The sequence below is a fragment of the Brassica napus genome, chromosome A9, assembly GCF_020379485.1.
Source record: "Brassica napus cultivar Da-Ae chromosome A9, Da-Ae, whole genome shotgun sequence".
Classification (NCBI taxonomy): domain Eukaryota; kingdom Viridiplantae; phylum Streptophyta; class Magnoliopsida; order Brassicales; family Brassicaceae; genus Brassica; species Brassica napus.
Genome location: NC_063442.1, coordinates 3429753 through 3642986, shown reverse-complemented (window position 1 = coordinate 3642986; position 213234 = coordinate 3429753). Strand labels below are relative to the sequence as shown.

Here is a 213234-nt window from a genome sequence, read left to right as displayed (position 1 = left end):
TAATAATAATTGGAAAATATGAAGTTTGATGACTAGCGAGACTCGTTCACCATCATTCTTCGCCCATGTGAGGCTCCGATAATGACTCAATCAAACACCAAAACAATCTTCGAATGCTATATATTTTATTAATTTTTTATGATCATACCCATAATTCCTGACTATACAGTTTACTAGATGATAGTCTAAGAGGAAAAGGAATAATAATAATAATATGATTATATACGATATAATGACACTCTTTGTAGAGGGGAATGTCACATTCAGACTTCGTCTATGGATTCTCCTATATACGGATGTTTTTGGGTCAATTTTATATTTTGTTCTATAGATAAAACAAAATTAGATGGCTCATCAAATAAGAAAATACAATATATATATGTATATATATATATATATATATAATATGCTGAGTCGCTAGTGTTTTAAAACTTATATTCCAATTTAGACAACGTATCCATTTTAGAGTCAATAGTAATTGGAATAAAAAGTGATAGATATATATGTTGGGCAAAAGAGTATGCTGTTAGAATGGATCCATCGAAATGACAAGTGCCAACATTATTGATGGAAAATGTTTGTTTAGACCGCAATTATGACTTCAAGAAAAACCACTATAATTATAAGGTCAATTACTTTTATTAATAAATAATTAATCATTTTAACCCTAGTAATTAATAATTTTAACCGAAATAATTAATTAGTTGGTATATATGTTACCTTTGAAAGTAGTTAATCACCTTTGAAGCTATAACATTAGAACTGCTGTAACTAGTCACAAAACAATTTTATTAGATCTAATATAATTTTGTTTGCTAACTGATTCTTCATGTGAGATGTGGTTTGATTGTATAGGTAGATCAAACAATGAAGCATGTGGGAGTGGGAATGGGAAGATCTAACAAATACTGTTTTTGTATAAGTTGCATTCCTAATTTTCTCCTTGCTACTGTGTTTGGAACGTTTGAGTAGTGTGGCTATCTTTGTAAAAGCTCCATACTTCTGAAAAGAGCGTAAAATCAAACTTTATTTCTCGCATGGCATGAAAAACTCATGATTAAATAAGGTTCCTTCACATAGATTCTAGGTAACAAATTCAAAAGTTACCTGATGTAAATAGATCTTTATAAAATTTCATGTTTGATAATTTAAATATGCAAGTTTTCGTGGCATATGAACCTTTTATTAAGCAAAACATTATGAATTATGAACCAACAATTACATGATTTACATGTCATTATTAAATGTGTATGGTTTTTTGTTTTTATAGAATAGAGGGTCATAATTTGTTTGGTGAATCATATTACATATCTTAATTTGGTTTTGTCGATATTGGAGAAAAAAGAGAAAGTTCAACATACACAATAGGTTGCTTGGGACTACATACAGTTATGGGAAAATCAGACAAGTATTATGAATAAAATAAGTGGACCTAGAACGTAAACGCGTGACATGGGACCTACTACGACATGTATAAACATGGGTGATGAAATGGGTTGATTGCGATTCATGTCCTTTTCTGCATTCAGCTGTAATAAGCGAATCCAGAATTTTTTTGACTAGGTGCACATATTATAATACAGTATAAACTTACAAATTACAATAGGAAAATATTAAAATTTGGTAAAAATATATATACTTTTAAAAATGGTATGGATACATGTGCACTCTATATCTCTTTAGTGGCGAAGGCCATACATATGATACTTTCAAAGTATGTTATATTTACTAAATGATGAAAGAGAAGAGGTAATTTGAAATTTTGAACCCGTTTTTTGTGCGCATAACCCCTCTACATTTTATTTATTTGTTCACTAAAATCAGAGAACCGGTCGTGCATTTAGATATAGTGGTTTTCCATATTTAGAAATGGGACTTTGTTAGCATAAGAATCATCAGATAGTTTTTAGATGAGTAATAAATACATGCATGTATTGGATTGATTTAAGTGTTAGATAACATTTTCATGATTTATAATAGTATAATAATTGTAAGTTAGAACGTACTTAATACTAATTTTAATTGCAAGAAGAAAATTTGCAAACAGGTTATTTATATAAATAATTTAGTTTAGTAGATAAATGCGGCATAGTAAGGTGACATCCATATCAGTGACCGCCATTCTCTCGTCCCATTCCACACTCAGTCACATGCAAATATGGAGGGTCCATTGAATCCTCAACAAAAGGTCACAACAAAACCAATATTCTAAAGAACATATGTAATTTAAAGCATATAGAAACATAGTCATATATATATATATACATATATTATTTTATGATAATAGATGAAGTGATTCAACATGGACTTTGGAGGTTTCAGAGGCGTTGTTCCTCAGCTTGCATACACACATGCAGTATCTTTTGGAGTTATCTGTACATTTTTATGTTCTTATTAGTACAAGAGAATCTAATCTATGTTGACAAAATTTCCAAATTTTTATTTCGAAAACTGAAAAAAAAAAAATAATTACAAAAGGATATACTAGTATCAACTCTGTTTGCCATTTGTGTATTATGTCGGAATAAGAAAAAAAAATCTCACAAAAAAAAATCATCGTATATGTTTTTCTCAGCATTATGTTATCGTCCTCTCCTTTCCAATTCTAGCGGAGATGATAAACATAAAATCACAAGTTGTAAATAATAATGTCTCTTAATTAATCTTTCAGTAATATGGTTTGAATGTTGCTAATTGTTGGAAAACTTTGTTTGTTTTCTAGAACTCTGACACATGCACACATACACAACTGAATTTTAACATTTATTTATAATACAATGTTAACATTAGTACAAATGGCTAATCATATTATAAACTCTAATCAATGGATTTAAACTTAACACTAAGAGGACATATAGTTAAGTGATGCTGTTGTGTCTTTTCTTGGATTCAAATGTGTATATTTATGATGTCAGATAACTATAAACCCTAAAATTAGAAATTAAATAGTTACATAACATGTTGTATGTTGTGTCTCTACTCAGATCCAAATTTATGTATTACATTTTGTAAACTAAATAAAAAGAAGAGGGAAAAAGAATTAGAAGAGAAAAAAAAAAGAGAGTTAGAAGTCAAGTTGGAGAAAAATGGATTGGACGCGGTTTTGGAGCAACGTGAGAGCAAGTGAATGTTATATTTGAGTCCAAAAGGACACAGACTTTTTGTCACTCCAATTTACCGCACTCCATGGGATCTTTGTTCCCTCTTTATCTCCTCGTCCTTTGAGATTTTTTTTCCTACAGACATTAATACAAATTGCTTATAAATTCTAGTCACAGAAACTTTTTTTATAAATATTGTAATTTACAATAAGTGGACATGAATGTAATTTTATAAGAACTAGGGTCAGTGTCCGCGCTTCGCGCGGATTACATGTTTAATAAAAGTCTAGTTCAATTAAAATTGGGAGTTTTGAAGTTTCTGAAAAGTTAAGTTATGTTTTGTTTATTTTATAATGCGAAGACGTTGAAAACGGTGATCAATTTTTTTTTTTTAAAACAACAGTAAGTTTGAATAATAAATTGTTTTGAGGAATTCAATATTCGTAAGAGAAAATAGTATTTGAGTGTGCCTATTTAATGGACGTAGGAAGCGGTAACGTAAATTTCTTAAAAGTTGGCCGGTGTCGTTTGCTATGAGGCTTAGGATAGTAGTTTATTCCTCTTTTGGAAGTGTTGTATGATACCAATATCGTTGTCAAAGTAGAAGCGCGATCCAGGTGTGGTTGTGAGTGATAGTTTTCCTGAAAAAGTCAAATATTTGTAAGCATTTATTTTGACATAAACTTTATGTTTAGTTTACTACCTTCATGTAACCGTGGAATGATACTTGTGATGATTACGATTTGTTTTTCCTGGTACAAATTAGACGCCTCCTTGTCCCATAAAGTTAGACGTACCAATTTTGATCTACAAATAATTATTGTATTATATTTTGTTTGGTTGTAAACTAATTGTTATTTAATAAAAAGTTAGTACCTATCTAAACGCAATCCAATGATGATTTTTGAATCTGTGTAGTGGTTATATAAATCATTTTCTTGGATGAGGCATATGCGGCCAACAATATCTGTAGGAATAATTTGGTTTTATGGACAAAAATTTAGTATTTATTTGTATGTGAGAGAGTTATTGGTTTTTTTTACCTGGGAGGAAGTTGGTTGCATTTGCTAAGCTGATCAACTGGTGGTAACGTTGGGGCAGGAATATGTATGAAGGGATCGGTGGAATGTTTTCTTGAATCAGTGTAATAATTGTTGTCTCATTGATATTGATTATGTATGGTTGAACAGTAAGCATGTACCGTTGGTTATTGGGAAGAAGATTAAAATATCTAATGTGATAAATTTTCCCTTCTTCGAAGCGTTGGTAGATTGTGTAAGACATAGAAATAGACACCCTCCCTTTCATTATTTGTTCCTTTTTAGTGGTTAAAAGCCATCATTTGAAATGTAGTTGGAATAATTAAAAGTAAGTATTTTTAAGACAAATTTAGATGTCAAGACAAATGAAAGTTGTTCCTAGGAAAGCATTTTTATTTTTGTGATTTGTGATGGACCACATCCTAATGATCCTAACGATTATTGGATGCGGTCCGAAGGTGTCGCCCCAATTGTTTTGATCTTCTGCTGCATGTTCTGCACAGATAAGAATGAGAATTATTTTGTATTGCCAATCTTTTATTAATTTCATATTTTTTGAAGTGAACATAGTTATGGTTTGTTTTTAAAAAAAAAAAAAATTATTGACAGGTTATTTAAAAATTAAAGTAGGCCGGCCCATAATTATTTGACTGAGGTCGAAGCATGAGTAATTGGAACTGGTAGTTATAAATTTGTTGGGTGGGTTTGATAGTAGAATTTAGGTTTTTTTTAGAAATTTATAGTGACTGTGTGTGAAATGAGGGGGTTGTGTTATCTTGGGCGGACAATTTTAAGATGAAAGGAAACTTAGCCGGTTCACACATTGTTAAAAAAAACAGTAGAAATAATAAATTGTCTGAAAAAATAGAAAATTCAAAAGAAAATAGTTTGACAGTTGAAATAAGTAATTGTCCGAAGGAAATAGTTTTACGAAGACGGCGATTTGGGTTAATGGGCTGGGCTGCGAGATTTTTCTTTACCTGGCCCATCGGCAAATCGTAGACAAACCGAGATTTTTGTTAGCGACAACGAAGCCCAAATCTTTTATTGCAATTTTAATTCGAAGCCCAGTCCACTAGTGACATGGCAGTTTGATAGGTGGAGATTTTATTGACAGGTTATTTAAAAATTAAAGTAGGCCGGCCCATAATTATTTGACTGAGGTCGAAACATGAGTAATTGGAACTGGTAGTTATAAATTTGTTGGGTGGGTTTGATAGTAGAATTTAGGTTTTTTTTAGAAATTTATAGTGACTGTGTGTGAAATGAGGGGGTTGTGTTATCTTGGGTGGACAATTTTAAGATGAAAGGAAACTTAGCCGGTTCACACATTGTTAAAAAAAACAGTAGAAATAATAAATTGTCTGAAAAAATAGAAAATTCAAAAGAAAATAGTTTGACAGTTGAAATAAGTAATTGTCCGAAGGAAATAGTTTTACGAAGACGGCGATTTGGGTTAATGGGCTGGGCTGCGAGATTTTTCTTTACCTGGCCCATCGGCAAATCGTAGACAAACCGAGATTTTTGTTAGCGACAACGAAGCCCAAATCTTTTATTGCAATTTTAATTCGAAGTCCAGTCCACTAGTGACATGGCAGTTTGATAGGTGGAGATTATTTTGCCCATGTGACACCTCTAGAAAAGCTAGGATTTAGCTCCTTTTATATAGTAGGATATTTTTAAAGGCTAAATTTTCAAAAATAATCTGGTTCTTTGGCACTTAAACGTTTTTGAACATTGATTACACTTTACAACCATTAGTTAATAATGCTTGTGAGACGTGGTAAATCATTTAAATTTACTGTAAATGTTATCGATGTTCCAAAACCCATCTCTTGGCTTGTTCCCATGTGCTTTTTTTTTTTTGAAAAAAAAATTCCATGTGCTTTTTGTTCATTTATATAATCCTTTTTTTTTATATTTATATAATCCTTTCTTTGCTTCACACTTGAATTTACTCTGATTTGCATGTTCCATATAATTTATTGTTGTAATTTTTTTTCTCAAGGAATTACTACTGATTTTCTTATAGAAAATGGTCTTATAACCATATATATAGCTTTTGCTATGATAATCTCGGGTCCTTCCGAAAACCAAAATATTTTAACAAAAATAAATCGTATGCATTGGTCAGTTGTAAGACAGTATTCTGTTTCATTTTCTAAAGGGTTTTATATTTTATTAAAAAAATCATTAGAAATATTATTGTTATTTATGGAAGAGAAATTTGGATTTAGTAGGCCATGTGATGTGTGCTTTGGAACAATGTTTTTTTTTTCTTTTGAACCTTTCTTTGGAATCATGTTGAATATCTAATTGGTCGAATATGAAGAAGAAACTTTTGACTTTATCGTTAGATAGTGTTGTTCTTTCAGTTTTCATGTTACCATTTTATTTTCACCCGTCACTCTCACCCCATAGCAGCATCGCAGCACCAGCACATGTATATCAATATCTAACACATAAATATTATATATATAAATGTATATAAGAAATCATATATGCAAATTGATCATGAATGAGTATATTTTTCTTATTAGATAATATTATATCTATAGTAATTTGTTCATCGCAGAATGATCTTGGACAGGACCAACCAGTTAGCGAACTAAACTTATAGTGTTAAGGATGCCAGTTAGCTTGTGAGTTGTGACAGAGTGCCGGCCCTGAAAATACTAAGGCTGGATGCAAAATATAAATTAAGAATCATTTAGTAAGGCTCATTATTCTTAAATTTTTTTAAAAACTATCATTTAATAATAATGACGAAGGGATTACTTAGAACTTTTATGATTCAGTGGCTAATTAAATTCTTATACAAATTGAGGTCGGAAGACCAAGCTTCTATTACTTTTTTTTCTGGACCGACACTGGTGACATAGAGAACCAAAACAACCCAACCGACCTCCAAGCTCTAAGTTTCGTGAAGTTTCAAATAATTAGTAAATAAGTGATACAAGACTTGAATGACATATACATTTTAACTACTAATATTGAAGGTTGTATGCGAATTTTCAACTTGCTGTGCTTAAGAGTTAAGACCGGTAACTTGACACAGTGTATCTACTTAGACCTCTGTTTATAAGGATAAGAAGAAATCTAACATGTTTTTATACTCTTACAGACTGACCAAAACCTCAACTAGTGAGAAAAGGAGAAAAACATTAACTATTGGAAAGAAAAAAAAAAACAAGCCTCAACTAGAGTCTAGAGACACTAAGGGTTTGATTGGTGACCATTCGGGAAACAAGAGGAACAGATTAAAAAAGAATGTTCGGGAATAAAATAGCAGGAATGAAAAGGAATGGTCGTTCCTTATCACTTTTAACAAGGAATACTTTTGTTCTTTAATTCTCTACAAAAAAGAAATGAAAGGGAATGAGAGGAAATTATTATTCCTTGTGAATGGTAATTTTTTTCAGGAACGTTAGGGAATGCATTATTCCTCGCCGTTTCCTGATCACCATTCATACCCTAAACTTTCATGCGTTTGGCGAATTGGTGGAATGGGCCAAGGACGAAATCAATATAGATGGGTCTAGCCCACTAATTATTACACACAGCCCAACATCTTAAATCGATCTATCTCTTTTCTCCTTGCCCTACGCTTTTGATCATCTCGGTGAAAATATGGTTTTGGTATAGGACAAAACATGACAAATAGATTCACCTTTGCTATTGAGGGAGCAAATTTTGTAAAATACCATTGGAAAACATAAACTGATAAACAACAGTAACAGTGTTGTAGGTCAGTATGTAAACAACCACACAATTTATCCTTACTCTTTCCTTAATATGCTTGACGAGGGTTTATATATGGTTTTGGTCCTCTGGTTCCTACTGAGAGCGAGAGATCCTTGATGGAACGAGTTAGACAAGAACTCAAACATGTAATATGCATGTAATCTCTACACAGATCTAATTAAATATACATATTCTGACACGAGAAAATTAAGGATATTATGAATGATCTTCTAACAAATGTAGAAAAGCTTTGTTTGGTGTGAAAAGGGTTAACAAGTAGAAAACAGTAGACATAAGCCCTGTTCGGTAAAGAATCGCAGCGTCAGCGTCAAGCGTTCAAAATAATACCTAATTATAAATTTCTTGAGGCTTAAAGATATGGAGAATAAATGGCAGCAACATCCGCGTTTGACCACGAAGGCAATTCCGATGAACGTTGTTTTTTTCAGCGTCACTAATATCACCGGTAACATTCCGTAAAATAACCGCACCTTCACAAACTTAAAAAACGATGGCTTTAATTACAAAATTTTCTTCCTGTTTGTTAGCAGTTGACGCTGCGGCACGCGTCAAGAAAAAGAACATGCCTATTATCTAATTTGGAGTGGCGATTGAACAACAAGTAACGCCTAAATGATTTTATAACCTCTTTGTATATGTTTGGTATTAACATTTATAACATGATCAATTAAAAAAAGAATACAAAAAAGTTGAGAAAAATATCAAACTTTTACAACAGCCGGAGTAGCTATAAACCTCTCCGGTGAAGAATTTTCTCCGCCTCCGTCGTCAAAATTAAGACTGTAGTTTTTGAGATCGTACGTGAAGTCCACATCTCTCTTCATCTTCTTCCTCCCATTGCTAAAACTTCTTATAAAGTTTTTCCACTTTGGCCCCGCAATTTTCTCAGAAATCTCTTTTGGCCCCTTCAGTTTCCTGGTCCACCAACTTTCTCCTTTCTCTTCCTGCAAGTTACCGCTCCAGCCACCGTCTCCTCTTCTTCTCCACCAGAAGTTACAGAGATACCTACACCCGCAAAACGCCGCCGTTTCTTGGTAATCATCTGAGAGTAGGTTTTCTTGATCTGTAGCCATGAGAAACAGAGAGTGTTGTTGTTATCTTTGAGAGTTTTGGTTAGCAAGTAAACGATCAGCTCTATATATATTTACAAAACCGAGTGAGATTACTCCACGTGGCGAATTGACCGTTAGGGATGGGGTCTTTCACTGGACCGTTATTTAGAATACCGTGACAGTGATGTGAGAGGATCATTGGTCTAGCTGGCTAATCATTAAAGACAGCTGTGAAGGCGGGAGTGAAACGGTTGCTTTTTTTTATCTATGCTTCTTTTGATATTGATAATTTATGTCTATGATATTGATAATACTGGCGCATTATAAAATATAAATACACTAAGATTGCTGTTATATGAAAAGTGAAAGTAGCAATTCCATTTTTTCTCATCTTTCAATATATATATTTTGTAACTAATAAAGAGCGGGTGAGCGCAACTAATAGTTAATGGTAATTAAGTAATTAACTAATCACCACCATTATAGTGTAATTAGTGATAATAAGTAAAGACAAAACAAAAAGTGGTGAAGACAAAGATCAAAGGCTGGCAGCCTGGCATGGCAAGTGATGATTAGCCGTTGGGTTAAAGGACAAAAGTTGGGTTTAGATTTGTTGAATAAACCAACCAAGTCTCACCATTAAAGATAAGGCTGTCCATGTTATCCAGTCTTATTAGCTATAACAAAGACACTAATCACCTCCATTATTCATAACGTTTATGACGCATACTGACGTCATAACAGAGATTGCTTATGGCCATTTTCTGTTTAAATATATTCTCAAGCCAATATATGAGTAAGGGAATCAAGATCAGACTTGGATGCAGCCACCGGCTTGGATTGAGGTTTTGGATAGTGGCATGGTTTGGTCTCGCTTACTTGTGATCCACTACTATCTTTTAACTTAATAAGTTCAGTTATTTTCACTAGGTTGTTTTGTAGTATGCACATAATGGCTGGTGTTTGGCTAGTGTATGTCAGTATCATCTTGGATGCTCGATGACATTCAAACCTAGTAGTTAGAGAATTAGAATGTAAAATGCCATACAACGGTTTGTTTGAAAAGCTATATATTTTACAAACTACACCGAGAACGTATATAGATAAGATTAAGACAAAAAAAAAGTTAAAACTGTTTCTATCTCTCTCTATGATCCCCAGTCTGGAAGGTTTGCAGTGGCTTCGTTCACCATCTTCACTAATGTTACCTACCAACAATAATACATAAATGAAGAAAACTTGGAGACTGTGTCTTGTAATCATATGTACAGATGTTACAGGATAATCATATACTATATATTTTCAGAAAATGAAGACAGGATATGTAAACATACCACACTCTGTGGAACACCAGGTGGTGGCATTGTAAGGTTCTTTGGTGGCGGTGACTTAATATACGATCTTTTGTCAAATCTCCATTCCCCTTTCTTCCCATAGGTTAAGTGTCCCTGAAAATCACAACAACATCAATTACAATCCACCTTAAAGAAAATTGGAAATGACAAATCAGAATTTGAAATCTTTACCTTCATATCATAGTCACATCCATAAGTGTAGCCGGAGCTTTTACCAGATCTTCACTACCTTTTGAAAATGGCTTCCTAAGTTCACATGAACTGGAATGAAAATCACCAGAACTCCACTTGTACGGCGTCGTAGTAGCTTAACTAAACAACCAACACAAACATCCCTCTGTCTTTAAAAAGGACTCTTAGAAACTGGTACGTGAAAATACATCAAAAATATCTTCAAATATTATGGAAACGACTATACCATTATAAACATACACAAAAGGAGCCAGAATAGACTAAAGGCAAGGAATCTGGAGCCGCTGTGAAAAGAAATTGAATTTGTCAGGATATAGAGAGAAAGCAGTTGAAACAAAAAGATGAAACAGATAAATCCAAGGAAACATACGATGGGCTCTTCATATTCTTTTGAACTTATGTATTCGACATGGCTGGCTGAGGACGTTTAAATTCTCTTTCAAGCTTCGGTAAAAAATAAAAACTCTAACATGGTGTGAGATTGTTGAATTACAATGCAAGAGGAGACTTGCCGGAGGATTGAACTGATTTCATGGCCATCGATCCAAGTTGTTGAATATGATTCCATGAAAGCTTTGACGACGGGTTTATATAAGAGCAAGAGAGGAAGGTGGAAGGAGCATAAAGGAATAATTAAGAGTGGGTTGCGAGTAAAACGGTCAGGATTGGAGGAATTTGGAACGATGAAGACATATGAATTCATCGACTCAGCCTCGGCTGTTTTAGGGTTTCTTTCGAATTGGGTTTATGGGCCAACTACTTCAATTTACGGATCAAGCAAAAAGCAGCACAACACCAGTGTGACGTGGACAAATAAACTCACCCTATTGGCTAATTTAAAATGAGGACGTGGATAGCTTCTCTACTCCTCATATAACCCTTTTAGTATTAGTTAGATTCTCAAGCCAATATATGAGTAAGGGAATCAAGATCAGACTTGGATGCAGCCACCGGCTTGGATTTGAGGTTTTGGATTAGTGGCATGGTTTGGTCTCGCTTACTTGTGAGCCACTACTATCTTTTAACTTAATAAGTTCAGTTATTTTCAATAGGTTGTTTTGTAGTATGCACATAATGGCTGGTGTTTGGCTAGTGTATGTCAGTATCATCTTGGATGCTCGATGACATTCAAACCTAGTAGTTAGAGAATTAGAATGTAAAATGCCATACAACGGTTTGTTTGAAAAGCTATATATTTTACAAACTACACCGAGAACGTATATAGATAAGATTAAGACCAAAAAAAAGTTAAACTGTTTATATCTCTCTCTATGATCCCCAGTCTGGAAGGTTTGCCGTGGCTTCGTTCACCATCTTCACTAATGTTACCTACCAACAATAATACATAAATGAAGAAAACTTGGAGACTGTGTCTTGTAATCATATGTACAGATGTTACAGGATAATCATATACTATATATTTTCAGAAAATGAAGACAGGATATGTAAACATACCACACTCTGTGGAACACCAGGTGGTGGCATTGTAAGGTTCTTTGGTGGCGGTGACTTAATATACGATCTTTTGTCAAATCTCCATTCCCCTTTCTTCCCATAGGTTAAGTGTCCCTGAAAATCACAACAACATCAATTACAATCCACCTTAAAGAAAATTGGAAATGACAAATCAGAATTTGAAATCTTTACCTTCATATCATAGTCACATCCATAAGTGTAGTGTATGATGTACTTGTCACCAACCTCTTTATCCCATGGAGGCTGATTTTATTATTACCACAAACACAACCAAACCAAAGTTTCTTTGGTTAATGCATCAAAATAAACATCTTATCTATCTAACAAGCAACAATATGAGGTCCATTCAATAACTATTTCGCTATCCTGAAACTCAAAAATGTGTAATAGGATTACCTGAATCATGAAGTCTTTGTGTAGAACATTTCTAACACCATGCAACGCAGATGAAACCGCATAAGCATACCTATATAACAAAAGTTATAGTCAAAAACTAAAACAACACTCTAAACAAAACAAAAAAATCGTTTTTTTATTCAAAAGATTAGTACATTTCAAGAACCCATCCAAAAGCCTTATCAGCTTCAGGATCCTTCTTCATAGCCAAAGAAACATTCATCCAAGTAGGAGCAATCTTCTTCAAAGCCTCCTACAAAAACCATAAAGAGACACCCTTTTGAAAACCTGATCCCAAACTCTTCATGACAAGAAAAAAAAACAAACCTTTCCGACAATGACAGGAGAGTTTCCTATAGGATCAATGTTAGTCACAGGTCCTCTCTCTTCAGGATAATACTTCCTCAACACCTTCTCATACTTCTTCGGTTCGATGTAAAAGAAAGGAAACGCAGCTCCGAACCCTTCTTTAGCTAGGTTCGGTATAGGTTTCACAATGACATGATCAGGCTCAGACATCAGAACATAACTGCATTACATTAAAAAAAAAAAATCATTACTTTTATTACCAAAAAAAAACAAGTGTGGAAGCGAAAAGGGATCATCTTACTCTTCTTTAATGTCTGTTTGTTGAAGCCATTGTACAAACGCCCATGGTCTGTTTAAAACAACATAACCCTGTCCGAATAACAAAACCTTAACTCAATGTCCGAACCAAAAAAAAAAAAAAAATCAAATTTTGATTTACCTGATCCATCCCAGAAGGTAGAGGCTGAGCAACGAAAGTGGGAATCTCATCCATATACTTATCGGGTTTACCGTTATGCAAGATCCGGGTAAACCCGCCCATTTCGGATCCGGGTCCAGCGGAAGCTTTGGCCTTTTTGAACCAGTAGTACATGACTCTGCATTGCCACGTGTTGTAGACGGAGTCAGAGGCTGTAACGGCCGTGTGGAAGAGTCTTCGGTTATGTTCGTTGTTGCCGCGGATTCTGGATCCGCCGCGTGGCAATTGGATGACCGGGTCATCGTAGGAGGAGGAAGAGGGGAAGCCTTGTTTGAGAGGAGCGTTGGAGGAGATGAGGATGTTGTATGTGATCAGAGCGACGGAGAGGGTAATGAGAAGTGGGTAGAACAGAGTTCCACCGCAACCCATTTTGAGAGAGTTTGGGAGAAGGAGGCAGAGTGTCTTCAAAGTCTTCTTCTTCTTCTCTAGTTATAGTTCGTGTCTTGGTGATGAAGAGAATTAAACTCTTTCTTTTTTTTCTTTTTTCTTGATCAAAGAGAATTAAACTCTTTCCTAATGTACTTACTAGGAATGAATGTTTGTACCTAAACCGAGATCTGAACCAAACTTGAACCAATAAACCTTGATTTATATCCAAATCGAGTTATAAAAATAGTTGAACGAGAATTTTATAAGACTGTATTTCGAATATTATATATTATTTTTAAGCAATCTAAATCCAAACGGATACTTAGAAAATATAAAATCTGAAAATTTAGTAGATATAAAAAATAAGCATAAAAACTAAAATTAATGTTAGAAATAATTTTCAAAACTTTTAAAATAATTAAAGTTTTCTTTTACTTTTTTTTTTGATCTATTCGTAAAATAACTGAATTAAAAATTATTTTTATATCTGAAATTCTGAAAAAAATAATATGAATTTATCTAAATTTAAATTAGTATTAATAAAATCAAGCCAAATATATAGAAAATGTGAATGAAGATTAAAAACTCAAATTAAGTTTTAGTGTTCTAAAATCAGTTTAAACAATAAATCAAATTTAAATCAAGAAATTGTTCAGATAGATTTTTGAAAAAAAAACTAGTCTAATCATTTAAAACATTGGTCTAAACTTCCGATTAATTAATAATTTGTTAAAAAATTGTCTAATTAGTATCTAGCTATTGCTTGAACATTAATCAAAATGTGAAAATCCAAAAACATATCCTAATAGATATATCAGATAAGTTGCCAAAAGAAGAAAAGCAGACCATTTCAATTAGATTATTCAATTTCGGTCTTTGGTTTAATTACACACCGGTTCGAACTCGGTTCGATTCAGTTAAAAGCTTCATCTCTTAATCGTTTCTCTCTCTCTCTAAAAAAAAAGAAGAGATTTTTCTGAAAATGGCGTCAATGTGCTTATCTCTCCACCAAACCCTAAAACCCTTGGCGGCTCCTAGACCAACACCACGCTCCTTCCCTACCAGACGCCCCTCCACCTTAACCACGCGCGCTTCCTACACCCCAACACCAGCAACCGAGCGCGTGATCTCAATCGCATCCTACGCTTTACCGTTCTTCAACTCGCTCCAATACGGACGCTTCCTCTTCGCGCAGTACCCGAGGCTAGGCCTCCTCGTGGAGCCCATCTTCCCGCTGCTCAACCTCTACAGGTCCGTCCCCGGCGCGAGCTTCGTGGCCTTCTTTGGGCTCTACTTGGGTGTGGTGAGGAACACGAGTTTCAGCAGGTACGTTAGGTTCAACGCGATGCAGGCCGTGACGCTCGATGTGCTGTTGGCGGTTCCGGTTTTGCTGACGAGGATACTGGATCCGGGTCATGGAGGTGGTGGGTTTGGGATGAAGGCCATGATGTGGGGACACACGGGTGTGTTTGTGTTTAGCTTCATGTGTTTTGTCTATGGAGTTGTGAGCTGTTTGGTCGGAAAGACTCCTTATATCCCCCTTGTCGCTGATGCTGCTGGGAGACAACTCTAGAAAGCTTATCACTTTGTTTCGAAAACTGTTTCTTTTTTTTTTTGTGTATGCGATCATAAAGGTTTCAGCTTTGAGCAATTGTTACTGTGTGGTTATGGTATGTAGTTCGAAAGAATCAGGAAGCTGTTGTTTGCGTTTGAAGAGATGTTGTCATAAGGTTCTGTCCTAAAAAGAACATATTCCAACATCCAACAAGTTAATCATTCGGCTGAACATGCAACTTTAGACAGTATAATGAGGTTGTCTTCTGTGAAAGAATAACCATCACTGTAACGCAATTTGACTATCTTCCAGTCGATAACAGCCTCTAGTGCTTAGAGCATATTTTGTGTCAATGGAAACGAGTTCAGTTTCAGAAACTGAACCAGTCTTCCACTGTTCTTGTTCATTTAAGAAGAAGTTATTAGCCTAACCCCTATAAGCAGCTGCTATTGTGTCTAATCTATTGTTTGGCCAACAAACTCCACTTCTAAGCAGCTATTTAGCCTAACCATAGTTTGCTTATTGTCTGTCTATATGCAATTGCCTTTATAATTTATTGCAAAATAACAATAATTTATGTAAATAGGTAAAATGGACAATGTTTTAGCTTCTTGCACATATTCTTGACGCGACAAGGGCCTCTAATTCTAAAATTAATGGATTATGTTCTTTAACTGATTGTCTCTGCACATATTTTTTCTTTCGAGAATATTCAACAGCTATATCATCATCTTTGATATTCGTTAAATCACAAATAGTTAGACAATGTATATCAAATTATAACGATCAACGTATTCCATTTCTGATGTAAAATATTACTTATCTATCTCTTACCAAAACTGCAAACATCATGTTTACACCAAAGAGTGCTTTTGGAACTGCAAATGAGTCAATCCGGTCCAACCGTTGCAGAACAGATTATACTTGGGTTAGTAAAGTCTGGGCCTAGATTTTGTAAAAGCGAAATTTTGGTTTGGTTCGAATGAAGTTGTATTAGCCCACGAGAAGATAACTAAACTATTCTACACCCTTTAATTGTCTTCTTTCTTTAATTCATAAAACCCAAGTATAAAATAAACACTATTAGAGTTAATCACCAATGGATGCTTTAATATCCAGTTCTAGGAGTCTACACGAACTTGAGAGAATAAAATTTAAGACTGGCTTGTAGAAGTTTTCTAATTCTCTTGAGAACTTTTATACGAAGTATTATAGTGTTAATTATATTTGCAATTGAGGATATATAACTCATGGCTAAGATACTGTTCGTTGAAATTATATTGAACTACCATGTGACCATGGTCTCGTAGAGGTGAATCTACAACTGCATATAGCAGTGGGATAATATGGTATATTTCGTAAATAAAATATGTACAAGGTAGAAAATATCAATATTTTGCACTTTAGTTTATAATCTTCAAGTTTGTAATTTTTTTAATGGAATAAAAAGCTAGTCATGCCAGCTATTTAGCAATCACGCGAAAAGGTCTATAGAAAGAACTCAGAGGTGATGATGACAATGGCATTATTACGGGAAACGGCCATTCGAAATTTGGTATATGTTCAATTTATACCCAAAAATATACAAGAATGCGAACACATACCTACAATTTCAAAAAAAAACAAATTTCATCCTTAATTTTTTTCTGCGAAAAACTGTTACTTCCGTTAATTATGTAAAGCCCGCTAATAAACCGTAAAACATTCATACACGTAGAAATGACATGGTTTGGGTATGAATGTTTAACGGCTTATTAACGGGCTTTACATAATTAACGGAAGTAATAGTTTTTCGCAAGAAAAAATAAACTTCAGATATTTTGGGTATGAATTAAATATATGGCCAAACTTAGAGTAGGTTATGACCGTTTTCCTACATTATGACTAAACTCAAACTTGAGACTGCTTAAGAAAAATGTGTGGTTAGTTTATGAATTATAAATAGGGCTGGTGTTGATATTATTATTAGTGGTTAAATGATCAGACTTCCGAGAACGTTGGCTTTGGGTTTTCAAGTTCTTCACACTTCCACTGAACAATAATTAGGCGCGCCTAATTGGCGTTTACAATTTATCAAATATGCTTTAGTTAATTATTCATATTCTTTTCTTTAAACAGTATATTCGAATATTTCATATTTCATAAATCATAATATGGTTTTATGAATAGAATACACATTTTCATCTTAATTTTAAACAAACAATATGCTTGATCATGTGGTGTACAAATACTTCCTGATCAACATGAGGATTGTTAACTTGTAATAAACGATGATAATCACATGACCCATGTTAGAACTCGACTCCGTTGTTTGAATTAAATAATTAACCGATCACCTGCTAATCAAGAAGAAAAAGAAACTATTTTAGTTTCTTTCACTTGTCGTGAGGCTGATGAGAAGTGGGTGCCGACTGTATTTTGATGGATTCATACGTGTCATAAGTTTGGCCTGTGCTTAAAAGATTTGCTTGTCCCTCAAGCACTTGCCCAACATGACACAACACAAGCTTTGTGATTGTGACTACTATATTTATTAATTAGCCTGATATTTAATCTAATTAAATTTTGTAGATACCTCGGAACTAACCGTCACCATTACAATGGGTGCACTGAACCTCCTTTATTTTATACTACTAATGCTAGCAGCGGTTAGCCGCAATGGCTTATTCAACTACCAATCAGATACAATGAAGAGCTGAAACAATGGTAAGTTAAAAACGAAAACCATTGGCAAACCATATGTAAAGCAGCTTATAAACAAACATTTTTTGAGAAATTGTAATTAGTCAACTGTTCAAACACGTGTCACCAATTATGAATTAAAATAAATCCTTCATAAAGAAGATATTTATTGTTATCTTTTTCTCCTATTGGCTTATTACATTCGCCCTTTACTGTACTAAAAAGATATTTGTCATTTTTTCTGATCAAAGATATTTGTCATTTTTTCTCAAAAAGAAAGAAAGATATTTGTCATTAAGAAGAAAAAAAAGATATTTGTTGTGCTGCTTTTTCTTCCATTGCCAATCTGAGTCAATGCCAATAGTTATTACTCGACAAATCTTACATAGAATAATCATATAACGAAAAGTCTGAATTCTAAAAGCGCAGGACTTGACTCCGTGGCCTAGCGGACTGACTTAAGACCAGCAAGTTGCAAATTAAGAAGCTCAAACTGTTTGACCCAAAAAAGAGAAGCTCAACCTATTCGTAATAAATTCCTCTTTCTTAATCCATGTAATTCAAATTTTTATATTGGTGGGAAAATAATTATGCACCTCTAGTTATACATTGGATATATTAGTATGTTTTATCATATTCGAATGGTTTTATTCTTGATCCATGTTGGGGCACTATAAATCCCCCAAGTTTACAAATAAGTATTACATATTTACAGATATTAACAGCGACTTACAAGTATTACTCTGAGGTTATTATATAGGGCCCATCTTTGGAAAATTAGTTTTTTTTTCTTATAATTGTCTAACCTGCACAATTAAGTTTATTTATTATTACATTTATTATATAGCAATAGATTGCAGGCAATAGCCAACTAGCCATCTTATTTTAGATGTTTCCTACATAAATAAGTCTCACTATCAAATTATCAATTTAGTAGATCTGCTCACCTTCCAACTTAATGAACATAGCAGTGAATCAGTGATACTTTTTAGACGACCACTAACACTGAATCTTTCTAAACCAGAAAAAAAAACAAAATAAAAAGATTGGCGGTTAAAAGGCTAGAAAAAGAGTGTGAGTATATTTTGTATTTGTTCCCATAGATTTTGAAGAATATGACCCAAAATCTGACAGGCTGACACATAATGGTGTTAGAGTCACTCTCCCCGCAGCTGGGAACATATTCATCACATCATGTGCTCATTCTACTCTCACTCCCATGAACTTCTAGACTATTTTTTAATAATATTATGTAAAACTATTAAGAAAATTATGACTAATTACTAGGCATAAGTTTAGTTTTAAAAATATCAAAAACGAAGGAGGTACTTTACAACATATGAGATATTTCCATATACATGTTATATCATATTCTGGTATTCTTTTGAATCAATGGGTTTTATAAGCACGTAGATGGTTTGGCCTATCAACCAACGGTAATAAGTTTTTTTTTAAAAAAAACTGATCATAAGTTTGAATCACGTTTTAATTCTAGAAAGCTGGTTCTTACTTATTAACAATGAATGGCCTACGTTCGTACTTGGTTTGAATGTTTTATTAAGATGGGGTTTATCATGGTCACAAACCGTCAACTTATTCTTATACGACTTTTTTTGTTTGTGGGACTGGACAAAGAATGCATAGTTGCACCAAATGTTAGCAAAAAAAAAAGACAAAGAATGCATAGTTGTTATTATTTCTTAGGTTTTATATTTTTGAAGTAACCATTTTCAAAAACAAGCATCTACAATTTGACATAAACTATTTCTTTTTGTTGGCCTATAGTTTTATCAGCTATTTCATCAATCATGCGCCCATTGTAAGTGCCCACAAAAAGCACTCAGCTGAACCATCCTTCTCAGCCGTTGGATCAGAATCCGACAAGTTGATAAACAAACCATGGTTAAGTCACTTAACCAAATTTCCTAAATTACGCAAAAGGTCACAAACTTTCTCAATAATTACAAAAAACACCATTCATCGTCCTCACCTATAAATTCCCCTTCTGAGACTCACTAGGTTTGCCGAACCAACTATCCTCAGGGGACTTAAGAAACAAAAAAAAACTTTCTCGCCTTCTTCTAGAAACAACACCTTCTCTTCCAATTAGAGTCTCTCAAAAAAAAAATGGCGGTTACATCTTCTAGAACCAGATCAACCGCTTCTGCGCTACGCTCTCCGTCTTCACCAGGCTTCGCTTCCTCCACAAGCTCCACCTTCTCCTCCCGTACTTTCTTCAGCAACCATCATCAACCCCACAGATCCGCGTCCCCTACGCGCGTTAACCTCTTCGCATCCTCCCCCTTAAAACAATCATCGTTCCGTTACTCGATCGACAACACCAGATCCATCGCCGTTTCGAAGCCCAGCGCCAGCGGCAACAAGATCCCCGATTCGAGGAGGAGATGCATGTGCTCGCCGACGACTCACCCCGGATCGTTCCGGTGCAGTCTGCACAAGAACGTGGCGAATCCCCACGGGCAAGGCGCCGCGACGGCGGCGGCGTATCCGACGAACAGTTTGAATATGAGGAGATCGGCGATGACGAATTCTCTGGTGAGGATCGGTGGGGTTGAAGGCGAGTGGGTGAGAAGAGCGTTGACGACTTTGATAAGGCCTTCTTCGCATCAGCTGAAAAGGAGGTCTGCTTATCAGCCTAGGCCTAGTAGGCTATCGTCGATGTCGAAGGCTGATGATCTTTGATCGGGTTTGTTATTGAATCGGAGACGAAAACGACACCGTCCTGAAGTTTTTTGTTTTGTTGCGTGAAGATGAATTGTACATAGTACTTCATTTGCTATCGAAAAATATCTAGAATTGAAGAACTGTTAGTAGAAGTGGTTATTTAAAATTAAATGGAACAAAGGGACTTGGTTTATATTTTGAATTCCAATTTCTACATCCGGTTTGGATCGCTGACTGTGTTCGCCGTTGTTTGTTCCGTCAACGTTTACCGTTTCCGTTGACTCGTTCCGTTTGCCGTTAAACCGTCGTCGTGTCTCCCGTTTACGTGTTCCGTTGTAATTCCCAGGTGTGTATGCGTTGTTCGTCGTGTGAGGTATGTATCTTTATTTTGTTTCTTCTATATTTGATTAATTATGTTTTTAATGAATTTGATCTGTTGTTGTGTTTTTTGTTGTTGTTTTTACAGGTTCGCAGGATGTGGTAGGATACTTAGGGAAACCGTTACATTCAACATTGGTGTTTATCGACTTAAAAAAAATGAAATCGGACTGTTAGAAATAAAATCAACGTTTGACCCTATGTGAAAGGAGGAGAAGATTTGGAGCAAATTAATAATGACAAATTAAATATTGGATTTTGGGATACGAGTTTTTGAATCAGAGATCTAACATTTGGTAAGGAGATTCCTCAGTAATGGTGATTTTGGAGCTCGAAAATATAAAAATATTGGAAGAAATCAAGGATAAAATCAGTTTATTACCTAAACAGCTCAAAAAGGTAGATTAGGATGGTAATTAATGAAAATACCTGAAGCGATCGAGGGTGATTATGGGAAGGAAGTAAAGGTTTGCTTGAGAAAAGGACAGCTGGCTGATGAGTGGAGTACATCACAACAGGAGTTAAAAAGTTCAAGTAACATAGCGAACAAAATAATATTACGTCGGGGAATCAACTAGTAAAAGAGGTAAGATTGTCAGAATCAGGATATTGGCAGAGAGACGTCTTCCTTATCTGGGAGGTAGTCAAGTTGAGAGTATCTTTATGCATGATTCATAGATCTCCTCCTGACTAGGTTAATAAAAGTTGATTTGCTTTGATTTGTTGATTAGAGCGCACTATGTTCAGATAAAACTGGCAACTACTTTATTATCCTGGTAATGGGATTATCATGATGTGATAATATCATTGTCAACATTGAGAGTTGTTTTCTAAAGATAAGATCCAACCCACCTCCTAACAAAAGCAACAGTGAGAGGATTATCATGTAGGCTGGACCACTATATAATATGCCAATATAATTTAAGATGTGCCATTGTTTTCTTCCCACAGTATACGTCACTTGTGGGTCTTCCATTTGCTTGAGCTGTGAACCTGTGATTTTCTTATCCTACAAATTTTTATGTTTAGAGAGAAAACACAAAACTCTAAGACGTCTTTCAAAACTGGCAATGCTTTTGGCTGATTCTCTTTCAAAATGTTTTCTTCCTTGATTAAAAATAGAATTTTCTGATAAGAAAAATACGACATGATGTGGGATCGATGCTATCAGTTTCTCATCCACGAGAAAACAGCTCAGCACAAACTAAGCAACCACTATTTGTCTACTACTTTATCTGATCCTTAGCTTTAAGTTGCTAATATACGAATTAATAATGATTTTAATGTAATATGTGACATAAACTTACATTGGTATGGTACGATTGTTTATTTTGGTGATATATTCAATTATTTTTGCACCTTGTGGCCTAACTAAGACTATTTTATAATGCATATTTTAACTGATGGCTGGCTTGTACAACCAAGATGATTGGATGAGAAATTTGATTCAGATTTCTATAGTTATATTCATCATGTTACAAAAAAAAAATCATCATTTTTTGTGTGGTAAAATGGATAAACTAAAAATAACAAGAACACATGGTAAATCTGGAACTGCAACATATTAATAGAAGCTTACATGAAGGTACACAAAAAAATCTATATTACCCAAAATTCTATTATTTAAGTTGATGTTGCCACGGTGTTGCTATCGGATTTCCGTCATGCTATTATCCGAATTCAAATTTGGTTTTAGTAAAAAGAATTCTGGCTGAAACTACTGCTACTTGATTCGATTCACATTGGTCACTTAGCCAAATTTTAAATAAAATTAATCGTTTCACACGTATAAGGTTTCATAGTGATTAGTAATTGGACGTATAAAGGTTTTGGTATCACACTACCGTTACTAGAAAGAAAGAAAAATAAAGGATAAAAGCAACCGAAATATTAGACGATCGGATAATGTATATCCCACTCCACGGTTATCAGAAGAAAGAAGGATAAAAGCAACCGAAATATTAGATGATCGGATAATGTGTTGAATATAACGTCAGGCGTTGAGTACTTACATTTCATTTATCAAAAAAGAGTGAAGCAAGAAAACAAATATAGTAGGTTTTAGTGACAAGAAAATAGACGTTGGGATGTGAAAGGAGTCATTGACCCACAAGCCACATCAGTTTTATGACACCCACATGTGATGTCTGATGAGGCCACAGAGATAAGGTTTTTGCTTGTTTGGGTTTGGCCATTTTCACAACCAAATGTCAAATCCTTTTAAACGTAACGATTTTTTAATTTCTGGACGAGTTACGTTAAGGTTTTATCCTTACAAGTTAAACAAACTCTTCCGCATGTATATCAGTATATACGATGACCTAACGCAGCCCCTAGTGGCAAATGAACATACCCAAATTCTAAGTTCCAATCCCAACGATTTACACTAAACGTAGTTTGCGGTACTTGAGGAGACGTTTCGAGCTCAACGATCCACCTAAGAGGTTCGATGCGTTTCACATAATACATCACTCCATTTGGCTGCGTAGGCTTAACATGAGGCCCTGGTGGTAAACGATTATAGGGTATACAAAAATCACATATTGTTAGCTTTTTTTAAATCATACCACATAAGTGTAGTAGTACCTTAACTTCTGGATATAATGGATAATATTTATTTGGTGCCATTACTAAATGAATGGTGAATTATTGCAACTTTCTAATCTATAGAGCAACAATCTAAAATAATCTTAACATTTAAATTTATACCATACCATATTACTAACTATCAATCATTTGGTTAGGACGAAGTTGTATGAAAGTCGTTCCATCTGCGACCGTAGAATATCACCGAGCGAGAAACGTTGGGATTGTAGTTGTGCAGACAAGGCTAGTTGTTCATGCGAAGCGATTCTGTCTTTTGCACTGTCTTCATTCTTGACCTCGAGGTGGATCGGTCTCATCTCTTTCTTCACTGACTCCACATTAAGGATGTGTACCAACGATGTAAGGACTTTTTTCTAGTTTATATATGAGCTGAGTTTAACGAAGTACCTTGAAATTTAAAAAAAAAAAAAAGAGTTTAACGAAGTAGCTTCTTTATTTGTCAACTTAACTAAGTAGCTTATATTTGGTTATTTGGTAATCTTTTTTATCATTTTAAAAAGAGGTTTAGTAAGATGTATTATCATAATCTCCTTTTAGATTTATTTTTATCATCTAATTGTCAACTCAACGAAGGCATCACAATCTCCTTGTTAGAGCCACACATGATACTCCGTGGAAGACTGTAGTGGGTTCTCCCATTAGATCACTACTCCTTTCGTTAGCTTCTATTTTAAATTTTATTTACTATGTGAAGATGTTTACGTAAAAGAGCTCAGCAACTGTTGGAGATCTCAAGCTTGCCATAGAGATTACCTTCATCCACGTCTCCAATATCTCATGGTACTTTATTGAACTTTCATTACATACTTCTCTGAGTATCTCTCCCATTATGGTTAATGCAAATTTCAAAACATGCGTGCTTAATGGTGAAGGGCACACCTGTGGGGGCATTTCTGTTTGGGTTTTGGTGGTCAGAAGTTAATCACTAATACTGAGTGGCATTGGAAGTTATGGTCTGCAGGACGGTGATGCGGTTTCCATCTCATTTTCATGATACATGATAAGAGGTCAAAGCAGGAGTGAGACTCGGTACAAAACAAGATGCTGTTACTTAATTGTTTCAGGTAAGGAGGCTCCGTGAAAGGTTTTACACATTCAATTTTGTAATCACAACAAAATGGTCTGAGGAACATGTTCTATTACAAAGGATAGTAGTATGTTCAGTGGAAGCTTATACAATGATCAGTAGTACAGATAGTGCCTTAAACAAAAAAAAAACAAAGTGGAAAAACATAGCTTTTGGCAGAACACACAAAAAAACAACTCCTAAGAGATGTAATGGCGACTAAGAAGATACACCGCCACTGCCAAAAGCTCTACATAGGGAAAGATAAAGGCACTACCATCACAAACCTAAACCAAAGAACAAGTACTCTCACAAGAACATAGAGAGACAACAACAACAACAACAACAACTACAAGACTTAAACTCTAACAAGATCACCAGAACTCAGTAACAAGATTCCCAAGAACACAACAGTTGTGGAAACAGGCTCAAGAACCTGCCAAAAAATTTGCAAAAAAAAACAGCTGCTGCTTCCTGGGAAAAGAAACTAAAGTTCTAGGTGAAATCTAGTAAAGTATATCACACCTCCATAGCTGTTCCAGAAGACTATCCACAGTGCTGCTACTGATCCTACCACACCTCTGAATGTTCAATCCCAAAAGCGTGCGGCCGAGTTTCTGTATACACGCCTTGCTTTTATCTGTCACCCCTGAGCAGCCACCAAGAGAAAGAACCTGAAGATTCAAGTGGTTGGGAGAAGACGCCAAAGCCTTGATCCCATGATCCGATACCAAAGTGTTTGACACGTCGAGATCATTTACTGAGTAGCAGTTCTTGGATACTGTGACAACGCTTGCATCAGTGATGTTCTTGCACCCATCAAGGCTAAGAGACTCCAACGTGCTTCCGTGGGAGAAAGATACTGCAGAGACTGTGTCGTCTGATACATTGACACATCCGTTTAAGTTCAACTTCACTAGACCAACGTTGTTGCTCTGAAGTAAAGAGAGGACACCAGCGTCTGTAACTCCGTTCAATCCACAAAGCTCAACGTCCTGAAGCTGATGGCAGAACTTCCCTAAGAAGGTGAGGCTTGCATCTCCAAAACCAGGACAGCAACGGACTGATAAAGACCGTAAGGAGCTGGTTGATGTAAGATGTGATTCTGAGTTCAAGTCTTGGATCCCCAGACAGTTAACCAAAGAGAAAGCCTTCAACTTTTCGCCGCAGCTCATGAGAAACCCAAAGAAACCAAAGTGGCTGATCCTATGGCACTCCTCAAGCTTCAAACTCTCCAGCAACAACGCAGATTTCGCCAAACAGACAAGCCCTTTGCCGGAAACAAGCAGACACTTGTTCAAAGAGACATGCTTCAGATCAGGACAGCCACTTCCAACAGCTTCAACCCCAACATCAGTCATCCCTCTACACGAGGTTACTGACAAAGACTTCAACTTCTTCATCCCTTTAGCATTCCCCATGACCCAAAACCCTTTCTCATTCACTCCTTGAAGCCCACTAAGCACAAGCTCAGTAACCGCAACTCCATAGTGTCCAAGAACAGCAAGAGACAAGCCCGTCACGTTAACCATCTGAAGCTTCACTTTGGTCAAGTAAGAACCAGCTTGCGCCAAGAGGAACGCAACTCCTTGATCTCCAACGCGAGGACAGCTCCTCAAAGAGATAGATCTCAGACTACTACACCCTCTCGCAACCGCCCTTAACCCCTCGTTGCCAACACCAGAGCAAGAATCAATCGTCAGATCATTCAGATTCCGACAGCTCTCGGCGACTGCGACCAAACCCTTGTCTGTCACTCCAGGACACCGCGAAAGGTCGAGTCTTTCGAGCATCGGACAACACCGCGCGATCTCGGACAAACCTTTATCACTAACCGCAGGGAGATTCCAAAGAGACAGAGACTTAAGAGAAGGACAACCATATGCAATTGACTCAATACCAGCGTCTGTGACTCTACTCTCAAACCCACTCCCGCGGATCTGAAGCTTCCCTAACCCGCCGCGGGATGATGTCCCGACAGAGATAGCTGCAAGCCTCAAGTCCGTAGCTTTGTTACCTTCCAAGCTCCTTGACAAGAACCCTTCACTCTCCACTTCTTGAAGAGACTCGTTCGCTTTGATGCTAGTGAGAGTGTTGAGCCAATGCTTGGAGACGCAAGCGCACGCGCTTCTTTCTTTACCAGAGGGTAAGCGTCTAAGGATCTCGAATAGGCACTCGTCGGGTAAAACTTCGATTGAAGTTTGCTTTTGGTTAAAGCTACTGTAGAGTGAGGGCGCGGCGACGCGTAGTCTCTTGCGCGGTGGGAGATAGACGCCGGAACAGCTCCCTGTAGATAGATACATTGATCCACCATTGAAAAATTCTTCATCACCTGTGATTAAAACAAGTAAAAATCAATACTTTTAACGAGAAACAGAGCACATTCACGAAACAGAGCACATCCGCGAAACAGAGAGTAACGAGATCAAACTTTAGAAGTTAACCAGAAGTTTAATTAAGAGATTGAAGAGCGTACCACTAAAGCTGAAGATCCCAGACATGATTCGAAGAGGACGAAGACGACGATGAACAGAGCAGAGACGGTGTTGAATTGAGGTCGAAGAAGAGTTAAATTCATGAAACGGAGAGGAACCCTAGAGGAATAGGGCAAAAAGGAGAAGAGGGTTTTCAGAAAGATTCGAACTTTTTGAGATATGAGAGAGAGAGGAGGGGAAACTGTGGAAGGACTTATGGGGAAGATGATGGAGGCTTACGGTGGGGGTTAATGTAGAGGATTAAAAACTCTTTAAGTTCAATGTATACACCCGCGAAAGTCGGGTTTCTTCTCAACCTTCTTTGTTCCCAGACAGGCCCCACCGAAACCAATTGTAATTATATTATTATTTTTAATTTTTCCGACCAACTAAACATTATTATTGATATTAATTTAATAAAACAGGATAATTTATTTCATAAAGTTCGTAAAGGTTGACGAAAAACGCTGAATACATTGAAGGAATAACATAGAAATGTCGAATACATGCATTGTTGACAAAAATTGAAATTGAGAGGTCGACTTCGTTGAATTTTTTTCTTATATTATATTGTTTTGGTTGGAGGAATTTTTAAAACATGACTGTAGCAACATTATTTATTGTTTATTTGAAAAATAGTATCAAATGTTGGGTGTCTTGTAACATGTTTTTTTTTAAAGGAAAATAATGTTATATTTGAGGATAGCATAGTCTAGATCCATGCTAATCTTATATTTGACAAGTTCAACATTTGAAAATCTTCGATTTATGAATCATTTGAAAAATAAATAGAGCATATGTGTAGAATATTATATCTTTTAGAAAATATATATTATATTTTTAGTTAAGGAGTTTCTGGACAAAAAAATTCAAGGGATTTGTTTAGTCATAGATTTTACAATAACATAATTTCAAACAGCATAAATCACTGTTATTCAATAATTGATTATAAATTTGGATTAAATTTGATGTTATTAGATATGATATTAATTAAGGTAATCAGGGAACTGTGTGGTTGTAATTAATTAACTCTCCATTGTCCACCAGACAATTTCTAATCAACTCTCCATTGTCTACCAGACAATCAATCTCTGAGCTAAAGTTTTCATTACTAAAACCCATTCTATCTCTTACTAAAAAATATTAACTTTTTTCTGCATAATAAAATAGACTTAATCTTTTATATTTTCTATATACACACTTAACTCTAAACCTATAAATCGAAAGGTTAAATAAAAACTCGATCTTAGTCTCTTAACCAATATAAAATGGTTTGTTCGATAAGAAAAAAAACCCAACCTATCTCCATCATGTATACTAATAACAACTTAGTTAATTACAGTTAAACGCTTAGTTAGTTGAGTTGCTTATGATGTTCATGTACTGCATCCAGTCATGTGTTATTACTAGTTGCATCATCATTAATCAACAAGTTGTGAAAACAAAATAAAATAAAATGCTGGTGAGGTTATAAAAGAAGAACACATTGAAGGAGAATCGTTCGAGTACATGCATTGTTGACAAACCCATTATTTGGTTTGATTTAAAGTTGTTGACAAAGCATTGGAAGTTTGAGTCCTTTGAATTTCTATAGATTTTAAATTGAAGGTATTAATGTATAAGCACTGAATATTAGTATCTGTTTAATCATAAATCATGTAATCTATATGTTAAAAGGGAAGAAATCTTTAAAATCTACCTATAAAATATTACTGCACTTTTTTATTAACTGACAATATTTTTGGTCTAGCATAATATTTCCCTAATTATCTCCAACTATACTGTAGTATTAAAGCTCTAACTATATGGTAGTATTAAAGCTATTATCCATTCATATGCATTTAATATGCATTTAATAGTATAACACATTAAATAATTACATTTTCTGAGTATATTGATGATCGTAGCAATCACTTATGTTTCCATGAAATTCATATACATTTAATAGTATAGATATCACATCAAATAAAATCGATTATCTATATTATTAAAGTTGAAGTACACATTATGATTGTTTGGCAATATGGATAGTAATTAAAAAAATAGTACTGTTTGGAAACATGGATAGCAGTAAGTTAGAAAAAAATAATAATCTATATTATTAAAGTTGAAGTACACATTATGATTGTTTGGCAATATGGATAGTAATTAAAAAAATAGTACTGTTTGGAAACATGGATAGCAGTAAGTTAGAAAAAAATAATAATGGGCTTATGCTACTAAAAAAATAATGGGCTTATGCTACTAAAAAAATTGAAAGTCCATTACATCATATTAAAAAGTAATAGATCTATGTTACTTGATATATATATTCAAATCAAAATAATAATTTAAAATTAATTTATATCAAAAATTCATTCAAAAATTTACATATATTCAAAATTTAATTTTTACTAACATATTTTCCAATAACTATTATAAAAATGTTTTCAATATATATAATAAAAATACAATACAAAGCCCAATTTCAAACACCAACTTAAATTATAGTTTTTATATTTCACATTAAATTTTAAAATATAATATATTTGATTATTTATATGATTGTACGTATAAAATATTATTAATTATAAGAAAACTTATTTGATGGTACGTATAAAATACGATTAATTATATGATAACACATATTTTGTAATCTATGATAACACATATAGTATATAATAGTGATTAGGGATGGGCGTTCGAATTCGTTTTCGGATCTTTTTGGGATTTCGTGTTCAGATCTTTTTGGGATTTCGTGTTCAGTTCAGATCTTTGAAGATTTGGTTCTGATTTGGATAACCAATTTAAATAGGTTTGGTTTAAATATTTGGATAGAGAATTAATAATTATTTAAGTATTTTTGGAGTTTTGAGTATTTTTTAACTATTTAAGATATTTACGTTTAATTATTTGTATATATTTTCAAGCATTTATGCGAACTTAAAAGTATCATATATATTTTGGATGTTTTTATATATATTAAATCTAAAACTAATTAATATATATATAAGTATATAAATCTATTTTGGATACCCAAATTAATTCGGTTCAGATCGGATTAGGTTTCAATTCTTCAAATACCAACATTTTGAATAGTTCAGATATTTAATCCATTCCGTTTCGGATTTAGTACTACTTATTCGGATTGGGATTGGTTCGATTCTTCGAATTCGAGTTTTTTGCCCAACCCTAAATAATAACATAAAAAGCAAATAGCATCATATTATTTTAAAAAATACACCCGCACGGACGTGCGGGTCAAAATCTAGTATATATTTAATAGTATTACACATCAAATAAATACCATTTCTATATATGATAGCAATGATTTTTTATTACCAGCCAAGCTCTATAACTTCTGGTTTTTCCTCTTCAACCTACATCATTAGTAAAAAACAATAAACAACCTATAACATAGTCTTCGAATTACAAAAAAAAAAACATAGTCTTCAAATCTCAAAATTAAAAATTCAACCAACGAACACCATAGTGTCTTCTCAAAACTATTTGAATAATTTTATACAAACTAGGACTTTGGCTACAAATAAATAAATATTATTATAAAATTAACTTCGAATCTAAATTAAAGAAAAGAGATAAATTTTATAATACATTAACACTAATAAAAATAAAATAATATTTAAATATAACTACAAATTAGATTTTATAAAATATTTCATGTGATACACTTCTTCTCTAAAATATTTTATCACTTAACATTATGGTTGTTATGCAATAATGTAGGCCTATATTGGGTTTGGATCTGGTTTGGTTAGAGTCTATAATTCAAATATCTATAAAATATATGTAATTTTGGTACAAATAGGTTCGGATCAGTTCAGGTATTTAGGACCACAAAAGATTCAAAGTACTTGAAATCCTTAAAAAGCTAAAACACGAAAATCTAAACAAATACCTGAAAATATTCAAATACTCAAAAACCAAAATTATCTGAAGAACCATAAATATCCAAAGTTTTATTCGAATACCCGAAATATAATTTTGAAATTTCACCGAAACCCGAAACTATAACCGAAAATCCGAATCTAAAACTTAAAAATTTCTATAATACTCAAAACAATTTGAAATACCCAAATATACATAATATACATAAAATATTCAAGTATTTTGGGTACCCGACTCGAACAGAGATCTGCGGGTCCAAAAAAAAGCCAATTTGTAGTTTACTCGATTTCGGACCCGAACATGTATTTTCGTGTTGGTTTCGGTTCAGTTTTTTGGATCCAAAAAAAATGTTTATGCCTAAGAGACAATTCATAAGAATGTACATACAAAATCTTACATAAAGTACTTCATAAATTATATATTTTTAACAAATTTTTTTATTCGATATAATACGGCTTTAAAATATAAAAAATCATAGAAAATTAATTCATATCAAACTTTGTTTATAATCAAACGAAACCCGCGTTCGCGGATCAAAATCTAGTTGATATTAGTACAAGATGTAAACCTAGAATACAACTTATATATGTAACTAACAACAAAATATTATTATTATTATTGTCACTAATAAAGCAGAAAGAGAAATAAACATATATTATTTCGTAAGGAATGCCAAAGACATGTCAAATGCATGCATTGTTGACAAAACATAACACTATCATATAGTATTATTTTAGTTGGATAAGCTTTGAAACATGACTGTTACAACAGTGTATATTATTTGAAAATAGTATCAAATGTTGGATGTCTCGTAACATGTTTTTTTAACGATGTATATAACATAGTCCAAATCCATGTTAATCTTATGTTTGACTAGTCCAAGTTTCGATTTATGAATCAATTTAAAAGAAACACTTGTAGAATATGGAGTTTATTTTACTAATTTTTTTTTCAAAACAATTATTGAGTTTTTGAGCAGAAATGGAGTTTGGTCATAGATTATACAAGAACATTATTTCAAATAACATTAAATAATTGATTATAAATTTTGCATTAAAAGTGATCTTATTAGATATGAATATATGATATTAATATGGGTAATCATGGAGTTGTGTGAGTTTAATCAACTCTCCTTCGGTCCTTCCCCCCTGTTAATGGGGTGTAAGCTTCTACTTATGCAATGAAATTTCAGTTTTTCCGAAAAAAGAATATCAACTCTCCTTTTGTCCGCCCAATCTATCTCTGAGCGAAAATATTCGTTAGAACTAATAATAAGTGAAAGACGATAGACTTAGTCTTTAGTATTTGCTATATACTAATATACACACTTAACTCTAAACCTATAAATCCAAAGGTTAATAAAACCTATATCGGTTCTCTTAACCAAACTCAACCGGTTTGTTCACTAATAGAGAAACCCAACAAATTTCAATCATGTATGCTAATAACATCTTAGCTAACTGTTAAACAATTAGCTCGTTGAGTTGTTTGTTATGCTTTTCACGTAATTAGATATGTTATTATCAATAGTGTAATAAACAAGCTATGAGAACACAATAAATCTATAATGCTGGTAAGGTTTTAAGAGAAGAAAAGAAAATAATATTATTGTTTGAAAGCGACGAAAATGATGGTTAAAGTTTGACAAAAATATATTGAATACATTGAAGGGAGAGTTGTTCGAGTACATGAATTATAGACAACCCATTTTTTTGGTGTGTTGACAAAGCAGAGAATTGGAAGGTTGAGATCTTTGAATTTTTATATATTTTTAGTTTGAAAGAAAAATAACATGATTGTAACACCTTTGTGACCATATTTTAGTTTTGTTTAGGGAAAAAGGAATATCTTTGACTCTATTCATTCATCTGTTGCAGTTGTTATATGGCAAATGAATGTTCAGTTTTTCAGAACTTGCCTTGTGCTGCACAAGTTGTACTCTGCTATCTCTCGTTTTTTGTGTCTCATTCATCGTACCTGATTTCATTATGTGATCATTCCAAAGTGAGATCGTGTTATATATAGTATTCAGTATTCATAGATGGATACGTATTATTATATCCAAGCGAGGAAACCAAGGATGATGCTGAGAATGACGTACACGACAATGAACAAAGTCATTTTTGTAATAGTCACACATTTACAATTTGAAGAGAATTAACTTTCTCGCCAACCATACCAATAATTGATTTTGGTCAGATTCTTAAGAATCGGTAGGATACATGCTACGGCCCAAGAAGCCATAATCCACAAATTATTTTCTATCAAAACTTATTCATATACCCAGTGTCCTTAATAAAAATGTCAATTTCCCAAATTATCTCTAATTATATATCATCGACCTGCTTACTTAGAATAGACCGGAATGAGCCACATACATTGGTTTAAATATCATACAATCCTGAGTATTACAAATCAAGTATTAACACATACCAAATCAATCATACAAGCCCTCTTGCTCCTACAGACCTTTGGTTAATATTGACTGATCCTATTATTTTGTATTCATCATCAACTGCATAGAGATAAGAACTATATATATATATATATTCAGAGAACTTGAATATAGTTTTTATGGGCTCAGTATATTCAAATGAGTAGACACTGAAACCATGTCCGGCTGTCCGCTATGACGTGATGAAGCGTATTTATCCTTGTGCCTTGTTTTCTAAAGCCCAAATAAAATGTAACCTTCCAAGTGGTCCCTTCCATTAAGGTTACACGCAAAAACTTCTCGTTTTTTCTCGTACGTCGACATCAAAACTCGGATCTCAATACTGTCCGTACTCAAAGATATTTGTTGCATCAATTATTCTTCCAATAACATAAATCGTATTCAAAATTTACCAAACTACACAGTAGAGAGGGTTAATTGAAAAATTGATTTTATGTAGAAACATTGATTTTCCTCATAAAACCTTGTATATTCTCAAATTTAAGGGATTGTAAAATTACATCTAGTATGTCTAGAGGCTGTCTCAGTTTATATCATGTTTTTTTTCACTACAAGAAAATGAGTGTATTGTAACGAATATTTTCGTCACAATATAAAATATTTCGTCACAATATTGACATTGTGACGTATTTGTAACCATATGTATACGGTTGCAATATGATCGTCACAAATTCTTTTTGGTAACAAAAATGTAACAATTTTGCGACGTATCGAGACAGTAACAATTGCGACACAAGTTGTGACGATACATAAAAGTGACAAAACAGTCACAATTACAGACTAATAATCAAGTCACAAAACTGTCATATTATGTGACCATTACACCGTCTCAGTTTCGCCACTTGGTGTGACCAAACAGTGGTCACTAATCGTCACAACTGAAGACTAATTGGCCGTCACTAAATGGTATAATTTGCTACTGATTTCTGGTCACAAATCAGTCTTAATTTGATACTAATATATTATCTCGTATTTCTCACAGTTTTTACTAATTTAGTCACGATTTTACTGAATTAAATATATATCCACATATTTTTTTATTTACATTATGTCGTTGTATTACATTGTGATTTTAATATTTATTTACCAAAAAGAAATAACCTGAAAAGAACAATTATTAAAAATAAAATTTTCATAATATAGTGTAAACTTGAACAACAAATCAACAATTAAGAATGAAAAAAAAAACAAATAGCATAAAGGAATTAAAAGCATATAAAATAGCAACAAACTAAAATAGCACCAAAACCAAACTAGTCTGTGCCGAAGCAGAAAGCCTTTATAGTTTCAAATCGTTTCTTGAAGAGCGCATTATGTCGAGATGGGTGGATCATTCCAACATCACGTTGTACTGGAACATGTGCAACTTCTTCCCTATTATACTGGTTCAGAGTTTACACCATGTCTTTAGGAAACAGCAGAATGAGAACCATTAGGTTGGGTATTTGATCATCTCCCATATGAACGTCCACCTATTGTTATTGGTGGTCGAGTCCTCTACAAAGGAAACCAAAAATAAACTGATCAGTGTACATATCTTATTCCTCGCTAAGACAAGAACACAAAACAATCCAACTTTCTTTTTAATAATTAATAGTTCTCTAAAGTGCTCCAGAAGTGGCCAATAATAAAATATGTGTATAAATAATCCATCAAATTTTGTTTAAGAGAACGATTCCAAAGAACTATAAATAATTAAATTGTAGAGATTATCAAAGCTCTATAAGAATGTGGCCAAGCACAAGTTTCAAAGCAAACATTGATAAAACACTTCTAGTTTTCAACTTATATGGCTCCGATATTATATTCGCAAACAAGTCATCCATAAATAAAAGGGATTATGGGTGATGAGAAATAAACCTTTACAGCACCAGATCCAGCAAGAGGAAAAGCTTTCAGAGGTATGGTTCCTCTGAAAGGGTATTTTTAGGCTTATAATTTTGACGGCAAGTTATGAAGTTTTTATATATTGAGAAAACCTGTAGGGTTTATGATGGCTTAGTGGATATATATAGTCAATAAAAAGCTTTAAATGTTTTTCGAACCTTTTGACAAGTTTTATGGCGGTGTATCTTAAAATTTCAGAATACCACCTCTAGTGCCCAATTGTTTTTGAAATAATACTTTATTTGAACTTAAAGTTTTGTATGTATTTCTGTTATAAAATAAGTAACTAACTATACTAAAACAACAGACTAAAAATCGACAATAAATAGATACAAATAAATTAATCAAATTCTTCATAAATTAGTTCGATATCAGGATTTTCGCTTTTAACATCCGAACCAAGTTTTTCTTCCACTTCGATATAATCAAGATATTCTGCTTGACCATACATGTTGTTAGTGCCTCAACGTGCTATGGATCAATATAACGACTGTATCAGAGTCTTCATATTGCATTGCAGTAAAATCAAGTTTTTGTTGAGATCTTGCAAATTTCCTAAAAATCTCTAATTCTTGACAATAAGTTTCTGAAACTTTATTACTAGCAGTCTAGCACCATCGATATACATCCACTGCCTTGTAATTTTAATGTCATTATTCAATGACATTGGTCTAACTATCAACACTTAGGAACCCTTCTTCTTCTTTTTAGAGTAAATAGCTTGAGAACCCTTCTTCTTTTTCGTCTCGATAATTATCTCATTCAAACCAACACAGTTTTTAAAAAAAAAATCTTTATTGCAGTTGGTCTCTTTTTCTGATAAGTTTTAAAGATCACTTGTGTTCTATATATATATGAATAATTAATATTCTAATTAATAATATAAATACGAATTGATAAAGTATATTCTTTATCAGATTAGGAATATGAGAATTATATATGTACTACATACGAAAATGTAACATTGACTTGTATGTTTCGTAAAATATATTTTACTTCATAGATATTTTTTCTGTTATGTAACTATTTTAATAGTCTCAAATATGTTATAAATTATAAATGGTTAAGACACAAACGTGGAAAAAAAACATGCGAAAATTGGTTTTAGTTTGCTACCAATTTGCTACATGATTTATGTCAAAATTTGAAATAATATTTTGTGCTAATTAGTGACTAAAATTTAATCACTATATCAATATTACAAACAGAGACTTTTAATTCCGTCGCAATTTAGTATCTATATCATTACAAACAGAGACTTTTAATTTCGTCGCAATTTAGTATCTAATTGGTTACGCTAAAGTTCGTCACAAACCGTCATAAATGATACGTTTCCTACTGTGGTACCAATAACGTCTTAATTTGTTACAAATTCTAGCAACCATTTACTTCGTCACAGTATTGTAACGAAACAACTACGAAATTAAGACTGAATATAATAGTCACAACATCGTATTAAAAACGTCACCAAATTATGACGAATATAGATCGTCACAAAATTTAGTCACAATAACTCTCTTTTTTTGTAGTGTTTTGTCACATCCTTATTTATGTATTTATATACTTTTTGATAGTATCACATAACTGGGACATTTGGCATAAGTTGGTGAATTCATTTATGTAAGGCTATGGTTTTTTTTTTTTTATAACACATTTAAGCCTAAGGTTTAAAATAGTTCTCTGACGTCTTATTTAGGTTTGTAACATTGAATGCACAACTTACAACTAATTCTCCAAATATCAACGTTACCGCCCGACTCACCGACAATTCTTTAGTTTTTTTCATTACCTAATTATTTAGTTATATTATCAGAAGATGTTTCAAAAAAAAATCAGAAGATGTTCATTTACAAATATAACAAGATTGTTCTTTTCAGTAACAACTACAAAGATAATTTTTTTAATAAAAACTTGATTAATGTACTAGCGCTAGCTAGTCTACTACATATATAAGGACATCAGGGGATATGTAGGACGTACTCCTAGTTAATTCGAGGGAAATAGGTGTGATTTACACAATCTTAAAAAATTGTTTTAGAACACTAGCATTTGTTCTATAGTTTTCACATTTATACCAAAAAGTATATATTTTATACTTGGACTGAAAATCATGTCATATACTAATGAATATTTTTTGCTGTCGTTGTTGTTGTTGTATTTATATATCCATCTCTAAAACGAGAACCAAACTCCGTAATTTACCTATATTTTGGAGAGTACATATTTTTTGGGTTTTATAAAGTAATCTACAAGTTTTAACCACTCTACCTTGGTAGAATTATTCAAACTTGTTTTTCCAATACTTATTTTTATTCACATCAAGCATGAGAACTTAGAGAAGAGTAGACTGGAACTACAAAACTATATTGGAACATAGTATATTTATTACCCCATGTAAAATGTGAGGGGGGGGGGGGGGGGGGGGGGGGGGGGGCAATAAATAACAGAAAATTAAGTAGAGAGGACTTGCAAAAAGCAGAGAGTTAAGTGAGTAGTTGAAGATAGAGAGGCCAGAAAAGAGGAATCTCTCTCTCTCTCTCTCCCCTTTGCTGATTCAGGTTAGAAAAACACAGAGAAACTAAGAGCCCTAATTTATAACATCCAAATGGTACACTCCAAGAAGTTCAGAGGTGTCCGCCAGCGTCAGTGGGGTTCTTGGGTCTCTGAGATTCGTCATCCTCTCCTGTCAGTTCTCTCTTCCTCTTCCTCTCTCTCGAACAAAAACATTCACACACACACACACACATATATATATGTATATATATACTGGTTTGCAGCATCGATAGATATTCTTATATCAATTATCCCTGAATTCATTCATTAACATATTTAATTTTGTTCATACTTGTAAAGATTCATGCAACTAATACGAACATGTGTTTTCATTAAGATCGCTTCCTCAGCTTCGTCCAATTAAGAGACCACATTCATTAATGTTTAGAATGTGTACAATACACGAAACCGAAGGCTTTTTCCTATTGGTGTGATAGCGTGACTTTTCCTATGTTAGTTGATGGCTTGATGTTTAACTTTGGTGTAATGGGGTGTTTATAAGTGTAATTTTGTGTTTACATAAATTGATCATAAGTGCATTATAATCTATGCGTATCATATATCATAAATGTATAATCTTAATTCCTAATATTATATATACACTTCTTTTTCATTTAGTACCTCTTTGGCTATTTAAGTCTGTTTATATAGTAATAATTAATATATAAAGCATATTAGGTATACGGTACATCCTTTCATTAATAACTGAAACAACCTTACTAGTAAGAAATTTGGTAAGGAATGAACACTACTAAAGACCTTTCTCAAAAAGAAAAGAAGTCTACTAGAAAAATGTTTTACATGTTCTTATGGTCAGTAACGTACATTGTTATATAGTTCATATGGTGTGTGTTTTTCCTTTTTAATATTTACTTGTAATCAACACATCAACATCACAAGTATTGATACTTCTAAGTTAGTTATTTAATTATACGTGTTTGTGTGATCAGGAAGAGAAGAGTGTGGCTAGGAACATTCAACACGGCCGAAGAAGCGGCTAGAGTCTACGACCAAGCCGCTGTTCTAATGAACGGCCAGAACGCAAAGACCAACTTTCCCGTCATCAAATCCAACGGTTCGGTTTCTCCGGACGTTAACACTCCGTTATCGGAACTCCTAAACGCTAAGCTAAGAAAGAATTGTAAAGACCAGACACCTTATCTGACGTGCCTCCGCCTCGACAACAACAGCTCGCACATTGGCGTCTGGCAGAAACGCGCCGGATCGAGTTCAAGTCAAAACTGGGTCAAGCTTGTTGAGCTCGGCGACGGTGTCAGCGCAAGTGCCGGTGATACAGGGACTAATAAGCTGAAGAAAGGAAACGACGACGTTGAGGAAGAAGATCAGATGTCAATGCAGATGATCGAGGAGCTTCTTAACTGGACATGTCCTGCTTCTGCATCCGTTTCAGGTCTTAGTTAGATATTTATAACAAAACAAAAGGAAAATGATTAAATGCTTTCCAAGTAAATGATTATCTAATGATCAAAATAAGTATACATCTACGTAAACATTTGTTCGAATATATATAATATTGTATGTATAAGTTTGTCTGCATGTATTCTGTATACGTTATGACTAAAAAAATTTATTTTAAAGAATTGATCATATTAATCATGTGGAATTATCGTCGACATGATATAATTACTACACAGAGGAGAACGACTAGACATGATAAGAAGGTACAAATTAAAGGACAGATAATTAATTGGTTAGCTAAAGAAGAGTGAAAGCTAAATGTGAAAGAGACTAGTCACTCAATTTAACCTGCTAATTGTGATTCGTATGTCTAGTGATTAAGTATATTATTCAGGCTTAAGTGGAGACTAGGTGTCAATGAATTATTTATATTTATTATATATTATATATTTGTATTAAGAATTTAATTTTAGGTTAAATTTTGATGAATTTTAAAAATTAGATATCAAAAAGTATGAAATCAGGCAAATTTGTAAATTTATACTAACATCATTATTTGACTTAACCGATTTACACCAATTTGGTCCAAATTAGACCAATTTAAACAGATCTTAATTGATTTAGAACATGTTAAACCAATTTGAACTGTTTAAATATGATTTTTTTTTTAAATCGTTTAGATAGCAAATCAGTAATATTCTAAATTATTATTGATTTGCCGTCTAAACTTATTACTATGGTGATTTGCCCTCTAAACCTATTTCTAGAACATTTGAACATTTGACGGCAAATCGTTTGTTACTGATTTGTCCTCTAAATCTATTTTTAGAACATTTGGCCTACCATGACGAAGAAAGCTTTTACTATTTTCGTGCTTACTATGGTGCGGAAAAAATTCTCGTCCCGTGCTATTTAGTCTTTGTTATAACTATGCTAGTTTTAAGAGAGTAGCACACTAGCACATAAAATAAGTGTCTAGATCGCTAGCCCCAACCCATAAAGTGTTTATCATCATTAAATGTCTGTTCCTCAAAAAAAAAAGAAGAGTGTTAGAGCATCTGCATCAGCTCACAAAGTATTTTTTTATTATTTTTTTTACTGTTTGATTTTTGTTTTAAAAATAAAAATAAATAAATAATTAATCGGACCAATCGCGGGCTGTCACGTGCCGTGGAACCCGCGCTACAGTGATGAACCAGGTTCACTGGAAAGAACTGGAGAGAAACAGATTCATCACTATTCATTATTTTAATATTTTTTTTTTTTTGGAATCTGTGTGAACATAAGTTCACTAATGGGGGTGGTCTTATGTTTTAAAAATATAAATTACAAAGTTCAGAATTTATGGATATAGACATATATTGAGAATAATTCTTTAGTTGTAAACATTTTATGATATGATTTGCCGAAAAAAGAATTCAAAGATTTTATTCTTTATTTGTATTATCACTATCTATGAGATTATTCTCCTTCGCACTTTCATACAGGCTATATGCTCTATCTTGGCCCTGTGAGTTACCACAGGCACTTACATCTTCTGAGACATCATTTGGTAGTCAAACGTCAGAAAATAAATCTAATTTTTTTCTTACAAATGTAGAATTGTAGTATCAGAACAGACACAACAGTCAGATCCTGACATGACTTTGTACTGAATCTTGCAATAGATTGAACTACTTGCTTTGGTAAAGGAACTAGAACTATTAAAAAATTATTACAATCTCAATGTCAAATTTATATTTGGTTTTACAATTTTCACATGAGATGGCATGAAAAAGCAAAACTTACATAGAGAACTATTCCACCACTGAAGAGACCAAAAATGATGTCTGAAACAAGGACTGGTCACCTGATGCAAGTGTTGAAAGCCAGAGAGATGTTCTGACTTGGTTATGTCTCTTTTGGTCACATCAGGAGAACTCAACGCCAGGTTTCATCTTGAGAAGAGTGTTGTGACACTTTCAGGAGATGTTAGTGTTGCCACTCTTTTAAACTGTAAACAGAATGAAACCAAACTCATTGTCAGTTTATGCTACTCTCTCTTAAACACTCAGGAGATATGAGCAACAAAACATACCTTTTCTTGGTTGTACTTGTTCCTAATAGCAACAAGGATGCTTCCACTTGTGTTGAGCTGCAAATCCTCCATTGCAAGCACTGTGTTCTTAAGAGCAGGCGTCTCATATCTAGTATAGTGCTGTAGAGTTGAGTTCTGTAAGCAATAACATTCACATAAGCAAAACTCAGTAATGAAGAATAAGTTAAAAGCATTTCACAGTCAAGTAATGTGAGCTCACCCAAGGATGCTTAGATTGGTCTAGCGTCCATCTTGCTAAAAATACAGCTGAGGCAGCAATTAGAGACGGTAAGAACCTTAGAAAACTATATTCCACAAGAGTTAACTCTGCAAGATAGTTTGCTAAGGACTTCATTGACTCCATCTCAGTGTGGAGAACCTGATCAGACGCTTGAGCAGCTTGAATGAACCGCCTGAAACGCAGAAGAAGAAAATGACTTTAATATTACATACTGTTTTAGACTAAAGGTAAATGTAGCGTTTAGTGTTTTTTACCTGAGAAACGTTTTGGTGGTGGGAACTGATAACCGAAAGTGCAGAAAGTTTAAAACCTGAGTTTCCATGGCCACAACTTCGAGTCTTGTGTATGTATTGTCTGTAATGAAGCAAAACTCTTCCAACCTTGGTGCACATATCTCTTCATACTTCCTTCAGTGACTCAACAAGAAGAATGTTTTAGTTACTTCACTTGTGCTAAACTCATTGCAATGTGAATGTTAGAAGTGGGAAACTCACGAGGCTATTAGCATGCAAGTGACACCAAGCAGCTGGAGCCTACGCTTTTCAATGTAATTGTTGGACAGGAACCGATCAATAAGGTTCACTGCAAGGTAAAGCGTATCTGAAGCCAGCTTATACTCTTCAGAAACCTGCAAAGAAATAGCATTAATAGAGGTTCTTACTCTTAACAAATGCTTTGAAGTACTAAGTACCTCCACAAGCCAATCAATGAGAATCCCACGCATGCTTGGACTGATATCTCGCTGGACTTGGACCATATAGCTAGTTGAAGGTCTTTGATCAAGCTGTACAAAAAAAAAAAAAAAAAACAGAATCTCAGTATATATGTCATCATCTAATGGAAAGATAGAATAAGACATTATTTAGTTCAAACCTCTGCAACATGAAAACTGTCATACATATTTACAGCATATAAGCTACAAAACTTGGGATCTTGGTCACTGGAATCAATATCAACAGGCTTAAGATATCCTGTGACATCATAACCGTTTTCTTCTGCAAAATCCAGAGTAAATATTTGAAAAACATAGAGTTCAGTATATGCTTCATTTAGCATGATTATCTGATATGTTTATTATATTTTTCAGCATTTTTGAATTCTTTAGTTCAGTTTCTTACTTTGATCTCCGTCTTTGGAATTTGTAGCAGATTCAACCATCCTAATCTTTGACAAATCTTCTGCTAGTTTCGATTTTTCGGCATCCACATCTCGTTCTCTCTTGCTAGCCTGTCACACGTTATATGTTGAAGAGACAAGAACGCAATTCAAAACGCCAAAACCTCTCTAGATTCTTGGATGGTTATACGTATCACATCACTATATATCAATAAGAAGGTACTTCTAAGGAATGGGTTACCTTAACATTGTTCCCATCCAAACAGGCCAAAGTGTTAGTCACATCCTTGAGCACCGCACGTCTCTTATGCTGACAAACTCTTGTATCATCTGATGCCATTCTCTTTTTAAGCTTTGGTTGCTGTTTAAAAACTGGTTTCGATGGAGATATCGATGTTCCTAAGGCCTTAGCTCGTGATCTCGTGACTCTCACATTCCCTTGTCGTGTTTTCGCAGTAGAGATTGTTTCTTTGTTAGCTTTAGGTTGCCTTGAAGAACCTCTGTTCATGGTTTTATAATTAAAAAAACTCTCAACAGGTTTGCCAAGCCTGTAGAACGTAAACATAATTTAAAAAAAGTTAAACTGAGAAATTAGATTATTATAATGAAGTCTATGTTCTTCATCCTTGGACATAAGTACCATATGTAACCAAACCTATTGATCATTGTATTTCTTAACATTTCCACGAAAATAACAAGAAGAGAAGAGAAAGCAAGAGAGCGATCACTGTCTTAAAACATAGATCAATCATGAAACAGAACAGTCTAACAGATCTACAACTTCAGACAACGTGGAGAAGTGATGATACCTTCAGATCATGAAACTCGAAATTGCGAATCTCCAATGGCTAAGAGAGTTGTTGAAATAGGAGGAGGAGGAGGAGGAGCGGGATTCTGTGATCTTGTTCGAATTTTCTATATCAGAAATAAGAAAATAAATAAAAGAAAAGAAAACTAACGATTTGAACAGTTGTCAGATTATTTGAGAGTGTCAGAGTGATATCTGACACTTTGACGTCTGGTCCGTTTCAGTAAATTTCCTTTTTCTAATTTGAAGTTAAATAAAATAATCAGCCGTTACGCGCCTATTCTTCCGCGTCTGTTCTGCTAATGATAATACCGTTCTAAAACCCTAAAAGCCCATTGAGCCTATATAAAATGCACCAACAACTTTTCACCCTCCAACGAAACCTGTCGAATCTATGTTTTGTTTTGTTCAAAGCCCAATCTATGTTCTCCAATTTAAAAAAAAATGTGTGTGTTTTTATTACGCGCGAATTTTTTTTAAATAAAATTTTAAGCTAATAGAGTTTGAATCAGTGGAGTTTCAATGGATAAACAGAGAAGGAAATAGAGTTGCAGACAAACTGGCGAAAAGTGATATATTTAATCATAGTACATTTTGCTTTCATCATTTTGTTCCAAACACAATTACTATGCTTTTGCATAATGACTATGTAATTTCCAATTGAAATAATAAATCAGACGTTACAAAAAAAAAAAAAAAATTAAGCTAATAAAAAACAATGTTTGTTTATATTATATACTTGTTTTGTTTTTATTTTTTTTAGAAATAAACACGTTTATTTTATTTGAACTGAAATTGTTGAGTTTAATAGAATTTATAAATTGAGTTTAATAAAGTTAAGATGTTACAAAAAAAATTGAGTTTGACTTAACTATGTTTGAACATTGTTTAGTAAAACAAAATATTATAGCATATAAAAATTGAAGATAAATATGTAACCAGCTAAATAAAATTTAAGAAAAATTCAACAAACGCTATAAAATTCTAGGGAGGCATGAGAAGAAATAAAAATATTCTAAAAGGCAAATGACTACAAATAAATATAGTTTATGATGGTTTTCAATGAGAAGGGAAAAATTTGTTGAGGCAGCAAGGTAGACCATAAAACTCATCGTTTCGGACGTCAAGATTGTATAGTCGAAACTTCTCCCACCATTTTAGTCCACAATCTTTCTTGGCTTCATCGCTCTCACGAGACAATGTGCAATCAAGCACTATTGCTATCATTCCCGCAACCGTTGTATGTGACATGAATATCACTCTTATCACATCTTCAAACTGTTTCGTATTTACATAATCCAAGAAAAGCTCAATTTGATAAATATATTTTGATTGTTTTCACAAAGTATATAATTAAGAAAACGTACTTACCCAACTTGAGTGATGATCAGACCGCCAACCTCCGTTGTAGTATTCTCTAAAGTATTGAGGGATTGAAATAGCCATGAAAAATGAAAATCCCAAAATGAACTTCGTGTTGAAGCTGTTGAGGTTGCAAAATTGTAGAAAGCTGATGCCCGCAGAACCTACATTGCATTGAATTTGATTTTATTTTTAGTGAAAGAAAAATAAAGTATGTAAAGTGTATGAAAATGTAAATTTAATCTTGATAGCAAGTACAAGTGTGATGTGATGAAGAGACTTACACACAAAACACAAGACGATGCAGTACACGGACGCCATGATTGGTAACGGTATGGACGCGAAAAAAGCTCCAAATTTTCCTGCAGTTTGATAAATATAAATAAGAAAATATCCAGAAAATTCAATTCTACATCGACAACAATAAAAAAAATTACCGAAAATGGAGAAAAAAATCATGAAGGCAGCTGAAATTTGTATCACTCTTCGACTCCCAATCTTAGTCATTGCCAAAAGTCCAACATTTTCTCTGAACATTAAGTTGACCATTTAACAAGAATACATAAGAAATTAATAAATGCTCAAGAAATAAAATTTAATTTGGAGATGAGGTTTGTTACGTTGATGTTGTGATCCCTGAGACGCCTCCAAGCATGCCGTTGAGTAATACTCCAACTCCCTACAAAATATGCAATCATATATTCAAAAGATGATGATAAAACATAATTAACAAAAGGTTAAAAGCAATGCGACTAAGTAAGTTCTTCTTAGACTAACCAGCCAGCCAGTACCACGGCTGATAACTGATGGTGGGATCGGCGTCGCACTTCCATATCTTGCAGATGCGTAGAACAAACCGGTCGACTGCAAGAATATGTAACACTTGCACTCTTCATTGTAATAGTAAATTAAACTTCATGTGTCCTTGATTTCAGTATTTTAGTACTAAAGATTTCAAATGATCAATTTCATATAAAAAACGAAAGAGTAACCTCAAATAGAGTGACGAAAGAGGCAGCCATCATCGCGAAAGAATCAGTGAAATGGAAGGTTGGGCTTCCCCATTGGAAAGGATATGGTAAGTATATCCTATTGTAATTCACATAAAGAGAATATAGAAACAATAAAGTTGTAACTAAATAGTGAAATCCCCTAAAATATAACATTCAGGTGGAAGAACTGACCATGGAGTGTTGGTGATAAGACCATTACGGTCTGTACGGCAACTGATTTGAGTAGTTTGAGACTTATGGTTGTATACACCACTCGATGTGAGTAACAGAGCTAACAACCAAACCAATGGAATGCACATCATCATCCCATAACGGTCACATCTTGATCCATCCCAAATCACCCCTTTCTTCATCTTCAGAAAGCGCGGTAAGTACTACATTACACAAAGAAAAATATGGACGTTCATTAAGTTTTGTACGTGGACTTGTATTGTATATTCAAAATGATTTATAGTTTGTTTTACATAATCATGTGTGATAAAAAGAAGGACCAATTGTTTAGAGCTTTACCTGGGTGACTAAAACAAGAAAGATCAACCCGGGAAGTCCCACTTCAACGCATCTCGCCAACTAGAAAAAAGACTACATGATAAAAATCAACAGTATAAAGTTTTCAATAACCAACAAATGAGTGCATATAAAACATACCAAAGGGAAGCCAATTTGGTAGAGTCCTAGTCCAGCAAACGTTGTCAAAGGAGCAATTGAGAGTGGGCTTAGAAATCTAATGATCACACAACCAAAAATATAGTTCTCTTAAGTGTCCGAGTTCCAGTTCAGATAAAGCAAAATAATATTAAGTATTTACCTGGCGATGTTTCTCCATAGGCCTAAGAAACATACAAGAACTTGGAAACAGCCGGCGATAATCAGAGCCCCTTGTATGCTTCTCAATGTTTCCACAAATCTCTGATAAATTATGTGATAAAACCGTTATCATTAGTGAATTTTAGTTTGTAAGAATAAATGATGAAACTAATTTTAAGACTTACTTCAAAAGGATCAGTGTAGTAAGCGAAGCGAGTTGAGGAAATGATGGAAGTGATAGGTATGATATATGCATAAGAAGGAGCAGCTATCACAGGCAATCGAGTTCCAAAGAAAGACTGGAACAATGTTGTTAATCCAGACACAAATAGCATTGTTTGTATAACTCTAGCCTTCTCTGCCTGAGAAATGTACAATTCATTAATAAGAAATAATTAAGACAAAGATACGTTCAAAAAAAGTTAAGACATAAAGAAACTGAAAAAATTATATATATAATGAATTGAATAATATAAAACATGTTAATGTTGAATGCTCATTTTTATGATTCTATAATTCTGTAAGATACCATTAAAAACGAGCGTATATATGTAAACTACCACTCAAATGGCTCCAAAATGATTTTTTTTTTTTAGAAAAAAAAAACCCATGATTGTAAAATCAAAATCTAGAAGCCTGAATTTTATAGGCGTTGGGATCTGTTAATAATTATGAAAAATATATTTATAGAAGTCTTAAACTTTTCTAAACTTCATACCTTATGAAACAATGAAATTATATGAAAGCACACACATAATAATTAAGTTAGATCAACACGTACATCACCACCTCCCATGTGTGGAACCAAAAGGCTTGGAATAAGAACCGTGATGCCAAGACTCAACAAGTAATGCTGGAAACCCAACACTAACGCTTCAACTGCAACACCAGAACAATATTAGTTACACACAAAAGTTGTTTGAAAATAAGCAAACTAAATTAATAAAACGTTTTTTTTTTGTTAAAACATACACCAAGGAGGAGGACTGTTGACACAATACTGAATTCCAGGGAGTTGTTCTTTCACCGGGTGGGGCTGTAACTCCACCGTTCTATTGCCTCCTCCACTATTGTTACTGTTTCCTCCACCGCCGTTACCTCCTCCTCTGTTGTTATTGTTTCCGCCACCACCGTTACCCCCTCCACTGTTATTGTTTCCGCCACCGCCGTTTCCACCTCCACTGTTGTTATTGTTTCCACCACCGCCGTTGCCCCCTCCATTTGCCATGGACGTGGTTGAATTTTTGTCTTCTATATTCAAAATAAGTAGACCAAAATAAAGTGTATCGATTACTTTGTATCATGTAGTGTAAATATTGTATCTACATTAATATAACATGTTTATCAAATTATATGAACTTACTTTTAAAAGGGAATCCACGTGAGAGGAAGATCGACAAAGCTTTCTTTGTTTTGGAGGATCTAGTCGAAGGGTTGAGAGAATTTGAAAGAGATAAGCCGAGAAGGTATAGAGTGAATGAAAAGTCAAGAAGGTTTCCGTTTAAACTCTTTAACGTTTCACAACTTATAAACGAAAAAACAAATTTATGATTTAAATTGTTTGAGTGACTACATTTTTTTCAATTAATGTGGTAATAAAAGGCTTGATAATGTCCGTTTTGGTACATGGAATTTGAAATACAAATCCTTTGAGATTTAATTGACCGTATAACAGATCCAGAGATTTTGAAACAACATTTCATCTGATTTTTTTTGAAAAACAAAGTTTTTTTTTTTGTAAAAATAAAAAACAAGTTATTTACTGACATATACTACATTCGCACTTGTTTAATACAAATGAATATATGCGTACATCAACTATGTTATACCTGTCTTATAGTCAGTGACTCAGTGGATTTTTTTTTTGCGTTTACAACTCATAATTAACTTGTCCTCAAGTCCTAGCTATCGCATTCAAGTTATCCAGCACCTGTTGCATGGATGGTCGATTCTTCGGGTCTTCCTCAAGGCATTGTTTAATAATCTCGCACATACGTATCCCCTCTTGAATAGGATAGCTATTCTCTAAATCCGGATCGATCATCTTAGCAATGCTTTCATTGTCATTTCGTATTTCTAGAATTATGCGCCGCATTTTTAAACCAGTTAACATCTGGAGCAGTATAGCACCAAAGCTGTACACATCCCCCGACATGTCCAACTTCCCTGTATTTAGTAATAGCAAACTCGCAAGGTCAGTGTCTTTATAATTCAATGGTTATTTAAAAACTTTGGGGAGGAGCAAGGGGAACATTTGTTGCCTGATAATATGTATTCGGGAGGTGCATAATCTAAGGAGGGGACGTGTGTCCCTTCTTCACAGTAAGGTAGGTTTTCGAGTCCGAAATACGAAACTCTTGCGTTGAACTCCTGCATACCCCTCAAATGATGTCATTTATAAGGAAAGGGAACAAGTTTTCAAGAGAAAAAGGTGTATAAATTAGGCCCATATGTGTTTGTGTAAATGCTTTTAGTACAAGTTATGAGAGACGCTTTCCACCGGAAACAAACAATGATCATCTGTATAAAAAAAATGTAGCTACCAAATTTCTAGCAAAGGGAATGCAAATCCATACCAAATCGAGAAGGATTTTAGAAGCGGTGATATATCTGCGAGAGAGACTGGTTTTCTTCCAAGAGTGCAAGAAAGCAAGACACTGAGCCACTCCTATGGATATGTTAAGTCGCGTCTCCCAGGGCAATGACTTTGGACGATTCTCTGTGAGAGAATGTATCAATATCAACCATGCATCGAAGCCGAAAAGGAGATGAATGCATTATAAACTTTGGCTTAACGTCTTTACCTCTATAGATGTAGTTTTTTAAGCTTCCGTTTGGAAAGTATTCAGCAACAATGAACAACGTACGATGATCCGAACCATAGCCAATGAGCTTCACCAGGCTTGGATTGGATGAGAGTTACGTCGTAGAAACTCTAGGTCAATCTATAAATCTCGGTTTATATTCAGCTAGTATTTTTATGGGCAAATCTCATAAATAACATTTTTTAGTTTTTATCATTAAAATAGTCTTCAAAAAACAAAAATCTCCAAAATGGCATTTTATCAATCAGTAAAAGTACTAAATCCCAAGTTATAATCACTTTATCCAAACAAAAAAAAAAGTATTTTTACTTTTTTAACAAGATTACTTTGATGATTTTCCTCTTTATTTGCTATTTTTTAATTAAAAGCTTAATTTAATGCTATCTTATTGATATCAGATTGTTCATATCCAATATGCTAAGTAGTTTATTTAATTTATCAGAGTGTTTTTTCTATTTTTATTTCTTTCAAGTACTTGGTTATTTTGTTTATCAATTATAAATATATGTTTATCATCTGACACTAAAAAATCATAACTACTTACAAGCCAATCTTGCAAATCTTGATCAAGATCCTTGAACATGTAACATCTCTTAACCGCTACAGCCATGCCAACCCCTTCCTTGGCTGGAGATAACGTCTTGGGGTTGATGTATCCCCTGACATGGCTGCCAAAGCTATCTCCTATTACCATCTCCTTTCGAAAATCGTTAGTTGCTTTCTTCAGCTCTGCCACCGTGAAGACTTTCACACGCTCTTCCGCTGTACATAGATAGTATTTAAAAATGGAAATAATATCCTATATACATGTCAAATACACTGAGATTTTTTATATATATACTTACCTGAAATAGGATCAAGCTGCTCCTTGGAAGCTGAGAGACAGTTCCCCATTCTGATTCTCTCTGATGGAGAAGACGATTTACTTTTTTTTTATGTACATTCTTCTTAGATCTTCGATAGAGTAAAGACAACCAATAAGCTGGTATGTGTTATAACAAGTCAACGTAAACGCGTTGAAAGATACCGAGTGGGATCCGCGTTGCGTTTCTGACAAAGTCATCTATTTTATGGTGAGATATACGACGTCATTTTTGTCACCGAGTGTGATCCGCGTTTCATTGTGTCTCGACTCTCGATGGTCCAAGTCTAAGAGTGGATTTGTAGATCATTTCTTTTGTTAACAACCTTTAGCTAACAAAATCTTCTGGTTCCTAGTAGTCTTTTCTTTTGTCAACCTTAGTAGTCTTTATATTGTAAATTTGTTATTATAACTTGATAAGCTATTTACGCTATATATATATGGTGTATCACATTTTTTTTCCTTTGTGTAACCTACCACAGGCTGCAACATTTTAAATTCCTTGCCAAATCAAGTACAGCTTCTTCTGCCTTATCCATTAGAGAAATGTTTCTTATATGGTTGGTTCTTTTTTAACTATGATATATAATCTTATGTAAACCTTTTTCTTTCCTTGTCTATGTGCACAGGCAATGCATACACCACCCAAGAAATTCCGACTCTTGTATGTTACATGCAATTTCTCGTTAGAACCAAAACATGGCTAATTCAACATTTTTTCCGTGCAAACCTCCATATTCGTATACATGTCTGAATAATGATGAACAGTGAATATGTTTTCTCCATCCACTGCTTTTTATATATAATTCTATGAATTGTTTCGTGAACTATGGTTTTCTTTATCTTTTTACAGGCTTCCTAATGAACATGTCACTGTTACATGAATCATGTACATCAATGCTTTGCACGGGTCCTGGTTAATAAGGCTGAGGTGGATATGAGTAATAAGATAAGGTATCATATTTAACAGAGTTGTCAGTGGAAAACGATTTCAACTTGTATTCGATGACATTTCCATGTGAGTCATTAGCACAGGAGGGGCGGGCCTAAAATAAGTAAATGGATAATTTAACAATAAAAACAGAGACAAAGTTGAATTAAATGTAAGTTTCTCATCGTCTTTTCTCTCTCAGTTCCCAACTATTATTGTTGATTAGTTAGACAGTTCTTTGTTGTTTTCTCTAGATTAAAGAAGCTTATGTAAAAAAAAAAAAACTTTTTTCGTTTGGTGCTGAGCCACTTGATTGTTTTCTGATTAACATGGTATAACTGTAGCGGCATGATCAAAAAGCCCAAAGGGTTTCAGGTCCTTACTTTACCAGAAGCAAATCTTAAGTCGACAAGCGATTCTATCATCTGTCTTTGTGAACATATCAGTTGAGTTTTGAGGGGATCTTTGTGCTACTATGGTTTGATGAACTTAGACCACCGGCCAACTAAGTTAACTCATGATTCAGGAATTGAGAACTCTTGTCAAAGAAAAACTATTTCTAATAGCTATATACATTAATTGTTTTAACTTTGGCTTTGAACTACGCAATTTTACTATTTATCTAATATAACATTTAACTATATGAATATAAAGAACCTCAAATGTTTTTCTCTTTTACTATATGATTAAATCTAATAATAAGATTATCGATACTTTAAGTGTATGGAGAGATGGACTAATGAGGCCAGTGGGTCCGTAAAAGAGTACGTAAAAGAAGTGTACAAGGAGGAGGAGACACATGCATGATCCTTCCTCTCGCCTTCTTCCTTTCTTTCCGTTCGTTACCCACTGACCCCCACGTTTCCGACGGTATGTTCGAATTCGCCTTTAAGTTCCTAATCAACATTTTCTGCTAATCTTATAATAGTATGAGAACATCAAATGCTTATCCTTTTCCGGTTTAGTTTGGTTTGATGATTACTTATGAGGGATTAGGTTTTCATATTTAGTGTTTAATAACAATTTAAGTTTTATTTTTTCTTTTAGTAGAAAACGCCTGGTTTTAATTATGTAAACGGGACGGGACGTGCTGAAAACCATAAAAACCTAATGAATATCGAGAAATACATTTCCTCAGAAAATGGAAATAATAGAATTAGTTGCCTTTTCTTGGGCTGGTAAATATGACAAGAAGACGCAATTCTGAACTTATGTGGCCGATTTTGCAAACCGCATTCTTAGCCAGTGAACGGCTCCCTTCATAGCTTACACAATTCTCAGTTCTATAATCAAACATACAGCCAAGAAAAAGAAGAAAAAAAAAGCGCACGAAGAGACAAATCAATGAAGACAAAAGCTTAAAAATGTTTTAGAAAAGGAGATTAAAAAAAAAACTATTTGAACTTTGTTTTTGGTGTAACACATGCCACGCCACGATAAAAACAATTCTCCTCCTAGTCTCAAGCTTTCTACAGTTATCATAATTAATCAGATATGTCACGTAGATTCAGATCAGATGTAAGAGAATAGTAAACACACATCTCAAATTATTTTCATAATGTTAGCTAGACTCAAGTGTTTACATGTGTCAATGGCATGTGGATAATAGATTATCGTTGCATGATTACGTTTAGTGTTCTTTCTTCCTATGGTTGTGTTATTCGATCTTCCCCAGTCATCGCCTCACCGAGATATGACTATATAAACAGTATTAAAAATATCATTAAAGATTGCAAAAAGTGCCGGAAGTACCCTCAACAAGGTCACTATCCCACATGGGATACGCAAACTACGTACATGAGTGGCGCACACTCGTAATATATAGCAACCTCCAAGGGTAATTTAATAGCTCTATCCCCTTATAAGCAAATGCTCCAACTCTCTTCGTTAGATACAAACACTCATCTCTTTTCTCTCATCGGCTTCCTTCAAAATGGTAGGCGTAACTGTCGTGTCTCTCTTCCTACTTCTCATCACCACCGCCGCCAATTCCGCCGTCGTCTCTTTCCGTGACGGTAAGCTTTAATTACACGTATATACAATAATAGCAACACCTTAATTACTCCATACACAATCGTCCATTACATAATGCATTTTTCACTTTTTTACTCTACTACAATAGTACTAAAACGAAGTTACAGTTTTAGTTAGAGTACAATATCAACCCCAGTTTCCCAGACATCCCGCATAATGTTTTTGGACATATACAACCACTGAAGTTGAATGGGTCCACCACGAAAAGCTAATCCATGTTGTACACAGGCCCACTTAGGCTGTCATTCGGACACACGTCACGTGCATATTCATCCTTCTTTATTTTATTTCTTTAAAAAAGTTGCTAATATTGTAAAGGGTATTTTGGTAACTTGCAACAGGGATATTACCAAACGGTGACTTTGAGTTAGGACCAAAACCATCTGACATAAAAGGAACCGAAGTGTTGAACAAGATGGCAATCCCAAACTGGGAAGTCACAGGATTCGTTGAGTACATAAGCTCAGGACACAAACAAGGAGACATGCTTCTCGTTGTCCCCGCAGGAAAATTCGCAGTCAGGCTAGGAAACGAAGCATCGATAAAGCAAAGACTCAAAGTGGTTAAAGGAATGTATTACTCGCTCACGTTCAGTGCCGCGAGGACGTGCGCTCAAGACGAAAGACTCAACATCTCTGTGGCGCCTGACTCGGGCGTGATTCCTGTCCAGACTGTGTACAGTAGCAGTGGGTGGGATCTCTACGCTTGGGCGTTTCAAGCGGAGAGCGAGGTCGCTGAGGTAGTCATTCATAATCCAGGTCAAGAAGAGGATCCAGCTTGTGGACCACTCATTGATGGTGTTGCCATGAGATCTCTTTACCCTCCCCGTCCTACTAACAGTAAGTAATTACTATATTTATTTTAGCAAAAAAAAGTAATCATATTTAATCTGTTTTTATTTAAAAAAATTCAACATCTAATTACGAGCAAAACTGACCCGGACATAGCACCATGAGATATTGGTATTGACCCTCAAAAATTCTTAAAATGTTTGCCTCAAAAAATTTTATGAACTTGTTAATCAAACAACACTCGGTTTGGTCAGATTAGTTTCGGTTTAGTAATGGAAGAGATGATTTATCCATGTTTGATATAACAGAAAATATTTTGAAAAACGGAGGATTTGAAGAAGGTCCATTAGTATTACCCGGAGCCACCACAGGAGTTCTAATCCCACCGTTCATAGAAGACGACCACTCTCCATTACCTGGTTGGATGGTGGAGTCTCTCAAAGCCGTCAAGTACGTAGACACAGAGCACTTCTCAATCCCACAAGGTCGCCGAGCCATTGAGCTAGTAGCGGGAAAAGAGAGCGCCATAGCTCAAGTGGCTAGGACCGTCATTGGGAAGACTTATGTACTGTCGTTTGCGGTTGGAGACGCCAACAACGCTTGCAAAGGATCAATGGTGGTTGAGGCTTTTGCAGGAAGAGATACGCTTAAGGTACCTTACGAGTCGCGTGGAACTGGAGGGTTTAAGCGAGCCTCTATACGGTTTGTGGCTGTTTCGACCCGAACTAGAGTTATGTTTTACAGCACGTTCTATGCTATGAGGAGTGATGATTTCTCTTCTTTGTGTGGGCCTGTGATTGATGACGTCAAGCTTCTAAGCGTTCGTAAGCCGTAGATGAATGAATGTTATAACATGAAGTGAAGTGTGTGGGCTTTATTTTTTATAATATGGTCTTTTTGATTTTATTCAAAAAGAGATGTTTATTTACGAGGTAGGGTTCGTTTTTTTTTTTTTTGTCATTGATTCAACCTAACGGAAAAAGTGCCAGGAATACAAACTGCAAACAAAATGAAAAAGACAAACACCAGTAGGTGCTTTTTAAAAGTAAACAAAACAGAAACTTCTGCAGATGAAGCTAACCAAGGAAGCTTATATAGGGTTCGTTTATATAGGCAGATGGGCCCTGCTTATATTGTATTTACTTGTATGAGAAGGCAAGAGAAACGTTGCCGTTTACGTTTCATAGAGCGTTGCCACGAATTGCCCCAAGAAACACTAAGCACCACTCTGTGCTCAAAAGCACCAGATGTGCTTCTCAAAAACTCCTCAGGAATAATCCTCTTCTTAAACCAAGAAACCAAACCAGTAACAGCGACAAACAATACAGGCATTAGAAGAGAAAGCACCATTCCAAGAGATTTCATGTCCTTTAAGAAAGATGTGTAAGAACCATCAATGCTCTATGGCTTTGAAGCTAAAGATGTCTTGGCTGGCTCAACCTTCACCGGTGCAGCAGAATCCATAGCTCTTGATCTAAAACTCAAGCTGGTGACTACCCAAGTCCTTGGCTTTGGTTTAGTCACAGTTGCTGATTCTCGACTCGAACAGAAATAACAACAAATGAACTATCTGTTTTGTGGAATTCACATGAGACAAACCAAAACAACAGTAAGGAGCCTCACATGTAGTCCAGACCATAATTTTTAGAGAACAAACTCAAAGAAAAACATCTAAAAAAACATTATATATTAGCTCATGGATCATAGTCCAATCTGTCTTGATACACAAGTAAAATAAAAAAAATTACTAAATAAATAGTTCAATTGTATTTTGACCCAAAAAAAAAAATAGTTCAATTGTATTATCATAACTAAACACAATCAGATGTGAGCAAAAAAAAGGAAAAACACAATTAGATAATGATAGAACAGGGAAGACGAGACAGATACAGGAGTTAAGGTTCACCAACTAGGCTCTGAAGAAGATCTTTGTAGAATTGGAAATTTTCTAATTTTCTTACCGCTTCAGAAAACGAGTCGTCGGGGGTTAAGGATACAATAAAACGTAAATTTTAGCAATTTGGCATGGGTTGCTGGGCTCACTTTAACCTATATAATTTCTTGTATAAGAAGGCAAGAGAAACGGTGCCCTTTTATGTTTTATATAGAGCTCTATACAAACTTACAAGAATAAAAGTAGATGTATGCAAATCTGATATATACATGTGAATTCAGACAATGCAATGATGCAACTTTACTTCTAAAATCTCGTGATTGTTCTTCTCTGTGTTCTCCTTCAACAGAACATAGAACTCTTCACACTTGTTTCTCATTAGATGTTAGACATAGCCTCTCCAGGGTTTTTTTTTTTTTACTTACACTAGAACACAACAAGACGATGCTGAAACTAAGTGTTTTTCGGCTGGACATCCAACTGCAACTTTTTCTTCTCCTCAATTTGTCGCTGCAATTATGGTAAGAAGATTTCCGTTAAAGAACTCAAAGAAAGTGCATTGAGTTACCATGAAACAGATACCACAATGACATAAGAAAGAATGATACATCAGAAGACTGAAAAAACACCAAACAAAGACGGAACTACATTTAGAATCCTAATTTTCGTGATAGATCTTATCAGTAGCTCTAAACAAACTTAACTAGAAGATAACTTTTTATAAGATTTTGGTTTCTTTTACCGTAGAAGAGCAAGGAAGAGTTCATCTCATAGGAAACAGTGGTGATAGATGGTCACCTCATATATGCTTTTCCAAATCTGCTTGTATATGCGTAGGTGCAACCACCATTCCATGCCCATTTCAAATTCAATGTTGTTACCCTGAGAACAATGTGATGTAACCGCAGCGCTTCTCTGGCAAATATGTAAACAAAAACATAAGAACATTGCTTAAAGAGTGTTGGCCTGTTTACTTGAACGTGTTTTAAGGATAGGAGTATGAAAATATACCTTCCCTCGACGCTGGATATTGATATGGCCAGGAAACGGCAATGAAGGCATAGCTGGAGGATTCACCTTAGCACTAGTAGCAACAAGTACCCTGTCCAGTAGGGAAAGCCCAAAAAAAGTTATTTATAAGAATGTTCATACAAGTACCTAAGCTTTAATCACATGTGAAGCCTTACCTTCCATTTGGCAGCAACAAGCATCCCTCATGTAGTCTTCTAATTACCCTTCTTGCAGCATCCATTGTCTCGAATATCACCAAAGCTTCACCTGGATAACGGCAGACCATTGTGATCATCCTTATACCAGTGGTGAATATAAGTGAGGAAAATCAAGGGCAGAGAACTATGATTGTCAATTTATCTCGGTCACAAGTGAATAGCACCTTATGCCTTGTGATGCCAGTATAGTGATGGACTTACCGATATGAGGAATAGTAGCTGGCGTCCGCTCAATCATTCTGGCCGTACATTGCTCATTCAAAGCAGAGTAGACTATATTCTGAAGCATAATTCAGAATTTTTTTAGATATAGGTTTACATGAAAGGTATACCAGCTTGAGCGACGATGGCTACATCAGCTAAAAATATAAATGAAAAAAAAAACTCAATTGGATAATACCTCCACTTCACTAGATGTATAAGAAGGATCCAAGTTTCTGAGAACAACCAGAGTCCCTTTCCCTTCTGCATCCCTCAAATCTTCTTCCCAACTCTGGTTATCATTTAAACAGTTTAAAGTCAGTACTGCAGATGTAAAATCCAGATGGTGATTCCTTATATGATTTACAGAATCTGATAACCACCCAGACTAAAGAAGGCTCCAAAGGCGTGAATAAAAAAAGAAGAAGATTCAGAGAGTAAAAATGATGAGAAAGTGGAAACGCTTACAAACGATCTTAATAACATATCAGTATATCACTATAACAGATAAACAAGTCACGCTATTCACATTATAGACACAGCATGTCAAGTTCGATAATGAAGGTAAAGCAAACTGGAGTGGTAAAGAAGGAAGAACTACTTACAAGTTTTCGGAACCATTTGATTCCTTCCTGCAATCAAGAAAAAGGAATACAAAAAAACTATCAGGAACAGCCATGACCACACCGTTTTTATCTAAGGAAGTTTAACAACATACTCTAAGTGAGAATTCGCAAGCAGCCAACTGTATGGCATGGTTCACATACAAAATTGGTTTCATAAGTAATATAAGACTTACAACATTAGGCTTTTGAGTCACTTCGGAGACTCGATATTGTCTTCTGTAATCGGCATTGGTCAAACTCTTCTCCTCACTATGTTTTGATATTTTACAATCAGGGCTGGGTTTCTTGATAAGACCTTTCTCAGTTGCAGGCCTTGTCTCTTGTCCTTCAGCAAATCTCACATGTCTGGTCTCTTTTCCTTCAGAACATCTTGGTATCCGCAGATCTTGGTTCTTGTCAGTGAATCTAGGCTTCTTGGAATATACTTCCCCTCTGGTGACGTTGTCTCTAGGATCTTTTCTTCCATCTGATACTACAGCAGAGCCATTCAGCTCCAGTTTCTTCTGAGGCATGTAATAATCTTTGCTGCATCTTTCCCCTGCAAGCCTTGATTTTTCCACCATCACATCTCTTCTCATACCTTGCATGTCTTTTTTACCATCATGACTTATATTCTGCGTCTCTCTTCTCTTTCCATCTGATACTGCAACAGAACCATCTAGCCTCGGTTTCTTTAAAGGCATGACATCCAAACCGTAAAACTCATTACTGCGTCTTTCCTCTGCAAGCCTTGATCTCCCTACAATCTCATCTCTTCTAATAGGTTCTATATCTTTTCTACCATCTTTTCTTCTTATTTTCTGCGGAGAACCATCTAGTCTCCGTTTCTTTTGAAGCATGTCATCAACACAGTGAGAATCTTTACTGCATCTTTGTTTTTGTTTAGCCAATTGCTTTCGAACCTCATCGTCTTGGTCTTTCCTTCCATGGCAATCATTTCTCCTAGAACCCGAAGCGCTAAGTCTGTCAAGTTCACCATCAAGCCGACCAGAATCCTTGTTAAACCTTTCTTCAGCAAGTGCAGGTTGTTTCCTAGCCAATTGTTTATGACCAGGGAGATCACTGGCATTGCGTGCATTCTGCATAACTGATCCGCTAGTTGAAGGATGATTCGGTTTCAAACTATCTACAGTCCCTTGTATGTCGGTTGCCACTTTCTGCAGAGCACTAGCTTTTCTTCTGTTAAAGATGAATTTAACTGCAACAATAAGAGTGAAATGATATGAGGCAATAAAAGATTCAAAACCACATAGAGGAGATAAGTGAAAGAAGACAATATGTACCATCAACTCCAGCGATTTCATCATCTATCGTATCTAAAATTTCGGAAGTTCCCACATCATACGTTCGGTGAAAAAGGAAGTCGGCCGACTTGAGTTCTTCCTCAGAGGGTTGTGGATTTCTCACGTCCTTGGAGATGCATAGAACACGACATTTTCCAGAAATTGCTTCCTGGTGTAATAATGTTATATCAATACCCTTTTAAACCAACGCCAGTATGTCTATGAGTCATCAAGAAACTGGATGCCATCATATAAAAAAAAAAAAAAAAACTTACTCACCAATAGGTTTTCATTGGTGAGGCCAAGACCAGACCCAGAAGCCAAGAACAGCTCGTTAGCAAGCACATCCCCAACTCCTTCAAGGTACACGGAAAGCTCAGAGGGTTTGAAGAACCAAAGCAACTCAACTCTCCTCGGGTCTTGACGCTGATCAGTATACTCCCACATTTTAATGATCTTGCCAACAAAGAACACACGGGGGGAGTCTCCAACTGAGACACAGTCATAAAGACAGTACTCACAACCACCGTAAGTGAAAGATTCATAGTACTGAACATCCTCGTTTTCTACACAAGGTCCTCTCCTTTTACCCCACTTAAATGGTAGGGGGTCTGACTTCTTCTCCATTATTCAAATGAAGCAGGTGTTTCTTTCTCCTATTAACACACAAACAAAAAAAAAAAGGAGCCCACAGTGAACACAAAGATACAAGGACCACCACAGTCATAATAAGTTCACATTAAGCATAGAGCGTCACTAATAGATGGTTAAATTAAGATCCACCCGGTGAATAAATTGAAGATAGTCACCACTCAACTCCAATTTTCTTATTTTTTTTTTTAATTTTAAAAATACAAATAATCTCAGAAAATTCAAAAAACAGAAAATCAAAACCCTAACAAAACGACATTTCATAATCAATCCATAATCAAAAGTAATCGAACAATGAGAGGGCACGAACAGAGGAAACGATTCGGGATCCTGAACAGTGAGAAACGGCAATGTACTAGAAGAAACCCTAATTTTCGAGTTTGGTCGACCACACTCTGCTTCCTTCGTGCTCTCTCTCTCTATGTCGCTCTACAGTAGCCACCTTATACTGAATCTCAAAGGAGAATCTCCGAAAATCGAGTTTTGCTATTTATGGTAAGATCGCAGTTCCCGAAGGAGGCAGGAGGAGAGTGTGAGCGTCGTAGTAGTCGTAACTCTCGTAAGGCTTTTTTTGCTCCGCTACTCTGCTGCATGTTGCTGTTCAAGTAACTTACTACTAATCGTGTTTACTCTCATTAGTCATGTAAATTGACTAATCTGCCCCTATATGATTAGGACCTATTTTTCATCGAATTGTCTATTTTACCATTGACTCTGCGTTGAAATCGTTTGGTTCGGTCAAACTTATGTTTTGAATTTTAGTTTTGTTTTTTTTTAGCTTTTTAATACATTCAAGATTTTCTTTTTCCTAGTACACATTCTAGATTTTGTTTGTTGAGTAAGTAAATAAAAATTTAGCTAGCAAATATATTTTTTCTAATGAATAAAACGGTGGAAATTAAAGGATACACGGTTTGTTTAACTACATAAAAGTTAATTCAGTAAGATTTCAAAATTCAGCAAAAAAAATACTTATAATGTATCAGACAATTCTGTCAACGTAATTGAATTGAATTGAATTTGATTATTCTACCCCAGACCCTCAAGTTCCATATAGTCTTCTCAGCGTTGAAATCGTTTGGTGCGGTCAAACTATGTTTGAATTTTAGTTTTAGCTTTTTATGGTATACATTCAAGATTTTGTCTAGCCTCCTTATTTTCCTATTACACATTCTAGATTTTGTTTGTTGAGTAAATAACTGAAAATGTAGCTAGCAAATTTCTAATGAATAAAACGTGAAAGTTAAATGATACTGAGTTATTTACAAAAATATCTCAGATACTACATAAAAGTTAATTCAAACGTCTTATTTCATATTTGAACAAAAACATGTACCAGACAGTTCTGTCAACATATAGTTGACTAGTACAAGCATGGATTTGATCAGGTTGGTCGTTGTCAAAAAAAAAAAAATCAGGTTGGTCCAAAAATGGTTCTTTTAACATTCAACTCTAGTTGTAATATATATGTATATATATATGCAGACTAGTTTTATATATACACTAATATATTTTTCATAAACCAAATTCTAAACCTTTTACTCGTAGTCTCATCTAATGTTTTGAACTAATAGTCGATATTATTGTATTTAAGACGTAAATTACTATTTCTGAATGAAATTGAATTAGTAGTAGTACCACTATACGAACATCTACTTGATCAGTTTTATTGTGTGTTTTTGCAAAACGACAAGAAGCACGTAGGTCATAAAAGACTAGGTAAAGTAAACTAAAAACATATAGATACAATCGGTCTTTGATTACATGGAAAATCACACATTACTATGTATATATATATATATATATGTATATTAAACATCCTAAAAGATAGATTGTCTCAAACATTATTAGATAACACGCAATATAAAAAAAGCATATCTAGTAGCTGAACCAAACAACATGGGTTTCAGGGAGGAAATGGCAGACCGGAACGGTCCCTGGCTTCACCTTAAGGACTTTGAAGGCCAAGTGGTTTGGGTTCCAAGCTGAGGTATTCTTGTGGCATACCGCAACCGCCTTAGCCCGCAATCCGTTCTCTCCTTCGAGCGGAACCGCGTAAACGCTCGTCATCATCGCCTTGTGGCAGTAGAACACCGCGAATGGGTACTTTTGTTTGTGACACACCACTGACTTGTCGTCAGACAACTTCTTTACTCCAGCCGCTGCGATTCTGTACCTCTGCATCGGTGCATTCTTCTGAGCCACCTGTGAAAACCAAGGTTACGTATATGACGTTGATCAACCAGTATATTAGATAGACATAGCACAGTACGCGTGGACATATAAATCAAATGAATCTTAACCGAAGCAAATTACTTGAATATGTCTTAACATTTAATTATTACTAAACTGAACCTACCAAACAGAAATTTATAAGTTTATATATTTACATTAAGAAGAAATAATGTAACCATGCTGCAATAAATTAAGTATTAGCTGAAGTCAAACTGAATTCAAACCTAAAATATTGAAACGTCTTCAAATTTAACAAAATCGAGCATAACCAAACTAAAGTACAAATATTGAATTAAGTTTTGATCTAAGCCTAATCCTAAACCGTAGAAAGAGGAGATTGGTTTATTTACCTCAGTGGAAACTGCACGAACATGATCTTTGCCAAGTTTAGAAACGCTAAAGTCAACCATAGACTCCAAAGACGTAGCACAATACTTCTCCTCTCCACCAACTCTTTTAGCTTCACACTCTTCAATAGTTTTCTTCATCATCTCAGCTTCTCCTGAACCGGGTTTAACCGAGAAAGTCTTCAAGATCTCCAAAAACTTCTCCGACCCAAACGGCACCGTTTCGGCCTCCCAACGTGGCAAGAACGAGGTTTTTCCGTCGTAACCGTCCTCCGCATTAAACCTGAGGTTCATTTCTTTCCCGGGAACCATGTCCTTCTCCAAGAAGAAGAGAGCCGCTTTGGGATCGTCGTGGAGCTGAGTCTTGCTCGCTGCATAGTTATACACAAAAGGGTTTGGTCCTGGTTTCACACCGACGTAAACCGGCTTGCCCTTGTGGCGCGTGTGCACTATAACGCCGCCTTTACCCACTCCTACGTCGGTTCTCTTTCCCGGTTTCCCGGTATGGACGCCCACGCCTCCGCCCGGACCTTTTCCGCCGCTAACGCTCACGTGTGTTCCCTTACCCTTGCCAGTGTCCACGTAGACACCTCCTTTTCCAACATTCACGGCGGTTCCTCCGACGGGTTTACCTTTTCCGGCGTTGACGTTCACGCCTCCTTTCCCTACTTGGACGTTGATGATTTTCTCATCGGTGAAATCTGCAACAACAAAATAATTTGGTACGTAGACATTGAGAAAAAGACTAGAATAGCATTAAACCAAGTTTTTGTTCCCAAAGTAGCATTCAAAGCTCAAAGTCACAAAAATAGGTTTCATTAAAGAGGTAAATATACACTTATACCCCTTGGGTTAATTAATCCAAACCTTAGGGTTTAGAGTTAAGGGGTGGGGTTTTGGAATTAAGATTTAAAATTTTATAAAAAATAAATACTAAAATAAAAAATAAAAATTTTAAAAACAGTTTCAAAAGTATTTTTAAATTATAAAAAGAAAATTTGAAAAAACAAAATAAAAAATTCAAAAAAAAAATTTCAAAAAAAAATTATAAAAATTTCGAATCTGAAAACATATAATCTGAATCTATAAAAAAATTCATTTTTTTTTATTTTATTTATTTTTATTTATTTTTGTTTGTTTATTTAATTTTAAACCAAGGGTATTAGAGATATTTTACCCTTTAATGAATGTCATTTTTGTGACTTTCTCCTTCTAGTGCTATTTTTGAGACATAAACTTCAAAATGTGCTATTATTGACAATTGCCCCGTAGACATTTGTTTGCTATTAGGGTACAGGTTCACAAATTATCAAAGATTGTGTAGCCAAACAGCTTGGTACACATAACTTCAAATATATATAGAAATTGTAATAAGTACAAGTCAAACACATCTTTCTTGCATTTAGGTCTACGTTTTTTTTAAGAATGTTAAACTTATTCATATTTAAAAAAAAAAAATTACACATGATGTAGACTTTTATCTAGTTGTTTAAAATCATTTACAACTTAAGAACATAATTAAATTCCCTTTTTTGTATCTGCCTTATATATTTAAATGGAAAAACCGATACAAACTAGAGAAAATAGAAGAGGGTCCTTAAATATTTAGGAATAGTGGTGAAAGACTAGAAAAAAAAATTAAATTGGTGAAGTAAAATAAATTTTAACCTGGCGTAAAGAGATGGCGGAGAGAGTTTGGAATGGGAGTGTTTGGTAAGGCTGTGTTCCAGTAACGCTCCGGTGATAAGTCAGCCGCAATCGCCGTGACTGAAACAAGAAGACAGATCAATGGAAGACGAGTGGCCATTTTTGTAGGAGTTAGAATATAAATTGGAGCTTAGATGAACTTGAGGAGAAGAAGTGGGAGTGTACTTAGAATTTATAGTAAAAGGGGTTTAGTAGAAAGTTCTGAGGTTGAAATTATTAGTATGGATATAGACGGTTAACACTTACCAGTCTATTAGGGCCGATTAATTATACCACATCACTCCCTAACTACCACTAGCCTTCTACTCCTTAAATGCTCTTTGTGTCCATGTGTTTTTAATTTCACCAGTTCTTTTTCGGTGTGTTATGTTACACGTACAAGACGTTGTTTTCTTTCTTTCATTCAAGATGGTACTTCTTTGTGATGTTGTTGTTGTTGTCTTGCAGCAATTCTATAGTTGACATCAATCGATTAAGAAAAACCAAAGTTTGTTACTATTTTTTTCTCATGCTCTCTAGCATTTGTTTTTATAAGTTTGTTATATTAATGGACCGACATGTTCCATATAATTAAGACAATGATCCTCTATGCATCTGATATGTTCTTCATAACGTACAATCCTTCTTTGAACATAACAATGCATGTGGGCGGAAATAATAATAATTTCACAAAATAAAAAGTTAGATATTGAAGCATTCTCTATATATTCCTCGAGATATTTTCTCCCTTGGTGCATATGTCCATTTACTATATATCCAGCAGTTGATTTTGGCATCTCCAAAGAACAAATCCGCATAGAGCAAAAATTTGCACGTGAGAATGTGCTCTTTGATAAAATCCTTACTTATGATAATTTTCCTTTTTTAAAATTAATTAATTATATCCAAATCAAACTACCATTATTGAAGGACGGTCTCCGGTATGTTTGGATCGACGGTTCTAATTACTTATTCGGTGTCATGTGGCCATGTATTTCTTAACTCCGATCGCGAAAAGTTTCAAAAGCAAACCAGATACGAGGGATATGGTGGTAGACTGGTAGTCATAACTTTGGTGTGGACTTTTGAGACAATGAGAAAACTAAAACAAACAACTAACTCATTAATGGCTTACCATTAGAGCAACATTATCGGGGTATGATAGAGGAAGTCGTTAGGCTTTATATGATTTTATTTAAATAAAAATTGTATAATTTCGTTGGGACGGACGCGGTTTGTCGTTGGCTAACATATTTTTTTTTTGTCCTTAGGTGATAGGTGTCGGCAAGGGAATGGTGGAAGCGTTTTGGTTTGAGAAATGATTCACGTGTTGCCCTTTGGGCCTTGTCTCTTTGAGAAGAGAGAGAGAGAGAGTTGAAGATCGATGGCGGAAGGCGCGATGATCCCCAGCAACTGAAGAAGGGAAGCCATAGCTTCAGGCAGAGGCTACTTCTCTGGACCCTTTCTTCGACGCCTATCATCAGGCAGAGGCTGAATCCTAGCCTCCAACATCACGAGATGTCTCTCCTCCGCCTCTTCGAGACTGTCTCCGATGACTGCGTCACACTTGCCCTCATCCAGGTTAAAACTTTTGATCCTTGCTCCTCATTTTTCTTATAGTTTATCGATCTGGGCTTGCTACATTACTTACGATTTCTGGGTTTCACTAATGCAACTCAGATTAAATTGACTGATGTTACTGATCCCATGGTCAATGAGAAGGTTGCTGATCGGGTGAGCATTGAACTTGAACTCATTTGCATTTTTTTGGTTTTGTAAAGATGTGGTCAGACTTTGTAATTGGGGTTTCTCTGCGTTGTGGGATTTATCAGGTAGGAGAGGATTTAGAAGGAGTTACCCACAAAGTTTACTTTGATATTCAGATCAATGGTTCACCTGAATGAGTTACCCACAAAGTTTACTTTGTCCCCTCTTCTTCATTGGGTTTGTAAGCTCTGTGTTTTTCCCAATTTGGTTTTAGCTTAATCAGTTCATATTTATTTTGCTATGTTACTGGGTGAGATGGTAGGAGTCCCGAGAGAATTCGACAGACACTTGACAACTAGTTCATGTTCTTTTTCTCTTGCTTATAACGTTTCTCTTGCCAAACCACAATTTGTTTTATTTATTTTCTTCTTATATATGTGCAAGTTGTAATACTTTCTTCTGGGTTCTTGTTGCTTGATTCTTGCAGGCGTAGAGGGAAAGATTGTGGTTGAGCTGATTTTGCTGGGCAAATCTGGATGCAGGGGCAAACATTATCTGATTTTTTCTTAATTGTTCTGATCTTTTTTTTTTGGTTTCGGGTATGTGGATTTGATTTTGTGATCGTTGTTCTGATTGTGCAAGGAGGAGTCTCTTGCACGTAGAACATAGAAACTACCTTTTTATATAGTTTGTAATCAAAGATTTACTCTACTTATTTCTGCTTCACGTTTCATTGTTGAGATGATCTTGTTCCCTGTCATAACAAAAGAAGTAAACATATTTTGATCAAACGTTTGTCTCATATTTTATCCATCCCACCAAACAAAAGAAGCAAACACATTTTGATCAAACGTTTGTCTCAAATAAATATTATAAAATATGCTAAGGACTTTTTTTTGTCCTACCAATAATCAACAAAATTAAAAAAGTCCTTATGCATTTGTCTCTAACTAAAAAATAATACTAATTTATTCTAAGGACAAAATTTTGTAGAACCAATAATGTTGCCCTTACAACCATTACAGTCGTTTTTATTATTATCGACTTTTTATTTTTATCCATTGTTGGAGAATAAGTGTACAGCGATTGTATTCAATGTTTATTGATTTTACTTCATGCTAATAATTTAGTAGGAAACTCCCCAACCAAGGGGGCCACACACGTACACACACACAAAATATATTTAATATTTAGACATGAGAAATTTCTAAACCACAAAAAGATGAAGACAATCGCTGAAAATGTTTGACAATCTATAGCAAGCGAAAGGCAGTGCATCTAATTTAATGCATGCCTTCAGTACAAATGTACAATCCCCTGGCCAAATACAAAGACTAAATATAATTTGAATTTAGTTAGCCTCTTACGTGCATAGTACAAGAATGACTCCAAATTTTCTTGGTGTGGAACGCTCTACAATGATAACTCATTTCATCTAGAAGATGACACATTTATTCCTCAAATCTATCACGCTAACTCTCCGTCACTTATAATTCCGCAAATCCTGAAACGTCTCCCTCCAATTTAGCATTGCAAAGGCCTTAAAACTCCTAATAACTAGTCTATATAAACTCTCGTAGATGCTATTGCAGTATAGCTTTTATATATTAAAACTAGTGGTTTGTCCGCGCTTCGCGCGGGGTTATTTATTTTTAGAAAATATAATAACCCATATTTATTTTTACATCAGCAATGATAAATTTACTACTAAACATTTAGTCTAATATCATCTATTTTAGTTATTCCAACCATGTAGTGATGTGTTTATTTGGCTAATATAAACCAATCTAGTATGTTAGACCAATGACATATTAAAATAAAAAAAATCAGCAGAATCAGTAAATTTAAAAAAGTAAATTAGTAACGGATCATCTAAAAATGAAAGCACGAATATGAAAACATGACTAAAAATGAAACCACGAATACAAAAACTACGAAAACATGACTAAAATTTTGGAATGGAAAGCACAGATCAACTATATATATCTCATATTTTCACTATGATATTTACGGAAGGGAAAGCACGCTTCCCATATTTTTCACGGCTGAGTAAATATTTTGATGTTGCTAATTTACATTTTTAGGAGTAAGTAAATAATGTAAATTATTTTTATTTAATATTTTATCTAGTTTCGATGTATATTTATTTGATTACAAAAACTACAAAAACATGACTAAAATTTTGGAATGGAAAGCACGGATCAACTATATATATCTCATATTTTTACTATGATATTTACGGAAGGGAAAGCACGCTTCCCATGTTTTTCACGGCTGAGTAAATATTTTGATGTTGCTAATTTACATTTTTAGAAGTATGTAAATAATGTAAATTATTTTTATTTAATATTTTATCTAGTTTTGATGTATATTTATTTGATTAAGTTTGTTTTTACTCCATTAAAATGTTTTGGTCCGAAATATATTTTTGTTATATCATCTAACTACCACTTGATGAGTCTTTCTTCTTAAACCTTTCAGATCTTTTTTGACATTAAATTGTATAAAAGTTATATAACTGTTTGAAGGTATATATTGTATTTCACAATTTAATTTATTTATATTTGTAACCATTTATGTGACGGAAATGATTATCACAAATATACAATATAGTTTTTATAGGCATAAATAAATGTTTTTAGTCAACAAATTAGATTTTATTTCAGTCTTTTGCAATATTTTGAAAAATGGAACGCACATTGACTCGGTATTAATTGGATCACTGGTCGAATCGATCCAGCCGGTTCAACCGGTCTTTAAATTTTAATCTAATTTTATATTAAGAAATTATACGTATAACTATAAAATTATTTTTATAAAATTTGATATCATTGTTAGAATTTAAAAAAAATATGAAAATAAAATGAAAATTTTGAAAATAATATCAAATATAATAAAAACTAATTCATGTAGATAGATATTTAAAAATAATAATATCATTTTTATGAAATCTTTTTAAAATTTGCAGTTTTTTCTATTTTTAACTTGAATTAAAAAAATCAGACTCATCCACCGCAACTTTCATTCCTCAATTTACAGAAATTTTCGAAAGATTGCATCTCTTGAACATAACTTATTTAAAAAACTAATGTCGGACATCTTCCTAGCTACTATTTTTTGCAAACCAAAATCTCTTAAACACAACTTATTTTAAAACTAATTTCAGACTCTCCCCTTCTACTACTTTTTGCAAACCAAAATCATCTTAGACACAACTTATTATTAAAACTAATGTCAGGCTCGTCCCTGCTACTAAATTTTGCAATCCAAAATCATCTTACGCATAACTTATTTTTAAAAACTAATATCAGACTCTTCCCTGCTACTAATTTTTGCAAACCAAAATCATATTAAACACAGTCTTTCATTCCTCTTTTGTAAAAAAAAAACAAACCAAAAAAAACTGCAGCTCTAATAAACTCAGCATGTTCTAGTGACTATCGACCTCTCCCGTGACACTTTGCACTTCAGAAATAGCCCTTGCTGTCACACTCTCCGTTTCATGCTCCTTCTCGTTCTCATGCTCAATTTATCATCACACTCTAAGCCCAAACCCAAACAAATATCAACTAAACATTTGCTTAAGAATATAGTGCGCATGATACGTTCACTATCTACTTATAAAAACATCACATTTCAAGACCTGTAAAGTTTTTTTTATCTCTATTAAAATCCCAAAGCTTTCACATTCTTCCATGTTTATCACCACTTGCTCACTCTCTTCTCCTTCTTCATCTCACTTCTCTCTCTCTCTCTCTCTGTTTCACCTTAACAAACTCACAACACTACAATCTAACTTTTAATATCAGAAATGAGAGAGCTTGAGCACTTGAAGACGATCATGAACCATCCATGGCCTCTCATTGGAGCTCCGGTGAATCACCGGCGAGAAGAACCATGTAAATCTCGATTTGATGACTCGGTTAATGATGATTCCTTTGTGTTGTAGCTACAGCCATTCTTATCTCAATGTTCCTTGTCATTGCTGTCTTCGAGAAAACCATTCGAAGAATAAACAACAAATTTTACACATTCAGGGTTGTGAAAAACGCACTTTCCAATCATAAGAAAAGATAAACTGGTCGGGTTTACCTACTAATCGAGAAGAAGCATGTCCACACTCATGAGCTCTCCACCTTTTCTGACATTCCGAGCTTTCCAGAACCTGGGGAGATAGGATCTCTGTCGTGTTTGAGGAACGACCTGCTTTCAGGTTGGCGAGAAAAACGTACGAAGACGAAATATTTCAAGCTGATGCGTAAGAAGTATTGGCTTTCAGGTATCTGAGCAGAGTAGGTATTCATCGATTCCAGAAGACCTATTTATAGATCAAAACTGTATCTGTTACATACGCAGCTGGTGAGCTTGAATAAATGAGGCTGAGTGGGAGAGAAGGTGGAGTGAAGTTTAATGATTGAATTAAAGCATGAGTTTAAGAAGGGAGAGCGTTACAGCAAATCTGATCGGAGACGATGGCGAACGAAAGGATTACGGCGTCAAAGAGGAAGAGCTTGAGCGTATACTAAGCCCTAAAACGAAATCGGGCCGCAATGATAAAAGTTGTAAGGGTCCAAAAAATAATATAAGTCCATTGCTCAATGTTAACTGTTTGCACTCTACGAACAGATTCAGAATCAAAATAAAAAGTTTTCTCATTGCCTGCCACGTGTCACGAAAAGGAACAGGGTTTGCTAACGTGGACGCAGGAGGAGACTTTCTGCTCTACTTTATTAATATAGATTTTAAAACTAATAAAATCTAATTGAAGAAACGATGGGCCTTATCCAAAAGGCCCGAAATCAATCATGGACAAAAACCCATACCACTTTAAAACATAAACAGTATATAGGAATGACCAAAACCATGTGAAATTGTGGTGAATACTAATTGTAACGTTTCTTTTTTTTGTTATCATCAAATTTGGAACTACACTCAATAGAAAATAAGTTTACTCAAATAGTACACTCACGTTTTCTTACTAGTAAAATAAATAAAATGAAAACTGAAAAGCATATATAAAGAAATGAGAATCTAGGAGAGTGAGTGTTATCACACTGTCATGCTTTCACCAATCATTGGGCCCGCAACTCTATATGCTCCAATTTTAATTTTTAAGTATCAGACTTAATTAATTTATACAGTAACACTTTGACTGTTCCACGGTTGATTAGTTCATTACTAAAAATCTCAATAGACGAAGTAAAGAAAAGAGCAACAATGCACATTAGGCCTGATGCATAAAACCACTAGTAGTTTAACGGGTGATAGTATATAGTATAATATAATGTATCTAGCAAACACAAGTTACGTAACCATACTATTTTTAAGACATAAACTGACAACCACCTTAGTTTTACGTCGTAACTACGCATTGAAAAAGATGTTGGTCAACTATCAACAAAATGTGACAACGAATTACGGGAATACAGGTTAGAACAGAAGGTACATTCTATTTTCATAAAATAACAAAAAAACTCACAAGTCTTTGTCTAGTCTGTATACACGGCTTAGCGACAAAGACTAGCAACAGTAAAAGTATCATATAAATGATGAATAAAATGGAATATAAACAAAAGGAACAAATTCAGATAAAATGGGAACAAACTGTAGATTTTCTTTCAAAAATTCGATATCTATATTTGCAAACATTGACTTTTAATTGGGCTCTTCAATATTGAAGAGAATGAATGACTTGTAGAAAATGGTGTTTAATTTCAAGAAATGTTTTGTTGAGTAGGATGAACATAATGATCCCATACTAATAAATATACGTGTGTATACTATATTGGAATCTAAGCACTTGTTCTTTCTCTTGTATGTACGCTAGAAAGAAAATTAGAAGAGAGAAACAAATATCAAATAATGAGCATGCATGATCACGATCCGTCTTCTTCGATTGACCTATTAAAGGAAAAAGGGTAGAAGAAGAGTGGACCCTAAAGTGAAGAGATATCTCTTTCGTAATCTTAATGGCTTGCATTTCACTGGGAAGGCATTAGTATCTTCTGAGAACTTTTAGCTAGGACCACTCTATGCACCTCATTCCTACACTTACTTCCACTATAGAATCTTTGTCTCATCTCTTGGCATGTGTGTGTGTGAGAGAGAGAGAAAGGTTTGTGTCTACTCATCAGGTTTTTTCACATATGCATCCGTATGTAGCTACATTTTTTTTTTTACTAGAAGCCTTCAAATTAAAATATAAACGATTACAAGATAAGATCTGAAGTCTTATACTTAGAAAAAGTTTGTAACTGAATCCCATGTCAACAAAGAAAGAGGCTAGATAAACCATCAATGGTATGAAAGACAATAGCTAGTGATAGGAGTCATAGTTTCACGTGCTTTCATCTCCCTCAACAAAAGAGACTAGATAAACCATCAATGTAGCTACGCTTTTTCAATATGAAATGTTTAACAATCATCAATTATATGTAAGAATGATTACATGGAAAACTGTTGATAAAAAAAAAGATTACATGGAAAACTCTACGTAGAATTGTTGGATTAACACTGCCGTAGAATATGAAGTATGTAATCTTTCCAATATGCCAATATGTAACACTATTTTCTATTCTTTTTAAATTTTGTAACCCTAGTATTTTCTTCCCTTTTGCAGCACTAGTTTTATCACACATGCTTTCAATGTATACTATCTGACCCTGGCATGCAAAGTCGCTAACTCATTCTCAGATTCAATATATGAGAGGCTTTTTATGTTTTAAGCAAAATTCTTCCACCTAGCGAACTCTTTCAACCTATCTTTCGTAAAATAACAAGAATGGAGCATTATTATATATGACGACCTTTCGTATCATGGTTTTTGTAAGCTAAACATGTTATTTATTGTGGTTTCTTTTAAGAGTAAATGAACTGATGCTGATTATACATTCATTGAAGATGGATGAAAAGATGCAAGGCAAGAACAACTGATTGATTGATTTTTGTTTGTTATTATTGTATCTTGAAGAGTAACTTTCATCACATCAGTTGACGCGTTTCTCACATTTACCACTAGCATTTCTAGCAATACATAAACTATTTTAAAAAGTGTTGTTCACAATTTTGAGAAATTTCGAGTGATTTCACCATAGATAGTAAGCTTACCGTGATATAAGCATACCTGCATGAAATTTACAGCTAAATAGTAATATCAATTAATAAAAATGTTTAAGAATCTCAATTAAACAAAATTATGACAGTTTTGCAAGAATATTACTCCCACCATGATATTATATATGATTCTTAGGTAACATAATATTAATAACTATATCACCAAAACAAATAAAGTAATGATTTGTTATTGATGATATGTTCAAGTCATGATTAAGTGTGCAAAAAATGCACATTTTCGAATAAATACATAGTATTCCAGTTAACGATTAAATCGTCTATTTATTTTCATATTTTATGACTATGTTTTCATTATCTTGATATACAGTTTTTGACATTGAAAAAAATTAAGATCTAATGCATCTAAGATAGCTAATTAAAGCAGAGGTCTTTGAAAGCCCCAAGAAAGTTTATAAAAAACCTTTCAAAGACTAAAAAGTTTAATCAAAACAGTTAATTAGACTTAAATTAATAAGCATAGCTAAACTCCATTTCATAAACATCAATGCAATTCCAGTAGACCGAAACTTTTCATGTATTGTGTTGCAAAGAACACATGTTGTAGGATTAATATTCTCCAACACACACCAGTAGTAGTTTTGTTGGCCAACGATTGAGACTGAAAAACGAACTTAAGTTGTATAACCATATCTGTAAACACTAAAATTTGGTGCAAAAACTATTGAACTGAGTATGACTTTCATTAAAAGAAAATTAGGTTTTTATTTAGAAAAGAAGGAAAACAAAAATATTGGTAAAGTCGGGTGTGGCTTTTAAATTTTAATAGTTAAAATCCTCGTGAGTAATTATGGAGAGAGGTATCGTCACGTCAATTCTGGTGACGTATATTTATAATCCGAGAATACTCTTTTGAATCATTGATCAATCAAAGCTTCAACGATCCATGACCGTGGGATGATAGGACCAGTTAGGGTCTAATGCATCTTACCCTCGGATCTTCTTTTCCCATCCTAATTAAGTTTATCGGGGAAAAAATGATAGGACAAAAAATTAGAAGAATGGTCCATTTTAGACCGTTCGATATAATGAATGCGAAGGACCAGTGAGAGTTAAAGCTTTTGGAATCGGATGGTTCAGAGAGAATTAGGACCATGAATGCCAAATGTACGTCCAGCGAAATCACTTCCTTAATTTGTTGTGGAGGAGAAGAAGATGCACTAACCAGAGTACCAGACTCATATGGACGATGTTTCTCAATTTTCATTAATACATAAACGATCTTCTATTGTTTTTATTAAGTTTCAAAATTGTTTCCTTCTTCCCTTTGAAGTTTGAACTTATGGTTGCATCTTTTCTTAATTAACTTAACTTGAAAGCCCTTTTAGTCTAGTAGTTGTATCATCTGAACTTAAAAGCTCATTGAGTTGTTGTTCAAAAAAAAAAAAAAACTCATTTAGTATAGTGGTTGCATCATATAATGTTCAGAACGGCACATTTATGCATTATATATAGTATTGTACTCGATATTTAAGTATCCTTTTAACGGGTCGACTTTTCGAATGAAACTAACAGCGTGTGTGCAGTAAACTAGAAATGAAAGAAAAATGGCTATTGTGTGGCCACGAAAATGCAGGTATGGGGTGGGTCTTCCGTGCCAACGTCTGGTTAAAGAGAGAAAACTGTTCCAAGTACGTCAAATTTATGTTAGAAGATATGAAAAATTGGAAGTATTACTTAAAACCTACTCTATTCGAATAATGCAAATCAAAGTCCCAGGAAATTACTACCAAAGTAAAACAAAGCACATTTTATTTTAAAAATTGCATTTTTGACAAATTATATCTTAGCTATTAGTATTATAGAATTATTTTTTATGTGTCAAACTTTTGTTTCCGTGACCCTAACCACGGATAATAGTCAAATTAATCACCATACCGCGTTGTCAATTGTCATCGTTACCGCTTTCAACTTTTGGTCAAATCTTAAAAAATTTCAGTAGATTCGATGGAACTGGAGAATTGCCAAGACGAGAGCCACTTCGGACCACAAAGCAGCCATTTCTGGTTGGGACATTGTAGCTTCCCAAGTGTTTTAAATACAGTGACAGATCTCAATATCAAATACGTAATATCAAAATCTGAATTTTAAAATATACCATACAATCTTATACAGTATATATCATATATATTATACCCTTTTATATTTTGTTTTTTTTTCAAAAGTTTTATATGCATCTCTAAAATATGTAATATTCTTAGCCAAAACTCTCGATTTTTATTTTTTTTGAATGAATTGATGTGGAATAAATCATTCTATTAATTCTATTACTTTTTACCATTTAGATTAATGAAATAAAATACTCATTCAATCAATTCCACAACAATTCAAACAAATATTTCTTCTTAGAATATTTTGGAAATGCAGCTGAATTATTGATTTTTGAAATATAATGATGTAGAATGACTTAGTCCATTAATTCCGTAATTTTTTTTACCATTTGACATGAATGAAATGAAATAATTATTCTATCAATTCCACGAATAATCCAAATATATACAAAGAAAAACATTACAATTTTGATTATGAATGATTGGGGTGAAAGTATTATATTTTAAATTAATTACGTTCATCTAATTTATCTATTTTGATTTCATTAATTATATTTCATGGTTACCATTTACAGATTTGGAATAAATAAATGAAATATATATATTTTTGTTAACCAATTTGATTCATTTTATTTCATCCACTTTTATTCCATTAATTTCATTTCAGGGTTACCAGTTAAAGAACTACACATCAAACTTTGCCTGGTATTTTTTTGGTGAAAACTACCTCTGTTTCTTTGGTTACTTGATAAAACTCTAAAGATACGTCCAATATTCATCAGCAGTCATCATCATGTAATAATATGAATTTAAAAATAATAAATATTTCGCGAGAGAACATATATTTTCTTTTGTGTTGGTGGTCACAGCATATATATATTTTAAAACATAGTACTCCATTTGTATAATGCATGAAAATCTTGTTAAACATAATCTGATTTCTTAACTCCAAAAAAAAAAAAAAAAAAAAACATAATCTGATTTCTTAGTCATATTTGTATAAGATATGGAGCGCAATCATATATTATGTTTACTGTCGAAGAGCACCACTTTCCAACACAATTTGGTTGACAAGCCTAATTTAGAACCAAGAAAAAGCATAAACTAATAAAAAAAAACTAAATTAAAGAAAAATCAGCTTCAGAAAAAAAAGCAGAAACATGATTGAAAAAGTAAGTGCTTCTTATGTTAAGAATGTGGGACTAGGAACTGTAAGGATATATCAAATCTGTTTGCCTACTTGGAGCAGCCACTACTAATCGCTTCACTAAAATTTTAATTGAAATAAAAAGTAATGTTTCAGATTGAAGATTTGATGTTGACAAAAATAAAATTGAAAGATTTGGTTTGGCATCTGAATATCTGATATTGTTTCCTAAATTTTCCCCAACAGCTTGGCAAAAGTGTAGGGCTCCAGCTTGTTACTTATGTGCCTTTTACAAAAGTAAACTTCTGTAAGATCCTTGTTCCCTTTCGTTTATGTTTGCCAGAGTTTAATGTTTTATTTTACATCATATAACTTTTGCTGATTTTGAGGAATATATTTTTTTCATTCCGCAAAATCCCACAGCAGCCACCAAAGCATCATAGGGGCGTAATTTTTGTTAATAAAAAAGAGGAATTCTGTTTAGAACTTTAGACTCTAAATTTCTTTGTACCTGAAACCAGTCGTTGATAATACCGAATAATTTTAAGCAAAAAAAAAAGAAGAAGATAATACCTAATAATGCGGTGTATAACATGTTTTTAACAGAAATTGATTAAGAAGCACAACACAATCATTTTTTACACGAAACCACCAACCCAATGCAGATACAGAGGCGTAATTAGTAAGTTCTTTTTACGGAGATCTTCCAGTGATACACACACACAAAAAAATTAGTATTGGCTTCGATTACATATACCATTCTTATTAATGCGGCCAAGATAACAAATCCATGATAGAATCTAAACCGAAGCTATCTGACATGAGATCTACGATAGATTTATATAAGCTATAGCTAGTTTAATTTCAAAAATATGACAAGAAATCATATGGAGGCCGTACTTCTAGCAATAATTGGGAAAAGGGTCAGCAGAATTATAAATGTGCAGGACTTAATTTCTGACAAATGTACAAACAGTGGTCCATATTTATATGATACTTCTACTAGGGAATGAAATCATTTCGAAAACGAAAAATCATTGACAATTTTCTTAGTTTTATTATTATTCTTTGTTAACAATTCAATTGCTCACGTCCGTTTAAAAAAGTAAAGAGTTTTAGTTAAACAAATACTATGTATATTACAAAAAAAAATATTATGTATGTTACAAAAAAAAAATCTCACTACAAATTCTGGCAAAAAATGAACTGAAAAGGCAAGAAAAACAGAGAGCATATCTAACTAAGCAAAACTAAAAAAAAAAGAAACATAGAGAGAAGGTGTAGAAAGATTAACAAAGTGGGCTATAAGCATGCAAAGAGAGAGGGTCCCCTCCTCTCCTTTGAGCAAAAGATCATCAATGCCCACCACAATCACAATCATTCTCACTGAGTTTCCTTTTCTTTCTATTCCCCAATTTGCATTGCAGCTGGAGATAAGTCTTAATTTACATCACTCCTCAGTAGTTCTCCCCTTGAACCCCAAAACCATCAGTTTTATTATTTGATCGCTACCTGCGTCTTCAAGTAATGTTGCTTCTTAATAGAAATGTTTCATTCTAGTAATCTACTATAGGGTTGACCAGATTTTCTTGACATGCATAACACTTGTATATGTCTATGGGCTTGATATGATTTTCTTGACCACTCGAATATGTCTTGAGCTATTTTATTTGCATCCATTGATGCTCCAAAAATTCCACGTTTTGTGAATCCGACCGCATATAGCCCACTTTCACCTCTCCATCCCTCTGGAAACTCTTGTATTGGGAATCCATCTTTCTTACTAAACATTTTATTCTCCTGCAGAATATTTGTTTATTAAAATTTGAAACCCCATTTAATGCGAGTTTTCAACGGATATATATATATATATATTTATATTTATAAGAAACATTCAAATTTTAATAAGAGCTTTATGATTGTTTAAATAAAGTGGACAAGGATGAAAATAACTATATTATCATTATTGACTACCTTTAGCCAAGAGGGTACGTTGCTTTTATAGCCAGTTGCCAATATTATGGCATCAAATCTCTCCGTTATTCCGTTATCGAACTCAACTTCATGTTGTTTTAACCTTCTTATCCCGGAACACACCTTTTGTTAGTAACAAATCCAATATCACGGTCAGTAAACCGGTTCATTATTAGCATATATATATGAACGATAATACCCTTTGATTAAGATACAGTACCTTGATATCTCCGGTTTTGATCTTGGCAAGCGTCCCAACGTCGAGCACCGGAGTTTTTCCGGTGCGATTTTTGAGTTCTAATGGGCCTAACCGGGGACGGTTAAGACCTAACAGGGTGGTATCTCCGAGGATAAACCGGGAAATCGCCAAGAGGAAACGGTCAACGAGCCGGATGGGCAACCATTTGAGTAACAACATGGACAGCCCAAAAGTCGAAGTACCCAACATCTCTCGTGGTAGGACGTGCACCTTCACCAGTTAAAAAGAAACATAATTATTTACACGCAAAAAAGAAACATAATTAGCAAATATGCATTTATAAATTTCGAATGAGAAAATCAATGTCATATTATATGTATATTTTCATTTTTAAATATGAGAATATGTTTTTTTGGTGAGAATGTTTGCGCATGCTTGTGATAATCCCAATAAAGTTTGTTTTCTGATAGTTTTCATTTTCCCAATAATATTATAAATATAGCATTTCCGTATTAAAGAAACTAGGTAAGCTTTATTCATAAAAACAGTTAACAACATTGTTGGAACTTGAATTCACAAGGCCTAATAGACAAAATAAAATATTAAATTAGGATGAATACCAGCCATTTTATTTTCCGTAAAATTTAAAATTTCAAAACAGATTAATAAAAATAAAATATGAATATTATCAAACTAAAAAGCAAAAATATATTACTTGTTTCAAAAATTAATCTTCTGATCAGCTAGTAAGAGTATGATTGGATTGTCATTATTTATATAATTAATTAGTTTCTTTATGAAAATAGTATGACAAAATATATATAAATATATATTTGAAACACTTGTTATTAGTAACAATACAATCCTGTTAAAGCCATTCAACTAATAAGAAGAGTAAAGAAACATTTTGTAAAAAAAATCTCCAAACTAATGATGTTTAATATTTAATCACGAGTGTCATTTTCAAATATTTGAGTATAACTAGAATATCTTAAAACACGCAATCCAAAAAATTGTAAACTTAGAAGAAGAAAAAAAGTTTGCAAGAAAGTAGGTAATATCTGGAGTTAAAAAAACTTGGTAATATCAGAAGATCAACTTGATTTAAAAGAATTTTTTTAGTGATTTTGTTTTTTAGCATAGAAACACTATACAAAACATGAAAGAGCCAAACAAAAAATATCGAAAACGCAAAAGAAAAAGTTAATTTAATCTCCAAACTACTTTTTTCTTAAAACAAGAAAAAGAAAAAGAGACTCACAGCGTCTCTGACAACGAGAGAAGGCTGAGCATCGAAGTTACAGAGATCCAAACAAACCTCCATGCCGGAGTTTCCACATCCGACGACCAAAACCCTTTTCCCGGCGAAGTCTCTGCCGCTCTTGTAGTGACTAGTGTGCTTAACTACCCCGGTAGCCTCAAACTTCTCCATCCCCTCAAACCTAGGGACCACCGGCTCAGCATTCTCCCCCGTCGCAGCTACCAACCACCGGCAAACATACTCCGTCATGCCCTCTTCACCCACGCTCTTCACGCGCCACATACCAAGATTCTCATCAAACTCAGCCGACTCAACCGTCTGACCAAACTCCGGCCTTATATCGAACCTCTTGGCGTAGTCCTCAAGGTACTCGATGAACTGCTGTTTTGTCGGATAAGTTGGGAAGTGGTCGGGAAAGGGTATAAGCGGAAGTTCACAGAACTGCTTAGGAAGGTGGAGATGGAGTCGGTCGTATGTCTTGAGCTGCCAAAGTGAAGCTATGCAGTTTGATCTCTCGAGTAGTACTGAAGTGATTCCTTTCTCTTTTAGACAAGCCGCCGTCGCTAGTCCCGACGGTCCGGCGCCTACGATCACCGGTCCGGTGACGACGGAGATGCGGTGGTGCGGTGATGTCATCTTACCGTGGTGACTCAAGTAGTCATGTGCTAGTTTACCTTCCATCTCTCTCCTCCAACATGAATCCATCAAGAAAGCTAAGCCAAGAATCACTTCTCTCTCTCTTTTATCTTGCTTTTTATAAGGGCTTGGTGTGTATTTGTAATGTATGTAAGTACGTATTCTCAAGAGAATACGAGAAGGGATTGTAGTATAGAAGTGATGGTGGTGTTGACAGTAATTAAGGGCAAAGTACAAATCGAACAATTTGACATTTATGGCGTGGAGTAAGAATAAATAAAGAGGGATGGTGAAAAAAGTGTTTTGTCAAAATATTTATAATTGGTTTTTTGAAGGGAATAAATAATATTCTTCTGAACGGAATCAAAGAAGTTAGGGTTTGGATTGAGTCTGCTGAAAACGAGGGAGAGATAGAGATCTTATCCAAATAAAGAAGAATGAGTAAAGAGAGCGAGAGATTATCGTTGATTGTGTTTTGCTGTAACCGGAGGATGATCAGAGAACTACGGGTCTCTTAAATCGCCATTAAAACTTATATGATAGAGAGATATATAAATGGTTAGTTGTGATGTGACTAGCTCTCATATGTGTGTGTGTATATATATATATATATATATATATATATATGTGCTTAAAATGCTTAAGTAGGGGTTTATATATTAAATCGAGTTCTCTATTCTTTTGCCCACCTATGAGATTTTTGTGTTCCACTACACTTTTTGACTCTTTACCTCATGGAAATCTCAAAGATTGATGTAAGTAATCTTTTGATTGTCTTATGATCACTCACAAAGAATATGAGTTTAATATATGATAAAGAGTATTTATATTTGTGTGTCTATTACATCATTTTTCATTATATGGCATTAACAAAGTATAATAGTTCTACATTTAACAATCTAGCATCTTAGCATCTACGTACGATGAACATATTCAACTATCTACAGAAAGAAAATCTAGCCCACAACATATACAATAGCCGGCTAACCTACAGATTCTCAAGACTTTCAATAAAGCTTTAGTCCATCGCATATTCAATATGTGGTCAGTGGTCGGTTAACCCATAATTGCTTCTTTCTCCTTTTTATATCATGAATTTGTTAATGGTTTTGGCATGTACGCTCCTCTAAGAATACAAGGACAATGGCCACTCGAATATTTTATTTCTTTGATAACTATCTAATAATTTGTTGATCTATTATTTAAAATTATTCACTAAAACTACTTTTTTTTGTAAATAAACTAAAACTACTTTGAAATTTACATTTATATCAAATCCAATTAAAATGCAATTTGTTACTAGAAAAAATAGCACATTTTTATAGAATCCGTTTGATAATTAAGTGTATGTGGAAAACTAAGCAATCCGCAATATATAAATTATATAATCTAAAAAATTCTTCTAGCATCTTTGGTTTAGTAACTTTAGTATTTCATCGTCAGCCACATAGATCGTACATTTGGTAACTTTGTACTTCATGTGTATTTTTCCTAAATAGTACCATTTTATATACACTCTTTACGCTCTCCTCAATAGTCACTTTATTTTCCAAGCTTTTGTTGGGGTGTATATGACATTATTATAATAGTTTTTTTAGATTATATGTCAAGGGGTTTGCTTTGTTTTTAAAGCTTTTATTTAAATAATAATAAACTTAAGGTGGTTGATGAGTGATTAATCATGAGTAACAGTATCAGAAATTTTGGCTTTAGTTAGAAACATGGTATAGCGCACGATATATATGATTAATAATGTGAATATTAATGCTAAATTGCTAATATAAAGATTTTAATGGATGCATCATTTATCTTTTAGAAGAAAAATAGAAAAATTAGTACAGCTCTAATAAATTAACAGAAAGTTATGAATTTATTTTAGTACCGTGATTGATGGGATACTCACTCAATGATCTATACAATCAAAAGTATCTTCATCAATGGTAGTTTAATGAATCCGAAATAATAATAACATCATAATATACTAATATACAACTATCATAATATTTTTTTTAAAATCCATTAATATATGCTTTAAGTATCCAAAATGATAGAGAATTTTCATTGAGATGTTAATGTACAGATCTCATAACTTCAAATTTTGAACTTACAGAAAAGAAAAAAAGTAAGATTTTTTAATTAAAAACTGAAATCTTTGAGATATTCATGAGAAACTCATACATGTTTTTGGATCCATTCATTTTATATAGAAAATATTTTAATTTCATAATTATTTATATTACTATTTTGTAATTATTACTCTTTGAAATTTGATATTGATGAAAATACTGATTATTCCGATACGTAACAGGGTAAGTTTACCTATTCGGGTAAGATCGGCTACCTATATAAAATTGTGAATATTAACCAATTGTATATGAAGGAAACACCAAATTATGAACTCATGCGGCAATATGAAAAACGTTTACCATTATATTTCGATATTATAATGAGATTCTGCAGGGATGAATAACGCCACATCAACAGCACGAAGATGCAAATTTCGTTATAATGCATGCCGACTAATTGGTTGGTTAAGGCAATATAATTCAAAAGGATAGCACTTTCGTACAAACTTACACCACAGTTCTAACCTTCTTGACATGCCCTTTTGCTATCTCAATGGGTTTTCTCTTTGGCCTTCGATTATATATATAGTTTGCATAATTTTCGTCATTCCGGATGTCACAATGGGAAATTGAGAGACTTCATTGGATCGAGATACGAGTGGAGTATAGATCCCAAGCAAGACAAATACACACCTAATCGATTTTGTTTAATTGGCCAATCTGAGCGTAAACGTAATTAATCAAAGAACATCACCTAGATGAATTTAGTAAGTATAAACCTACTCTATCATACCAGTACGTAGTACCTTTGTACATGTGTTTATTATAAACTACGATACTAATATTTACGTAATGCGCGAGGTTTAATTAAAACTATAAATTTGCGCAGTCCTATGATTTTAAATAAACTTAGAGATATTATTTAATCAAAGATGAACTACTACATTCATTGAATACAAATTTTATATGATTTAATCAAGCTGAAAAGGCCATGGGAACTGAGTTTAAGTGTGAGGTCAATAAAAAGTAAAAAGGAGAGACGTTAGTAGGCTTTCTAGTGCCTATAGTTTAGGCTAGGCGTTAGAACTCTTTTTTATAGCTCTCTTTACGCTTAAGTCTAAACCGTCTTCTTTGAAAATTTACTTATGCGATCAGTGTCATAAAAAACTACACTAAAGCGATGCTATGTTTAACTTTAGTAACCCTAGCAAAAAACAGTAAGGAATTCTGAAGTCTCCCACCAACTGGTAATATTATTTGTTAAATGAACGATTTGGTAGAATGAAAGAAGATATTCAGCAGAATTAAAAGTGTTCCTTCAAAGTTAATCCCGTAAACTTGATTACTAATCTCTTGCTAATTCATTTAACATTTTTTGCAATAAGATTTATTTGTTATTGTGCTGATTAAATTTGGATAATGGCAACAATTCTACAAACCACTAGACTGCATTTTCTGATAAGCTTAATCAACAACTGCTTATAAAAATACAAATACAATTAAGATGGATCTATCGGTAATCACAAGCCCACTAGGCACTCAGCTCCACTTATCTAATAATATCCCTTTTATCCCCCACTCCTTTTTGTTCTTTTTCCGCTCACGAGACACTCGTGGGGAAGAATGACTTCTAGCTATTTAAAACAATATTTCAAGGGAATTTCACACTGGCCGGTTCATTTGCTTTACTTAAAATACGATAAAGAAAAGGAAAAACAAAGTAATGAATAATTAATCGTGCTAAGTATTCTAATAGCAATGGGGTAGCTAATTATTACCCAATCTGTCTAATGATTATAAGTTTAAGTGGGGGTTGTGAGAAAGAATAAAGCAAGGTTGGGATTCTATCATGATGAAATAACTTAATTACATGCTTAACTAAAAACTTAATTGTAAGATAAGTTCGTGGTAGTAGATGTGCATACAATAATATAATCATATATACAAGAAATATACATTCATCAGAATACATTTTCGTACTAATATTCTAATTAATTCGTAAGGAAATAATAAATAATTACGAGAACAAAGCTAAAAATATATCAATTTTTAACAGCCCCGTTTGTAATATATATATTATATATGTGGATGTAATAGAAGAGTTCTAAATTTTATGGAAAAAACCAATCCAAAGTATATGAGTACATATATTTTGGTTGGATTTTCTGTAAAATTTAGAAATTTCGCAATTACATACACATAAATAATATATACATATGTATTTTTAGGACTTCAACATTAGAACCTTCTATTGGAGATGCTTTAACAACTTGAAAAAAAACAACAAATACAAATCAAATTGAATTCACCTTCTTTTGATGATTGTCTTAAATGCTTTTAGAAACACTGCTTCTTACAAGTTTGCAGAAAGAGGATTTCAAAATTTACCTCAAATTTAACACTACTTTTCAAATTAATTTTTAAATAATAATTAATTTTTATAAATACTTTAAGTCTACTATAAAAAATGACTCTCATGAATTATTTATAAATATTTAAGAATTATTTATAGAAATTTATAAATTCAACTCCACTCCATAAATAATAAATCCTAAACATAATGAAGAAAATATAAATCCAAATATTAAATTATTTTTAGTTGAGTGTATTTTTAAAAACAATATCCAACTTAGTGTATTTTAAACATTTTCCTTTTTTTTTAACACTGCCTCATATATAAGACGGTGGAATTACCTTTATCATTATATGAAAGTAATGAACAATTATAATCAAAAGATGCTCAGAATCTTTGGAAGGAAAACTATATAATATAATTATTTTACAAGTTATATATATATATAGTCATTTTATGCATTTACAATAAAATCAAAGCTCACAAGGAAAAGACAAAGCAGGAAATGCACCAATAAAGATCTGAGAGAACAAACCAGTTTCTTACCCGATTAGCATTTATAGTTTTCAAACCTCCCAACTTTTCTTCCTAATAAAATCCATATACCGCTCTAGTGCGTCTCCCGTAAAATTGTTAATTTATATGAATACTTGCTTCGTAAAGTTTGTAAAAATCATTAGAAGTATCCATTTCATGTTACTTAGCAAAAAATAAAATAAAACTATTTTTTAGTAAGAACTGATATCTCATGCCACAGCTAGCTTATTATGATGTATTACTATATACATATTTAAAACTTACATAGTTTTGCGTAAAACACTTTTTTATCCCTAAATCATGATAATATTTCATACTAAAGTTATTAACAATTTTCTATGATCACTTTTTTGTTTTCATGTATTTTTGTTGCTATTTTGAAAATCATCTTAGATCATTTATCTTGATTGTTTCCTTTAGATGTAGTATGTATAGGAAAAAGAGATTTCTTGCAAGACTGTATTTTTTGCTCTCTTCTTAACTGAGCATTTGTTCACCAAATTTCTTTATAAGGTATACATAAATGCGTCAACTTATTATATCTAAAAGATATAGTATTTGATACATTTTAAAATGAGAGATAGTATTTGATACATTTTTAAAATGATACTACTCGTATTACCTATATATACTGCCTATAAAAAAATCATACGATATTTTAAATGTATAGTATTGCATTCGAGATATCATATTCTGAGAACTCTCGTTCTAAAAAAAGAGAATATATTATTAACGATTATACACTCGTCAATAATATATTTAAGTTTCAAAATAAATAAATAAATAAAATAAATTTAGACCAAAAAAAAAAAAAGTTTCAAAATAAATGAGTGTTGAATAGGCAAATAGCACGGTGGTTGTAGGTTGTTCCTTCATATCATCCAATCTTAAATCTTTGCTTCATACCACCAATTATGTTTTATAAGATTTTATAACACTTTTTGTAATACATTTAAGAGTTTGTATGAAGCTACCTTTCGACTAAAAAGATGATTTTAAGAGATGATTTTATCAATGAATAATTAAAAAGGAACTATTTCTGCATACTCAAAACTAATAGGGATTACTTTTGCAAAGTTTTCGAAATATAACGAGCAAAGACAATCTCCTTTACGCTTTATGTACCATCAGGTATCATGAAAGCACATAATGCTGAATCTATTCGATAAAGACATGCCCTTCTTAGAACAAAACAAACTTAAATTTAAACAAAGAAGGGAAAACAACATTCAATGATATTATATATGCCAATTCCTTTTGTTTTATAGCCCACCAACATTATAGATCTAGATAAAAGTGTTTACAACCATACTAATTATCTAGATAACCAAGTGTTTTTGGTCTAATGTTGTAAAAGACTTAGGAAAGATGCAATGATCTCTGCGTTTGATTGTTACTGTGAACATTGTTTCTATCAATAAAGATGGCCTCATGCTTTAAACCCATTAGAAAATTTGAGAAATTCATTTTTAGATTCACCTTAAAGAATAGTTAGATCTTTTTTTTGAAACGCCAAGAATAGTGAGATCTTAATTAAGAATCTTATAGCTAAAAAAGAAAACTATTTACTTACCACGCCCCCCCCCCCCCCCCCCCCCCCCCCCCAACTAACGATATCGATCTATATCAACAAATCATATCGATCTATATCAACAAATCATATTACTTAACATTTCTCTCTTTCCTATAGAAAAATGTTAAAAATGAGACGAAGATTCGGCGGTTCGAGCAATGGGAAACACCAGGCATCCGACAGCCTCGGAGATGTGGTTCTCTTCCAGGTAACTTTTTAAGTTTTTCTCCTAGCTCAAAATCTAAATTTTCATGAGGAGTCACTTCCCTTAGTAATCAAAAGATAGACACATTAATTGTAAATCAGTTCGTTTTTGAATTAGTTTAACATTTATTAAAAAAATGAAAAGATTTTTATTAAAAAAATGAAAACAACGTTAATTAAAAAATAGTAAGAATTCAAACCTTCCATATACATATATATATATAGTTCTACGAGTAAAGCTAATGTGCGAAGCGAAAAAATGGTCATTCACCAATATCAATTAAGAACCTTAGATGCAGGCGAAAAAAATGATCACTGACCTAATATCAATTAAGAGATGCATGAATATACATGGATGTACGTAAATTCTCGAACTAACATTGGATTATAATTTGAGTGGATGTCTTAGTATAAATAGTTCATAGTAGAAGATGATGTGTCAGAAGTCCTTCGTCTGCATGTCCGGCTATGTATATCCACGTCCTTAAACAATAGTCAGCGTCTTGTCAAATGGAAAATAATATATTAGTGTAGTGTGATGCTAATGGATATAATAAATTGAAAATAATTTTTACAAAGTAATAGAGATGATGGTTACACGTACATATTGGTTCTTCTACATTTTACAAAATATTTGAGCGTCGTATCGTTGGGAGCTTAATAGACCACCCAATCTGCTCTTGCCAAATGTTGTCCCGTTAGGTACGTATATAGGCAAGACTAGACGGATTACTATTATGTCTACAATTATTTTTGTTTTAATCGACCAATTATGCATTGTTAAGTGGGTGACTACGAGATCACACTCATCCTCCATTTGGAAACTTTTTGGAATTGTTTTTATACATTTTTCTAGTTGTCTAAATACATTTAAATCCTTAGATGTTTAGCTCGTTTGATGGAGTCAAGTGAATAGAATGCAACTTTTGCAAGTTCTTAACCCTGTTTCTGCACCTTTCTCTAAATGTTTAATTTAAATGTTAACAAACTGAGAAAAATTACATCTTGAAGATTGATGTTCATCGTTGTACTCATAATTATCTGGTAGTTCATATACTGATCTATATTCCATACATATCATTAGCTTGTAAAGGATATTAAATTTCTAAGAGCACTTCCACGGTAAAACTCCACCAAATATCTCAACAATTTACAAAAATAAGAGAGAGAATGTCAATAGTTTCTTGGGCTTATTTGCCAAATAACCAAAGAAAAAAAGAAAAATTAGATTTTGGGAGAGAGAGTAGAGAGATAGGAAGAAAAAGTAGGAGAGATGAGGAAATTTTGGTTAGTTAGTGTATTAAAGTTTTTTTCATGTATATAGGGTGCAATTTTCCTAGTTTCGTTTCTTTGCAAAGAAAATTTGAGACACCTTTTAGATATTTATCTCACATGTATTGATGTGCAATTGGTTCTGTTTTATAATAGATAAATTTTAAGTTAGATAATTATACTTTATTAAAATACTAATTTTTTGGTTTATATATCCACATAAGAATCTGAACCAATAGAGATGCTCTAAAATCATTTGATATGATGGTTCTTTCTATATCTTATTTCTAACCTAGTCTCATTATAAAATCAATAAGATATCATATTAATTAGAACCAAGTTTAAAAAAATCATATCCAGAACTATTTTGGATTAGGTACCACGTAATCAATCAAACGAATTTTTAATTAAAAGTTAAATGGATACATTTTTGTTTAGAGAGACTGAAGTGGTTTATTGCCATGTTTTACATGATATCCCCTATATATTATTTGAGAAGCATTGCAACATTTTTTTGTAACCACGTGTCATCACTAGAATGATTCTTAAAATCCATAGAAAAATAGGTTGGTCCATTAAAATATATAATAAGTTTTATATTAAACTACAATAAATACATTATTAATGTGATTCATTATTTCCTTAAATAAGATTACAGAATTGCCTAATGTGCGAAAATATATATGACAATTAATGATTTTGAATAATAAAGATTTGATAAAAATAAGTATGTATTATAATTATATTTGTTTAATTTTAAGCTATTAAAATAAATTAAAAAATCATAGTAACCATATAATAAAAATTAAAAAAAATTATTTATATATTATATTTTGAATTTTTAAAAATGAGCATAAATTACTAAAATTGTTAAAAGTTTCACATTTAAATTTTGTAATCTATGATTTAAAACTTTTGTTATGACATGATACAAATAATTGAAAAATAATATAAGTTGAAAGTCTCATTTAATAAGTATCAAAAATAAAAGATATATAAATATATATATCATTTTAAATTAAACTATATGCCATATAAAAATACATAAATATCGTAATTTTGAAATTTACTTTGAACATTTTTTTGATGAAAAATTTGAAAAAATATTGATAACTTAACTTTTTAAAATATTATAAATTACTTAAACCATTATTCCCACAGTGAAAATTTTGTTATCACTAATTTAGATTTTTTGCTATAACAGATACAAATGATAAAAAAAATATGAGCAAAAAACATCATCTAATAAATATTAATATTAGCATATACCATATATATGTTACTATCATTTAAATTTAATTATATATCATATCAAATAGGAAAAAAATATTTTTTCGATTTATTAAATTTATTTATATGTTCGCACCAATTTAATTATATAAGTAGTAGATAATGACTTTTTAATTATTCAATACATATTTATTATTTCATAATATGGTATAAACATATAAATATAAAATAATTTATATATATAATGTTTATTCCGCGCAAGGCGCGGATCTTAACCTAGTACAATGTTAATTTACATGTACATTTGATCTTTAAATTTTTTTAAAAAATATAGGAACATGCGGTGAGCGTGGATCGAACACGCGACCTTCAGATCTTCAGTCTGACGCTCTCCCAACTGAGCAATCCCCGCTTGTTGACATATACACTAATATATTGAATATACCAAAGTCTGATATATTCGAGTACACTCAACTCAAAAATGCAATCTAATGTGTTGCTGAAAATGTCAATACAAGTAACCAGGGGCGTAGCCAGTGCATGACTAATGGGGGCACGTGCACCCGTAATCTTTTGGATATTATGATTTTAGTATCTAAACTGCCAAGAAAATTAGCTAGGAAAAATGGTAAGAGTGTACTTGTGCACCCATTGATATCTCAAGCTCGATCCTTCTTTTGACATTTATTTTAATTATATAAGATGTGCACCCATTAAAATAAAATTCTGGCTTCGCCCCTGCAAGTAACATCAGTAATAAAAAGATGTACAGTCAGGAATAGATAGATCTTCATGGTCGTGTGGATAAAGTAATGGAAACCCTTGCCAATTTGACAAAAACATACATAAAATATATATATATGTGATGGTATTGAGAAAGTAAACTTATTCAGTGCTGGCTTGCAAGTTCTTGAATATATAAACATCATTACTTAGCAAAAAATATATACACATCATATGGAAACTGAGAAAGTGAACTTTATTTCTAGAGATCATGAAGTGTCAATGCTTTCCTAACAAGAAGATTTATCATTTATGGTTTTGAATGGAATATCTTAACTGCTTTGAAAGGATTATTTCAATTTCCGATTAACGTTTTCACTTTAAACCAATCTTTATAAAAACCGGACCGATAATGAACCAGATTCTTTTTAAATTATAAGTCAATATGGTTCAGTCGGGTTCATTTCAATTCAACCGTATTAAATTGAATTTAATCACAAATTAAAAATTGAATTAAATCTGAATTGCTTGTTAATTATATAGTAAATTTTACAAACATAACTGAATTTAGTTACTAAAGCTTTCAATAGAAATAAATATAAATTAAATTTAGATACAAACTAAAAAAAATCAAATACAAAACTAATATTTTGACCTAAAGCTAAAACTAATTTTAAATTTTAATTATTTATCATTGTGAGTTATGAAATTTTTTAAAATAATATAACAAAAATAATGTTGTTAAAAAATATAACAAAAAAAAAAATTTATGATTTGAAAGACAAAATAATTAACAAGTTGACTTTTGTAGCAAATTACAAATAAACCTAGTTTTATACATCTGATTTGGATATTTTTTAAAATTCACGGTTTAATTTGGTTGGACCGCCAGTTTGGGTTAGGTTTAAAAACACTGGTGTTAAGTTAAATTTAAAAAATTGAGTTTACAGTTTATACACTTTTCATTGACGAACGGCATGACGTTATTTATGATGGGCTTCATACTTTTCACTAGGTCTGGGCGTTCGGGTCTTTGGGTCGGGTTCGGGCCGGTTCCTTTCGAGTCCGGGTCTTTCGGGTCCTAAATATTTAGATCTAATAGGTACTTAGAAATTTTCGGTTCGGGTTCGGGTCGGTTCTTCTCGGGTCCGGGTCGGTTCTTCTCGGGTCCGGGTCGGTTCGGGTCTATAATTAAAATACCTATAATTTTTCGGATCCATATCGGATCCGGGTCGGGTTCGGGTATTTAGGATCTGAAAAAGACATGACATACCCAATTCCATCAAATTTAGTTGATATTTATCATATATATCTAAAATTTTACAAAATAACCTAAATGAAACTATTAATAATTAAAATAAAACATTTTTAAACTCTAAATTTTACATTTTAAAACTTCATATTACTTAAACAATATTACAAAATAATAACAAATATTGTTAACAAAAAATATTTCAACTAAATCATAAGATAATATATACAAAATGGAACACAAAAACATTATAGTTTTAGATATACATGTTTTTAAGTCGGGTATAAATCGGTTCTTATCGGGTCGGGTCTATTCGGATCGGTTCTTTTCGGGTCCGGGTCTATTCGGATCGGTTCCTTTCGGTTTCGGATCCATTCGGGTAAAAATATTTTAGACCCAAAAGGTACTTATAAATTTTCGGTCTGGGTTCGGGTCGGGTATTTTTGGGTCGGTTCCGGTTCGGGTCTTCGGTCCAGGTTAAAATGCCCAGGCCTACTTTTCACTGTTTAAACTTTAGTTGGCTGCACCTTTTGGGCTCATTAATTTATAAACCGGTAAAAGAAAGAGAAAAAGACTAGGATAGCACCAAACCAAGTTTTTGTTTCCAAACTAGCACTCAAGATTCAAAATTACAAAAATAAGTTTTATTAAAGAGGTAAATATACATTTATATCCCTTGGGTTAATTAATCAAAACCTTAGGTTTAGAGTTAAGGGGGATGGAGTTTTGGAATTAGAGTTTAAAATTTTATAAAATAAAAAATAAATACTAAAACTTTAAAAATAAAAATTTAAAAAACAGTTTCAAAAAGTATTTTTGAATTATAAAAAGAAAATTTGAAAAAAATAAAAAAAATTCGAAAAAAAATTATAAAAAATTTCGAATCTGAAAACATATAATCTGAAACTAAAAAAAAAATTCTTTTTTTTCATTTTTTTATGTTTATTTTTATTTATTTTTGTTTGTTTATTTAATTTTAAATCAAGGATATTAGGGATATTTTACCTTTTAATGAATTTCATTTTTGTAACTTTCTCCTTTTAATACTATTTTTGAGACAAAAACTCAAAAGATGCTATTATTGACAATTGTCTTAAAAGAAATTCTGAAAGTTATTATTTATGATTTATTATTTTTTTTATCAACATTTATTTATGATTTATTAAAAACGATAAAATACAACAACAAAAATATGTGGACAGAAAACAAAAATTCTCAAAAATCCATTGTCTTTTAGTTTCCTTATCTAGTTTCGTTGTCTTCCTCATCAGAATTAATTAATAAAAAAAATATAATTTTCCTTTTTTCTATGGAACCCATCTCTGTGTAGACATTGAGCCTCTCTATCTCTCTTGCTTTTCCGACAAAACATGGGAGATTTCGAGAACAAAGCTCCCGTTATGTCTGGAGCACAAAGATCCGCACTTGTTAAGGTAAGAATCTCAGGAAATCTATGGCTTAAGTTGAACCATTTCGAACAAGAATCACGGGATACAGTTACTTGATCCGAGTTCTTTTAGTTTGGTCTGATTCTGAACTCTCGGTTTTGCTTTTAAAATCTTTTTGCAGACTACAGTTAACAAAGGAGGAGAGCACCAGTATCATCGCTGCAAGTCATGTAATGAAGGAAGCAGCTGCAGGACAGTGAGGTCAAGAACGAAGCTGATGAACATTCTGATAGAACGCGGACGTCCACACGAGGCCCAGACACTTTTCAAATCTTTGTCAGAGACAGGACACAGACCGTCTTTGATCACTTACACAACTCTCTTAGCCGCGATGACGGTCCAAAAGCAGTACGGCTCCATAACCTCCATAGTCTCTGAGGTTGAACAGAGCGGGACAAAGCCTGACTCCATCTTCTTCAACGCGGTCATCAACGCTTACTCCGAGTCCGGTAACGTCGAAGAAGCTGTTCAGGCGCTGCTGAAGATGAAGGGGCTTGGTCTGAACCCGACCACAAGCACTTACAACACTTTGATCAAAGGGTACGGAATCGCGGGGCGGCCCGAGAGATCCTCCGAGCTGCTGAAGCTGATGCTGGAGGAGGACAGCGTCGATGTGAGGCCTAATGTGAGGACGTTCAATGTTCTGGTGCAAGCTTGGTGCAAGAAGAAGAAGGTGGAGGAGGCGTGGAGAGTGGTGGAGAAGATGGAGGAGTGTGGAGTTAAGGCGGATACGGTGACGTATAACACGATTGCGACTTGTTATGTGCAGAAAGGAGAGACGGAGAGAGCTGAGAGAGAGGTGGTTGAGAAGATGGGGAGACCGAATGGGAGGACGTGTGGGATTGTGGTGGGAGGGTACTGCAGAGAAGGGAGGGTGAGAGATGGTTTGAGGTTTGTGAGGAGGATGAAGGAGATGGGAGTTGAAGCTAATCTTGTGGTGTTTAATTCGTTGATCAAAGGCTTCGTTGAGGTCATGGACCGTGATGGCATCGATGAGGTAACTCAACAGTATTGATTTTAGTTTCATTGTTGTGAGTTTGGTCAGGTTGAGTAGGTAATAAGTAGGCATGGGGTTCCCGGGTATTTTGGTTTTTCGGTTTTAGAGATTTAGATGTCATTCGGTTATCTATAAAACTCAGTTCGGTTTCGGTTCAGTTCAGTTATTTTGGTTTTTGGTTCGGGTATCAAAGTTGAAAACCGGATTAATGAGATAACTGATATTTTCCTATTTCCTATCTTGAATGTGTTTAGTATTTATCTTCTCCAAGTCCTTATCTACTTTACACAGCTGATACTGAGAGATCAATAACTCAGTTTATTCATTCTATTCATACTATATCACGGATAATATCTGACAGATTTCAGGTCCATTTCGGTTCCGGTTTTCTGTTAATTTTAGATAATATGGATAAAAAGTTAGATTATTCGAGTTTTCAGGTTAAGTATAGGTAATTCGGATAAAAATATTGCATAATTTGAATAATTTTAAATATTTTAGGTAAAAAATTATTTGGGTAATTCGGTTTTCGGATAATTCGGTTTATGAATAGTATTTTAGAATATTTGGTTATTTTGTTTCACAAAAAAAATTGGGTATTTAGAAACTAAAAGAAATTGGTATTTTTAGGTATATAATCTGTATTTTAAATTTTGGGTCACATTTGATTCTCGATTCCGGTTCGGTTTCAGTTTGGCGGTTTGAGAGATATAGGATATGCCCGGATATTTATGAATTTTGGTTCAGTTTTGGTTTCGTTGTTCCAGTTCTATTCTGGAAAAAATGTGCACAAGCCTAGTAATAAGTATGAAAGTTGCAGGTTCTTACCTTGATGAAGGAGTGTAAGGTGAAGGCAGATGTAATCACATACAGCACCGTAATGAACGCTTGGAGCTCAGCAGGATACATGGAGAAAGCCGCACAAGTCTTCAAACAAATGGTCAAAGCAGGAGTCAAACCAGACGCACACGCTTACAGCATTCTAGCCAAAGGCTACATAAGAGCCAAAGAGCCCCAAAAAGCCGAGGAGATTCTCGAGACCATGGTCGAATCCCGCCCCAACGTGGTGATCTTCACCACGGTGATCAGCGGATGGTGCGGCGTCGGAAGCATGGAGGACGCGATGAGGGTATTCAACAGGATGTGCGAGTTCGGCGTCTCGCCGAATATAAAGACCTTCGAGACGCTGATGTGGGGTTACTTGGAAGCCAAGCAGCCGTGGAAAGCTGAAGAGGTTTTGCAGATGATGAAAGGGTTTGGCGTGAAGCCTGAGAACTCTACCTACGTGCTGTTGGCTGAAGCGTGGCGCGTCGCGGGGCTGGGGGATGAGTCGAACAAAGCGATCGAGGCGTTGAAGTGTAGAGATATTGAGAAGTTGGAGAAGCTTTACCAGAAACAGGCGTCGGCAGGGGGGTTTAGTCTGTTGCAGATTCCTGTCGGGAAACGGGAGGTTCCGACCGCGAAAGCTGTGAATCTTTCTGCTTGTAAACTCGGAGCTCGAGTGCCACCGATTGTATGCCAGAAGCAGTCGCAAGCGCAGTTTGGGATCAGTGGGCAGTTTGTGCAGTCTTGTACAGTGTTCTTGAACTGAAAAAGGACAAAACTGGCTTTGTCTGAATCTGGAGATTTGTAATTTCACTACCTAATCTTGTGTTTAAAAGAGTCGATACTGTGAGAACTCTTACCATATGTACATTCCAACATAATGATGTTATAAAATCTATTGTACATTACAAATCTGTGATAGTATTCTGCTGTAAACGAATTGGTAGTTAAACTTATCTGATTCAAATTGTAAAAAAAGAATCCAATTTTTTTTAATAAAATAGTTAACAATATCCAAAATGTTAATCGAATTTACCAAATAACCAAAAATTTTGAATAACATGAAAAAATTCAAAGATTTTGACTCAAATTTTAAACTAGTTTACGAAATAAATATATGAAATATAAATAATTGATACGGATTTGAATATATAAAAATGACCAAAAAATGTTTTATTAAAAAGTAAATATGTATTTATATTCAATAGTTAACTAATCTAAGTTTAGAGTTAAGAGGTGAGGTTTTGGAAAAACAATATTAAATTTAAAAAAAGTTAAAATAAAAAAAAGCTGTCTTGATCATTTTATTTTTAAGGCTATTTTTATGATAAAATTTTTAAAAAGTACTATCCGAGAGAATTGCTATATATATATAATTGAAATCATTTAAACCAAAAATCCAAAAACTTTAAATCTCAACCCAAACCGAATTAAAGTAGACCGGTATATATTTGTCCTAACCATCGAAGCTTTCATACTTCTTCGTTGTTTCTTCTGCGTTATCTTCCTCTCTCCGTCTCTTTCTTCCAGGTAAAGCTTCATTTGTATTCCTTTCTATAACTCGTTGTCTACTCCATTTGATCTCAAAGTAAATAGATTGATAAGCTTAAGCCTCTCCGTTCTTGTAGAAGATACTTCACCTAAGATTAGAATCGAAATCATTTCCGGATCTTGATTCCAGTCAACTAGAATCTCTAATTCCATGGCTCCTGTGATGGGTTTAGCTGAAAAATCTAATCTTTACAATGTTTCATTGATCAATCTGATTTTGTAGTTGGCGAATTTGTGCAGCAGAGCATCAATCAGAGATGCAGGTTTTCACCTTTTTTTTTGTTCTTATTATTACCAAGCTATGTTGATGTCGGGACCATTGTTGTGTAATGAAAAATCTCGGGGGCTTTTATTGTAATTAGCAATCACGAGCGAGACTGTTCAAGGAGTACAAAGAGGTTCAACGAGAGAAAGTAGCTGATCCTGATATTCAATTAGTCTGTGACGAGACCAACATATTCAAATGGACTGCACTTATCAAGGTATTGTCTTGAAACAAGATCAAAGCTTTGGTTTAGTTTTTTTTTTTTTTTTTTTAATAGGTCTTTGGTTTTTTTTTGTGTGAGGTTAGGGACCATCAGAGACTCCTTATGAAGGCGGAGTGTTCCAGCTTGCGTTTGCTGTTCCTGAAAATTATCCTCTGCAGCCTCCTCAAGTTCGGTTCTTGACTAAAATATTCCATCCCAATGTGCATTTCAAGGTAAGAGGAACACATTGATATGTGAATGAATGAATGAGTCTCTCAAAGAGTGTTTTTGTAATGTTTTGTGTTGTGTAGACAGGGGAGATATGTCTTGACATATTGAAGAACGCGTGGAGCCCTGCGTGGACGCTTCAGTCTGTGTGTAGAGCCATCATAGCTTTGATGGCTCATCCTGAGGCGGACAGTCCTCTTAACTGTGACTCAGGTAGTGCTCTTGTACTGAGTTAAAGTGCTGTTAACTTCGAATCTGATTTGATCTTTCTGCTAATAAAGGAAACCTACTAAGATCTGGGGATGTGAGAGGGTTCAATTCAATGGCACGCATGTACACGCGCCTCGCGGCCATGCCTAAGAAAGGATGATGATGATCCTCTCTTGCTTTTTCTTTTGCTTACATTATAAAAAGATTCACATGTAAGGTTACAAAGGAGATGTTTCCTTCTTATTGAACATGAGTTTATTGGTTTACAATTATTGTATTACAGTTTTAATAAGAAGTAACGCTTCCTTGTTTAAGGAACTTGTCAAACCAATCTGATGTTTCTTTGATCATAAAGCTTGTTACTTCGTGTCCAACTCCATCTTCTGCTACAAACTGATCTCTCACACCAAACACCAAAAGCCTTTTCAGATAAGTTTGCATTAGAACTATATGATTTAGATCAGTGATGGGTGTACCTTGAAGTTTCCAGGAGAAGCAGTTTCCTCATAAGCCTTTTGAGATTTTTCTAAAGGAACAACTAGTCCACCAAGAGGACAGCGAGGATCCTTGGCGCCGTTAAGGAGGTAAAGAGGCCGTGGAGCAGTCACTGGTAACGAGTAAGGAGAATCAAACTGAGAGGCTAAGCCAGGAGCTATTCTGTTCCAAACCTGTTGAGAGTCAATAGATACAATCACAAACCAATCATCTTGAGTTAGCTCATAGTCACTGTCATGCTTTCTTTACCTTCTCAACCACTTCTTTGTCTATTTCGCTCTTTCCCATATCAATCCTTGCTTCTGTAACCATTAAAGGAATTAGAATCTTGATTCATATTTTGTGTTTATTCAAAAAGTTTGACCTTCAAATAAAGGCTTTATACTGTTGACTCTTGCTTCCCACTCATCATTCTCTATTGCCCATCTAAAACCCTGCTCAACATTCAACATTTCATTAACTTGAATAGTCTTCTTGAACAAGGAAACCATCCTCATACAAGTCAGTTACTGGTCTTGTAGTTGCTATGTTGCTAAGGATGGTAATTTCACCTGAACACCGATTAAAGGTACAGTCACAGAATAGCGAGTGTCAGCTGCAGCAGCAAACCAAGCATGCATCCCTGTATTTGCTTTCTCATTAAACAAAGTTGGTATATATTAACAAAGCTACACATTCTAGAACTCAGTTTGTTCTATGGCTGACCTCCTAGAGATATACCGGTGATTCCTATCCTTTTTGGGTCTATATCTTCTCTTTGAGTAAGATGTTCAGCTAGTTTGATCAGATCCCACACCTGAAAAACAAAGAAAAGATCGATAAATGCGATAATAAAGTCTTACAATCTAAAGTAGAGGCAGTGTTTTTACAGTATCAAAGATAAAAGGCATTGTGTCTCCATTTTTCCAAGATGAAATAAGAGCCTGCATTGAGATTTACACCAAAACCACTATAAGTCAGAACTCAAAACACTAAAGGAAAGATCAATAGTTAATGATTTTACATCTCTATAGGCAGTTTTGCTGTGAGCTCTTTCCCCATGGTAGCGAGAGTCTAAACCAATGGCTACATATCCACGTGAAGCATATGCCTTAAGAAGAAAAGCAACCAAGTTGTGATCAACAGAAGAACCTATTGATATTTAGGAGAAATGAAAATTATAAGCTAAGATGTTTTTATTTTACTTCAAGCCATGGCCTTAACCACTCTTTGTTTGTGTTGGTGCCATGCATAAACACAATCGCTGGTCTTCTTTCTTCACTCTTCTCTTTCAAGCTTAAGATAAGCAAAGGCAATCTACCTTGCTCTGCAGCCTTATTCCATTACACAAACAACACTTTGAATTCTTTTGGAGACATACAAAAAAGAGAAGCGTAATAAGAAAAAAACTACCTCAGTGTGCAAGTGAAGGTTTTCCTCTTTAAGCACCTCTTTCAAGTCATTAATGTTTTCCTTTGGACAAGATTCTAGTGCCTGGTTTGGTAATGAAACAACAACAAAAAACAGTTCAACTTAGAAAAAAATTGAGAATTAATATAAAGATCTTTAGAAAAAAGGATGCAATATCTCACTTCAGTAGATGGAACATCATTTTGAAACACAGGATCTTCCACTGGCTTTGAACATTCAGCTACCAATGGAACTGAAAATGTTCCCAATAATAAACATGCAAACACATTAAAAATAAAAAAATATTAAAATCAAACTCTATCCAGATTTCTTTCGGGTTAATCGAATAGTTAAGGAATATATTCAGTGATTATGAGACTGTGAATGAACATTACATTTATCAGAACCATTTTATTATGGCTAAAACAGAGAGAAGTAATTAAGTAGAAATGTTTGACTGAGTAGCATAAATAAAAATGATAAAATCATCAAGAAAGAAACCTTCTGGTGATCGTCGACTACGAAGAACACGGAGAAACTCCGATCGAAAGTCAACGGCTTCGTTAGTCGGCGTTTCCATCGCTCTGGTGATCGGCGAGAAACAGATTCCGTATTGTGTTTTGATACGATGTTTTTGATGTCAACGGCATGCACGTGCAGAACAATTTGTGCCACCTGCTTATTTAATGCTGCTGGAATTGTTGGTTATCTCTTAATGGCGTGTGTTTGGTGAACTCAAACTACATTTTGTTTTGTTTATTCAACCCACTTAGTTTTTATCGTGACATTTTTGTCCTTGTTAGCTATGTCACATCTCTTTGTTGGATACATAGTTTCTTTCTGATTTTTTTTTTTAAAAGAATGATGGAGAGAAAAAGAGATGATAAAGAGTACTAATAGTAATAGTTCGATGTCCTTTGATACTTTATTAGTTGAAAAGACAAATCAAACTCTTGTGAACAAGTGAAAAACTAGGTAGGCATTTAGTATTATGTTCGAATTTGGTTCTGTTGATTCAGATTTTGGTTGATTTAGATTTTTTGATACTATATACTCATAAGTTCCATTCAGGTTTTACTAAAACTAATTTTAAGATCGGATTCGGTTCAGAAACCTTCTCAAGTATGCCAAATGCTCTCCTCATAAGTCATAACGAACTCCTTCGTAAGTATGCCAATTGCTCTGCTCATAACGAACATTAAAAAGGTATTCAACCACTTTTCATAAACCACCTAAAGTTAAATGTAATGCGTTTCTTGCTGGCTATGTGAAAGGTCGATGTATTTAAATCTTTCTTTGTCAGATTGCTATCATAATCAATTTATAATCATCAGTTATATACTGATACACCAACATTCACACTTTCAAATTCTTGATATTTAAAAAAACCCAAAAAAAAGCATCTTAGTTCTTTTTACAACAAACTTCTTGATAGATCAAATGGCTGGTAATATAAAGAAAATTAAATAACATTTTCTGTTACCAATAATTAATTTAAAACATTATGGATTTTCCATCTGGTTCCGTTGTGTTTGTACTTGAAATTTTCAAATTAGGTAACAATTTTATTCAAGCAGACACTAGTTACTCAAAATCTTCACGCCAATGTATGAAACTTAGTACCTTGCAGTTAGCACTAATCTAACAGTCCCAATAATTAATCTAATCTGATCTTCCTATAGATGCTTTTAAAACAATGTAGATGGTCACATGTTAAAAAGAGTTAAGACGCTAAAGTTTTTGTCAGAGACGTTTCCTAAGCATTACCCTAAACCTGAGTTCTGATTCCTTTGCTCTTCATCTTCTGGTGGTTCCTTTCTACTCTGATTTGTCTTGGTTTTGATATTCATTCCTGCTTAACCAATGTCTTAAATTAGCACATCTCCTAGCTTTAAATTTATGAACCAAGGATATACGGTCTCTCAAGCGAAAATCAGCTTACCTTTTATGTTCCCACGGTTTGAGAACTGAATAAGAAAGTCCCTGAAGCTCGACAAGATCTGTCTTTCTTGTTCTACGAAACTCTCCGAGCTTGTGTCTGCGTCTTCTTCTTTCTCTTGGCTTGTTTTCACTCGGGCGGCAGATGTCTCTTTCTCTGATATGATCACATCCTCATCATCACACATCAATGCACGTGTTGCTGGAGATAAAGGCTTCTCGTCCATTCTAGTAGAGTCAAGCACACAATCTGGAGAGTCATTAGTCTCATTAGCATCTCTCAGTGCTGGATCAAGTGAAGGGTCTTTCTCACTCTTCCTCCTTTTATTTGCTACATCCAAAGATTTAGTGACCAAAAGCGCACATAGGTCTTTCACATGACGCGGCTGGATAGTATTTGACAGAGAAGACCTATAGAAGAAGTAGACAGTCAGATAAATCCTTAAGACGGTATCATACAAAGGAAGGAGTTGATATCACCAACCTGTAAGAACATGCGGTAGATCCAGATACCTCCCTGTTGTTAGGAACTGAAAATAGAGAAGTGTCACCATTCCTTATAAGGTGTGTAACCGCAGATGAACCTCTAGCTGAATGTGAAGCTTCCTTGCTCTTTCTCTTTCTTAATTCAAGAGGATTAACGTGAACCGTCTGTTGTTGTATGTAGGTTTCTGGTCCATGAAGAAGGGTGTTTCTCTCTACGCTACCTTCAAAGTTCTTGCAATCTTGGCATCTACAATTCTCTGAACATAGGACATTGGCCTGGAAACACTCGCAGTACTTCTTGAGGCATCCTGATTTCTTGCAGTGGCATCCTTTGCTATGCTTTCCCAGAATCAGTAGTTGGTGCCGCACATCTTCCTACAAGTCGTTTTCAGGTAAGTTACACCAAATGTATATATCAAAATTAGGCCTGGGCATTTTATACGGACCCCAAGAACCCAAAATAGCAGAGTTTTAGCGGTTCCTAGACAACTAGACCCGAACCCGGACCAACAAATCCAAATTACGCTATTGGGTCCTAATATGTAAGAACCGAAGGATCCAAACCCGACAAGACCCGAGGATCCGAATCTTAAATACTTTCTTTGGCTTAAACAGAATAGTAAAAAACTATCAATTCAATCCAATATCATATTGATTCCTTTCAAATGTATAATCAACTGCTTGTTTTGCAGTCCATCACCTAACTAACTGTATTCAAGTGTATAAACTTTCACAAGATCGTACCTGCAAATCTTCGGTTCCAAGAGGACTACCAGCAATCTTGGACTTGAAGGCATCCGGATTACGCTCCAACGTCCCGTTGATGGCTTCTTGTCTTGCGCTCTCGTTCTCCAAATTGTTGTGACAATTCAAACAGTTGCAACCATTGCAATACGACCCCGACGCAAAGCACTCACAATACCTGTAAGCAGATTACATTTCATCACCACCACCACCACAGATTAAAAAGGCTTTATATGATCCAGAAGAATGCAGAACTTACAGCTTCAAGCATTTTGAATTTTTACAGTTGCAATGCTTCTGTTTACGTGGAGTGCCCTCATTGGATGCAGCTTCCGTGTGCCCTCGTGGTGTTAAAGGCTCTTGCTTGCTGCATACACAATCAAAAAAAAAAAAAAAAACCTAACTAACTACAACGCACGATCTTTTTCCCCCAACTAATCAAAGTTGAAAACTTTTATACCTCACTCGACACTTGGCGGACTTATGATCAAACCCATTAAGCGGAGGAGGTCTCTGCGGCGGCGTGGTGAGTTCCGATCTAACCGGCGGTTTCAGCACTTGCTCCTCGGAACCAGACGGAGGCGGAGGAGGCAGCAAGTCTTCTTCTTTATGATCTTCCCGAGAAGAATTCGAATCGAGAAGAGAATGCTTCTCACTTCCCTGAGAAGATTCCATCTCCGCCGCCGCCGCCGAGACGGAGAAATCCAATCGACGCGCCAATTGGTTTCGCGGAGAGCCCAAGTCCTGATCGGAGTTATCCATAGTGAAAAATTCAATGGAGAGAGAGAGAGAGATTTCGCTGCTGCTTTCAGCTAGAGAGCTCGTCTTCTTCCTCCTCTGTGTTCGTCTGCTTCTTCTTCGTCTCTTTTGAAAAAATTGAATTTTGATAAACTTGATGACCGAATCTAACGGCTGAGATGAAAAGGAGTTATCAACGGTTTGGATCGAACGATTTAGGTTTTTTTTTTATTTATAACCGACGTTTTAATGATGCAAAGGCCCAATAGTAAGCCCAACATCTAATAAGATTTATACATCAATGTTAATTTTGTATGCATGGATCAAAAGCGACACACCCCTGAGCCGGTTCGAGGGCCGAAAATTTTAGAAGGATTTAGTTTCATTAATTAACATATATTATAAGTGTTTCAAAAAAAAAAAAAAAAAAAAAAAAAATTAACATATATTATAAGAGTCGATAACCTAATTTTTGTAACAGTTCCTCAGTTTTTTTCTTGAATAGATTTTTTTTAAATGGATATTGACACATCTCCTAAAAATATATTTTGTCACTGGACGGTCGAGATTAAACACTAGTCTGTGGAAGCTTCTTTTTTAGTCCATGGTTTAAGTAAAAGTTCATTAGTGCTTTATACCAGAAGGTCTGGGTTTTGAATCTCAACAAAGATGAATTATGCAGATTTATGGAGAAAAACATACAGGAGATCTTCGGCATAGCACAAGAAGTACTATCAGGCATGGATCTCATAAGACGACTCATGATGATGCAGTCAGGTGTGAATTCTCATAAGACAAGTAGAATTACCGGCTGTAGAATCGTCTTGTAATATTTTTCATATTTTGTAATAGCATAATTAACCATGGACAAAAAAAATACTAGTCTCGAATCCTCAAAATTTTAATGATAAATATGTATAGATGATAGAATCATTTCCGTATAGTCTCTTTAAGATCATCTCCAATGGTTTATTCTAATTTTTCTCTAAAATAGAGTAACTCTATAATAGAGTTGGATGTTGCTCCAATGATACTCTATTTTAGAGTGAAAAATAGAGCGATGAACAAAAAGTAAAAAAATTACTCTATATATAGAGTAAAAAGTAGGTTTACACTATTATAGAATCGAAAATAAAGTATCATTAGACTATTTTTACTCTAAACTCTATTTTAGAGGAAAAAATATAGTGAGATTGGAGATGCCCTAAAAGAGTACCTTAAGAATTTTATACTATTACTTTATTTTAATATGGTGATAATAATTAATTTTAATAGCTATTAGATAGCTAAACCAGTAGAAGTGAGACAAGCGCAGAATTGGTACAGTAGAAAAGTATCAAAATTTCTTTACTAAGAAATTATTTTCACTACTTCTCTCCTACTTGTATTTATCATTTTCTTTTGTTCTGGTACTGCTTTACATATCTCCGCTGCGTGTGCTGGTATCATTAACCCTAGTCTCTTACTCGGGGTTTTTAATTTATGATTTAACATTTTTTTTATTTTTTTTACACTTTTCAACTAAGAAACGATTCTTATATCTTTTATTTAAGAGACGGCTCTTAACTTTTCTTATTTAATATCTAAGAAAAATTAAAGACGATCTCTTAATGGAAGCTAAAAACCCTAGTTAAGAGATTAGGGTTAATGATGGTCTTAGACTTTCAAATTGATTATATATATATATTGATTATGTACTAATTGGCGCAAGAAAAAAAAATCTCAAAGTTAGCCCTGTACACATTATCCCTCTTTACCTTTTTTGTTATCGGAGAAAATCAAAAGTAAGATTCGCTCGCTCCTCTTGTTCTTTGTTCTTTACAAGACTTTTTGTACATTTGATGTCTCATATTACTCACATCACGTCGAGAGTTGTAATATGATATGAACATAACAAAAGAGGAAACATGTACCAAGGTACAAGTGGGGAAGATATAACTTGTATTTTTCCTAGTGAACTGACTCTTGCCTATAGTCTCATTTGTGCATTTCGTATGTGTCAATGAAATGGTATTCGAGGTGATGATTCCTCATTTTTTGTCTTGTTTCTATCACTACAAGTGTTAAATGAAAAATGATGTCGACGTAAGCACGTAAACATGACGAAACATTAGAAAATGAGCGTAAGTCGCATTTACTTTTAACTTTTGTACTTAATTCACTAAGACAGACGAGCTTAGTGACGAGTTTAGTGGCTCCACTTATTGGTTTTCTTATCCAGTTAACTTTTTTGTCAAAAGACTATAATTTTGGCTTTTGACTTTTTGAAACCGTTTTATCATGTTAAAAGTGTTATAAGAAGCCGGCCGTTGGTTTTGTATTACTTGTTTTAGTGCTATAAACATAATGATGTATTATTGTTGAAAAATGTATATAATGATGTATATATATATATACAGGAGCATGCATAAAAATTAAAGGCAGAAGTAAATTCATTTTTCCGAAGGATATAAATGATACTTTTTTGCCAATGGATACAGAGAAATTAATCAACGATGTGTTGACACAATGGAAGTAAGCCTAAATTGATCAATTTCATTTTTCACAGACTCATCATGAAAATATAATTGTAAGCCTGAATTGACCAATTTCATTTTTCACAGATTCATCATGAAAATATAATAATAATAATATATTTTATGTATGTATATTATATTATAATGATGCTACTGTGCCATTATATCAACAACGACCGTTGCAATGTCATTTCGAATTTAAAATATTCTAAGTAAATGTAATAACTTTTAGTTTGCCACTCTGCAATAATAGATGCACGAATTTATTCATGGTTGACATAAAAAAGATGCATGAATTGTTTCTTGATATTGAGTATTGAACAACTTTATTTTCCAAAATGTCATTGACCATTTCTATTCCTCGTTATAGTATTTCTTAAAATGATCCTCTCCTTGGAGTTAAGGGTGGACCGTTAAATTTTAAATCATCCCAATAATCCATAATTTATCTCGATTTATTTTTCTCTTAAATCATATGGGATTTTGCATGTATGCATTTACTTTGAAAGTTTTTAGGGTCTATCTGAGATCGATGACCGGTATGTTAAACCAAATTAATGATAATTAATTGAAAAACATGGCTTAACATCTTAGATTTTACATTAGATAATAGTAAGAGATGTTAGAATGCATAACGGACTAGAAACCTGCTAAGTGGGATCACCAATTCACCATATTTCCAATGCAAGCATAAAAGACTATACGTATGTTCTTTATAATAACCAAACCTGATATATGACGGTAAGCTTTCAAGACTGATCAAGATACTGCACATCCGAATATGAGTCATAGGAGATTCCTCTAATACACATTTTACGTTGAATATAATATTGAGTACGTGTATATATATATATATATATATATATATTGATACTGAACGATTTATATAAAATTATACAAGAAATCATATGTAGTTATAAATGTATTGATGAAAAAAAAAATTATAAATGTATTAAAAGATGGCTGGAATACCTGATAAATCATAGTTAAAAAAAAAAAAAAAAAACTAAACCACCAATACAAATAAACGGCTCTGAATGTTGCATTATGCTAAAGTAGTTATTCTTTTAATCAATTATTATTACCTGGACGTTGATTACAAAATCTCCAAACAATCAAAATGGCAGCTTTTTATAACTTCTTTGGTAAAGCTAACAATTAAATATTGTATTGTCGGGACTAAACATACTATTAAATTATGGTTTTGCACATAGTATATACTTTCCTTACTATATTGGCCTCCACTATCCAATATCTTTCACAAAGACAATTATTGAGAGAATCCTTGAAATGGCAAGCAAGAAAAAAGGTTAAGTTAATTTTTAATTAAAAGTTTGTCCAAAAAGTTCATTCTGTTTTTCAAAGGTTATTACTCAATTACATTATAGTTTTCATTGTTCGCTTAGTTTGTTTTCTGTAGTGTTTGCATGACTATGATAGGAGAAAAATAGCATAGTTTCAAACATACTACTTACTTTGTAAAAAGGAACTCAAAATATTCACAAAAGTTAGATTTATCAACTAATGTTTTTTTCAATAATATGTGGATTTTAGTTCGGTTGTGAAACAAATAACACTATAACAAACCATTAAGCAAACATTTTACGGCTTATACAAATAACACTGTAATTGACTTCCCTATATACAAGTTTTAGTTCTAAACATACCAACTTTTAATAAAAATTCCAAAAAAGGTTATAAGATTTAGGTTTATGGAGCATGAACAGATATATTGCAATTATTAGTTACGTTAAACTTAATTATAGGGAAGTCACTTCAATAGATTTTTCTTTCGAATTATGTCTACTCAAAAAAATTAGTGGACAGTGACGGACTCTAATTACAGTGTAATCATTAAAGTCTGTAGCCTTTTTTCAACAACAAAACGAAAAAGACGTAGGTAGTGACGAAAAAAGAAGAACAAAGAAAATGGAATCCATTTCGAACCATTCATTACAGTTGTTATTACACAAATATTCCAATCAAGCTAGCTACTTGTATTACAATATTACACTTAGTTCTCGAAAGACAGAAGAGGAGATTCTTTTGCATTGGGTCGCAAAAGGAAATGCAATGAGTACAAAGTCGCATTGATTAATACAATAAGAGTCGAAGGCCGAACCATTCAAGTAGTGGTTATCTTAATATATATCACTATAGTGGAAAAAGGCAACAACAACTATTGGTCATGACTAATTTTTGGTTAACCGGAAAAAGTTTTATATTTCCACTATAGAAAAGGAATATTGATAATCCCAAATCAACAACTAACATTCAACATCATTCAACATATGGTACGTGGCCTTATATTGGCTACTAGTCCAATATTATTTATTTTCAGAAATTTCAACACTGACTTAAGAAAAAAAACGAGAATTATGTACAAGTATTGATATATGGAGCTCACTCACACACACACACGAACACACATTGAGAAAAGATGACCAGAGACAGATAACCCTAACTCAAACCCACCACAAAATAAAGGGTTCACTAAAACATAGTTAAAACATCATAACTAGTACCCATATATAGAGTATGTTTTATATGATTATAACTCAATAATTAAACAGTCCTGGAAGATCCCAATCCTGTGATAATGACCCAGGAATCATCTCATAATCAACTTCTGACAACTGATGTGGTGGATAAACCCAAAAGTCTGCCGAGTCAAAGAAAATGAACTCTTTACTTAGCTGAGTCGTACCATCATAGCTAGACCCTAAACTCGGCAGCTCAACAATCTCCTCTAGCTCCTCCGAGCCAGTCGCAGAGGAAGACACAAGAGACTCTAGCGAAGAAGAAGACGTTAAAGACGAAGAAGAAGAAGACTGTGAGGTCGTCATAATGATCTCCATGTGTGCAGCTTTGAGAGCTGCGGCTTGGATGTCTCGAGGGCTGAGAGAGCTTGGCCGTGGGAAAGAGCCCACGAGGTCAGGAAAGTTAAGTGTCGCGGAGGTTCCTTTGATGCTCAAAGCAGCTACGTCGTGTGCACGCGCCGCCATCTCCGGTGAAGGAAACGTTCCGAGCCATATACGAGATTTCTTCCTCGGCTCTCTTATCTCCGACACCCATTTTCCCCAGCTCCTCTTTCGGACACCCCTGTAAACCGGATGCTTACCAGAATCTCTAACCGGTTTGGTCTCTCTCGTGTTCTCTTGACTAACTGAGTTAGTCGAAGAGTTCTTGGACGTACTCTCTAAACCTATCATTGGTGATCTTTCTTGTAAGAAGAGCTTTATACCAAAGACACCAATAACAAATTAACCATTGTTTGTTTTTAGAATTGGAGGTTTTGGGTGGTAAAAAGGAATGATGTTAAAGAAAAAAGTTTGAGAATTTGATAAAAATGTGTTGTTTTGGGGAATGAGTTAATGAAGGAAAGTGAGAGGCAGAGTTTAATGGGCATTTGTCTACATTTCTCGATCACTCCCTTATTTATACAAGAATTGTTTTGGAGGTGTGGTAGTGGGTATAGGGGAGATATGGGACAAATATTTCACTAAGTTTAGTGAAAAAAAGAAAAAAGGACCCACATGCTAAATTTGATTTCGATATGCTTGCTCTTAAAAGACCCGTACATTTTTTTTTATTAATCATGACAACAACATAAATCCATACATGCCTTTACTCCAAAATAATACGATCCTATTATCTTAACAGAAATTAAGTCCATATTTTTGGTTGTTTTTTTCTTCTATGAGTAATCTATTCTTGGGTTTCTTTTTTGTTTACTATTGAGCAAAATTAAGATGTGTGTTCTAAGGATGATAGGATATTTATGATAAATGATAATATTTTTACATCTTCATGCTGCTACTTTAGTCATTATTTATGTTATTTGAAAGTAAATTTGAATGCTAACTTGTAGTATTAATTTTATAGTATTCTGGAATAGGTTTGAACTTTAAAAGGGTTATCAGACTTAAAACAAATGATATTAACTAATAATGAAAATCAAGGTCATTTTTTGTCATGTGCAAGTGAAACTGTTAAATAACATTCTGATTGTAGAAGAAAAAATTCTTAATTTTTTTGAAATAATTATATATACATTAGATTCTAAACTTTTAATTTTTAATTATACTTCTAAATTTAAAGTGTATAATCTTAAAATAAAAGTTAACCAAATAGATAAATTATTTATTTTTAAAATTATATAGTTACTTATTTAAATATATCGTTAATATTTTTTAAACATGGTCTACAAATTATTCAAACCTGCAGCATTGGTGAGAATCACGACATAATGAGGAGGTTGTTCTCCTAATAATTTTCTGACGCTTAAGTTAGAATAAGTACAAGACTAACGAAAGATCAGGGTAACGTGATAGACGAAGTTTCGAGTGAATGGAGTGGTTTAAAACGATCTAATCTCGAATGAATATATGAGTTTACTGGCTGATAACAAATGAAATTTAGAGATCGACCTCCGTTTCTACAAGTTCTTTCCTTTTGTCAAACGTTTAAAGAGTAATGTATTCATATGCTTACTTGTTAACGAGTTGCATTTTCTGATTATCGTGAGTTGGTTCGTCATGTTGCGTTTTTGATTATCCATAAAATCTATTATTGCTCTGGCAAATTTTCCATCACACATCGTCATCAGACTTGACATAATAGTTATAATCTGTTAGTTCTAGCCATCATTAATGATATGATGTTATATATGTAGGTTTCACGCATTAAATATTTTCTACTTTACTACAACACGTTTTAATCCATCTTTAGACCTTGGAAAATCATGGTCCAATATTTGTCTGCGACTTACGTACTGACTTTATTTTTAAAACTAACTTACGTACTTTTTTTCTTTTTGTGCATTTAGTAACTTATGTACAGACTTTAGAAAATCAACAAACTTTTTAAAACAGATGAACCATTTTAAGTTTTTTTTAAAAAAAAATCCAAGTTCTAAGATATGTATAATAATTAAATCTCTACACTAAACCCAAACTGAATTATTGATTGGATCGCTGGATTTATCAATGTGGGTGCAGGTCTGGGTCAAATCTAAAACACACAGTAGAATAGTAGAACAATTTGGTTATCAAATAACAAAAATACTTTATTTAATAAAATATCCATAAATTTATAATATAAAAAATAAAAATAGTTTTAGTAAGCTGATGACATTTATTTCTAATTATAGTTCTAAAATGATCATATTAGCAAAATTAATCTTCAGCACTTGAAAATTGGATAAATGTTACAAATACTGAAATATAGCGTAATCATATTTTATATATACTGATGAAAAGGGCATCCTTCAGCATCTATATATAGGCTATGCTTGTGTTAAAATATAATTAGAAAATAATACATCATTAATCTATTATTCATTTAGAAATCATGTTTATTAGTAATGCTATAATGCTATTTATTACTAAGCCATAATGTTTTTTTATTGTAATTTGAAATTAAAGAAAAATAGAAAACAACTAATGCAATTATGTAGAAGAGTATGATCTAGTATGCAATTAAATTTCTATTTCTGATTCTCTTCAGATAAATATTAATATATAAATAAATAAAAATTCCCTTTAGAATTCAAGACAACATCGATATGAAGAGATAAGTTATTTTGTAGTGCCCAGTGCCGACTGAATAAATCTTTTATTATGTAATACATGATCGTGACGTTTCATCAGATTTTTATGAATTTTCTCCTTCTTGTTGAAAATGGTGTGTCAACTGTTTTTAATTATTTTAAGTTTTCAAACTCAAATGCACTGTACAATTATCCTGGTCGTGATCTCAATCATCATCATGTTTGTCATTACAGAAACAATTTACTTATTAAATTAACTACATTTATTTGTATGTATTTATATAAATACATATAAGGTTCCTCTAATAAGTAAATACGATTCATATGAGTTTAAGCTGACAAATTAGATTCGAGATTGTTAAGCTGCAAAGTCTTATAAGATTTCTGCATTCACGTTTTCAGTCAAGATCCTTGCATCTCTTATTCATTTCGCCGAACTATTTAAAGAAACAAAATATATAAAGCTTTATCAGTCTTAGAAACGTAATGCATTGTAATATTCTAAGTATAAAAATTGTAAATAATAGTTAGTATATTGTAGTAAATTGGTTGACTATGATATTTTATGATTTTGCCGGTTCGATTGTAGTGTCTAGCAGTAGCCTCCATGTGAATTTAAATTACATATAATATTGAATTATAGAATCTCCACTCACCAAAACCTTGTTATGCTAATTGGTGTCATAGAAAGGAGGGTCAGAACCCAAAAACAAATGATTCAAGATAAACCGGTTTTCACACATGTGAAATCGAATAACTAAACTTTGTTGGTGGGTCGTGGCAGGGGTGCGTTAGCTTTGAGAATGATTCAAATATTACAACTTTATACAATTTTTCCATAAAACTTGTTTATAATATCTACATATTTTATATACTTTATTGTCAACTGCCTATTTTATTCTATATAGCTTTTATATGTTTTGGAACTAGTCTAACATAAACATCCAAGTTAAAGACATATTCTAGAGAAAAAAAGAAGAAGAAGTTAGTTACAATTTTGAATATAACATATATACTAATTCAAGTAGCAACAAGGAAGGACGTTTTACGTTTCTTAACCGCATGTTCAGTATGCATACATGCATTATAAAATTAATACTCCTATTTAAAACTAAATATTTATATGGCTGTGGCAACCGGCAATCAGAGGTCTGAAAGTTGTTAGTCGCCACTCATTTGGTGGAAGATAGCGATTAGACAGATTTGTTAGTGTTTTCTAGTATATTATGTCTTCGAAAAGAGAACTTAAAGCTGTTAAATCTTATAATTATACGATCTTAAATCAGAATGTATTTGCGATAGTTTTTAGAGATCGATAACACAAAATAGTTACCAAACACTAAAGTTGGTCAACGTATATAATAAGGTAAAACCATAACGGTAGGTGGATGTGAGAGGAAAGGACTAAAACAGGGAATATGAATTTTCCGATTGTAAGAATTGATTAACTGCTATTCACTCTCCTTATTCTAGACAGAACCGGATGAAATGATATTTAGATATTTATGGATGATATAGTCTAATGTAAAAAGAGTGATTAAACATTCATTTTTCAAGCTAGCTATTCTTGTGTTTGGATTACTACAAAAGTAATCTCCTAACTCGCTCTCTCTCCCTCTCTCGCTAACCAAGAGATTCCCGTTGAGCAATGTGTCTAAGCCTTAAACTCTGCAGTTCCTAAACATCATTATAATTTCTCAATTTTTTTCACCTTCTAATTTGTTATCATATTATAACACACATACAGTATCTATAATTCTATATACATAGCCGGTCATAGACATAGATAAATAAATAAAATTATTCTATAACCTCTAAATTTCAAGAAATAATTTACATAAACATATGTTTTCAAAATTATTTTAAAAGTGTCATTAAGTTATTACGAAATTATTTATAGCTTCCGAAATTTCAATACCGCGTTCATGTTTCGATATTAGGTTAAATATTTAACAAAACATTCAAAAATCATGATTTCTCAACCCCCTCAAACCAAACCAGAAGATTTGTAAAATCTCTTATATATTAATTGAGAAACATTATAACTTGTGATATATGACATATGTCATTACTAGAATGACTCTTAATTTTTTTTTACATAAGTTAGTCTATCTAAACATATAATACACAGCCTAAAATTAATTAGTAATTTACCAAAATAATTTTCATTCTTTCCTCAAATAAAAGCTATGGTGTAATTAGAATATATGCCATTTAATAATTTTGAATAATAGTGATTTGATAACAATTTTTTTATCCTATATCATTTTATTTACTTTATATTATTAAAATAAATTAAACAATTACATCAATGATATGAAAAAACATTTAGATTTTTAATATATGTTATATTTTGAATTTTTTAAAATAACTATAAATTATTAAAAAAAATTAAAATCTTACACTGAAAATTTTGTGATTAATGATTTAAAGCTTTTTGTTATAACAAAAAATAAATGATCATACAACTATATGAGTAGGAAGTTTCATTTACTATATATACATATTGAAGTATATATCTAGTTAATATCGTTTAAATTAAACTATATACCATATAAAATATAAAATATTTTATTTTCAAAATTTTAGAAAATGCATTATATTTAAGTGAGAAATATAAAAATTTTACAATTTTAATTTGATTAAATCGTTAAATGATATTTTACTTACTTTTGTTACTATTTTGAAAATAATTTTGAAAAACTTATTTATTTAATAATATTTTATAATATATTTTATTTCGTGTGCGGATTATTACCTAGTAACAAACTAAACTAGATACATTCAATAGTTTTTTATATATACATTCAATAGTTCATTAGAGTCATGTTACGTCGTACGTGCGCTAGGTACCCAATAGACTAAACTAAAAGAAATACAAGTTCATATTCTATCAGTCTAAACTTCACGTCTAATAAGAAAATCATATCGAATCATTCTAAGTCGTATAATTATCATTAGTGATTAGAGAAATAGACATATAATTTTCAGCTTCAGATAAGACAAATCACATATCGTTATAAGGACGCGTCATCATGAAAAGGATTATCGAATAACCTAGCGCGTCGCCACCTCTCCAGCATGCAACGCTTCCTATACACGGGAACCGAACTTTCTAAACTCTCAAATTTTAACTATCGACTCAAGCATGCATGTTCATTAAAATGTAAATCAGACAAAACATCGATTGCAAGCATACCGAACCTAAGTATCTTACGCGGTTTTGGTTCGAAAAATGTCTAAAATTTGCAAAATGAAGTTGTGTACCTCATTGCTAAAAATTGCAAATCCTTGTCGTTTGGTTCTTTAAAGTCATGATGTGTCGTTTTATCATTGTCACATTTACCTTTAATAACATCTAAAACTTCCTTGGTGTGGCTATTAAATTGGATTTTGGTTAGATTTTTTTCCTTTTGTAATGGTACACTTCTGAAAATATATAATAATGAGAACATGATTTAAGCAAAAGATATGTGAAGAAAAAGAAGAAAAGGGAGAAAAGGCATTATTTGTGTCGACGGGAGCAAAAGGTCTGATAGATTGGGAAAACATTGGAAAAAGAACCCAAGTTGTATGATTTAATTGGCAAAAAGTGGTCCAAGAGACATTTGGAAATGTAGGACATGCCCTAAAATGTTGCTTTACTCTCGTATGAGGTGAGGTAGTCAACGAAACGCGCGTTTGGTTGTCGTTTTGGACCCCTCAATACAATTACACGCAAATTCGTGTGTATATATATGTATGCATGCAGCAGTACAAAACTCTATTATTGCAATTTGTTGAATTTATTCTACAGGAATCCACCGACCGATGATATTGTTTGTCGATATATAGTGTTTATAAATGGAAGAACAAGAGACCATTCTAATCAAAGAATTATTTCGTAGAAACTAATTTAAATATTGTTAATGTGTTCCCGGATTAATGAATTAATTTTGTTCACTTAATTATTGTATTAGAATCTTATCCACTAAATATTTTCACACAAATTAAAATACATAAATCTATTATGCTTTTAACAAATATAAGCCTGGCTCTTGAATTTGATTGTATTTTACATTATTGTTAACTTTTATAAAAGTGAGACTGAGATCATATTGTCTCAAAAACAATAAATTTTAGAATAAAACGGCTTTTAATTTGAAAGAGATGAAATAATTTCTTCATTCGTTATCTTAGTTAATAATGTATAAGCACATACAATAGTGATTAACCATATGACAATGGATTTTAAAGTTAGGGCCAGAACAGAATCGTCGACATATTATTATTCAATGAGCAGTTTCATTTATGTTTTTATGAAATTATTCAAATCTGGACCACCGATGTACTGAATTGCTTTTCAGAATGTTACGTGGATAGCTGTGTGTATCTTTTTGTTAAATGATGATGTCTCTATGGTTAATTGTGGAAATAAGTGATAACGACTGAGCATCACATTTCGCAATATATAACCAATATATAGTAGTATATACATCATATCATATTGATTTTAGCGTCTAAAGTAATGTTTGAGTTTCAGTCTGCAATGATGATTTGAAAAAAGCAAAAGAATAACATATACATTCCATTCCATGTACCAGTTCAATAATCTAGTTTTGATCATTGGAAACGATAGTACAATTTTGTTGTTGCCAAATTAAGTCGACATGTCTAGCAGTCTAGACATTACTTTATCTGTTATAATGCAATCAGCCCGAACTTGTCACCATCTTTCTGAGACTAGAACTAAAACGATTGTTTGATGAACGGAATATTTTAACGGAAGGAGTTTCATATGGTACGTCAACTGTTATTGAACGTTAGTAAAAATAATTTTAAACCTTCAGATTATGGAAGACAGCAGCAGCATGTGAAATATTGAAACGCAACTGAGCAGCTTATTATATTTTTTATACATATGATTCTTCAGTTACTTTCCTAATGATAGTTTTAAGACTGGTTGTGAATGATGAACAGACAAAACATGCTGCAGTATAGTTAAGTTTTACAGCTATTACTTTATTATTTTTTTATCAATATAAACAGATTTAACTAAAACTCTACAAAACAATCTTGTAATTCTACATCTTTATAAACGACGAAAAACAATTGTTTTATTAGTACTATACGCAAAACTGTCCATTTTCGTATTATGTGTTCTGGATATATGAATAAGCTCTGAGTGGTGAAAATTCTTTTTTATGATTTTGGTGTATTTTAAATAATTTGCAAATATATGTCATTTTTTGTTATTATCTTCACCAATTTAGAACAAATTATTGCAAATGTGATGTGAAACTGTTATAAAATTCTTCATACATTTCATTGTTCATATGAAGATTTTAATCTCCGAATGTAGGATTGAAAGGTTTGCTTTCATGTTCCTTGATGAAAGCTTTCGAGTTATTACTTTATTTTATTCATGCAAAAGAAAGCTGTAATTTGTGTACATTTAAATTTATTACAGTTGATTAATTTTTTTTTAATTTTGTTCTAATTCTTAGAGAATACTTTAAATCACATTTTAACCATTCAAAGATTTTTTTCGAAGGAAAATGATAATTTCAGTAAGGTTCGGATTTCTGTAAGATTGAAATGCAATTTTTATATGTAAAATGATTTAACAGATTTTGTGCTTGTATAATTTAATTTTAAGGTAAGTGAAAATTTTAGAGTAAACCTTACATCTTTTTTAAATGAATTCAAATCATTTAATTTAATATTTTGGAAGTAAATTTTTCTAATAGATGTGTGTGAATTTTAAAATATCTATTATATAATATAAAATTTATAACCCATGTAATTTATTTAATATATATCCTAAACTTCTTATCCTAGTTTCGTCGACTCTTTTCTTCCATGCTGCGTTGTCTACAGATACAAAAAATACATTTCTATGTATATGAGGTGAAAAGTTAAAAACACTGAAAGTTGGAAATGATAAGAGACAGACAAAACATTTGATAAAGATAAATGTCTCCAGTCACGTCAAACACCACCATCTGCATTTATTGCCCTTTGCCCTGTATATTTTTTTCCCCAAGAAGGTTTTTTTTTTTGGTCAAACCCCCAAGAAGGTTATACTTTACAAATAAGTCGTAAAAAGAAGAGAGATTTTAGGAAGATACCTCCAGAAAAATTCTAGAGACTGAGATTGGTTTTCTGATCATGGCAGTTTCAGTTCACATGCGATTCTGCTTGGCTCCTGAATGTAATGTAATAAGCCACATACTGCATCATTAATTATTCATACCGGTTCAGTCTACTCAATCACAGACGGTCTAGCCCGGATCCACATATCAATGTAATTTTGTAAAAACTATCATACTACTGATATAAACTATGTAGCTACTAGATAGTTTACAAAAGATGTAAAGATTCCAAAATGAATATGATTTCTTTTCCCAAGAATTTCATCTGTTGAAAAAAATGTACAATGAATTGTTTGAAACAGAACTTCTAAACTGAAATTTGAAAAACTCGGTTAAACCAAATCGAATGAAGAATCATGTGAAACATATCATACTTCTCAGGCTTCACATGCCACAAAAAATGCTTCTGCACTCTCTTCACTCTCATCTGCAGTTGCTTGTACCTACGTTCCGATATAGACATCAAAATCTTCTTCAAGTTGGGTATATCTTTCTCCAACACAAAAACCGCAAACGACTCCCACTTCAAAGCCTCGAAGAAAGGTGGCACAAAGTTATCAGATATGATGACTGGAACACAATCATAGAAAATAGCCTCCACCACCCTAGGACTGTTCACTTCATACCCTTTAGCGCAAATACAATACTTGCTCGTCTTCATGAACTGACGATAGTTCTTGTTTCCTTTAGACCTTGGAAGCTTCCCAAATATTTTCAAGTCAGGATCTTTGTTGTTAGCCCAGTAAGAGAGTAGTATTGGCCTAACGTACCCGTGATCGGGTTGTCCAGCAAAGAAAGCTAGTGTTGGCCTTTTGGACGCAGACTTGCCACCGATGTTACTTAGTGGTTTTTTGGGATCTCTAACGTATGTCTCGGGTAGAGATGTGTCCTTTCCAAAGACAAAGCCTTCTTTAACATCTGAGTTGCACAACGCCCTTATACTGTTAGAAAAATGCTTCCTCGTCTCCGATGGAGCCTGAAAATGTAACAAAACAACATACATTTATTAGTAAATGATCTCAATGATCCAACCGTTAAAATCTCACATATCGAAATGTCACAAAACACCATATAATATTCTAAAAATGATCTCAAATCTCACATATTTACAATGCCACAAAAATGTTATAAACGACATGCATTCGTCAGAAAAATGATCTCAATGATCCAACCTTCATAACTTCACATAGAAAAATGTCACAAAATACCATATATTAATCTGAAAAAGGATCTCAAAGCTTAATTACAACTCCATAGCATAATGTCACAAGACATATATTTATCAGACAATGATCTCAGTGATCCACAGCCTTTACAACCTCACATAGATAAAGTGTCAAAAGACCATATACTAATTCTGTTCCTCGGTGTTCAAAAAAAAAAATATATGTTTCTCAAAACTCACATATTTATAGCTTACATAGAGTAAGGTAACAAAAAAACGTTATGTTTTCAGAAAATGGTCTCAAAGATTGCATCTATATAACTCAATAGATATATCAGAAATTTCTAAAAACATTCTCATGTCAAGGTGGAGACGTTACCCAGTCATGGCAGGCGGCAAGGAAATGATCAGCTCCAGAAGTTCGATTCCAAAAAGGATATTTTATGGAAATGAAGTCAATATAACCTTTGAGATACTTAATGAGGTTGCGGTGACTATGTGAGTCCTTTACATATAGTGTCTCCTCGAGCATCTGGGAACTGAATGGTAAGTAGAAAAGATGAGCTTTTGTAGCGTCCTTTGTGACATATTTGTTGTTAGATTCAATAAGTTTCATGAACCAGCCTTCGGATGAATATATCCCTCCGAGTCTTGGAGTGTGCATTATAGGTTTATCTCCTTCTTTGTATACATAAACCTTCAACATCTTCTCCATCATCTCATAGCTCCTGATGAATTCCATATAAGCTCAAGTCAGTATCAGTATATGTGCTTTGGTGCAACTTTAAGAAAAACATAACGACTCACCGTTTGAAGATGGAAACATTGTGATAAAGAGGAGCGTAGAGGATAGGATCTTTGTCATCAATTGGTGCATTCTCAATCTCATGTTTTGCTTGTAAAAGCTCTAGGTCAGGTTTAGTAACCCATTTTGGTTTCTGAAGATAAAAAAAACATGTTATAATACTAATGCTACATCTTAAGTAAGAAAGTATCATAACAAGATCATGGTGTACCTTCGCAAGACGATTATTAGAAATACGGTTTCGACGCAGCTGCTTGCTCATCTCATATATGGACATCACTCCTGAATCAGTCGTTTTTGCGTTCTCCTTTATGTCAGGTACAAATCTCACAACAGGAGAAGCATCACCAACATCTTCTTTAGTTGAATTCTTGTCATGTACTTTGCTAGTTGTAGGTAGTGTAGCGTTTTGCTTTAAAGGAGAGTGGTTTAAACCAGGTAAAGCAGCTGGGGCCTTCGCACTAGGCAAATGTACTGTTGCGTTATCCTTAACCGGAGACGGTCTTAAACCAGGTAATGCAGCTGGTGCCTCTACACTAGCGGCAGGGGCGGTTGCGTTTTCCTTTACTGGGGACCAATTTGAAGTAGGTAATGAAGGCTGGAATGCAGCTTCTTTGTCAAATATCTTATCAACCTCAACTTCTTTGTCAGAATCATCTACCAAAGTAGCATTATTTTGGGAGAAGCTCGGTACCATTGGTGGAGGCAAGTTATGATAATTATGATGCTTACGGTCTCCTATAAGTGAAGTTGAGTTTCTTGAAACGGGCATCTTGGTGGAAGAGAAGAGAGAGGAGATAGAGTATGGTAGCTCGACGTATTGGAAGGTGACAATGAGAGCAAATGTGAGTCCCAATAGCCATAGAAGCCGTCTGCTTTCTACCTTCCATAGCCATGGAAATACATAACTCATCCTCAGGCCCTGTTTACCAGTCACACTCAAAAGTTTCAATACTTATGATAAACGAATCATAAGAATCAATCTAATATGGTCAATGCATTAAACCGGTTTTGACTCATTTCAGTTAGAAACTTGTGAATTACAGAGCTAACTTGAAGCAGTTTATATTGCAATATTAAAGTCGTGTCACTCAAAAGTATTAATCTCTAAGAATTAGTAATATGATTTTTGGTTGACAAAAATAAAATAATAATATCATTTTCGATTCTGATACGGTCAACGTCTTGACCCATTTAGCGGATGTGATTTAAGAAGAATTTTTTTTTTTTGTAAATTTCAGAGCTCAAAAGACGCAATTTACTGAGAAAAAACTAGAAAGTTAAGTGCATGTAATAATTTCCCCTGAACTATCATCCGAATCATTACATTGGCTTTTTATCTCACCATGAAAATCAATGCATGCAATATGATAAAGAAGATACATACTGATTGTCAAATAACCTTATGCTCTGCCTCACCATGAACATATATATACATAAAACAGAGAGAGAGAGAGAGAGAGAGAGAGAGAGAGAGAGAGAGAGAGAGAGAGAGAGAGAGAGAGAGAGAGAGAGAGAGAACCTGAACAATTGACAAAGTGGAGAAGTCGATAGGAAGTCAAAAAAATATCAAGAGAGGCATATGGAGTTCTGATGATTGAGTTTGATCGCCTTCTGGTCACAAACGAGAACGAAAGAGATGGAAAAAGAAAGTATCACGAGAAAATTGATTCTTGTCGGATTTTCTTCCTTACGTGTCTATATAACTGTCCTGTTTCGCTGTTTACGAGAAACCCCAATAGATCCTTCGGAATCAAAACCCATTATCCCATATATATGAACTTCATTATCCCATATATATATGAACTAAAGATCATTAAAAAAGTTGCAGCCTTAGATTTGTACTAATTAAAAAAAATCATATTTAGATATCATTTAATTAGGATGTCAATTTGGCTTACATGTCAGCTTAGAAATCAATTGAAAAAAATATTGGTCCAAATCCAATTACTATAAATCATTATATTAATCCAAAATATAAGAAGCATGTATTATTTCCTTAAATAAAAGCTACAGAATTATCTAATATGATTAACAGATATATGACAATTAATGACTATGAATGATAAAGATTTGATAATAATTTTTGCATCCTTCTTCATTTTTGTTTAATTTTATATTATTAAAAAAATTAAACAATAATATTAACCATATAATAAAAATATTTTTTTTTCTTATATGTTATATTTTGAATTTTTTAAAATGCTTTTAAATTAAAAAAATGAGGAAACCATATATTTTATATTTTAAATTTTTAAAACGACTTTAAATTACAAAAATGAAGAAACCTTATATGTTATATTTTTCTGATATGTTATATTTTAAATTTTTTAAATTGAGTTTAAATTACAAAAATGTAGGTTTTCCTTAAACATACGACTAAAACCATTAAAATGTCATGTATCAATTCAATGGTTGATATGAAACCTTTCAAAACCATATGGAAGATAAATGTCAAAATAATTTAACTGTGAAAACAGTACTGATCACTTTTTTAAAAAAATGTGTTCGGTGAAAAAAAATTGTAATTTGTTTATTGTCAAATATGTTCAATGATATATTAATTATAGTTTAGTTCCATAATTTTTAATAAAAATTGATTCGGTCAATCGGAAAAAAATTATACAATAATAACAAAAAATATTATATATATATATAAATAAAATGATCAAATATATAAAAACTGTTGATAATATCCCCTATATATTAATTGAGAAGCATTTGAAAAGATGTAACCTCAATTTTGTATTAATTAAAAAAGACTCCTTGCTTATGTGGCACATCTAAATGCCTTCTAAATCTATTTTCTAAGAATTCTAGAGCACCTAATATAAAGTATAGTTCAATCTAAAGTTGTCCCGTTTTTCCATAATTATATAACACTATAGAACATTATATTAACATAAAATATAAGAAGTATATATTCTTTCCTTAAATAAAAGCTACGGATTACCTAATATGATTTACATATATAATGCAATTAATGATTATGAATAATAAAGATTTGATAACAATTTTTGCATCCTTCTTCATTTTTGTTTAATTTTATATTATTTAAAAAATTAAACAATCACATTAACCATATAATAAAAATAAATAGATTTTTTCTTATATCTTATATTTTGAATTTTTTAAAATGACTTTAAATTACAAAAATGAGGAAACATTATATGTTATATTTTTTTTAAACGGCTTTAAAGTACAAAAATGGAGACACCTTATATGTTATATTTTTCTTATATGTTATATTTTTTCTTATATGTTATATTTTTTCTTATATGTTATATTTTGAATTTTTTAAAACGACTTTAAATTACAAAAATGTAATTTTTTCTTAAGTATATGATTAAAAACATTAAAATGACATGTATCAATTCGATGGTTGGTCTGAAAGCTTTTAAAACCATATGGAAGATAAAAGTCAAAATAATTCAACTGTGGAAACAATACTGTTCATTTTTTTCAAGAATGTGTTCGATGAAAAAAATAAGGTTTTTATGTCATAATTTGTTTAATGTCCACTAAAGAACATTATATTAACCTAAAATATAAGAAGTGTGTATTTTTTCCTTAAATAAAAGCTACGAAAACCTAATATGATTTACATATATATGATAATTAATTATTATGAATAATAAAGATTTGATAACAATTTTTGCATTCTTCTTCACTTTTGTTTTATTTTATATTATTAAAAAAACAATCACATTAACCATATAATAAAAAATAATTTTTTTTCTTATATGTTATATTTTTGATTTTTTAAAATGACTTTAAATTACAAAAATGAGGAAACTTTATATGTTATATATATTTTTTTTAAACAACTTTTAAAATACAAAAATGATGACACCTTATATGTTGTATTTTTCTTATATGTTAGACTTTTTCTTATATGTTATATTTTGAATTTTTTAAACCGACTTTAAATTACAAAAATGTGAGTTTTCCTTAAGTATATGACTAAAAATATAAAAATGACATGTATCAATTCGATGGTTGATATGAAAGCTTTCAAAACCATATGGAAGATAAAAGTCAAAATAATTCAACTGTGGAAACAATACTGTTCATTTTTTTCAAGAATGTGTTCGATGAAAAAAATAAGGTTTTTATGTCATAATTTGTTTAATGTCCAATCCGATCAGCCCATGATAAATTAATTATAATTTTGTTCCATAATTTTTAATAAAAATTGATCCGATAATAAATTATATAATAACAACAAAAAATATTGTATATGTATAAATAAAATGATCAAATATATAAATTATCGATAATATATACAAATAAACTTACCCTGCGCAAGGCGCAGGTCTTATCCTAGTATACAAATAAACTCAGAGTATCTTATTCTAGTTTAGAGTAAAATAGAAGGATTAAAAGAGGGTATTTTGGAAATTTTGTAGGAAGAATATTAACCCAATCAAACCCAAAAAAAAAAGAAAAAAGATCTTCTAAACAATCGTGTATAAAATTCAAGTGACATGGTATCTATGCTAAACCGAAATTACCCTTGCATTCGTCCAGTAAGCCAGTAACCAATATGTGTGAAAAATAAGGCCAAATTGAATCGAAGCAAACCAAACCGAACGAATTGGACCAAAGCATTGCACACATTATTTTTTAATTATTATAATACGGTCCTCGTATCATAAACAGAGTGGTATAAAAGTATCCTTACCGTCAACGTACTATTATCGAGAGCGAATGAGCGAGACACATGCATTGAAATCGTTGACATGTTATTAACCTTTGCAGTCTAGCAGGGACAATGTGATACCACAGGTTGCTTGCATGCCGCGGCAGCAATTAATATTTGACATTCGACTATTTTATTGAAATCACCGATTTCCCCTAGCCTCTCCGGCGCCGTCTGGTGCTGCGAGAAGGCCCCAGAATCTCCCGCTGTGTCCATCTCCACCTCTTCCCTTTGTCGATCTCCACTCAATTTGTCTCCTTGCTTGGCGTCTCTGGATCCGTTTGGAGCCCTCCACCGAATAGTCAGATATCGAAGTTGTCTTTGGTTCCTCTGGAGCTCCGGCGAGACAAGAGGAGTCGAGATTACCCTAGGGCCCTTGGGTCTCCTGCTAGTGGCGATTGCGCTCGAAGTTGGGTCAACTTTGAGATCCGAGACAGCCGGAACACAAGACGCGTCGCTACCGTCGCCGTACCAGCCTCTGCATCTCGTTCCAGTCGAATCCTCTACCAGGGTTTCTCCAAGGTTCTCCGTAGAGCTTCTCCTCTCTTTTGAGTGAAAGGTGGCTGTGAGGTAAGCCATCGAGAACCTCTCTCCATAGTTCAAAAGACAACAACCATGATGGAATCGGGTTTTAGTTAGGTAACTTCTTCTTGCTATCGATGTTGTTCGCTTGGGTCTTGAGGACAACCTTAGTTACGATGTCAAATGCTTTAAGGAGGAGCCTTCTTCTACCCGGACCCGTCTGTTTTCAAGGAGTTTCTACACTCCTTCTGCTCGTCAATTCCATCCTCCAAGCTCTGGGTTTTGCTTCTGTGTGCCCTGACGTCGATACGTATCCATTGTGTCGCGCAGCCGGATAGGGAGCTATTAGTTAAACAAGGTTTGAACAGAAATTACTCTTGAGCTCAACAATGGTGGAAAAAGAGACTCGAGAGAAGATAAAATAAACAAACTTTCTGTTGGCTTTATTGAATGAGCTGTAATGTGAATATATACAATTGACCTGATGACTAAACCGGAACAAACCAGATATTTACACATTTACTAAACCAATTAACATACATCAATAACCAATATTCCCCCTCAAGATGGAGCATATATGTTAATGAACTCCATCTTGCCCAAGAGATGCCGGAAGGGATTAGGATAGAGAGGTTTAGTAAGTATATCGGCCAACTGATTTTCTGAACGGACATGAAGTGTTTTGATATGACCACGTTTAACCTTCTCACGAACAATGTGGCAATCACGTTCCATATGTTTGGTCCGTTCATGAAACACGGAGTTGTTAGCGATGTGAATAGCTGCCATGTTATCACAGTACAGAGGAGTTGCTGTAGAGGTGTCTACCCAAAGATCTTCAAGGAGAAACCGATACCACATGGTCTCGCGAACAGCATCAGCCATCGCACGGTATTCGGACTCAGCAGAAGAGTGGGAGACAGTGTCCTGTTTGTTTGATTTCCAACCAATGAGAGAAGTCCCAACAAATATACAAAAACCAGAAACACTCCTTCTTGTATCAGAACAAGAGCCCCAATCAGCATCAGCAAATACAGATAACTTCATATCAGATTGAGCAGAGTAAAATAGGCCTTGACCAACAGTGCCCTTAAGATAATGAAGCACTTTATAAGCGGCTTGAAGATGAGGTTGGCGGGGAGATGCAGTAAACTGACATAATTTGTGCACTGCATAAGTTATATCTGGCCGTGTGAATGTGAGATAAAGCAACTTCCCAACAAGGCGACGATATAGCTCAACATTTTGTAGTAAATCTCCATCTTCTAAAGTAAGCGTGATGCTAGGGTCCATCGGAATAGAAGCAGGCTTGCAACCAAGGAGTCCTGTCTCAGTTAACAGATCCAAAATATATTTTCGTTGGCACAGAGTGATCCCCGCTGAAGATCGAGCTATCTCTAGTCCAAGAAAGTAACGTAGAGTTCCTAGATCACGAAGCTTGAAAGAACATTGTAAGGCTGCCTTAAGGAGATCAGTGGCCTTATCACAACTGCTGGCTATAATGATGTCGTCGACATAAACCAAGACGGCCATGTAGACATCTCCAGACTTCTTAAGAAAGAGAGTGTGATCGCCAGATGATGTTGTGAAACCCAACTGAAGGAGAGCATCGGTGAACTTAAGAAACCACTGGCGTGATGCTTGTTTCAAGCCATATAGAGACTTCTTGAGCTTGCATACAGCATTTGGAGGAAAGGATTCCCCCTGTTTTGGAGAGTATCCGGGAGGAAGAGTCATGTATATCTCTTCATCCAAATCACCATTCAAGAACGCATTAGAGATGTCTAACTGAGAAAGAGACCATCCTTTTGCTGCAGCAACAGCGATCAACAACTTAACAGTGGCTAATTTGGCAACAGGAGAAAATGTCTCGACATAATCTAAGCCCTCTTGTTGTGTATAGCCTTTAGCCACAAGTCTTGCTTTGAACCGCTCAAGAGTTCCATCTGCATTTAATTTCACCTTGTAAACCCATTTGCATCCAATTGCACGTTTACCATGAGGAAGAGAGCAGATCAGCCATGTATCATTATCTTCAAGAGCTGTGATTTCGATACCCATAGCCTTACACCATTCTTTAAATTTACAAGCCTGAGCATATGTAGATGGTTCAGGAATGGAGTTGACTGCGTTAATAAAGATCATGTAAGGATCAGATAACGCAGAATAAGATATAACAGTCGAAATGGGGTGCTCCGTTGAAGAATTAACTGAATATAGATGATAATCCTGCAGGTGAGTTGGTGGCTTAGAAACCCGTTTTGCAGACGAAAGATCCAATGGTTGAGGTACTGATGATGAAGAAGGAACATCAGAAACATCAGGAACAGGATCACCAACCGTAGGAAAGAAATCTTGAACTTCATTAGAGATATCATGTCGATGAAGTGGGAATAAATCTTCATAGAAGATCACATTGCGAGAAATGAAGATGTTATTGCTCTCAAGATCCAGAAGCTTGTAGCCCTTATATCCAGATGGATATCCAAGGAAAATGCAGGCACGAGCACGAGCCTGAAACTTGGTTCGTTGCTTGGGAGATGTGCTTGCATAACAAAGACAACCAAATGTCTTCAAGTGATGATACTCAGGAGGCTTCTTTGTGAGAACTTCAAAGGGTGACTTATTCTTCAGTAAAGGAGTTGGTGTTCTGTTAATAAGAAACACAGCAGTGAGTATACAGTCTCCCCATAAAGACAAAGGAACATGAGACTGAAATAGCAAGGCCCGGGCAACATTCAATATATGTTGGTGCTTGCGTTCCACCACTGAATTCTGTTCAGGAGTCTCTGGACATGAATGAAAGGAAACAATCCCTTTCCTCTTATATAGATCATCAAATCGAAGCTCAGGCGCATTGTCTGATCGAACAGACTTGATCTTGGCGCCAAACTGAGTCTCGACCATAGATATAAACTCTGGGAAAACCGTAAGAACATCACTCTTTAACTTTAAAAGATAGACCCAAGTTACACGAGTGTGGTCGTCGACAATGGTGAGAAAATACCGATGACCATCTTGAGTAGTTTCAGAGAAAGGGCCCCATACATCAATGTGTAGAAGTTCAAATGGGGAAGAACATATGTTTTGACGAGTCGGAAAAGGTAATTTCTTCTGTTTTGCGCGTTGACAAATATCACAATGTACTAAACCTTTATTCTTATGGTTTGAAATCCCAAGTACATCACTGATGGAGTCTAAACGTGTAAAAGAAGTATGACCAAGTCTCTTATGCCAAACAGAAGCATCAAGAACAGAATTTGCAACAATAGAAGGAGAAACACAATCTTCAAGCGGTGAGACTTCTCCATCCAATACGTATAAGTTCGCAATCCGTCTACCTCTTCCAATCGTCGATCCCTTGGTAAGATCCTGTATTTCACAACACTGAGGATCAAACATAACTCGGGAACCAATGTCTGAAGTCAAAGAACTGATGCTTATCAGATTTAAGCGAAACTCGGGGATATACAGAACATTCTTCAGTGTGATATCAGCATTGATAATCACATTACCCACGCCACTTACTGTAATAGGACTACCAGTAGGAAGATTGACATGGTGTTTAAAATTGGTATCAAGATCATGGAATAGACTTCTATCATGGGAAACATGATGAGTCGCACCAGAGTCAATGATCCATGTTTTCGCATCAGTCACACATTCAGAGACAGTAAGGATACCAATGAAACCGAATGTGGAGGATGAGAAAGAAATACCAGAAGGATTAGAAGACTGATTGGTAGAAGGCACAGAATGGATAGGAGGATGAGAGGCAGAAGAGGGTGTCTGAAGCTGAGAACTGAAGAAGGCAATGAAGTTCTGAATCTGATCCTTAGACAAATTCCCAACCAAACTCTCTAGACCACCAGAACCAACTGTCTCAGGAGCTGAAAACTGAGCTGTAACAGCAGGAGGAGAAGGCTGCTGAGTGTGTTGTGGAGGCTTGCCATGAAAAGGCTTGCCTTTCTTCCATCCAATGGGATATCCATGCAACTTATAACACCGATCAATGATGTGTCCACTAAATCCACAATGAGAGCAAATGGGACGATTATCCTTCTTCTGAAAAGCATTCAACGCACCAGGAGAGTTGCCAATCAAAGAATCAGACGGGTTCTGTACAGCATTCACCTGACCAAGATGAGTTGGAGGAGAACTAACTTGATATGTAACAGGGATAGCAGCAGAGTTGAATGATCTCTGGCTGTCATCTTGATCCAAAATGTTACATATCTCAGCAAGGTCCGGAAGAGGTTTCTTCATGATGATTTGGCCTCTGATGATGGAATACTTTTCGTTTAAACCAGCAAGGAACTTGATTGTACGGCTGCGATCCACCTTGGCCTGGACCTGACGTTGGCCTGCACAGTGGAAAGCAGTGCAACACGCACAAGGGTCTGAAACTTCAGAACTATCAAGATTATCCCATAAGGTTTTCAACGTTGTGTAGTAGGTTGTGAGATCCATAGAACCTTGACGAAGATCCTGAATCTGTTGAACCAGTTGAAATGTTCTAGGCAAGTTGGTCTTATGGAAACGATTATGAAGATCAACCCAAATCTGTGCAGCATCATTAAACGAGAGGATACTACCATAGATTTGTTTAGAGACCGTATTCAATATCCAAGACTTGACCATACTATTGCACCTAGACCAGATCCGAAAGAGGGGGTTACCTTCTTCAGGGCGCGGAAAAGTATCATCGATGAAAACCATTTTGTTCTTCGCATCCAAGGCTATCTTCATCGCAGAGCTCCACTGACCATAGTTTGATCCATCCAAGGAAACAGAGACTAACGTCAAACCTGGATGATCAGCACTATGAAGAAACAGCGGTGAATGAACGCTATCCGGATCTAGCAACGGAGACGTGACGATCGGAGCATCAGGAGTAGTCGAAGAGCTCCCAGCACGTGTAGATCGAGTCGGACGGCGATTGTTGCGACGAATATTGGTGAGAACCATCGTGGATGAAAAAATCGTGAAGCAAAATGGATCGCGATGAAAAGAGGAGAATCAAGAGCGAACGAGCTAAGCGTATTGCTCTGATACCATATTAGTTAAACAAGGTTTGAACAGAAATTACTCTTGAGCTCAACAATGGTGGAAGAAGAGACTCGAGAGAAGATAAAATAAACAAACTTTCTGTTGGCTTTATTGAATGAGCTGTAATGTGAATATATACAATTGACCTGATGACTAAACCGGAACAAACCAGATATTTACACATTTACTAAACCAATTAACATACATCAATAACCAATAGGAGCCAAATCGACCGCCTACGTTTGACCGTAGCCAGTGCTTCATCTTTTAAACGGCGTCGAAGTCGGGTCTACATGTCTGCATATACCGAGAAAGCTTGAGTTTTGTTGGCCAGCGTCCTCCTCCAGCGGAGCTCCGGGATGGGAGCCAGCCGTTGCCGTCGATGCCTGCTTGGAGCCACCTCGGTGAGACCTGACTAAACATCTCTTATGGCTTTACTCTTGTCGTCTTTGGTTGCTCCTTAGATACGAGAAGTGCTTGGGAGGGGGTGTTTATGCTGTTAGTCTTTTGTTCTCTTTTGGTATTGTGTTCTAGCTTCCATTGTTTGGTTAAGATTGAGCATGATCTCCTTGTGGTTTAGGGGTTTTTTTAAAACTTTTTTGCACCTCTAAACTTTCAGAATGGCTGAAAAGTAAACTGAGTTGCATTAACTTGTAACCAAACCTTCATTCATTTGCAATGACATTTACAATTTAGCAAAAAAAAAAACTATTTTATTGAGATATGGAAATCGTAAACTTATTGTTTCGTAACTGAAAACAATAAATTTTAAAAAGCCGATTAATAATGACAAAACATAACAACAGTAAAGTAAATGTTACATATTTTAGAGAATGATATAGTTCCCCGAAAAATATTGGCCACATATCTATTAATAATATGTAAATTTGTATTCAGTTTCAAAATGTTATATATTTTAGATTTTTCACACATTTTAATAAACACACATTAATTTTACACAGTTTTTTTGTGATTATTTTTTTTCCATAATTTTAAGCCAATAAAAATCTAATAAGTGCATTTAAATTTTTTTAAGTTTGTAGTTAGTTAATAAAACATGCATTGAAAATACAAAAAATAAATTTTTTTGAAACAATTTTTTTTCTAGAATATGTGACTTTATAAAACGGAGAGGGTATATTTTAATATTTTAATTAAGGTAAAAATAAAGCTTAAGTTTTATGATAAATAATAATGTTTTATTTGGCGATTATTTTTAGAATCGTTGAAGACTAGTCGTTTCAACTTTTATTTCTTTTGAGAGAATCATTATATTGGATTCCACATCTATAGATCCAAGTTGAAAGTTGACTAATGTTATACAACAGAGGAAACAAAGTAGTTTGAAATTTGGAGTTTCATCAATGGCCGATACTCAAACATGAAGATTGCATTAAGAAGCTTTAGAAGAAAGTTTCTTCAAATTTTAATTCTATTATATTTTATTTTAAAATTGTATTTGGTTGTATTTTATTATTTTATGTGTAATGTTACATTTTATATAAAAAAATAATAATGTTTTTTTTGGTAAAAATATATAATAATGTTTGTAAAGAGAATTAGACCAAGCCAACTGAATACGAACTTTTAGACTTCGCAAGCTCAGTTGATCAAAAAGAAAGAAAAAAAAGACTTCGCAAGCTCAGGAGCGGAATTTATGTCGTTAGGTGAGAGCTGATTGGTTAATAACTTAATATGAATGAGTTGGGGCATTCTTGATTCGTTTATGAAATGCTCAAAAGTTTAGAGACGTATCAAGACTCTTGTATATGTGATTTTTCAATCAACAAAAAAGTTTGCCATTTTCTTAGTATCAAGAAAAGATTTGATATCAGGGCATAAATGCTCCATTAGTTAACTGTATATGTGTGCTTTGACGATGCCATATGCTAATGTATCGTGAAATGCCTTGCAGAGTTTGGTCTACAAACTCTAGAATCATGCATCAGAAAAGGAACTAGATAGTTGTCTATCTTAGTATAAAGCATATATCTATAATCTTCTCTCAAATACAGGTTATCCCTTATTATCTTTTGTAATGGTAAAAGTATGAGCATGTGAAAAATATAATTTTACATGTTGTAGATCTAACATTTATGATTAATCCATGTTATAGAGATCAAAAATAAATAAGTGACAGTAAAAGTATGTTTAACTAAAAAAAATTCAATTCATGTAAAAAAGAAAGCAACAAAATATTCTATCAAATTCCAGAACATAACTAAGATTAGCAAAATTTGATTTAAACTAGGTGTCCAGCCCGCGTGGACGCGGGCAAAATGATTTTTGAAAATATTAAACAATTAATATGCATCATAATAATGTCTCAGAATGTAATCTTATTAAGCTGGATTTGTCTTGGGTAAACAGAAAAGTAAAAAGTACATCAAGTTGAACAATGGAGATCGTGTAACAGCCATTGGGAAGGTTCGTACCCTAATTACAAAATAAGGAAATTTGTCTTTTGGTTAAAGAATGTCTTATGGTCCTAACTTGAGGCTCGCTTGTAACTAAATACAGATAAAGACAGAGAGTGGAGCCAAGGTGAGGGCAAACAAAGTAGGTGCAATATACAAGAAGTGGAAAGATAACACGCACAAGAAAGCGTCAGCCGAGAGGACGGTGATGGAGATGATACACCAAACATGTCAGGTAGAGGTGGGCGAAGCAGGAAGATATGGTCAGCATCAGTATTAAATAAATATCATAAGTAACTGTTAACATATGTATATATTAAACATAATAAAAAAAACTTACTTGGCAACCACATTGAAACACCTATGTAGCGTAAATGTTTTGGAAAACTTCTTTATATACTACATTCATTGTGCTTTTTTGGGGATTTCCTTTGTCATCAGTTATCAAGATCTTCAATCCTATCCTCGATGTTACTCTGGATACAGCAACATACAATTGCCCATGGGAAAACACAGGCCTCGGCAAATATAATCCAACTTTTTGTAACGTCTGACCTTGACTTTTATTAATAGTCATTGCAAAAGCAAGAGCAACAGGAAATTGTCTCCGTCTCATCCTAAATGGAAATCTTGCTTCTGGTGGAGAAACAAACATTCTTGGGAGCAAAACGTTTTGGCCAACTTTGTCACCGGTTATAAACTTGGCTTGAATGACGTGATTTGCTAATTGTGTTACAAGTAACCTTGTACCATTGCATAGTCCACCTTTAGGGTCAATATTCCTAAGCAGCATAATAGGTGCACCGATTTTTAACTTTAGATCATGATTTGGTAATCCAGAGATCTTAATGCTGTTTAGATATTCTTGAGTGTACACCATATCATCTATTTTACTTGTATCAGAAGTATTTATACTATCTGAACTGAGATACGAACGCTCCTCACCTATTCAAATATTCAAGAGAAAATAATCTACATTAATGATTTGAGATGAAACCAAATACTTCTTCTAAAACACACAAAATAAACATCAGACAAAAGATTTACCTTTTATTTGAGATAGCATATATTCATTGATCTTGTCGACATCTTCATTCCGTGGACTCAATATAGCCCTTTCTTGATAAAATTTGGGGTTACGCTCTCTTGTATAAGAATTTCCATATACCTCTTTCACAATCTCCCGTATGGGATCTTCGCATTCTGATACTAATAGATCTTCAGGAATATCAATCTCTATCTCACCATTATTAGGCTCATTAATCTTCCCATCTCCTATATCCAGTATCCAATTTGAAAACATTGCAAGTTCATTATTATCTCCGCCTAGAAGGCGCATATTCTTTGTGAGTTCCCTAACTTTGCAACTTGACCACAGATATGATGAGTTCAAAGCTGACAACACAGTTTCCACTCTATTGCCTCCAACTATGACTGGTAAGATCTGCCGAAAATCTCCACCAAAGACGATTACCTTACCACCAAAAACCTTGTCACATTTGAGTATATCTCTCATAGTTCTATCTAAAGTTTCAAAGCAGTGTTTACTCATCATTGGAGCTTCGTCCCATATAATGAGTTCAGCCTCTTTAATCAAATCTGCTTGATGTGAACCCGCACTTATCGAGCATGTTGAAAACTCATTGACGGCAATAGGAATCCCAAACCTAGAGTGAGCTGTTCTTCCCCCTTGCAACAAAAGAGCAGCTATACCACTTGATGCAACATTTAAGACTATTTTCCCTCTTGATCGAAGAGCAGAGCCTAAAACCCTCCATAAAAATGTTTTTCCTGTCCCACCATAACCGTAAACGAAAAACATACCTCCATGTTTATGATTTACTGCATGTAGTATTTCATCATAAATAAGCTTTTGCTCATCTGTTATCGTTGCTAGTAACTTTTCATGTTCACCTTTTAACTCTTCCCGATTGTAACACTTCTCATCCATAATGAGATGGTTAATATTTTTATCCATAACCAAGTCTTCAGCAAGAGGCATCCCATTAATTAGCCAACGAACTTCCGTTCCTACGCAAATATTTTTCTATTTTTGCTAATCCCAAGCTTTTTAAGTCTTCGTCTGTAATATAGACACCTAAAGACAAAAAGGGTTAAATACCACACACGTAATCTAAAGTATAATTAACAAAGAAGAACATAACTTACTTTGGTTATTATTTTCCTTTCTTAATTTGTATAATATATCTTCTGTCAAGATTCTCCATGTTGCGTTCCAAACTTTAACAGGCATAGCCATACTATTAGAAAATAACATTATAGCAAATAGCTTTCTTAAAAAGTTCCCTGTTCCCCAGAAACTGGCTTCGTTAATTGCTTCGATATACTCTTTATCATCATCCAATAATCCCAATGCATAACATGCATCCTTATACGTCTTATAAACAATACCTTTGACTGTACGTATCTCTTCATAACTCCTTGGGCCTTTAACTATGTTGAGCAAAACTCTTAGATAGTATGAGTTAACATATTTAGGTGGAACATATGTAATCCTTCCTATTGCAAAACCTTTGTCACGTGGCTTCCACTCTCTCGTCTTTTGTACCCAAACAAACCTTGTGGGGAATTCCGCATACGTTAGACCTCTTGCTTCCGGATATTTACAGTTCGCCTCCATCCATGCTAGAAACTTTGACCGCAATACCGCCGAACGATTTAAAACATCATCAATAGGGTCATCTTCATTATAAATTGCCATTTGCTGATTAGGTAAATGGAAGGAAAGCTTAACTACTGTGGTTGTTCGGAAATGCGTTGGAAAAGCTAGTATTCTCCAAGTTGCTTCACACGCTGAAATATACCTGCATCATCAAATAAAAGCAATCTGTCAACACTATTTTGAATTTAGTTTTTTTTATTTAATTGGAGTTGTTAATATATTTTTTCTTTTTAGTAAGGAACTGGTCGTTTTAGAAACATTCCTATTCCCACTATTAATTATGTACCCAACGCTAAAGTGTATTTCAATAAAGTATAAAACCATATGTTTGACTTGATAGAATATTCCTAACTTGATTTTAAATTACACAAGTATATTCTCTAAAGTTTTGTCTCATCTTAGTTTTCTACTTTAAAAAAAAAAAAAACTATGGACTCAAGAGAAAAAGCATCAGAAAGAGACAAAACAGTTTGTATATTATTAGCACATACCTGCAACTAAGGAACTTCTGTATCTCATCGTCGATAGTATCATCTGTATCATCCCCTTGGACCGAAGCTCTAACATAATCTGGACCCTTTGTAATGTACTTAAAAAGATACTTGATTGATCTCGTTTGGTTGCACCATTCAATGTTAATGTGAGCACGATAACGTTTCAAGAGAGTAGCGTTATAAGGAACTACATATCTGTTGTCACAGTCAAAATCTTTTTTCTTGATAAACCTCTCATCAGAACGTCGTCTATATATAGGAAATCCAGCATCATCAATTTTTGTTATCGTGCTATAAGGCTTCGGAAAAAAATTTGTACACTTCCCATTATGCATGCATACGTTTTTTTTGTTAACCTCACCACATGGACCATGTATCATTAAATCTCCAACTATCTCGTATAAATGAGGCTCTAAATCTCTATCTGGAATTTCAGCAGATATGAATTTATCTATATCATCACCTGTGGGTAACTTAGAATCTGGATGGAGAAAAAGTACCATATGAGCATGAGGTAATCCTCTCTTTTGAAACTCTATGGTATACATTGCTGCAAAGATTAAAATTAAAATTAATGGATTATACATGAAATTATCTATTTTAACAGATAATAACAAAATTTTAGAAGTGTACCTGAATTAACTCGACCCAAAACTTTATCCTTTGTTAGATATTCCACAAGGTTATCAAGCTTCATTTTAAAGACTCTGCAACAAATATCTGGACGATCCTCGGTCTTTAAATCATGCTTTTGTAAATATCTAGTAATCTCTGGCCATTTAGGATTACAGGTTATTGTAATGAAGAAGTCAGGATAACCGTAGTACTTGCACGTCGCCATAGCATCTAAATAATGCTGCATCATATATCTCTTCCCTCCGGTGAAAGAAGAAGGAATAAAAATCCTTTTACCTTGTTCTGAGAGGTCGTCTTCACCTCTATCAGCTGATGCCGCAATTTTATCATAATACTCTGCTCGTAGATTCTTCTGATTAAGAAAGATGTAACGGAGTCTGTTAGACTCAATCATAGTGTATGCATCCACCAAAAACTGTTGGAATAATCTTCCAGACATCAGGATTATAGGTGATTCACCATATCTTTCTTGTATACGAAAAGCAAAAAACTCTCGCATTGTTACTGTTTTTCTTTTTCTTCCAGCCGTATCAACAAACCCAATATCAATTCCTAGTCTGAAACCATCTTCTCCATAGGGGAAAAGCAATGGGTATTGTAATGGCAAGTAAGCTGGATGCAACTCACTTATCCGTTGTAGCTTTCCTGTAGTACTTTCAATCACAATATCCCTTTTTTCAAATGCCATGCTAAAATCTCCAGGTATCAAAGCCGCAACATCTTTTTCAGTTGGAAGATTATGAGTTCTTCCATCAGTAGTTCTCTCACTTGCAAGTACCAGCCGCAGATTATTATTATAGCCGCTGTTGGAAAATCTGTCTCGAGCTGTTCTAAATGCTTTAACATGAGGATTGTGTGTATCCAACATTTTCTTAATGGCTTCAACAATATCCAGCCTTATTTGCGATGTAGGTCCAGTTTTCCTTGTCAAACAAACAAAAAAAAAACTGTTAGTAATGCATATTATTTGGTAAATTTGCTTTTATTCCAAAAAGAAAACTTCTTACCCATAGGCAGCAACTCTATTGGCAATTTCATTAACTGGGTCGTGAATGTAGAGTTGTAGAAAAGCTGGATTTTTATCAGGAGCTGGTAATATACCACCTATTAAATGGTAATTCTCTCCACACAGTTGAAAAACATAAGGGCCCGAGCCATTGTTAATAGCATGAGCCACCTATAACGTGGTATATCCAACACGTTTTAAAGGAAATAAGTTAAAACAAAACCAATTATAGTAAGCCCCATCCCTATCTAATGCCTTCGTTTGTTTACAACACCATCGTCCATGACACCCAGCCTTTTATTATTTCCATTTTTCATAATGGAACACTGCGAAGCATCATCAGCATATGAAATAGTAGCATCCTGTAAATCAAAGTTCTTAAATAATTAGAGTAAAGCAATAAACAGACTTATAATAAGAATTTGAATATACCTTTGATAAGTTCTGAGTCAAAAACTGTTCAATGATCACTTCATCATCTGTGACTATGTCAACTATAAAAGTTGACTTCCTACTCTTCAAATTTTTGGACGTAACACCCATCTTGAAAAGCAATGTTTTGCCTATTAGATCGTTCAGAGTTCTTGGCAAAACAGAGTCATCATCCTTAGATTTTAAAAAATAATCAGAATCTATGTTGAATTTTGTTATCAGTATATATATATATATATATATATATATATATATATTAAAAAAGACAATAACACAATCATTATACCTCAGCCACTTCCTCAGCTAATTCATCTGCTGTCTTATTAAGAAAATTAGGATAAGCTATATTGTCGAAAATAAGAAACTTAGCTTCTTCAGTGGAATCATCAGTAACCAATAGCACCAGCTTAAACCTAAATGAAAACATTCAATGATGAATACAATAAAATATAAAATATATAAAGTGAAGAATATAATTATAAAATTAAACTTAAAATGAAGATGAGTAAATTTACTTGGCTAGAACTTCAGTTACATTCCGATTACATTGTAGACAATCAAACATGACTGGGCCCTCTTCATCACCAGGGTTTTCTTCAATTGGATGAACGGTCTTTTCGCAAACAGCACACACGACATAATACCATCTTGGATTAGTTTCCACCGACTTAACAGTTGCAGTGGTGACATACTTTCCAATCTATAAACAAATATATATATACACACACACACTTCAGCTACAAAGTCTAAAGCCATGCAAAAACAATATATCCCTCTTCAATTAAAAATCATATTTTAGAACCATAGCATATTATTAAACATTTAAGTACCTCGGAAGTTCTTAATATCTCTCTTAATGTCTTCCTAGGGTTTTTAGTAAATAACTCATCATGCCAAGAAACAGTAGATCCAGATAATCCATCATCTCGTGAGAGAATAATGTCATCTTTTGGCAACCTGAGAACAATTTTTTTTTGTTAAACATGGTAATAAAACACTTTTATATTTTATATATATATATATATATATATTTGTGTAGAAACTTACTTTGATCGAAAATCATCAAAATGAGGACCAGGAGGATCGAATATCAACTGTGTTGCATTAAACACATTCGAAATACCGTGAACTCCTTTAATAAGAAAAAAAAAGAAAAATAATTTTCAAAGTATAGCAAAATAATTGTATAGGTCTGAGTAAGTATTTTAGGAGAATAATTATTGGGGGGAAAATATTAAAAGATACCTTTGTACTCGGTCACACATGCAAAACGCACAACACAAACAACAATTGAGTTGTTATTTTCTTCAACATAGTCTATAACCTGTTTCCCATAATCACCCCAAAGAGTGCAAGTCAAATTTGAAGCACTGCAAAAGAGACAAACGGACCAAATCAATTAATAGAATGAAGACATTAATAAAAATGAAAATATGAATTCAAGGCACTTACGTTTCATCCCGAAGAATAACATTGAGTTTGTTAGTTTGTTTCCCTTTAGCATAAATTTCAGTGAGAGCACCAACATGAACAATCTGACCAACAACATCTTAACCAGAAAAGATGTATAAATTAAAAAAAAAAATTAGTTCTGCAAATAAATTTAATTACTCAAAGAAATTTAACTAAGCATCTTTGTTAAATATACACATATACTAATAAAAAGTTACTAACCAATCAAAACATCATTCTTGAAGATCCCAGAATGAATCTCTGAAAAATTCTTCAGATACTTGTTTGGCAAGTAAGAAGGAAAATCATCACAAGGAGTAATGTTTGTCGTTCGATAAAACGTCAACTTGTACGGAAAAGGATTTGTCCTATACTCTGTTGCATAATTCACAAGTGTAAAATTGCTTATAAAAAAAGCATCACCCTCAAACACTTTTCCTTCATATATTTGTATCAAATCCTCATCAATGGATGCATGTATCCTTGTTCCCTACAATTGAAAAAGTTAGATAATCTTACATAAACTAAAAATAGAAATCATCAAAAATAATATTGTAGTTTACTCACAGTTGCGTCCACAAGAACCATCTCAATGGAGACAACTTTTTTTGATCTCCATAGCTTCCACAATTTCATAACCTGCACCTTTAATTTGTAACTATTGTTCCCTGGTTTAATATCATCAATAAAGACTAAAGTAGCTGGCTTCCTTCGTAGATGAGACATGTTATTAAGATATTGGAAGTTTGATTTTGAAGCTTTTACGGACGTGTGGATTAACTTACATATATATACACATCCCTTATATATTAAAGGAGAATCATTGAAATAAATGCATTCACACTATAATAGACACGTGACAGCTTCACAATGATTTGATAATAAATATGCTAATGCATTCACACTATATTCATAAATGTGTTCACACTATATACTTTTTATTTTTTTAATATAAAACTCATATGCATGGTTCCAATAAAACTTTGGATTTTTCGGTTCGAATCAAAACAAATAACGAATCAAAAGCTAAACTATATATATATTATTTTTATTGTTTACCGATAAAGTTGGGCAAAATATTAATAAGTTTTGATTCAATTCGTTATCCGTTTTGAATTGAACCAAAAAATATGGATATCCGTAACTTTACGAAGCAAATCAATTACTAAAATACAATTAAAGAAAAGCAAATCACAAATACCAATATTTTTAAGAGCGATTATCAAATTCGATCTATTATATGCATATATATACATATATGTACAGAATTATATATATATATATATATATGTTATATATATTATAGTTTATATAAGTTTTACAATATCTTTATAAATTAAATTTATTATATTAGGTATTAAAATTTAAAAAGTAAATAATATTTTATTTTTGTAATAAAATGTTATTATTAAATTTTCAATAAATTTTTAATTTTATTTACGGATCAAATCGAATATTCTTTAAAATTCTAAATCATTTCGGATATCATAATCACCGACTATCCAAGTGGCTAAAGATTGAATCGACATGAATGTCTTCAAATACTCGGATATTCGATCTGTGTCTATCTCTATTTACGGATACAGTTGATTTTTTATATAAAAAAATTCACTAATATCAAGGCCTTTTTACCTTTTAATTAATTTTAATTTTATCTTTCATGTATTATTTAGAACAAAAATGTCATTAATATTAATTAACAATATCTTTATATATTTATCATTTATTTTTATATAATTTTATATACACATACATGTGCACCTTGATGTGAAAACTTTATAAGTATTTACCACTACTGAAGTATCTATTTTTTTTGGAAGTTGAAATATTTTTTTTTCTTAATGCTTCTTTCACGACCGACCAAATTGTAGTGAAATGATTAGTCTTAATAATTTTCTTTTATTTTTCTTGAACTATTATCCGTTTACAAACTATAATATGAAACCATTGTTTCGACATGAGATTATCTAAAATTTATAACATAAAAATAAACAAATAATAATAATTTTTGGTTTCTACCGAAAAAACTAAAAAATCAAACATTCTAACAGAATAAACCAAAAAAAATAATTTAAAACTGAACCAATATCCAGATTAAACAGATTTAATGTGTTTTTATTAAAAAATAACAAAACTAATAATCACATTCCGCGCAAGGCGCGGGTTATTACCTAGTTATAGGTTAAATAGTTTGTTTTATTTAGAAAGATAAATCCAATGATAATAGGGATAATAATGACGAATTAAAGATAGAAACAAATTATGTTGAAATAAACCAAATCATATAATGAAAAGGAGACATACATCAAACGTGACATATAGATCAATAAATTAATTATATAAGAAATAGTATATATAGAAAATTCATTAAGGGTAGTATAGATATTAGCCACTCTAACTTTTAACGTGAGAGCTCGATTCCAAAAATTTACTTCGCAATAATAGTATAGATATCCTAATTATTGGAAACAAAAATTAAAGGGATCAATCAGACAACGTTATGGTGGATAAAGTAATCATCACCGTCCGATGAAACGTCGAGAATCATGGCAGTGTCCTTACCGTGACGGTCATGGTGGGACTTGGTCATCTCCTTCTGTCGCCGGAGCTCCATAACTTTCCGATGAGAATTGGAATGTTTTGTCAACACGAACGTCGGACTCGCCACCGGCCGGTACTCCGGCACAAGACGTCCCGATTTGTACCTCACGCCGCAAGCGTTGCACAGAGTCTTCGGACCCATTGGACCCGTCCGCCACTGCGGCGTCTTGTCGGTAGCGCAGTGGAGACACCGACGCTCATCTGCGCCGGCGTCCGTCGAGGAATCTTTCTTCCGCCGGGACGCGTCTACGGCTAGCTTTTTCCAGAGTTGAGCCGTGGGCGTCGGCGAGGACGGCGGAGACAGGTAGAGGCTGGAGATAATGGTTTCTCCGGTGAACGGGTTGTCGTAAAAGGCTTCCTTGGGAAGCTCACGTGAGGCCCAGTTGCATGCTGCGGCGCGTGAGCGTTTGCTCCTGGCTTTGGCCGGCACAGAGACGTCAGTGGTGAAAACCGGACTGCTGCTTTTCAGGTTTTTCAGGCCGGGTTCGGATTTTGAGTCGGGTCGGGTCCTGTAACCGGATATAAGCTGGAGCTTTTGAACATGTTCGGTCGAGAAAGAGTCCTCCACGAAGTTCGACAACCACTCCAGCTCAGCTAACTCATCACTCTGTGTTCCAACGAAATAATCAAAACATGTTTTCAAAATAATTAAAAATCGACTAAACAGTGGAACTTTCTTTAAATTACTTCGAAACTATCTAATCACAATTATTTAGCAAAAAAAAATAACTATCTAATCACAATTACGAATCATATTTTTTTTTCCTTTTTTAACAACTTCATATATTTTATTTCCTAAACTTACATAATCACCAAACAAACAAATATATTTTTAATTCCCTAATTATTCAAACGTATATGAAACTGATTTTAATTAACGTACCGGTACGCAAAGGTCGCCGGAGAAGCTGGTGCCGTCTTGAACGTCACCGTGGAAAGTGTGAAGACCAGTGTTGGAGAAGGAGGAGGAGTTAGAGCTGTCGGCTACGGCGGTGGTTGTGTCGGCGCCGTAGGAATCAGCAATGACATCGTTCTCCTCGTCATCATCGTCAGAGAAATCGACCAAGAGGTCATCGACGGCGAAATGGTCCTCTGTGTGAAAGAATTCATGAGCTTCTTCTTCCATGAAGTTAAAAGGTTTGTTTTTGCCGGTGGGGTTGTTACGGTGAACTCTCGCCGGAGCTCTTTTAGAGAGAGAGAGAGAAGAGAGGAGAGAGCGGGGTGATGGGAAACGTGAGTTATAAAAGGAGTTAAGATAGAGAAATGGGTTTCTATGGGAAGAAAAACTTTTGTTACATCTTTCTTTAATTATTTCATTTTTATTGCGTTTGAAGGGGACAAAAGATACATGTAAATCGGAAGGTTTGACGAAGTATATATAAGATAGCTAATTAATTTTCACAAAAATATACATCTAAAACAGTCCCCATACATGAAGAAAGAAATATAAGTACTTGAAACAAAATAGCATATACAACGAGTCAATGGGCACAACGGCCAGTGAAAAATGTTTGTGCGCAGATGCTTTGTACGCGGTTGCATTGCATGCAGCAATACTCTCTCGTAGACTCGTAGTGAGAACCTCGGCCATAAACAGTCTCTGCACTCAAATGAGGTATTCTAGGGCATCTTTCACTAAGTAAAAGTAAATTAATTATGTGTCGATATCATTAGTATTAGTTAGGGATAAATTTTGCTTATTTATGTAATGAATAAACGTGTTTAAGTCTATCTAACTAACCTCCAAAGTCACAAACCACCTTTACAAATGTTGCGAGATTAGCGAATCACTCAAGTTTCCGTAGCTTCACATGAGTGTCTGCTTACTTCAGGCACGTGTATAGAGAAGACCCCTAGTTCCGTGGGACCCAGCTTTTGATTTTACGCCAACTCTTACACGAGCGTCGTTCGAGACAAAAGATCGGATAAGTTTTATGTTTCTTCTATAGTTCTCCACTATTTTACATCAGTGATCGCTTGAACCAGACTCTTCCTTTGAATATATCTATATATTTTGCGTAATACTTCCTTTGAATATTGCATCATTCAATTATTATATAATTGATCTTATCTTCCTATATCTAGTTAGTTATGGTCACGGATCCTGAGAAGTAATAAGTGCGTGCGACCGTGCGAGTTATAAAATTCATGATGCAACCAGATATAAAATTGTTTGGGCCTACAGCCTACTACGAACCCCCTCATGGCTCATGCTTCTTTGAAAGTAAGCAAATTTCAAAGATCAAAGCACAAAGCCTAGAGAACCGCGAGCAACGTGGCGTCCGATTTGCTTTAAACTTTGGGGGGGGGGGGGGGGGGGGGGGGGGGTAATTAAGGTGATGGTTAGAAAACTTCAAGACATAGTTTTATCATCTATTTGAATTCCAGTAGAACGGTTTGATCATTAGATCATGATTAGCTTAACTTCAATCAATGATATACCTCAGCTAAATTCTAGAGCAGAAGTGTTATTTAGGCTTATGTTATCATCCAAACAATTATAGAGTTGCACAACCAAAGCCGTGAGGAAAAATGCCTTAGGGCATTTAGTATTTTTTTTTCTTAAAATTATTTGCCCAAACTTCACAAACCTGAAGTCATGTTCAAATTTCTTATTCTTTGATGTTAAAGCCTCCTTTATTCACATGAATTATCCACAAATATATAAGAGTGAGAAATGATCTTTTGATTATACATTACACAGGAGAAAATACACTACACAAAACTTCCACCAGCTTTTTCACTAAATATAACTAACTTAATACCTTTTTCCCCTCTCTACATGTAACTTTATATCGTTATATGAACATATTAATATATAAGTAAACGGTTTTGCAAAGAAACAAACATAAAAGAAAACGTAATTAGTACACATTTATATACTAGTTATTAACAAATGTACGATCTTTTAGCTCCTTAGCCAAAGCAGGCATGCAGCTAGAGCTCCTAGTGAGACCACCTTTTTCAGACTTGGTAGCTCTGACCATCTTGTTAGATCTCTTCTTCAGAATTTCCTTAACCGCTTCTGCTTGGTACAACGCCGGGTAACTCCGGCCTAGCCTGTTAAACCGGGCACATGCGCTCATGTGTGCATGTACTGCCTCCTCTCGCCGTTTCTCCACCACTAATTCACTGTTGTTCATCTTCTCCATCTCTTGCTCCACCGCTTCTGCGCACAACCCGCAAATCAGCTTCCATCTATTATATATGCACACGATCTAAATGTATAAGTTATATGATGCTTGGAGAAGTGTCTACACTTTTAATATAGTAAAAGATTTGTGGCAAACCTTACATATACGACCATCCTAAATTGGCAAAACTTAAATATACGACTCATAAATATCATTTACTATGATGTACCTATATAATACCATACAATACAGAGTCAAAGATTATTACTTTCCTCACTTTTAAAACATCGACAACATCTATAATTTTTAGCCCTCCTCATTGGTTTCTTTCACCCATGTTTCTAATTTGAAACCATTCAAATCTCTAAGGAAGGTCAATGTCAAGATCATTCGTTTTGGGAGCAGTATTCATATGTCGGCGGACTAACAATTGAGAGGGTCTTCGTCGACGTTAACGTGAATAAATAATGTGTACATATGATTAAAAAAAATTATTTCCATGTTTAATTTATTATCTTCTAACGATTTTCTTATCTCATTGGCTACTTATTAGGGGGGTCAAACTACTGAAATTCAACCATTAATCAGTAAATATTACAATTTCATGCCTAAATTAGCTTAAATTTCAAAATTGGTTGTAGCTTAAATTTCAAAATTGATGTGGGTCAACCGATCCACATGCTTTCTCTCTACCTCCGCCACTGATTGGTGTTATCTAGATTTTATTTTATTTGCATGCGTTTAGAAAATATTTTATTTTAACTTTATCTTGATTTGATTTGCATGTGTTTAGAAATTATAATATGAAACGATTACTTCGACATCAAGATTATCTAAAATTTATATAACATGAAACAAAACAAATAATAATATTTTTCGGTTTATAACCCAAAAAGCAAAAGTCTAAAGCAATTTAACCGAACAAACCAAAATAAATATGGATTAGAATGATAGTTGTATGTTGATCAAAAAAAAAAAGAATGATAGTTGTATTTTAGGAGATTAAAAACCAAAAAATTTAACCTGAAACTGAACCAAGATCCAGATTGAACAGACCTAATGTTTTCTTAAATCGAAAAAACTCAACCTAACTCAACCGAACCGATATCCAGACTGGCAAATCTAATGTCTACTTATCTAAAAAAATAACAAAATTAATAATCTAATCCCGCGCAAGGCGCGGGTTACTACCTAGTGAACATATTAATATATAAGTAAACGGTTTTGCAAAGAAACAAACATAAAAGAAAACGTAATTAGTACACATTTATATACTAGTTATTAACAAATGTACGATCTTTTAGCTCCTTAGCCAAAGCAGGCATGCAGCTAGAGCTCCTAGTGAGACCACCTTTTTCAGACTTGGTAGCTCTGACCATCTTGTTAGATCTCTTCTTCAGAATTTCCTTAACCGCTTCTGCTTGGTACAACGCCGGGTAACTCCGGCCTAGCCTGTTAAACCGGGCACATGCGCTCATGTGTGCATGTACTGCCTCCTCTCGCCGTTTCTCCACCACTAATTCACTGTTGTTCATCTTCTCCATCTCTTGCTCCACCGCTTCTGCGCACAACCCGCAAATCAGCTTCCCTGAGAATTTTGAACGCACACCGTTTATATACTCCGGCGTGCACTCTTCAGACATGCCGCAACACTCACACTTTGCATCTTCCACTTCGGATATCGCCGATAAGGACAACAAAGTTGTAGTGGTTGCAGTTGGCGTTGGTTCTTTGGTTAGAGTGTTGTCTATGGATATTTGGTGTGATATATCCGAGCAAGTGCGTTTAAGGGGAGCCATGGGAAGAATTGATCTTCTGATGTTTTCTTTTCCTTTTTTTTTTGTTGTGTATAACAGTCACTTGTATCTATGTTTTTGTTTTTGAGAAATATCTATGTTTTATGTTAGTTACTCGTTATTATAATGCGTATTTATAGTGTTAGAGAATGGTCTCGAGGGTTCTGTTTCCCTGTCTACTTTTGTGTGTTCGTCTGCCAATAAAAGCATGAACCTTTTTTTTTGTCATAAAAGCATGAACAATTTAGCTTTTATTTAATGAGATTAAAAAGGACCAACCTCACATGTATACCTTGAACAACACGGTAAAGCCACCAAAAATTTTCCTTTTTTGTCAGCGGGAAAATGAAGTTTGTTAGTATTGATAAGAGACTGGTAGTAACTAGTAACCTTTCTTTTGTTCATCCTCTAAAGTAAGGCTCCAACTGGAAGGTACTTGTGAATGTATTATAACAATGGGATGAATTAAATGAGATAATGGTTTTTTTTTCTCTTCAAAATACTGGTAATTAGAAAATATGTAATTAACTACAGAAGAAAATGATAGTTGTTCAAATATATTTTTTATTTATTAGTATTATATAGATATTACAAATGTATACAACACTGAAATACTTTTTATTGGAAGACAACAATAAATAATATATATCACTATTATATATATATATATATATTTTGGGTGTAATATCATATCACTATTATATACTCCATCCGTTTCTTAAAAATCGATGTTTTGGTGTTTTCACACATATTAAAAAACACATTAATCATGTATTATTTTTTGAAATTATCAAATTTTAATGTTTTTTAACCAATATAGTCTTTCAATAAATCTAATTAATTTTGTTGAAATTTGAAATTTTTGTTTGAATAACATAAAAAATCTATTTTTGTGAAATAATTTTTTTTTCTAAAATGTATATCTAAATGAAATGGATAGAGTATGTTATTAGTCAAAACCCCTGTTCGAAACTACGCTAGGCGCTAGTCGGGCGGCAGTCCCGGGCCTAGCGAATTACCAAAAAGTCGGAGATTAATCGGGGTATACGCGGGGATTAATTTTTATATTTTTTTAATTATATATATACGTATATATATTATTACAAGTGAAAGTTTGGCGTAGAAACGTCAATAGTCCAGTGGCGCCTGTCGCTTTAGGCTCGGTAAGAGGTATAGAGTTCGAATCCTCCCAGTCGCAAGCTTTCTTTTATTTTTATTAGCGCGAATTTGGAAAAAAAAATTTAAACGTACTTTCATTTGTCCCACATCGCTTAGTTGAGACAAAAGGGTGCCTTGAAGTTCCCTATAAATAGAATTGACAAGGCTTCCATTATACCCAGGCTAATGGGCTTCTTACAGGTGCCCGGTTATTAGCCAACAAAGTCAAAATATTTTCTAAAAAATCGGTTAATTGAGCAAATAATCGGTTTTTCAAGCGAGTAGTTGGTTATCCGATTAATTGGAGCGATTAGGTCAAACTCGCGGCGCTTGCCTTCCGTCTAACGCCTAATCGGGCGTCTAGGCGGTTAAGCGCCCATGTTTTTGAACAGGGATCAAAACTCAAAAGTATGTATGCAAAACAAATATAAATCTTTACTTTTGGATTATTTCATTTTTTTAATAAAAGAAGCATCCAGAGAAGAGCTAAAATCCATTAAATATCTCTCTCCTTTAATTGAATAAAAGAGAAACAAGTGTTGCTCAAACAAAAAGAGAAACAAGTTGCGCACACATACATATTCATTCTATTTTCAGCAAGAAACGAGATATATACTTGAAGAAAGAAAATATTTGTTCTTTTCTTTCCCACCACCTATTTTCAGCAAAGCTGAATGCATTCTATATTTTTCATAACGATATCACGCAGGATGATGATCCTCTTTTTTTTTGTTTTTAAATTTATAATTTCTGTATATATAGTAATATTGGAGCAAATCCAACTTTATAATATAGTTACTCTATTTTAAAGTGAAATATAAAATAAAATTTTATATACTATTGGAAACGGTCTTAGAGCAATGTTAAAATATTTGTTAGGTACTAGTAGTAATCTTGCTCTTCCACAACGTCTTGATAATTGGTAAAACTTAGGGTTCGAATGGTGACCATTGTCACGTCCCGTCCCGCAGTTAACAGTAACAAAAATTTCTACATATACTATATATCTATACATTTTTATAATTGTTAAAACCACACTGGAGTTGAACCGCTTATCCCGCATCGCTCAAACCGCAATAACCATTCGGAGCCTTAGCGGTTAACCCGCTAATACAAAAGGCCATAATCAACATGGTAAACTGTAAAGTTCAAAAAAAAAAAACATGGTAAACTGTAAGAAATAATTGTGTCATTTGCTAATGGACATGTTTCCATATTATTATTCTTTTTCTAAATTTAATTGATGTAAATTTATATTGTAATGAAATTTGATATAAAATACATTTTTATTCTATTCATTTTCCTATTTCAAAAATATTTACTGTAAAATATACTTAGAAAAGGTTCTGAATAAGGTTAATACCTTTTCTAGATTGATAACATTATTTTTGGTATTCCCTATCTTTTGGAATAAGAGCATCATTATCCCAAAACCCCTTAGAGGGTCTCTTAATTAGTTTTTAATAGTTTTTAAAGTATAAAAGTGAGTTAATAGACTTAGAAAGAGATTTGAACATTTAAGTGGTTTATTGCAAGTCTCTTAATTATGGGTTCTTAAAAAAAATTATAAAACACTTTCATTACAACAAACTTTTACCACAATGCACAATCAAAAAACTTCAAATTGATCAATGATATTGAACTAACCAGTAGCTCTTGGTTTCTACGTTGAAAAGGAAGCCATGAAAGCGTGTACTCGAGCAGTGTCTAGGTGAGTACGCCAAAGGCAACTACTAAACCGATCCGAGGAAATGGCTTATCCAAATCGACTGTGAAGCGTTCTGCGACCATCTTTGCCCACCCTACTGAGACTCCTGGCTAGAGAATAAAAAAGAAGTAAGACTTTAATTTGCATACACATGTACTGTTGAGAACAACATAGAAGATGAACAATATATAATCAAAAAGGTAAACCAAAACCCAAGACTACTTATTCTAAAAGACGTGAACAAAACCTCAGGCACAAGTCCAAGAACACCTGAAACGAAAACGAAACCGTTGGCTTTGATGGCCTGAGAGTATGGTCCTACAGGGTGGCGCTTTATCTGTAGACACAACTTCCTTCTAAATCCTGAAACATTCTTGTCTGAACACTTTCATAAGAACAAATCCAGAGTCTCCACAAGATCGTGAAGTAACCTAAGAAGCTATATGCGTGATCTAAATCAATAAAGCAACAAACTTCGTCGGAAAATAAAGAGAACACAAGCTCAGACAACAATCTTTGATGCAGAACAGAGTATCATGTATAATTGTAAATCTAGATTCTAAGGAGGAAAGTAGATTCTTTTAAGGAATTACGATCAAAATCTTGCCTTGATCATTAGGCCTTTGGAGACGAAACGATTGAGGGAGGAGGAGATAGCTGCGGTGGCTCGAGAGAGCGCATCACGATCAGCGTCCATGATCCAAACGTCGAGGCCGTTCGTGGCGGCGAGCTGCGCGATTCCTGAACCCATCTGACCAGCACCCACTACTCCGACGCAGTAGCCTCTGCCTGAAGCTCTGGCTTTCCTTCTTCAGTCGCTGGGGATCATCGCTGCCTTCCTCCATTGATGCAATAGCTTCAACTCTCTCTCTCTCTTTGACACGTGTCTGAGAAAACCGTCTCTTGTAGGCCCAAAATAAGAGACGTTCTTTTGCATTTATTTTAATTTTTTTTTTTTTAATGTTAATAACTCTAAGAGACGGAGGTTGAAGACCGCGTTAATGATGGTCTAAGACCACCTCCATTGGAGGTTCTTAGAGGTGGTACTTAAACAAAAATCAAATAAAAATAAATGAAAAAAGGAAAAAATCAAGAGGACCGGTACTAAACAAAGGAGTTTTGGAATCACTAAGTATCCCATACGTGGTCTTTTTCTATTGGTTGTCTTTTTCTTTTCTTTTTTTCTTTTTTTTGTTCAAAATTGGTTCTCCCTCTCTTCTATCGTATTGTCTGTCATTCTTCTTCTTCTCCAAATCCTTGAGTTTTTCTGTTGATTTGAAGTTGAAACTGAAATTTAGTTTTGATGATGAGGTTGGCTTATTATCTCCGGCAAGGTCAGATCTCGTGTCTCCGGCAAGGTATGAGGAGTGAAGATGAAGTGACGAATTGTTGACTCTTCGTTTATAGAGAGGAGACATTGGAGCTAAACAGGAGAAAGTGGAAGAAGAAGATAGAAATAAACTCATATCTTCTGCCCCTGTTTCAGTTTATAAAAAAAAACTTTTAAAAAAAATTTAAGAACCTCAATGTGTTACTAACCAATGGAGAAGGAAAAAATTAAATAGATTAAAAAGGGTACTTAAGCTTTCAAATCAAAGAATTATACATTAATTTAATTTTAAGTACCCATTAGGGGTACTTACCAATGGAGGTGATCTAAGGAACTAGATTTTTTTAATATTATATATCTATCTTTGATATCTTAGTAAATAATCAAATATCACCATTTTTACTGTCATAAAAGGAACATTTGAAGTGATTTTGGGCCTGAAATTATAATCATTGCAAGGTCAATGATCACATCCATCATATCTCAAAACTCAAAATGTCAAGAAAAGATAAATACAGGAAATATATAAAGTAAAATTGCAAGTGGTGGCCCTCCATTAGTGGCCTAGTTATTCATATTAATGATGATGGCTTTGATTTCTTTTAGTTCGAATGGTCTATGCATTCATTGAACATCTAAAGTGTATAATTGTTCCTTACCTTTTTGTCTGGTAATGTTCTTTAAAAAACTGATAGGCATGCCTAAATGTGTATCGACCATTGGTATCAAGACGTTCATCATTATTTCTGTCTTTCTTTCTATGTTTTTCTCCTTGGTGTTCAATGATAATATATGGACTTAATATGTTTATAATGTTCAAACTAGTTCCATTTAATACGTACAAATAATTATTAAAAATTTGGAAAATTATAGTGGTATATTATTTTATTAATTGTGATAATAAATTTTGTTTAATAATATCGAAAAATGAAACCAATTAATATTCTATCACTTTAAAATCTTCTCAATTATATATATATATATATTATAAATTATCATCTGATCATATATTATTACATTTATATCTTAATACTTATCATTCTAAACATATAAAACAACAACTACACATATACCCAAAAAACACATTATATAATTTTTTTGAAAAATATACATGTTATAAATTATTATATGTTATAAAATAAAATATTTCAAAAAAAAAAACAATTCCGTACTTCGAAAGCGCAGATCAAAATATAGTTATATTTAAGGAAGTATCACATAATTCAGGACTGGACATAGACAAAATGAGATTTATCTGATTGGCAATACATAGCCTTCCCATTGGATCGTCTCCAACGGACACACACATAAAAATATTTAATTTTGAGCTATTGCACAACTAGAACTAATACAAATCAATATATCACAAGTTTTTATCATTACCGAGATGATTAGTCATGATAGTAATTATCTCATAATCAACCGAGCTAATTATTGTAACTAGACGAGTACTCGTAAATCATGGCCAATGTAAAGCTGCAATAAAATGAGTGTTTGTCCATGAGTTTGTTTTAGTCTTAATATATGATCGTCTATGGCTAATTGAATCTGGGTCATGAACTTTTAGGTTGAGCCAAAAATTTACTGGCGTTTATTTTGCCATTCAGCTTCAGTACTGCTATAGCAGAGATGACACTTGAAATACCCTAACTAGCTCATTTTAGTTTTTTTTTTGGGTGTAAATGTTAAAATTAACTCATTTTAGCTCGTCTTTTTCAACCATTTAATTACAACTTATTTGATTATGCGATAGCTATTTATTTTCTTAGATCGAGGTCAAAGATCCTTAAAACTGTCTAAGTATACCCGATATATTTCTGAAGTTACACTTGATTATCGTATTGCTATCATTTGCTTTAATTTAACATACTGTACTTTCTAATGGGTTGGTAATTTGCCCTTTGCCCTTCTTCCTTTTTTGTTGTTTATAATATTTTCCTAAACCAATCAATTATGTAATTTGAAAAAGGATAAGCATTATGGAGGCAAAATTCCAGCAAAGAAAAAAAAGTAGTAGTGGAATTTGAAAAATAAAGAGAGTTAACAGTAGTGCAGTATGCATACAATTTCTTAAAAATATATTTGGTTTAGTAACAAAAAACTTTTACTAAATAAAAAGTAAGCAGAAGAAGCGAGGAAGAAACGAAGACCTACTACTTTCCTCCTTTTATTTGGTAGGTACTCATTTAAGCATGCCTAGGAATCTCTTTCCTCTCTTTTTTTGTCGGCCTCCATTCTCCATACTCCTTTTTTCATGCATACATAAAATACTTTAAGATGGGGTTATGGAGACGATGATGATGAAGATCTTGATGATCACATGACAACCATATGCATGATATATGTTTTTGTCTCATGAGTCATGATATGTAAATATGGTTACACACATATATCGGTATGAAATTAAAATCCAAAGTGTCAAAAGTACGTATGTTATCATACACGTACAGCAGTAAAGAAAACAAAAAACATCCATCAATTCGTGTCATATTCATACACGTATGTAAAATCATCTTGACATTTTGAATCCATACATGTAAGATCTCTGTTAGATGACTATTTATGCAAATAAAAATGTATTTTCTTATATTAGAAAACAAAAGTTACTTTTGTAAAGACTGAGATTGTAGTTCCTTGCCAACCAACAACCCATATAATACTACTCCCCAACACCAAAACACAACACAAACTAAAAAATGGAAGAAGAGAAGAGATTGGAGCTTAGGCTGGCTCCTCCCTGTCAACAACTCACATCCAACAACAACATCAATGGATCAACACAAAGAAGCCTCACCAAAGAAACATCATTTGTTTTCAATAACAGGTTCTCTTAGTTCGTTCTTACAATCTCGTCATTATGAACTTGTTTATCAATGGATTTAAAGTCGCCTTATATCTTAAATAGTATTAGTTATTTTCCCACTTTGGAAATGTTAAACAGAAAGAAAATCTATTTCCCATAGTTTTTGGATGTTAGTGTGTATTTTGGCTCTGATTATGTATAAAAAACTTGTTTATGAATTATAATACGATTTTGGCGGAAACAGGGTTGAGACAGCTCCTGTGGTGGGATGGCCGCCGGTAAGAACATCCCGGCGAAACCTTACGGTGCAGCCAAAAGAGGAGATGAAAAAGGGAGTGAACGATGAAGTGAGAGAGTTGTACGTTAAGATCAATATGGAAGGAGTTCTCATTGGAAGAAAAGTCAACCTCTCCGCTTTTAACAACTACCAAGAGCTTTCACATGCCGTTGACCAACTCTTCTCTAAGAAAGATTTGGCTGATGTAAACAGACAATACACTTTGGTCTACGAAGACAATGAAGGAGATACCGTTCTGGTCGGAGATGTTCCTTGGGAGTAAGTTGATGAATCGAGCAAAATTAACTCAATATTGACTATCTTTATCATCAAAAATCATTTTATAATTTTTTTAAGCTCAACAAAAGAAAAGTAGATACATTATATAAATAAAACAATTAGTTTACTAGAAAAGAGCTAAAATATTTCTTTTCCCATGCTACTATTTTAAAGGTCTATATAGATTTTTGGGGTTTTTCATCAATTGGACAAATTAATGACATAGTTTACCTATTCCTTAGGATGTTTGTATCGACAGTGAAGAGATTGCACGTTTTAAAGACCTCCCACGCCTCCATGCTCTCACGTAAGATTGCTTTTCTCACTAAACCTTTTTCAGACTATACATATCACTACTAAGTAATGCCTTGTTACTTCTGAAATTAACACTAATGTATAACTTTTTTTTTGCTGTGTTTCCCCAGCTAGAAAACATGGCACGGAATAAAGTGAGGTTCACCAATATCGTCAGTTCGATGTTTTGTTTAAAATGTAATTTATGTAAACCATGTGGCTTGGCTTGATTTACTGAGATTTCTTTATTGGTTACTTAGATTTTGTTTTTTCAAACTTATGTTCTATGAATTTTATTTTATTTTGCTTCTGGAAGACGAATATGTGTAAATATTCTGTTTGTTTAAGTAAGCTGGGTAATATATTACTATGTTATCGTGTGTATAAACTAGAAAGATAGTAGAAATACAAGTTAAATATCGTTTATTTAGTTGTAAAATATTAAGCGTATCATTTGATAAACCAAATTAACGGATTCATAAGAACAGAAACCCTCATGTAATATTTCAAATCTATTTCTCTATAGGATATCAAAACTAAAACTGAACCGGATGAAATAGAGAAGAAATGAAATCAAAGTAGTCCTCAGGCTTATATTTTGCGTGTGAGAGTATGCAGAAGGATTATGACTAATAATTTTAGAGAGGTTGCTTAAACTGGGTCTCCAGTGCCATACATGAGTAAAGATTATGACTATGCATGTTAGTTGAAATATTGGAAAATGTTTGGGCCTATATTATTTATTTCAGGCCCAATAAGGGAAAGTTATAAAGTTTGAAACAAACACGCCAACCTACTCCACTGGAAAAGTTGCAGTTACCTCTCTGTATCGCTGTCGCTGATCGATTTGAGAAGTTGTAGCTATGGAGGTGACGTCGTTGTCATCTTGTGCTCGTCCTCTTCTGAAGCCTGACGGTTACATATTCCCGAGGTTAGGGTTCTCTTTTCAAATTTGTGTGTTTGTCTGTTTAGGGATTTACGATCACGAATCATTGCCATGAAAACTAATCGACCATGTTCTCAGAGAGAGTTTCTGTCTTTAGCTCAATGCGATTCAAAATACGTTTATAGTCCAGACGCTGGTTTAATTGGTCCCTTGTCTGTATATTTTTAGGTTGTGATATTCTTCAGTGCGCATGGTGTTCGGTGTTCCAGTTAGCTATGTAGAGAGCTCTGGTGATCCGTACCAGAAACAGATGGAACAGTGTATTGACTTGATAATGAATCATGAATGAGCCATAAACTGTTGAGGTTTTTGTCGACCTTGGTAAGAACGGTGTTAAGAGTCTACTAGCCGTTCCAGTCAGGTGAGAGAACATATAATAATCTATTAATCCAACATCATCAAAAACATGGTTGGTTATTGACCATTTTGACTCTTGAAGAGATAGACATGGAGTATAGGGAGTTAGCTTTGGAGTCAGGGATAGAGAACTGGGGACGTGTCCCGGCGCTAGGTCTCACCGCATCCATCACTTCCTTCGGCGGAAGCAATGTGGAAATCAAGTGCAGAAGATAGCGAGTCATCAGACGCTTTCAGTTACTTCGTGAAGATGTTCTTCTACCCTCAGGAACCATTTTATCTATTGAGAATCTCCGTTCAAGAGTTGGTACAACATTTGTTTTAGTCTCTAAAATTGCACTCGTATGATCTAATATATATATATTTGATCATTTGGTGCATATGACTATGAATCTAGTCGACTGGCTAGTATATTCATCTCAGAAATAGCTTTATTTCGTTTTAATGAAAATTTTTAGAGTTTGAGCTTTAACTTATTTGTTGAAGAGTCGAAATGTCTATTCAGATTTATTAGCAAATAAGGTTAGAACCAGAAGTATAGTATTTTTTCATGTAAACCATATATAATCGAATAGAATTGTATTTTGGAATCGTTTTTCTACCAACCAAAACTTGGTTTAAGCATACGTGCAGTTTACAAAAATATATATATATATATATATATATATTGATCATTTAGTTTGTAATCCATAATTATTTCAAGTCTCGTAAAATTTTATGACCGGTCATGTATGTATGGATTTACCCGTATAATGAATGTTGTTTGATGAAATAAATTGTACAAAAATATTTTTTAAAATCACCATTTCCAAACCCATTTGCTTTTGAGGATATCAACAAAGGTCTTAGTAGCATCCTTGTCCCTTATGGCCTTCCTCAGATAGAACCCATCTCTCTTCGCTACCCAAGTGCACTCATCTCCTAAGAATCCGCACTCCTTCCGAAACCCGCTTTTGACAGAGAACACGGTCACCACTTCTTGGTTCGTTGTTCCAAACCCGCTTCGAAACTGGCACCGAAACTCAGTCTTCTGGAACGGCCACATGTTCATTGTCGTGAACTTCCACAGCCGTGACTCCATTGGCTTTATCACGTCCCACCCGAGGTCGTCCTCGTTCGACCAGCACCGCATGGACAGCTTCGCTTTCCGGAGAACGACCCCTTCGATCTCGTTCCTTAGCTCTAGACGACCCGCCATTGTCGGTGCGGGTAACAATGCTACGGCCACAACCGCCGCCACGAAGAACCACAAGCCTTGGTTTCTTGCCATTTGGATTAATCGTTTGCTATGTTTTCTTGAATGTTGATTTATCGTCGAGTCTTGGAGCTTACGGAACATATTTGAACAGGTGAAGGTGTGACCTATATATAAATGTCCATTAGATGACAACTAGCTAGACCGTTACTGCTGCCGCTGCCATATTTAGAAATACTAGAAGGTATTTTCATCTATTTTTGGTTATAAAACAGAAAGCAAATCGCAAAAGTTGAATAACAATATGTGCTGTCTCTCAGAAAATTTGACCACAATTGTCATCATCCTCTTTGAGATTGTTTTATCACATAGGCTGAAAAGTCTAGAACGTTATGTTTAAATGAATGTTATATAAATTTTATTATGGGATAGTTTTGTATCTTTAACAATGAATCCACAACATTAATCAAATTTACACCTTATTAGTTAAGTATTAAAAACAGAATTATTATCACTTCCAAATCAGAGACGCACAATGTCTTGTCTTAAACTCTCAAGGTTCTTCGATGATGACATGCATAAACTATATATACGTTCTTTCTCACTTTCACCATTTATAAAGTTACACATTAATTTAGTTTTATTAACACGAATAACAACATACCGATACGAAAATCACGACATTGTTACAATCTTCATAATCATACTGAACAACATCGCCGCATAGCTAAATTAGCTGCAAGCTTTCTGGAGGACATCATGCTGAACATACTCATTCCACCTCTCGTTACCGTGTACTTGTTACTAAAAATATCGTCTTCCATGTCTCAAGTATAGTCCGTCCTTCTTAACCACTCAAGTGCATTTGTCCCTGTCCCCACACCGCTCTTTCATCTCCCACGACACAACTAGCTGCTTGTCCACACGTCAGTATCCATAGCCGTTCCAGTACTTGAAGGAAAATTTAAACATTGGTTTAGGGCATCATTTTTTACTTGTACAATTTGAAGAAAATATGTACCAAAAATATAGTTGTATATTTTGTTGGTAATTTTATTTGATAGTTTTTCTAACTTGTATTCTTGCATGATTGTTTATGTTATTTTATTGCAAACATTTTTGTAAAATATGAATATTATTTTTATGGCATTAAAAATCGTTGTCAGGGCTCTGTCCGTGTGCCATGTGTAATTTTTTTGTTCTTTCTTCTTTATTTCTTGTTCACCCATAAATTTATAGTTTTAGATTTGTAACGGCTACCATTAGGCATGAGCATAAAATCTATAGCCCGAAATCCAAACCGAACCCGAACCAAAAAACCTGATCCGTACCCGGTCCTAAATGTAAAATATATTCAAATGGGTTTTCTAAGGTGGTATAAAACATATTACAACCCGAAATGTTACTAACCGAACTCCAACGGGTAACCCGAAAAACCTAAAAAACTAAAAAATCTGAAAAGATATTCAAAGAAACCGATCCGAATGTCCAAAATAATATACAATATAATTATATGAAACATGAATATATACTTCAAATATTCAATTTCATATTTATTTTGATACGTTATCTTGATAATATCACTTGAGAAAAGTCTTTGTTTTTCCCCCTTTCTCAAAAGGAAAAAAAAAAGACTTTGTTTTTCCCAAACTAGAAGGTTTACACTTGTGAGAAAAGGAAAACTACAAATCTACATAAAAGGTCAAACTAGGCGATGTGCACGTGAAATACGTCCTTAACACAAACTAGTCAGGCCAGACAAAGGACGAGACAATTAGTTCACCACATGCATGAACATGGAGAATAAAAATGCCAAATACATAAAACGCGACTAGCATTTCCAAATTATGTTACAGAATGAAGATTTTTTTTTTTTTGGTCGACAGATTATGTTAAAGCTTAAGACACAAAAAGACACTACATATCAACTTGTACATATCATATAAATAAAACTAACTCATATATTGTTCAACATATCTTTTCTCTTTTCTTTTTAAATTTTTAAATTTTTGCTATTTGGTGTCATTGCAGGAATTATTTGTTCTATGCCTAATCGTTGTATTCCATGTCGTCATCATCCTCTGACCTGGTGCGGTTGCGTTCCGCTCGAAACTCTTTTAGCTGCCGCGGTGACCACGCCTTCCATGGCTCAACAAGCTTGACAACAGGCCTTACCAACTCCACAAATCTTAAAAAAATATTGTGCGGATAATAGGTCTCAAAACCAACGAAATATATACCGTTCGGCCCAATAACATATTTACACACATGTCCTCCGCACAAGATCGATGTCATCGACAACGTCTTGATAATGACATCCGCTGTCCCTTGGCTCGACATGAAGTGGCACTGGTGAATGACCACGCCGTTTCCAAATGGCGGGACTTCAAAATCCCATGTAAATTCCTGTTTGCGATACGATTGGTGCCACCGGAGAGATTTTCCAGACGACTTGCACCGGTAGACAACCAATGGACGTCTTAAGCCGTACATTTCGTTTCTTAACATTATAGAGAAACTCACATCTCCACTTTCAATCGAGTCTCCTTGAATTATAAGGGCTTGCAACACAAGGCACCAAACTATAGCTTTCTTGGCAAAACTATTTACTTCTAACATTTCTCTATTTTTCTTCTTCTTCTTTTACTCCTATTGGTTTTTGTTTCTTGATGACACTTGCATTTTCTTTTGATTTATATATTTACAGAAGGAAACGGAAAGTTATAGAAGGAAGTTAGTTTTGTGCCTACTAACGAGATATATAACCAATTCCAAAAAACTAGTATATATTTAGGATAATTAATAATACCTAAGTTATCTCCAACGAAGTGATACCAATTGATTTGTTATACACCCCACAAAAAAAGAAAACAGCATTATTGTTATAACTTCTAACAATATTTTCCCACGAGGCGTGCATTTTCATACACGCGTCTGTTAGTTGTGCTAGAGTTACAGTAGCCGTTAGACGAAATAGCTATTAGCGCACCTCTAATGGAAGGTCATCATGGAGAGTTTTCATCATTAAAAAATTTAAAATATGAAAAAGTTAAAAGAATGAATGAACTGAAGTTATAAAATAAGAGCTTTTAATAACTTCTTTACAACCTCATTCAACATTTGTCAATCCTTTGTTAATTCAATTTTTACTTCAAAATTAAATTTTAACTATTTACTAGATCTCGACCCGCGCAACCGCGCGGGTTATTGGTTTTATTTATTTTTATATAAACTTTTTTTTTGATTTTAAATTGGTATATATTATAATATATATATGTGTCTATCAGTTTTTAAAACATAATAAGTTTACGGTATATTTTTTTCATTGAATATATTGTTTCAAACTTTCACGTGTATTTATATCTTCTTCTATATATATATTTTCGGATTATTATTTCATTATTAAAATCATAAATATATATATAAAGATTAGTAAAATATTATTTTATTGTCATATCCAAAGATATTGTAACATTTCACAAATTTTGAAAGTTTTTGAAAAATTAAACTTTTCGCTTCATAGATTTATATTATCGAGTAAATATTTAAACATTAAGTTTTTGTTTAATTTTTAAAATAAACTATATAGTTTAGAATTTGTTTTCATTGGTTTAAGGTAGTAAAAATTAATCATTGTTAGATAATATGATTTTTGTTATTTAAAAAAAAATCTTTATAATTTTAAAAGTTAACATCAACAAATATTTAAATAATTAACATATCGAGGTATAATATTACAACATTAAAATTATATCTATTTAATTTATATTATCTATAAATCTAATGATTCATCTATTGTTTGAATCTAATTATTGATAGTCCAATAAAAATTTTTAGTAGGCCCAAAATTTAAATGATAAGATTAGAGACTAAATGTAATATAATTTTTTAGGAATATGTCCATTAGATCCATTTTTAAAAAAAAACACACATGAATCAAGGTTGTGACTTCTATTTTAATATATAAGATTTACATTATATTAAACATTAATATTTTTTTTGTAGAAAGCTCCAAAGAGTATCTGATTGTTGAGGTTGGCCTTCGGGGAAAATATAGAAATAACACTGAAAGTGATGAATCGTTATATCAAAAAAAGACAAAATTATCTTAGGTTTAGAGAACAAAATATCAATTTATTTAAGTACGTGAATCCATATTTTACGTTTAGCAAAATAGTATGATGTTATTTGATTTACATCATTAAACGACCTTTTATCCTTCTTTATTCAAATATTGCATGTTCAGGTCTGAAAGTAAAGTGTGGATTATAACCCGACCTAGCATGGCTCAAGTGGTGGCTGAGTTTACAGTAGCATGTTGTAATCATGTATTTAATTTCAAGCGAAACTAACATGTAAAATGTAATCTATTTTTTTACTGTATGTAAAAGTAAACAGTCTTTTTGTATTTACGTTTCTATTTGTAATTTACAGCAATTTTTGTGGAAGTATTTAATTGCAAAAGTTCAAAAAAATATATTTAATTACAATGTTTTCATAAGACGAACACTTCACGTAAATCACAAAAAGATATGTTTGAAATGTTTTTTGTTGGCTATGGTTCAAATTTATTTTCAGCTATTTTAATGTATTACGTAGAAGGATCAATTAGCCATTTTAATCGAAGAAAAAAAAATTTAAGGGAAAAGAAAAACATATATAGACATCAAAAATGTTAAAGCAGACTTACGTACTGTATGTATTTTTTTTTTTGTAATTATTAGTATCATAAACTAAAGTGTAATTCGAAAACAAATCACACTAGAGAAAAGAAACGAAAATTCTTCAAACATTAATATAGCTCTTGCACATGAAACCCCAGTGATTCATATTCGTTTAATAGTTTAATCTTATAGGCATTAAATCATTGTGAACCTCCTCCAGAGCGACGTTGGCTTCTCGGGTCCTCACGGCCGCTGCTGCTGCGTCGTGGCCAAGGTTTCCACTTAGCTTCAAGATATGTCCGTGGTATCAGCCGTGGATACCTCTCTTTAAAATCCCATTCTTTACCATGAAACATTATCCCTTCCGGTGTAACCACATGAACGGCACATGCCCTTTTATAATTACATATCTCAGCATCAATCGCAGTCATACGGATATCGACGTCTGCTTTACCGAGCACCGATCGGAAATGGCAGCGGTGAATCTCCTCCTCCAGTTTTTGGCCTCCTTCCAAGAGTACATGGAAGGTATGGCCCAGTGGTGGCTTTTTGGCTCGTCTCCAACCGTATTCAAGACCATTATTTATAGCTTGGCAGTGGTAAACTATCTCTGGACGTTTCAAGCCTTGCATTTCATTACGTATGTTCAGCTCTGTTGTGACGAAATGTGACCTCCCGGCCTGGGAGACCACGGTGACCTGCGTTACAAGGAACCACGCTAAGGTTCTTATAAATCTATCAATTTTAAACGTCATTTTTTACTTGTCGTGATAATTTGCCTCGTGTTTAGAATTTTGGGTTGGTTTGTTCCTTATGCTTTAATTTTTAAAAACGTTTTTAAAACTAAAATTTGTTGCAAAGTTCATATAGTTATTTGTTGTTATTTTTATGTGTACACCATCGATATGACAGTAAATAAAGCCATAATAACATCCGTAAGAAAGTTAAACAAATAGTTACAAAAAAAAAAGTTAAACAAATACGACATATAGGGGTTTCAGTTAGATAAATATCCCAATATATATTTTTTATACTATACACTATTTTAAAAATATTTTAGTACCTTGTAATTAGTGGTCAGTTATGTGATATCTCAATATGTTAAGAAAACAATTTAAATTTATACCATAATTGCATTAATTTATGTGATTATCAATTTCAGTAAAGTTAAGTCAATATTATTATTTTTTTGAAATGTTCAATTTGTTATTATTAAATAATATTTTTTTATAGAAAACATAAAATTTATTATAATGAAACAATGTTTTCCAAAACATTTATATTCGTGGAACGTAAGTAAGTAGTATGTATTCTTTATTTATTTTGAGTGAATACTTTTTTTTGAGTGGATCACCAAGATTGTATTATAAGTTACAAACTTACAATACATAATCAATATCTATAAATCACTTAAGCCTTGGCGTGACGTCCATTTTTAGAGCGTGGAAACGGCAGCCATGGGAAGAGCTTCTTCTCAGGCTTGTAATAAACTCCATCTTTTCTAATAAAGTAATGGCATTTATAACTAGGGTAACACCTAGCAGAAGTGTCAGGGTGAATATTGATAGGAACATTGACATACCCACGACTCGACCGGAGATGGCAATGTACGAATTTATACCTTGTAATACCAGTGTGTTCGAACTTGATTACAACGTACCGGTCTCCCGGATTGCTTTTACGCCAAACCTTGGGACCGTGAGCACATACAAAGCCAGCGTTCCCATTCTTAAGACCCCATAGTTCGTTGGCCACGATGATACGTGTGACAGTGCTTGGTCGTATGCTAAACTCCGATTTATAAGGTTTCCTATATAACCGCTCCAGAGAGAACACAACGATGGAGAAGTTGGAGATTTGCAAGAGGAGTAAGAGGAGGAGGTTTGTAACTATGGTTTTGGGATTCATCTTCACCATCTTTTGAGTTATATCTAAATACATCAGTTTATATATATTGTTTCTTTCGGTTTTTTACTAGACTAATCTTGAAACAATTCTCCTTTATTTATATGTATAAGAACTGACTCCCAACTCGTTTGTATAAGAACTGTTTTTTTGGTCGATAACTAATTAATAATCAAAACGGTGTTATTAGTCGCTAATACGTTTCTTTGTGTGTATGGGTTGCTGCTATTAAAGATTAATGTTTATAAGTGGATAGTTACTTCGTATATGTCCTTACCAATTTAAACGTTGGAGGTCATAGAAGAAGGGCATGACTGAGTTTTCTTGTATATTATTTATATTCTGTCATATGATTAATGGAATCAAGGGACTTTAGTTTCTCAATCAAGTATTAAGATTTGTTTCTGTTGCTGAAAGACTTTTTTTATTTATAGTCTACATGAACTGTGGTCAGCAGTTTTGTTAGTAAAATAGACATTTATGGAATGAAATAATGTAGATAAATCTATTCAGTAAAATTACACAACAAAATTTCTCATTTATCTTGAATGAATTAGATTTTATCATTCTATAGAAAAAAACAATTTTTTTTAACTCTGAAAAATTGCATTAGTTTAGTCCAAAGACTATATCATCCAAAACAAATTAAACGAATTATATTACAATTGGATGAAGAGTGAAATGAAATAAATTTATCTTATTTTTTCTATATCATATTCATCTTGTTTTATTCATTTTTACTTCATCCATTATTTTATACACCATTCACAGCCAAATTATTTACGGCCTTTTATGCTATTTTTGAACGACCCATTAAGTTATAAATTTTACTACACGGCAGTTTAAGGTCCATTTTCACTCAAAATCCAAAATAAAATCCCCTATATATTATTTGAGAAGCATTGCAACATTTTTTTGTAGCCACGTGTCATCACTAGAATGATTCTTAGAATCCTTAGAGAAATAAGTTGGTCCATTTAAATATATAATAAGTTTTTTATTAAACCACAATAAATACATTATTAATGTGCTTCATCATTTCCTTAAATAAGATTACGGAATTGCCTAATGTGGCTAAAGTATATATGACAATTAATGATTTTGAATAATAAAGATTTGATAAAAATAAGTGTGTATTATAATTATATTTGTTTAATTTTAAGCTATTAAAATAAATTATAACAATCATAATAACCATATAATAAAAATTAAAAAAATTATTTATATATTATATTTTGAATTTTTCAAAACAAGAATAAATTACTAAAACTGTTAAAATTTTCACATTCAACTTTTTTAATCTATGATTTAAAAATTTTGTTATGAAATAATACAAATAATTAAAAAATAATATAAGTTGAAAGTCTTATTTAATAAGTATCAAAAATAAAAAGATATATAAATATATGTATCATTTTAAATTAAACTATATGCCTTATAAAAATACATAAATATCTTAATTTTGAAATTTACTTGAACATATTTTTGATAAAAATTTTGAAAAAATATTGACAACTTAAATTTTTTTAATATTATAAATTACTTAAAAAATTAATCCCACACTAAAATTTTTGTTATCGATTAATTTAGACTTTTTGCTATAACAGATACAAATGATAAAAAAATATGAGCAAAAAGCATCATCTAATAAATATTAATATTAAAATATACCATATATATGTTACTATCATTTAAATTTAATTATATATCATATCAAATAGAAAAAAAATTTCAATTTATAAAATTTATTTATATGTTCGCACCAATTTAATTATATAAGTAGTAGATAATGAATTTTTAATTATTCAAAATATATTTATTATTTCATAAAATGTTATAAACATATAATATATAAAAGAAATTTTATATATAATGTTCATCCCGCGCAAGGCGCGGGTCTTAACCTAGTTATTTTATGATAATCCAAGTACATTATCAAAGTTAAATCTGAACTAATCCTTGAAACTTAAAAAATAGGTCTTTTATAATTTAAGATATTGGCAGTGACAGAAAAACAATTAAAAAAAACTCTTTTCATATTTTCAAATTAAACCATATAAATCTGCAATATTTACTTTTGATTAAAATCAGCAAATGTTTTTTATTTAAAAGAATAATATGGGTATTGCGTCCAAAAATATAATAATAGTACAGCAGCATCCAAAGAGAGGTTTAATTTTGTCGCCTTGCTCACTCTCGTCTCTGCTTCCTTTTTGCCCGATTTGCCTTTATAACGGCTGCTGCAAAAAGCTGTATCCTCTTGCAGAGCTCACTCATTAATGGAGGAGAACCAGAGATTCAAAAAAGTTTGTGTTTTCTGCGGAAGTAACTCTGGTCACAGAGATGTTTTCAGCCTTGCTGCTATCGAACTTGGCAATGAACTGGTTTGTTATCTCTTCTCTCCATTTTTTTTATTTAATCAAATATCGTTGTTTTAGTGATAAAGCTATGAACTTTACTGTCCATTGAACTGAAAAACCAGAACTTTCTTGTTCCTGTGAATGTTTTCAGACATGGGTAGTTGACATAACTTACGAAATGTTCTTGTGTTTGCTTTTGAAGTCGTTTATAGTTTGGTCTGAATGTTTGGTGATTGAAGTTGTTTCGTTTGTGTTAGGTGAAGAGAAAGATAAATTTGGTTTATGGTGGAGGAAGTGTTGGGCTAATGGGTTTGATATCTCGGAGAGTCTCAGAAGGTGGTTGTCATGTACTTGGGTTAGTTTCAAGACTCTCTCTTCCACTTTCTTTAGATGCAATTTCAAAATCTCCATCTAAGAAGAGTTTGTTTTTTTTAAATGTAGGATCATTCCACAAGCTCTGATGCCTATTGAGGTATGGTTCTTCATCACTCTGCATCTTCTTAACTATATGAAAAGTTTGAGATTTTCTTCCATTTGTTTAGCAGATATCTGGTGAGACTGTTGGAGAAGTAAGAATCGTTGCAGACATGCACGAGCGCAAAGCTGCAATGGCACAAGAAGCTGAGGCTTTCATTGCCCTCCCTGGCGAGTTTTCAAAAACCTCTAAGCAAGTTTATATATGTTTCTCCATGTTTTTTTTTTAAAGAAAATGGCTTCTTGTTTCCATCAGGAGGTTATGGAACTATGGAGGAACTGCTGGAGATTATTACATGGGCACAGCTTGGTATCCATAAGAAGACGGTACTTGAAACCCCATTTCCCCTTTTGTTAAGACAGTTATAATGATGTGGGAATGTTGTATTGTTTTCTGCAGGTTGGTCTTTTGAATGTTGATGGTTACTACAACAATCTGCTTGCTTTGTTTGATACTGGAGTTGAAGAAGGTTTTATCAAGCCAGGTGCTCGTAACATCGTTGTTTCTGCACCATCTGCCAAGGAACTTCTGGAGAAGATGGAGGTACGTAAAACAACAACAACACTTTAGATCATTGTTTTGTGTGGTCTGTTGTTTCAGTATATTTTTATTTGCAGCTATATACTCCTTCACACAAGCACATTGCTTCTCACCAAAGCTGGAAAGTTGAGCAACTGGCTGGAGATTCTTAACAATCTATTTAGTATTCTGAAACAGCATGTGTGTTTGCATTCAACAGTAGAAAAGCTTTTGGTGTATGGTTAAAGCCATTTATTATTATTATTCAGATTTTGGGATCATACATAATGTCTTCTTCTTCTACTTCTTTTGGAAATCAGAATGATCTGTCATGTCTTTTGGACAAAAATAATGTGACAGATTCTAAGGTTTGGATAGAGACAGCTTACTCAACTCACATGGAAAGCATTTAGTAACTGTCTGTTTTGAAAGCAACTTTGTTCATGAGGGCCCTTCCTTCATCTCTGTCTCTTATTTTGCTTCTTTTACAGAAAACAAAAAAACTCTCCTGTCTTCACATTAGTCTTAAAAGAAATAAGCCAAACTAATAACATGTTCAAGGATGGTGAGATGATGTTGAAATACTCAACAATGTACTTATAGTTCATAATATTCCCTGCAACTGTACAATGCATAAGCTTTTATAGATCAGAACAGGACTTTGTTTCACTTGTCTTTTTTTTTACCATTTTTTGTCTACCTCAGTACATGTCTAACCTTATATGTATCCATTTCACTTTGGAGTTTTAGCCTCTTTGTTCCTTTCTTTGCCACAAGCCCAGGATTCATAGGCCTATGGAGTCTGTAAACCGGTCTTTTACTTCCTTTGTATAATACTAGGCCCAACTTTCAAAATCCCCATTAGTTTTATTATTCACAAGCAGTCTACATTTCAACCATAACCAGCTCTGAAATTTTATGGAATTTGAAATAATTACGGCTTTGGATTCAAATGTCATGGCTTATGGTAAAATCCCTAGTTTGTGAAATAATATGAGGTTGAGGAACTATATTTCAATGATTCTCATTTGTAACAAAATAAGATGCTAATGAAGTACTACAGTTTCAGAATATCGTGTTAAACTGTTAACACACATATCAATATTAAGGAACTAGAAGCAATGTGAGGATAAGAAACATAATAAATCAGTCTCAAGGTGAATACTCTGAATAGCATTGTTTTCACTATCTTTTCTCAAACCACGTATTGTTATGTACTTATGTTGCCTTGGCAAGCCATAGGGGAAACTGAAAAAGTTGATGAAACTCTTTAAGAACCTTAGTTCATACTTGAGTCATTGTGGAAGCCCTCGTAAGTTGTTATCACAAAGCTCGGATCATCTCTATCTCTTTCAACTCTTTTCTTCACGGGACAGCCATCAGTTGAACATTTGTAGTAGTTTCTACATATGAACATGGACATCATTACAGTTAGCCAGTGGTATGGTGCATTTCATTTTCAGCTCATAAAGGTTGAGTTTTAGAAGATGTAATTCAAGAACTGAGAAAATGTTGTTCCTTACCTGGGATTTGGGCTGTTCTTCACCATCTTCTTCCCATACTTTCTCCACTTGAAACCATCGTCAAGCACTTCAACTTCAGACTGTGTCTTGAATGCCACTCTCTCTTTAACTTTCTTATTTTCTTTCTTAACTTGGTTTTCTTGCATACGGAAATAAAAAAGAAAACAAATAGATTTAGGGTCCAAATGGTAACATACTGAATAACTTTGTTGCAGTTATAATAGTAACAAAACATATAAATTCATAAACATTTAGAAATTTTTGTTACTATTAATTGCGATGCGGTTTTAGCATAGAATGACTTTTAAAAAACACTATAATCAGGCTTTATGTCTTTGCTCCCATAGTCTGATGCATAAGGTTGATGAAATCCTCAATGACATATGTCTTGACACCTGTGATTCTGTTTTCATTCATGATGATTTATTTCTTATATGGTTTCTACAGAACTAAAGAGAGACTTACCAGCCGAAGCAGTGGCTGTAGCAGCAGAAGCGTTGGTACTTGAAGATTCAGGTTGACTCAAACTGCTAGAGGAACAAGAGAAGAAAGCAGCAGCATCACTGGTCTGATAAGGATAAGATTGATTCATTCCGGAAACCGCAGAGGCAAGATCATCATCCATCCATTCATCTGACAAGTATAGATCCGGAATGTCTAAACCTGAGTGAGTATCATCACTGAAACTCCTCGCCAAGTTCGTCTCCGCATCATTCATAACTCGAATACTACTACTTAGTGCCTATACGTTTCAAATAAATCTTTCTATTTCCAAGTTTTGAAGGCTAGCTTTAGAAAGGAAGCTTCGAGGTAAGTGTTTGAATATACTTTGTAGAAACGTGTACTTTGTGGGTACAGTTTCCCAAGGAAACTTACATTAGAAGATGTAGTAGTCTTACAATGACTTTTGGTTGACTTATGTATTGGTCCACGACTACTAGTCTTCTTTTTTCAAGTCCTTTTCATAAGTCTCCTCGTGCAAGGACTTGAGGCTTAAGTTACGCTACCACAGTTCACAAGCGTCCCATCGCTAAGAATAACATCAATGCATTCAAGTAAGAAATGCTGTACAAGAGATAAAGACGTGCAGTAGTTGACTTACAAAGATAGAAAGGACTTATGAATCAGACTGCTGAATTTTCTAGTCAACCGGACTTTGCTATGTAGAGATTCTCCCTACTTCCTAGACCTTAGTTTATGCAGCCTAAAGCGGGTTCATATTCTTTTTACCTCTAAGAAGTGAATAAGGACTAGTTTTGTACATATATCATACATTTATTTGAGGATAAAACGACGTAAATCAACATCATAGGTGTGAATCAAACAACCACAAAAGAGAATACATATGTATAAATTAAGGATCCTACTCTGGTTATCATTTCAATTTAACGGCCAATAATAACTTTATAGAATTTACAAAATTGCAAAAATTTAATGATTTCAATTTAACGTCCAATAAAAATTTATAGAGATTTTATTTAATATTTACAAATATATATATAAGTTTTTCTCGGAATTATGTCTTTGTATTTTTAACCAAAAAGTTTTAAATCTACTAAAATCTATTATAAATCATATTTATAAGTAAATTCATATAATTAAATAACACTAATATTCAAAAACAAATTCTTAAATAAATAAAATATAATCTGATTAAAAAATAAAACTATTAATCTACTAAAATCTATTATAAATCATATTTATAAATAAATTCGTATAATTAAATAACACTAATACTCAACCAATAGTTTTAAATTCATAAAGAAATAAAATTAAATCTGATCAAAAATAAAACTATTAATCTAATAATATTATAATAAACAAATTCATTTAATTTTCTAATCCATTATTAAAATTTAGTAATCATTAACCGCATAAAAATGCCTACCGTAAATCCCAAATTTAAATTTTACTATAAAGGTAAAATACGAAGAAACCATGACGGTGTAAATTTGGTCCGGTTTAACAAAACCGGAAAGTCCCGGTGGGTTTAAAGAGCTTAAAAACAGAAGAAAGGGTTTTAGTTCTGCGAGTTGGTTTAATGGCGCGTCGCAAACCCAACGCGCCGCCGAAAGCCACGCGCCAGCCGGCCAAACAAAAGTTCTCCAGCGCCGAGAGATCATCTCTGTACGCATCGAGGGAAGCAGCTAAGGTCCTCGGCACAGTTCTCCGAGGAGACTCCGAGCGTCGAGCCGTCGCTTCGATAAAGTCACTCGTCTTCAGCCCTTCCGTCCGCAACAAACGCGGCACCTTCGCTCTCGTCTGTGAGACCCTCAAACGTAATGTCAACAACTTCTTCTTACTCTCTCTCTCTCTCTCTCTCTGATATTCAGACAGTAACTGATATGTCTTTGTCTTGTCTTGTCGGCAGATCTTACTGTAATAAAAGAAGTTCTTGAAATCGCTAACGTGTTGAATAGCAAATGGAAGGTAATGGGTTTATCGTAATTTCTATAAAGTTCGATACTTTAAAGTTTACTTCTCTTTGGGTTCATTTTAATTGCTATAAAGTTTGCTCCTTTAACTTACCCACAAAATGCTTCTTTTTGTTTGCATAGAGGCAAGAGCCATTGGTCTACATTATTTGCTATGATATCCTTTTCGGAAAGGTAATAGCTTTTTGTGAGCTTCTCTAGCTGTGTTTTGTTTTTTTTGTTTTTTATCTCAAGGGAGCTACTTTGATTGCAGGAGCCTCCATTGATTGGTGATGCTGAGAAGTTTCTCATGAAACGTAAAGATGCTCTAGTGTCAAGTCTAGCTACACTTTTAGTGAGGAAGAAAGCTGAAACCGTTGATGAGTTGTTGGGTGTTTCTCAAGTTAATGGTAATAATATGATAACCTAAGCTATTGTGGTTTTGAGTTCTTTTCTGTGTATTGATTTTATAAATTGTGTGCAGGTCCTTTGAAACCACGTTATGTTCGCGTAAATACACTCAAGATGGATGTAGATTCAGCCGTGCAGGAGCTGGGGAAGCTCTATAAGGTAACACTAGCTAGTTAGTGAAATTGAAATCTTGGATAAGTGTAACATGTGTGAACGGTCCTTTTTATGATCTATGTGTCCTGATTTTATTTTTCTCACTTTTTTTTTTGTTTTCAATAGGTGCAGAAGGATGAGACAGTTCCTGACCTGTTGGTGATGCCTCCTGGCAGCGATTTGCATTCTCATCATTTGGTTAAGAATGGGCGTATATTTTTGCAGGTAAAACGGTGAATGATCTTTGTAAATTAGTATGTTTTAATATATGATTTATTTTAATTAATTAATATTCATTTCTTCTGAATGATAGGGAAAGGGAAGTGCAATGGTAGCAGCAGCACTAGAGCCAGAAGCAGATTGGGAGGTGGGCCACAGTTCTCGCCCACATTTTTCTATTTGGTAGATTGTGGTAGTATCATGCTAAGTTTTTGCCTCTTTTTGTGAAGGTTATTGATGCATGTGCAGCTCCAGGAAACAAAACTATTAATCTTGCTGCTCTTATGAAAGGACAAGGAAAAATCATAGCGTGTGAGCTAAATGAAGAACGTGTAAAGCGTTTGGAACAGACTATTAAGCTCTCTGGTGCTACCAGTATCCTTCTCTTTACCCTTTCAGCTTTTGTTTTGATAGTTTTGTTCCAAGTACCTTGAAGAACAAATCTGAATGCTTCTTAAGTCTTGCCTCGTGTCCATGATGTCTTTTCTTAACCCCAAGCTGTAGATATTGAAGTCTTTCATGGTGATTTCTTGGGACTAGCTCCGGAAGATCCTTCTTTTGCAAAGGTAAAGCATTACTTGTCAAGAGAAGTCACTGTGTGGAATGAACAGTAGTAACCAGGGTTTTAAAAATTCTGGAAATGATTTTTCTAGAATGTTTTAAAAAAAAATCGGTCTATGCGTTAAAAAAATCAGTCGGCGTTCGCTTAATCAATAATATATAAAGGCCTTAGTTACCGCTTAGCGATTTCTTGAACATTGGTAAGAAGATGCAGTCATTTGAGTGCATGTGGCTGATTATCTCAGGTTCGGGCTATATTGTTGGATCCTTCTTGCTCTGGCTCAGGAACCATTACAGATCGTTTGGACCATCTTCTCCCTTCTCATTCAGCAGGTTTTAAACTGATTCTTGTGCCTGTGTATGTGTGGTTTATGTTACGTAGTGACTGAACCTTTAAGACACTTTTTTCCATGTAGATAACAAGAACTATGACTCCATAAGACTACACAAACTCGCTGTTTTCCAGAAGAAGGCTCTTGCTCATGCACTCTCCTGTGAGTTTTACATATTTCTCTCATGTGTGTTGAATCAGTACTCATTCTATGCGTATACCCTTGTAGTTCCACAGGTTGAGAGAGTAGTATACAGCACATGCTCCATCCACCAGATAGAAAACGAAGATGTTGTCTCATCTGTTTTACCTTTAGCTTCATCCTTGGGCTTCGAACTCGGTACTCCTTTCCCTCAGTGGCAGCGTCGTGGTCTCCCTGTATTAGCTGGATGTAAGTATCATCATCACCCTTACCGTTTTGGTTTCTTAAACAAGTTGATGATCATGTTGGGGTTTTTTGTCTTGCAGCTGAGCATTTACTCAGGATGGATCCAGAGGAGGACAAAGAAGGGTTCTTCATCGCTTTGTTCACCAAGACAAACAAACTCGATGACTTGAAATCGTCTGAAGTTTCTGAAAGAGAGTGTAGAAGAAGACGCAGACAGGGTCATCCGTTTCTTTGGCCTAAAGTGTTCTTCAGAGCTTGGAATGGGCGGATGAGGTAGCTTCATATCAAGTAGCAACTCAGAAGACTAGGTTTCTTAATTCTCACGTAACGGACTTGATAGTTATCGAACTTTTGGTTAATCTTCATGTTTTTTTTTTTGGTCTAAATGTTAATCTTCATGTTATCATATTGAAATATTGCAACAAACCTCCCAAACTCGAAAATATGTTAATAACATTAACAACACACCATATCTGCCTTATACTATTATCTACTAAATGTTCATGCTTCAAATATTAAAGTAATGTTCACGTAAGAATAATAGGAATGGCTAGCAAAAAAATGAGTAGAAATAAAATTTTACAAATTATGAAGAATGATAGTTTTTTATCAAAATTAATAAAGAATAGATTTATTCTATAATTCTCTACAAATAAATAAAAGAAATAAGAAGAATGTAAAAAACAAATTCTCGTGAATTGTAATTTTTTTTAAAAAAAGCTAAAGAACATAGGATATGAATGGCGTTCTTTGAACGACAAAAAATAATACATTTCTTAATATTCCTAAAAAATTCACAATTCACAAAGAATAATTTTTTCTTCTCATTTTCTATCATTCATTTTTTGTAGAAAAATAAAAAATAAAGTTATTTTTTTGTTAAATATGAGATGAAACAATCATTCATTTTTATTGCTGTAATTTTATTTGTCTACGTTCATTTTTTATTGTTCTTCTTATTTCTAAAATGGTCATCGGTCCGACACACGGTGTTCTTCCTCAGTCGCCATTCAAATATGTTTTGTCATAGTACCTAACTAATATATTATATGGTTAAAAGATTGTTTATAGATATGTTGTGATATTACCTGAAAATAATGTTTTCGTTTTCTAATTATAAAAAGTTAAAATTAAGAAATAAAAAGATGCATAATTGAATACTAATCAAGTAAAAATCATATTTATATAATCAAAAAGAAAATATTCAGTGATTTTAAGATTTATTTATTATATTAGATAAATGTTTACTAGATTTATTTTGCAAAAAGAATTCATAAATATATAAATAATTTGATGTTGGAGTTTAAATTTTCGAGCATGATGTATTTGAATTGATAATGTATTAATAAATATTTATAAGATGATTGATGACAAAATATATTAATAAGATGATTATGCATGCGTGCAGTCATGCACATACACGGCTGATAATTAATAGATTTAACACTATTTTATAACAACATCGCGATATTGAATTATAACATCACACTTTATTAGCATGCCTTGCTCGAACATGGAAGAGCAGACGTGAACTGAAATGTTATTTTCATACATTATAGTTTCAGAAATTTATTCAAATAATCGTAAAACCATTCGTCCCATAGTTAAGCCGCTCAAGCCACAAGCGGGTAGGATGCACATGATTCAATACCTGACAGAAAAAAAAAACAAAAGGGAAACTCAATGGGATAAGTCCAAACCAAACCAATAGTAAATAATTAGATAAGACCAAAACTGAAGCTGGTCAAAAAAGAACTTACCACACATATTTTTGCCCCTTTCTATCTTGAAGTATCCATTTTCTCCCCAATCACTTCCCCATGAGTTCTTTACAAGCCAGTACGGGATGCTATTTTCAACTCCATAGCCAACTACTAATCCAGCATGGCCTGTTCTCTGTTGCCACCAATGCCTCGGTTAAAGCTGAATAATATATTGTAACGTTTTATTGTTAATGCGGTCAAGAGAAGGGAAAACTTACATTTGTAAATAGGTCACACGAGCTGTCAGTAAAAACTCCTTCCTTGTAGTACAAGAAATCATGAGGAACGGCAAACGTTACAGTCACTGGCCTCACCAATCCAACTGCATGCTTCAGTTCATCCTCTGAACCCTGTTTTTATATTTTTTTTAAGCACCTCACAAGTGGTATCAGAGAATGGATCATTTTGTGAAGATGAATGTGAATTAGATTTACCGCAGTAACAGAGTCGAGGACATTAACACTAAGGTCTTCAGGTCGAAACTTGCATGCACGCTCTTCAGCTACGGAAGCGTAGTTGTCTTTTGTTGCGATCCCACCATTGTGTTTGACGTATGCAAAGGCTTGAGATGGAAGTCCACCCTTGCAACCAGCGTTACCGAAAGCTCTATCACAATCCAAAAGCTGTTGTCCGGAAAGTGATATCCCTTCGCCGAATGCTTGATGGTAAGCTGCCTCAAGAGCTCCAGTCGCGCTGCAGTGAAATTTGGATCATTTTATATTAGGGATGATCTAAAAACTGATCATGAGAATAAGGTTTTCACCTAAATGCCCAGCCAGATGCACAGCGTCCCTGGTCTTGGACAGGGCTAACAATACCATCTTCTCTCCAGTCTTTCTGAAATTACAAGATCCTCATGTTTTGTTTTTTGTTATTTATCTTCTGAAAGACTAATTAAGTAGAAAGGGAAGTTATTACTGTTTCTGGGACCGCAGCTTCAGTGAGATTCTGGTTGACTGTCAAAGTGGTACTCGTAGAGCATTTTTGAGGATCCCGGAGCATTGCATAAACCTCTTCTCCAGTGTACAGAACAAATTCTGTAGAAAGTTTCATATTATGTGAGAACGCAAAAATCGATATAAAATCTAACATTTATTTCATATTAGATCAATTTTTACAATATTCTATTAGGTTTTTAAATTATTTACACATACTCATTTTTTACTCGCCTAATAGACTAAGCAAAAAATAGTTCCTAACAGATAAAACAATAATTAGGTGGCGAAGGATGTTTGTCAAGTTCATCTTCGAAATAATACAAATCATTTTTATTCTCTTGTCAATGATCACACTAGCTCAGACTCTAAATCATTAATAAACAATCTCAAACTGTATAGTATATATATGTGTCCAGTTCCAATGAATAGGCTCATCATAAACTATATATGTATGACTCTCTAAAACTCACTATTAGGAGCTGCTTTGTATGGTAAGCCTGACTCCTCGTTGATGAATCTAGCTAGCTGGAGAATGTTCTTGTAACGCTCAGTCACGCCGGACTCAAGCAGTTTGGGGACTTCAAGCGGATCCACATACCTTCATAACCCAAAATTCGCCCACAATTACTCAAAATCATTTATATTTCAAAGTAAGGTCAAACAGCTAAAGCAGATGATAGTTTACCGTTTCAAGAAGTCAACAATATCTTCTTCCTCAGTCGTTGTCGCGGCCGCTACTAGAATCAACAAGATCGAGAGAGATAGGATTAGTCTTAGAGACATTGCTTGCTTCTGTGGTTATGGACTCAATAAAAATTTTGAATTCAAAGTGATGTGGATGAAGAAATAGGTTACTGGGAGACGTATTTATAGATCTTTGTCTCGTCTCTTCTTCACAAAGCTTTTGACTTCATTTTCTATCACATGGCTCCACGTGGTTTGACTTATCATAATCCCCACGTTTACCTAAAGGGTGTATTATAATTATATTTCTCTCTCCCCCCGAGCTTTCAAGCAAGCAGTGCGTTAAATTCTAAACCAAAATCTTTACACCATGATAAGGTGGTGGAAGAGGCGAGAGATTTGGCCGATTAAATATTGAAGATGGTGACCGTCAGAGCCGGCCCTTGGGCCAAGCCAAGGAAGCAATGGCTTCCGGCCACTTCATGATAAATATATTTTCGGCCACATATTTTCAAAAGTTTCTCTTTGTCTAGTGGTAAAATCTCTGGCTAACAAACTTCCCTGCCCCAACCAGTGTTCGATTCTCCAGTAAAGCAGCCAATTTTTTAAATTTGTTTCTGGTCTTAAATTTTGTAGGACCGGCACTGGTGACCGTAATATGCTAGACTCATATTAGATAGTTGCAGTAAGTTTTCAGTAAAGCTAAATTAGAATCTATATATACTATAATAAAAGGGTTATACCCTCCCCTCTCAGCCCCTCCACGTCACATTTTAATTCCACGTCAGAAGGTGTCCACGTCCTTTATAAAAATCAACCAATCAAGAACCGTTGTTTTGCCACATCATAGCAATTCAAGTCGAAAATGTATAAAATAGGCTTCTCATGGGTTTATAATATTAAGGATTGGCCCGGTTTGAGGTTTGAGCCCACATCTGAAACCCTCCGATTGAAACGTCAATCATCTTCTTCAAAGATAGTACGTCTTCTCTGTTTCCTATAGTAAATCTCCGTTAGAGCTTCGCTCACTTCAACAATTAATTATGTTCTTCACTCTCCTCTTAATGAATTCGTATCACCTTCTTTTCTTTCTACTTCTTTATAAACTTACTTCCAAAGAAACCCGAAACTCTCATAAGCCGAAGTTATGGCGATGAAACCCAATCAACAATGGCCCCTAACAGTTCTAAAGCTAAAGCGGCATGAATTGTATCCTCTCCAGGTTTGTAATAGCGTAAGCCATGTTCTATTTTGTTTGGATTCCTTGCGGTAGAAGGACGAGCCTTTTGATCGTCTGGCTCGATCTAAATCTCTCTTTTTCTGGTGATCAAATCGATTATGTTACCAATCTCAGTGTCTTCCGCTGTGATATCCATCCGGACCTCCACCTCAAACGTTTTCGCACGAAGGAGACCCTATCAGGAGTACTTCTCAGTAGGCTTTCCGCCTCTGCCTCAGCCTCCACCACAGCAATACAATCACTGCCTGCTCTCATGATAATAAGCAACGAACGAATCGTTCCAACTCCATCTGTTTATCATCCTATATAAACCTCTAATATGATTCTCTTAAACCAAACCCATTTCAAAACATTGCGTTAGATTTCTAATCTTCATGTACATTTTGCAGGAAGTAATTGTAAAGGCAGTCACTACGGATCCAAACACTGGATTGAAAGTTCCTTTCAGTAAGCTCTTTGCTAGCTCCACTGTGAGTTCATTATTACCTCCATCACTTTATCGGGCTAATTTCATAGGCAGGTTCAAGATGTAGAGTATGAGTGGGGCTCTGGAGACGGATGAGAGAGTATTGGCTCTATTGGTGGTGCATGAAGCAATAGAACCGTGAGGAGACAGAGGTTCTAAAACATTTTGGATTCATACTTTTTGTGGTCAGTATGTTCTGAAAACGTATGATGTCCATTTTCTTGGTTGAAAGATATGAAGTTGCTTAGAATTCTGATTGCTTATACATGTAGTTTTGGATTCTCAGATACTTTCTTAAATTCTGATGATATACTCATCAAACTACACTAAAGAGTTTACGTTTTCCTCTGTAAACACTCAGATGGATAAGATCAAGAGACTGTCGTATGTGCCTGCAGCACTTAGTCTGAAGCATGCACCTTCTGTAAGTGGTGTCAGTTTACCAACATCATTAAAAAGAGTTTATGTTGAAGCTCAAACCAATGGTGTCAATTAAACCTTATTTTTAGGATTTTGCTTCATACTTTCATCATTTTTTGCATATCGTTCATATAGTAGGTGGAATAGACTTCTCTATGGTGTTTTGTACTCTTGAGATTATCACTTCCGCCATAACCGTCTTCTTGAATAAGAGTCCCCAACAACACCAATAATTAATTCTGCTTTTGTGGTGACAAATGTTTTTGTTTCTTCAGTTCCATTGAAACAACAAACATCCATGTTTTGAGTTTCCATCACGTGTATATAGATAATCTCTCATTACTTTGGCGGCTTTTGATTTAAATCTAGAGACTTTTTTTTCACGGAAGTTACAAAAGCTTTTGATTATCTTTCAAATGATTTGTTCCAGTAGATATCTATTCTTGGGTTCAGTTTTATTTTTATTTTTAAAAAGTTAACAAATTACCCTTTCCTTTTGCCTAGACAAAAGCAGGTGTTATCAAGATGAAGAATAAACTCGCCTAACACAAGTACAACCCGCACATCTATTAAGATCACTTGATCTACGAGATAAAAAAAGGTTTATTCAGGGGTTTAAGAGTTCCCTGTGATTTATGTTATAGTTTCTTTCTTCACATTTTCTGCTTAGAAGATACATTTTATAAACTATGCTCCTTTTCTATGTAAGGTCTGTAAAGTCTCTTTGGAAGCGCAACTTTTTTCTAAACCTCCGGGCTCCGGGTGTCCCCTTTCTCGAGAGTCAACACTTTGCCATAGTTTTTCTAACATTTTTTTTTTCTTCTGCTTTTTACTATTTTTATAGATGGAATTTTCTGTATGAATTAGTTTTTATCCATATTCCTTCATATTGGTTAACTATCCACTTCTAATTTGTTCTACCCATTTATGTTACGATTATTTACTGGAACCTAGACGAACAAAAACAGTATATTATAAAAAGACTAGAGAGAGCTAATAAATAACAAACATTTATAATCTGGGTATGTAGAAGAGATTTAGGATGGAGAAGGAAGAGATCGACCTCTGGACAATACAATGATTGGTAAGAGAGACAAAATATGGCGACAACAAATATTCAAAGTGAAACAATGGTAAAAAGAACCAAATTAATAATCATGTAGAAGACCAAAGATAATTATCCTGTTAGAAACAGAGAACCCCTCCAAATTTGTGCAGATAGAGAGAGAAGATACATTGATATGTGCCGAGAATGTTTTGATTAGCACTTACGAATAATAAAAATGCTTGAGAAAGAAATAAAGAAAAACGATCAAATTGATGGTGTTTTTTTTTGTTGTAAGCAGAAGAAAAGAGAATGGCCAGTGATGCAATAAAATCGCAAACATTGATTTTCACAGCAAAACACACAGAAGTAATTGTTTCAACTTCTAACCAACACTTGATCTAATTTAAATAGGCAGCTACCAATAGAAAAAACAAAGTAGTTGCCAAAAGATTAATGGAGAGCCATATTGGACGGTAAAAAGAGGAGAAAATTAGAAAATGAGTTTTTGTGTAAATTAGAAAATGAGTTATTTGGACATAAAAGAAATTGTGGCATTCACATCAAAAATATATAAGTTCAAGTCTTAGAAGTCAATGCACTTATGTTCATAAGAACACCATGAATAAATAGTAGCTCAAAAATCCTACAAATAAGTGGACAAAAATTTAAACAATCTCAAAATTATAGGTATGGACGTTCGGGTACGGGTCTGTTCTTTGGCATATTAGTTTTTTTGGTGTTTTAAATTAGGTCATCTTCGAATATTACAAAATTTTGTATAGGGTTCCTTCTGAGCCAGGTGGGTTCAGTTATGATATATAGAAATCTAAATATAACCGAATAACCAATACATCTTAAACGGGTCCGGATATTTGTACCCAAGATAACAATATTACCCGATTCAGTTTATGTATTTTATATCCAAATTATTCAAATGTACCAAAATAACCAAAAATATTTATTATACATAGTTTTTGAGCATTTTTATTTAGGCTATCATGTTTTATCCAAAAAGACACAAAATATTAAAACTAACTAATATATTAATTTAAGATTTTAATTTAAATTATTAAAATAGTTATATGTACAATTATAAATAATATTTTTAGATGCAATTCTTAAGTAAAACATTTTAGTACCTTGATTATTTTTTGGCTGTTTGTGTTTAAATATCTCGAATCACAAATGATGAAATCAAAATTTAATTGCTAAAGCCCTTTAGATGATTAGTAGAATTTTGTACATGTTATAAACAGCCTTCAAGCATAATATTCGAAGAAGTCACACTCATGGAACTAGAACATTGACTCTTCCTTACAATCTCAGCTCCGGTTTTACCATGTCTTAGTTTATCACTGGTTATACCTAATCTACTTTTCTTGGACTGATCAATGACTACTAAGATAATTTAATTAAAAATACGTTGTAAGATATGTATTGACGTTTATTGCGTTCCAATCATCTTGAAAAGCATACAATTTTTTTTTTCCAAAGTAACATGTCAAAAGTAGAGAGGAAACCCAAAAATCATTCATAACTTTAGTTAGCTTTTGTGCTTAATGTACTTTTTAATACTAAAATAAGTAATGCTGATTTTATTATTCTGTAATTTTTATTGCAATTATTTTACATATTTTACAATATACACATTCTATATAATACAATAGTGAAATATATAATATTTTCTTGAGAAAAATCCGGGCGTAGCCCGGAAAAAGGCCTAGTTCTTTTTTAAAACGATATGAAATGATTCGATTTCATTATTTCTTTATTGGTATTATACTATTATTGTTCGAAATCGGTAAAAATACGGTGGGAGCTATTGTGAAGTCGCCACCTAACATGTTCATTTTTAAAATAAATTAAATCTTATATATATTTTTTGTATGTTATTTTTTTTTTCACTTTTAGTTTTTTTTTTTAATATTTTTTTTAATAAAACTATTTTATTTTAAATAAATGAATATCAACTAAGTTTAACTCGCACGGTGCGCAAGATCAATTTTGTTAATAGTGTTAGGTTAAATTTAAGTTTTTATAAAAAAATATATGATGTTATTTTAAATGAAAGAATATGTATTAATGTAAAATCAATTAGTATGGTCGTTTTATTACATTTATGTTCTTATTGCAATATTTGGTTAGGAAACTAATCAGTTGTAAGCTTTTAATTACAAAATAGAATCAAATATTTTCATTATAATTTTTTATCTCTTTATAATATTATATAACTATATCGGTTTGTATAATAATTATATAACATGCTGAACTAAATGGATCTTCACCATTTTACATATTACCAAAAATCACTAAACTTAAATTAATATTAGGGGTAGATTTACATCCTCCCTCAAAGTCCATTAGACAATAAATTAAGCTCATTTTACTATGAAATTCTAGCCTCTTTCTTATATAAATAAAGAGATATCTATCTTTATCAAAAAGGGTCCTCTTTGCCATTTAGATCAAAAACATTTCTCATAAAGATTTTATAGATTTTAGATTCACTTCACAGTAGAAATTATTCTTGTAATGCAATCTTTGATCAATAAAATATCGATGTTCTTTTTTCTCATTTGATTCTTTCAAAATTTTTCCTAAACTTCAAGAATCTAATCATTATCCTTATATTTTTTATTGTATGATTTCAATAAACATCACCAACATAAAAACCGTTTTTTGGTCAAATAGTTAACAAAAACGTTTATTGATAAAATGAATTATTTCTCGAAAACCAAAAAGAGAAACTCAACATGATGGTGCAACAAAGAAAAGAAATGTGACTTTGAATATAAAAAAGGAGAGAATAAAAAAATATTTTACCCACAGAATGATGAAACAAGTGGGCGATCCGACACAAGCCAAACTCCTCTCAGACTGATGCAACCTTAAAAGAAGCGGCAATTTTCTCGAACATAAACCAATACTCATCCACCACGTGTCTAGTCATACTCAATCCACCTCTCTGGCGCAGCCTTTTGAGTCTGTTCATGTGTGTTATCCTAATACGACCCATCGTTTTGGCTCCCTCTCTTTCACTATATATTATTTTTATTAAAATGTTCTCTATCGAGTTCATAGTTTTATAAGCTAATAAATCCACAGAAATTCTCTTCTTCTACTGATTTATATATCCACTCTCTCTTCTCCACAAGATAGGAGTGAATGAAGACACTTGCCATGTTTTAGATAACTTATCTCTCTTTTCACTTGCTATATATAGTTGACTAGGTTAACCTCTTTAGGTTGCTTTTGAGCATCTTTGATCTATTTAAGGAAAGATTTAGCTTAAAAATGAGTTTAGGTGCGTTGATAAAAGAGGAGAAAAGAGCAGCAACAACATCGTCTTCTTCTTCTTCTTCTTCTCAGGTACATATGCCAAAAGATATAGACTGGCAAATGCTTGACAAACCAAGATTCTTCTTCCTCGGCGCCGCTCTCTTCTCCGGTGTATCCACAGCTCTTTACCCTATCCTTGTCCTCAAAACAAGGCAACAAGTCTCCCCAACCCGCCTCTCCTGCGCCAACATCTCCCTAACCATCGCTAGACTCGAGGGTCTAAAAGGTTTCTACAAGGGCTTTGGAACGTCTTTGCTCGGAACCGTCCCGGCACGTGCCCTCTACATGACGGCTCTAGAGATCACCAAGAGTAGTGTTGGTCACGCAACCGTTAGGTTAGGTTTGTCTGATACAACATCTATGGCTGTTGCCAACGGTGCAGCTGGTTTAGCCTCTGCCGTGGCTGCTCAGGTTGTCTGGACACCGGTTGATGTCGTGAGCCAACGGCTTATGGTTCAAGGCGATGTCTCGTTGAGTTCTTGCAGATACACTAATGGGTTTGATGCTTTTAGAAAGATTCTTTGCACTGATGGACCGAGAGGGTTCTACAGAGGGTTTGGTCTCTCGATCTTGACTTATGCACCTTCAAACGCTGTCTGGTGGGCGTCTTATTCTTTAGCTCAAAGATCAATTTGGTCTCGGCTCAAGCGTCAAGATGGTGGTGGCTCAGTGGTGGTTCAAGCGTTGAGTGCAATCACGGCAAGCGGTTGCTCAGCTTTGATAACTATGCCTGTAGACACAATCAAGACAAGGTTACAGGTCTTGGACGCTGAAGAGAATGGGAGGAGACGAGCAATGACAGTGATGCAGACGGTGAGGAGCTTGATGAGGGAAGGAGGCTTTGGGGCTTGTTATAGAGGGTTAGGACCAAGGTGGGTCTCAATGTCTATGTCTGCAACAACAATGATCACAACCTATGAGTTCTTGAAGCGCCTGGCGGTAAAGAAGCAGACATGACATGATAAAATCATTCATAGACTCAGTTTCTCCTTTTCTTAGGTTTAAAAATGTTTTCTTCTCTAATAAACACTCATAAAACATACTAAGGATCACACCCTAAACAGAGTTGTTTCCTTCAGCCACAGTTTCCTATATAATGTTTGCTAGAAAATAAGTAGGCGCCTTATAAAGAACTACCGACCATACAAGTCATTCAGAACATTAATATGACAGATTTAGGTTAAGTTAGATTTATTTAAACCGATTTAGAATGTACAAATCTGATTTTAAGAAAATCAACAGTTTAAACCGATTTTGGTTGTACATATCAGATTTTAAGAAAATCATTTTAGGACAAGTTGGCGCCTAGCTATGAATGATAACTAATGTCTACCTAAGATGGAGAAAAGAAGAGGCTAAACCGATTTTTAGAACATTGGAAATAGAACAAACACTTTGATTGAGAATTAAAATGTTTTCTTCTCTAATGAACAAACATAAGACAGAACAAGGATCAAACCCTAAACACGTAGATGCCTTCACTCAATAAACATTGGTAACAAATGATAACTAAATGTCTTCCCTAAGGCGAAAAGAAGTCTTAACTTAACCAACAAATCTGATCTAACCAAAGAGTAAGGCTGTTACATCATATGTAAAGCAAATACACAGAATTGAATTTTAGGACCGAGCTCTCTTGTTGCTGCAAGATGGGCACTTATACTGCTTAATGTGCTCAGCCCTGGCTGGTGTTATCTTCACACACTTCCCATGGAACCAGTTCTCACAGAGGTCACAGCAGATCCAGAACTCATCAGCTGCATAGCTCTCACCACATGCCCCACACTGTGTTTCCCCTTGCTCATCATCCTCATCCTCCTCTTCTTCCACACCTTCCTCTTCCTCCTCCTCCTCATCTTTGGGCTCAGGCTTTGTCAGCTTGGGCCTTGGTTCTGATCCTCGCTGTATTTCAAAAAAATAACCAAAGGTTTTAAGTAAGATGGATAAAAACCAGTGTAGTTCATGTTTATGCGCCCGCCTAATCAATAATCTCCTATAAAGCACCTAATTACCGTGTAGCGATATTATAAACAGATTAGCCCACTCACTCACCTTGGAGTTTGATTTGGATCTGTTGCTACTATTGTTGGAAACAGAAGATTTCTCCTTGGATGGTTTCTTAGCAGTGCCAGCCACAACCTCAAATATCGATGGAAGATCATTCATCATATTGAAAAGCCTTTTCCTACAGAAACAAAAGATGGAAGAACATCATTTCATAAACATATATAGCAAGTTAGATAAGACTCTAGAGACGAGTTTTTATAGTGTGGCTAAGGAGATACAACATACCTATCAGCTTTGTCAAAGCCAAACCTGGCTCCGAAAAAGAAAGCAACTGCAAGAAGCCATGCATCACTGTGGACAGCAACAAGGGACAACCAGTCCTTTTCCTGCATCCCGTCTCGGGCAAAGTTGATGCCCAAGACAGGCTCCGGGAGCTCAGGGGGAACCTCTTCAGCTGGTAAGTTCACTTCCCAGTGCTCATCTGGGCGCCCATAGAGACACAAGTTCTCCTTTTCTACAATCAAGGAACAGAACCAAAACTGTTTCATTGCTGTCTTTAAACCATAGATTAAAAATGGAAAACAAGGACCAAACCAACACTAAGAGAACACACAATAAAACAAACCTTGAATGGTGAATCAAAGAGCACTTTCAAGTCTCTCAAACCCACCAGATTCAAATACTATTCAAACAACTCAAATCCTCGTGCCTATCACAGGCAACACAATGCTAAAAGCCAATCACGAAATGAACATTTAAAAAAAAAACAGTAATTCAAAAAGTCAAATAAAAATCAACACTTTACTCATTATAATTCAGACAAAAACAGAGAAGAGAAAACTATCAAAACACCCTAATGGCATCACTCAACACTCAGCTACAAAACAGAGCACCAAAGAAACACAATAAAGACAGTAACTTTCGACAAACCCATAACCCAAATCACTCACCTGGATCACAAAGTCGGTAAAACTCCTGAACATCTGCGAAAAGGAGAAACCTTTAAGTTAATTTTTTTATGAACAATGGAAGAAGAAACGAAGAGGGCAAAAGTGTTTGATGAAACAAATTACTTACCTGAGGTTAAAGCTTTAATCATGCCACTCCTACGACCCTTGAAATCTCTGAAAACCTCCTCCACCGTGCGTGGGTTGTACGCGCCACCTCCGTCCATAATCTTCTTACAGAACAGCTTCTTCGCAGAGACAACGGAAGAAGAAGAGAGAAGGTATATTTGACTTTGCCCTGTGAATTTGTTGAAAAGGGGCAGACGCAAAAAATAATATTAAGCGGATTTAATAATACGGGGAGGAGTCCGCTAATGAGAGAGAGACAATCAGATGGGGAAGCGAGCACGATAAGCGTTACTTTATAAACCTCTTGAATTTTGACGCGTGTCGATTTTGATAGTACAAAGCGTATTGGTAGTAGTATAAATATGTTTCATGTGCTCTAGAGATGCTTTATTGGATTATCGAAATTCTATTTTTGTTTGAACCAAATTTTCATAGTATCAGAGTCATATCTTCGTTTCTTCGTTTTCGGTTGTGTTCTTTTTTCATTTTTTTTTTAAGTAGTTAGCATAGGGTTCGTTTACTTTTTCGCGCCAAATTTTCTTTGTTAATAACTTAATATGGTAATATAACAATACATTTAAGGGTTATTAGTTGTTCTAATTTTGATTAGTGATAAACATTAGAGATGCTTTACTAAAAATATGTAGCTCGTCCCAAGTTATATTTGGTAATATGTTACGACAAATCAATACACGTCTTTTTTTTATGAAGAAATAGTCTCATCATCATTTTACGACAATTTAGCGAGGAAATATTTTTTACGACAGATGATTAACGTTGAAATGACGTTCGAGGTTATTTCATCGTAAAAGGCTATTTACTATAAAACTCATTTGTATTTGATTAGGTTATAATATAACTCATTTGTATTTGATAAACATTAGGGTTGTCATTTATCATTTTATATAGTTAATAATAATTTTTTTATTTTATATGTGAAAGAGAAAAGAATATTCTTTTCTAACAAAATCATTTTAAAATCTTTGTAAAATGCAATTTTAAAATTAATCAATTTTAATTTTTATTATTATTAAAATATAACTATTTTATATAATTTTAATTTTCGTTTATAAAAAATAATAACCTAATTTTATCTCTAGTTATATTTACATAATTAGAATTTATATTAATTAATTTCGGATATAAGTTTTAAAAAGATTCTAAAAAGAGTTTTTTATAGATTTTGTTAGCATTAGTTTTAAAACAAAATAGTTTATTATTTCAAATAAAATGATAAAATATATTATAATTACATTATGTAAAATTTGATATAGTTTCTATGGAATGGTCCAAAAAATAACATATAAAAGAATTCGTGACTTCTATTTAAATAGTGTAGATTGTTATCATTAGTGAAATTTTCCTTCTTTTCAGTCAACATCTAATGCATGCATTTAGGCTATAAATCCAGATCTATTCAAATAAATTCTATAATATGGAAATATATATATATATATATATATTTCTGGTAACCACACTGACTATAAACATTTCTGTAATAGGGTGTTTTATTCTTTTTTTCTCGTTTTAAGATGGAAAAAAAATAATAAAAAAAGGAAAGGAAAAAATGTAACGTATATTTGAAAAGCAAAGTCTGAACACGATTCTCATTGGGATATCAAAACTCTAGAAAAGCATACATACACAGATTTGTAGAATTGAAGAGAGCACAATCACAAGTAGAAGATAAGGTTTAGATCTTTTCAAAAGAAAATTCACCAGTTGAGTTTAGGGTTTGTTCCTTGGTTATGAAAATTTGGCTATTGTCAAAGCAATGAGGAATCAGGATCGTAGGAGGGGTATAATGACGAGTCAGATTCGTAGGAGTCCTAGGTGGGGTAGGCTGAGTGAGTTTCCAGACGAGTTGCTTTTGAAGATACTGTCTTTTCTTCCTAGTAAAGATGTTGTAGCCACGAGTGCCATTTCAAAACGGTGGAAGTCTCTTTGGAAGGAGGTAAAGAAATTCAGATATGATGCTACTCCTTCATATCCTCAAACTTTTCAAATGTTTGCTCTATTCATTAGAAGCAGATCAAATGTAGAGAGCTTACAGCTCAAGCTGAACCCAAATAACTCGAGACAAGATTTCAAAGATTTGGTTAACTATGCAGTTGCTCGCTCTTTGAGAGAGCTGAGAATAGAGATGCTTTACAAATCCTTTGAGTTTCCCCAAAGCTTGTATCTCTACCCACAACTTGAAACCCTCATACTTGAGAAACTTAGTCTTGTGGATATTCCATCTAACGTTTCTTTGATTGGTGTCAAGAAACTTCACCTTTTATCGGTTAGATTCTCAAGCGACGAATCTGTGACAAAGCTTCTAAGCAGATGCCCACTTCTTGAAGACTTGGTGGTGAGAAGAAGCACATATACCAATGTGATGGTATTTACTATTGATGTGCCAACGCTGAAGTGTTTATCTATCGATAATACGTCTGGGAAATCTCGGCCTGAAGGTGTTCATGGGTTTGTGATTAATGCACCTTCTTTAAGGTGCTTTAGCATTAAGGACACCTTCAGCAACTATGTACGGTTTGGAGAAATGCCGGAGCTGGTCAAGGCGAGTGTCAACATTGTTTGTGACCAACCTATACCGACCGAGAGAGAGACGGTGCAAAGTACATCCTCGAAAATGTGAGTGGTTTTAAAAAGGCTGCTGCATTCTACTCAAAATATGCGGAGAAACATGATGTTCTGAAGGAGTTAGAATGTGTGGCTTGCGTGCATGTGTTTGAATAACTTCTTTGTTATTAATAAGTTGGAATAGGTAGTTTCCAACATATTTCTTGTTATTTGCTATCTGTGTTTGTTATGAATAAGTTGGAATAGTTTCCAACATATATGTCTTGTTATTAGCTATATGTGCTTCTTATTATTGAGTCAGTGAAGGATTGATTGTCCGTTATTTTGTATGTTTCTCGGTTTCATCATGTATAACAAAAAGGAAAACATTGCTCTAGAGTCTATGATTCAAATGTAAGAAAGTGTGCAAATGTACCATGTTGGTAATCCTAAGAAAAAACATTTTCAAACAATAAAAAGACAGGGATAGTGTTCCAACTTATACGTACCGACCAAAGTCACAAAACATCCATGTCTGAAGTAACTTTTTAAGAAAACAATTGAAACAAAAACTCAATAGAAAAGAGTTTTCGAGGAGAGTAATACATACACATTTGATATATTTACATTGAATTTGTGAATTGCGATGATTCAGCACAACAGATACACAAACAGTATAAGATAATTTTTTTTTGGGTTGCGGAATTCAGTTTAATAACTCATATTAGGCATGAATTCACAAGAACATGTGCTTTAGGGTTTCAAACGGGATGATCTCCCTGTTGAAGTGAACTTGAAGAAGCAAGATATCACTTTCCTAATGAGTTGTGGAATAGAAAAGATAATTATGATTGAGAGTTATCTATTAGAGAGTTATCCTAATGAGTTTAGTAACTTAGTTTTATATATAAGGACATGCAAGAGTGTTGCATAACTTAAGAGTTGAGAAAACCTTTGTTTTTGAGTTATTTTCTAAAGCATTGTGGTATTAATATAGAGATTAAGTTAAGGGTTTGATTCAATAATTGGTATCAGAGCATTCTAATATTGTGTTTTTTTGCACCAAATTTTATTTTTTGTTTGCTTATTTTCTTTCCATTTTTATAATAATGTGTATATATTTCATTTTAATGTGACTTTTAGCATTATTATCAAAAATATCTGTCGTTTTTTCACACAAGTTATGTTAATTAATATGATATCATATAAATATGCTCGACTGTTTTCTTACTTTCATTATGTTTAACTTTTTTTCCAATCATTTTTCTTCAACTATAATTTGATTGCTACATTTAGTATTTTATCTAATTTTTTTCTGATGTGTGCTCCTATCTTCTAAGAATCATATGGGTTAAGGTAGTTGGGGTGTTCCTATGTCTATTATTTTTATACACCAAAGATGATAGCAGCCCTCACCAAAAGCTGGAAAAACATGGTCTTATGGCTTCTAATGTGATTATAAATGTGAGAGGTCAAAAATTCACGAAAGGTTTCTATCAGAGCCGGCTTAAGGTAAGGGGCAAGGAGGCGTAGGCCATGGGTTCTAAGCAGTTTTTAATAAAAATAATATTAAAGAAGGGTCTATTTTTTTTCAAAAAGTAGTTAGGATTGGAAATAAGAACCCAAAAAAATTTAAGTTACCCATAGATATATGTAATAAGACTTTTTGTTTTTTCCCCAAGGACCTATATATACCTTGAGTCGACCATGGTTTCAATATATGTTTTGGTCAAGGCTTCTGAAAATTGTAGTGTTCTAACGATTATGGCGGTTGGCTATAGAGTACATATATGTAGGCATTATACAAATTCTATACGGTATATATTTTTTAAGAAGTATAAATATAATAATTTATCATACATAATTTAATATTGATTTATTGAATAAAATATATATTATAAATAGTATAAATTAAGATTTTTTATAAACTGTATAACTGCTGCATAGATATCGTAAGATATCGTATTTTTACCGTATACATGTGGCATAATTGACTGTATGATTTTAAACATATATTTTATAGGTTGTGGGATCAAATCTTTTTGAAACTTATTTTTAATATATATACATCAGTTATCATTTAAAAACTTAAATTAAATTTATGTTTTTGTTACATTTGAACAAATTCTTAGAAAGATTTACTTCTATTTCATTGTTATTTTCTATTTAAAATATAGAAAAAATCTTTCCACCCTATTTTAAAAAAAGGTAAAATACCAAATTAAAAAAAGATATAGCACGGGCTCTAATCAAATGTGGGCTTTAGAACATGTTTATTGCAAGTATTTTAGGTTGGGTTCTTATCGTAATATAAAATACAATCTCTTAGCTTTTAACTAGGGCTGTTCAATATGGTAAAACCGAACCGTACCGAACCGAACCGAACCGAAATAGACAATATGGTTTGGTTTTGGTATATACCATATAAACCGAATGGATATAATTTTATAAAAACCGTAGGATTTGGATATGGTTTGGTATATAACCGATTAAACCGAATAAACCGAACAAAACCGATTAAAAGTAAAAACATGTAAATATGTATCTATTTTATAATAATACATGAAAATCTATTAGTTACATAAGTTAAATTTGTGTTAATAACTATTACCATAATTTTATAGTAATAAAAAATCTTAATTTGTAAAACACTTGAACTATAACTAAATAACAATACATCGCAATTCAGACATCTTATTTTCTAAGTCTTTTTTGATCTTTTTGATTTATTTTAGTCTTCACTATATTAATATGAAGATTATAAATTTGATAGACAATAATTAATGGAAAATTTTCAATTGAAAAAGCATGACTTTAATGAACACTAAATATGGAAGAGTGGAAAAAATTGTCATTCATGTTTCTGTTTTGTTTCATATTTTTATTTTTAAAATTTCAAGCTTTGATTTTAGTTATAGATTTGATTATTTTATTTGATGGTATAAGCATTTTTACTTTTTTGTTTATTTATTTGAACATGTAATATATTTTTAATAAATGACTGTGTTGACAATATGACTCTAAAATTCATATGATATGATCTCAAACAAAATAATTATGTTTTTTGGTATAAAACCGAATAAACCAAAAACCGACGGTATATAAACCGAACCGAACCGAAGTAAATATGGATTTAGAATGGTAGTTATATTTTACTAACCGAAATACCGAAAACCGAAAAAAACCGAACCGAAACCGAACCGATATCCGGATTGAACACCCCTACTTTTAACTATAAAAACTAAGAGACGTCTCTTATATCTTTTATTTAATAAACATACTCTTAAGGTAAATACAGCAATATTAGAATGGTAATGTACAATCCATGTGAAGATACAAAAAGGTATTAGCATGACCGCGTGAACTCCAAGCTATCGTCATCTCTGCTTCAGGTTCAGCTTCAACTTTGATTGTGATTGGCTTTCACAAAGCAACCATCTTCCTATCACTGATCTCATCGACTCAAATAATTTCTTTCTAAATATTCTAAAATGATTGGCATGTAATTGGTCTTTGTTATTGTGAGAGCGAAAGATTCTAGTTATTCTCAACAATTAGATATCACCTCATGGTGTTATAAATGCTCACTGACGACAGAGTAAAGAAATATATAAAGGTCTGTTTTCTGACCGAAACTTTTGAAAGTTCAAATGTGAAAACAAATAAAAGTGGAACTATAAATTAAAAGTCACATCCGTAAAAACTCTTCATCAACTTGTTGGTTAGCTCCATGACTTTGCTTGACTCTCATGATGCAAAGACTCGTTGAAGAGTGGAAACATGAGCTTGAGAATGAGACTTGATGGATACACGAGAAACCACAGGTTTCAGCAATGCCTTAACTTCCTTTGGTAAGTCGAGATGTTTCCTGACCTCATTTGCCAATTCAATCACATACTCATCCTCATGCCCTGTTTCACAATATTCATCTAACATCAAAATCAATGCCATATATTTCCTGTTAGTATAAATTTATTGAGAAGGGCTCTTTCTCACCTATGTCGTGCATTGCTTTCTCCAGCTTAAAAAGATACTCCCGGTTGTTTCCACAAGGTCCAGTAGCTGTGGCGATTTGCATCGCCATCTCCTCCATTGGAGCAGGGCCCAAGTAGTATTTGTTTGACACTTTGTCTGGGGTTGACGTGAATCTACACAAGAGAGAGGACACCAAAGTGGTTTTAACATTGAAATTTTCCAAATTAGAAACATTAACAGCCAAAAAAATAGACTTTAAAATCCAAACATACACTATAACTCCGGTCAAGATTGGTTTGGACTGTTTGGTGGTGTCAGTTTCCTGCATTCAATGTATATATATAAACTAGTTAATTTTTTCTTAATTTGGAATATTTAGAGCACCTCAATCTATAGTCATCTAATTAAGAGTCAGAGAAAAAAATATTAAGGCATCTTGAAATGTGAGAAATTGTTAAGAAATATCCAAATATTTTCATGTTCATATTTATACTTAGAATTTCAGTTAACAATGAGATGCTCTTACCGTGTAAAATTGAACGAGTGTTTTTGAGTCGTATTCACACTCTCTTCCTTCCAAGTACTGCAAAAAGAGAAAACAATAATCAGATTCAACAAAAGTAACAAAAAAAACAAGCTATGTAAAATCAATAAAGGAATAATCTTTGTACCTCCATCGCTAGCTTCTCCTTCTCGGGTCCTCCACGAACACAATAAGCTGCACCCCACTGTCCATATATCAACATTATCAATTTCAAACTACTTTTGTTTCTTATAAGAAAAAAGAGAATGTATATATTTTTGTCTTACGCATATTGCTCCGGCGGAATCCTCCAACGTGCAAGTTCTTGCAGGATGTTCAGGCGTGCCTCTATGATCAATGCACCCTGCAGAAAAGGAAACTTTCTAAGTAACATTCCCATTGTTTCAAGTGTGGATAAATGTACTGGAAACATACCGAGATCGAAGACACGTTTGTAGTCTTTGATATAGCCAATGAGTTTCTCATCAAAATCGAAACCCGGGTTCCATATCAAAGATCCATATCCGAACACCCACAAGACCATCTTGGATGTGTTCGGTCTCTTTTAGGAGGAGGAAGAGGAAGAAGCTAGGAGGAGATTTTTAAAAAAGGAATTGTGATATTTTTTTGAAGGAAGAGAGACTCGGATATTAATACAGAAGAGTTGAGAGAGAGACAAGAGTTTCAGTTGTGGGAAGAGAAAGAAGAATCCCCGAGTGTTTGGGATTATGAATGAATATAGACGGCTTTTAGGGTTTATTACTTGTACCGTGCATCTCCGCATTTATAGCGGATTCCTAACTTTTTGTTTCTCATTGGATACACTGAATCTAGACACCTTTTTCTTATTATTCTTTAACAAATACAGACGCAATTGGCACTGATCCAGCATAGCTGCCCTAGGCTAGCCCAAGCCCACCTTTTCGTTCTTTCTTTTTTAAGCAAAAAGTCAAAGTTTGTCGTCTTAAATTTTGGATGAATCTGTATCATTTTTCTGTTTGGTAAAGTGTATTACGATTTGTGTATACTTGGTTTACTTATTTACTTGGTATATATGATTAGGTCTAGAAACTTGTATAAATATGTAGCTTATTGACTTGTTGATTGAATAACTGAAAAGTATTCGGATGTGTTGATTCCTCCATAATCCTATATTACCTAAGATCGATGTAGTGTTAGATACTCCTTAGCCAAATCAAAAGAGATCACGGCAATATTAGTTGGGTTAAGAGAGATGATCATAAACAAGTGACTCGTTAGGGTTAGCTAAACTTATATATGCTAAACTTTAATCACCGTTAGCTACAATAAGTAGATGTCTTTAGGTTGGTTGCAACTTGCATCTTTTATATGCAAGTTGGACTTTACATATATTGAATCTATCTCTAGATTTAAAGGTTTATTTGTAGACCTTATGGGAGACTAATTAGACTAGACCTAATTAAGATTGTGAATTCAATAATAGAACGCTGATAGATCGTCCGACCTAATATCTCTATATTTTTAGTCCTAGCCAGCGAATCATGTCAGCATTTTGAATGGCCTAACAAGCCTTTTATAACTTTCATCGCCTATAATGCTATAATTTCAGATTTGTATCGAATGGCTTGCCATATGTAAATACTGAAAAGTTGCTTTTCAAAATCCGTAATAACACGTTAATTTAGAAAAATATTAGATGGTGGACAAGCATCCGATAAATTCAAAAAAACTAGGTAATGTTTGCTAGAAATGGAACGTAAACATAAATAAATAGTAGTCTTCTAGATCTACTTTAAAGTGAACAAAAATGCTTTAAAAATGTTTTTTGAAAAGGTCGTTTCATGTAGTACACTCGTATATGTAGGGAGAGTGAAAAGTAGTTTCCCAACCTGTGGAAAATGGTCTCTGTAGTCACAATAAGAATATTGCTAAAAAAAAGAACAAAAAAATTGTGGGGCTGGAGGAAAGGTTCAGGTTGTCTGGCTTCTACAACCATTAAGAAATTATATATACCAACCTCGATGGGCGATGACTCGATATTAGCTCCGAGCACGTTGAGCACTTGAGCTGCGAGTTCTTGGTGTTGGACCACTCGTTTTGGTTATGCCGCTGATATTTGTTAATTATTAGCATTGCTTATGGAAATGCTTAATTGATTACGTTCATTTTGTACTTATATAAGTATAACCTGCTTCTTTTGTTATTGTATCCTTTAATTTTCGGTGAATTTGGTATATAGTCGTACCAAAAGAGAGTTATCTAGACAAATAACTACATTTTTCTGCAGACAAATAACACACACTTGCTTTAAGATATGACAAAAGTCCATCACGAAAGGGGTCTAACAGCGGTTTCATAGAAAAACATCTGGGTTTTCTAGTTTGAATGCGTATTAAAGATGAAAACTTAATTTTACTAAAAGTCCAATCACGACCGAGCATCAAAATTCTTCCAATTAGATTTTTCTAATTTCATATATTTTCTCGATCTTTCTGAATTCTTCTTAATCTTTTCAAATTCTTTTTGATTTTCATGTTTCTATAGTTTTTATTTTTATTATTTTGTTTCTAACACGTTTAAGTTTCTTTGTAGCGCTGAATGGGCGTCTTTTTGGTAGCTAGGCCCTAGCTTTTGGTAACCTTTATGTTGTAATCGGTTTCTAAGTTTTTTAATGAAAGGTATTATTTAAAAAAAATGTTTCTATAGTTTAAATATTGACCCAAACTATATAACTGGATCATGCATCCTTGGAATTAAGCACAATGCTTTTAAATAGCGGTGTTACTTAGAGTAAAACGTGGTGTTTAATTTTTTTAAAATCTTGTCATTTAGAAGAATGACGGATATTTTTGACAGAAAAAATATCTAGTCTGATCGTTCACCTAATTAGCTCTCACCATATTGTCATTGATAGGAGTGAGGGAGACGCGATAGCGATGCTACCAAAGATCTTAATAAACGCATGTCACTGTTTGTCATTAACTCCATTTTCATGCAACGCAGAGACAAATTCCAACCTACTACCTTTTTACTAGTATTATTTACTGATCGTTTCGACTAGTCATCAATCACACTATCTATATATTAATTCAAACTACATCAGTTTATTTCTTACGAACAATTAGACCTAAATTTATAATTTTTTTTTTAACTAAAAGGGTTAAACCCGGGTCTATTAAAGACACAGACCTAACCCCCGGATGGAGGTACAGCCCACGGATAAACCCTCTCCTGGGCATTCAAATGAGCCGAAAACAATAGCCCATATCCGTGTGGCCAGCGGGGTTCGAACCAGGGTTCCCATAAGATTGGTATATAATTTACACATATATACCAAATAAGATTCAAGAAGTTGAAGAAAAATGATAATAATAGTGAAGAGGTCCCCATAATAATTGAATTTCACTGTTCTTGTATTTATATAAGCATCAAAATGGTCAAGAAAAACATGAAGAGCCCCCATCATATTAAATGAAGATATTATTGGCTATGATTAAAACGAGTTGAAGTAAATATTTTAGTTTGTAGAGTTTAATAGATTTAACTTGGACCATATTAGAATCTTTATTACGTACCAGCGCTTCTCAATGCAAAGAAGCACATGCATTCGTCCACTTAGAGTCAAACACATGCATATGTGATTAATGTTTTTGAGCTTCTACTCCACGTATACGATTAATTGTATACTACCATCATAATATCTTTCTGAAACACCCTAACAAAATCTATTGGAACATGTGTATTTTTCATGTAGTTCAAATTAGCTAGTTCATGATATAACTATGATATAATTTTACATGTTTTTTACCATTGTAGTAGATTCTTATTCAGTACCCAGGTCATGTTAGATATAAAAAAATTGCACATTTTTACCATTTAAACATTTTATTTATGGGGAGACTAATTAGACGACCTTAATAAAAATAGTTTGTGTACCCAGATCGGTTTTCCATTGTAAATAAATTGTTTGTGTCACCATGTGTAACGGCGGTTCTTTTTTTTTGTCATCTATGAATTGTTATTAATCACCAGAGGTAAACCAAAGTTCAGAACACAACATCATCCTATCACAAAAACGATGGAATGATCAACAAAAGACAACAATCTAGACAAACCTAGAGCCATAAGCAGGACAACCCCGGAATCAATAAGACCATAACTAAAACTAAAAAATCAAACACAAACATTCACCTATGCTCTACTTTACCATGAAGCATTGACAAATCCACCACAACTTTGAAGAAAAGTAAGCCACTAACAAGAACATCCAGCAAAGCCGAAACTATGATGTTATATAGACATCAAATAAGATATTATGATCGGGAAAGCTCATTAATTTATCATTTAACGGAGAACACCGACAATAACCAGAGAGTGAGGGAGACGATAATGCACGAAGAACTGAACCATATAGAAGAAGAGTACTGATAAGTACTCAATCATCCAATTCTTCAATTATTTTCTTAAAAATATAAACCCCACCGTCGTTTTCCTTCAATTATTTCACAACGTCTATATACTCTAACTTATCTATCTATCTATTAATCATATCCAACATACCAGAAGATCGAAAACAAGGAAAACTGTTTGGTGGATGCAGTTTTTAGCTACCAAGAAGTTTGTACAATACCATAATGAAATTTATTTAGGGTTTTGGTTTTGATCGCCGCACATAACTTTGTCATAACCAAGTGGTGGTAATTTAGTAGTAAGGATTAACTTTGAAGAAAATGTAAACTCGTTGGTCTTGTGTTTAATTCCTACTGCAAACTAAATTGTTGCTAATTTGTTAAACGAAGATGGGTCACACTCCCTAGATAACCCGAGGCCGGACTAGTCATTGGTAAGTTAGACATCAGTCCAGATACCCCCAGTTAACATATATATATGTATATATATAACTTTTGTCTGTTCGTTATATCATATGAAAAGTTTGAGTTTTGATCCATTAAACTAATAACACTGTACTAGAATGGTCGTTCGATCTCAAAAAAAAACTAATAACACTGTACTAATTTGGAAAGGAGTTGAAATCAAGATGGATCTTGCAATGACCCACCAACTACAATGTCTTATTCTGAGTTAAGTTAATCAAACATAGTTCTACTACTCATATAACATCCGTATTAAATAAAAATAACCAATAACACCGTTAATTATATCGGATGTTTGGATCACACAAAGGCAAAAGAGTAGCTGAAATTTCAAAATGATTAGAAAGACATGAAAATATAATAGATTGATACAAAGATATAATGCTAGATCTCGTGACTACTAACCAAACTCTTCTGCAACATTGAGTTCTTGCAATGAGCAATAGCTCCTTGAATAGCACTCTGCAACTCCTCCATAGAAGAAGACACACTGTTGTTGCTGCTGCTGCTGCTGCAGCTACCTCCTCGTTGACCCGGAAAGCCACCACGTGTCAGCACCCCGGAGTGACTCGGAGATGACCTCATCGACGACGGACAGCTCGCCGCGCACCGTCCTCGCTTTGTGCATTTCATTAGGTTCCCTGAGAAAGAGGACTCTGTTTTTAAAACAGAGGACTCTGTTTTGAAAGCTGTGACGGTGGTGCTCTGTTTCTGAGATAACTTGTCGTATAAAGGTTTGACCTTTTTCATGTATTTGCGAATAACTTCTTTAGCCGTGGAGCTCATTCTCTTAACCGACGACGGAGGAGCTGCGGCGAAGACGGCCTTGGTGTCTTTCTTGAAAACAGAGGATAGTCTAGAGAGTGAGAAACCACTCTTCTTTGTCTGTTTAAAGAAGACATCTTCTTCATCGGTAACAGAGTTAGGCCGTGAAGAGTCAGAGCAATCGAGCGGGGGAGGGTGGAGGAGAGGGAAAGAGGAGGTGGAGGAGTCAGTGGAGGAAGAAGATTCAGTGGAGTCACGTGCGGCGGAGGAAGAAGAAGAAGTGTAGTCAGAGGAAGAAGAAGAAGAAGAACAGAGTGTACGGACGAGAGAAAGACGAGGAGAAAGCTGGAGAGGAAGAAGCTGACCTTTGTAGAAGAGCTCATCGGCTGGACAAAGCGAAGAAGAAGCTTTTCGCGGCGAGATTGAGATGTTGAATTCAAATTCCGACGAAGATGACGACGGAGAGGAGTGAGACTGCGGTGGCGAGTGACGTTGACGTGGTTGACGTCTCATTGTGTTCTTATCTCTCTCTGTTTTGTCTTTAGCTTCTATGCAATGTAAATTATGTAATAATAGAATGCAATATTTTGAATTGTTTATTTTTGTTTTGTTTTGTTTTGTATTTAAGAGGCTACTGCAGTGCAGTTGATATCATGAGGAAAGCCCACAAAGATCGCCAGATTGAGGCTGTAGTCACATGCAATGCAAATAAATAGTGCTAAATGTTTTAACAAAAAAAAAAGAGAGTTTAAAATGGTCCGCAGGATTAGAGAGTTGTTTAATGACGTTGATTAATTAGAATAATCAGTTTGTAGGAGTGAAAAGTGAGCAAAGCTAGTTGTGAGCTGTAACTTGTGGTCTGATTTTTTTTTTTATGATGTATTTTGTTTTAATGCATCTGATGACTTTGGATTTCGAGTGTTTTCAGAGTTCTCATGATTTTTTAGAGTTTTTTAAAGTCGAAACGCGTTTGGACATATTGGACCTAATCGATCATCTCTCGTCCCAGGACAATATGGTAGAGGTTGAATTTTAGTACTAGATGTTAAACATTATCAATAAATAATATTTTAGTACAAGGTGCATTTTGTTGTAAAACAGAACAAACTTGTATATAGAACAGTAGTAACTAACAATACATTTTTAGAACAATGATGTTAATTGACTTTAATTTGGATTAGTAATGGAATTTGGTAGGAAATGGTGATACAAGAATATACATTTTAAAAACAACAAAAACAAAACAGTATACATATATATATGAAATATGAAAACGTCATCGTCGTGTTCTTGTCGGGAAAAAAATACAGCAGGAGAGTTTAGGAATAGTGATTCTATCACGTGACGCTAACCCTCTGTGTGGCGCGATTGCTCGCCTTGATTCTTTGATATAAGTTATTTTATTCATAGATTCTCTATCAGTTTCACATTGTTATGTAATTCTCATTTCTCAATTAGTTTTTGATTATGCCGTTTATATTGTTGTTGAATCCTTTACTTATTTTATAAAGCAACTACTTTATTATATATCACAGTCATGCAGGTGGTGTCGAAGACACTTTATTGATCACGCGAAAGAACTATGACATAACAAGCATCAACAAAGTCACAGTACCAAATTTTAGCAAAAAAAAAAAAGTCACAAGTTTGGATAGTAAACAAGTAGAGATCCTCAGACGGGGACAATGTTGGTAACAGAAACCCTAACCATCTCGGCTTCAAAGACAATGGAATCTTTCACCAAGTATCCGTCTTGTAGATCTTTACGCAAGATTATATTGCTTACTCCCTCACGATGACCTGGTTGAATCGGGTACCAAGCTGCAGCTGCGACACCAAATTGCATTCGTTTTAGATAATGAGTCACTTAACATTCGAGACATAATTTTACATTTACATTGTCCTATAAATATGAATGTGTTTTTTCCTAACACTTACAAGATGCTCTTTTGGGGTTGGAGCCTAGCTGATGCCTCAATCGCAGATTAACGGCTCCCCAGGTGCTCGTCTCGACTGCGTTTGGCCTGAAGCCTTGAGCGTATAGGAAGATAGGGATTGCATGGGGTCTTCCTTCTCCCTCTCCTTTCGGGTTAAACCCTAATCTCCTGATTAATTATACATTAATGAAAACCAATTACTATAGCTCAAATTGACCATTTACACTTGTGGACACTGAATTCAAACTAAACATTAGTCAAGGATATACATAGTTAGTTGGTTACAAAAAATAATCATCATTTTCAATCAGGACTTTCGCGGTGCTATATGTATCATCAAATAAAGGACTAACCAGAATCGGTCTCCAACAAGAAACTCGGAAGAGTAATAGATCTTATCTTCCAAGGAGGAGAAACGAAGTATTCTCCAAGTGAAAACGTTGTCCGGAGGGTTTGATACAAAACTGACTCTCTCTTGTTGTCCGACCGGTCTGATGATGAAGATCTCAGCGCCAAAAGAAACAGTGTTTTGCACGATGAAACCTTGATTCGGGTTGCGGAATGTTGAAAGAGGAATCAACTGTCCAAATCCCCACTCTCTATTTCCTTGGTTGTATCGTTTCACCGCTTCATCTGCAACCCATGATATATACATAAAACTTACATGGGCCAAGTACAGAGTACACATGCATGCGTATGTATCCAAGTGGTTAATATCCGAAAACACATACCAGTGACAGTCAAGTACATGTGCCGTCTGGCATTAAACACAAAGAGTTTGAGATCAACCATGACCTCCCAGCCCGTGGGAAGAGAGTCTGTGTCTTCAATCCTCACGTAAAGTGATACATGGTTGTTTCCTCCATCGTCTTTGTTACCAGTCACGTACAAAATCAACCTCCTGGTATGGTTCATACAGAAAACAATGTTTCCTCTTTTCTTTTTTTAACAACATGCAATACTTTGGTTTTGTCACAACATGCATTTTCAGCAAGAATAAACATATTTACGAAGTAAAAGAATAGTGAGAAAGAACTAACCATTTGTAACCAGAAGCCTCAAAAACTGAGGATTCGTACGGTTCAAATCTCTCCATAACCACAGAGAAATTTCCTATTGTTACGATCTTACTTGATGGTCGCTCGCTTCTCAACTCTCTAGTCACTTCTCCTGTCAACCAAAGTTTTCACAAGCATTATAAAACAAGTTTCCACTTTTAGAAAGAAAACAAAGTGAAAAATGATTTTAGAACCGCATGCATACCCAAATTTGCGTTGAGATTGTAAGAACTATTATACTCTGTGACCTGTTTTTGTGTTGTTCATTAAAAACTATGTTTAGTTACATTAATAAAAGCATAATAGATATATAAAATAAATTGAAAAAAGAGATTCAGACCTGTTGAATGAGGAACTCTGCAGAAGAGGAAGTGATGATAAAGAAAAAAGCGAAACATATGACTCTCAGACTCCATCTCCCATTCTCCATTCTCCCTTTATGTTTAATCAAGTGTTTAAGGAAGATGAGGTTGTGTTTGGCTTCGCATTTCGCAAGCATTTTTTTTATAGACAGACCAAATGTGTCCTACTAGATGCTCGTTGTAACCACGTGCTTGAACAAAGCTGTTACAGAGCCACACGGCTAGTTCGTGTAATTTGAATTCTATCACAACAATGCATGGTTTTACTTGGAGCACTAGAAAATAATTTAAAATGTGACAGGAACACCCCTAAATGCAAGGCCGGTCCCTCGGCATAGCTTAGTGAAATATTGATCTTGTGATCCCAAAATTTTAAACATTAATAATTAAAATCAACTGTGGGTCTCGTGGATTACCCGCACAATTCATTCGACGGAGTGGGTTGAGTATTTTATTTGGCGGATTATGTGGGTTAGATTTTTGAATCGAAAAAATGATTCAACCCGCAGCGGGGGAGCTCGTAGCAGATTGACCCACAAACCTAGCACTAAAAAAGTTAATAAAATAATATGGGTCCCAGTAGATGCTTGTTGTGACCACGTGCTTGAACAAAGCTTTAACTGAGCCACACGGCTAGTTCGTGTAATTTGAATTTTATCACAATGCATGGTTTTACTTGATGTGACAATTTATGAATTGACGGGGCTTGAGATACACATAATCATGAAGGTTCATGCTTTGTGACGTACCATCCTACCTTGAGCTCTCTTGTAGTGAGATGAAAATGGGTTCATGATGGGTGACCTTTCTTAGTGGTTTGATGCGCCATCCAAGATGAACTGGATTGTTGATAGAAGGTTGGTAGAGAAGTTAATATGGGTTCAACCTCAAAGGATTAGTCCAGTCCAGTAAAAAATCCAAGTCTGAATTTTGATAACATCCACGATCGGCATTTAGATTTATAAGGCTTGAAACAGTTACTAAATGATCAATTCTGTTATCAAAATTTTGATACCATATAATGAATGTAAAGGTGTGTGTTTATTGATCAACAACGTGGACTATTTATACAACCTTAATCACATAAGGCATCTAGGTATAGGACATATTAGAGTAGTCTAAATCCCTAAGATATAGAAGTATATCCTTATCGTATTAGATACCAACTCTGTTTTGAAATGTTATGTTATTCAGATATGTGAGATGAGAACGGAATATTGTGCTATTCTTACTACCAGCTCTGTCCGGCATCATTTCTCAGGAAACTTATAGTATGCTTTTTTTGCATCTCTTGTTTCAGGGTGGATCTCTGAAATGTCATTTGAATCCTTAGTAAATATGGTTCATATTATAAGAAAGGATCAAAACGAGGGTTTTTCAAACCAAAACAAAAACTTTCACAAAAAGAGTTTCATTTTATTTACCACGCGGAAGAACCATGAGTGACATAACAAGCATCAACAAAGACATAGTCCCTTTGACAATATAACATGCTTCGATACTAAACAAGTAGAGATTTTCATATGGGGACGATGTTGGTGACAGAAACCATAACCATCTCGGCTTCAAGGACTATGGAATCATTCACCAAATATCCACCTCGTAGATCTCTAATGTAGATTATATTTAATCCCACTTTATACCCCGGTCGAATCGGATACCAAGCTGCAGCTGCGACATCAAATTGCATTCCTTTTAGATATTGACAAAGGTCGATATAATGTTAATTACATTTACATTGTCCTACATATATTTCTTTTTCCTATATATCACTTACAGTATCCTAATCTGTGGTTGGAGCCTAGCTGATCCCTCAATCTCAGATTAACCGCTCCCCAGGTGGTTGTGGCGACTGCGTTTGGCCTAAAGCCTTGAGCTTCTAGGTTAAAAGGGAGATGGGGTGCTCCTGGTCCGACTCTTCTCGGGTTAGTCTCTAATCTCCTGATTAATTATACATTAAAAAAACAATTACTACAGTTCAGAATTAAACATTTACACTTGTGGAGACTCTGAAACAAAGTTACATTATTCTATGATAAGCATGGTTACCAAAAAATATGCAATATGAATCATTAGATAAAGAACTAACCAGTATCGGTCTCCGACAAGAAAACTCTGAGAGTTATAGAACTTATTTTGCAAGGTGGAGAAACGAAGTAATCTCCAAGTGAAAACATTGTTCGGAGGGTTTGATAGAACTGTGACTCTCTCTTGTTGTTTGACCGGTTTGACGATGAAGATCTCAGCACCAAAAGAACAAGTGTCTTGTACGATGTAACCTTGACTGGGATTGTGGAATGTTGAAAGAAGAATCAACTGTGCATATCCCCACTCTCTATATCCTTGGTTGTATCGTTTCACCGTTTCATCTGCAACCCACAGTATCAATAGAAATTACACGGGCCGAAATATAAAGTAATCATGCTGTAACGCCCTCGATAGCATGCATGCATAACTTAAGATTTCTAGACATCTTGAATAATAAATGAGATTAGAAAGAGATTTGAGAGGATTATTAAAGAGATTAGAGATTAGAGATTGGAGATTAATGAGATTTGGAAATGAGATTAAAGGCTAGAGAGAGAATTCAAAGATGACCAGAGACTTTTTATTATCTTGCTTAAATCTTAATGAAGAGATTATAAAGTTTATATAGAGAGGATACAAGGGTTTTAAGAGCTTGAGAAAGGCTGTCATGGGCTTCTTCCTTTCTGGGCCGAGTACTGTAGCAACAGTCTCAAGTCTGGTGCCTAACTTCTCAAGTCTGGTGCCTTAGCAACAGTCTCAAGTCTGGTGCCTAACTTCTCAAGTCTGGTGCCTTTGATATCCTTCTTTCATATAGCTTGATCTCTTCATCTCAACACTCCCCCTCAAGCTTGACCATGTGGAACAAGTCAAGCTTGGAAGCCATGAGATCTCCCTCATTAAAAACCTCACCAAAGAAAAACCCATTGGGACAAAACTTTGATGAGGGAAAAAGAGTAAAGACCTCATGGTAAGGGGTACTAGTTTCTCTTGCCAAGATCTATGAGTCCCAACCTGATATGGATGGACTCCATAGTCTTTTGCCGCGCAGCCTTAGTGAACACATCAGCCAACTGATCTTCACTCTTGGTGTAGCAAGGTAGAATCACTCCAAGACCAATCATTTGCCTCACCTTGTGGCAATCTACTTCAATGTGCTTGGTTCTCTCATGGAAGACTGAGTTGGAGGCTATGTGGATTGCTGCTTGGTTGTCACAATGCATGGTCATTGGTGTAGTTTGATCAATCTCCAAGTGCTTCAGGATCCCTTTGATCCACACCAACTCGTTGGTAAGCTTCAGCATGGCTCTATACTCAGCTTCTGCACTAGAACATGAAACCACCTTCTGCTTCTTACTCTTCCAAGTAACCAAGTTACCACCAATGAATGTGCAGTAGCCAGTAGTTGATCTCCTATCAGTCCTATCTCCTGCCCAATCTGCATCACAGTAGCCCACCACTTCAGTGCTTCTGTTGCAGCCCATCCACACTCCAAGATCTTGTGTTCCATTCAGGTACAAGAGCACTCTCTCCACCATGTGCCAGTGATGCTCACTTGGAGCTTGCATATGCTGGCTCACCTGATTCACAGCAAAGCAAATATCAGGTCTAGTGATGGTCAAGTAGATGAGCTTACCCACTAGCTTTCTATAAAGCTTTGGATCATGAAAAGGCTTGCTATCTTCAAGCTCCCCCTCACGTGGCGCCTTGTACCCATCTTCCATGGGCATCTTGGCTGTCTTTCCTCCATAAGCACCTGCATCTTTCAAGAGATCAAGTGTATACTTCCTTTGAGAGATGAACAAACCTTCCTTGGCTCTACACAACTCAATGCCAAGAAAGTATTTCATCTCTCCCAAGTCTTTAATCTCAAAAACAGATTTGAGAAACTCCTTGGTAGCCTTGATACCATCATTATCACTACCAGTGATGATGATATCATCAACATACACAAGGAGAACAACAATACCCAAGGGAGAAGTGAGAGTGAAGAGAGTATGATCAAGCTCACTTTTGCGGAATCCTTTTCCATTCAAAGTAGTGCTCAGCTTGTGGTACCAAGCTCTAGGAGATTGCTTGAGACCATAGATAGCTTTCTTTAGTCTCAATACATTCCCTTTCTTCACCAGATGCTCAAGACCAGGTGGTGGATGCATGTAAACCTCATCTTCTAGCTCTCCTTGAAGAAAGGCATTCTTCACATCCATTTGCCAAAGATCCCACTCGAGATTCACAGCCAAAGAGAGTACAATCCTGATAGTATGGAGCTTAGCAACTGGAGCAAATGTATCAATGTAGTCCTCTCCATATGTTTGAGTGAAACCTCTTGCAACAAGCCTTGTCTTGCGCCTATCTATCTCTCCATTTGGAAGATACTTGATGGTGAAGATCCATCTACTAGAAACAGCTCTCTTCCCTTTTGGCAATGCACTCTCATACCATGTCTCATTCTTGATCATAGCATCACTTTCAGCCTTAACTGAATCTCTCCACTCTTGTATCAGCATTGCCTCTTCATAGCTTCTTGGAACATGACTCTGATCCAAGCTCACTTGAAATGCACAATGCTCTTCTGGATATTGAGCAAAAGAACACACAGCTTGAGAAGAATGTTCCACAGCCTGGGCATTGTAGTACACTCTCGTGTTTACCCATTTGGAAGGCTTCCTATTCCGTGTGCTCCTCCTCAACATGGGACCTTGTACAGGTTCTGGCTCTTCCACATTGTCCTCTTCTTGCGCATCATCTCCACTAGCCTCAGCTCCTCCTTGATGATTCACAGGCTCCACACCTTGATCACCACTAGCCTCAGCTTCTCCTTGATGATTCATAGGCTCCACACCTTGATCACCACTCTGATCATGAGAACTAGAACTCTCTTGACCACTTGAACTACTCTCTCCCATCCCTTGGTTAAGAGTCTCTGATTCATTCCCCCCCTCATGATCAAGAGTAGGAACATGAACTCCATCAGTAACTGGTGCACTCACTGGTGCACTTTCTTGACCTCCATTTGTTGTTGTAGTAGGCGCATCCCTTGGTGCACTACCACCTCCTTGGTTCACATTGATACCAAGATTCTCCAGTATAGTTCTCAAGACTGTTGCTCTATCTGAAGCCAAATCTTTCAGATCTTCTTGGTTCTTCTCTTCAAAATACCCTCTTTCCTCCACAAACTTCACTTCTCTAGAGATCATCACTCTCCTAGTGTCTTCATCATAGCACTTGTACCCTTTCTGGCTGGTAGAGTATCCAATAAACATAGCCTTGGAGCTCCTTGCTTCTAGCTTATTTCTCAACTCACCAGGAACCATTACATAGCATAAGCACCCAAAGACCTTGAGATGTGAGAGAACTGGCTTGTACTTGTTGAGCACCTCAAATGGCGACTTCCCTTGTAGCACAAGAGTAGGTGTCCTGTTGATCAAGTAGCAAGCAGTAACGACAGCATCACTCCAGAATCTCTTTGGGACATTGGCTTGAAACATCAAGGACCTAGCGACCTCAATCAAATGTCTGTTCTTCCTCTCAGCCACACCGTTTTGTTGAGGAGTGTATGGACAGCTAGTTTGGTGAAGAATCCCACTGCCAGATAGGTGTTGCTTGAATGCATTGCTTATGTACTCTCCTCCATTATCAGACCTGAAAACTTTAATCTTGGCATGATATTGGTTAATCACATAAGTTTGAAAGTTTCTAAATGCATCAAGCACCCTATCTTTGGTTGGAATTAAAGTTAACCAGGTGTATTTGGATTTTTCATCAATGAAAGTGACATAATACTTCTGATTTTCCCTAGATAAGCAGGGAGCTGTCCAAACATCCGAGTGAACAAGATCAAAGCAATTTTCATAAATAGTAGAAGAGTTTGGAAAAACAGTTTTACAATGCTTGCCTAAAATACAAGCTTCACAATCATTATTCTCAAAAGAAACACCTGGCAACATCAGTTTTAAAGCTTTATTATGAGGGTGTCCTAGTCTAGCATGCCACAATGCATTCTTGTTTAGACTAGTAGAAGCAGAAGAAAAGGAACAACTAAATTTTGAACTAGGAGCAGAGAAGCTCAAATTCTCTAGCACATAAAGATCTCCCTTGGTAACTCCACTTCCAAGCACCTTATGGCTTTCAATATCCTGAAATTTTACACTGTTAGGGCTGAAAATGACATTACAATTCAGATCAGTAGCACACTTCTTAACTGAAAGAAGATTAGAAGTAAAATCAGGCATATAAAGCGCTTTGGAATCTTTATCAAATAGCTTGAGCTCTCCTATTCCTTTAATAGGAATTTTAGCACCATTGGCTATCATCACATTACCATGAGCAGGTTCAATGTTGTTAATCAATCTAGTGTCACTTATCATGTGATGAGATGCACCAGAATCAACAATGAGAGGCTTATATGAACTAGATGTGGAGTTAGCTAGATGCGCTAGTATACTAGAGGGCTTATATGCATGGGCAGAATCATATGCATGATCAATCCTATCAAAGATACCCTTTCTAAGATGATTATACATGTCAAATGAGTCCTCTAGTAACCTATCAGTTCTAGCAATCATAGAAGCTCCATGAGAGTATGCAAGGGTGTTACCATGTTCCTTGAAGAGCTTGATGAGAACATCCAAGTCTGATCTCTTCAAGTATTCATCACCACTAGTGCTGCCTCTAGAACTAGGACCACCAGTATAAGCCACCAAAGACTTCCCATTATCCATCTCTCCAGCCTGTTTCTTGCTTGCACCACCACCACTACTCTCCACCATGTGAGCTTTGGCCTCTTTGAACTTGGCTGGCTTCAAATGAGGATGTAGGATCCAGCATTGGCTCTTCTTGTGGCCTTGCTTCTTGCAGTGATCACAACTCCCACCAAACTTCTCATACTTGCCATGGATGGCCTTGTTAGCTTGTGCAAGTTCTCCCTGATCTCCTTGAGCTTGCGCTGCTTGATTTGCCAAAGCTAGCTCCTTTCCCTTCTTGTTAAATAGCTCCATGTTCCCATATTCCTTTTGGATCCTAGCACACACCTCTTCTAGGTTAGGTAGAGTCTCATCTCTCAACATGTGCTGAATGAACCCTCCATATGCTGGATTCAAAGTGAGAAGCAGTCCAAAGACTTTATCCTGCTCCCTTCTCTTGTTAAGCTCCATTGGATCAATGGTATTTGGCCTCAACATCTCTAGTTCAGACCACAGTGCTCTGTACTTGCCCAAATGCTTCTCAAAGTCCATATCTTCTTGTACTAGACTATTGAGAGCTTGCTTCACCTCAAAGACCCTGTTGAGATTTGAGGTGTTTCCATAGATTTGCTTCAATGTATCCCAAAGTTCTTTAGCTGTATCACAGTAGCTATAAGCATCCATCAAGTTCTGATCCAAGGAGGCAAGAAGAGCATTAATCACCATACAATCAGCTTGTTGCCATTTATCATAGGCAGTCTCACTTTCGTCCTCTTCTTCCTCCTTTTCTTTGATCTCTTGCTTTGGAATCACACTGGATGTGAGATGTTTGAGCAATCCCTTGCCTCCAATAGCATTCCTGGCCATCCTAGACCACACAAGGTAGTTGTTTCCCTTGAACTTGGTAGCAATCTTCATGTAGACTCCACCACTATCTTCCATCTTTCAAAAAGCTTCAATCTTGACTCTAGTAACCCACTAGCTTGAAAAGACTTGAACTTTTTCACTTAGATCCTTAAGAACACCTCAAAGGCCTCTCAGTTTGTACACAAAAGCACCAATACACTTCAAAGACTTGACCTTTAAGCTTGAACACGGATCTGAGCTCTCCAAACCATCAAAGAAACCAGCTTTAGGCTAGTTCTTCAGTAAAAACACCAACAGAAACTTTCTTGAGATTTTCAAAGATCTAGCCTTGGATAATCTCAAGAACACTCAAGAACTCAAGAACATTCACCCAGGCTCTGATACCATAAGATTTCTAGACATCTTGAATAATAAATGAGATTAGAAAGAGATTTGAGAGGATTATTAAAGAGATTAGAGATTAGAGATTGGAGATTAATGAGATTTGGAAATGAGATTAAAGGCTAGAGAGAGAATTCAAAGATGACCAGAGACTTTTTATTATCTTGCTTAAATCTTAATGAAGAGATTATAAAGTTTATATAGAGAGGATACAAGGGTTTTAAGAGCTTGAGAAAGGCTGTCATGGGCTTCTTCCTTTCTGGGCCGAGTACTGTAGCAACAGTCTCAAGTCTGGTGCCTAACTTCTCAAGTCTGGTGCCTTAGCAACAGTCTCAAGTCTGGTGCCTAACTTCTCAAGTCTGGTGCCTTTGATATCCTTCTTTCATATAGCTTGATCTCTTCATCTCAACATAACTTACATTGACCTAAGATCCAAAACGGAATGTATCCAAGTGGTAATCAATCCTATTGTCGACCAATATAGCGAATCATAACATAGTCTTATTGGCATTTGGCAAGTTTAAGAAAATACACATAATGAGAATACATACCACTGACAGTCAAGTATTGGCGCTGTCTGGCATTGTGAACAAAGAGTTTGAGATCAACGTCAACCTCCCAGCCTGTGGGAAGAGATTCTGTATCTTCGATCCTCACGTAAAGTGATACATGATTGTTTCCTCCATCGTTTTTATTACCATTCATGTACAAGATCAACCTCCTGGTTTGGTTCATACAGAAAACAATATGTGTTTTGCTTTTCTTTTTTAACAACATGCACTATGTCACAACATGCATTTCATCAAAAACATACCCATTTATAGTGAGAAAGAACTAACCATTTGTAACCAGAAGCTTCAAAAACAGAGGACTCGTAGGGTTCAGATCTCTCCCTAATCACAGAGAAGCTTCCTATTGTTACGATCTTACTTGATGGTCGCTGGTTTCTCAACACTCTCGTCAGTCCTGTCGACCAAAACTTTCACAAGCATTATAAAACAGGTTTCCATTTTTAGAAAGAAAACAAATGAGATAAAGTAGACCGCATGCATACCCAAATTCGTTTTGAGGTTATACTCTGTTTCCAAAACAGAGGAGTCTTTGCTTTCTGTGACCTGTTCTTGTGTTGTTCGTTAAAAAACGATGTTTAGTTACTTTAATATACTCAAAAGAGAGATTCAGACCTGTCGAATGAGGAACTCTGCAGAAGAGGAAGTGATAAAGAAAAAAACGAAACATGTGACTCTCAAACTCCATGTCCTATTCTCCATTCTCCCTTTCTTTGTTTAGAGAAGTATTTTGAGGAAGATGAAGTTGTGTTTGGCATTGTATTTGGTAAGAGTTTTATTTTATACACAGACAAAAATGGGTTCCACTAGATGATCTTTGTAACCACGTGCTTGAACAAAAGCTGTAACTGAGCCACACGGCTAGTTCGTGTAATTTGACTCGTAAACACAGTGCATGGTTTTACTCGGGGTGGTTGAACACAATTTATAAGCTGACGAGGCTTGAGATACGAAGACACCTTAGTGGGTTGATGTGCCATCCAAAATGATCTGAATTGTTGATCGAATGTTGTTGGTAAGAATGTAAATATGGGCTCAACTTGACAGATTTATTCTACTCCATGTAAAAATTTAAGTTTTGAATTTTTTATAACGGCTAAAATAAAACAGAATAAAAAAATAAAAATAAAAATAAAACAGAATATAAATAATAATTTTTAGAACGACTAAAAAAAGAAAACAGATTTATTCTACTCCACGAATATATGTTTTTTTTTTTTTTGAGAAAGGGCTTTGCATATAACTTAAACGGTCTGGAAGACAATTGTTTTATGGGCTTTTCCCAGTACATGTTAGAGACAAAAAATTTTAAGTTTGAGCCAAGCCCAAATTGAAATGCAACTGAACCCAGAATATTTGTCGAAGCCGAAAGATGGAGAATGTGTAAAGTCTTCGATATGATCGAAGGCAGAGAGTAGATGATCAGTTATCAAACCATGTATGGAGCATCTTGGAGGAGAGAATCGGATTCTGATCACGGAAGCTTGAGATACGGTTCCTGATGAGGAACCGATCGATACTCCTGTCGATGATGTCTGTTATTTCTCTCAGTCCACAAGAGATAGATCGAGGCTTGTCAGGCGAGAATGATCAGTAAGCGCTGGTGCCTTGGTAGTGTAGAGGATGAGAATGATCAGTAAGCGCTGGTGCCTTGGTAGTGTAGAGGATTGGATGCAGGTTAGCCCAAAAGACCAGTTTGGTGAAGCTATCCAATGCGCCTTATTTGCCAGCTCCGACCATAGTCTCAGGGAGTATGAGCATTGGAAGTATAGGTGGTCCCTCGATTCAGCAGAGCCATTGCATAGGATGCAAGCAGGGTCCGTTTGAAGCCCCCAGTTAATCATCCTGTCTTTTGTAAGGCACCTATTCAGAACCATTAGCCAAGTTAAGAAGTTATGCCTAGGAATACCTCTAGATGACCAAACCACATTGCACCAGGGAACTTGCGGCTCGTGGTGCTTGATCTCATTATAGATCATAGAGAAGGTCGAGAGTGTGGTGCCAAGTGGAGACCAAATATACTCATCGCTTACAGTTGAGAGCGTAATGGTGGAGAGATGGATGAGAATGTTTAGCTGTGCTTCTGAACGTGGCTGAGGCAGATGCCAAGACCCTTGGTGGTAGAGGTCATGGAGAGTAGCCGAATGTCTGATACCTAGACTAGTAGTTGGGGGGGAGATTGAGGTACTTCTTTAGATTCCCCATGGGGCTCCAGTTATCAGACCAAAACCGTGTACTTCTACCATCGCCAGGTATAATCTTTATCTAGTTGTAAACATAGTCACGAACCCTGAAAATCTTTTTAGTTGCTGAAGAGTGAGATTGTTTTTCCTTTAGGGACCAGAGATTATTCAGATTTCCTGAGAATATATGTTCTTTTGTTCTTTTTTTTTTTTTGTAAAATACCCGTACATTTTTATATGTCTAGATCCAAACCATATTAAATTAACTTTTTACCAGATCAAACCCTTCCCAACAAAAATCAAATCTAAGATCCTTTACTATGTGATTCAAAGATTTAACCATTAGGCAAACTTTTTTTTGGTAATTTCTTTTCATTGGTTGATCCGGTGAGAGAGCATGATTAGGTCCTAAATTCATAATTTGAATTTTTTTTTTTTTTACATTTTTCGGCTAAGAGACGTTTTTTATATCTCTTATTTCAGAAACAGGTTTTCTATTTTTTAGATAAAAATCTACGGAAAGCTAATAACCGTCTTTTAGTCGAAACTAAAAACTCCAGTTAAGAGATTGAGATTAATTATGGTCTAAGAATGGTTTCCTCCGAGTTGTAGGATTGATCAAAACTTGGGTTTGCATCAGTAGTAACCACAATATTTTTTACAAGAAAACAAGTTATCATTCTTAATCAAGTCTTTGAACCCAACAAGGAATCCACTTACTGGATGTAAGTTTTTTACTTTAAAATAACAAAATTGGAGACCGTCTTCTCGATATTTCCCAAGTAGACCCAAAGGTTTTTAAATTGAACCTGTGAATTGTTACTTTGTCTGTCTATACAAAAGTTGATTGAAAATCAATACATGAATATTTTATAATTCTTTGATGATAATGATATTACCTTTGACATTGGTTCGAAGTCGAACACGCAATTATTTAAGAATCTTTTTTTTACCTCAATTATTTAAGTATCTTACTTTAGATGTTCTTCATCTAAGATTTTCGGCAATTATTGATTCGAACCTGCCACTCACCACGTACTTCATATAGATCATCCAGAAATCCATGCCCATATTGTTTGTTAATAAAATTGGGGGTGGGGTTAGAATTAA

At 34.1% G+C, this 213234-nt stretch overlaps 35 protein-coding genes, 5 long non-coding RNA genes, 1 other non-coding gene and 2 pseudogenes across 49 annotated transcripts; 14 read left to right on the top strand and 29 right to left on the bottom strand.

Moving 5' to 3' along the window:
* Positions 1-8496: 8496 nt before the first annotated feature.
* Positions 8497-9018, bottom strand: LOC106364034. The gene has a single exon (XM_013803681.3). The coding sequence runs from the start codon at positions 8977-8979 to the stop codon at positions 8608-8610; it is 372 nt and encodes a 123-aa protein (XP_013659135.1). The 5' UTR covers positions 8980-9018; the 3' UTR covers positions 8497-8607.
* Positions 9019-9958: 940 nt separating this feature from the next.
* LOC125577717 lies at positions 9959-10522 on the bottom strand. The gene is made up of 3 exons (XR_007316115.1): positions 10485-10522; positions 10293-10406; positions 9959-10166 (listed from the first exon to the last, which is right to left on the bottom strand). It is a non-coding gene; the product is annotated as an uncharacterized LOC125577717 (long non-coding RNA).
* Positions 10523-11627: 1105 nt separating this feature from the next.
* On the bottom strand, positions 11628-13834 carry LOC125577716 (hydroxyproline O-arabinosyltransferase 1-like). Its single transcript, XM_048739406.1, has 8 exons — positions 13126-13834; positions 12988-13055; positions 12705-12906; positions 12533-12630; positions 12378-12447; positions 12153-12224; positions 11961-12074; positions 11628-11834 (listed from the first exon to the last, which is right to left on the bottom strand). Exons 1-8 carry the CDS (start codon positions 13531-13533, stop codon positions 11775-11777), a joined length of 1092 nt encoding a protein of 363 aa, XP_048595363.1. The 5' UTR covers positions 13534-13834; the 3' UTR covers positions 11628-11774.
* A 282-nt stretch (positions 13835-14116) lies between these two features.
* Positions 14117-15293, top strand: LOC106365902 (protein TIC 20-II, chloroplastic). The gene has a single exon (XM_013805416.3). It carries the CDS (start codon positions 14516-14518, stop codon positions 15104-15106), a length of 591 nt encoding a protein of 196 aa, XP_013660870.1. The 5' UTR covers positions 14117-14515; the 3' UTR covers positions 15107-15293.
* A 4371-nt stretch (positions 15294-19664) lies between these two features.
* On the top strand, positions 19665-20650 carry LOC111200834. The gene has a single exon (XM_022692243.2). The coding sequence runs from the start codon at positions 19898-19900 to the stop codon at positions 20471-20473; it is 576 nt and encodes a 191-aa protein (XP_022547964.2). The 5' UTR covers positions 19665-19897; the 3' UTR covers positions 20474-20650.
* Positions 20651-23370: 2720 nt separating this feature from the next.
* On the top strand, positions 23371-24755 carry LOC125577718. The gene is made up of 3 exons (XR_007316116.1): positions 23371-23779; positions 24135-24220; positions 24313-24755. It is a non-coding gene; the product is annotated as an uncharacterized LOC125577718 (long non-coding RNA).
* Positions 24559-27262, bottom strand: LOC106365899 (EIN3-binding F-box protein 2). Its single transcript, XM_013805414.3, has 2 exons — positions 26983-27262; positions 24559-26838 (listed from the first exon to the last, which is right to left on the bottom strand). Exons 1-2 carry the CDS (start codon positions 27005-27007, stop codon positions 25013-25015), a joined length of 1851 nt encoding a protein of 616 aa, XP_013660868.2. The 5' UTR covers positions 27008-27262; the 3' UTR covers positions 24559-25012.
* A 10373-nt stretch (positions 27263-37635) lies between these two features.
* LOC106365898 (ethylene-responsive transcription factor SHINE 3) lies at positions 37636-39364 on the top strand. Its single transcript, XM_013805413.3, has 2 exons — positions 37636-37895; positions 38714-39364. The coding sequence occupies exons 1-2, from the start codon at positions 37816-37818 to the stop codon at positions 39183-39185; spliced, it is 552 nt and encodes a 183-aa protein (XP_013660867.2). The 5' UTR covers positions 37636-37815; the 3' UTR covers positions 39186-39364.
* Positions 39365-40974: 1610 nt separating this feature from the next.
* LOC106364031 (cyclin-A2-1) lies at positions 40975-43882 on the bottom strand. 2 transcript variants are annotated; one of them, XM_013803679.3, is made up of 10 exons: positions 43426-43882; positions 42858-43164; positions 42619-42727; positions 42374-42495; positions 42192-42284; positions 41995-42128; positions 41755-41907; positions 41480-41672; positions 41260-41394; positions 40975-41175 (listed from the first exon to the last, which is right to left on the bottom strand). In XM_013803679.3, the coding sequence occupies exons 2-10, from the start codon at positions 43122-43124 to the stop codon at positions 41116-41118; spliced, it is 1266 nt and encodes a 421-aa protein (XP_013659133.2). In that variant the 5' UTR covers positions 43125-43164; positions 43426-43882; the 3' UTR covers positions 40975-41115. The 2 variants fall into 2 exon arrangements, with proteins under 2 accessions (XP_013659133.2, XP_048595362.1); XM_048739405.1 differs by lacking the exon at positions 43426-43882 and having other exon boundaries at positions 41995-42284; positions 42858-43179.
* A 331-nt stretch (positions 43883-44213) lies between these two features.
* On the bottom strand, positions 44214-48311 carry LOC125577715 (annotated as a pseudogene).
* A 40-nt stretch (positions 48312-48351) lies between these two features.
* LOC106365897 (probable serine/threonine-protein kinase PIX13) lies at positions 48352-50473 on the bottom strand. Its single transcript, XM_048739404.1, is given in 7 exon segments — positions 48352-48772; positions 48868-48976; positions 49183-49325; positions 49411-49516; positions 49519-49551; positions 49976-50193; positions 50277-50473. Coding segments are annotated over 7 exon segments (930 nt in total). The 5' UTR covers positions 50326-50473; the 3' UTR covers positions 48352-48500.
* Positions 50474-53063: 2590 nt separating this feature from the next.
* Positions 53064-54977, top strand: LOC106364030. The gene is made up of 3 exons (XM_013803678.3): positions 53064-53239; positions 53600-54097; positions 54358-54977. The coding sequence occupies exons 1-3, from the start codon at positions 53158-53160 to the stop codon at positions 54882-54884; spliced, it is 1107 nt and encodes a 368-aa protein (XP_013659132.2). The 5' UTR covers positions 53064-53157; the 3' UTR covers positions 54885-54977.
* Positions 54978-56174: 1197 nt separating this feature from the next.
* On the bottom strand, positions 56175-61510 carry LOC106362622 (annotated as a pseudogene).
* A 148-nt stretch (positions 61511-61658) lies between these two features.
* Positions 61659-64424, bottom strand: LOC106364027 (BURP domain protein RD22-like). The gene is made up of 3 exons (XM_048739403.1): positions 64184-64424; positions 62519-63216; positions 61659-62138 (listed from the first exon to the last, which is right to left on the bottom strand). Exons 1-3 carry the CDS (start codon positions 64320-64322, stop codon positions 61812-61814), a joined length of 1164 nt encoding a protein of 387 aa, XP_048595360.1. The 5' UTR covers positions 64323-64424; the 3' UTR covers positions 61659-61811.
* Positions 64425-65392: 968 nt separating this feature from the next.
* Positions 65393-66648, top strand: LOC106422458. Its single transcript, XR_007316114.1, has 4 exons — positions 65393-65782; positions 65882-65935; positions 66034-66145; positions 66396-66648. It is a non-coding gene; the product is annotated as an uncharacterized LOC106422458 (long non-coding RNA).
* A 2639-nt stretch (positions 66649-69287) lies between these two features.
* Positions 69288-70643, bottom strand: LOC125577714. 2 transcript variants are annotated; one of them, XR_007316113.1, is made up of 2 exons: positions 70001-70643; positions 69288-69897 (listed from the first exon to the last, which is right to left on the bottom strand). It is a non-coding gene; the product is annotated as an uncharacterized LOC125577714 (long non-coding RNA). The 2 variants fall into 2 exon arrangements; XR_007316112.1 differs by having other exon boundaries at positions 69288-69893.
* Positions 70644-77356: 6713 nt separating this feature from the next.
* LOC106365896 (indole-3-pyruvate monooxygenase YUCCA6-like) lies at positions 77357-80897 on the bottom strand. 2 transcript variants are annotated; one of them, XM_013805409.3, is made up of 5 exons: positions 79672-80897; positions 78432-78680; positions 78212-78334; positions 77861-78037; positions 77357-77664 (listed from the first exon to the last, which is right to left on the bottom strand). In XM_013805409.3, the coding sequence occupies exons 1-5, from the start codon at positions 80374-80376 to the stop codon at positions 77593-77595; spliced, it is 1326 nt and encodes a 441-aa protein (XP_013660863.2). In that variant the 5' UTR covers positions 80377-80897; the 3' UTR covers positions 77357-77592. The 2 variants fall into 2 exon arrangements, with proteins under 2 accessions (XP_013660863.2, XP_013660862.2); XM_013805408.3 differs by having other exon boundaries at positions 77357-78037; positions 79672-80883.
* Positions 80898-89881: 8984 nt separating this feature from the next.
* TRNAF-GAA lies at positions 89882-89954 on the bottom strand. Its single transcript has one exon. It is a non-coding gene; the product is annotated as a tRNA-Phe (tRNA).
* Positions 89955-92700: 2746 nt separating this feature from the next.
* LOC106365894 (pentatricopeptide repeat-containing protein At5g25630) lies at positions 92701-95699 on the top strand. The gene is made up of 3 exons (XM_013805407.3): positions 92701-92950; positions 93087-93962; positions 94783-95699. The coding sequence occupies exons 1-3, from the start codon at positions 92888-92890 to the stop codon at positions 95551-95553; spliced, it is 1710 nt and encodes a 569-aa protein (XP_013660861.2). The 5' UTR covers positions 92701-92887; the 3' UTR covers positions 95554-95699.
* A 500-nt stretch (positions 95700-96199) lies between these two features.
* LOC106365893 (protein PEROXIN-4-like) lies at positions 96200-97557 on the top strand. Its single transcript, XM_013805406.3, has 6 exons — positions 96200-96317; positions 96562-96601; positions 96701-96820; positions 96910-97038; positions 97117-97246; positions 97315-97557. Exons 2-6 carry the CDS (start codon positions 96596-96598, stop codon positions 97401-97403), a joined length of 474 nt encoding a protein of 157 aa, XP_013660860.1. The 5' UTR covers positions 96200-96317; positions 96562-96595; the 3' UTR covers positions 97404-97557.
* On the bottom strand, positions 97433-99831 carry LOC106365892 (putative hydrolase YtaP). Its single transcript, XM_048739401.1, has 12 exons — positions 99629-99831; positions 99310-99380; positions 99131-99211; positions 98923-99051; positions 98742-98828; positions 98608-98661; positions 98444-98534; positions 98290-98360; positions 98103-98172; positions 97988-98040; positions 97720-97911; positions 97433-97636 (listed from the first exon to the last, which is right to left on the bottom strand). Exons 1-12 carry the CDS (start codon positions 99705-99707, stop codon positions 97529-97531), a joined length of 1086 nt encoding a protein of 361 aa, XP_048595358.1. The 5' UTR covers positions 99708-99831; the 3' UTR covers positions 97433-97528.
* An 840-nt stretch (positions 99832-100671) lies between these two features.
* LOC106365891 (protein tesmin/TSO1-like CXC 7) lies at positions 100672-103282 on the bottom strand. Its single transcript, XM_048739400.1, has 6 exons — positions 102756-103282; positions 102555-102662; positions 102296-102473; positions 101550-101926; positions 101070-101476; positions 100672-100979 (listed from the first exon to the last, which is right to left on the bottom strand). The coding sequence occupies exons 1-6, from the start codon at positions 103055-103057 to the stop codon at positions 100891-100893; spliced, it is 1461 nt and encodes a 486-aa protein (XP_048595357.1). The 5' UTR covers positions 103058-103282; the 3' UTR covers positions 100672-100890.
* A 4566-nt stretch (positions 103283-107848) lies between these two features.
* LOC106364026 (ethylene-responsive transcription factor TINY) lies at positions 107849-109012 on the bottom strand. The gene has a single exon (XM_013803673.3). It carries the CDS (start codon positions 108759-108761, stop codon positions 108108-108110), a length of 654 nt encoding a protein of 217 aa, XP_013659127.2. The 5' UTR covers positions 108762-109012; the 3' UTR covers positions 107849-108107.
* Positions 109013-117457: 8445 nt separating this feature from the next.
* On the bottom strand, positions 117458-121000 carry LOC106365890 (probable glycosyltransferase At5g03795). Its single transcript, XM_013805403.3, has 5 exons — positions 120727-121000; positions 119416-120126; positions 119207-119337; positions 118779-119127; positions 117458-118210 (listed from the first exon to the last, which is right to left on the bottom strand). Exons 2-5 carry the CDS (start codon positions 120115-120117, stop codon positions 117542-117544), a joined length of 1851 nt encoding a protein of 616 aa, XP_013660857.2. The 5' UTR covers positions 120118-120126; positions 120727-121000; the 3' UTR covers positions 117458-117541.
* An 11331-nt stretch (positions 121001-132331) lies between these two features.
* Positions 132332-136575, bottom strand: LOC125577981. The gene is made up of 6 exons (XM_048740204.1): positions 135705-136575; positions 135428-135552; positions 135069-135370; positions 134064-134719; positions 133063-133685; positions 132332-132370 (listed from the first exon to the last, which is right to left on the bottom strand). The coding sequence occupies exons 1-6, from the start codon at positions 136573-136575 to the stop codon at positions 132332-132334; spliced, it is 2616 nt and encodes an 871-aa protein (XP_048596161.1).
* Positions 134995-139340, bottom strand: LOC111206604. The gene is made up of 10 exons (XM_048739399.1): positions 139165-139340; positions 138820-139087; positions 138598-138694; positions 138391-138515; positions 138193-138277; positions 137976-138102; positions 137661-137845; positions 137432-137558; positions 137146-137319; positions 134995-137075 (listed from the first exon to the last, which is right to left on the bottom strand). The coding sequence occupies exons 1-10, from the start codon at positions 139321-139323 to the stop codon at positions 136962-136964; spliced, it is 1461 nt and encodes a 486-aa protein (XP_048595356.1). The 5' UTR covers positions 139324-139340; the 3' UTR covers positions 134995-136961.
* A 1710-nt stretch (positions 139341-141050) lies between these two features.
* Positions 141051-142836, bottom strand: LOC106364024 (GATA transcription factor 12). The gene is made up of 2 exons (XM_048739397.1): positions 142082-142836; positions 141051-141805 (listed from the first exon to the last, which is right to left on the bottom strand). The coding sequence occupies exons 1-2, from the start codon at positions 142322-142324 to the stop codon at positions 141086-141088; spliced, it is 963 nt and encodes a 320-aa protein (XP_048595354.1). The 5' UTR covers positions 142325-142836; the 3' UTR covers positions 141051-141085.
* A 1027-nt stretch (positions 142837-143863) lies between these two features.
* Positions 143864-146250, bottom strand: BNAA09G04440D. Of its 3 annotated transcripts, none has more exons than XM_048739396.1 (2): positions 145847-146250; positions 143864-144320 (listed from the first exon to the last, which is right to left on the bottom strand). In XM_048739396.1, the coding sequence occupies exons 1-2, from the start codon at positions 146129-146131 to the stop codon at positions 144081-144083; spliced, it is 525 nt and encodes a 174-aa protein (XP_048595353.1). In that variant the 5' UTR covers positions 146132-146250; the 3' UTR covers positions 143864-144080. The 3 variants fall into 3 exon arrangements, with proteins under 3 accessions (XP_048595353.1, XP_048595352.1, XP_013659125.1); XM_048739395.1 differs by having other exon boundaries at positions 143864-144384; positions 145911-146250; XM_013803671.3 differs by lacking the exon at positions 143864-144320 and having other exon boundaries at positions 145294-146249.
* A 6677-nt stretch (positions 146251-152927) lies between these two features.
* LOC106364021 (auxin-responsive protein IAA28-like) lies at positions 152928-154347 on the top strand. The gene is made up of 4 exons (XM_013803670.3): positions 152928-153148; positions 153372-153683; positions 153926-153990; positions 154109-154347. Exons 1-4 carry the CDS (start codon positions 153021-153023, stop codon positions 154129-154131), a joined length of 528 nt encoding a protein of 175 aa, XP_013659124.2. The 5' UTR covers positions 152928-153020; the 3' UTR covers positions 154132-154347.
* Positions 154348-156079: 1732 nt separating this feature from the next.
* Positions 156080-157657, bottom strand: LOC106444454 (S-protein homolog 13-like). Its single transcript, XM_013885925.2, has one exon. The coding sequence runs from the start codon at positions 156617-156619 to the stop codon at positions 156080-156082; it is 540 nt and encodes a 179-aa protein (XP_013741379.2). The 5' UTR covers positions 156620-157657.
* A 2798-nt stretch (positions 157658-160455) lies between these two features.
* LOC106442580 lies at positions 160456-162087 on the bottom strand. The gene has a single exon (XM_048739393.1). The coding sequence runs from the start codon at positions 161892-161894 to the stop codon at positions 161340-161342; it is 555 nt and encodes a 184-aa protein (XP_048595350.1). The 5' UTR covers positions 161895-162087; the 3' UTR covers positions 160456-161339.
* Positions 162088-162162: 75 nt separating this feature from the next.
* LOC125577713 lies at positions 162163-163521 on the bottom strand. Its single transcript, XM_048739394.1, has one exon. It carries the CDS (start codon positions 163078-163080, stop codon positions 162550-162552), a length of 531 nt encoding a protein of 176 aa, XP_048595351.1. The 5' UTR covers positions 163081-163521; the 3' UTR covers positions 162163-162549.
* A 1650-nt stretch (positions 163522-165171) lies between these two features.
* LOC106364020 (cytokinin riboside 5'-monophosphate phosphoribohydrolase LOG8) lies at positions 165172-166791 on the top strand. Of its 2 annotated transcripts, none has more exons than XM_013803669.3 (7): positions 165172-165428; positions 165662-165759; positions 165846-165876; positions 165950-166049; positions 166135-166205; positions 166279-166422; positions 166497-166791. In XM_013803669.3, the coding sequence occupies exons 1-7, from the start codon at positions 165324-165326 to the stop codon at positions 166569-166571; spliced, it is 624 nt and encodes a 207-aa protein (XP_013659123.2). In that variant the 5' UTR covers positions 165172-165323; the 3' UTR covers positions 166572-166791. The 2 variants fall into 2 exon arrangements, with proteins under 2 accessions (XP_013659123.2, XP_013659122.2); XM_013803668.3 differs by having other exon boundaries at positions 165947-166049.
* A 235-nt stretch (positions 166792-167026) lies between these two features.
* On the bottom strand, positions 167027-169476 carry LOC106364019 (probable WRKY transcription factor 50). Its single transcript, XM_013803667.3, has 3 exons — positions 168387-169476; positions 167922-168060; positions 167027-167801 (listed from the first exon to the last, which is right to left on the bottom strand). The coding sequence occupies exons 1-3, from the start codon at positions 168637-168639 to the stop codon at positions 167678-167680; spliced, it is 516 nt and encodes a 171-aa protein (XP_013659121.2). The 5' UTR covers positions 168640-169476; the 3' UTR covers positions 167027-167677.
* A 486-nt stretch (positions 169477-169962) lies between these two features.
* LOC106364018 (25S rRNA (cytosine-C(5))-methyltransferase NSUN5-like) lies at positions 169963-172850 on the top strand. The gene is made up of 13 exons (XM_013803665.3): positions 169963-170200; positions 170293-170351; positions 170480-170530; positions 170610-170745; positions 170820-170905; positions 171026-171124; positions 171213-171266; positions 171349-171493; positions 171623-171684; positions 171925-172012; positions 172096-172173; positions 172240-172401; positions 172479-172850. The coding sequence occupies exons 1-13, from the start codon at positions 169963-169965 to the stop codon at positions 172673-172675; spliced, it is 1455 nt and encodes a 484-aa protein (XP_013659119.2). The 3' UTR covers positions 172676-172850.
* A 408-nt stretch (positions 172851-173258) lies between these two features.
* On the bottom strand, positions 173259-176198 carry LOC106364017 (thiol protease aleurain-like). The gene is made up of 8 exons (XM_048739392.1): positions 175785-176198; positions 175570-175697; positions 175080-175198; positions 174925-174998; positions 174596-174854; positions 174380-174511; positions 174134-174294; positions 173259-174077 (listed from the first exon to the last, which is right to left on the bottom strand). Exons 1-8 carry the CDS (start codon positions 175880-175882, stop codon positions 173972-173974), a joined length of 1077 nt encoding a protein of 358 aa, XP_048595349.1. The 5' UTR covers positions 175883-176198; the 3' UTR covers positions 173259-173971.
* Positions 176199-176688: 490 nt separating this feature from the next.
* Positions 176689-178820, top strand: LOC125577712. Of its 2 annotated transcripts, none has more exons than XR_007316111.1 (6): positions 176689-177005; positions 177138-177470; positions 177544-177674; positions 177851-177913; positions 178414-178510; positions 178619-178820. It is a non-coding gene; the product is annotated as an uncharacterized LOC125577712 (long non-coding RNA). The 2 variants fall into 2 exon arrangements; XR_007316110.1 differs by having other exon boundaries at positions 177540-177674.
* A 3266-nt stretch (positions 178821-182086) lies between these two features.
* LOC106364016 (solute carrier family 25 member 44-like) lies at positions 182087-183373 on the top strand. The gene has a single exon (XM_013803663.3). It carries the CDS (start codon positions 182252-182254, stop codon positions 183251-183253), a length of 1002 nt encoding a protein of 333 aa, XP_013659117.2. The 5' UTR covers positions 182087-182251; the 3' UTR covers positions 183254-183373.
* A 303-nt stretch (positions 183374-183676) lies between these two features.
* On the bottom strand, positions 183677-185627 carry LOC106365888 (PHD finger protein ALFIN-LIKE 4). Its single transcript, XM_048739391.1, has 5 exons — positions 185381-185627; positions 185254-185286; positions 184589-184817; positions 184349-184481; positions 183677-184198 (listed from the first exon to the last, which is right to left on the bottom strand). The coding sequence occupies exons 1-5, from the start codon at positions 185475-185477 to the stop codon at positions 183917-183919; spliced, it is 774 nt and encodes a 257-aa protein (XP_048595348.1). The 5' UTR covers positions 185478-185627; the 3' UTR covers positions 183677-183916.
* Positions 185628-187183: 1556 nt separating this feature from the next.
* LOC106364014 (putative FBD-associated F-box protein At1g50980) lies at positions 187184-188017 on the top strand. Its single transcript, XM_013803662.3, has one exon. The coding sequence runs from the start codon at positions 187184-187186 to the stop codon at positions 188015-188017; it is 834 nt and encodes a 277-aa protein (XP_013659116.3).
* A 3517-nt stretch (positions 188018-191534) lies between these two features.
* Positions 191535-193127, bottom strand: LOC106364013 (gamma-glutamylcyclotransferase 2-1). The gene is made up of 7 exons (XM_013803661.3): positions 192875-193127; positions 192727-192803; positions 192588-192644; positions 192443-192499; positions 192189-192238; positions 191938-192089; positions 191535-191852 (listed from the first exon to the last, which is right to left on the bottom strand). Exons 1-7 carry the CDS (start codon positions 192981-192983, stop codon positions 191689-191691), a joined length of 666 nt encoding a protein of 221 aa, XP_013659115.2. The 5' UTR covers positions 192984-193127; the 3' UTR covers positions 191535-191688.
* A 4420-nt stretch (positions 193128-197547) lies between these two features.
* LOC106364012 (probable membrane-associated kinase regulator 1) lies at positions 197548-198797 on the bottom strand. Its single transcript, XM_013803660.3, has one exon. It carries the CDS (start codon positions 198571-198573, stop codon positions 197680-197682), a length of 894 nt encoding a protein of 297 aa, XP_013659114.2. The 5' UTR covers positions 198574-198797; the 3' UTR covers positions 197548-197679.
* Positions 198798-199558: 761 nt separating this feature from the next.
* LOC106365884 (probable inactive serine/threonine-protein kinase fnkC) lies at positions 199559-201554 on the bottom strand. 2 transcript variants are annotated; one of them, XM_013805396.3, is made up of 7 exons: positions 201396-201554; positions 201261-201303; positions 201038-201167; positions 200729-200898; positions 200351-200630; positions 199999-200165; positions 199559-199887 (listed from the first exon to the last, which is right to left on the bottom strand). In XM_013805396.3, exons 1-7 carry the CDS (start codon positions 201552-201554, stop codon positions 199733-199735), a joined length of 1104 nt encoding a protein of 367 aa, XP_013660850.2. In that variant the 3' UTR covers positions 199559-199732. The 2 variants fall into 2 exon arrangements, with proteins under 2 accessions (XP_013660850.2, XP_048595347.1); XM_048739390.1 differs by having other exon boundaries at positions 201038-201164.
* Positions 201555-213234: the final 11680 nt, after the last annotated feature.

Coding starts and splice junctions, on each gene's coding strand:
- LOC106444454 (XM_013885925.2), bottom strand. CDS start 156,619: ATGTTCCGTAAGCTCCAAGACTCGACGATAAATCAACATTCAAGAAAA.
- LOC106365899 (XM_013805414.3), bottom strand. CDS start 27,007: ATGTCTGGGATCTTCAGCTTTAGTG. Junction 26,839..26,982: donor TGGGATCTTCAGCTTTAGTG/GTACGCTCTTCA, acceptor TTTTAATCACAG/GTGATGAAGAATTTTTCAAT.
- LOC106365890 (XM_013805403.3), bottom strand. CDS start 120,117: ATGAGTTATGTATTTCCATGGCTATGGAAGGTAGAAAGCAGACGGCTT. Junction 119,128..119,206: donor AATGTTTCCATCTTCAAACG/GTGAGTCGTTAT, acceptor GGAATTCATCAG/GAGCTATGAGATGATGGAGA. Junction 118,211..118,778: donor TTGCCGCCTGCCATGACTGG/GTAACGTCTCCA, acceptor TTACATTTTCAG/GCTCCATCGGAGACGAGGAA.
- LOC106364024 (XM_048739397.1), bottom strand. CDS start 142,324: ATGGAAGAAGAAGCTCATGAATTCTTTCACACAGAGGACCATTTCGCC. Junction 141,806..142,081: donor CCGGCGACCTTTGCGTACCG/GTACGTTAATTA, acceptor GTTGGAACACAG/AGTGATGAGTTAGCTGAGCT.
- LOC106364026 (XM_013803673.3), bottom strand. CDS start 108,761: ATGATAGGTTTAGAGAGTACGTCCAAGAACTCTTCGACTAACTCAGTT.
- LOC106365884 (XM_013805396.3), bottom strand. CDS start 201,554: ATGCTTGCGAAATGCGAAGCCAAACACAACCTCATCTTCCTTAAACAC. Junction 201,304..201,395: donor CAGAGTTCCTCATTCAACAG/GTCTGAATCTCT, acceptor ACACAAAAACAG/GTCACAGAGTATAATAGTTC. Junction 200,899..201,037: donor GAGGCTTCTGGTTACAAATG/GTTAGTTCTTTC, acceptor GAACCATACCAG/GAGGTTGATTTTGTACGTGA.
- LOC106364027 (XM_048739403.1), bottom strand. CDS start 64,322: ATGGCCACTCGTCTTCCATTGATCTGTCTTCTTGTTTCAGTCACGGCG. Junction 63,217..64,183: donor CCGCCATCTCTTTACGCCAG/GTTAAAATTTAT, acceptor TTGTTGTTGCAG/ATTTCACCGATGAGAAAATC. Junction 62,139..62,518: donor TTCGTGCAGTTTCCACTGAG/GTAAATAAACCA, acceptor TGGTTTTCACAG/GTGGCTCAGAAGAATGCACC.
- LOC106364019 (XM_013803667.3), bottom strand. CDS start 168,639: ATGAATGATGCGGAGACGAACTTGGCGAGGAGTTTCAGTGATGATACT. Junction 168,061..168,386: donor TACAGCCACTGCTTCGGCTG/GTAAGTCTCTCT, acceptor TCCGTATGCAAG/AAAACCAAGTTAAGAAAGAA. Junction 167,802..167,921: donor AAGAACAGCCCAAATCCCAG/GTAAGGAACAAC, acceptor GTTCATATGTAG/AAACTACTACAAATGTTCAA.
- LOC106365894 (XM_013805407.3), top strand. CDS start 92,888: ATGGGAGATTTCGAGAACAAAGCTCCCGTTATGTCTGGAGCACAAAGA. Junction 92,951..93,086: donor AAAGATCCGCACTTGTTAAG/GTAAGAATCTCA, acceptor ATCTTTTTGCAG/ACTACAGTTAACAAAGGAGG. Junction 93,963..94,782: donor ACCGTGATGGCATCGATGAG/GTAACTCAACAG, acceptor TGAAAGTTGCAG/GTTCTTACCTTGATGAAGGA.
- BNAA09G04440D (XM_048739396.1), bottom strand. CDS start 146,131: ATGGCTCCCCTTAAACGCACTTGCTCGGATATATCACACCAAATATCC. Junction 144,321..145,846: donor TGAACAACAGTGAATTAGTG/GTGGAGAAACGG, acceptor AGTGAATTAGTG/GTGGAGAAACGGCGAGAGGA.
- LOC106365891 (XM_048739400.1), bottom strand. CDS start 103,057: ATGGATAACTCCGATCAGGACTTGGGCTCTCCGCGAAACCAATTGGCG. Junction 102,474..102,554: donor AATTCAAAATGCTTGAAGCT/GTAAGTTCTGCA, acceptor ATCTGCTTACAG/GTATTGTGAGTGCTTTGCGT. Junction 100,980..101,069: donor AAACCGTGGGAACATAAAAG/GTAAGCTGATTT, acceptor TTGGTTAAGCAG/GAATGAATATCAAAACCAAG.
- LOC106364021 (XM_013803670.3), top strand. CDS start 153,021: ATGGAAGAAGAGAAGAGATTGGAGCTTAGGCTGGCTCCTCCCTGTCAA. Junction 153,684..153,925: donor GTCGGAGATGTTCCTTGGGA/GTAAGTTGATGA, acceptor CCTATTCCTTAG/GATGTTTGTATCGACAGTGA. Junction 153,991..154,108: donor CCACGCCTCCATGCTCTCAC/GTAAGATTGCTT, acceptor GTGTTTCCCCAG/CTAGAAAACATGGCACGGAA.
- LOC125577716 (XM_048739406.1), bottom strand. CDS start 13,533: ATGGGTTGCGGTGGAACTCTGTTCTACCCACTTCTCATTACCCTCTCC. Junction 12,448..12,532: donor TTTGGATGGGTTCTTGAAAT/GTACTAATCTTT, acceptor TTTGTTATATAG/GTATGCTTATGCGGTTTCAT. Junction 12,225..12,377: donor ACAAAGACTTCATGATTCAG/GTAATCCTATTA, acceptor TAATAAAATCAG/CCTCCATGGGATAAAGAGGT.
- LOC106364018 (XM_013803665.3), top strand. CDS start 169,963: ATGGCGCGTCGCAAACCCAACGCGCCGCCGAAAGCCACGCGCCAGCCG. Junction 171,494..171,622: donor TAAGCTCTCTGGTGCTACCA/GTATCCTTCTCT, acceptor CCCAAGCTGTAG/ATATTGAAGTCTTTCATGGT. Junction 172,013..172,095: donor TCTCCCTTCTCATTCAGCAG/GTTTTAAACTGA, acceptor TTTTCCATGTAG/ATAACAAGAACTATGACTCC.
- LOC106365893 (XM_013805406.3), top strand. Junction 97,039..97,116: donor ATCCCAATGTGCATTTCAAG/GTAAGAGGAACA, acceptor TGTGTTGTGTAG/ACAGGGGAGATATGTCTTGA. Junction 97,247..97,314: donor TCCTCTTAACTGTGACTCAG/GTAGTGCTCTTG, acceptor CTGCTAATAAAG/GAAACCTACTAAGATCTGGG.
- LOC106364016 (XM_013803663.3), top strand. CDS start 182,252: ATGAGTTTAGGTGCGTTGATAAAAGAGGAGAAAAGAGCAGCAACAACA.
- LOC106365902 (XM_013805416.3), top strand. CDS start 14,516: ATGGCGTCAATGTGCTTATCTCTCCACCAAACCCTAAAACCCTTGGCG.
- LOC106365888 (XM_048739391.1), bottom strand. CDS start 185,477: ATGGACGGAGGTGGCGCGTACAACCCACGCACGGTGGAGGAGGTTTTC. Junction 184,482..184,588: donor GGCTTTGACAAAGCTGATAG/GTATGTTGTATC, acceptor TTGTTTCTGTAG/GAAAAGGCTTTTCAATATGA. Junction 184,199..184,348: donor GATCCAAATCAAACTCCAAG/GTGAGTGAGTGG, acceptor TTTGAAATACAG/CGAGGATCAGAACCAAGGCC.
- LOC106365898 (XM_013805413.3), top strand. CDS start 37,816: ATGGTACACTCCAAGAAGTTCAGAGGTGTCCGCCAGCGTCAGTGGGGT. Junction 37,896..38,713: donor GAGATTCGTCATCCTCTCCT/GTCAGTTCTCTC, acceptor TTGTGTGATCAG/GAAGAGAAGAGTGTGGCTAG.
- LOC106364017 (XM_048739392.1), bottom strand. CDS start 175,882: ATGTCTCTAAGACTAATCCTATCTCTCTCGATCTTGTTGATTCTAGTA. Junction 175,199..175,569: donor ATACAAAGCAGCTCCTAATA/GTGAGTTTTAGA, acceptor AACTTTCTACAG/AATTTGTTCTGTACACTGGA. Junction 174,512..174,595: donor TCCTCGACTCTGTTACTGCG/GTAAATCTAATT, acceptor ATATAAAAACAG/GGTTCAGAGGATGAACTGAA.
- LOC111206604 (XM_048739399.1), bottom strand. CDS start 139,323: ATGTCTCATCTACGAAGGAAGCCAGCTACTTTAGTCTTTATTGATGAT. Junction 138,103..138,192: donor TTTGATGATTTTCGATCAAA/GTAAGTTTCTAC, acceptor AATTGTTCTCAG/GTTGCCAAAAGATGACATTA. Junction 137,846..137,975: donor AGATATTAAGAACTTCCGAG/GTACTTAAATGT, acceptor ATTTGTTTATAG/ATTGGAAAGTATGTCACCAC.
- LOC106364014 (XM_013803662.3), top strand. CDS start 187,184: ATGACGAGTCAGATTCGTAGGAGTCCTAGGTGGGGTAGGCTGAGTGAG.
- LOC106442580 (XM_048739393.1), bottom strand. CDS start 161,894: ATGACGTTTAAAATTGATAGATTTATAAGAACCTTAGCGTGGTTCCTT.
- LOC106364020 (XM_013803668.3), top strand. CDS start 165,324: ATGGAGGAGAACCAGAGATTCAAAAAAGTTTGTGTTTTCTGCGGAAGT. Junction 165,877..165,946: donor AAGCTCTGATGCCTATTGAG/GTATGGTTCTTC, acceptor CCATTTGTTTAG/CAGATATCTGGTGAGACTGT. Junction 166,050..166,134: donor GGCTTTCATTGCCCTCCCTG/GCGAGTTTTCAA, acceptor TGTTTCCATCAG/GAGGTTATGGAACTATGGAG.
- LOC125577713 (XM_048739394.1), bottom strand. CDS start 163,080: ATGTATTTAGATATAACTCAAAAGATGGTGAAGATGAATCCCAAAACC.
- LOC106365896 (XM_013805409.3), bottom strand. CDS start 80,376: ATGGATTCATGTTGGAGGAGAGAGATGGAAGGTAAACTAGCACATGAC. Junction 78,335..78,431: donor TCAAAACCGGAGATATCAAG/GTACTGTATCTT, acceptor TACTAACAAAAG/GTGTGTTCCGGGATAAGAAG. Junction 78,038..78,211: donor ACGTACCCTCTTGGCTAAAG/GTAGTCAATAAT, acceptor AATATTCTGCAG/GAGAATAAAATGTTTAGTAA.
- LOC106364031 (XM_048739405.1), bottom strand. CDS start 43,124: ATGAACAGAGGTTCTTCAAGGCAACCTAAAGCTAACAAAGAAACAATC. Junction 41,673..41,754: donor ACCACCAAAACGTTTCTCAG/GTAAAAAACACT, acceptor TCTGCGTTTCAG/GCGGTTCATTCAAGCTGCTC. Junction 41,395..41,479: donor ACCAATCTAAGCATCCTTGG/GTGAGCTCACAT, acceptor TATTGCTTACAG/AACTCAACTCTACAGCACTA.
- LOC106364012 (XM_013803660.3), bottom strand. CDS start 198,573: ATGAGACGTCAACCACGTCAACGTCACTCGCCACCGCAGTCTCACTCC.
- LOC125577981 (XM_048740204.1), bottom strand. CDS start 136,575: ATGTTGGATACACACAATCCTCATGTTAAAGCATTTAGAACAGCTCGA. Junction 135,371..135,427: donor TACATGGTCCATGTGGTGAG/GTTAACAAAAAA, acceptor TTTTTTCCGAAG/CCTTATAGCACGATAACAAA. Junction 134,720..135,068: donor CAGAAGTTCCTTAGTTGCAG/GTATGTGCTAAT, acceptor TTGATGATGCAG/GTATATTTCAGCGTGTGAAG.
- LOC106364030 (XM_013803678.3), top strand. CDS start 53,158: ATGGTAGGCGTAACTGTCGTGTCTCTCTTCCTACTTCTCATCACCACC. Junction 53,240..53,599: donor CGTCGTCTCTTTCCGTGACG/GTAAGCTTTAAT, acceptor AACTTGCAACAG/GGATATTACCAAACGGTGAC. Junction 54,098..54,357: donor CCCTCCCCGTCCTACTAACA/GTAAGTAATTAC, acceptor TTGATATAACAG/AAAATATTTTGAAAAACGGA.
- LOC106365892 (XM_048739401.1), bottom strand. CDS start 99,707: ATGGAAACGCCGACTAACGAAGCCGTTGACTTTCGATCGGAGTTTCTC. Junction 99,212..99,309: donor ATGATGTTCCATCTACTGAA/GTGAGATATTGC, acceptor TTACCAAACCAG/GCACTAGAATCTTGTCCAAA. Junction 97,637..97,719: donor CTTCTCCTGGAAACTTCAAG/GTACACCCATCA, acceptor GTGAGAGATCAG/TTTGTAGCAGAAGATGGAGT.
- LOC111200834 (XM_022692243.2), top strand. CDS start 19,898: ATGGCGGTTACATCTTCTAGAACCAGATCAACCGCTTCTGCGCTACGC.
- LOC106364013 (XM_013803661.3), bottom strand. CDS start 192,983: ATGGTCTTGTGGGTGTTCGGATATGGATCTTTGATATGGAACCCGGGT. Junction 192,645..192,726: donor ATTCCGCCGGAGCAATATGC/GTAAGACAAAAA, acceptor ATATATGGACAG/TGGGGTGCAGCTTATTGTGT. Junction 191,853..191,937: donor GAAAGCAATGCACGACATAG/GTGAGAAAGAGC, acceptor ATTGTGAAACAG/GGCATGAGGATGAGTATGTG.
- LOC106364034 (XM_013803681.3), bottom strand. CDS start 8,979: ATGGCTACAGATCAAGAAAACCTACTCTCAGATGATTACCAAGAAACG.